Below are 288,358 nucleotides of genomic sequence, written 5' to 3'. Positions count from 1 at the left end.
GCCATAAAAATCATGGAGGAAAGCATGACCTTTCAGTCTCATGCGCTGAAAGGACTGTTGCAAGGATAACACATGACTTATAACAATGCCTTCAGTGTTTGCACAGTGTGGAATTTGCACTGAATAATCATTAACAGCCTCTTCTTATACCAGAGAGAATGGCCTCCATCCTGTTAAAGATAAGTTGTGACAAAGTCCCATTGAAAGCAATGGAACAAGTTTTGGGGACTAGATACATTTGTGAGTTTCAGAATCTATGGCAACTGGAGGGATTTGAATTCACCCAGGCCTAGAGTCTTCAGTACAAGAGGATATCACTGCTCTTCCTTCCAATCAGAAGACAGGGCCCTCTTCTTACTCATCCAAATCTTGTACAGTACTTGCTTTGTTGCCCCCTCCTCCTAAAATACTCTTGTATCCCAACTCACAGCCCTGCTATAAAGGTAATGTATGGGTAGCAGATTAGCAGGACTTTCTTCTGTCCATTGTAAGGCCACACCTGGAGTATTGTGTCCAGTTCTGGTTGCCGGATCTCAAAAAAGGCATAGTGGAAATGGAAAAGGTGCAAAAGAGGGCTACTAAGATGATTGCTGGGCTGGGGCACCTTCCTTATGAGGAAAGGCTACGGCATTTGGGCCTCTTCAACCTAGAAAAGAGACTCCTGAGGGGGGACAAGATTGAGACATACAAAATTATGCAAGGGATGGACAGAGTGGATAGAGAGATGCTCTTTACACTCTCACATAACACCAGAACCAGGGGACATCCACTAAAATTGAGTGTTGGGAGAGTTAGAACAGACAAAAGAAAATATTTCTTTACTCAGCGTGTGGTTGGTCTGTGGAACTCCTTGCCACAGGATGTGGTGATGGCGTCTGGCCTGGACGCCTTTAAAAGGGGATTGGACAAGTTTCTGGAGGAAAAATCCATTATGGGTTACAAGCCATGATGTGTATGTGCAAGCTCCTGATTTTAGAAATGGGCTATGTCAGAATGCCAGATGCAAGGGAGGGCACCAGAATGAGGTGTCTTGTTATTTGGTGTGCTCCCTGGGGCATTTGGTGGGCCGCTGTGAGATACAGGGAGCTGGACTAGATGGGCCTATGGCCTGATCCAGTGGAGCTGTTCTTATGTTCTTAACTACAATTCCCAGGAAGCCTTGCAGGTCTCTTGTGATCTGGTGTGCTCCCTGGGGCATTTGGTGGGCCGCTGTGAGATACAGGAAGCTGGACTAGATGGGCCTATGGCCTGATCCAGTGGGGCTGTTCTTATGTTCTTACGTTCATTCTAGAGCACTAGGAAGTCAGGCCCTCTGAGAAAGAGGAGGTGGCTGCATGAACTGACCTCCTGATCTAACCAAGTTTTTCTTACATTTATTAAAGCATGAACCTAACTCAGAAATAAGTCAGATGTATGTTTTGAAGTGTCAGCTACCATAAGACATGGCAAATCTCAAGATGGAGGTTGGTGGACAAGATCTTCATTGACCAACACATAAGCATACACTCGCTCGCTTGCTCACTCACTCACAAAACGCCCAAGTACACAGTCTTCTGGGCACAATTCAAAGCTCTGGTTTTAATATATAAAACCTTTAACGGCTTGGGATGAACATAAATAAGGGTTCCAGCCTATCCTGAACCAGTCTGCAAAGTGCATTGAAACAGACACAGCCTCCGCTGAATCCTGGGGACCAACTGGGGACCAGGACAGTGAGGAGAGATAAGAAATGTTTTGCTTACCTCCTCCACCACTCAATGGACCTCAGTGGACATACTCAAATCTATGCTAGCTATTTTGCCGAAGGGGGTGAGTCAGGTGCACAATGGGGACTCTGTATCGCGTGGACGCATCAAGATTCACCCCAATCTGGCCCCAGCTAGGCCTGATCTCTGCCCTGATCCACTTCCAATCTGCCCCTGCTGCCACCTCATCTGCTCCAATGGCTGATCTACTGCCTGCCACTGCTGGTACAGGGTTTACCAGCTGCCAAACTGTCCATCCAGTGTTGGAGCAGCTCATGTGATGGCAGCTATTCTCATATTGCAAGACTAGGATTGGACCATAAGAGTCCGTGCTAGAGGTTACATGTTGTATTCCTTCTCTGTAAATAAGAGGTAGTCCACTGGCTCTGATAGCGTGATTGTTTTTAGGATTGTCTAACACACAATACAAAATCAACATTGCACCATTTTCTCATAGTGGACATGAACAGAAATTGCTTTTTAACAGTGGGATTTGATACATGCATGAAGAGTTGGTATATCATTCATTGATGACTAGCCATGGTAAAATACAGCTCCATATTTAGAAACACGTACACCCCTGACTATCACAACTTGGAAAATGGATATCATGTGTGAACAAGAATTTCTCAGGGGCCTCTGGCTGGTGGTCTCTGTACAATTGAATCCTGAGCTATACGGACCATCAGTTTCATCTCACCTGCCAGTGATTGTGATCTGGGCCAGGTAACTGCAAAGAGAACAAACATTATGTATTTGCATTCCTTGGCACTCTTAACTCAATATGTTTACTTGAGAGATACAGAAGGACGGAAGTCTCAATAGAAATCAATTGACCCCCAACAGCAAGCAAAAATGACCTGTGGGGAAAAATACCATGAATACAATATCCCTTTTTTAGAATTGTGCTGAAATGTAGTATCAGGGATATGTGAATATGCATTTAAAGGTTGTGGGGAAAACCCACCCTGTTGTCTTTCTGTTGCTGCCACATCTTCTTTATGTGCCCCCCAAAAAGAAAACAGATTGCACCCTCTTCTCCTGGTCCTTTCAGATGCTCTGCCTGTACCTGAGCCTCAAAATTATCCTCAAATTCTGCTTCCGGTGAAATTCATGAGATGTGTAAAAACCCCACAATAAATGTGGCTAATCTCTTGGAAATTATTTTCCTTCCAGAGTCCTAAAATGTTTTACTTTAGCAAGATCTTTCCATTTTGTCTCAAATTTTCCTCTAGAACAAATTCAGTTGCCACTGAAGATTTAAGGGCTATTCCCCCCCCCCCCACCACCACCACATTACGATCCTGAATATGCAGCCCTGAATATGTAAGACCAGGATGTAAGTTTGGCTTTCAATTCATTAGAATGGCCTTGAGTAACTTACAACGTCTCAGGTTTGGCTCCCCATCCACAAAGGGGAAGCTGCTATGACACCACTCATAGATTTCCCCATCCACAAAGGGCAAACAAGATACAATTCATCCAACACTTTGCACAAGAAAAGTGCTATGGAAATTATCATTTCTGATCAAATCTTGTTGTCATCCAAGTAACTATTAAATGAAATGCCACCCAGGAACTAAATCAGAGCGGTGGCTTAACTGGTTAGTGAATCATAGTAGCAAAGTCAAAACATTTTCAAAGGGGTGCATGTCATACCTGCTCATATGTCATACCTGCTCATCTGAATAATTACGGAACGTCAAAATGTCAGGTCAATTTGAAATGTGGTTAAAAAGGAGTCCCTTCCGTTTGTGCTGGATAACGACATGATCATTGTCATGGAGCTACATCAGGTTTGAGTGCATTGAGGGACGTAGTAATTATGGAATCGTACAACCCAAAATGTGTTTAACATTTTCCAAAACCTGCCCAGTAACTGACCCCAAATGTAGTTTAAATGCAGAACTGTCCATTCATCAGATAACTCAGAGAAAGAACTCATGCTTTGCATACAGAAAGTCCTAGGTGAAACCTTTAGCATCTTCATTTGGACCTCAGCTTCAAGGGATGGGAAAGATCTCTGATTGAGACCCTGGAGAAGTGTTGCCAGGAAGGGTAGAGACTTTGGGCTATATGGGCCAACTCTGCAAAGGTCTCATAGCAACCTATGTTACCCAAGGGGTAAATAATATAAGTTCTTCTGAGCTCACTAGTCCTAATTACATGATGATTGTTTTTTTCACTATGTATTGCAAGATTTGGGAGATTTCTACACCACACACCTAATATCTCTCTCTCTCTCTCTCTCTCTCTCTCTCTCTCTCTCACACACACACACACACACACACACACAGAGAGAGAGAGAGAGAGAGAGAGAGAGAGAGAGAGAGACTCTTGCTGTCTTACAGATATTACCAGTTTTTTTCTGAGAGATTTAATTTACGGATTGAATAAATCAAGATGGATTTTTTTTTTAACAACAAAAACAGAGAGGATTATCCAGGGCTCTGTCTGCCCTTCTCTAAGCAGCTGACCACTTTTTTATTCCAAAGCATCCTGCAGGAACCTTTCTGTGAACACATCACATCTCTCAATCACCTCCTCCCCCCATCAACATACATTCCTAACACTCCATCTGTCAATTTGAATATATTCGTCAGATGCAAGTGATGGCAAGGAGAGGAAAAAGAAAGAATCCTTTATGAAAGCAGACACTGCTGTAAACAAATGATCAGCAATACCTTTGAAATGATTCATCAGTATGTCCAAAGACACAGACACACAACTAAGCCAGCCAAGGGCAGAGAGTTGGCAAACAGCAGGCGGGTTTTTTGGGGGGGTGGTTTTTACCTGGATCTTCTTGGGTTCCTCTGCAGTGCACCGTCTCCAACTCTCTTTCTCCTCCTTCTTTTCTATCTGTCCATCCTCTAGAAAATGACAGCGGCGCAGCCGTGGCAGCTCACAACATTTGTGTGGTGGAGAAAGTCTACAGTGCCAGCTGGTTTAATTGCAGTCTGTGCAAGCAAGCGCTGGCTTTTGGCTTCTGCCAGCACTGCTGCTGCTGTTCCTGGTACTAATGATGTTAAGGAGGAGGAGGAGGAGGAGTATGAGTGGAGAGGGGGAGGAGGATGCTGTGGATGCTGCTGATGCTGTTGCTATGGCTACAGAACTCAGCAGCGCTACACAGTGCAACAGCTGCTAGAACTCCTGGTTCTTTCACAGATAGGACCCGAGGCTGGCTGCAGGAGAAGCTGGACATAACTGGAATGCACTTAACCGCCCTTGCTTACATGGAGCAATTATTGCCAAGTGACCGAGCTGCTGATGTAAACCTATGTATCAGCAAGATGTTAGGAGCAAAGGAGACAGGAGAATGAGCTGCTGAGTTCAGAACAGAGGGAACCTCCAGAAAGGGAGTGCTACGCCAAGTTAGGGCTCACTTGGTTTCTTAGAGAAGAACGCCTGGACAAGGACAGAGGTTGTTCAGCGTAGACGGCCCTGCCCAGCCAGAGAGGAGCCACAACAAAGAGGCCAAGAATTGGTGCAACTTTTCCATCCAGAAGGTCAAAATAGCTACTCTGGTGATGGACAAACACACCTAAGAAAGGAACTTTGCAAGTGCTCCTGGCACAGTTAGAAGGAACAAACAGTTCAAAACCTTATAGGAAATGCCCATTGGGAACCACAGTTTGCCAAAATATACAGATGCCCACCACTTAACAACGGTTCGCTTAATGACGGACCGCATATATGAAAGTGGTCCGAGCACAATAAAGATGCTCTTAATGAGGCAACCACGTCTCCCATATCCTGCAGCAGAGTGTCTATTTACACAACAGAGAGGCTCTGAATGCAGAGAAATTTATCTCCAGTATCCTGTGCAGCCAGCTAACGTCTGGCAGGGAGTGTTTACACAACAAAGGCAATAGATTGGAATGAATGTTCACTTAATGACCCAATCGCATAACAATGGGGATAGGAGAACGTATCACCCTTGTTAAGTGTTGCACACATGTATATGCATTAATGTTTTGGTTTAGTCCTAGTAATGTCAGTGAGACTGAGGGGCAAACTTGGGTAGTGGTTAGAGCATCACCTTAGGTGTAAGCAACCAGGATTTGTCTTGGTTTCAAACCTCCACTTAGCTTTGAAGCTCACTGGGAGACCTTGGGTCAGCTGCTACAGCTCGGTCCAGTGCACAGGTGTTGGAGAAATAGAGGTCCAGTGTTCCTTGGTGAAATGAGTGACCTGATATGGCCAGTGGCATTGATAGAGGGGGTGCAAAGCACTGTGTTTTTCAGGGAGCCTCACCGCCACATGCAAGGGGCCCTCCCCCTCCTCTTTGGAGCCTTTTGCCTCTGTTTTGCTCCCCCACCTGGAACGACTCCAAACAGGAAGGGAAGGGGCTGCCTGCACATTGCAGTGAGGCTTCCTGCAAAACTGAGTGCTTTCCACCCCCTCTGGCTAAACCACTGGATATGGCTCATTCTAATACAAACAATAGGTTATACCATGAGCTATAAGCTACTAGCTCTCTTGTAGATTTATAAAATTCATAATAACCTTTGTGTAATCAATAGCTTATTGAAAGGTGGAGGAATGTTCCCACCCAGAAGTAAGTCCCATTATAGTCACTGGGGCTTACTCCCAGGAAAATGAGGATAGGATTGTAGCCAGAGGCTCTGCAAGGTACATCTGAAAGTTCCCTGAGCACTCTAGGATGCAGTTCATCTTATCCAAATGAATTTATTTAAGTCAGGGAGGTGGTGTGCCATTCATGTTATCATAATCTCCGTGGAGCTGTTCACATCCCCCCCCCCATTGACCAATGATCCAGCATCCACATTTGCACAATCCTCCTTCCAAGAGAAGACGCAAAGTAGGAGTTCAGCAGTTCCACCTTCTCTGTGCCACCAGACACCAGTTGGACATCCTTATCAAGCAGCTATCTGACTCCCTTTCATTTCTCTTCCTTTTCCTTTGGGCATACCTCAAAAAGCCCTTGACATCCCTGACCAGGCTCAGATCATACTGAACTTTAGCATTCCTGATCTTGACTTGTCCAGGCGACCTGCCTGTGCTTTCCCTGGTGATCAGTCCCATCTTCTATTTCATTTGTATTGGCAACCTTCCGTCTCGAAAGTCTATGGTATCACACTCTGAAAGGTGGTTCTGGCACAGCGTCTAGTGTGGCTGAAAAGGCCAATCCGGGAGTGACAATCCCTTCCACACTGGGAGCAAGTGCAGTCTGTCCCTGGTCTATCTCCCTGGCTATGGGCCTTCCTTCTTTGCCTCTTAGCCTCAGACTGTTGGCCAAGTGTCTCTTCAAACTGGGAAAGGCCATGTTGCACTGCCTGCCTCCAAGTGGGTCGCTCAGAGGCCAGGGTTTCCCACTTGTTGAGGTCCACTTCAGATCCCTCTTGCAGATGTATCGCAGCTGTGGTCTACCTGTAGGGCGCTTTCCTTGCACGAGTTCTCCATAGAGGAGATCCTTCGGGATCTGGCCATCATCCATTCTCACGACATGACCGAGCCAACGCAGGTATCTCTGTTTCAGCAGTGCATACATGCTAGGGATTCCAGCACGTTCCAGGACTGTGATGTTTGGAACTTTGTCCTGCCAGGTGATGCCGAGGATGCGTCGGAGGCAGCGCATGTGAAAAGCGCTCAGTTTCCTCTCCTGTTGTGAGCGAAGAGTCCATGACTCACTGCAGTACAGAAGTGTACTCAGGACTAGTCTGGTCCAACAAGAAGCTGACGGAACATACCAAGATCTATTTCATATAACTTATTAAATCTTCAACTTGCCACTAAGGTCCTTGTGCAGCCACCCAGGCATTCTGAGGTGTCTTCCCCTTTTCTTTCTCAAAGGAATTGGTTTTTCCTGAACCTGTAGAAGCTGCTTTTTAAGGAGCTCTCACCCATCTTGGCTCCCATGCTTTCACTATTAGTTCATCTGCCCATTGGATTCTACCTATCATTTCCCTGAGCTTATTAAAATCAGCCTTCCCGAAATCCAAAGCAGAGGTTTCACTGCATATTCCCTTTGTTTCCATACCCCTCTCAACCAGCCTGCCTCCTCCTGGGTCCTTTTCCTTGACCTTCCATGTTGAAAGGGATCATGGCTCAGTGCAAGGGCAATTCTTGGCCTGTAGTTAAAAAATAAATATAATCCACTGGGAAATTCTGTACCTGAATCCAGGAAAAGTGGCTGCCAGTGACACTTGGCAGGAGTTGTTTGGGCAGAAAAATGGCCATTAGGTTGATTAGGTATCATAACTGGCAACTTTTAATATCCTCCAGCAATTAAATTCTGCAGGTTCTCCAGATAATACATTCTGAAAATTAATTAAGACAAGCAAAAGAGAAAACTGCAGATGTCAACAGGAGAATATGAACCTAAAGACCTGCCAAAAAAGCTGTAACTGTGAATATTATTATTCTCAAATTACAAAAGCCATACTTGTGTGTTGCACTGCTAACCATTTCTCTTTGACTAGTTTTCATAGAGCATCGTGATGACTGTGGGGCGAAAAGAAGTTTGAAATAAGGTGTTGTTACTGAACCAATCCCAGAGAAGAATATCTTTCCTGAGGACTGGGGGCCAAACTGGTAGCATAGCTAGAGGGGGTGCAAAGTACTAAGTTTCGCAGGGAGCCTCACTGCACTGCGCAAGCAACCCCTCCATTCCAAGCCATTCCGTGCAGTGGGAGTAAAATGTATACCTGGCTCCGAAGGGGAGGGGGAAGGGCTGCTTGCAAGGCAGGGTGAGACTCCCTGCAAAACTTAGTGATTTGCACCCCTAGCTACACTACTGAACCGGAGGCTCTGTGCACTTGCCAGAGATGTACCCAGTCCTCATTGGAGCAGATAAGGTGCCAGCAGTGATGGGTCATAGGTGCTTTGGGGGAGGTTCAGGGCAGGGAGTAGAGGAGGGCAGGTGATGGGAGGGGGTAGACGGTGGTGAAGCCCAGCAACAGCCATACATGCTGGTATTCTATCCCCATTTTCCCAGCCTGACATGCCCCCTGCATCTCCTTGGCTTATGCTAGAAAAATAGCTGGCATAGTTCCAAAGAGAGCCATTCACAGGTAGGCTGCCTACGGAGGGGTAAGTCAAATATATTTTTACTCACCTCTCCTGAGCCATCTGATTGCTCCCCCACCATAGCATGCAGCGCATAAACCAGCACATGGCTCCATCATGTAACCCAGTTTGGGCTCCAAATGAGTTTTTCTCCCTCAAGAAAGCAAGTGCAGGAGAGCCTGATTTGGACTGGGGTCTTGGTGCATCTGGAGGAGGGTCGAACCATTAGCTCTGGCTGTAATTCCCTAGTTCAAACACGTACAACCTGAAAGCTGCTATTAGCTGTGGTGGAAAAAATTTGCAGTCACAATATTTCTGCACAGAGTTAATAGGAACTTAGGAAAGCAATTAAAATGGAGCCGTGGCATAAGCAAAAGAGTTAGACCTCTCTTCCCTTGCACTGTGATGTCAATCCAAATCTTTCCTTCCTGCTTCCCACTGCTTCTTGAGAAAGAAGACATGGAACCCTCCAATCAGTTGAGCTGTCTGACTTCCATTTCTTTCAATAACTTTTGGAATCTATCAACGTCCTTCCAAGATGTGCCACTGAAAATGGCACATTTCAACCAGTTCTAATCCTAATAGGAACATTGGAAAAAAATGGCATGACAGGGCCATATCTGCAGGGTTTTCTTATAAAGTTTTGAAACAGGGAAGATGTGAGGTTAGAGTGAAAGTTTGCAATACTAATTGTGCGCAATGCTGCAAAGGAAAAATGCAAGAACATAAGAACATAAGAACAGCCCCACTGGATCAGGCCATAGATCCAGCTTCCTCTATCTCACAGTGACCCACCAAATGCCCCAGGGAGCACACCAGATAACAAGAGACCTCATCCTGGTGCCCTCCCTTGCATCTGGCTTTCTGACATAGCCCATTTCTAAAATCAGGAGGTTGCACATACACATCATGGCTTGTAACCTGTAATGGATTTTTCCTCCAGAAACTTGTCCAATCCCCTTTTAAAGGCATCCAGGCCAGACGCCATCACCATACCCTGTGGCAAGAAGTTCCACAGACCAACCACAGACCAAGAGAGATACAACACAATCCTGGGCATGTTTACTCAAGAGTAAGTCCTACTGTGTTCAATGAGGTTTACTCCCGGGAAAGCGTGTATAGGATTGCAGTCTGAGAGCCCAATCCTAGGCTCTTTAGCACCTGCAGTACAAGCGTACCGCCAGCACTGGGTGTAATAAACGTGCTGTAAAGCATGTTTACGGCACACTCTGTGTAGGCACCGCTGAGGGAAAGAGCTCTGGATGGCGGTAGGGTTTGTTGGGGAGGGGTGAGGTATTGCGGGTTGGGGGAGGGTGGGATGGAGGAGGAAGCGGGTGGGAGGGGGTGGACTGTTGGAGGGGGGTGGGACTGGTGGAGTCCTACTTCGCTGGATCCAGTGCTCTGTATTGGGCCGAACAGCACAACACAGAGCTCCCCCAGTCTTGTGCTGGCAAAATAGTGGGTGCCCTGCTTCACCATTGCTGGGCCTGCGCCCTTACCAGGGCAAAGGGGATGATTATCCCCTTCCCCTGAGGAGACTCCAGCAGCTTCCACGGCACCCATAGAAAGAAGCAGTAGTCATTTTGGCCCTGCTGCTCCTCTGGGTCCTGGGCAGCTAAGAATTGGGCTGCCCATGAGATAAGAAAGTGAAAGGCCATTGCAAAGTCAGCTTGCAGAATTAACTAGCTGCATAATATTCTTCCGGGGTGTGATTGCCGTATGCCTTGGAAAGACAGTGGGTGCTTAAGAGCATTCTTATGCCATCTGAATTATGGCATTGCGGGGAAACATTTTCTGATGACTTTCTAAATTATTACTTATTTGTCAAGCTGTAGCAAATATACATATAAATTGGCTAAGAAGACAGATGGGGCTGTTTGTTTAAGGGTTTGTTTTCCCCGGTGGTTTTTAACTGCTTTTGAGTTGACAATGCAAAAGTACCAGTTGCCACAGTGTAATTATATTGTTCTTCCCACCAGCGCAAGTTTGCAGACAAATCTTTCGACAGCAATTTGCATCAGTAATTTCCCAGCATCCTAATTCCAGGCTATCCTAGAGGAGTGTCACTGGAATCAATGGGACAACCTGCTGTACCGGTTAACCAGGTCCAGACCACAGCTCTGTCTGCACCAGGTCCACCTGCCCCTATAAGAGACTCCCATTCATTAGCAGGTGGACACCAACCAGCAGTCTTCATGCCAGGGGATGGAGAAGCCTTGATGGGTTGGCCAGGTTCTGAGCACACTGAATCTGTTTGGAACTAGGCAACACCCAAGGAAGGAGTCACAATTATCTTTTGCTCAATGTCAGCATTGTATGAATGAAATAGCTTCCAAATGTGATATCATTGCAGTAAGGGGGGCTGGGGGCTGGGGATAAGAATAGGCCCTCAGTTTGGCTGTACTTGGCGTAAGAGGCGACTGAACAGCCACCGGGTAGATGGGACTCGTCAGCCTGGGAAGGCAGCTCATCTGAGAGAAGGAAAACTCTGATCCCAAACCTCCACTGCCTTGTGGCTACATCCAGTTATGGAAAAGGCTTCAGGAGTCAACCTCGAGGCAAAATCTGGAGCCAGAGTCCCTCAGGCAGTTCGTGGCTGCACACAGTCACGTTCTGGCAACTCCTGCGACGCCGCTGGAACCAACCGTATTGGCCTCTGCCTTTCCATTGGACCATTTCAGCGATGTGGAGAGGGGGGATTTGCTGCATGGGTAACAGCCTATCCTCCATACCTACTTTACCCAGGCTTTGCGCACTGGAGAAGACACGCTGTTCCAGAACCACCATTCAGAGCGTGACACCATAGTCTTCCGAGACTGAAGGATGCCAACACTGCTACTGCAGTAAGATAAGGAACAGGCCAACTACCCAAGCAGGTGGTAGCCTGCAAGGTTCAATCCACGATGCAGGCTGAATTATGGCTCTTCTCTTTTTCTTCCTTCACATCCATTCTTAAAACACACCTTTTCGATAAGCCGCAACCTGGCCAAGTAGTGTAGCCAGAGAGGGTACAAAGCACTGAGTTTTGGACGGTGTGTCACTGTGGCGTGCAAGTGGCTCCTCCCCTTCAGAGTCATCCCAGGAGGAGGGAGCAAAACAGAGGCACCGGGCAAAATGTAGTGCTTTGCATCCCCTCTGGCTACGCTACTACATAGCCATACTGTCCTCTGAAGCCAAGGGGATGGCAGCAAAGTGCAGGGCCTTTTCAGTTATGGCACCATGTCTCTAGAATCAATTATCAGAAACACCCCCTCATTACATTGTTTCCAGTGGGGTTTGGTTTTGTTTGGATTTCAAGGAGGAGGAATCTCCTATGGACCCACTTTTAAATTCCTGTTGCTGCTTTTATGTTGTTGCTTTTTATGTCATCACTGCTTTTATATTTTAATCTACTCCTGTATCATTTTTAATTGCTTTAAATCACAGAACTATTATTTACTAATAGTATATAAATTTATACTTAGTATATAAATTTATATACGAAGAGCCCAAGCTTATGCACGTCTACTCAGAAGTAAGTACCATTATACCCAATGGGACTTACTCCAGGAAAGTGTGGATAGAATTGCAGCCTAAATTGCTTTCAGTATATAAGGGCCCAACGCTATCCAATTTTCCAGCTCTGGTGTAGCCACAATGAAGCCCTGTGGTAAGGGAACACATGTTCCCATAGCTTAAGAAGGCCCCAGTGACTGCCCCGCCACCACAGGAAGCAGCACGCACCCCAATGGCACAGCTGCCCCAGCACTGGAAAATTGGATAGGGTTTGGCCCTCAATTATTTAAATAAATACATAAATAAAATTAGTAATGTATAAAATAACATTCCCAGTCGACATGGCTCCCTGCAAAATGTCACACTAAAGAGGGGACCCATGGTGGGGTAGTACAGCACACATTCTGTAGTCAGGAGCCTTCGCTCCCTGGTGTCTAAGATCTTGCTCAGCAGCTGGTCTTCAGAGTAGCCTGTACTAGATCTGAGAAGGGCCAACAGTGACTCACTCTAAGGCGGCTTGATATATGTTGAAGAAAGAGGTGGATGTGACCTGCCATGTGGAAAAAATTGTTTATTCTGAATGGAGAGCAACAATGAGTCAGCCTGAATTATGACTTCACATAACTCTATTATAAGCAGGAGGGCTGCTATTATCACACAGCAACATCATCGTAGGAAGCCTTTGTCACAGCAGGATTCTCCACAGGGATTTTTTTTTCCAGTTTCTAAGAGCAGTGGGAATAAAAAATACAGTGCTATCATCTCCCATATGAGCTGGCTATTAGTAGAACTTTTGAATCTGGCCGCAGTGTGGCTTGGAGAGCTCTAAGCCTTGGATGGGAGAAGGAGGGTGGGATCAGTTTCATGCACAACATGTTTTTGTAGCAACGTGTATGCAAATTTGTCTGATGATTGGAGAGTTAGCACCTTGGAAGAGTCAACTGCCTCTGAGTGACCTCTAGGAAGAAGATCAGGCTAAAGGCCTATCCAGTTCATCTTCCTGTATTTCACAGTGGCCCACCAGTTGACTCAGGGAGCATGAAGGCAACAAGATCCTTGTATTCTGGTGCCACTCCCTTGCATCTGGTATTCTGAGGTAGCCTATTTCTAAAATTAGGAGGTTGCACATACCCGTCATGGCTTGTTACCTGTGATGGACTTTTCCTCCAGAAATCTGTCCAAATCCTTTTTAAAGGCATCTAGGCCAGGTGCCATCTCCACATGCTTTTGCAAGGAGTTCCACATATTAATTACATGCTGTGCCCCAGCTATATATCATAACAAATGAACATTCATTCTTGTTCATCATGCTCGAATCATGTCCTTCCTAGAAAACTGGAGAACATAACCGGTATCAGCCTTGTCAAAGCTCAAGCTTCTGGAAGTCAGAATTCAGGACAAAGATGGAGACAGCTGTCAATCAAAGTGGACCAGATGCAGGTGCATGGGTACCAGACAGATAGGGTAGAGAGGCAGAGAAAGATAACGTAAGCTGAGGCAGTGGCCTCATGTCAGTGACAAATGCCCCAGTTTGACAAGCAGGCTCTGCAGGTAGGGCTTTATAAGGTTTGTGGACAGTTGGTCAACTGATTGAGCAGCCAAGAAATAGGATACTGCAGCAGAGATTGAATCTTCAAAATTCAATCTTAGTTTGAGCTTAGTTTGATCCTGGAGCCTTACCACTAGGAGCTCCTTCCAACACACACCCCACAACACACTCCAGAAACCAAAAAGACAAAATATTCCCTCTATAGCAGGGGTGCCCAAACCCCAGCCCTGGGGCCACATGCGGCCCTCGAGGCCTCTCAATGTGGCCCTCAGGAAGCTCCCAGCCTCCAATGAGCCTCTGGCCCTCCAGAGATTTGTTGGAGCCCGCACTGGCCCAACGCAACTGCTCTCAGCGTGAGGGCGACTGTTTGACCTCTCACATGAGCTGTGGGATGAGGGTTCTCTCCACTTCTTGCTGTTTCACATCTGTGATGCAGTAGCGACAGCAAAGGAAAGGCCAGCCTTGCTTTGTGCAAGGCCTTTTATAGGCCTTGAGCGATTGCAAGACCTTCATTCATTCATATAAGTCTTTAATATATTCATTTATGTAAACTTATGTAAATTTATTCAAATTTTAAATGTGAATTAATTCTTTCCCCCCCTGGCCCCCGACATAGTGTCAGAGAGACAATGTGGCCCTCCTGCCAAAAACTTTGGACACCCCTGCTCTATAGCATCAACTTGCTTCCTCTATAGCAGCAATTTGATGTTACTTCTGACAATTTTCAGCTGCTGTGCTCCAAGCTCCCATAGCACACCTGTTGACCTTTTGTGACACACCAGTTGAAAATCACTACTGTATAGGATATTGCTCTATAGGGGTGGAGAGTCATACACTGCTAACAGTATCATTTGCACCCAAGATGAATGCTTCTTCTCTTGCAGCTGAACATGTGTGGAAGTTGTTTCAGGTGTACCTTCCACAACACATGAATGCAAGATAGTTGCGCAATGTACAAGGGTTTGTTTTTTTTCTGTCTATGCGCATGAAGAAAAGGTCATGGGTGAAGCAGCTCTTCACCAGTTGATCAGCTCTGACCCAAGGAGATGTCTGTGACTTGAAATATTCTGGACTCTCACTGAAAGTAAGGAAGTCTTCCCCATCTCTCTAGAGTAGCAATTATGGTGTAATTGCTAAGTGATGCCATAAGCAGCTTGGGAGAACTGGAGAAGCAATTCCTACATACCGGTGGTATGCCTGTCTAATTCAAGGAGATCTCTCAGTTGCAGTACTCCCAATCCTGTGGGGTGGTGTGTGTGTGTGTGGGGGGGTGCGCTACTTCCCCAGGGCCATGCCCACTACTCTCCCTGCATTTAGCATGTTGAACCCCCCAAAATTTCTCCCCATGTTAGAATCCTAAGTCCGGTGCAGATGTTGCTTTTGTATGATCAACATCCACATGATGGGATGCTGGCAAGAAGGCAATGCCATTGTACAAATCTATGGTAAAGCCACAACTGGAGTACTGTGTTCAGTTCTGGTCGCCGCATCTCAAAAAAGACATAGTGGAAATGGAAAAGGTGCAAAAGAGAGCGACTAAGATGATTACGGGGCTGGGGCACCTTCCTTATGAGGAAAGGCTACAGCGTTTGGGCCTCTTCAGCCTAGAAAAGAGACACCTGAGGGGGGACATGATTGAGACATACAAAATTATGCAGGGGATGGACAGAGTGGATAGGGAGATGCTCTTTACACTCTCACATAATACCAGAACCAGGGGACATCCACTAAAATTGAGTGTTGGGCAGGTTAGGACAGACAAGAGAAAATATTTCTTTACTCAGTGTGTGGTCGGTCTGTGGAACTCCTTGCCACAGGATGTGGTGCTGGCGTCTAGCCTAGACGCCTTTAAAAGGGGATTGGACTAGTTTCTGAAGGAAAAATCCATTACGGGGTACAAGCCATGATGTGTATGCGCAACCTCCTGATTTGAGAAATGGGTTATGTCAGAAAGCCAGATGCAAGGGAGGGCACCAGGATGAGGTCTCTTGTTATCTGGTGTGCTCCCTGGGGCATTTGGTGGGCCGCTGTGAGATACAGGAAGCTGGACTTGATGGGCCTATGGCCTGATACAGTGGGGCTGTACTTATGTTCAGAGCCTTCCTGCTGCAGCCTTCTCACTGGGACCAGTGAATCAGAACATGCCCAGGTAAGATGGCAGCGTAAGATGATCCAGGTAAGATGGTGGGACAGATGGGAGGGGTGGCAGAAGGGCGGAACGGAAGTGCGGGAGGGCAGAACAGGCCTGGGAAGGGGGCAGGTTTGTTGGCTCTGGGGGATGCCAAATTCTAACCCCCTTCCCAGACCCAATCCTGTGATGCAAGTCCATGCAGTCCTTTGCCAGCTATTTATGCTTTTATGCGAATGCCCGAAGTCTACGAGCAAAGGTGGGAGAACTGGAATGTCTGGTGACAAGGGAAAATATTGACATAGTGGGCATAACGGAAACCTGGTGGAATGCGGAGAATCAGTGGGATACCGCAATCCCGGGCTATAAACTCTACAGGAGGGACAGGCAGGGGCGTGTTGGAGGTGGGGTGGCCCTTTATGTTAAGGAAGGGATAGAATCCAGCAAAGTAGAGATTGAAGGTGGGTCCGACTCCACCGTAGAATTTCTGTGGGTTAAATTACCAGGCTTGAGCAGCGATGTAATACTGGGGGTGTGCTATCGTCCTCCAGACCAGAAATCTGATGGGGACCTTGAAATGAGGAAACAGATCAGGGAGGTGACAAGGAAGGACAGGGTTGTAATCATGGGGGACTTCAATTATCCTCATATTGACTGGGTCAATTTGTGTTCTGGTCACAATAAGGAAACCGGATTTCTTGACGTGCTAAATGACTGTGGCTTAGATCAGCTAGTCACGGAGCCCACCAGAGGACAGGTGACTCTGGATTTAATTTTGTGCGGTACGCAGGACCTGGTTAGAGATGTAAACGTTACTGAGCCATTGGGGAACAGTGATCATGCTGCGATCCGTTTTGACGTGCACGTTGGGGGAAGAATACCAGGCAAATCTCTAACAAAAACCCTTGACTTCCGACGGGCGGACTTCCCTCAAATGAGGAGGCTGGTTAGAAGGAGGTTGAAAGGGAGGGTAAAAAGAGTCCAGTCTCTCCAGAGTGCATGGAGGCTGCTTAAAACAACAGTAATAGAGGCCCAGCAGAGGTGTATACCGCAAAGAAAGAAGGGTTCCACTAAATCCAGGAGAGTGCCCGCATGGCTAACCAGCCAAGTTAGAGAGGCTGTGAAGGGCAAGGAAGCTTCCTTCCGTAAATGGAAGTCTTGCCCTAATGAAGAGAATAAAAAGGAACATAAACTGTGGCAAAAGAAATGTAAGAAGGTGATACGGGAGGCCAAGCGAGACTATGAGGAACGCATGGCCAGCAACATTAAGGGGAATAATAAAAGCTTCTTCAAATATGTTAGAAGCAGGAAACCCGCCAGAGAAGCAGTTGGCCCTCTGGATGGTGAGGGAGGGAAAGGGGAGATAAAAGGAGACTTAGAGATGGCAGAGAAATTAAATGAGTTCTTTGCATCTGTCTTCACGGCAGAAGACCTCGGGCAGATACCGCTGCCCGAACGGCCCCTCCTAACCGAGGAGTTAAGTCAGATAGAGGTTAAAAGAGAAGATGTTTCAGACCTCATTGATAAATTAAAGATCAATAAGTCACCGGGCCCTGATGGCATACACCCAAGGGTTATTAAGGAATTGAAGAATGAAGTTGCAGATCTCTTGACTAAGGTATGCAACTTGTCCCTCAAAACAGCCACGGTACCAGAAGATTGGAGGATAGCAAATGTCACGCCTATTTTTAAAAAGGGAAAGAGGGGGGACCCGGGAAACTATAGGCCGGTCAGCCTAACATCTATACCGGGTAAGATGGTGGAATGCCTCATCAAAGATAGGATCTCAAAACACATAGACGAACAGGCCTTGCTGAGGGAGAGTCAGCATGGCTTCTGTAAGGGTAAGTCTTGCCTCACAAACCTTATAGAATTCTTTGAAAAGGTCAACAGGCATGTGGATGCGGGAGAACCCGTGGACATTATATATCTGGACTTTCAGAAGGCGTTTGACACGGTCCCTCACCAAAGGCTACTGAAAAAACTCCACAGTCAGGGAATTAGAGGACAGGTCCTCTCCTGGATTGAGAACTGGTTGGAGGCCAGGAAGCAGAGAGTGGGTGTCAATGGGCAATTTTCACAATGGAGAGAGGTGAAAAGCGGTGTGCCCCAAGGATCTGTCCTGGGACCGGTGCTTTTCAACCTCTTCATAAATGACCTGGAGACAGGGTTGAGCAGTGAAGTGGCTAAGTTTGCAGATGACACCAAACCTTTCCGAGTGGTAAAGACCAGAAGTGATTGTGAGGAGCTCCAGAAGGATCTCTCCAGACTGGCAGAATGGGCAGCAAAATGGCAGATGCGCTTCAATGTCAGTAAGTGTAAAGTCATGCACATTGGGGCAAAAAATCAAAACTTTAGATATAGGCTGATGGGTTCTGAGCTGTCTGTGACAGATCAGGAGAGAGATCTTGGGGTGGTGGTGGACAGGTCGATGAAAGTGTCGACCCAATGTGCGGCAGCAGTGAAGAAGGCCAATTCTATGCTTGGGATCATTAGGAAGGGTATTGAGAACAAAACGGTTAGTATTATAATGCCGTTGTACAAATCGATGGTAAGGCCACACCTGGAGTATTGTGTCCAGTTCTGGTCGCCGCATCTCAAAAAAGACATAGTGGAAATGGAAAAGGTGCAAAAGAGAGCGACTAAGATGATTACGGGGCTGGGGCACCTTCCTTATGAGGAAAGGCTATGGCGTTTGGGCCTCTTCAGCCTAGAAAAGAGACGCTTGAGGGGGGACATGATTGAGACATACAAAATTATGCAGGGGATGGACAGAGTGGATAGGGAGATGCTCTTTACACTCTCACATAATACCAGAACCAGGGGACATCCACTAAAATTGATTGTTGGGCGGGTTAGGACAGACAAAAGAAAATATTTCTTTACTCAGCGCGTGGTCGGTCTGTGGAACTCCTTGCCACAGGATGTGGTGCTGGCGTCTAGCCTAGACGCCTTTAAAAGGGGATTGGACGAGTTTCTGGAGGAAAAATCCATTATGGGGTACAAGCCATGATGTGTATGCGCAACCTCCTGATTTTAGGAATGGGTTAAGTCAGAATGCCAGATGTAGGGGAGAGCACCAGGTTGAGGTCTCTTGTTATCTGGTGTGCTCCCTGGGGCATTTGGTGGGCCGCTGTGAGATACAGGAAGCTGGACTAGATGGGCCTATGGCCTGATCCAGTGGGGCTGTTCTTATGTTCTTATGTTCTTATGTTCTTAGCTAACATTGGTTTGAGTATACACCTGCCCTGCCCCCGCTGTGGAGACTTACCCCTGCATAAGGGAATAATTGTTCATTTACCTAGAGGAGACTTATGTAACTGCCCAACCACAGGATTCAGTGGTTGCCACTTTGGCACTAGCGTATGGGCGTAATAATGACACACAATAGGATTGGGCTTTTAGATTTTGGGCAGGGCAAAACCAGCATCTTAAATAGAGCCTGGAAGCAGTGGCATAGCTAGCCAGGGGTGGGGGGTCCTGCTACCTGGTCCACCCCAGGTACCAGCCTTGGGGGGGGGGTGCCACCACAAATGACCCAACATCGCTAACATAGCAGGGGTTAGAAATAACCCCATCATGCTATATACCGTTGAATGTGGAATTTCCAGCAGAATGCAATGGGGAAAAAAAAACCAGTGAAATATCTCCATTCCATCAAAAGTTATGGCCAAAAAACCAGAAACAAAAAAAACGCATGGAGCCCTTTGGAAAGTGAAACCGAGCCATATCACATGTTTACTTGTGAGTAGGTGAACGTGTCTTAGTCCATCAGAAAGGGCAGACTGAGCTGGAGGCGGGACCAAGCAGTGCATCAGCAGTAGATTCCAGAGCTCTTAGAATTAGTCTGTTTTTCTCCTTATTTTTTGGGAGACATCTGTCCATCCAGATTTTGCAAACTTCAGAATTTAAAGTATACTGGTACAGATGACGCCTTTATGCTTTTTTCCCCCTTCTGGAACTAACAGAAGCTGGGCAATTTAAGCTGGGAAATTAACTTGGAGGAGGGAACAAGCTGGACTCCACTCCCCCACTATGTTGCAATCTTAATCCAAGCTGGTCACCTTGCTCTTCAGCTGCTTACAGGAGAAAACAAATGTTGAGCATTTCAAACACCGAACTCCGGTGTAACATCAAGTAGATATGAAGCCGACTTCTGCCAAGTCAGACCATTCATTCCTTTAGCCAAATTTTGTGTACTACCAGCTAGCAGCTCAGCAAAGTCTCGGGAAGAGGTCCTGTCCTTCCCGACAGAACTGCCTGAGATGTTCTTTAATTAAATATGCTTGCATTCCTGGGAGACCTGAAGTACCAGACTCCTGAGAGAGCCTGAAAAAGAGTACAGGGAAGCAGGGAGTACTGTAAATTCCCCCACCAGGAGTTTGGTTTGCAAAGTGCTCACCCTAGGATTGTGGCTGGCCTTTCTAGTGCTCATCTCTTCAGTTTAGTAAGCTGAGCCACAGCCATATCTAAACCAACCTTTCCACATTTCTCCATGTCTATCCACCCCCCCCCCCCAAGTCTGTTGTTAGCAACTGCCCTTGAAATCCCAGGAAATTCAGCTATCTGCATATGTGCTGGGACATGGAGAGAGTATCCCCTCACTAATTTCCCCCACAGTTGTTGTGTTTCCGTCCTTCTAGCCCCCAGAGTGGTACAAGTGTACTCACCAATTTCAGCAATTGTTGCTGTGTTATTTTATATCAGGGGGTGACCAACCTTTCTTCAGGGCTCCTGGATTTTTAACAATTGTTTAAAGGAGGGAATTTCAGCAGGTACATCTAGTCTTCTGTGAGATGGCAAGCAGCACTTGCTGAAATTCCTTCTTCTACCATTGTTAAAGGCCCAGGAGCCCTAAAGTTTAAAGGTTGACCAACCCTGCTTCAGATGCATCGTTCCCTTTCCTAGTGGTGTAGCTAGAGGGGGTGCAAAGAAGTTTTGCAGGGGGCCTCACAGTGGCATGCAAGTGGCCCCTCCCCTTTGGAGCCATTCAGGGAGGGGGAACAAAACAGCAAATGTCAGATGGAGTGCATGGGCAGTCAAGGTGTATGCCTCCGTTTTGTGCCCCTCTCTGGGAAAGGCTCCAAGGGGGAGGGAGCACTTGCACACTGCGTTGAGGCTCCCTGCAAAACTTAGTGCTTTGCACCCCCTCCAGCTACATCACTGCCAAAGGCAAGTGGAAGGGGCTGCTTAAACGGCACATTGCAGGGCCTGCAATACTTACTGCGGTGCCACTGATCTTCAAAACATTCATCTTCAAGACACTCATCTGTTTTTTGTAGATTCTTGAAACCAAACATGGCTAGGGGTGGACAAAGCTGCAGAACCCAGTTGGTCTTTTGTGGGAGGGGGGCAGGGGCAGGAAAACTGGCAAACCTTGCAACATTGCCCAGCTTCTTCTGGTTAGTCCATGGAGTTGGTGGGTCCCTACACACACAGTCAATTTCCCACCACCATGTTACATGTGTCTTAGAGCATGTTCAGTAACACTGCTTCTCATGAAGGACTAGAGATATCACAAGTATCAAATGTGCTCTTGAGACAGCCAAACTTGTACCAGACGGAGAGGAGACTCACTCTGGAATTCTGTTGGGACGGAGAAAAGAAATCATTAGTCAGCAAAAACCCTTGCGAACAGCCCAGTGAACGGATTTCTGCATTGCCTTGGCAGGCAACTGAGATCGATTCCAATCAAGTTACTCTTTTGGCAAGGAGAGCAAGAGTTTGTTTACATGCTAAGCAATATGTTTTAACCTGAATGAGGATTTTGTCCTGCCAGCATTGGCAGTCCTGATTTAAAACTGACTTTGTAGAGTTGGCCAATTGGGTGAAACTCTGGATAAGAACATGGAAATTGACTTCCTGGATCCAATCAAAATTCACTGAGTCTGGCATTCCGTTTCCAGCTGTGGCCAGCTAGATAGTTTTGGAAACTACAGAAAGGCAGTAGCCATCCCTTGTCTCTGTCCTCAGCAGCTGGTATACAGAAGCATTCAACCTCTGAATCTGGAGCTTCCATTTAGCCACTCCCTATGCTCAATGACATTCACTAAAATTGAGTGTTAGGAGAGTTAGGACAGACAAACAAAAATATTTCTTTACTCGGCCTGTGGTTGGTCTGTGGAACTCCTTGCCACAGGATGTGGTGATGGCATCTGGCCTGGATGCCTTTAAAAGGGGATTGGACAAGTTTCTGGAGGAAAAATCCATTACGGGGTGCGAGCCATGATGTGTATGCACAATCTCCTGATTTTAGAAATGGGATGTGTCAGAATGCCAGATGCAAGGGAGGGCACCAGGATGCAGGTCTCTTACTGTCATGTGTGCTCCCTGGGCATTTGGTGGGCTGCTGTGAGATACAGGAAGCTGGACTAGATGGGCCTACAGCCTGATCCAGCAGGGCTGTTCTTATGAGTGTGCCCAATCCTTTTCTTTATTTAGAGCTTTCTAAGATAGTATGTAAGACAGGAGTGTCAAACATAAGGCCCATGGGCTGGACATGGCCTCCAGAAGCTTTTTATCTGGGCCTTGTGATAACTGGGTCCTCCCAGCACTACAGTCAGTTGCTCTCAGCTGGTAAGCTGCAAAGAGGGAAAAAGACTTTTTCAGCCATTTTCAACCACTGTGCCCCAAATTCCCATGTTTGCAGCACACCTGTTGACAGTCGCTGTCCTAGGAACCACAGCCAGTCAGTGTAGGCAGTGGCTGATTCAGGTGGCTTATTTGGTCTGACTCAGTCAGTAGAAGGCAGCTTCCTATCCACGTGTACCTGACTAGCAGTGGCATAGCTAGAGGGGGTGCAAAGCATTAAGTTTTGCAGGGAGCCTCATCACAGCATGCAAGCGGCCCCTCCCCCTCCTTTTCAGACCTATGCCAGTTAGTGGGAGCAAAATGAAGGTATATGCCTTCAGGGAGCATTCCAGAGAAGCCTTCTGAGCATACACCTCTGTTTTGCTCCCGCCTCCTGGAATGGCTCTGAAGGGGAGTAGGAGGGGCCCCTTGCACGCTGCAGTGAGGCTCACTGCAAAACTTAGTGCTTTGCACCCCCTCTAGCTATGCCACTGCTAACTAGAACCCCGTTCTTGACTCAGCAGAGGAACTGGGATGTGTTACTGTCACCTGGATCCAGCCCAGGTGGCTGGGAACTTCCCAGGAGTAGGGGTCTCCTCTGGGGTAGAGACCTCCTTGAGAGTAAAACCTGAGTGCGTGCAGGACTGGGGTCCAGCACAGAGCACCTACCCAGGAGAGGGAATGAGGGCCCGCTGGGAACACATGGCAGGCACGTGGGCCGGAAGGGTGGGGCCAGCCCAAGAGGGAAAAGGCCTCATAAGGAGCCTGGAAGGGAAGGAGAGAGGTGGCTCCTCTCCAAAGGGGAGCAAGGCCCATGGACAGCTAGAGGGCAAACAACCTCCCAGTCTAAGGGAAAGGCTGGAGATCTCCAGAGGCAGGGGACGGGGGTCTACCCTGACCAGAGGAAGTTGGAGGGAAGGCCTCCCCGGCCCAGGGCCCTCTTGGACCCAGCGAGCGACCTCTGGAGAAACAGGACTGTGGAAAGGGGGGATTGAAGCGGACCACAATCAGTGGGAACCAGCCCAGAGCCAGCTGGGGCTCTCCCAAGGTCAGGCAACCTGACCCAGGCCAGCAGGGGGGTATTCCCCAAGAGCCCAGACCTAGGGCCACAGGAACCAGAGCTGAAGGCTTGTAAGGAGAACCTCCAGGGACGGGAAGGGTCTGTTCCAGGGACCATTCGGCACCGACGGCAACAGTCAGCATAATATGTGTAAGGCTGTGAAGGAACAGCCCTGATGAATGTAAAGCGGCTGACCCTATTAAACCGGCTGTATCAAACATCTGCTCCTGCCTCCCGTCTGTTAGCGCGCAGCCGACCATCGTCCAAGGACCGGGTAAGCCCCTTGCGCTCACCTATCACCCCAGGGAAGGGTCCACTGTCTGCCATGGACATTACAGTTACCCATCACTGCCACACTTTCCTGTACATAGGAGAAAAGAGCTTGCTGCAATGGCTTCTAAAAATCTTCCTGCCCAGCATCACGATGTGAGACAGCAGCACCTTCTGAATTGCACTCTTGTTTCCATAGCACTTGACATTCATTCATTTGGCACATTGACCAATTTTACATGTTTCAGCTACTCAAAGCAGCCACCACCTGTACGCTCAAAAATATGGCCTAAGAAAGAGACCAGGACAGGAACTGGCTGCATAGATCTCTCTGCCATCCACTCCTTCATGCCCAATTCCATTTAGGACCCAATCCTATCCAACATTCTAGCACTGATGCAACAGTGCCAATGGGGTACGTGCTGCATCCTGCAGTGGGGGGGGGGGGAGGGCAAAATGGAGGCCTCCACAAGGTAGGGGAAATGTTCCCTTACCTTGGGGCTCCATTGTGGCTGCATCAGCACTGGAAAGTTGGCTGGGATTGGGCCCTTAATTTAATAACAAACACATACAGAGCATGTGAGGTTAAAATCTTATACACACAGTACAAGTGAGTAAATATCATTGAGTTGAATAGGCCTGATTTCCAAGTAGACATGCATAGGATTTTGCTGCAAATGACTTTTGCTCTGAAACACAAGCAGATCTGGCATTCTAGCGATGAGATCCTTGCAGGGCTGTTGACTCAGTTAACTTTACATGGACCTGCATGTTAGGAATTAAATATTAAGTGAACAGTTGTGTTGCTCTCTGGCGTACAAGAGGAACGACAAGCTTCGCAGTGCTGAGAATCTGCGCACTTGACAAGAGAGACCTCTAAGGAAAACCCAAGTGTTATTTTTTTTTAAAAAGTGCTAAGAATGTCTGCATCACAGGATGGGAAGCAGAGAGCTTTTTGATTTAGAAGAGAGATTAATAGCAGGAACTAGGTGGAGGCCTGTATTACAGTGTTTGGTGGAGGCAGGAAGTGGAGAGAGAGAGAGAGACTTTTTTCCTCTTTCTCCCACAATGCAAAAGCTTGAGATCGTTCAGTGAAACCAATGGGCAGCAGGTTCAGGTCAGACCATACAAAATTGCTCTTCACACCAGGCTCATTTAAAGTTTGCTTTCACAAGTGTGGTGGCAGCTGCTGGCTTGGATGGCCTCAAGAGGGGATCATGGAAGAGGTCTATACATAGCTATTAAATCATGATGACTATAAGAAATCTCCAAGAAGAGGCAGTATACCACAGACTGCCAGTGGCTGGGGACAATGCCAGAGTGCTAATGACTTCATGCCGTGCTGGTGTGTGTCTCAGAGGCTTCTGGCTAGCAGCAGGCTACTGCGGGAAATGTGGGTTTGTGGTTGCCTATCCAACAGATCCAACAGACAGTACTTGGTGGGTTGAACAAGGTGGACCGTTGGCCAGATGTAGAAGGGATCTTCATGTGGTGCTAAGTCATCATTAGAGGTGTTGGAAAACTGTGTCATTTATTTATTTAAGGGATTTATACCCTGCCTTTCCGCCCCACTTAGGGCCCTCAAGGCGGCTTACAAAATGACACATCAATGTTGTTAATGTTGGCAACCTTCAGTCTCGAAAGACTCTGGTATCGCGCTCTGAAAGGTGGTTCTGGAACAGCGTCTAGTGTGGCTGAAAAGGCCAGTTCGGGAGTGACAATCCCTTCCACACCGGGAGCAAGTGCAGTCTGTCCCTGGTCTGTCTCCCTGGCTATGGGACTTCCTTCTTTGCCTCAGACTGTTGGCAAAGTGTCTCTTCAAACTGGGAAAGGCCATGCTGCACAGCCTGCCTCCAAGCGGGCCGCTCAGAGGCCAGGGTTTCCCACTTGTTGAGGTCCATCCCCAAGGCCTTCAGATCCCTCTTGCAGATGTCCTTGTATTGCAGCTGTGGTCTACCTGTAGGGCGCTTTCCTTGCACAAGTTCTCCATAGAGGAGATCCTTTGGGATCCGGCCATCATCCATTCTCACGACATGACCGAGCCAACGCAGGCATCTCTGTTTCAGCAGTGCATGCATGCTAGGGATTCCAGCTCACTTCAGGACTGTGTTGTTTGGAACTTTGTCCTGCCAGGTGATGCTGAGAATGCGTTGGAGGCAGCGCATGTGGAAAGCGTTCAGTTTCGCATCAATACAAAGATGCATAAAACAATACTAAAACATTAATGTAAAAACATTTAAAACAATAAAAGCAATTAACACTAAGACAATATTCTCAGTTTGATCATGATTAAAATTATGTTTCATAAAAAGTGCCAACCCCCCAATGCCAGCACTTAAAAGTTTCCCTAAATAAAAGTCTATAAGCCCTGCCAAAAGGACTCCTAAATGGGTGTGGTTCTCAATTCAAGGTGTAGGGAATTCCACAGATGGGTAGGGGCACCACCACTGAGAAGGCCCTATTTCTTGCCACCATCCTCCTCACTTCCACTGGTGGCGGCACAGTTAGAAGGGCCCCCTCTGATTACCTGAGAGGATGGCTAGGATTATAAGGAAGGAGGCAGTCTCTCAAGCACCCTGGACCAGAGCCATAAAGGGCTTTAAAAGTCAAACTAGCATTTTGAGTTGAGCCCAGAAACCTTGCTCAGAAGTAAGTCCATTGCGTTCAGTAGGGCTTTAATTCTGTCTTGCCAGAAATAGTTATTATTGAATTGGCCTTCTCCGTAAAAGTTCATAACGCTCTCTCAGACATTCCCCAGTAGGCCCTGTTGCTACCTTCTACCCAAATACGTTATAGGGCTATGGGTACCAGTGGCATAGCTAGAGGGGGTGCAAAGAAGTAGGTTTTGCAGGGAGCCTCACTGCAGCATGCAAGTGGCCATCCCCTACTCTTTGGAGCCAGGCAAACACCTCCATTTTGCTCCCACAGCCCGGAATGGCACCAAAGGGGAGACAGAGGGGCCATTTGCACTCTGCGGTGAGGCTCCCTGCAAAACTTAGTATTTTGTACCCCCTCTAGCTATGCCACTGCATCGTGGCATAGTAGTACTCACGCAAGGAAAGCGCCCTACAGGTAGACCACAGCTGCGATACAAGGACATCTGCAAGAGGGATCTGAAGGCCTTAGGAGTGGACCTCAACAAGTGGGAAACCCTGGCCTCTGAGCGGCCCGCTTGGAGGCAGGCTGTGCAGCATGGCCTTTCCCAGTTTGAAGAGACACTTGGCCAACAGTCTGAGGCAAAGAAGGAAGGCCCATAGCCAGGGAGACAGACCAGGGACAGACTGCACTTGCTCCCGGTGTGGAAGGGATTGTCACTCCCGAATCGGCCTTTTCAGCCACACTAGACGCTGTTCCAGAACCACCTCTCAGAGTGTGATACCAGAGTCTTTCGAGACTGAAGATTGCCAACATGAACATGAGACCATTCATGTCTACTATTTGTATGGGCTACAACACTATCAACCAAGTTTTGATTTCAGATATTCAACAACAGTGAGCAGCATGCTGGGAGTGGTAACAGGTGTGTATTTAAGGTCAGTGAGAAATTAAGAGGAAAAGGTGTCTTTACAGCCTCTTTAAGATCTAGTCTTTGTCCCATGTTCATATGTTTGCATGGAACACAATGAAAGCTAAGCTTTGACACAGCCATATGTTTGGGGTTCCCTATAACTCTGGTTCACTCCACAACTATCTGCTTAATGCAGAAATTAATGAACAATGTGGCTGATGGAGAGAAAAATTATGGGTGTAAGCAGCCCTAATTAGAACTCAGCCAAAATTGTGATTTGTTTTTTTCCTTTTTGGAAACTCAAACACACCTTCGTAAGTCCCATGCATCCATCAAAAAGGGGTAAAACTAGAGTTACATGTGTGTGGCATCCATCTCCTTGATTCTATGATTCCATGATAGGTGCCTTTAATAGATCTCAACACCCTGTGAACCTCCTATTTCAATGTTTCTCAAACTGTGAATAAGGACCCACTTGGTGGGTCGCAAGCCAATTTCAGGTGGGTTCTCATTCATTTCAATATTTTTTTAATATATTAGACTTGATGCTATCATGGTACGTGATCGCATTGAGGAAATATGATAGATCTGTACTTTAACAGGCTACTACGTATATGCTTTAAACAATGGTATTCTTGTCACAGTTTTTTCATTATTTTTCATTATTTTTAATTCCATTGTAATTCCATTTTAAAATTTCATTTTAATTCCATTATTTTTTAATTCCATTGTATCCCCTGGGGACTGGGGATTAGAATAGGCCCTCAGTTTGGCTGTACTTGTCGTAAGAGGCGACTAAACAGCCACCGGGTAGATGGGACTCGTCAGCCTGGGAAGGCAGCTCATCTGAGAGAAGGAAAACTCTGATCCCAAACCTCCACTGCCTTGTGGCTACATCCAGTTATGGAAAAGGCTTCAGGAGTCAACCTCGAGGCAAAATCTGGAGCCGGAGTCCCTGAGGCAGTTCATGGCTGAACACAGTCACGTTCTGGCAACTCCTGCGACGCCGCTGGAACCAACCGTATTGGCCTCTGCCTTTCCATTGGAACATTTCAGTGACGTGGAGAGGGAGGATTTGCTGCATGGGTAACAGCCTATCCTCCATACCTACTTTACCCAGACTTCACGCACTGGAGAGGACACTCTGTTCTAGAACCACCATTCAGAGCGTGACACCATAGTCTTCCGAGACTGAAGGATGCCAACAAGAAAATTCCATTGTAATGGATTGAATAAAAGTCCAGATTCTAATCCTCCAGTTTTCCACAATCTGATTTTTTTTTCCATACTTGAGAAAACTCATCTGCTTTAGGTTGCCTTACAAAACCTAAAGTGGGGCAGTCAGGTATGTGGCAGACAGGAATCCAACAGAGATAACCTGTATTTGACTTGGTGCCTCTGCTCACAAGTTCTGCAGGTCTGCTGTAGATGATCAAAGATTTGGCTTCAGGTTTCTCTCATTTAGCAGATGATATCTTGGGTCATATATATATAAACTTGCTGTGCTTGATATATATCCTTTCACATTATGTGATAAGCCTTGGACATTTATGCTTGTTCAACAGTGAAGGGGGGGGGGCGGGAAACTGGGAACAAACCCACAAAATAGAACATATTCTCATCGTACAACAAGGCAAGAACCCCAGGAGAAAAGATAATGAATGGAAATGAATGTCTCCACCTGAATCTTCAACACCAGCATGAATATAAAAATCCAGGCAAGGTGAGTTTTGGAATGTCAAAATAGAAGTTATGCCTCAGGGGACTGTCACACAGTGGCAGAAGCCTCCTTAGATAGAGATAAGTTTTGGAAGGAGGGAGGGAAGCAAGAAAAGAAACTGAAACTTAAAATAGCATTTTGAAATGGGGTAGAGGAAGGAGTGAGAGGACTCAACAAGTTACAGACCATCAAGTCCAGTTCAGCCTAGCCAGCCATGAATTGCCTCTGAGCTCACCACTAGCTTGAACCTCCCCAGTGGCATCACTAGGGAACTGTGAGGGGTGTGAACCGAAATTTTGGAAACCTTTTGGAAAATTGTGTGTATGAATAATACCATCATGTTATATATCATTGGAAAGGTAATTTTATGCAGACTGTAATGAAACAAACTGTGTTGAATCATCTGTTTTTTATCAAATGTTATGGCCAATTAACCAGAAAAAGAAAACACAACTGCCTTATGTAACAGAAAGCAAATTTCTTTAAAACTGACCCATGAGACTGATTGTTCTGAGAGCCAATGAGGTTTTATTAGGACACAGCAGGGAGCCAATAGGGTGTTAGTATGAGTCAATTCTCAGCTCCATGTATCAGAGCTAATACCAAAACTCTTGTTCAGTTGTGTGAGTGTCATCAAGTTGGCCACTAGTTTTTTTGTTGGTTACTAATGTGTTGGGTGACCTGTACTGTTCTATATTAAAATAAATAAATAAAGTCAATGGGGGTGACACCAACCCTAGTGAAGCCACTACATTTAGGCTGTGCATATGATACGGTCTGATACAGGAGGAGGTCCATCATGGTGCAACCCCTATTGATGCCTCTGGTGATATCTCTGTGATTCCCAGGATCTTGTCTAAATCTTGAATTATAGAATATGGCCAGTCCAGCATACTTGCTTAGGCTGCATTGAAGTGTGTCCTACTGATGAGAATGAAACAGCTGGCTGGGAGAGAGCAAGATTTCCGCAGAGTAACAAGGGCCCAAGCATTTGTCACTTCCCACAGTCTGTAACTCAGCCGGTATCTCACAGGCAATCACTGGGACAGTTGCTTCAGGGCATGGGGTCAGCACACATCTCGAGGAGCTGTGCAAATTGCACTTAGTCTCAGAGCTTGAAAAATAAGCAGTCTTTGGCAGAAGAGCAGCAGCCTGCAGGACCATCTTCTCTCCATCAGCCTGGCTATCATTTTTCAGCAGAGCCACATCCACTATGTATTGGACAATAATTGGGTCTGGGTACACTTCCTGTCTGGATTCCAGGCAAGAGCTGCTGGACTACTGAAGCTTCCTAATTACTGGCTTCTTTCTCCTTTTTTCTTTATAATAAGCAAGTGGGAGTTTAGCTGCCAGAGCTGGAGCTTCCTGACACCACTTGTGACCCAGCAGGTCAAATGTAGCTCACTGATCCACGCCTGGCAGTTTATGGAGTGGAGCGCTCAGTAAAATATTCAGATTTTGCAAAACAGGGACGTTGCCTGACACCTGAGAGGCCCCAATCCATGGTGGTGCAGCCACAGCTATGCAACTCGTATGAGCACATCTGAGGCCGGATGTGATCACTGTAAAATGATCTAGTTCAGTACTGTTGCAGTGGCTGTCAGGAGTGATCTTTTCCATTCCCAACCCTACCTGTACAGGTGTCCCATCTCCCCCATATCTGTGGGGGTTCTGATCCAGACATCCCATGGATATGGAAACCATGGCTATGGGGGAACCCAATATAAATTACAATCTCCCCTCCATACCAATTACCTCCATTTTTCTTTAGGAGCAGTGGAAGCATGCATTTTCTTTCTCAACAGAGGAAGAGTTTTTTTGCTTAACGTAGGAACACAGCATGCAGGCATGCTAGAGGGAGGAGACTAACAGAACATTAGCAGGACAGTTCCTGCTTCTTCTTAACATTCTGGCTGTGTCCCTCTAGCATGCAAGCTTTGTGCCTGCACGTTGCATTCTTCAGTTAAGCAAGAACATTCATGCATCCACTGCCACTAAAGAAAAATGGAGGTCATGGGTGTGGAAAACCATGGATAAGTGAAACAGTTGATTCTGGATTTGCAGATATGGGGGGAGCATGCCTGATCTTGGAAGCTAAGCAGGGTCAGGCCTGGTTAGTACTTGGATGGGAGACCGCTTGGGAATACCGGATGCTGTAGGCTTATACCATAGTCTTTCAAGACTGAAGGTTGCCAACCATCTGTAGATGCTACCAAGGATGGATTGGGGGACCTTCTGAATGCACAGCATGTGCACCACCTTTAAGCCACAGCTTCCTCCCACAACTGCATGGCCTAAGGGCAGCTGTGGCACCGCTGAGAACACTGCCTGATGCCACTTCAGACCCATGGCTGCCACATAATTTTTTAAAAGGAAACCATGTGCCACCACCCCCTTGCCAGTTTTCTTCAAACACGGATGTGCAGAATGCGAATGAAATAGCTGCATTGTTCACACAGTCCCTAAAAATCCAACCAGAAGTCCTGCACTTCCGTTTTGGAGCAACTGTGCAAGAAGCAAGGCGAGGAGGTGGGTGGTCCTGGCTTTTAGCAGGCAGGAAGTGAATCAGTGGGGATTGCAATCTGCTGCTGAGGCAACCCACATCACCTCTGCTAATGGATTGGTCACCTCTGCTTAAGGGAGGTGTTTCTCCCTCCTCTCATTTATTTCTGGCTATTATCCGGTAAAGCTACTTTTTGTAACTGATCAGTTGATGGTCTGTGCAAAATCTCTTTTGCTGGGGTTCTAAGATCCTTCCTGAGTGAGATGCATTTGTTGATTTCCAAGGCTGATGGGATGAGAGGAGAGGAGAGCTCTATGTGGCCCGTGAAAACTCTTCTGTGGAACTCTTTGCCACAGGATGTGGTGATGGCGACTGGCCTGGATGCCTTTAAAAGGGGATTGGACAAGTTTCTGGAGGAAAAATCCTTTATGGGTTACAAGCCATGATGTGTATGCGCAACCTCCTGATTTTAGAAATGGGCTATGTCAGAAGGCCAGATGCAAGGGAGGGCACCAGGATACAGGTCTCTTGTTATCTGGTGTGCTCCCTGGGGCATTTGGTGGGCCGCTGTGAGATACAGGAAGCTGGACTAGATGGGTCTATGGCCTGATCCAGCGGGGCTGTTCTTAGGTTCTTAACTACAATTCCCAGAAAGCCTTGCAGGTCTCTTGTTATCTGGTGTGCTCCCTGGGGCATTTGGTGGGCCGCTGTGAGATACAGGAAGCTGGACTAGATGGGCCTATGACCTGATCCAATGGGGCTGTTCTTATGTTCTTAAACTACAATTCCCAGGAGGCCTTGCAGGTCTTCTTGTTATCTGGTGTGCTCCCTGGGGCATTTGGTGGGCCGCTGTGAGATACAGGAAGCTGGACTAGATGGGCCTCTGGCCTGATCCAGTGGGGCTGTTCTTATGTTCTTATATGCATGGTGGCTGCTGTGATTCAGAACCTGGGATGCCGCACAGGCAGATTCTATAGGCCATACTCTTTTCTCATCTCATCCATCACAGCTCATGCTGGAGCCAAGTTCAGACCCACCACTCCAGCAATGCATCTGGCCTGGTCTAATTGGTGTCTGTAGTATTGCTAACAGTAAAATGCATGAGCTTCATCTCACACAGGCCAGACATGATAATCTGTTTTGGGGTTTTTCAGTGCTATTGAGAAAGATCAAACAGTGAAAGGGAAACAAAAGAATTAACTTCCTTTTGAAAAAAAAAAAAAGATAAAACCACCTGGAGGGCCCAGATACCACTCACGGGCAATCACATGGCCATTTCTATCACATGAAGATGCCTTATGGTCACACACACGGAGCATGGATGCCTGGTTCTAGGACTGGCAGCTTCTGGCAGGTCATTGGTCCAGTGGTATTGGGTACTGTGACAGGCAGCAGTTCCCCCAGGGGTTGGGCTGGGGGGGGGGCTTTCCTAGTCCTACTTAATAATGCCAGGGATTGAACCTGGGACTTCCTGTATGCCACGCAAGTGAGTGATGACTGAGCCATGGCATTTTGCCTAGCATGTGTTTGAGGCGCAATCCTAACATTGAGTTAGGCCGACCCACGTCCCTTGTGCTGGAAGGCACGTTTGCGCCTCCTCTGGAGGAAGCCAGGCTGGCACTCCCAGAAGCATATGGAAGCCTCCGCGCCGGCTTCCTCCCGTTGCCTTGTGTTGGCTCAGATGCAAGGATGAAAGGTAGGCGTGGGGGAGGCAGGGAGAAGGAGGGAGGGAGGCATTCCTGGGCAGGGGGAGGGTGGGTGGTGGGCAGCTCCAGGAGGGGTTGGCGGGCAGGGAGAGGGAGGTGGGGCTGGATCCAGCAGTTATGCCAGATCTCAGCCCATGTTCCTGGGGAGAGCTGAGCTCCATAGGTGGCACAAGTCCAAGGAGACCCATTGGGGCCAGCAGCCCTTACCCAGGGATAAGGGAAAAGTTTCTGGCTAATCTGCTTATGGCCCCTATCCTGCACTCGATACAGCGCAAGCCTCCTGGCTTGCCTGTTCCAGTGCAGGATAGGATTGCGCCCTGAGTGTCAGAGCTGACTCGTAGGAAAGCATTACTCCTGGGAAAGTGTGTATCTGCTTTGGCTTTTCAGCAGTCTTGGCCTATTTAGTGTCCATTCCCTGTTTGCACTGTGAGAACCCTTTGCCCAGCCACTTGGCTCCTCCCTGGGCATCCTCCTTGACCCTGTTGGCTCAGCCATAGCAGACAGTGGGACCAAGAAGTGTCTCCTTCCAGGATTGGTTGTGCTTCAGGATCCATCAAGAGGCTTCAGTCGAGGGTCTCTGTCATACTTAAATATGCAATGAACACCCCAAGGGGGGGGGAGAATGTCCCAGGAAAGCACTTTGCAATAAGTGGGGAGACTGGAAATGTAATTAAATGGAATTAGAATCAGCAGGGCTGATGAAGAGGGCTTCCCAGATGAGTTCATTAGAAGCCTTGCACTCCATAACAGCAGCAGCAGCAGCAGCAGCCCTTATAAAGGAACCAGGAGGCAGTGGCATAGCTAGAGGGGTGCAAAGCAGGAAGCCTCACTGCAGCTTGCAAGTGGCCCCTCCCTTTTGGAGTCATTCCAGGTGTGGGGAGCGAAAAGGAGGCATTCGCCTGTTCCACCCTCTTGTATTTGCCTCTGTTTTGCTCCCCCTGCCAGGAATGGCTCCAAAGGGAGGGGGAGGGGCCCCTTGCATGCTGCGGTGAGGCCCCCTGCAAAACTTAGTGCTTTGCACCCTCTCTAGCTCTGCCACTGCAAGGAGGTGATTGCTGAGCAGAAAGGAAAAACCACAGCAGTGGTGCTGAACTCAGCCCAGAGCTGAGGCCGAGATGCTGCATTCTGCGAACGTCTCTCCCTCTTGGCCTCGCCTTGCAGTTGCTCCCGTCTCTCTGAGATGGCAGAGGAAGTGCTGACAGTTGCAGCTTTGATGCCCATCTTGATCTCAGCAGGCTGCACTGCATTAGACAAGAAGCCACACTGCGCCAAGCCTTTGTCTGCCAGCCAGCATCCCAGAGGCAGATGGCGACAAGGACCAGATCAGCTCACACGCTGCCAACTGGCACTTTTCCCCCCATCTCCAAGGAGGATTGTGGCTTTGGTGGGAAACAAAAGGTGGGGAGACCCATCGAGAAGATTGCAAAGTAATGGAGAGAAGGAGAGCTGCATCCAGTGCTGGGCCTAGACCACCCCCCACCCTGGTGCTTCCAGATCTCCTTCTTGTCTGGCTCCCTGCATGCAAGTCATCACTGCTTCCAGTCTTTCCATTTCACCAGATCCCAAGGGTCTTACCTCCTGGAACTTGACTGCCAAGACTGGAGAGGTCTGTAGGCTTCAGTGTTGCCCTGAGGCTCTGTGGGGGGCTGGGCAGCACCACCAGAGTCACCTGTGCTGCCTTCCCCAGGCTTGGGGATGATGTCATTGCTGAGCACCAGGGAAGCAAAAGACTGCTGATTTGGGAGAGGAGCAAAGCAGTGTGCTGGATGGGATCGCTTGGAAAGGGAAGGAAAGAGATGGCTGGAGGACGGAGGCGTAAAAGGGAAGTGAAGAGAAAAAGAGCGAGAAGAGAGAAAGACAGTGAAGAAGAATTGGAGCAAGGGGCAGAGGAAGAGAGAGGGAAAGAAAGGATATGTATTGGAATCGCGGAAGATCTGTCGAGGAGGTAGATGTGGTGTCAGCAGTGGCCCCTTTAAGGGTAAGGCCTGGGCATTCAGCAGAGTGTGCTGCACAGCTGCAGCCACTGGAAGGCAATAGGGCCCTCAGGGATATAAGGAGCACCTGAGGCAGGAAGGGGGTGTGGGTTGTAGAAGGAGTGCAGGTTGGAGAGGAGACTGACTTGGCTTATTGAATTTGGAATCTGACTGTGGACTGTGACTTGGCTTAATGACTTTGGATTTTGACTTGGATACCCTGACTGATTTGACTGACTACCTGGAATCTGACCTTGGACTGTAACTTGGCTTATTGGCTCTGGACTCTGATTTGGCAACTCTCATTGATTGGACTGGTTTACTTGGAATCTGTGGACTGGAACCAGACTCTGACTTTTGCTTGCTGCACTGGTGAGTTTCACAAGGGAAACTAATCAGCCTTAAGCGGGCAGGAGGAGCTGTGGCAAGACAGGATACCAGGAGGGAAGAAGGGGGGAGATCACCAGCGGGCAGAGGAAAGGGAATCTGAAGAAAGGCAGAGGGAAGGGTTGGAGCACCTGGGGGCAGAAAAACTCCCCCAGAACTGATTGGGAGAGAATGGAAACCAGTCGCACATCAGGGCTTCATCCTGGGTGCATGAAGGGTCCCAGAAGGGGTCTTCTCATGAGAAGAACACCTCCCTGGGTCCACAGCAAACTTCGATGTGGTCCAGAGACAGAAGACTGCCAATGGTTCATCCAACCAGCCACCTTCCCCCCAGACCTCAATGAGGTGACGAGGGGACAAACTGTCTCAGAGAGACGTTGTGGACAACAAGCAATCAATGCTTGCAGCTGTTACTCTGAGATTCTCTTGTGTTGTTTAAGGGATAAAGTATCCTTCTATGGCCCACCTATTTTAAAGGGGCCAGCCCAAATGTTGTACCATAGCAACTTTGATATGGACCTGCCTACCCTCTTGGGACAGAGGCCTGCCCCCTCCGGAGCTAGTCAGAGTAAGGGAGGAGAATGGCTATCAATGGCCATGTAGCCACCCCTTCCCCAAAGTGGCCATTCTCCTCCATCACTCTGTGACTCAGAGAGGGAAGTGTAGATAGATTTAACCTGCTTGGCTGCAGTATTCCCAATTCCAACATCTATTTCCTACTCTGTGTCTCCAGAGGGCCTTTGCCCCTTGAATATTTACAGCAGGGGCAGCTATTTTTATTGAAACTGGCAAACTGCCTGTTAGAGTCTCTCGATGCTTTGAAAAACAACAGGCAAACCTGGCAACCTCTTGTTCCAGTGACACAACAATGTCCCCCCAATGTTACCCCCCCAATCACCCTGCCTGTAGGTAAGCCTAAAGAATGAATGATCTAGAATTAAATTTATTTTGAATAATGGTGTTTTTTAAAGGATTAATGCTGCAATAAGAAAATCAAATGGCCAGCACTGAAACACCTTTGCGTGGACTGAGAGTGGGACTGCAGTTGCCAGCCAGTGAACCCATTTGGTCACTCATCTCAACCAGGATGTGATAGATTTGGAAAGGGCAATAAAAGACCAAGGGGTTGGAGCTCCTTCTTGAAGTGATAATGTTGAAGGATTTGGGACTCTCATTTGGGAGGGGAAGGGGGAACATGGCTAGAGGTTTTTAAAATGAGGCATGGTGGAGAGCAAGTGGATAATTTTTCTCTGTTAGAAGTATCAGAGGGTCACCCAATAAAATTTAGCGTCACCCAATAAAATTGATGACTAGTAAGTTGAGGACAGGCAACGGAAAGATCTTCAACCAGTGCAGAATGGATTTATGGAACTCATTGCCACCAGTTGCAGTAATGACTGCTGGGTAAAATGACTGTGAAAGGGAATTACAGCCCAATCCTATTCCCCCCCCTGCCCATAGAACACCGCACCGCTAACAAAGCATGTACTGTATACTGTGTTATGTTGTGTGTGTGTGGGGGGAGAGACAACCCAGGAGAGGTAAATAAGAGTCTTTTTACTAACCTCTCCTTAAGCTTCCTTGGACCTATTGTTGTTGGCAACCTTCAGTCTCGAAAGACTATGGTATCGCGCTCTGAAAGGTGGTTCTGGCACAGCGTCTAGTGTGGCTGAAAAGGCCAATCCGGGAGTGACAATCCCTTCCACACCAGGAGCAAGTGCAGTCTGTCCCTGGTCTATCTCCCTGGCTATGGGCCTTCCTTCTTTGCCTCCCTGCCTCAGACTGTTGGCCAAGTGTCTCTTCAAACTGGGAAAGGCCATGCTGCACAGCCTGCCTCCAAGCGGGCTGCTCAGAGGCCAGGGTTTCCCACTTGTTGAGGTCCATCCCTAAGGCCTTCAGATCCCTCTTGCAGATGTCCTTGTATCGCAGCTTCCCCCTTCTGTTCTCCCTCACTAACTACCATTGGGACAGAGGAGATTCAGTTAGTTGTTGCCTGTGTGTGACCTCCAAACATTAGCCCTGGCAGCCGTGGTCCACAGAATGACAGAGCAACTTTTGTGCATCACTCTGCTACTTCTGCTGACAGATTGCAAAATCTGTCTACATAAGTCCTGGGTAGGCCTGGGCTGTTTGACAAATTTATGGCAGAGGAGAGATCTATTACTTTTTATTAGTCCGGATGGCTAGAAGGAACCTTCAGATAGTGAAGACATTTGCTATGGAATAGTAATTAATTGACAACATACTAATTGACTAAATGCCTTTAGCTGGGTGACAAAATATTATATTGCTCTTTTTAATATTCAATAGTAACCATAAGAGGGAAATGAGATCTCACACTTAAAAAATACTTGGCTTTCCAATGGTGTGCTTTGCAGCACCTAGGAGGAAGACAGCTGGTCCTGACCATACAGATGAGGAATCTCAATGCTGTCATATTTCTGATCCAAGGTCTATTTGAGGGGCCTTTCTTCAATTGCAGGGGAGGGAACATTGTGAATGTTTGGGCCTCTTCAGCATAGAAAAGAGATGCCTGAGGGAAGACATGATTGAGACATACAAAATTATGCAGGGGATGGACAGAGTGGATAGAGAGATGCTCTTTACACTCTCACATAACACCAGAACCAGGAGACATCCACTAAAATTGAGTGTTGGGACAGTTAGAACAGACAAAAGAAAATATTTCTTTACTCAGTGTGTGGCTGGTCTGTGGAACTCCTTGCCACAGGATGTGGTGATGGCGTCTAGCATGGATACCTTTAAAAGGGAATTGGACAAGTTTCTGGAGGAAAAATCCATTATGGGTTACAAGCCATGATGTGTATGTGCAACCTCCTGATTTTAGAAATGGGTTATGTCAGAAGGCCAGCTGCAAGGGAGGGCACCAGGATGAGGTCTCTTGTTATCTGGTGTGCTCCCTGGCGCATTTGGTGGGCCGCTGTGAGATACAGGAAGCTGGACTAGATGGGCCTATGGCCTGATCCAGTGGGGCTGTTCTTATGTTCTTAACTACAATTCCCAGCAGGTCTCTTTTTATCTGGTGTGCTCCCTGGGGCATTTGGTGGGCCGCTGTGAGATACAGGAAGCTGGACTAGATGGGCCTGTGGCCTGATCCAACAGGGATGTTCTTAATCCCTTGGAAGGCCAGAGAGTTCCCACTGCCCTCAGTGCCTGGAAGTGGAAATGATTGCATAGAACTGAAATCATGGTGTGATAACATTTAGCTTGAATTTTGGGAATCAGGGAGAAATGGGGGGGGGAGACCAAGCCCTTGACACATCTTCTCTTCCTTCCACTGCCAGTTTTGCAATAGTGTAGGAGCAGAATTTTCCCATCGTCACCCCTCTCCCCCCACCTGTTCCAAGCAAAGAAACAGGGGAGGGCATCATTTTCCCAGAATCTCTCTCAGAACAATGGTACATGATTATGTCGCACCCCTCCACAGAGGTTCTTTGATGAGCGCATTGTCATAACTGTGTATTTCATGGATGTCAGTTTCCAATATCCTTGTAAGTTTCATGGAGGGTCCCCACCCCCCCACCCCAAAATGGCCAAATGGGGCTGTAAAAGCGGGAAGGAGCCATTTTGGCTCAGCCCAACACCCCCTTTAGAGTCTGCAACATTTGGTGCTAGACCAGTAGTTCCGAAACTGTGAGTCGGGACCCACTGTTGGGTTGCAGCCTGATTTTGGTGGGTCGCCAAAGGAAGTCAAAAGATCACATAACTAAGTGCCTTAAGCCTGGAGGCTATTCAAGAATCAGATGCTGTAGCTGCTAATTATCCTGCAAAGAGCTCAGCTCCTGCAGTTTGCAGGCATGTGTAAATATAGGGAGAAGAATGTTTGAGGGCCTTTTTCTGAGTATTATTACAAACAAACAAATAAATGTTATTTATTTCTATATCTCCTTTTTAAAAAGTTTGGTAAACTTAGGTGGGTGCTGATAGACTAGTATTTTATAAAGTGGATCCCAGGGCTAAAAAGTTTGGGAACCACTGTGCTAGACAAGCCAGCCAACTTACTTCACACCCAAGACTTCAAAGACATTCATACCATGCCCCTCATCTTATCTACTTTTGCAGATAAGTCATTCCCAACCGTCAGAGACTCCCCTAAGAAACATCCACTGGGGTTGTTTGATGTCGGAGAAGTGGGATCAATACAATATGAAAAATCAATGCAAGTTTTTTATTTATTGCAATGTTATGCCACGTTTCCTTCAAGGAGATCAGGGCAGTGCACAGGACATAGCTCCATCCCTCCATTGTGAAGTTGTCTTCACAACAGCCCTGTGAAGTAGGTGAGGCCGAGAGAGAGTGACTGGGTCAAGGTCACTCAGGAAACTTCATGGCTGAGCAGCGATCATGAACCTGGATCTTCCAGGACTAAGTTCAGCTCCCTAACCACTATACTTTTCTGGCTCTCCTAAATAGAGCAACCTATATTGGTGGTATCCTTCTCGAAGCATCAGAGCGCCAGCATCTTGCAAGTTCTTTCAAAGGATATGACAAACTGGATGCTGTGGGCAGCCTGTCCTCCGCTCCCCAGACTGCACAGGGGTTAGAGAGGAGTTAATTAACATGGCCAAGAATAGCACTTTGCCCTCTGCCATTCGCTCCATACCCTGGCGTGACAAAGCTGCTTCCAAACACTCATTGATCCCATGGCAGGGATCCAGTGAGGACTCTGGGCTATTTCAGTTGACCTCCCCCAAAGTCTGTGAGAGAAGCAGCAATTGGAGCTTGGCTGATACGGCGGGGTGCCTGGCTCCCCCAGTTTCCTGCTGAATGAGCAATTAGCCCTTTGACATTGTGGCATGAAGCATAGCAAGCAATGAGAATTTAATTAATTCTCCCCTATAATAGATTATGGGGTGGGGGGGTAAAAGGGCACCTCTCAGCACCAGTCAAGCTAACAGCTTTTAGCATGGAAGGTAGTTATCTCATTGGCCATGGAAGCGACATGGAGCCTCCATGTTAAGCAGCACTATACCACGGAGAACAGAAAGCAGAGGAAAGCTTCACCATTGTCCCCCTGTTTGCAAGTTTCCCAGATGCATCTGGACGTGAAGCATGACCACCAGAGAGCAGATCATCACTGAGAAGCTGACTACCCCTAACTGATGGGTACAGCGGTGTATCATTTACAACCTGGAGCAAACTGCAAATCTTTGGGTTGAAAGCATGAAGTCTTTGGACTTCCCATGTTGATTTAATCACCATGGATCAAGATCAAGATGCTGGCAGATCTCAAATAATAGTCTTGCACTTGTTTTTATTTTTGAGAGGGAGAAGTTGCCCTAATGGAGAAAAACAAGATTTACTTCTACACTTGAAACGACTGGTATGGAAACTGGGAGACTGTCAAGCCTGGATTGGACTTTGGCACCCCCTAGTGTTACAATGTGGAATTATATGTTTCTTTGTTTCCATTGTTGCAGGGTCAAAAAATTACAGTAGGACTGACATGCTCAAAGTGTGTGTGTGTGTGTGTGTGTGTGTATGTGAAAAATATTAGTGCACCCCATATCTAGACACAGGCATGATTGACTGCTTCAGCAGCATGCCCAGCACATAGAAAGAGAGTGTTTGGTCAGGAAGAAGGATTCCAACCTAGCTTTTCCCCTGAAATGCTAGATTGGGTTTGTTTTCTAATGTGTGCAATTCCCCCCCCCCTCCATGGAAGAGCATTCAATCATATGTCTGAACTACAGTCTGAAGTTGCACAACCCAGATGCAGGGTTACTGCCACAATGAAGACTAGGACCTCACCAGCTGCAAGTTCTAAACCAGTATTATGCAACCCAAATAGCCACATTTGATTATCTTTTCACTGTTGATTTGAAATTCCAGCCTGACAAAGTTTAACCCATTTTTGCCAGGCCCACAGATGTGTACATTTGGTCCCTGTTGTATATATGCAAGGCTGGGCAGAAATTTAAACAGTGAGAGCAAAAGCCATCCTCGTGTGGCTACAGTTGCCTGAGCACAGAGGGGTTGACAGAAGTTTTAGCAAGGCCTTGTTCCTCCCTTCCACACATATGCATTCCTAGGCAATGACCAGAATGCATCCTGTACCCGCCATCTGTCCCTTTCAACCAGGGGCAACTTGTTTAACTATCAATGATGGACCATGTATGTGCACTAAGGGTGAGAGAGGAAGTGGAACTGTGACTGTCTTCTGATTTTGCTGTGTGCATGCAGCTATATCGGGATGGATTGTCCCTCACTCAATACCAAAAATACTAGTAGACTACGAGTGGGCCAGCATTGCTTTATCTAGGGAAAATAAAGATGCTTCACTCATGTTGCCTCCTTAATGTTGGCCATCAGAGCTTGGAAGAGGTGACCCTTCCCCAGAGGAAGGGAAGGGCTCACATACTGCATGTATGAACAAATAGCAAGTTAAGAACATAAGAAGAGCACCACTGGATCAGGCCATTGGCCTAGCTAGTCCAGCTTCCTGTATCTCATGGTGGCCCACCAAATGCCCCATGGAGCACCCAAGACAAGAGACCTGCATCCTGCTGTCCTCCCTTGCATCTGGCATTCTGACAAGTTGTCTTTTGGGAACAGGACAAAACAAAGAAAGAGCTGAGCACTTGCTGCAGGCTGGAAGCACCTTGAAGGGTGAAGGGTCTTTAGGAGTATTTAGCACTTTTCTCTGTGCTTTTCTGCCTTGAAAATAACCCACCCTGAAAACTGCTCTTTTCAGTAGCCTGGAGAGTGATTCATTCAACTGCATGTTCTCCTTTCTGGGGCTCAGAGCATCTATCTATTGTCCAATTTGAAACAACTTTAAAAAAAAAAGAGATATTTTAATCAAGGTTGCCCCATCTTGAGCACTGTTAGCTGTGCTGAATTTTAAACCTAAATACATTGGCTAGTTAATTGGAAAGCACTCATTTGAATGGAAGTCTCCCTGTACTCATTTAGAGAAGTGATTCAGAGGCCAGCACAGAATAAAATGGGATGCAGGCTCCAGTCCCGCTCTCATGTTAACCGTGACATCCCTGAAATGCTTCACTTCACCACAGCTGGTGTGGAGAGAACAATAGCCAAGTTTAAAAGAATAATAATGATAATAATAATAGAGAGCGAGAGGGATTGACTTGATTACGGGAACAAGGCAGAGGGAATTAACCTCCAGAGCAAACAAGCCATGCTGGGATTAAACAAGCCTTATTAATAATGTGAATTTTTATTAAAGCTGAGAAGTGTTTAATTAAAGAAACCAAGGAGCATCCTCTTTAGATAAATAAATAGGAGGAAAAACTAAAAGTATTGGAAAACAGGGATATTTGATCTTCCACAGGGATACCAAAGGGTGCAAGGTGAACAGACTGGTTTGTTTCTGCCTGATGGAGAAGGGGGGTTTAGATTTCAAATGATGCCTCCCCCCCCCACCGCATCCTTCTGAGGCCAGTCCTCATATTAGGCCAAATGGGACAGGTTTGGCTAGAGCTGCTAGTGAAGTTCTCCCCAAGGTAGGCTTGAGGAAGGACTTTAGGGACTTGTCAGCACCAGCACTAAGTTGCTGGGAGACATGGGTCACAGGCCTGCACTCCCCCCTCCCCCCGATGCTGCTCCAATGGCATATAGGGCACCTCTATGCCACTGGTACTGAGAGTTCAAGGGTCAGCCTGGCTAGGTGGACCTTCTGATGGGCCTGGGACCTCTGCCAGGGCCTGACTGTGCTGACCCCAATAACCCTAGGAGCTGTGAAAGCCGCACATGTTCTCAAGGTCAGATCAGATGCCCTGAGCTGGAGAATTCCCAGCTCCCCTCATTCCCAGTAACCCTCACTGTCCCCAAAGCACCAGGCCCTCTCTCCCCCCAAAGAACAGCCTTCCTTTTCTTTCCACCTGCCAATGACTGGGGATAGAAGAGCAGCTTTGTCCCTTCGACTTCCCTCACTGCCATTTTGATCTGGAATTTCTGCAGCCTTTGGGATAACATGTAGTTCAAAGTTGAACCAAACTGTGCCCCAGCTACCATTTTGGTGTTGAAGAGTAGGTTCAAACTCCCTTTGTGGAAGGGAGTGGATGTGGAACTTGGGGAAGAAACTGGACTCTTAGCTACCATGCTGAACCATGTGCTCCCTCTTTGCCCAGTTCTCTTTGCCCAGTCCCCAGAGGAGCATCCCTTAGACATGTCCTTGCCCCAGAAGAGGAAGGTGAGCAGTTGAGTGTTGCACACTGCTGCTGGGGACAGCACATGGCTTGACAGAAGTCTGCATGCTCTGCTCAGTGATGCTGCCTTTCAGCATCAGTGGGGGAAGGGGCTAAGATGAGTTCATTTCAACCCACCTCTCTATTTCACTGCGTGCGTAGGGTGTATCTACCTTAGCAAAGAGCCTCTTCCACTCTTCCCTGGTCTCCCAGTCAGACAGCTTCACCATTCATTTCTGGAAATATTTGATGACCAAAAAGTTCCTTGTTCTGAGAAATGAAAACCAAATGAGTCCTGCTCAGGCCTTGTTCTGTAATTGCCTATTTGACAGCACCCTGTTGATGCAACACTATTGCATGAAGCTTCTTTGCCAATGATATGCACACTCTTGCCTCTCTGTGCCATGTGCTGAGCCCGAGAATTCTTGGCCTTGAGCACCCTTGGTGCGGGAGGCACTTTCATTTCCTCGCGCAGAGCGTCCCCTCGTTTTGCATCTGACCCCATTTGAATTGGGAAAGTGGAGGTCTTCAAGTTTCAAAATAGCCCGAATAAAGAGCAGAGCATCAAAGAGGAGCCGAGGACCTTGTAGGAAGGAAGGTGCAGCGAATGCAATTTGGGTCCAATTTGAAAAAGAAAGGAAAAGAGGCTGAAGATGATGAGATTCCTAAAACCCTCCCTTGAAAGGGAAGAGCAGAAAAGGCATGATGGCTCTTTGAGACTGACGGAGGAAGGGATAGCAGGAAGAGAATGGCAATAAATAAAAAATCTGGGACACTTGAGAGGCAGAAAAAATCTGAACACATACTAGATCAACCCTCCGTGGAGCTTGGAGAACAAGTATGATAGAGGTGAGCTGGCCATGGTGACGTAGTTAGAAGGGTGCAAAGCACTACGTGTTGCAGGTGCCTGAGTGCACTGTGCAAGAGGCCCCTGTTCCTCCCCTTTGAAGTCATTCTCTGTGGTGGGAGAAAGCGGAGGCATTTGCCTCCTTGCCTTTGCCTCCATTTTACTCCCACCACCCAGAATGGTGACAAAGGGGAGGGGCCGCTTGCATGTCGCATCCAGGCCCCTGAAAAACTTAGTGCTTTGCACCCCCTCTAGCTATGCCACTGAATGGCTCAATGGTTGGTCCTTGAGTTTCCAATCTCCAATGCACACTACACCCCTCTTTATAAAGTATGTCACTCCTGCCCTTTCTTACTTTTTCATCCTCACTGCACTATTTTGATTCCTTCAATCTAACTTGAAATCTCGACTTGCAAACTACTGCAGCATCAAGGATGAGGTTTATACAGGTCTCAGCCACTGGTTGGGTAAGGCCACTCAGCAAGGAACCAATCAGGGTCCAAGAAACTTCTGATTGAAGAGCAAGAAGGGCTGGTTTGAGTGTCTTCCTGACCTCCTGACCTGGCTGTGGCAGGAGGGTAAATCTCTCCTGGCTGGTTCCCTCAGCCTCAGTCACAGAATTCACATACAGCTGCCCCTGCTCAGGGCTGCTAGATTACCAGTTTGGAATCTCGTTCTTTGAGAATCAACATCTTTGGATTGTTGCTTAAAATCCTCATACAAGGAGGGGGTATCCAATGTTAGCTGCTTCCTGCTTGGTGGCATCACTAAGAGGGTGCAGGGGGTGCAGGCTGCACCGGGTGATGCTCCGGGGGGGTGACGTGCCCTGGGGGGATGATGTGCTAAAATTGCGGCTTCAGGAGCTACCCCATCATGCCACACACCATTGGATGTGGAATGTCCAGTGGAATGCAATGCAAAAAACCAGAGCGAAATAGCTCTTTTGTTCAAAAGTTATGGCCAAAAAACCGGGAAGAAAAAATGCATGGAGCCCTATGGAAAGTGAAAGTGAGCCATAGCGCGCGTTTACTCTCAAGTAGGCATACTTGCCATAGTCCTTCAGAAAGGGCAGGCTGAGAGGAATCCAACGATACCAGAATGGTCCCGATCCTGTGAATGCAGCCCCCCTAAAAACACCTGCGAAGGAGGTCCCCCGTCTATTGAACCCGAAACGAAGTCACATGGCCGCGTTTACTCACGAGTAGGCAAACCTGCCTTAGTCTGTCAGAAAGGGCAGGCAGAAAGGACTCCAACAATGTCAGAATAGTCCTAATCCAATGAATGCAGCCCCCAAAAACACCCGAGAAGGAGGTCCCTCCCTCCCAGCTGCGAATGCATTGAGCCCTATGGACAGCGAAACAGCCTCATGGTCGCATTTACTCATGAGTAGGCAGACATGCCTTGGCATATGATCAGTCCAGGCAAAGGGGAATGTGAGGACACCAGAATGGTCCTGATCCTATGGAACTGGAGCGCATCAAATGCTCCAGAAGGCAGCCTCCCCCCAGCCAACCTGACCTTCAAGCCTGAACTGTGTAAAGGGGTCAAGCTCAGCAGGACCTGTTCTGCAACTCAGGGGGTCATCAATTTAGACTTTTATCACCACTGACCAAGCTTAGCAGCCGTAGCTTAGCAGCACTTCACAAAATCCTGATCTGTGAAGTGATGCTATTTCAGTATATATACTTTATTATATTTTACTGGATCTATATATTTTTTATTTTGTTAGCTACCTTGGATGCCCACAATTTGGGGGAAAAGGTGGAAGCTATATTTATTTACTAAATAATATGGCATGCTTACCTTTTTCAACATCCAGGTCTTATAAAGCAATGAACAATGTCTCCTCAAACAGCCCGGCTGGAGGAAAGAGGGCTCCCATTTCTCTAGGCTAAAATAAGGTTGCCAAATTCATTTTTCAGATGCTGCTCCTGTGCATTAGTAGCAGTTAGATCTGCAGAAGTTAACCAGGTGAAGCTTTCCCGGGTGTGAAGATAAATTGTTTGGGAGAAAACCTTTTCCTCAGTTTCTACATATCAGAATGTAGTGAAAGACACAGGAGCAGAGCCCGAAAAAGACATTGGCAACCCTTCTCTCCCAGAATTATTTTCAGACTTATCCAACATAATATGTGGGTCTTTAGAAATTCAGCTGGCCTGATTGCTTGCGAAATGGAGAAATCTAGCTGGGATGAAGCACTCAAAAGACAGACTCTGCACAAAAGACTTTGGAACGGGAGCTTTATATAATGCATAAACAGTCACAAGAAGAGCTGATTTCTCTCTACGGCTCCCCACGTGTTGCAGAACCCAGTGCTATGCACGAACTAAACAAATACACTAAAACCACACTGAGAATCCATTCAAAACTAATATTGCAGAGAAGAAAAGGGAGAGAAAAGACAATGCATGGAGGAAAGAACAAGCACTCAATTCCCTAAAAGAATTTGAAGAATTTGCAATCCTAAAAAGGATTTAGGGTCTTTTTAAAAGGACAAGATGACAAAAAGTGAATCTTCTGGCAGGTGTGAATGTTACACTGAAGACCCTGCACAGCAAGGGACTCATCTGCAGTGGGTTCCCAGAAGGACACAGCCTGTAGATGATTTTGGGTGAGAGGCAGAGTGAAAGTGTGGGTAACACTTCCATTCCCTCAACGCAGGCTGTAGTATAGCAAGCGGGGGGAAGCCTGCCCTGGAATGAACACATATTGGGATTTCAGGATGCAGAATCATGAGTCATGTTTCTATTCAGAGTCTAAAGCAAAGCCGCCTATAGAGGCCCAGTTCAGATGCTTACCAGGAAGCAATCAAATTCCTATGACAGAGGAGCGTGCATGCACCCCTCCCCCAATGTAATGCATGAAGCACACTGTTTGTGTGCTCACCAGCATGATTTGTGTGAACCTTTCCTCCTTTTCTGCAAAAGGAAACTAATTGTGCCTATTTAGATACCAGCCTCCGTGTTCTGTACCTGCGTCACACGTATGAAAGAATACATATTTCCCTGTGTGAAATGTGTGCTCCTTTGGGCTCCCTGGACACGTGCTGGGAAGACATGGAAGTCGCTCGGGTGTCTGTTCAGCATCTCAGTCAAAACCACTCATGTCTCTGGAGACCCCACATCATTCAGCAGGCAATGAGGTCTTTGCTTTGGCAGGTGCCTGAGTGCAGATCTCACCCCCCCCCCATCGTTGACCTCAATCCATCGTTTGACCTTGCCACTCAATCCATCGTTGACCTCGCCACTCGTCCAGCCCAGGAGTTGCATGGCTACCTCAAAAGCATCTGAACTTGCCCTACTTGAAGCAGTTCTTCGTAAAGATCTGAAATACAGCTTGCATTTATACACTTGGCATCTGTAAAAACCAGTGGTGTATCTGGTGGGGGGGGGGCAAAGCACTAAGTCTTGCAGGGGCCCTCACCACGGCCTCACCAAACACCTCCGTTTTGCTTCCACATTCTGGAATGGCTCCAAAGGGGAGGGGAAGGGCCGCTTGCACACCATGGGGAGGCTCCCTGCAAAACCGAGTGCTTTGCACCCCCTCTAGCTATGCCACTGGTAAAAAAATAGACATGTTCATTACAACAGTTTCAAGCACAACAATGCAATATGTGCCCCCACTTACTCATGCGTCTTATCCTTACATGGAGGCAAAATATTCTCTGATCTCAGCAGGCCCCCCGCTGCATACTTCTGGGGGTGGGCGCTCCAGGGGATTCCCTTCAAAGTTGCACGAGCAGTAATTTGATCCCCAGTCCAATTTGAGCAGCCGGCCAAAGTTTGGCGGAAGGGCCCGCAGCTTGTTGTGGCCCAACCAGAGGGTGCTCAGAGACTTCAGTGAGCAGATTCCCCGGGGCAAGTGCTCAAGGGCATTGAACAGCAACAGCAGCGCCTCCAGTTTCTGCAGGTGGCGGATGGCATCAGGGATGGTGCGGATGTGGTTGTCAGTGGCGTCCAGGAAAACCAGGCTTCTCAGCTGGCAGAGGGCCGCTGGCAGTTCAGACAGGCTGTTGTTGGCCAGATGGAGGCTGCGGAGTCTCTGCAGGCCTCCAATTTCCAGAGGCACGGAGGTCAAGCTGTTGTTGCTCAGCGTCAGCCTTTCCAACTTCGCTAAAGAGCCAATCTCGACAGGCAGTTCCTTCAGGCTGTTGGAATCCAGGTAGAGGAAGGTTAGATTTTGCAGGAGTCCAATTTCATGTGGGATGAGATTCATCGTATACTTCAGGCCACTCTCCCGTTCTGGGCTCATCTCCAAAACCCGAAGCTCTTCTAGTGCAAAGAGTTGGGGAGGCACCGACATTAACTGCTTGCCTTCCAATTTGACTTTTTTCCCATTTTTGTATTGAGGGTCCCGTTCAGTTAGGTATTTCCACTGCAGGTCAGGACTGATGCAGGTCATGGGGGCGTTGCAGACTGATTTCATTCTTCTACCAGGGCAGCAGGAGGGGAAAAAGTCATTTTCCAGTGTCAGATGCTCTTGACACTTTTCTCAGCCAGGCCCTCTAAGAATCCTTCTCCTTTGCGTGGAGCACTGCAAAAGCAGAGTCTTTAGGTTGCTCAGCTACATCCGGTAGGTAAACAGGCAAATCTGTGGCAAATTCTTTACATTGTGTAGAGCCTCTGACCTAAGGCGTACAGCCAAGCCCACATAGCTTCCTTTCTTCAAGTGAAGTGAACTTTTGCCTCACCTTAAAACTGAAATACTTCTGCCATCTCCCCATCGAAGGTTGTCAATGTCTGCCTTTCAAAGCCTCTTTTTCCACAAGCCGCAAGGTGATGGGTGATTCTTCTCCTTTAGTGACCTGATTCAAAATATGCGAAGGACTTCAAGGGTCTTGAATTTTTATTATTTGGGGGGGGGGGTCGGGGGGGAGGACTCATGTAGAATCACAAGGTTGCTATTCAGGTTGTAAGGGCCTGATCCTAACCAAAGGGTGCCCAAAGGATGAAGTGACACCAGCACTGGCTCTACTGCATCTTGCAAGCAGCCAGAGACCATGTGGGGTGGAGAGGTAAGTAAGCATTTGGCTGACTTACCCTATTCTGCTCCTGCAAGGGCTCTCTTTGGATCAACACTCTCTCTGGATCTGTGCCAGCTTTTTAGCTGGCAGAAATCTGAGTATAGGCAAAAGGACATGTTGGGGCCAAAATGGAGGGGAAGAAATTGGTATAGCCATTGCTGCCAATACTTGCCCTCTGTCTGCTCCCATCATACCTCCTGAGCACTGATCCCTGTCCCACTCTGACCATGTTGCTGCCTTACCAGCTCCGATGGATGGAGACCTTACAATTGGCAAGTGCAAGTAGCTGTCTGTGCTTGTGGCCTCTTTGAGCTCGCCAGCAGAAATGCCAGCCCATTGGCCGAATGTCCCTTCTGCTGGCTATGACCCATAGTTAGGCCCATAGTTAGACCTATGACCCATAGTTAGGCCAACGGAAGTTGCATTCTGCCAACAGGAAACCCAGTTAAGATTGGGCTGCCTGCACCATGCAATATATCTTTTGGCCCAATCCTATCTCCGATCATTGCCAACAACGCAACCGTGCCAGTGGGTCATGTGCTGCATCCAACAGTGAGGGGTGGGGGGGGGGTGGTCAGGAGGCTTACCAGGGGTAAAGAAATTTTTCTATTTACCTCTGTGAAGGCCTCCTGATGGCCTATGGCTCTTCTCACACTTTTGCAAGCTGTATAGCTGGCATCATTGGCATCATTAGTAATGCACATTGGGGCAAAAAAATCTAAACTTCACATATAGGCTGATGGGTTCTGAGCTGTCTGTGACAGATCAGGAGAGAGATCTTGGGGGGGGGGGTGGACAGGTCGATGAAAGTGTCGACCCAATGTGCGGTGGCAGTGAAGAAGGCCAATTCTATGCTTGGGATCATTAGGAAGGGTATTGAGAACAAAACGGCTAGTATTATAATGCCGTTGTACAAATCTATGGTAAGGCCACACCTGGAGTAGTTTGTCCAGTTCCGGTCGCCGCATCTCAAAAAAGACAGAGTGGAAATGGAAAAGGTGCAAAAGAGAGCGACTAAGATGATTACTGGGCTGGGGCACCTTCCTTATGAGGAAAGGCTACGGCGTTTGGGCCTCAGCCTAGAAAAGAGGTGCCTGAGGGGGGACATGATTGAGACATATAAAATTATGCATGGAAAGGATAAAGTGGATAGAGAGATGCTCTTTACACTCTCACATAACACCAGAACCAGGGGACATCCACTAAAATTGAGTGTTGGGTGGGTTACGACAGACAAGAGAAAATATTTCTTTACTCAGTGTGAGATTGGTCTGTGGAACTCCTTGCCACAGGATGTGGTGATGGCATCTGGCCTGGATGCCTTTAAAAGGGGATTGAACAAATTTCTGGAGGAAAAATCCATCACGGGTTACAAGCCATGATGTGTATGTGCAACCTCCTGATTTTAGAAATGGGCTATGTCAGAATGCCAGATGCAGGGGAGGGCACCAGGATGCAGGTTGTACTTGTTGTTTTGTGTGCTCCCTGGGGCATTTGGTGGGCCGCTGTGAAATACAGGAAGCTGAACTAGTTGGGCCTATGGCCTGATGCAGCGGGGCTCTTATCAATCCGAGGACAGAAAAGGGGTTGAGTGGGTTCTAAAAGAAAGGATCACATCCTGCCACATGCTGATGCTGCTGTGATCCATCCCCTGCTTCCCCCAACAGGGTGGGGCTGCGATCACCACTTCCTTCTCTTGCCCTTAAACTCCCCCTGCCTACCGCTCCCTGTCTGTGGCGCGCCCCTGTTCCCAACTTACTGGAGCCAGTGCAGCCCAGGCTTCATGGTGGAGAGGATGCAAAACTGCCACTGCTTTGCAGCCGCTGGAATCTCTGACCTGGGAACAGTGTGATATTTGAGCCACTGCTGGGCTTTGTACAACAGCAGAATGCTTGTTCTACGGTTGTAAAATAGCCACAGGATTTGGCCGTTTGACTTCTACAATATCAGATTCTTACTTACTGGAGAATTGGCCTTGTAATTTTACTTGTGCAAATCGTGTTTGGAAATCCTTAGAACTGTGAACATTGGGAATGAGACTCGTGCAGTGGAATGTAAAGTAGCAGAGCAAAAATAGCTGGAAACTAAATTTGAAAAATCGCAAAAGCAAGACCCTCCATCTCCATCTCCTCCCCTTCTCCAGGTCCCCACATCTGATACTGCTTATGTTTTCCCTGTGAGTTGCTTGCATGTCAGGGCAAGAATGGACTGTTCATAGGGGAGATGCTTTGCTTGAATCACCTGGCTGTATGAGGGAGTACATTGTTTGCAGAGGCTGCAGGATGTGGTCTCCCCTGCCCAATGCTGAATTACTGCAAGCTCCTTGGGGCAGGAATCCGTCCTCTTGTACTTTGTACAACACCATGCACAATGATGGCTATAAGAGGCTATATATATTGCACAACATTCCAAGCACAATGAGGGCTATATGAAAAAATAATGGGGCATGCGCAGGTGCTGAAAAGCTGCCCAGAGGGAAAAACATCATAACCCTAATTTTAACATGCATGTTTGCAGATTTACTTGCAACCTGCAGTTGTTGCTCTGGGAAATAATTTTAAAGACTTGTTCTTACCGGCAGGGCTGAGTTTCCAAGCTTCTACTGTTACTGAGCATTGCACATAAATGCACTGGACAGCTGCTTGGGGAGTAGTTTCATGATCCCACTAGAAACCGCAGCCCTCACCTTAGTCAAACAGCACCGTGAGGGATGATTCTGAATGGAACCTTTCATAAATGACCCAAGAGAAAACAAAAACTCGACACCAGTGAAAGCTTTTTGCAAGAAGGCTTAGTCCAGCATGAAAGAGGCAAAAACCACAAAGCAAAGTTCCTTAAATATTTTGGCAAACAGATTTATTTGCCCTCAAAATGCTTCTGGGATTTCTCTTTCAGAAAGAAAGCAAGCATCATAATTGCTTGGAATAGAGCCCATTTGCTAAAATCACAATAATTTAGACACTCTATTTTTTTTTAATAGGAAAGCATTGATGCCATAAAAACCACATAAAAATAGCACCTTTAAAAATATATAAATAACATTTGTCTCTAGCACTACATTCTAAGGAGCAAAGCCTAAGAGTTCCTTTTTTGAAATACTGGACATTGTTCATGGTTGCTTGACAAGTGTCCAGATTCTGCAAATTGTCACTTCAGGGACAAACAGCTCCTTTTGTAGAGGGTGGTTTTTGCAGCACAAATGGTGGAGAGAGAGACGGAAATTCAGGACCACAAGGTTGGCTGGAGCGGCTGCTTTGAGCCTTGAGCTGAGGGAGGTAGCAAACCGGCAGAGGGTGCCCAGCAATTGCCTGCTGCCTCTGAGTAACCCTCAACCTGCCTGGATGTTCCACCTGGCCACATGCCTTTTCAGGCATGCTGTCCTTAGAGACCCAGTGAGAGGAGGCGGAGGGGGGCAGCTGAACTCCAACGCTACTACTATGGTCCTGATCCTGATGGCTGTCCACGAAGAGGATTACCCCTTCCTGACTTCCTCCAACACCTAGCAATCCTTCAGTCCCAGCCAGCTTTGAATATGTGCCATATGGAGGAGGAAGTAAGGAGGTGACGGAGGCAGAGTTACCATTGCGGGTGCAACCTCCTCTTCCCATCCTTCCCTGCTGACTAGCACTTCTTCAGAACAGACTGGTAGTAAAAGAGGCATCTTTTCCACTCTCAGGGTCCAGCCAGTTTCAAAGAAGCCCTGGGCAGCAGAAGAGTAAGGGGCAGATGGCGGTGGTGATTGGCAGGACACATGCACAAGAAAAGGAGAAGCCTGGCCCTGACGCCTGAGACAGCATGCCAAATGCTGCCCCCCCTTTTCTCAAAGATGTGCCAATTGCTCCCCTCACTCTCCAATGTGTAGCTCAGCACTCTGTTCCCCTCCACATTCCCCTTCCTCTCTGCCCCCCTCTTCCTTTTCCAATCCAGGGGGTGGAACAATGAGAATCTGTGGAGCTGGACAGAGACGGGACCCCAACACTGCTGCCTGATGTGACTAATTGACTTCATGGATGGAGCAGCAGAGCTTCAGTTCAGCTTCAGTCAGGCCTGGGGAAAGCACTGAGCTCCCTCTAGTTGCACTCAAAGCTTCCCCACCCCCAGCAACTGTTAGTCAACTTTCCAAAGACCACTTTTTGTTCACTTCTGCCTCTAAACCTGTTTGTTGAAGATGAAGATGAAGTGTTGTCTAGCTTGGCCTGAGCTTTTGGACACTAGGCTGAATTTAAAGCCAAGTAAACAGATGTAAAAGTATACAGATTCCACAACAAGCAAATGACCACAACATTTCTCTATTGGTGTGTGCATGTCCACTGAATTGGGGGGGGGGGCTGTATTTTATTTAACCAAGGGATTTGTGACATCTGGGACAGACAAGGGCAAAACAAGATCTTTGGAACCAGATCCAGGTCTGGGAAGCAGGATCTCCAATGACTCCTTAAAAAGTGGTATGGGAAGAAGAGAAACAGTGAGTGGGAGAAGGGCAACTTAACTCTCATCTTCCCCACCACATTTCCACATGCAACCCCCCTTTGGCTGTGGTGCTGTCCTTATTGCTTTGCATGTTTGGTGTGGCTGAGGAAGAGGAGACTGCTGAGAAGTGGTCAGAGGGGAAGGGCTTAGGTCCATCTTCAGTGGCCCATCCCTTTCTCCTTCCAAATTGCCCCACCTTCCCACTGCACTGCTTGGTGAAGACCTGGCCTCCCAGACACAGGGTTCCACTGAATGTCTAGTTCAGCTGGTGGGGTGGGGGGTGGGGTGGAGGATGAAAATCTGCACTGTTTTTGTTTTTTTTAAATTTTTTGGACTATTCAGTGTCTATGCTTCATTGTCAACATTTGTATTTAAAAAAAATCTTTTAAAAAAGTTTTAAAATTTGCCCTGATATTAGAGGAAAACAAAAATCACATCATCTCATGAAAGAATAACAATGAAGAGTTTCTTAATTATAATAAACTTGACCGACCAGCAGCATTTGATGGTTTTAGTTGTCTCAAAGGCCTCCCATAGAGAAGGACATGGGAGTGGCTGGATCTCTTGGCTTCCTGGCTTCATTCAAGTTTCAGAAGTGTGTCTGTCAGAAGTCCAAGGGGGCTTTGCCCTTTAGGGCCCCTTGACGTTGCTGGGCCTGGCAGCCAGGCTGGCATAGTAGGCACACTGAGAAGGGTCACATTGTCCATTGGCACCTGGAGGGCCCTGGGGGCCCATCAGGCCAGGAACGCCTGCTTCGCCTTGCGGGCCTGGAGCTCCAGGCATCCCGTCTTTGCCGTAGCCAGGTTCACCTGGAACACCTATGGAAGAAAGCATTCTGGGTAAGTTCACTACTAGAAGCTGAGTCAGGTCTGCTGCATAGTCAGCAAACGGAGAGCATGCACTGCTGACCATACACATGAGCTGCAATAGAAGGTTTGTGGTGTTTCATGTTTACACAAAAGTGGCAACTACTGTAAAAGTCACAGAGCAGAAAAATGGGATACACATTTAAAGCTAAATAAATCAACTGAAATATCAAAATCATCTTATATTAAAAAGCATTGAAACCATTCTTGATCACACTGAGGATCTTTTAAAGTGGTATATTTAAGTCAAAATGTGAATTTCTCATATCTCTGTAATGAGATTATTCCAAAGTACCATATTCATGGTCAACCATTTATTTGATGTGTTACTTTATTTACCACCAAGAGCTGCAGGCCTCCTGCGTCACCATGAGAGCAGACACTGCAAAAAGCAGTCACCAGGGAGACTCTATTCGCATGTATCCAACAGACCTATCAGGTTTTGCTGCCCATGGACCAGGAAAACAAAGAAGTCTGGGCAAGTGTTCCTGAGCAATAGCAATTTTTGATTTCCCATGTGGCTGAAACACAAATAATGGTCCAGGGAACAAATTGTATTCATTTGTCCAAAAAATGCTATCCATCAGCAAAAAAAAAAAAAACAAACAAATCCCCCCCCCCAAAAAAAACACCCCTTGTCTGCTTATGTTTTTTTCTAGGCAAAGAAGATGTTTGTGGTCCAGGTTGCACATCTTGACAGGCAGCATTCTCACACTGAGCATATCAAATGACCACTTGCCAGAGTTTGATGTCCTTAAGTAGATAGAACCTTTCAAATTGTAAAAATCCCTACGGGGATTTAAATTGCCTGCCCATGTAAACCGCCTTGAATAAAGTCCGAGGAGAAATCTGAGGACATAGAAAGGCGGTATATAAATGTTGGCAACCTTCAGTCGTGAGAGACTATGGTATCGCGCTCTGAAAGGTGGTTTTGGAACATCGTCTAGTGTGACTGAAAAGGCCAATTCGGGAGTGACAATCCCTTCCACAACGGGAGCAAGTGCAGTCTGTCCCTGGTCTGTCTCCCTGGCTATGGGCCTTCCTTCTTTGCCTCTTTGCCTCAGACTGTTGGCCAAGTGTCTCTTCAAACTGGGAAAGGCCATGCTGCACAACCTGCCTCCAAGCGGGCTGCTCAGAGGCCAGGGTTTCCCACTTGTTGAGGTCCACTCCTAAGGCCTTCGGATCCCTCTTGCAGATGTCCTTGTATCGCAGCTGTGGTCTACCTGTAGGGCGCTTTCCTTGCACGAGTTCTCCATAGAGGAGATCCTTTGGGATCCGGCCATCATCCATTCTCACGACATGACCGAGCCAACGCAGGCGTCTCTGTTTCAGCAGTGCATACATGCTAGGGATTCCAGCACATTCCAGGACTGTGTTGTTAGGAACTTTGTCCTGCCAGGTGATGCCGGGAATGCGTCAGAGGCAGCGCATGTGGAAAGCGTTCAGTTTCCTCTCCTGTTGTGAGCGAGGAGTCCATGACTCGCGGCAGTACAGAAGTGTACTCAGGACGCAAGCTCTGTAGACCTGGATCTTGGTATGTTCCGTCAGCTTCTTGTTGGACCAGACTCTCTTTGTGAGTCTGGAAAACGTGGTAGCTGCTTTTCCAATGCGTTTGTTTAGCTCGGTATCGAGAGAAAGAGTGTCAGAGATCGTTGAGCCAAGGTACACAAAGTCATGGACAACCTCCAGTTCATGCGCAGAGATTGTAATGCAGGGAGGTGAGTCCACATCCTGAACCATGACCTGTGTTTTCTTCAGGCTGATCGTCAGTCCAAAATCTTGGCAGGCCTTGCTAAAACGATCCATGAGCTATATATATCCGGTATATAAATACCTGTATTGTATTGTATTAAGTAGGGGAAGCAGATGGTGGCCCAGGTGAAAGATTCTGGACATCAGTGTTGCACAAACACACCTGGCCTGCTTTCCCCCCCCCCCCCCAAACCACACAATAAGGGTGAGGGAAACAAATTTGTACCAATATATTGCTTGACAGGGCTTTGTTCTGAGTCTCCCAAATCCAAACCTACATCCAGTATATCTTAACAACTCACATGAATAAACCAGGACCCACCTGGAATTCCTGGAGGTCCTATTTCACCCCGCTGTCCGATTCCAGAATCTCCTTTTTCTCCTTTGTCTCCTCTTTCACCTGGTGAGGGAAAAGGCAGTTTTTTGAAAATCAGAGTTTACAATTCTGAAAAAAAGACAGGGGAAGAAGATCCTGATCAGGACAATTTGACCTCCATTGATCTATACATTAACATGGATCACTGAACTCTATAAATAACTAAAAGAATCTGAATTTAACCTCCCTCTGGTGGGCCACTGTGAGATACAGGAAACTGGTCTAGATGGGTCTCTGGCCTGGTTCAGCAGGGCTCTTCTTATGCTCTACCCCCATTTCTTATGCAATGTATATGCTTTTGGTGCTTTTTGGTTCATTAAAGTATATGAATATGCTTTTGGTGCTTTTTGGTTCATTAAAGTATATGAACACTTGTGCTTGGTGACAGATTTACAGAAGTTGCCATTGGAGGAGATCTCAGGTTCTCCATCCATTTCTTTGAAGCCCTCCCATTTTTAATCTGTTGGCAGTGGAGGTCTATTGAGAACAGGGAAATATGCAGTCTGAGTTCAGACCCATGGTAATGCCAAACTATGATTAAACCATGATTAAACTATGGGTTAGCATTACTAGCATGAGCCTGGACTCACATGCACTGTCCTCCCCTCAGTGTGCAAGGTTAAGAAATTGGCAGCTTCTGTTTGTAATTTGAAATAATCACATAATTTGTCTCAGGTTGCCAACACTTGCCCAAGAACACTGACAATCATAAAATTTTGGATAGTCATTGCAATGCTCTGAAAATAAGGTTCATAATATGAATGGATCCAGTTTCAATCAATCCTGTTTTCAGTATTAGCAAAATAGATATAGAAGAAAATTGGTATGAAAGTTCTGAATACAGCAAAAGATCAAATTTAGATAATTTTTAAAAAACAGAATTCATGAAATATTTCATTTTTTAATGAAATGACAGCTCCCCCCCCCCGGTTATTTATTCATTATTACAATTACTTATATACCCTTTAGAATGTCAGTATGTTCATAATGCAGAAACCAATAGTCCAGAAAGTTGAAAAAACAAGACAAGTATATTTGAGATCTCAGGTCAGTCGCTTCTTGCCATGCTTCAGGTTTGCTCACCTTTGGGGCCTGCTGGTCCTGAAGGTCCTTCCAGGCCTGGTTGCCCAGGTCTTCCGGGTTCTCCTGGAGGACCAACCCTACCTGGAGGGCCTTCCTTCCCAGGTGACCCTGGGGGACCAGGTCTACCTTGAGGCGCTTTGATGTGGGATGGCTGCATCTGACTCATGAGGTAGGATAGTCTGGCTGCAGAGAAACAGAAAGGATGGTCACTTTCCTTCAAATGGTTCTACAAAATGCTAAAAAGCTGCAGTCTCTGCAGTCATAAGTATGAAACTTTACCTAATAAATTCAGAAACTGCAACTAAAAAAGGCATATAAAGTCCCCCGCTTGTCTATACACAATGCCAGGGCCAAATGAAAATGGATTTGTGGGAACACAGAATGCAATTCAAAGGCAGACAGCTAATTTTGCCAAGCCTTATAAGAAATTCTTGGGCTTCTCTTGACATTCCTCCAAGTGCTTGGTCTGTGGAGGAACCATCAAAGTCATGAAGGCAATTTCAGGGGCAATGCTAATTCTAATTGATTTTAACGTTCAAAATTGGCAAGCCTTCTTTTTATATCCACAGACTATATGTTTGGGTATCTCAGGGGTTCCAAGCAGCTGTTCTCACCATCAAGTTGTTTTCCTAACTCTTCTTGAATGAGCCTTCTTAGAGTATCCACTGATGGAGAATCTCCCTATAGGTGAGAGAAAACAGAGACTATATGGATGCTCCATTAGGATTTGTGGCTTATATAATGGGCCATCATCAAGAAAAGATTCAGTTACTGCATTGGCTCTGATGGCATTCCAGAGAGATTTCAAGGTATGATGAAAACCCTTCCCAGTCCCTCACCATTCTCTGCTTGTTTCTACTTATTTTTGAGCACTTCTCCCCAAAAGTTCTTATGCAAGTTCAGCTGTCTACAAGAGGCTGGAATATCAGCAGCCTGCATCTGCCCTTTGTAGAAACTCCATTTCCAGCAGTCATGTGTAGTTACGATGGTATGGGTAGTGACGATAAATCCTCCTTGCCTAGAGACTGCCATGCCCTTACGGAATGGGCAGCCAAACCTGTCTGTCTCAATAAAGGGGTGGTATGGAGGGGCAAAGTGGTTTTCACTTGTCCAAACAGGTAACTTGATGACATCAAACCAAGGTGACCTAATTCCAAGCACAAGGACATTCTGTGAGAATTCTGCGTGGTCAGCTGTGAAAATTCTGGTACATGGAAGGCACATCCACGTACTCTCCAATAAGGGCAGGGATCAGAGATTCCTTCAACAATGTAAGAAGCTAGCACAGGGGAGTGCATGTATTGCTAGATGCATTCAATAATTTTATTTTGATTTCTTTGCCTGTTTCCTTCCAAGCTGCATGAGAAACTTCACAATTTTAGCAAGGTTGGAGGAGTCTGTGCACTTTTTCCTGAGTAGGTCTGAGTAATAATCCAGCTTCATCTGCTGAGCATAACTGGCTATGGGGTCCATTTGATCATTTAATAATTGACAGAACTTGTTTGCTGATACAAAAGGGTAAAATAACTGTTATAAATGTGTGCATTAAAAACAAACAAAAATTCACTGGTTGAAAAGCGGTATATAAATACTTTAATAATAATAATAATAATAATAATAATAATAATAATAATAATAATAATAATAATAATAATAATATTTCTCCCCAAGTCCAGTTTCACTGACTCACCCTGGGCCCAGGAAAGCCTGGCTGCCCTGGAGGACCTGGAGGTCCACCTTGCCCTGTGTCTCCTGACGGTCCTGGTGGCCCCATTAATCCAGTGTGCCCCTTGCGACCAGGAAGTCCAGGATCACCAGGTGGGCCCTTCTCTCCTGCTGTGCCTTTTTCCCCTTTATTTCCAGGATCTCCCTGTTGAATGAAACCAGCAGTTAGTTAGTCCAGTTAGTTCTTGGAAACCAGGCATATGACAATTAATCTAATCAGGTCAGAAGTTTTAGGCTATAAATTTTTATCATGGTCTTCAAATTAAACACGCACACAAGTGCCAGTTATCTGCTATGACCGTGGATGCTTATTGGGACCTTGGGCAATTACCTATAAAATAGTCAGATCGGACAAGGGTATCAGGAAACAATCAAGAGGCCCCACAGGGGTTGAGCAATATCTAGGCCAGCACCATGGCAACTTGTCAAACAAGCAAATGCATTATTGTTGAAGGAAGGAAGGAAGTGATATTAGGCATCATCTCTCAACTGTTACTGGCCCTTGTCAACCTTGCTGAAAACACGTTGATATCAAGGGCACACACTGACATGAGTTATACTTTCCAACCAGAGTCAGCCCGTCCATGAGGTCAACTGAAGTTGCCACTTCAGGCAGCAGACTGGGAGCCCATCTCTGTCTGCTTACTTACCTCCGTGGCTTCTCCTTTTTGCACGCTCTCAATTGGAAAAGGAAGTGGGAAGAAGAAATGTGGAGGAGAGGAGAACTTTGAAGAGTGGGGGCTCAATCGTATCAAACTTTCCAGTATTGACACAGCCATGCCATTGGGGAGTGCACTGCATCTTGAGGTGGGGGGGGGGGGAGTCATGGAGGCTTTCTCAAGGTAAGGGATCCTCAGGGCTGCATTGCACCTGCATTGGTGCTGGAAAATTTGATAGGATTGGGCTGTAAGAGCAGAGCCTGGCACATCACTGGAGAAGGGAGTAGCATTTGGCATCCTGCCTCAGTAATCAGGAGGGCTTGGGTAGACTTGGCACCAACTTACCCTTTCACCTTTGCTTCCAAGTTCACCTGGTTTCCCTGGAGAACCCTGAAAGGAAACAATAGGTCTGAGACAGAAAAAGCCAGTATGAAATGATTTATCAAAGGTTGCAGCTTCCTGTGGGATTCTCCCCTTAAAAAGAGAGAAATTAAAACACCTCAACATGCTTCATTTATCCTATATGTGTTTATTATAGAGAGCTGCATTCATACCAGATGAACAGCCAACAGAGATGAATCAGGGCTGTACAGCAGCCTCTTTGGATTCTCCTGAACAGCACCTTCTGATTTGTGACAAGCTTCTCACGTGGAACAGCAGCATGTCTCCGCATGGAACCTCAAAGAGGTATTTGAGGGAGGTTTGTGGAGTGGTCCAATTTGTTCTGGTTTCCCCACCTGAAAACTTAAGCCTCTAAACTTGCTTTGAATGATGTCACACAAAATGTCTGTATAAGGCCTAATCCCTTGAAGTAGGGAATACTTGCTTCAACTAATGAGAGAGAGAGAGAGAGAGAGAGAGAGAGAGAGCAGGTGGGAGGCAAAGAGAAAAGTAACTCACAGGAATCTGAAAGGGTTGGGTAATTGAAAATCTGCTGGAAGAAAGCTAGGAAGGCATGTCTGTCAAAGAAGAGAAGTAGTAACAGTGAAAGATTCAACACTTTCAAAGGCTAACCGGGGGCCCACACTCTATCCCTTCCGTTTGGAGCACAGCACTGGAAATCTTCCTAGTTCTGTGACTCTGGTTCTAGGCGGGCAACTATCTATAGTAACAAATTGTCTGTCCCTCTGCTGAACAGTTGCCCTAGAAATAGAGCTGCAGAACCCAGACGAGTCTCCCGGAAGCCATAAGTGACTTCACAAGAGGAAAAGACCATAGAGGTCTTCTGAATTTTCTTATAGAAGAAAAATGGTGAAAATTGCTGTTCTGGATGGAGGATTTTTTTCTGTAGGAGCCACAGAACCTCACTTTGAGAAGACTAGCACTAACACACTTCATATATATAAAATAGAATTTATGAACAATAACAGTTTGGTTATATAGATGCAATGCAATGTAACAAGTATATGATATATAGAAATAGAGGGGTTCTCTTCAAATAATAACTTTGGAAATATCACTTTTGCTTCACATCCTTAAGGAAACACCACCTGCGTCTTACAAAGACATCACAACACTTACCTCTTTCCCTGGAAGTCCTTTGTCTCCTGGTTCTCCCTGTAGAACAGGAAACATAAACAGCATTATAGCCATACAATCAGAAAGGACTTCTGAGAACCAGATGCACTAGAGCAGGGGTCTCTAAACTTTTCGGCCAAAGAGTTGCATCAAAAATCTAGCACAGTGTTGAGGGCTGGGGAAAAAAATTAAATATAAAATTTAGATAAATATATTAGAGATGGAACTTGAATGAATGAATGAATGAATGGGCTCAAATGTCCAGGATTTCTCCAAGCACCAACACAGCCCAAGAAATAAAGCACACACTTACATGGACCCCCATTCTACCACCCACAAGCACAACTCTGGTTGTGTTTGGTCAACTGGGCCAGAGTCTCTTTGTTAAGGGTTCATCCCTGGGACTGCTAGGTAATTTACTGGCTGAATAGTAGCAGGCCTGAAGCCTTGACCTGACTAAGCCAGCACAGCATCCTGGGAGCAAAAGGATGATGAAATATCTGGTGATCCATACCAGGTGACATTCCCTCTGTTGTGTGTGTGTGTGTGTGTGTGTGTGTGTGTGTGTGTGTGTGTGGCAGCACATGCCAAGTCAGAGTGACTCTGCAGATTTTACTGCTCTCTGATTGGCTGCCACTTATATATATTCCAGCAGGAGCAAGCTGGGTTGTGGGAGATGTAGAGTGGATTTTGTGCCGAAGGCTACGTCAGTGTGATCAGTGATTCGTGTACCATTTGTACAGTTTGGACTGTTGTTGTTGTAAATATTGTACATAGTAAAGAGGCGTTTGGTGGAGGACTTCTGCCTTGTGTCGTCTTTGTCGCTGGGAGTGTGCGCTCCGACCTTGGGAGATAGGCAAGCCGAGCAACCTGATAGCAGCTAGCTGCGTGAACGTCTTCTCCAGCTCGCAACACTCTCAGGGGATCAGAGGTTGGCTGTGGGCCAGATAGAGGCTCTCCACAGGCTGCATCTGGCCCCCGGGCCGGGGTCTGGAGACCCTGCACTAGAGGTTTTCCTTTTGGATTTTGTTTTCCTGCCACTGTTCCCATCAGTTCACATTGTTCCATCATAAATCCTTAACTAACAAGATTAAGTTCTTAGTTCCATTTGCAGTATTAGCATCTGGATTTGCTACTTACAGGAGGTCCTCGTGGTCCCATGAATCCGGGGAGTCCTGGGCTGCCAGTTTCACCTTTGCTTCCTTTAGGACCCTTTAAGAAGACAAAATGAAGCAGGAGCTAGTGTACATCCCAATAAAAAAATAATAATTTAAAAGCCCATTGCGTTAGTGGCACTGCTAATCAGGTCAGGTTCAAGAAGTCCCCCTCTGGTGCAATGCCACCCTGGAGGTGCTACATTGGCAACTGGATTCAGCTGTAGAGGCAGCAACAGGACAGTTTGAACATTGATGGTCCTAACAAAAACGTCTCCTTTTCTCTTAGTGCAACAGAGTGTCTCTGCACCACGGCACTGGCCTGTGTGATATGGCTTCATACTGAGTCAGATCACTGTCCCATCTGGCTGAATATTATCTTTGTGTGAGTGTTCATGACAGAGGGGGGAACAAGCACAGTACTTACGGGGTTACCTGGGGAGCCGGCTTCCCCTGGAGGGCCTGGTGATCCATTCTTGCCCTGGAAGTTGGTAAGAACATTGCATTCAGTCTCAAACTTCCACACAGTCTAGAACTGGTCCTGCTTTCTGCTTTACTAAACCCCACGTGGGCGATCACTCCATCTTTATGGAAAGCAGAAAACATTGCTGATCCCTCCCGAACCCTGTTATCATCCCTTCAAATTGCTTCTCCTTAGCAGAAAATGTTCGTGTTATGTAAGATTCGGTATCCTGGACTTTAACAAATTTGTAGAAAATGTAAAGCAGTTTATTAATTACTTCCAGCAGGGAGCATGAGGCAAGTGACACCCACTGTAGAGCTTGACTGCATTATAATTAATCTGCATTAATATTTTCTGTGGATCCCAGATCAGGATGGCCAAAACCACCCTGAGAAATTTCCTCAAGTTATTTGTCCCTCATTTGAAATCCCTTGAACTCCCCCCCCCCAAGCAGAAGCCTCAAGTTATGCTAAAGAATTTAAATGTATGCAAAATTTGATGGCAACCCTAATCTGGCATTAGATGAAAATTAGGCAATGGTAAACAACGAGAATAGATCTCTGAATTATTTCCAGAGTAGATATTCCACCCTTTACACCACTGATTCCCAACCTGTGGTCCGGGGACCACAAGTGGTCCGTGAGACTCTGAGAAGTGGTACGCGAGGTCTCAGGGGAAAAAAAAATCACCTTTGCTTGCATGGCAAGACACTGGAAGTGATCAGTCTCCCATGGATCACCAAAGAGGGCAGAGAATGGAATGCCCACAGCCACAACCATTGAATTGTCAGCTGTGGCTGTGGGCAGACCATTCTTCATCTTCTCTGATAGTCCAGGAGAGCGCTTGGGAGTTGGATCACCAGAGAGGGCAGAAACTAGACTCTCCACAGCCACAAGTGGTCCATGACAATTCCAATTTTTGCCTCAGTGGTCCATAGGTTTCTAAAGCTTGGGAACCACTGCGTTACACAGTGGAACTGGATGGGGCAATCACAAGAGAAGGAGAGACTACACTTTTACAGTCCTCAAACAAGAACAAATTCTGTCTTCCTACAGTAGCAAAGCTGGAGGGGGGCAGTAAATACTGCAGGCGCTGCAATGCACTGTGTAAGCAGCCCTTCCTACACACCATCAAAGCCATTCTGGGCAGCGACAGCAACGTACAAGAGATGTTATTTGGTTCAGTAGAATGCCTAGAATGATTCTGACAGCGAGTGGGAGGGGCAGCTTACGAGCGAGTGGGAGGGGCATCTCGTACATGGTGCATTGTGGCACCTGCAGTACTTACTATTTTGCCACCCTCTAGCTATGCTACTATGTTCCTATCTGTTTTGAAGCAGGAACCATTTGGCTCAACTGGTAGTGAAATGTCCACAACCAGTCTTTACACTATATAGCCTCAATTTCAAGTCTGGGGCCAAATGGTTACAAATTTTTTTTTTGCTGGGACTTATTCTATGAAGATCTGAGGCTGCTGTTCTCGCCTATTTGATTGACTGTGAACCCAATCCTATCCATCCTCCCCACCAATACAGTGACACCAATAAGGCTACCGCTGCATCCTGCAGGAGGGACCAGTCACAGAGGTCTCCTCTGGGTAAGGGAGCATTTATTAACAGTGAAATCACTGGTGCATTTCTGCGTTGATCTGGAATGGTGGATCAGGCCCAGGAAGAGGACAAGGATTAGGCAGCCATTGCTGCTGCTGAACATGCCCCCTTCCCAGACCTGATCTGCTCTCTCCCTGCAGCCTTCTTCTGCTATCCCCTGCCCCACCCTCCCCTCACCTCCACCATAATCTTACCTGCCTCACCGGGTAAGGTGAGATTCACTGACATGCGTAGGAAAGCTCTAGCCTTCCCACCAGTGCTCCTGCAGTGCATGCTGCCAGAGCACCTTTTAGGACTGCTTTATGTCGCAATAGGAGCTAACTGCCCAGCTCCTATTGGGCTGCTCGGCCAGCATTAGGAATGCAGATGCAAGTAGAGCCATTTGGAGTGGCAAGCAGAAGAATGTTTGACTCTGGAAACAGAAAGTCTTCTGGATTAAAACATCCTTCCGGACTTCCACTTTGGGCATGCACAACTAAGCAGAGGAGAGTCTGCTTCAAGACCTCCCCAGGGCAGGCAATTATGCTAGTTTGATGAGGGCGGGTCCTCCGTTCCTGCCAATACATGCTTGATTTGTTCTACCTGGAAGTCCCTTTTCTGGTTCCCATATGCTGGGAATCAAGAGGACTTGGTTTGTCTGAATCCAGATGTTTGGTCAAAGGACCTGAATTCAGTGTTCACAATAAATCTGAATACATTTACCTAAATATTCACAACTTTGTATGCAAAATCGTGTGTGCAATGGGCTTTATTTCCCCACTTGACCTTTTTCTACAAAGCAGCTGCATGGGCTGAATTGCAGAACAGTTTTCGTGTCTCCTAAGCCTCCTGGAGCGCAAGTGCCACAGCCTGAACCTTGGGGGATGTTTCTGACCTGTCACCCAAAATCCATAGTGAAAAACAACTCACCGCCACTCCTCGGAGTCCTCGTGGGCCCAGAGGCCCTGTAGGACCAGGATCCCCCTGGAATACAAGAGAAACAGTTGCGCTTAACAGACCCCATGCAGAGAAGGAACTCCAGTTGCCACTGGGATATTTGGTTATATCACTTTGGGACTGAGAACTCTTTCAATCCTGTGACATCGGAACATTGTGTGACCTTTTGAGATGGAGCTCTGTTCTCAGACTGGGCAAGAGCACTAGTATTTTGATCACTGATCCCAATTGCCTTCTTAATTATCATATAGCCTTAATTTGTCTTTTCTGCGTCCTAACATTTCTGTGAATCCTCAGTGGCACTAGAGATTTGATGATTACAGTATTTTTCTGCCTAACATATTGTTTTGTATTCATGGAAAGCCTGTGTAAATACAAATATTCTGAGGGCCAAACTGTATGTTACATGGAAGATCTGTGAAACGCCTTGCCACAGGATGTGGTGATGGCATCTGGCCTAGTTGCCTTTAAAAGGGGATTGGACTGATTTCTGAAGGAACATCACAGGTTACAAGCCATGATGGGTAAGTACAGTCTGAGGTTAGCTGGTCGCTCATCATGAGGGCTAGGTAAGAATTTTTTTCTGTCATCGGAATTGGCCATGGGCCAATTGCTGTTTTTTCGCATACCCCAAACTGGCAAGGGAGGGAAGATGTGTTCAGTAGGTTCCATGTGTTAAAATTGGTCACTTGTGTTTAATAAAGTGGCCCAAGATTAAGGCTGCAATCCTAACCTCACTTTCCTGGGAGTAGGTCTCATTGAACACAGTAGGACTTACTTCTGAGTAGACCTGGTTAGGATTGTGCCCAAACCCCAATGCAGTCTGGTGTCTTAATTGGGGACAGTGAAGGTAAACAGAATGCCAGATGCAGGGAAGAGGCAGCCAGATGCAAGTATCTTGTGGTCTTGTGTGCTCCCTGAGGCATCTGGTGGGCCACTGTGAGCTACAGGAAGCTGGACTAGATGGGCCCTGGGCCTGATTCAGCAAAGCTCCTCTTATGTTCTTAAATCTCCTGATATTATCATGTTAGCTTAAAAGCAGCTGTGGGGTGGTGTGGGGGTTAATCCTTTCTCCATGCACCGTATACCTGATCTAAAGCACCCTCACAGGGAGGGCAGAAATTGGCACAGGGTCCTGTATCATGATGGTCTTGTGCCTGTTCCAACAAGGATAACAACAACTTTGAGGGGATATTGAGACTTAAAAACATCAAGAGGAAAAAGGATTAACCCCCACCCTACAATGCTAGTGCCCTGATGCCCCCCTCCACTGCTTCCAAGTTAACAGAAAAACATCAGGAGATCAATCAAAAATTGTATTTATTTATTTTTCACATTTTTATACTGCCCTTCCTCCAAGTGACTCAGGGTAATGTACATGGTTCCTTCCCTCCTTCCCTCCCTCCTCCACAACAACCCTGAGAGGTAGATGAGGCTGAGAAATAGTGGCTGGTCCAAGGTCACCAGAAAGCTTCCTGACTGAGTGGGGATTTGAAACTGGATCTTCTGGGTCTAGGTCCGACCCCTGAACCACTACACCAGAGGTTCTGAAACTTTTTAGCCTCTGTTTTTATCCTTTTTCCTATGGTAGAGAGGGACCACCTTCTGGAACATTTAATTGAACTCCACAATCATTGGATCAGGACCATTCTGGTGGCCTTGTGTTCCCCATTGCTTGGCCTTCTATAAGAGCTGAGGCATGGTTGCCTACTTGCAAGTAAACATGCAAGTGCAGCTCAGTTTCGCTTTTCATTAGGACTTGATATATTTTCCTTATCAGCTTCGCAACCCAACAAAAATTGGGTTGCGACACACTGGTGGGTCCCGACCACAGTTTCGAAACCACTGCACTGCACCATCCTGGATGTGTGATTCAGCCCTACACTTGGATTTTTTGTACACTAAACAGCTTTCACAGCTGCAGCCTGTTTCATTTTTTGTTGTAAACGTATCTGCAGAAATTTAGAACCAAAGAGAAGGGGGGGGGAACCTGGGATGACTCTTGAGAGAAATGTCATTCCACTAAATCAAACCTTTCAAGACAGCATCAACCACTGTGTTCTGTACACTGGCACGATACCCAGGCTGAAACTATGCATGCATCCAATCAAGAAGGGACATCCCACATTTTTGGGACTGTGCAGAATTTCACTCCAGCACAACTCCAATAATAACATTGTTGACTTTCACAACAAGAACTGCTTTTATGGTGTCCCAATCAGCACACTTACATCTTTTCCTGGCTGTCCCTCCCTGCCTGGAGGCCCCGATGGGCCTGGTTCTCCCTGTAAGACAGAAGAAAAAGAGGAACATTCAGCAAACTGGAAAAAAAAAACAAAAAAAACAATTTCTAATGGCCCAGCCATTTGGAGTTCAAAAGAGGAGATGCAAAAGGCAGCCATGAGAATTCCAAGGCATCATATCTTATTTTTATAGATCAGTTTTAGTTCTTAGCAATGCACAAAACCTTCTCTATTATTTTCACAGATACTTCCATGCTGTTGAAAAGTTACACTGCATCAGGGAATTGATACACTTTTTAAAAGTGAATATCTAATCTCTGCAGAAAGTAGAATTTTCTAATTTGCTTTTTTGCATTTTGCTTTAAAAAGAAAATTCATGTGCACCATACATTTACAGGTACATTGATTTTATTTTTTATTTGCAGCATATGCACAGACTCTTCCCCTTCTCCAGAAAAAAAGGACCCTATTAAATTACAGTTGAAGGAATGGTGAAAAAGTGCCTTATGCAGCAATCCTAGACACACTTATTTGGGAGTACGTTTCATTGAACTCAGCGGGGCATACTTCTGAGTAGACATGCATAGGATTGTACTCTAAATTGGGTATGTTTCTTTATTTAAAGTGTCGATCTGCCTGCTATTATCTAACAGGAATATATATCTTGGTGAAAACAGAGTTGCCTAAATTTCTGTGGACTTGCTGCTTTGCTAATGATAGGGTGGTTCTCAAACACTGTAATACAATTAGATGTAGACAGTTTCAGACCAATGATGTGTTTCGCTTTTCGCTAGGTCTGTTCTCTGATAGGTGCATGGTAGACTTATCCAGGATCAGAACAAGGGCAAGGAGGGAGATGGTCCATTGGATGGTCTAGGAAGCATCCAATGGTCTTTTTAAGTCAACAATTGTTGCTGGGGCTATTGCAATCCTTCAGTGTTTGTCTGGCACATCACTGTCATTATGTTGCTAATGATCTGATCTTTTTTGACTTGAAAGATTCAGAAGGCCACACAATGGCGTCACTAGGATTCGAGTCACCTGGAGCAGGAGGCCTGCGCGTCACCCCATGCAGTGGGCAGGGCAATGCCCCGGGTGGGCGTGGTGATGTACCGTTGCCCCGCCCCCACCGGTTTTTTTGGTTGTACCTTTTGTTATAACACAGATATTTCAATGTGGCTTGTTTCATTGCATTCTGCATGAAATTATGCATTGACTGATATATAACATGATGGTATTATTCCTTCAAACTCTGATTTTAGTGATTTTGAAAACTTGTAAAGTCTTACACACACACACACACACACACCCGTATCAACTTACTAACACCTGATTGCAGCAGTTCTCAAACTTTTAGCACTGGGACCCACTTTTTAGAATGACAATCTGTCCAGTACCCATTAGAAGTGATGTCATGGCCAGAAGTGACATCATCAAGCAAATTAAAATAAATCATTATAAATAATTAAATCAAAATAAAATAATTACATAAGGGGGAGCCAGTCCTGTTCAACCAAGTGAATCTGCTCTGAAGTAAGTTATATTATGGTCAATGGGGCTTACTCTCAGGAAAGTGTGGGTAGGGTTGCAGCCTGTGAGTCCAAGCCTATGCATGTCTACTCTGAAGTAAGTCCCATAGTGGTCAATGGACTCTGTAGTCTGCCTGCAATAACAACCCCCCAAAAAGTGAGATTTCCAGCCCTCCCAGTGCCCAATTTAAAGTTCTTATATTTCAGGTTTATCAAGATAAAGACCCATCTGGCTTTGCAAGTACAAAATAGAAAACTTCCCCTTACCAGTTCAAGTCACTTTTTTGTCCTTTTTAATATGGGGGGGGGGAGGCTGCCTTCTGGAGCATTTGTTGCGCTCCAGCTCCATGGATCAGGACCATTCCAGTGTCCTCACATTCCCCTTTGTCTGACCTGACCACCAAGGTCATGTCTGCCTACTCGCGAGTAAACGCAACGTGAGGCTGCTTCACTTTCCATAGGGCTCCATAGACTCGCAGCTGGGAGGGGGGACCTCCTTCTCCGTGTTTTTGGGGGCTGCATTCATTGGATCAGGACCATTTTGATGTCCTCGGAGCCTCTCAGCCTGCTTCTCAGACTGCCTTGACTAAAGCAAGTCCGCCTACTTGCAAGTAAATGTGACCATGTGGCTTCATTTCGGGCTCAGATTCGCAGCAGAGAGGGGGAGCGTCTTGGGTGTTTTTTGGGGGCTGCATTCATTGGATCAGGATCATTCTGGTGTCCTTGGATTCCTCTCAGCCTGCCCTTTCCGATGGACTATGGCAAGTACGCTTACTCGCGAGTAAATGCGCGCTATGACTCACTTTCACTTTCCATAGGGCTCCATGCATTTTTTCCTTCCGGTTTTTTTGGCCATAACTTTTGAACGAAAGGAGTGATTTCAATTCTGTTTTTTGCACTGCACTCTGCTGGCTATTCCACATCCAATGGTGTATGGCATGATGCGGTAGCCCCTAACACCACGAAGTTAGCGTGTCCTCCCTCAGGGCGTGTCATACCCCCAGCGTGTCACCTGGCGCAGCCTGCACCCCCCGCTCCTCCCTAGCGATGCCAGTGAGGCCACAGGAAGAAGAACAGTGAAATCCCAGGGAGGTGCACATTAGCATGTACTGGACAGTAACGGTACTTGAATACAGCAGTCCATGCATGTTACTTACTCTTGAACCAGGGGCTCCTGCATCTCCTCGGGGTCCTTTAAATCCCTGCAATGTGAGATGGAAATGTGTAAGAAACTTTTTAGTTATGTAGCATGTACAAGCAGGGCTCTTACACTCTTCCCAGCATTGTTTTAGGCCTACCTCACACATTACTTTTGAGGACTGATTTGTTCTCTGTGTTTTAGATATGCACTTTCTTCTATACACACATGACATTGCCTGATGCATTAACATGGATCATTATCTCTGGCTAGTGCATGGCTATGTCATGAACAATAATTCACAACATATGCATCAGCTCCTCCTTCACAAAGCTCCTATCCATAAAGGATGGCAGTTTTTATGGAAAACAGCTGCTTGCAGCAAGACTTACCGGCAACCCCCTCGCTCCCTCTGGTCCAGGTAGTCCGGGCTCACCTGATTTGCCCTAAGAGAAACAAAATTCAGGAAGAAGTCATTCCTAACATATGGGATACTCATGAACCATTATGTACTTTGCACTTTCCCCTTATAATCCAGTAGGACCAGCCAAACACAACAGCAACCAGCAAGCTCAAGAAGCATGAAGAAGAAGAGGACGTCAAAAAGTTTTGCTTGGTTGTGGCTGCTGCTTGGTTGTGCCTCACCCATTGAGTAAGAGTTATAAATAATAACTTTATGCCAGGCTAGAAGAAATATAAAATGTAGCTCCACTGTTCAAATTTCTTCTCTCTCTCTCTCTCTCTCTCTCTCTCTCTGTGTGTGTGTGTGTGTGTGACTGTAAAACTGGAAATCCATCACTTTGTGTTTCAACTAGTGAAAACAAACAAATCTCTCCACTTTTAAAGTTCATTCCAAAAGTTCATGACCTTCCAAGGTACCTTCAGGAAGCAGAAATTGCTAGTTTGGTTTCAGCTGCTCAGCGGTGCTACCCTGTAGATGGCTAGAAGCCTACTGTAGCTTTTCAGCTTAGCAGAATCCAGTGACCATAGAACTAATAAGGCCCCTTTGCTGCATATATATACTGTCTTTCACCTGGTTTGGCTCCCTCTTTAGCTTCCACATTACCGTACATGTAATGCCGGCAGAATAGCATTTCTAATATTATATTCAGTTTTCAAATAACAAAAACAATCCAGCACCATCTCTCTGGTTGGAAATACTCTAGACTGAAACCTCAAATGCAACATTTTTCTGCTTCCAAGTGTAGTAATAGGCATGTTTTTAGCATTTTGACATTTTGTTCCAGTCTAAGGCTCTGCCTTCCGACAGCTCTTCTTGGTTACAGATGCTATAAGAGGTTTAATTCTGAACTCAATGAATCTTTCCCTTACCTCTTACAGCTTGCACTGTCTGAAAGTGCCCTAGAAACTGACCTTTCCCCCATTCAGTAGTAAAAGTATCAGTAAAATTTCCATGACTCCACGGCATCTCAGCCAATGGTGGCAGCTCATGAACAATATGTGAAAACTCAGCCCAGCCAGTTTTCAGGCTGTTATGTATGCAAAGGGATGCCCTTACTGGTTCTCCAGGAAGTCCTGGCTTGCCATCTTTGCCATCCTTTCCAGCAATGCCCTGGGGAGAAAAAAAACAAAAATGAAAAAAGCTGGTACTTAAACGTAGAGATGCATTAAATAACCATGAGTTTGGTTTAAAGAGCAGATATGGCAAAGTTGTCATTCATGATTTTCCGTTAATGACTTGCATCCATTTTTCAAACACATAAATGATAATTACCACTTACCACAAGTCCAGGCAATCCTGGTGGGCCCTGAGGCCCTGATGGGCCTGCTTTACCCTGCCAAAGAAACACAGATGTGACCATATTCACACAAGTCTTTCAGGCAAGATATCCCCAAAGAAATAAGACTTAATGCCAATCTTATCCTGGGTCTATGGCAGAGGATCACATGATCTGCTGCCATACAACAGAGTGAAAGGCACATGGTCATCAGGTGCTCCAGAGCCACCGGCACAAATGGCTGGGGACTCTGTACACCTGTCATCAGCCCACCCAGGCTGCACTAAAGCAGGTAAGGCAGTGGTGGGGGTGTATTGTGGGCGGTTCAGGGAAGGATTTGGGTTGTTTAGGGGAGGAACCAGGGCAGTTCAAGGATGGGATGTGGGCAGATTTCAGCAGCAGCAGTGTGTGTCAGGTCCTATCCAGCTTTCCTGGATCCACCCCCTGACTCTCCTTGGACTTACGCCAGCAACAGGGCTCAGTGTGAGTGTATCAGGTGGCTTACATAGAGGTAAGTATAACCTCTACTCCCAGGCCATCTGGCCGTCCGCCCCGCCCCACAAGCAGCACACACTCCATCGACGGCACTGCGTGCTATGAACTAGTGGGGGATAGAATTGGGTTGTTAGTGAGCCTTCCAAAAGCACATCTAACGTTACTTTAGTAAGAATATTTGGTGTCGACTGTCTTTCTAAATCCATGAACCAGGCAATAATGTCGGTCAGTACAAGAAGCAGTTGGCTGAGGGAAGTAATCTTCCTGACTCTTTAAAGCCAAATGGGCTTCAACTGACAATCACATTGGGAGGCCAAATGGTGAGTGCCTGCACATTGCTGCCACTGCCTGGAATGGCCCTGAAAGTGAGTGGGAGGGGCCACGTACATGGCAAGCTGTGGTGCCTGCAGTATTTAGCATGCCGGCCCCCTCTGGCTATTCTGCTGCTCTGCACATCTTCTATGAACCTTTCCCATGTTTCAGTGGCCCCTGGGAAATGGTCTAAGCTACCCAGTTAGTTGACACAGGGTCCTGGCAAGGACGCTGGGTTTTGCCATTGCACTATGAGAGTACATCTTAGAGCAGCCATTTTCAACCGTGGTGCCGTGGCACACTGGTGTGCCACAAATGGTCTGCAGGTGTGCTGTGGGAGTTGGGAAGAGGGTCATTTATTAGTTGGGCCATTGGGGGATGTGAGCCCCTCAACAACAGTATGGTGTGCCTTGTCAATTGTCAAAAAACTGATGTTATACCTTGACAATTTTAGGACCTTGTCAGTGTGCCGTGAGATGAAAAAGGTTGAAAATCACAGAGTGTACTTAACACTTCAATGAGGTTGAACAGTGAGGTGAGTTCCTAACCTTGGACTCTTTTCTCTTGTTTTCTTCATGGAGCAAACAGATTTTTAAGTAGCTCTTGTGAAATTCTCCAGTGGGGATGAATCAAGACACAGCTGGTTCCCTTTCATTTTTTTGTATTACAAAAATTATGGCCCAATCATATTTGCTTGTGGTGTTGGCACAGCAGCCTCTCTGCAATACTGCATAGTGCTTCCACCAGTGTGAGCCCCAGAAGGCAATGTGCCGCTAACAGTGGCTCGTAGGTTGGCTGTTGCTAGCTGACAGTAAGTTCAGGGAAGTTTCAGGGTAGACTGGAGGTGGGATGAGGGCAGATCTCAGTGGCACTGGTGCACGCCAAGTCCTTTAGCCCTCTCCCAGCCTGGTTACACCTCCGGAAGGCTCCTCAGAGCTACACCAGCAAAACAGCTGGTGTTGCTTTGAGGAGTCCCATAGGGGACCAGGGAGTGGGGGAAGATATAATTAAAAATTTTCTTTATTTACATCTCCTGGCCAGCCTGGGCCCCAGCTCAACTGCAGCAATGCTGCGCCATGTGAGCTGGTCAAGGATAGGATTGGGCTGTTATTTCTATAAGTACAAATTGAACTTACTATATCTCCAGGATTCCCTTGTGGTCCTATGGGTCCAGGGGGACCTTCCGGGCCCTAAAATAACAGCAAAGGAGGAAAAAGTTCAGCTTTATTATTCATTTATGGAATGAGTCAGTTTGGTACAAACTACAGCTCTGCAATCTGGAGTCATAAACCCAACATCGTAAACCTAAAGCACTGCATTGCCATCACTGCCCAAAATGGCTCCGACAGTGAGTGGGAGGGTCAGTTACATGGTGCTTTGCAGTGCCTCAAATACCACATTGCACCCCCTGTAGCTATGCTACTGGCCATCCCTGTGCAGAACAGCTTCAGATGCTCTTGAAGGACATTCCCCTTCAGTTTCTCCCTCTGCTGTCATCTTTTCTTGCCCAAACATTCTAAACCTTAAGTTCAAAAGTTATGGCATACAAACGCATGTAGGAATTACTTGTTTTCTAGCTATCCTGATTGTACCATTAGGCTATCTGGGGTCAGAATTTGGCTGCAGAAAGACAGCCAAAGTTTTTTGTCCCCTTCTCAGCCTGAAACTACCCTGAGAGTCTTGTGGGCTAAGGGAAGCCACTTGACTGTCAGGTTGAGGCAAAGCAAAATGCTTGGGCAGAGAGCAGGGAAGGGATTCTGACATAAAAAGGTCACTGGATAGGGGAAGGAGCCCAGTCAGCTACAGAGTGCTTCTTCTTAACTGAAGTACACACATATCCAAGTTAGAAGAAGCATCTGGTCTAGTTAGATGGGATCAATGCACAACCACGCATTGCTTTTTATTGCAGGAAAGAACATCTTACAGGTGGGCCAGGATTTCCCGGTGGACCCATGAAGCCAGGTATTCCAGGATGACCCTACAAGCAGAAGACAACAGCTTGTAGTATTCACAAATCACTCATACAATAAACGCATCATGTCCCCGAGGATCCTCACATCTCATTAAAACTAGCAAGCAGGCTAGAGAAATGGGCTTCCAAACAGAAGCTATCCTGGCATCACAATTTCACGGACTGGTTTTCTGAGCACGGACTTTTATGTTGTGACAAACACCTTTAATACGCATACGCTCCTGGGAGCAATAGCTTGTCAACAAACATTACGGGCTTGGCTGGGTGCAAGATACTGCATGAAAAGGCATGCTGTGGCACAGACCTTCCCTGTCCCCAAGTTGTGCCAGTTGTTTACTTCAGGAAAGGGATTACTTTAACATAACTCAGCAGCATGTCAGTTTGTTTTCAGATCACTGCAAACACTGTGATGATGATTTATGAGGGAATGAATATCTGTCTTGCATGCAAAACTGTGATTCAGGGGTTAGCCATAAGTTGTGCCTGTGCAATGCTGACATTTTAATGCTAGGCTTTAAAATAAAGAAAAACAGCTAGGATGGCGTTTTTTGATCAGAGAAGTTGCGGACAGAGAGCACAGGCATGATCATGCCTTCCTCAACACCCAAGTTCTCTGCCGCAAATCCCTGCCATGCGGGAGGCACTTTAGGGCAGATAAGTTGTTAGAAGATTCTCCAGAAGCTGTTTTTCTTTCTTCAGACAAAACCAGAAACCCAAGTCGAAACCTGGCCTTGGAATTCCATGGCATGTGCATAAGAACATAAGAACATAAGAACAGCCCCACTGGATCAGGCCATAGGCCCATCTAGTCCAGCTTCCTGTATCTCACAGCGGCCCACCAAATGCCCCAGGGAGCACACCAGATAACAAGAGACTTCATCCTGGTGCTCTCCCCTACATCTGGCATTCTGACTTAACCCATTCCTAAAATCAGGAGGTTGCGCATACACATCATGGCTTGTACCCCATAATGGATTTTTCCTCCAGAAACTCGTCCAATCCCCTTTTAAAGGCGTCTAGGCTAGACGCCAGCACCACATCCTGTGGCAAGGAGTTCCACAGACCGACCACACGCTGAGTAAAGAAATATTTTCTTTTGTCTGTCCTAACCCGCCCAACACTCAATTTTAGTGGATGTCCCCTGGTTCTGGTATTATGTGAGAGTGTAAAGAGCATCTCCCTATCCACTCTGTCCATCCCCTGCATAATTTTGTATGTCTCAATCATGTCCCCCCTCAAGCGTCTCTTTTCTAGGCTGAAGAGGCCCAAACGCCGTAGCCTTTCCTCATAAGGAAGGTGCCCCAGCCCCGTAATCATCTTAGTCGCTCTCTTTTGCACCTTTTCCATTTCCACTATGTCTTTTTTGAGATGCGGCGACCAGAACTGGACACAATACTCCAGGTGTGGCCTTACCATAGATTTGTACAACGGCATTATAATACTAACCGTTTTGTTCTCATACAACGGCATTATAATACTAACCGTTTTGTTCTCAAAACGGTTAATATGTGCTTGCAAATAATGTGTAATTAGCTCCTCCAAATCAAGTGGTTTGTATACACATGGACTCAATTATCATCACTGTGCTTGAGGTGATCTTAGAGACTGCTGAATTCTATAAAAATACTGTAATACTTTAATAACAATGGGCACCATGATGCCACCTAGTGCCATCTTGGGGCTGCCACTTCTGCATGACCCCCCCCTCCAAAACAACCCCCAAACCCTTATTTATTTATTCACATTTTTATACCACCATTCCTCCAAAGAGCTCAGGGCAATGTATGCAGCTGCTCCCCTCCTTTTGTCCTCACAACAACCCTGTGAGGTAGGTGAGGCAGAAAGTGACTGGCCCAAGGTCACCCAGGAAGCTTCATGGCTGAGAGGGGATTCGAATCTGGATCTTCCAGGTATAAGTCCAACTCCCAAACCACTACACCACCCTGGCTCTTACCATGCTTCTTATGCACTGTTCTGAATCCCAGAAGTGCAGGACTTTGGGTTTCATTTACAAGGACAGTGCATTCACTGTCCAGAAGTCCCACATTTCCAGGTTTCGCAGAAATGTGGCTTACACTGGCAGCGTGTTAGGCAGAGGCAGCAGCAGCAGACACAGGGCAAAAAGATCAGGAGTTTGTGAATATATTGCTGTAGTATACTTGGAAGCTTCTTTGCATCACAACAGCCAGAAGTGGGCAGGAAGTGCAGTGTAGGACAGAATGGAAGGACTTGGAGGTGTGCTGGCTCTGGAGGGGACAAGGAAGAGCAGCTACCAGAGCCCTGTGGGGACAGAAGACCCTGAGGAGGTTGTGTAAAACTTCCAAATGAAGGTCTTATACAACTATTTTTTTTCATTTATTTTTAATGTTTCCCTTTTTTTAAAAAAAAAAATTAGTTTTAGTACCCCACTTTGTCCTCATCAGAGAAACAAGACTGTTGCCAAACTGGCATTAAGATACCTGGGATGATCTTTTTTATTACAAGTGATGATGGAGCTGCAAAGTGTATCTCATGACCCAATTAGAGAAAAGACAGGCATTTTACGGAACAATCATACAGAGAAAGGGCCTGATGTTGTCTTGGAAGGAAAATCTTGTTCTTGCCTCTAAATGTTCTTATCAGAAGGTCTGGGGGCACACGCAGAATAAAGGCTTTACTACTGAACATTTCTATCTTGTATAAGCTTTTCCTTCTGCCTTTCACAAGTTAAGAGTGACTGTGTATGAACTGATGTAGCATTGTTGCACCTGTACTAGCAGGGAGGCTGTAAGACTAGATAAACAAGTAGCAGAGGGACAAGGTGTTCACTATGTCTCTTCTATCCCCAGGTACTGAATGTTCTTTGGTTACTCAGAGTGCAGTTCTCAGGCCTCTCTCTCCCCCCTCCCTCTCTCTCCTGAAGAGAAGAGTCTAGCTAAAGGGAGTCTAGCTACAGGATCCACACCCATCCTTCCCTACAAAGATGTATTACCCTTAAAGTTAACTTTTGAAAAGGAACCCCGTGCAAAGCTTCCTATCTGGACTTTCCTATTCAACGTGCATTTTGGTGCCTTACCTCTGCTAACAAATGGGAGGGGCACTGATGGTACTGCTTTGGGGAAAGAAAGCTAAAACAAGGACCAAGGCCCTATTTGGTATGCTAGAAGCCGCTAAGGGACCAATGCTTTTGCTGACTGTAGTGTCTCAAAAAGCAGGCTTCTTCTTCATTGTTTTTTACCTGTTCACCCTTCAGTCCAGCCTCACCAGATGCTCCAGGGTCTCCTTTAGCACCCTAATAACAAAGATAATTAAATCTCACCATGTTCAGAGATGAAACACACAATGCCAGTTTAAGCATCTATTATAGCTTACTGGCTTCACAAGGCAGGAAAAAATATTCAGAGAAACAAATTTCAGATTGCACAGAAGGGCTTCCCCCTGTCTCCCAGAGCAGATTTCTCCTTCCATCTCAACTTGACAACCTGGGAACTCCTGCACAACTGTCCTTGAAACCCTGGGTAGTGCAGAAGGTTCTGGGGAATGTTCTAAAGCAGGGGCCATGCAGGCTTTTTGCAATTGCTCTGTATCAGTTGAGAATGCATGTTGGAACACATCCAACACTCCCTTGCAACTTCGCGTTGCACGGCAAGAGCAGCGGTGATGGGCAGGGTGGTTTGTCTGACCTTCTCACTGCAGAACTGCTGAGGAATCCAGGGGGCCCTCTGGAACTTGCAATGGGAGCACTTCCCCTGGCTCAAACTGGACTGGCTCAGAAGTAAGCTGAGCTGAAATGAGCAACTTTCCTTACATTCTCATACCTTCCCCCTCACCCACATGTACCAGTCACCTAAGCCCCTCCCTCTTTCCTTCCACTCCACTTAACAGGATGGCACACTGGTGGTAGTGCAAGCCCCAACAAGCCACTGCAAACAGGAGGAAGTGTGTGTGTGTGGGTGTGTGTGTTTTCTTCTCAGTTCCATCCCTAGTGCCTGACATGCGCCATGCAGTACATCGGGCTTTCTCACTTCATGGTAGTCCATTGAAAAACTACCCAGGAACTGCTTGTGGCCTGGAAATTCATGTGGAATATTCTAAACTCAAAATTAAGAAGGGGGAAAGGTACTTGGCATATTCCATGGTAAAATACACACAAATAAGGAAACTCATGAGGGTTTTGCATCCAAACATGTACAATATCTGTGGAAAATGTTTATCTCCATGTGGATTTTTGCATGTTTGTTCCAGGGCTTAGTTATAAATGGGAGTACTCGTAAGATGGGGACTTGGTTGGATTTTGGAAGGCAGGACTGTTTCCTCCATAGTTTTGCCCTTTCTCCTTGGCACAGACAAAACAGCTTTCCACTTGATGACAGGGATTTATGTCCTGACTCTTCAATCAGTTAAAACAAAAAAGATTCTGAAGTCATAATATGTACAGCTGACCTTGAGACCTTCCACACCTGGTGGTCCAGGGAGACCTCTGGGTCCAGGCTCGCCCTGAAAGACAGAACAGACATCAGGTACATTCATCATGAACCTTTATAAATGCAAGACCAACTAGAATTTCTTTTTCTAAATTTAGCCAAGTTTAAGAAATTTGTATTGCAGTTAAAATGAATGTATTCAGAAATTCCCTTGATAAAAGACAAACACATTTTTATTGACACGTTTAGTGGCGTTAGAGTGGAACAAAAAGGACATGTTTGCTCCTAACCAGAGATGGCTTCAAGTGGCACTTAGCTAGTGGGGCTGTAACATGTGGAAGACCAGCCCTAGGATAGTGAGTGAAAGAGACAGAGAATGATAGGTGCAGAAGAGAGTGACCAAAATGATTACTGGGCTGGGGCACCTCCTTTACGAGGAAAGGCTACAGTGTTTGGGGCTCTTAAGTTTAGAAAAATAGGCACCTGAGGGAGGACTGGTTGAAACATACAAAATTATGCAGGGGATGGACAGAGTGGATAGAAAGACGCTCTTTTCCCTCTCACACAACATCAGAACCAGGGGACAGCCACTCAAATTGAGTGTTGGGAGAGTTGGAACTGAAAATATCTCTTTACTTAGCGTGCAATTAGTCTGTGGAACTCCTTGCCACAGGATGTGGCGACAGCATCTGGACAAATTTCTGGAGGAAAAGTCCACCACATGTTACAAGTCGTAATGGGTATGCGTGACCTCCTGATCTTAGAAGCAGGCTATCTCAGAATGCCAGATGCAAGGGAGGCCACCAGGATGAAGGTCTCTTGTCTTGTGAGCTCACTGAGGCATCTGGTGGGCCACTATGAGATACAGGAAGGTGGACTAGATGGGCCTTTGGCCTGATCCAGCAGGACTCTTATGTTCTTATTGCGCAAGTGTGTAAGTGTATGTGTGGGGGTGGGGTGGCTGCAAGACTGTTCCCAAGGGAAAAGCTCTCTTGGAGCTAATATGGTTTGTCCTTTTCTTGTAATCAGTGCAAGGGCATTAGGCAGTATCTAGATACTCCACTGAGCAGTATCTAGAATTCAGTCACTGATCTTCTCAGCTGAGATGATGAACTCTCTCTCTCTCTCCTTCTGTGTTTCTTCCTTACCTTCTTTCCAGTTGGACCTTCACTGCCAAGTGGGCCCGGGCTTCCTCTTTCCCCCTTGAATCCTGGCATGCCGGGAAGCCCAGGTGGGCCAGGGGGGCAGTCGCTGCATACATCCTAAGAGGGAATAAAGAAAAGCGCTGATGTGACAGCCTCTTTGGACCCAAGCCAGCACTTGCCCTATGCAGACTGGCTCCGGTATGTTTTAATATAAATTGAAGAGCACTCTGTTTCTTTTGTGGGGGCACATTTGGACTGCAAATGCATTTTGGTTTTCTAAGAACTTGCCACTGCTTCCCAAACAGCCTTGGAACTGTAGTTTTGCTGTAGGTGCTGAGAATTCCCTATTAGAGATTTCAAACACACACACACCCAAGCTACAGTTTCCAGGATTTCCCTTTATGACGAATGGAAATGACTATCAGATACAGTCAAAACTATGTTGAATATTTAAATATGTTTTGATAACAGATCCAAAAAGGCCTGGGTCTTATACTGTGATCCAGCTGCTTAGAATTCTTTGTGGGTTAGACTGCACATAGAACTTTAGTTACTAAGGGCCCAATCCTATTCAATTTTCCAGTGCTGGTGCAGTTGTGCCAGTGGGGAGTGTGCTGCATCCTGTGGTGGAGGGGCAGTCACTGGGATCTTTTCAAGGTATGGGAACATATGTTCCCTTACCATGGGGCTGCATTGTGGCTACACTGAAGCTGGAATGTTGGCTAGGACTGGGCCCTAAGATAGCTAAATACATCCATGGTTGTGCAAGGATCTGAACCAAATCCTCCCACATCTTGTACTGTGTCTACATCCACTGCTGTGGAAGCCCAGCCCTATCTCCCACCACACTATAGCATGCAGCTGCACCAAAGAGGCACTCACTCCCCCAAACCACAGTGGCTTACCTGCACCAGAGCAGATACTGGTCACCGTAAATCTGAGGTTAGGACTGAGTTGTAACATGGACACACTTTGCTTACTCCTTTACCAGACTATAGCTGAAAGGAGCCTCTGGAGTTCACGCAGGTGCAGTGGACTGTTAGACTGTCTCACTGTCTGCCCGGAGCCTGATGGCTCAGTGTTACCTCCATGTTCAGGGGCAGTATGCCTCTGCAGAACAGGTGCTGGGGACAAACAATGGGGGAGGACTGCTGCATTCATTCACTGAAAGTGGACTTCCTGGAAACACCTGGCTGGTCACTCTAGGCTGCTAGATGTGACGGGCCTTTGCACTGCTCCAGCAAGGCACTTCTTCAGCTCCTGTGAGCACCATTTGCTTGCATAGACTATTTTGCCTGCGGGGATTGTGGTGCTCCACAGCCTCACTTAGAGCTCCTTTAGACATTCCAAAGAAGAGGCGAGAAAGGAAGCAGGAATGCTTTGCATATCTTCCTCTATGAAGGGAGAAGAAACACATCTTCTCCTGATAGAGACCTGGAAGCTTAGGGAGAGGAAACACAACTGATTCACACTTCCTTTCAAGTGATGATTCTGGTCTTTTCCTCCATAGTTGTAATTGCCCACAAGGGAAGCATTCTTAGGAGCCAATTGAGCACTAAGTGCCGGACCTTACCTTAACTAAGAGGCTGATATCTCCAGGAGAAAGGAGAGGAGAGGCACCCTGAGGAGAGAAAAAAGAAAGTCCTGTAGGTTCATGCTGTTTTTGAAGAATGGCTTCAGAGAATGTGGGATCCAACAATTCCCCAGATCATATTAGCCCCACACTGGCCACAGTTCAATAGATTAAACTCATCTTTTGATGGTCAACGACACTGAATCACCTCTCACTCACTGCTCCCGCTCAAACATATGTAAGAAAAAAGTCTAAGAACATAAGAACAGCCCCACTGGATCAGGCCATAGGCCCCTCTAGTCCAGCTTCCTGTATCTCACAGCAGCCCACAAAATGCCCCAGGGAGCACACCAGTCTATGACAAAGCACTTGCATATTATATTTTTTATCTAACTAATCTCATCTATCTCTATCCCACCTTTCAACATGGATGTCCTCAAAGTGGCTCTCCATCTAGTGCAATTGATTTCTACATTGATCTCTTGGTTTACTGGCCTGCAGGAAGGAAGAAGGCTTTGCACAGAAAGGGAACAAGAGGAAGTGAGTGACATACCGGCTTTCCTGGAGGTCCTCTTTCGCCTGGATTTCCTGGCAACCCCTACAGATAAGGAAAAGAAGGGAAGAAGCAGGAGGCATTCCTGTTGTGCTATTCCACACAGAAGGACGCGAGAGAGGGCTCTTCCCTGTTGCCATTTTGCACCTTAGGGACGTTCTCTCATTGGTTGCAAATGCAGCAACATAAGCAAATGGCATTAGATACTTAGGGAGTTATTCACCAATATGGCACGTCAGACAAGAGTCACTCTGAGACTCTCTGAAGCCCAAAGGTTAATAGATGCAAACTGCAGGACACACTACAGGAACCCTGAAGAGGACTGGTTTCTAGTTAGGGTTTTGGTCCAGGAGTCATGTAGAGCCAAATATTCTCAATTCTTCTGGCCAGAGCATTCTGGTCTCAGGGTTGGGGTGGCACACAAAATTTGGCAAGGACAAAAGCAAAGGCCATTTCAAAGGGAGATTCTAAGAAAGTGTTGATGGCAGCAACCAGTGGTTGGTGCCAGGAAGCTGTCCTTCTGCTCCTGGAAAATGGTTCCCTGCTTCTTTGGTGTCACATGGAGCTCTTCTTGGCAGCTGGCTCCTACTGGCCACTGAGAGATATCCCCAGAATGCTCCATGAATAATGCTACATAACGACACAGTGTCATGCCAGGGAGTTTCTGGGGAAGGAGTGGTGTTTGACATTGATCTATGAACTGCCTCAACAGTCCCAGGTCACCTCCCCAGAAATTGTTGCCTCATTATTGCCACCAGAGAAAGGAAGCAGAGAAGGGGATTTTGAATTAACATCAAGTCAAAGTGATGTCCTTTATTAATTCAATGACTTTGGTCCAGAATGGATTGGGGTGAATTGGGAGGAGTGGATTGGGTGGAGATGCAACTGGACAGGGAGGAGGAACGGGGGTGGGGAGGCTGCAGGAGGGGGTAGATCCTGTGGCAATGGCACGTCCTGGATCCTATCCCCCCCCTTTTGAGCCTCCCTGCCACTTCCTTCTCCTCTGACTTCTGCTAGCTATAGAGCTGACAAAGGTCTGAGCAGACCCACTGAGGAGCAGGTAAGGGGAAATAATACCCCACTGTAACCCCCTGGATACAGCATGCTTGTTTTTGGTGCAGCTGCATCAGGTGGGGTAGGAGAAGGAGGACGGGGCTCTTAGAGAATTTTTGCTTGGCATTCTTGTTTACTGCAAAAGTATCTCAAGATTGCTTAGAATTGCACCTTGCAAAATCTTTTGGTCTGCCCAAAATGTTGCTCTATATTTTTCTACTGCTGGACAATGACTGTAGACATCTCCCTTTGAAATATGGCTCAGCCCAGTTGAATGGAGGGGAACAAGATAAATTTCCTTGATTTATTTCCTTTTATGTGCTTGCCTGCTCCTACTGTTCCAGTTTCCTTATCAGCAGGAAAAACAAAGATAATAACTGTCTCCAACCCCCCCCCCCCCAGGGAATAGCTAGGAGCTTGATAAATTTATGGGTTTACTGATTGAGAATGCTGGGGAAATGAGGTGTAAATAAGACACTTCTTGAAATTATTCCTTGGGGAAAACAGCAAGAGCGCACTGGTCCCAGGGGAAAGAACAGGCTGATGGAGTAATTTGAGAATACAATTGGCCACAGTGCCTATTGTGTTTATGGCAGAAGGTAGGAGAAGGCTGTTGCCCTTAATGGCTAGGCACACATTATGTGCAAACACACAGCATGTGCAGACTCCAGTGCCATTTTAAAAATAAAATCAGTTTTGGAAGGACCAACTTTTGAGTGAAGACGTAGAGGTGTTTAACCCTTTTCCTATCTGCAACTTCTCTACTCCAAACTCTCCTCCTCAAAACACAACAACTATGTTTTTCAACCCTGCAGATGGAAGAATATGTTAGCTAGAAGAGCTGAAGTTGAGAAGCTGCAGGAGGGGACTGGATTAACTCCCACCCCCACTTCTTCCCCACTTACTATTCCCTACAAACTACTATTCCTTAAAAAGAAATGTAGGGTCTCTTAATATCCATAACATGCTGCTAGCCTGTTATATAATGACAGATAAATTGTTGAAGAAAAATAAAACCAATGTTCTTTCTAAGGTAATGGAGGACTTGTTTGTCATGGAGTTCCTGAGCATATGTGTTGGAATATAACTCCAAAAATGGCATTTGCTAATATGGCAGTTTTAGGGTTAAATTGCTGCTTTCTGGAATGGTTTTCAGAAAACAAAGCACAGGTAATGAGTCAAAATGTTCATCATGTGTGCTGCTACACGTGAGTAATTGCAAGCCTGTAACTATACAATCCCACAGTTATGGTCTAATCCTATCAAAGGTCTACAGCAGGGGGAGCTTGCAATCTGCTGCCATAGACCCCATTGCAGTGGAGTCAAAACCGTGCTGCCATAGTGCGTTTCAGACCTGCTGGCACAAATGGCCAGTGGCTGCACACATGCACCACAACCACCCAGACACAGGGTAAAATGGTGGAGGGGACAGTTCATGGGAGGATTGGAGAAGTCTGGGCCAGGTGTGTGCCAAGGGTGGGACAGGGGCAAACCTCAGTGGCAGTAGCAGCACAAAGATTCTATGCCTTCTTGGACCTATGCAGACTTTTACCAGCAAAAGAGCTGGAGTGGATTTGAGTAGCCCATTTGGGGTCCAGGAGTGGCAGAGTAAGCAGGTACCTAACATTCAAACACATGCAGATATTTCACTTCTACATGCTAGCAGAAGAAGGAACCGAAGTTATTATTGGGTGAAAGATGTTGCCCCTGGAATAATCCCCAACTCTCAGTACATTCCATCACTTGCCAAACACTTTACTTACATCCTGACCAGATTGTCCAGGCGGGCCTTGGATACCTGGCAATCCTCGAGTGCCCTGATAAATACAAGCAAATTAATAATACTGGAACAGGATTGTCCACATCAGTTCATGAGAGATCACAGATATAATGTAAGTAATAGTTATAAAATAACTGACCCACAATGAACTTGTCTGAGGCAACAGAGCAAAGCAAATGGGCTGCATTAGTAGTGGCACTGAGTCCAGATCACAATATATTATAATTCCACTATATATTGCACTAGTCAGACCTCACTTGGACTGCTGCTTCCTGTTTTTGGCACCATGTTTTAAGAAGAACATTGATAAACTGGAATAGCAACCAAGAGAAGGGCAACCAAGATGGTGTGTGGTCTGGAAACCGTCCTAATAATAATAATAATAATAACTTTATTTCTACCCCGCCTTTCTCCCCGAAGGGACTCAAGGCGGCTTACAACATATTAAAAACAATTTAAAAACAAATAAAAACATATTAATCCTATCATATTTAGCCTATGAGGATTGGCTAAAGGAGCGCAGTATGTTTAGCCTGGAGAAGACTTTGGGGAGTTATGATAGGGGTCTTCAGTATCTGAAGGACTATTACACGGAAGAAGATGAGAGCTTGCTTTCGGTGGTTCCTGAGGAGAAGACTTGAACCAATGGGTTGAAACTACCAGGAAGTTGATTTAGGCTGGACATGAGGAAGTGTTTCTTATCAGATCCATAGCTACCACATGGGCCCTCACATCACTCCCTTGATTGGCTGTACATGGAGCTTGAACAGAATGAGTTAGCAGTGAATTGGTGAATTAGGAAAGAAAGAATATTTATGCACAAAATGGAACCAAGAAGCCAACTTCATTCCACTTCCTCTGTAAAGGAAGTTCCTGTGAGCCTTTGAAAAACACATTGTTTTCCACCAGCATTGTTGCTGTTATCGTAATTGTTCAAGCGAAAAGGAAACAGTCAGCAAGCAAGCCATCTCCTTTCCTTCCCACCCCCACTCAGAAAGCTGTGCATAGTTAGAAAGACATACTGTACCGGTGGCCCTTTTTCTCCAGGAGGTCCCACAGGCCCCTTTAAAAACAAAAAACAAACGAAAAAACACATAAATATATTTTACCATATGGACAAAGAGTGACAAAGCTTTACTGCAGATATATTTTTAAGGATTTTGTTACACTCCTGCAGAAAATTAGTTGCAGCACTGATTGTACCAGATCTCTCTTTAATACATGCACTCCATTCATCTGAACATGGTCATAACTCTGCAGATCTTCCCACACCATTTGCCCACACTGGGCATTTTTGAATTCTGTCCAGTTCTTTCTTAAAGCCATTCTGGTGCCTGCTAACAGATTACAGACCAAAATCCTCTTTCTCCTTCTGGCATACTTAACTATGCATGCAATTCTATGGATGTTTACTCAACAGAAAGCCCAGCTGAGTTCAATTGGACTTACTCCCAAGTAAGTGTGTATAGAATTGCAGCCTAGTACTACAAGTGAGTACTATCTGAGTCATCAAGAAGGACATTTCTGAAACCAATATTGCTCACAACCTCCATTCAAAAAGTCTACTTTATTTAAGACTCCCTCCATGAAAACCCTCAGGTTCTTATTTGTGACATCTCTAGCATTTCCCAGAACAAATGTCATTGGTTCTCTCTTTTCCTGCTGGGTGTATAATTCCAGCAATGCAGCCTTTAAAAATACCTTGTAAAACATGGTTCATTATTGTCACGTGAGCAGATATTGTTGAGCCTACTTGACATGCGTCATTCTATCTACAGTGACCTCTAGTTGGAATTCAAATACCTACTTCTTTCCCTACAAATCATTGCTGGACTGCATCTACCTAAAGGCTACTGAAACACATGTACCAGCATCAGGACAATGCCAGGTCTTCAAATAATCCACTCTCTGCAAGTCTGTGGTCCAAATGGAGTACAGTCATTGAAGGTGGCTCAGATCACAACCCCATACAAGCCCTATCATTCAAGGAGGTGTGGATGGGTGTTTATGTTGCATAGCAGATTGGAGGACAGAGTATTTGGCACTTACAATTGGTCCAGAGAGTCCAACACCCGGTAGTCCCCTGTCTCCTGGCTGGCCAGGTACACCAGGAGGTCCCCTATCTCCCTAAGAAAGAGAGAGAAAAAGAAAAAAAAATTTTCTTCAGTAGTCCAAGATGGCAAACCCCAGGCTAAATTCATCCTGAATGCTGTCACTGTTCCACTTGTTCTTCACTCTCTCTCTCTCTCTCTCTCTCTGGACTATAAATTGTGAGGTGAGGTGAAAAAAGGTGCTTGGGGGACGATGACCCCGTGGTGCATATTAACATTCCCAATTATAGATGCTATTAGATTAAGGGAGGAGGGGGTTGGTGGAAAAATAAAATGAAAACTTCCAAGAACTCAGATCCAGAGCTGGCTACAGGCATCTAACTGTTAAAAACAGCAAGCAACACATTAGAAAAAGTACAATGTCCCCATTTCCCAGCTGTTTGGATCAGATGTAAAATTTCTGACTTGTCAAATCTGACAATTTAAAGTATACTGAACTATCAGTACAATCAAGAACTGATCTGAAACAACAATAAAGAATGGAAACATTTTCTTTGAGTAAGGACCATTATTATAACAGATTAGAAAATAAGAAAACCAATCAGACTACATTGGGAAAATTGGGAGGAGAGGCCATCCTGATGCCAAAGGATGGTCTACCACAGAATGGCAAGCCGAGTGCTTACTTTGGGTCCGTAGGGTCCGGGGGAACCAGGTGGTCCTTTTTCACCCTAGAAGGAGACAAAGCCACCAAAAACATACAATCAAGAAACATGATAAACTCCAAGCAACCAATCCTTGGGCTTCTGAAAAGTTCCAGGGCACCATCTGACAGTATCTGAGGCAGCAACTGTGCTAAAGTTCTAAGCAAGTCTGGTCTGGTCCATGCCAGTGCCTGGAGGGGAGACTACCTGCAGACCTTATGTATGCTACCTTGAGTCCCATGGAAAAAGGAAAGGGCATCACTATAAGAAATAAAAAGATAAAAAAATATCCTTCCTGCGGTGGTATGAAAGTCATGTCACTTTTGGGAACCCCAGAGCCACCAGCACAATGATGGAGACTCCACATGCCAACCAACAGCCCACCCAGGCCACAGAAGAACAGGTAAGGTGGCTGTGGGGGTGGGATTTGGGCAGTTCAGGGGAGGATCAGGACAGTTCAGGGAAAGAACAGGGGGTGGTTTGAGAGTGAAGGGGAAGATCTCAGCAAATGAGCTCGCATGGGTGCGAGGAGGTCCACTGACAGCCAGGCAACCTATGGAGAGGTAAGTATAAAATATTTTTACTTGATTCTCCCAGGCTGTCTGATTGTCCATCCCCCAACCCTAGCATGCAGTGCATGCACTGTTGACAATGCTGCATTCTAGACTGGCGGGCTACAAGATTGGGCTGCCCATTTGCCAGCATTCAGAACTCCTCCTGGGAAACAATTACAGCTCTGTCACAAGCAATTGTGAACTTAGGTATGAATGCACTTAATTAGAAGACAAACAATTAGATTTTTGTTTGTTTGCAGTCTGAAGCCAAGGGAGAGTTGTCAGTTAGCTCACTCTTTTTTTCTATTGCGCTCCATGATCTGGGATTCATTTGAAAAAACAAACAAACAAATGCAGTAGACAGCTGCTTACAATGTTCAGGGATAGTTTTAGGGGACTGAACTGCAAGGGTAAAAATTGTCTGCCTTTATTGTGAAGGAGGCTGAATGCTGGCAGTATTTCCAGGCCCCAAGGGGGCAAGGCTCCCATTAGCAACTTCCCCTCGCTACACAAACATCTTATGAAAAAATGTAGCCCATATGCTGCTTCTAAAACCAGCCCACCATATATCCTGACATCTGGGAACAGTATCTAGCCAGATCCAACATTTGGGAGTGGAACTTACCCTTTCTCCTTCTCGACCCTTGCCAGGCAAGCCAGGTTCTCCAACTGCTCCTGGCTCTCCTGCAGGCCCAGGTGGTCCTGGTTTTCCTTCCTTCCCAGGATCCCCCTGCAAAAGGCAGAAGAACAACTGAAGTTAAATGGGAGCATGGAGGGATATATGCAGTAGAAGTCATTGCTGCATTTCAAACACAGTGAAACAACACTGGCATGTTGCTCGTATTATTTGAAACTTGAATTCTTCGACATTCCATCAAATGTTTCAGGAGGCTTCTGCACAGGTCATTCCTCAAGGGCAGTGATTTTCAAGTGCAGCACATTGGTGTGCTACGAAAAGTCTGCTGGTGCTCATTGGTGTGCTACGAAAGGTCTGCAGGTGTGCCAGGGGAGTTTGGAGCACAGCGATTGCTCCAAAATTGCCGAAAAACTCTTCCAGGTTCTGTGGATCTTTTTGTAGGGCAACTGTCTGTAGTAATGAATTGTCTTGCCTGCCGGCAGACAAACGAGTTGTTACTACAGAGAGCTGCCCTAGAAACAGAGCCAGATGAGTCTCCTGGAAGCAGGAAGTTACATCACAAGAGTTGAAGCCCACAGAGAAGACCATAGAGGTGAGTGTACCATGAGAAGAAAACTTGCTGTTTTAGACTGAAAATGGGACTCACATTGACTGCTCTCCCATGGAGGGAAAAAATAGGTAGAACATGTGCCTTATCAAGAAGAAAGGCAAACTAGAACTCTGTTCCCTGATGTTCTAGTTTCCTATGTCCAATACTGTTTTCGTATGGAGGACCATTCAATTATGTGAGCCCTCGCCTTCAATCTGAAGCAGTACTGCCCAAGTACAGGTTCACTTCCTCATTTGCTATTGTGTTCCAGGAACATTTCCAGCAAATTTCATGTTAAACATGAAAGGCAGATTCATACCTTGTCCCCCTTTTGTCCATCGCTTCCTGGTGGGCCAGTGTTTCCAGGTACGCCCTGTAGAGAAAACAACATGAAAACTTTTCTTGTGGAACTAGGTGCATGAAGAAGTTAACGTGAAACTGCATGGGATGGGACATTGGCTAGATCATTTGATGGCAGGGCCAATCAAGGAGGGAGGGGTGTTGGCACTGCTGCACTGCTGCACAGAGATTTAGTTAGGATTGGACTGTAACATTTTTCAGAAAATCTTTCCATATCCAGAACCTGATCTAACACAGTCTCAAACCGATCTTGGCTAATGAGAACAGTTTTCAGAGCTGATGACAGTGCCAGTAGAAAGAGTATGGCAACTGTGTTTAACTAGTTAGGCATGATCAGCACCTTAAAGGAGAGATCTTAAAGCATCTTGCAAGACCCTCTTCAGATCTATTGACTCTGCACCACCAGCTGACAGTAAAAAGGATTGTACATTCAGTGGACTGCATAGTGCCACCATGTGCACAGTTCCCCTGGTCTCAGACACACTGCAATTTATATTTCTCTTTTATACATACCACATTTCCAGGCAAGCCTCGTGGGCCTGGGGGGCCTGCAGGTCCGGGAGCACCCTGTGTCAAGAAAACATGGCCATGTGTGACACAACTTCTGTATTAAAGGAGAAGTCAGAGAAATCCATCCTCAGAGACAATATAAACACGAGGAAATTCGCCTTGAGGAAATCCAGTATCTACCACTGATAACACCATCTCCAGTCAAGAATTAATTGTTTCACTTGGAGCAAACATATCAGCAAAGCAAGCCTGGCATGAGTTTTTCTAAGTTTTGATTTTGGTACTGAAAGAGAAAATGTTGACTCAGATGTAGGTCACGCCAAAAGGAGCAGTATTTTCTTGGGTGAGTAGGAGGAGCAGCAGTTCATTTGGAAGGTTATAACTAGAGGAAAGAGAGTCTCCTGGCTTCCTGCTATGCCCTCCCTCTGCCCACATATCTATAAATCCACCCCAAAGATTCACACATTATGAGATGTAATCACTGATGGGACACCACGTACCATTCTATACGAGTCGTAGCACAGCAGCACATAGCGCAGTGGAAAGGCCTGAACTTGGGACCCTGAGGAATCCCTGCTAATCAGTGTGCACAGTATGTGACGACACAACCTGCCCTTGTATCCTATCATCATATGTACGGCACATTGGTAGTGAGCCTTGTCCACAGTCCTGTCGGCCAAACGTGAATGCGTGCACTGTATGCTGCATTGAGATCCCCAATGTACATGTGAGAGCCTTTGGAACTGCCTCTCTGCCCACCCAGCCTCTCTGGCTGCCTTTGGCTGATACGCTCTGAAGTCACAGCAGGTCTGGTAAGCAGAAGTGCTCCAGTCCTTCTGGCTGCCATTCTGTTTGCTGCCTTGATGTCAGAAAGGCAAGAGGCAGGCTAGGACCAAGCACCAGAACCCCACAGATTCCAAAGCGAAGTTCTAAGCTTATGTTTGCTAAATTAAACAGACAAGACTTTCTAATGACGCCTTATCAGTGCAAATCAGTCAAGCCATTTCAGCTTTTAATAGAAAACTATTTCTGCACACAGGCAGATAGACTTTGCTTATTGCTGCCGCAGCTTATGAACCAAAGCAATTTGCTACACCACAGCTCTGGGGAAAAGTTGATTTAATGGGATTTCACCATATCACTATGGCCATGCTAATTGGTCCACAGCTCAATTCTTTATTAAGTCCCATCCATTGAGAAATTCTCCTTGCTTATTAAGTCCTATCCATTGAGAAAGTCTCTTTGAAATGAAAAGGAACTGCACTGCTCTTGCACAGCTCCCATTGATATGAAAGTAGTTGTTGTAGGAGAACTTATTACTGGATTGAGCTCATTTTTTTCTGTGAAGGCATGCTTGCTCACTGAATGGCCAGACCATTTTATTTAATGTGCTTGCCACTGGATATTTTGAAGATCCCTCCTGGGGAACCATGCCTCCAGGTTTGTTGCTGACCAAAAAAAACCCCACACAGGATCAAGCACAGGATCGTGAACTGGTTCATGTGTAACCAAGGCACTTCTTTTTTACACACTCTGGAACAAAAACAGTTCTGAAATGAAGCAGTTACTCACAGCCTCTCCCGGAGCTCCAGGTCCTCCGATTGCTCCTTCCTGTCCCTTTGGACCCTGGGGGGGGGGGAGAGACAGAGATTCAGTCTGAAAGGAGATAGGACAAATGTAGCTCGCTCACAAAGCAGGTGCCAAGGCAGTTGTAGAGCTTCTTTCTTCAGAAAGGAACTTCAATGTCTGGGGAAAACACACACATACACCCTGACCCAATTTCCATTCATGGAAAGACAGTGAGGGCCCCCAGAGGCATCTGGTGAGCCACTGTGAGACACAGGAAGCTGGACTAGATGGACCAATCCATCAGCGCTCTTTTTGCTCTTCTTATACAATAAAGCTTGGTCTGCAAGCTGAGAGGTACATTATCTGGTCCACAGTGCAGAGGAGCTTCTGCTCCAAAAAACTTCTAGAAATCAAGACTTCTATACCAGAGGACTTTTTACTCTGCTATACTTTCTTTACTATGTGAACTGATGTTTTAGTCTGTGGATTTGTATTGGTCTTTCAAGTGGATTTTATTTTTGAGTGGACTGTTTTCAGTGTTCCTCTATTGTCATTTTTGCAATCAATCAAGATTTCCTTTCAGTGAAAGCAGAGATGCGCTGTAACATCAGTGCATTCAGTGTTTTCTTGCAAGCAGAAACCAATGAGGTGCTGTGGGGGATGCTCTGTGCAAGGATGGTAGCAGCACATAATATAGAGGCTGAGTCTCATTATTCGCGAGGGATCCGCTCCCAGAACTCACTAGGATGGCAAAAAATTGAACTAAAGCAAATCACATTAGAAAACAAAGTCACTTTGCTCCTATGATTTAAAAACAGCCTTGCTGACCTTTTGAAATGCACATAGTGGTAATTAGTCTCTCTCTAAGCTCTTAGGCTTCACTAGGAGGCAGCAATTCCTCCCCTTACCAGGAGCCCCAGCAAGGGGGAAAGAATGGAGATGATAATCACTACCATTTAGCCTTTGTTCATGTGCTCAGGGGGAAGGGAGGGGTCTGCCTTGTGTCTGGAGAGAGAATGATTGATGGATTGTCAGTGGCCTGCCCTCTCTTGCATTAATCAGGCTATTGTTAAAAGGACTGTTTTCCTTTAATTTAAAGCAGGGGTGCCCAAACCCCAGCCCTGGGGCCACTTGCGGCCCTCGAGGCCTCTCAATGCGGCCCTCAGGGAGTCCCCAGTCTCCAATGAGCCTCTGGCCCTCTGGAGATTTGCTGGAGCCCGCTCTGGCCCAACGCAACTGATCTCAGCATGAGGGCGACTGTTCGACCTCTCGTGTGAGCTGTGGGATGAGGGCTCCCTCCACTGCTTGCTGTTTCGCATCTGTGATGCAGTAGGAAAGGAAATTAGCAAAGGAAATTATGCAGTAGGAAAGGAAAGTAGCAAAGGAAAGGCCAGCCTTGCTTTGTGCAAGGCCTTTTACAGGCCTTGAGCTATCGTAAGACCTTCATTCATTCATATAAGTTCATCTATAATATATTCATTTATGTAAACCTATGTAAATTTATTCAAATTTTAAATGTAAATTAATTTTTCCCCCCGGCCCCCGACACAGTGTCAGAGAGCTGATGTGGCTCTCCTGCCAAAAACTTTGGACACCCCTGATTTAAAGGGTACTTCTCATCACGTTGAGACAGACAAATCTGTGGATAATTGGGTTATACCTGTAATCACTTGCATGGCTGTCTCTCTACAATAGTAAAAAGCAGTTTTTTAAACTGTGATTTTAAAGGGATGCAGTTTTCCCCTTTTCCTGGGATCAGCACCTTCTTTCTCATTTGCAGTGGTCATTCGTGTTGAGTCAAATCTGTGTATAAAAAATTTGTGTATAACAAGGTTGGACCTGTATATGATTTAGTTATGTGTCACCATGAGATGCAAAGGGAGAGGTGATGAAGGCTACACATTTAGAACTACCATGAAAGGTCCCATGTGTGGGAAGCATTTCTCCTTATCAACTTACTAACCATTACAGAGAAATCCACACAGGTTCCTTCACCAGCCTACATCACACTCTCCTCCTTCGCATTTTTTAACCAGCATAACCATCAGTCCTACTAACACAGTTCAGAACTCTAAGAGCATCCTGAATCCTCCAACCAATATCTAGTTCCACTTCACACCCAAGTCTTCCATGAAAAGACAGCAGGGAGAATTATGCTTTGCCAACCATGAATCAATGCCAGCCTGGTTAGTTTACCTGCTTCCCTTCAGGACCAGGTAGTCCCTGTTCACCTGGGATGCCACGTGCTCCCTGTTGAGAAGAGAGGAGATAATAAAAGCCATAAATGTTCCTGGTTATGTTGTGCGTTGTCTCCAGGGACAATGAATACTCTACCTTAACCCCAAGGAAGGGGTTGGGGTTAGAATTTAATAATGGCTATGTCACTTCTTCTACTTTGAAGACAGAGATGATTTTTTTTTAAACTGGAAAAGTGAGCCTGCTCCATACCAAACTCCCCCCCCCCATCTGCCCCAGGCTTCCCAGCACATACAGCAAGCAAAGGAAGATGGTGATAGTATGCTTACGGGTTCACCTCTTTCTCCATGTTCACCTTTTTCACCTTTTGGTCCTTGTTCTCCCTGGTAAGAATAAGAATAAATTAGGACAGCGGGCACATGCTCCTGCACAGCACATCAACATAGGTGACGGAGGAAGTCAATTCTTTTGTCTGCAAAATTCACCTCTTGCTTACACAAAAACAACACAGCCAGGTGGAGAGAGTCAGAAGTGCAGCAGGTATTTGGGCTTCTGAGGTTTTTGGATATTCCCAGCATGAAATTAACATGAAACTCGCAACAGTTTCAAGGTGACATAAGTGCAGATTTTAAGATTGCTTCGGAAGCAGCATATATGAGATACTTGATTATGTCTTTCAAATCTCTCCTTAGCCTCCACTTGCCCAGGCTAAACATATCAAGTTCCTTTAATTGTGCCACGTAGGACTTGTTGCTCCCCTCTGCACCTGGTACAACTATCAGTGCCCTTCTAAAAACATGGTTTCCAAAATTGGATACAGTACTCCAAGTGAGATCTAACTACTACAGAACAGAGTGGAACTATTACCTCTACTGATCTGGCACCCCCCTCAATTCCGCCCTCCCAGTTGTTATAGAACCATATATTAGCAATTGTTGAGAACAGTTGTTCAACCAGCTTTGAACCCACCTAACTCACTGCTTCCCAGGGGAGACATCATGTGAAACCTCTTTGACAACTGTTAATGTGTTTGTTAGAAGACAGCTACACCCCCCACCACCATTTTTGTGCTACCATAGAGTGTCTGCACTGTATTTGCACACCTAAGGGACATCCCACTATGAACAAAGGGGGATTTAAATGACCTAACCAGAAGCATGGCACAGTCAGGCAAGTAAAAATCACAGCACTTCAACATCCCTCAGCATAGAGCTGCCATGGCACTGTCATTTGCAGAAATTTCAAAAATTCAGTACTGTAAACTTCAGTAACAGATTGTTGTTCCACAGAGCTGTGTTTTTCATGTACTATGGCAAGCAACGTAAACAGCAAAACCCGTCTTTTTAGATCCAGCTGGCAGGTTCAACTCTGCAAGGAATTTGTAGAGAGCTAGATGAACTGTGCTGGCATGGCTAATAAGTCTCTGAATCACCCATAATTAGTGGAGACAGGATTCTTTTAAGAAACCTGTTTTTTCTACACACACAGCTAGCAGCTATTGAGAACCACTAGTGCCTCTTTTAGCCTCAGGCTTGGCCTGACTCATTTGGATTTGAAAATTAATTACTATTACATGTCACAGTAGGAACTATTAAAGGATCAGTGGTAGATCTAGCACAGTTCCTGGCTTGAGACTTTGGAAAGCCACTGCCCATCAGAAAAGATAATTCTGGGCTGGACATACTAATGACCTGACTGAGGATATATATATGGTGTGAGAAAATTTCAGGTGTTCAGTTCTAAGACTGCAGATTTCATCTTGCATAGAGAGAATCTCTGCTGCCATCTAGTGGCTTGGTGAAAGAGGACAAGGTACTGTGACTGGGTCACAGTGAACTTCTCTCTTCTAGTGACTAATGTGGATTGTTCATATAAGAAAATGACCAGAGAACCATTTCAAGATTGCTTCTTCTTGAAAAATAAAATTGCCCAAAATGCAATGTTAAAGGTTAATTAAATGAACAAGGAGGATAATATTGAATAATTGTAAAAACAAGCAACTGCTACCATGGAAACAAAGGCTGCCAATTTAAGGAAGCTTGTTTGATATTCTCTCCTTTTAGTTGCTCGCTTGTACAGTTTGAACTGCAGTTTCAGGTGGGATGAAAAGACTCATAATAGAACCTCTTCACTGCCTAAAAAAGGGCTAGAACGTCACAACTGGGTTTGCCAACCACAGTGCAAAACAAAAGGTTCCTTCCACACACAGTGTTAACATAAGAACATAAGAACAGCCCCACTGGATCAGGCCATAGGCCCATCTAGTCCAGCTTCCTGTATCTCACAGCGGCCCACCAAATGTACCAAGTGTTGAGATGATCTAGCAACAGAATCTTGCACTACTTTGCAACTCATTCCAGCAACTACCCTAAAAGTACAGGTGGTAGGTCTCTCCAAGGAGGAAGGATAGTGTCACATGGAACACAGTAGGGGTACTGATCCAGTAGAATATCTGGAGCAGGCTAGAGATCACCAGGCCTGGTACTTGACATTCTTCAGCCCAGACTCCTAGACTCTTAGGTCAGTTCTTGAAATTAGATCTTGAGCTGGTGTCGGAAGAAGGGACTGCTTTCCTGACTGAGGTGATCAGCCTAGGCCTATTCAGAGTCTTTGTAGTGCCTTTCCTCAGTAGGGTGGATCTTGTATAATTTTGTTCCAATATGTGCTTGAAGAATCTCTGAAGCCTAAGCACACACAGTCCCAGCTTGCTCATTAGGACAAGTCTTGGCATTGGGGCCTGAGGTTTCAGAGTTTGTAGTCACAAAAGCAGCACACCCCAGAATAATGCTGCCTTTCCTTTCCCCTGCATATCATAGTGCAGTGTAGGAAGCTAAGGAGCAATGGCCCCTTGCCATTCAACCCTGTGCAGGCCATAACTCATAACTCATAACTTGTGTAACTCATGTGTGTACACAAGGTACAAACCAGACTATACTTGAAATCTCATTCACACATTCCATTCAATGAAGTTACAATCGGTGTGCAGTGCACATGGATTGTTGACCTGTCAATCCAGGTAAAGTCATCCTGCATTGGGTATAGTATAACCTGTGAACAGCCCTAATACACAAGCAAGGTTATTGCTGTGGCTCTGAGTTGTCTTGCAAGTAGCAGGATTTGGTATCATCTTACGTGAGGTACCGGTAATATAAACCCAAGTAATGTCATTGTGTCAACAAATGCCTTTGCTTGATCTTTGGTTAGAGCTATAACATCTCTCAAGTCCAGTTTAAGCTTCACCCTTGTGCAAAGGATTTCAGTTCCATATCAGACTCTGGTCTTAAGCAGACGACAATGAAGCAAATCCTAGTGACTGCCATGGAACGAGTCAGTGCTTTTGAAAAATGTGGCTTTATATGATCAGAGCAAGGAGAAAGAGGCTGAAAAAGAACCAGGTTGGGTACTTACAGGAGAGCTAGGACGTGGAGTAAATATAGAAGTCTGCAAAGGCAAGAAAGGAAAAACTGTGATCAGCCATGCAAATACTCACCAAATAATCCTTATATGACAACCGTAACAAACTGATAGTTATTATTTCTGTTCTCTATTTTTTTGTCCATAAGAATAGCACAGAGTAAGAAAAAAAAGGAAAACAAAAATGGAACATCTGAACTTTCATTTTCATTCATTTTCATTCCACCTTTATTGGCATAAAGAACATCTGAACTTTCAAAACCAAAGAAATGGCCTGTAAATAATTAAACTCCACTGGATCTTGTCCATCCATCTGGGGCTCGGCCTTTACCTCACCGCCGAACTTTTGGTCGGTGGTGAATTGAATAGCCCCATTACAGGGTTATTTCCCTTATCCGGGAGAAGGGGATGAAAGTCCTCCTGAGGTGCCGCCTGAGGTAGCCCATGGTGCACTGGACCCAGCGGCAGACATTTTCGGTGCCGCCAAAGCTGCGTGCTACAGGAGCTCAGGATTGGTCTGCCTGTTACCACCACAGCATTCTTTGTTCAGGGTACTTACTGTTCCTGGCAAGCCTGGGGGACCAGCTGGGCCAACGTCACCCTAGAAAAATAATAAGGTGGGGGGAGAATTATCTGAGTGATTGAGATTTTCAGTTCTTTGGAACTGGGAGCTGTCCTCTTATACTCCAGAGAGAGAGAGAGAGCGAGAGAGAGAGACTGACTGGATTTCTTCTTACAATCCTGTGCTTGTTAGCAGAGGATCACACAGAAAAAAAAACAAGTATGAGCTGGATAGTACAATACACACAATGAACCATCTCTGCAGACCCACTTCTTCCAATTTCCACTAATTCTTTGCAGATTATACAGTAGCAGGAGATTATCTGCCTTCCTTCTGACCATGTCTGTCCCCTGATGTGACCAACCAAGTCTTCAATTGTCCAAACTTGTGTACACAATGTTTTTAAGGCATCACAGTCTAAGAACATAAGAACATAAGAACATAAGAACAGCCCCACTGGATCAGGCCATAGGCCCATCTAGTCCAGCTTCCTGTATCTCACAGCGGCCCACCAAATGCCCCAGGGAGCACACCAGATACCTCTGCAGAAAACTCTGGGTGCGCTATACTCAAAATAAAAATGGAAATTTCACTTGATGGAGAAATTGCCACTCTTGCAGAAAGGGATCATCAAGTTTCAAAAGGGAGCAGTGAACCAGAGATGGCAAGATGCAGATACTGAAGTTACTGGGCAGTTCAGGGTTTTCCTAGAAATTTTCAGTCTAAAGGAGGATGGAGGGGAGTGGTAATTGGGGAGAGGAAAGTTGAAGGCAAATCAGCAGATAAGTGCTTCTAGGAAATGGAATGTAATTCACTCGATGAATGAAGAACTGAACACTGAAGAAAAGAAGGAATAAATAAATTATGGACACAGGGTGACATATCCCATCAAGGCTGTCAAGTGACAGTAGAGAACATCACTGGTAGACCCGCAGTGTTTTCTAGGTGTCTGGTGCATTCTGGAATGTAGGGAAATACAGTTTTTACCATGTTAATGTCCTCTGGAAGTCCCACCCGGGGAAGCTCACCAGGCTCATTCACTGATGGCCTTTGGTCAAAGCTTTTGTGCTTCAAGACATGTTGTCATACACTGAGATCTGAGCAGGATTTTATTACTGCTGTTTTTTTATTGTTGATTTTGTCTTTGTTTATAGTGTATGGTTGTGTGATTTTCTACATGGGTTCATGTTCTAGGTTCCTATCACCTTGCAGTGGCTGTGATTTTACATTATGAGCATCTTTGTGCATCTGGGGCACTGAGAGATACACATCAAAAATCAGATCAAATGGAAAATATGTAAGCATCTGACTATTCGCCTATGTGTCCATGGGCCATGGAATCTTTTCAGTTGTTAGGATAGTCACCTTCTCGCCTTGTTCACCTTTCACGCCAGGAAATCCAGCTCTTCCCTTTTCACCCTGGAAAACACAGGACACACCAGGCACTCATTTGATCATACTGGACCATGCCCACCTAATCATGGCTTCCACACAAGAAAAGTTCAATAGTACTGGATTTGAACTTCCCTGTGTCTCTGAGAAGAGCGTTGCTAGTTAAATCAAAGGACCATAGCTTGCAAGCATTAAACAGAATCGACAGGGCCTTTAATACTGCCAAGTTGCATTCTGGTTTACAGGGAGGTGCTGCCTCTTGATCTCAAGTCTAGACTCTGACTGTCTGTTTTTCCCTTGTTGCATTTATATTCCCAGTAAACCATTTTCCTTTGATTTGATTAAACAAACCTGCCCACTTCTGGAACCTAAAGGATAATTGGCTTCCCTGTCTCTGCAGCCTTCTTAGTCAAGGTGCCAGCTGAAAGAGGACTTGAGCATGTGGGGGTGTACTGAAAGGGAGAAAGAAGCACTGTGATCCCAGATGCTCCCTCCCTTCCACATGCCCTTCCCCAGCAGGTAAACTAGTGTGAGGGCTGTCAGTGAACAGACAGACCCCCAGCTAGGTGAAGGGCTTGTTATATGGATCTCAAACTCACATTGCTGGTCAGTGGTGAAAAGGATGCCAGATATAGTATGTTGTGTGTATGTTGATGTGGCAGAGGGTAGGGAGAAGTGCAGTGCATAGAGATGAACATGGTCTTTCTCAGCACTACTCAGGGGATCACTGTAACTCCTGATGCAGCTGTGGTTCCTCCTGCCCATTCTGTCCTTGGCCCTGTCTCTTTCTCCCCTTGCCTTGCTGAAATTGATCAAAGGTTCAGGGATCCAGTCAACAAGTTGGAAAGGAAATGATTACATGGCCAGGGAAGAAAGATATAGCTGCCCACACTGGGAAGCTATCACATTGGGAGCTTTAAAGGTACACTGATGTTGTCTGGCTTGCAACTTGGCAACCCTATTTGAGAGGAAGGCCAAAGTTAGTCCTACTTGGTATGTTCTTTCAAATAGAAGGCACCTTCTGATCAAGGTTTTGCAAAAGTTCCAGCCAAACTAAAAAAATACTCACCTGATCTCCCTTCTCCCCTCTCAGTCCTGGTAAACCAGGTGGGCCTGAAAGACCAGCCTCTCCCTAAGACAGGCAAACAAAAGCAGAACAGGTTCAAGAATAAAGGTGGCTTCCATCAAGTCTCCCCTTTAAACATTCACTACAGATACTGTTCATCATACTTTTTTCTGTTAGCCCCCAGGGAAAACTCTGAAACATATTTCTCAGCAGTGTTCTGGGAGACACTACAGACCCCTTGGGGCTGAATTGCTAACGTCTTCAAGGCACTTCACAAAAACAACCCAGATGAATCCATTTCCTGGTGTAGGTTTCACCTTGAAAAGCCAGAGCATCAAGGGTGGACCCTGCATGAGATCTGCAGCTTTTTTTCACATAACCTTCTTGCTGTCCTCTTTTGAAGTCATTTTGTATGGACAAACCTGTTTACTCACCCTCTCGCCCGTGATACCAGGAAGGCCAGGCTCCCCTGGGTCACCCTGGAAATATAAATGCAAAGCAAGAGCCTTACCATGGGGCAGCCCATTTTTTTCTTCTCATATTTCTAGACTGCAATTCCAAGTGAGGAGAAGAGAGGGGAGAACTGGGTGCTGCTCTCAGTTTCTGCCATTCTCTGGGCAAAAACAACTTGCTGTAGACATTTCCCTAAAGGTTTTGTCTTTTTGAGCTCCATTCATTTAAAGGACTCCACTTTTATTTGTTTCTTCATGAGTCCAAACAGGGCAAATCACCTCAGGCAGCAAATTGGCAGGGGATGCCCACCTCCTGCTGTCCAGTAGCCTTTGCTGTTCTTCTTCCTCCTCTAATTCCTTGGATCAGAAAAGGAAGAGGAGCAGAGGAGTGGTTGGCTAGAGTGTCTCCATGCTGTCCTCTCTTCCTTTTCCAATTCAGGAAGTGGGAGGGACAGAGTTCCACACAGCTTCAAGTGCTGGGAGGACATGGTCTGGCCTTGCCCATCCCTGTTCCTTTTGCGAATGATTTCTCTGTAAACTGCTTTGTTAACTTTTCATTGAAAGTGGTATATAAATACTGTTGTTGTTATTTATTGGCTTCCGATTCATTTTAGAATTTTTTTTTTATAATGAGAAATTCTCAGCCTTGACTCATTCTTTCCTTCTTTCCACCCATGTCAGAAGCAGCAGGAGCTGCAAGCAAGCAAGCCCTGGGATGCAGCATCACTGTCTTGAGTTGTAACATGCAAATCTAAGGGGAGCTGCCCTCACAACCCCCCATTGTTGCAGCCCATAAAATGCAAAATTTACCTTGGGACCAGTTTTTCCAGGAAGCCCTTCATCTCCCCTTTCACCTTGTTGTCCCTGTAAGGAACACAAGCAAAGGTGAGCAAACAAAACACTGTTTACATTGAAGAATTGTTAACAAACAGCAAAAATAAATGTTGCGAAAGAGCATGATCCCAACCTGAAGCAGTAATGTGCATATTGAGAGGGGTACTGTGGGCAGGTGGGAAGGATGCTTGACTCTCTCTCCTCATTGATTCTGCCCTACAAATTGCCCCTCCCCTCCCTCATTTTAAACGCTTTCCACACACCAAAGGCTCAAAACAGGAAATGAGTCCAGGGGACAGACTGTGGCAGTTCACAGTTTTTATCAGCATTGGGGCTGATTCCTGGCTCCACACTTCTCCGTTTGAGGGCTGGGAGGGCTGGGAACTGGATGTGGATGGGCTTAAAACTGGGTCTTGCTATTTCTTCACTTTGGAGGAAATGTCAGAGTATATTTCCTGGTCAATCAATGGGAGACCTGGGAAGTTTGCCCATTGTGAGTTTCTTGGGAACTGAAGGCTTGGGAACATGTGCTTGTTATGACTATATCTAGTTTCATGCTAAGAAAACAATGACTGGTAGAAATCATGTTTAGCTCCCTTCTTGGCTTGGAAGTCTTTAGTAGCAGAAACCAAACTGCTCATTTATTCCAAGGACTTTTCCCCTCTGTTCCCTCATTAGGGCTAGAAAAATGAGTGCTAAATAAAAATCAATTATCTAATTCTCAATATGTTGTACATGAAGAATCATGGCTGTGTGAAGGCAGCTGAAGTGCTTCTAGGCACCTACTTTTTACACAAGAGCCCTTCAGTGCCCTTTGTCTATAAGTCTCCAAGGTTTCCAAAAGTCTCAGTTATTTCAACCTTTCTCATCTCTCTGCACCCACCCTGTACATCTTCATCTTGGCTACTGCTGGATGATTAATTGTGGAGGTCTCACATGCTGCTCTCCTAGAATACCCTGGGATTTCAACATACATTACTGAAGAGGATGATTAAACCAACGGACAGAGCTCCATTATTAATATGCTTTCCCTGGAGGATTTCCAAAAAGGTTCTTCATGATTAGCTTCCTCCCCCGCAATGAAAACACAGCTGGAAGGAAGACATCAGTGAGAATCAGTTGCCAAATTTATGGGTTTTGATAGGAGAAAGTGGGGCTTAAATTCTAGCTTAACCATTGTTCATTGCATCAGCAGCTAGCTTAGCCTGGTGGCACTAGGGGCAGGGTGACCCAAAGATGCCAGACGTCACCCCCACATTATTCCAACATCCCTTTATGTCAGGTTGTCACCTTTCTGCACCCAGAATGACTCCAATTTGTAGCCAAACAAACAAAGGGGTAGGTGGGAGGGCCCATTTTCACTCTGCTGACCACTCCAAGAACTCGGGTGGTAAGTGCAGTGCACCCCCCCCATGTAGAGAGTGAGGCAAATCCATGGAATGCTATGGGGGTGGCTCACTTTCCCCCCAACTACTATTGCTCTCCCCTTTCCTCTCTCCCACTACACTATGCTACTGCACTGTGTGGCCTTAGGTCAAAGATTGTTAAGGCTCAACCTATAAACACTTACCTGGGAGTAAGTCCCACTGACATAAATGAGACTTACTTCTCTGTAGACATTCTTAGGGTTGTGTTGTTAGTGTCTGTTTACTATGGGCAAAAATAGAATCAACATTCATTATCCACCCTACTCTGACCAGGTTGTGGAGAAGAAGGAACTACTGACTTGACTTGCATATTATCCTAAAGAATGATGAGATTGACAGTATTTTGCTGAAATGACACAACACTTACTTTTGCTCCTGGAAGTCCTGGTAAACCATCTAGGCCAGATTTGCCAGGTAAACCCTAAGCAAAAGAAAAATAGTTATTTTCAAACAGTGTGTTGTGGCACATTGGATTACCGCAAATAGTTCACATATGTGCGGTGGAAGTTTGAGGGAAGGTTTTTTGTTTGTAGGGCCATTGGGGGATGTGTGCCCCCCCATCAGCAGTATGGTGTGCCTTATCAATTGACAATAACCCAATGGTGTGCCCTGACCATTTCAGCATCTTAGTAGCAGTAACTTTATTGTCATTGTGCTACAGCACAGCAAAATTTATGCACCTTTGAGATACAAGCATAAATATATACTACAATTCCAACAATCACACTCTACACACTCACCCACACAGTCTATACAACATGCATCTTGTCAGTGTGCCATGAGTTGAAAGAGGTTGAAAATTGCTGCAAATGGAGCAATGCATACCTGCACAGTATAATTAATGATTTATTGTTGATATTACAGGACAAATTACCTGTGCATGTGTGTGTGTGTGTAAATGAGAGAGACTACAGTACTTGAGGTGTTTAATGTCAACGGGGGTGCACACTGAGAAAGGGAATGGAGTAATGCAGTGGCGTACCTAGAGCGGGGAAAATGGGGCAAATTCCCCAGGGACTTCACTGGGGTGTGCCGCTGCAACCTGCCCCTCCCCTGATACACAAAGAACCACACTGACAATGGCTGAAGGAGCACAGGGCTCCATTGGAGCACTTTGGGCCCAATGGAAGCACCACCCAGGAAGAGAGCACCACCCGCCTCCTGGAAGTGGCACTCACCTGTCATGGATGCCACTTCCAATGGCCCCAATGCACACAAATGAAGCCCTCTGCACCACTTACAAGTGGCATGGAAGGCTCCATTGTGGCTTGGGCTGCCTTCTCCCTTCCCCCTTTATTTCAAAGGGGGAATGGAGGAGGCAGCCACATGGAAAGCCACATTGAAAAGTACATTGCTACAAAACCACTTGTTTTAGTGACTGTGAAATGATTTAGCAAAAATGTTAATTTTATTTTTTGTTAATTAAAAAAAAAATCAAAACGTCTTTTGTGTGGTGTGTATTTCACAAGACTAGAGTAGATTATCCTAGAGTGGGGCCTCCTCAGACATGGGGACCAATTGATCCAATTGGTTTAAAGCACCAGTTACTGGAGGGAACCTTCAGGCTCCACTTGTGAGGTTCCTGGAGGCATCTGACAGAAGCAGCAAGATGCTGGCGAAGCAGGGTCACTGGTCAGCCCCAGAAAGGGCTTTTCTTGCTCTGCTTGTCTTTGCTAGGAGGTGTTCTCTTTGTGACATCACTCTCAGTGACATCACCAACTGTGAGCCTAACAGTCAGTTGGGCAGAGGTTTCCTGAGAGAACCAGAGGCTGGATGGTTTGCTCTGCTTTTGAGACCAAGTTCCCATCACTGAGAGAGAGGGGAGTGTATTTGTGAATGCAGGTGTGTCATTCTTGCTGGGGCAGATACTTCAAGGCTTCATGGAGAACTGCTGGACCTTTCCTTTCTGGGTTCAGACAAAGATCTGTAGCTTGGTTGAACAATTCAGGCTGCTACCTTCACCTTAGCTGGCACATGAGGGGAGGGGGAAGCAAGTGGCCTCAGGGCTCTTTCTGGTCGCATTCATGACCCTGCTTCTGCTGCATCCTCTGACTCCATCCATTGTCACTCGCTGCCACCTCTGAAGCACCGTTTTATGCGGCAGTTCCTTCCAACTGTCCCTGGACCTCTTTGGCTCTTTCCAAGCATCCTTCTGAAAGACCTTCATTCAGATAGAGGCAGACAAGGCAAACAAGACAGGAACACCTCTGCCAGTCTGCAGAGCCCCCTCCTCCAAAAGGCAGGGCTTATCACCACTTGGAGAAGTGGGGAGGAATGTTAAAAATGGGGGAGAAGCCCCTGTCTCCAGCATTGGGAGGATCCTCATCTGGTAGGATCCTGATGTTGCCCAGAAAGGAACCCCCCACCGGATGTTTTGGTGCTCCACCTGGGCGAGAATGACCTATGCAGGATGTCCGGCCTGACTCTGATGAACAGAGCCTGCGAGAACATCACCACTCTTATGGGTTGGCTGCCTGGTAGTACTCTGGTCTGGTCGGATCTCTTGCAACGTCGTATATGGCGGGGGGCCTTCTGCTGTGCTAAGGTTGAAAGGATGCGCAGGAAAATCACCAAGGGCATTGGCCACTTTGTGTCCCGCGCTGGTGGCAGGGTGGTAATGCATCCTGCAATAGTGTTCTCGCTACCTTACTTGTACAGGGGCGATGGTGTTCATTTGTCCGAGGAAGGTGCAGACATCTTTCTTAGGGACCTGCAGGACAGCCTTAAGGTGCTTCTCCCCCTGGTTGAGAGCAGGGGGGTCAAGCGCTAGGCAGACCCCTCCTTGTGGCAGGTGGTGCGGGCTAGGAGGCGTGAATGAGACTTTGGGTATGCACCTTTGGGTCATGACCACATGACCTAATTTTTGGTGGTTTGTGATACTGACAGGGCAGACGAGGCCATGTGCATCATGGATTTAAAAAACTGCTACTTTGGGGGGTGCACTGCCACCCATACACCATTATAGACACAGGGCCGAATCCTATCCAACTCCCCGGGGCTGATGCAACCATATCAACGGGAGGGGGGGAGTGCGCTATATCCTGTAGTGGGGTGACAGTCATGGAAGCCTCCTCAAGGCACAGGAATGTTTGTTCCCTTACTTTGGTGCTGCATTGTGGCTGCCCCGGCGCTGGAAAGTTGGATAGAATTGGGCACACACCCCTTGTCATTTATAAACCAGGCAGCAGTCTCTGGGGCAGCACCAGACCTACCATTAAGCAAACAGGGCAAATGCCCTGAGCGCACACCTCTAGGACCACATGGGGAGCCTTCTGAGGCTCCTGACACAGTCGGAAACTGTATCAGAAGTACAGTTTAAGACTGTGAGGAAGCCTCAGAAGGTTTCTCTAGTCGGTCCTGGAGCCGCACAAGGCTTCGTTGCGCTGCAGGTGAGTGGGGGGGGGGCGGCTTTGTGTGGGGGTGCCATCGCGGTCCTTTGCCCTGTGGCGCCTTGAGGGCAGGTCTAATCTGAGAACCTCACACAAATTTCTCAGCTATTTTCTAGGTCCTACTTCACAAGTGGCCTTTTCTTCTTTGACGGGGGGGGGGGGAGGTGGGGATGAACCATTAACAGCAAGAGAAGAGCCATCTAAGATGCAGAACTGGGCAATATGCAACACCTTCTGGTTCTGCCTTTTGCATGTCTTTTCTTTCGCCTTTAAACCATGGCCTATTGTTATGAATCGTTATGAAGCTGGCAAGAGCCTTGGACTCACACATTGCCATCTCCCCTTCGCAGGTAAGAGAAAGTTACTTAAATCATTAGCAACTTGAAGCAATGTCTACTTTGTGGACACAAATTCTAGTTTGAATGGAAGTTGCTTTAGGTTGCTCACGCAGGCCATTCTGGGGCCTGCTGAGGCCAATGGAGTTGGTCGTGGGTCCAGTGTGACCTTTGGGGAATTTCAAGGCATTGAGGTACTACAGGGAGCATCGCATTGCAACCCATTGTGGAGGACGAGGTGAGTCACAGTGTTAAAAAGTTTGGGAGCCACTGCATTAAAGACAAGAAATCCCCAATAAAACCAAACAATATGAAAAGCTACAGCAGGGAAAATAACTATGACATGGTACTATAAATAATCTCAAGACAATAATAATAAGCACAGGTTACTATGCCCCATTGAACTGTGCGGGATTTACTTCTGAGTAAACAGGAATAAGATAAGGCTACACATCCATGATGTAGTTTTTTCTTCCACTGAGCAAACTCCAAAATGGTCACTAGATGGCAGCCATGCTACACAAAAGGACCTGACTTGTCCAGGTTTGCAGGACACCCAGTGCATTTAACAAAGATTGGGGGGGGGGGGGGCTGAATTCTGCTGTTAGTAAGGAATGCTAAGCTAGCGGAATCCACACTGAATTCAAGCCTAACTGTGAAATGAACGTTCAGATTCCTGCTTAGGTGAAACATTCAATGAGTTTGAAGGGAACCAAAAATGCTATTTCACTATGCAGTCTTCGCAAATTCCTCAGGGAGGTTCTACACATCCCCCACTCAGTACGCAGAACAGGCATGGATGAAGGTTAGCAGTCAGGCTGTGCTGCTATAGGCATCATCTGCTCACTACCAGCACTGGACAGGTGTTGGGAATCTGCGGTGCTGGAAACATTCCCGAGACCCCACAAACTTTGACCTCTGCAGCTGCTTTCAGATTTCAGCTCAAGTGAAGGGGCGTAATGCCCATCGCTCCATATAGAAGCATCCTTTATATCCTTTATCCTTAACTCTGGTTAAGTTGTGCTTGAATTCAATGGTCTGGGGGAGGATGCCCTCGAGCTGAGCTGAAAGGGCATTTCAGAACTTTTGAGAGCTTCAAGATGCAAAGGAAAAGCATTCACTTACAGGTGGGCCGGGTTGTCCATTTCTGCCAAGTTCACCAGGCGGACCCTATAACAAAAGCCAAGAAACAGAATTAGGCTCAGGGAGGTGTTTTTTTTTTGTTTGTTTGTTTTGTTTTGTTTTGTAGACCCAGCAGACATTCATACTAAAAAAGCTCTCTGCTTGGCGGCAATTCAATTTATCTTAATCCAAGATACTTCCCTACGTAAGAACATAAGAAGAGCCCTGCTGGATCAGGCCAAAGGCCCATCTAGTCCAGCTTCCTGTGGACTACCAAATGCCCCTCTCACAGCTTCTCACAGTGGCCCACCAAATGCCCCAGGGAGCACACAAGACAACAGACACAATCTGCGTCCCGGTGCACTCCTCTGCATCTAGCAATCAGAGGCAGCCTGCCTCTAAAACAGGGATGCCCAAACCCCGGCCCTGGGGCCACTTGCAGCCCTCAGGGACTCCCAATCTGGCCCATGGGGAGCCCCCAGTCTCCAATGAGTTTTTGGCCCTCCAGAGACTTGCTGGAGCCTGCGCTGGCCCGACACAACTGCTCTCAGTGTAAGTGTGGCTGTTCAACTTCTTGCATGAGCTGTGGGATGAAGGCTTCCTCCACTGCTTGCTGTTTCACATCTGCAAGGCTGGCCTTGCTTTGTCCAAGACCTTTTATAGCCCTTGACCTATTGCAAGACCTTCATTCATTCACATAAGTTCCATCTCTAATAAATTCATTTATGTAAATTTATGTAAATTTGAAATGTAAATTAATTCTTTTTTTTCTGACAGAGTCAGAAATTATGTGGCCCTCCTGCCAAAACGTTTGGACACCCCTGCTCTAAAATCAAGAACTTGCACTTACCTACTATGACTTGTAACCCGTAATGAACTTTTCCTCCAGAAATTTGTCCAATCCCCTCTTAAAGGCATCCAGGCAAGATGCCATCACTACTTCCTGTCGCAAAGAGTTCCACAAACTAATTACACGCTAGGTAAAGAAATATTTTCTTCTATCTGTCCTAACTCTCCCAACACTCAACTTTCATGGATGTGCCCTGGTTGTGGTGTTATGCAGGCGGGAAAAGAGCATCTCTCTATCCACTCTGTCCATCCCCTGCGTGATTTTGTATGTTTCAATCATGTCCACCTCAGGCGGCTTTTTTCTAGACTGACTCTTTTCTACATTTTGGAATGTTTACCATGTATTGGCAACCTTCAGTCTCGAAAGACTATGGTATCGCGCTCTGAAAGGTGGTTCTGACACAGCGTCTAGTGTGGCTGAAAAGGCCAATCCGGGAGTGACAATCCCTTCCACACCGGGAGCAAGTGCAGTCTGTCCCTGGTCTGTCTCCCTGGCTATGGGCCTTCCTTCTTTGCCTCTTAGCCTCAGACTGTTGGCAAAGTGTCTCTTCAAACTGGGAAAGGCCATGCTGCACAGCCTGCCTCCAAGCGGGCCGCTCAGAGGCCAGGGTTTCCCACTTGTTGAGGTCCATCCCTAAGGCCTTCAGATCCCTCTTGCAGATGTCCTTGTATCGCAGCTGTGGTCTACCTGTAGGGCGCTTTCCTTGCACGAGTTCTCCATAGAGGAGATCCTTTGGGATCCGGCCATCATCCATTCTCACGACATGACCAAGCCAACGCAGGCGTCTCTGTTTCAGCAGTGAATACATGCTAGGGATTCCAGCACGTTCCAGGACTGTGTTGTTTGGAACTTTGTCCTGCCAGGTGATGCCGAGGATGCGTCGGAGGCAGCGCATGTGGAAAGCGCTCAGTTTCCTCTCCTGTTGTGGGCGAAGAGTCCATGACTCGCTGCAGTACAGAAGTGTACTCAGGACGCAAGCTCTGTAGACCTGGATCTTGGTATGTTCCGTCAGCTTCTTGTTGGACCAGACTCTCTTTGTGAGTCTGGAAAACGTGGTAGCTGCTTTACCGATGCGCCTGTTTAGCTCGGCATCGAGAGAATGAGTGTCGGAGATCGTTGAGCCAAGGTACACAAAGTCATGGACAACCTCCAGTTCATGCTCAGAGATTGTAATGCAGGGAGGTGAGTCCACATCCTGAACCATGACCTGTGTTTTCTTCAGGCTGATTGTCAGTCCAAAATCTTGGCAGGCCTTGCTAAAACGATCCATGAGCTGCTGGAGATCTTTGGCAGAGTGGGTAGTGACAGCTGCATCGTCGGCAAAGAGGAAGTCACGCAGACATTTCAGCTGGACTTTGGATTTTGCTCTCAGTCTGGAGAGGTTGAAGAGCTTTCCGTCTGATCTGGTCCGGAGATAGATGCCTTCTGTTGCAGTTCCAAAGGCCTGCTTCAGCAGGACAGCGAAGAAAATCCCAAACAAGGTTGGTGCAAGAACACAGCCCTGCTTCACTCCGCTTCGGATGTCAAAAGGGTCTGATGTGGAGCCATCGAAGACAACAGTGCCCTTCATGTCCTTGTGGAAGGATCTGATGATGCTGAGGAGCCTGGGTGGACATCCAATCTTGGGGAGAATCTTGAAGAGGCCGTCTCTGCTGACCAGGTCGAAAGCCTTTGTGAGATCTATGAAGGCTATAAAGAGTGGCTGTCGTCGTTCCCTGCATTTCTCCTGCAGTTGTCTAAGGGAGAATACCATATCAGTGGTGGACCTGTTGGCTCGGAATCCACACTGCGATTCTGGATAGACGCTCTCTGCAAGTACCTGGAGCCTCTTTAGTACAACTCGGGCAAACAGCTTTCCTACAACGCTAAGGAGAGAGATGCCGCGGTAGTTGTTGCAGTCACCCCTGTCACCTTTGTTCTTGTACAGCGTGATGATGTTTGCATCCCTCATGTCTTGAGGTACTCCACCTTCTCTCCAGCAGAGACAGAGGATTTCATGCAGCTCAGTGACGATGATCTCTTTGCAGCATTTTAGGACTTCAGCAGGGATGCTGTCTTTTCCAGGTGCCTTGCCAAAGGCAAGGGAGTCCAGGGCCACGTGAAGTTCTTCTAGGGTTGGTTCACTGTCAAGCTCTCCCAGCACAGGCAGGCACTCAATGTTGTTCAGTGCTTCTTCGGTGACTACATTTTCTCTGGAATATAGCTCAGAGTAGTGCTGCACCCAGCGTTCCATCTGCTGCGCCCGATCCTGGATGACCTCGCCTGTGGCAGACTTCAGAGGGGCAATTTTCTTCTGTGTTGGACCTAGGGCCTGCTTGATACCATCATACATCCCCTTGATGTTGCCCGTGTCAGCTGCTATCTGTATCTCGGAACAGAGCTGGAGCCAGTAGTCGTTAGCACATCTCCTGGCAGTCTGTTGGACTTTGCTGCGAGCAGTTCGGAGGACCTGCAGGTTGCGCTCACTGGGACAGACCTTGTATGCTGCTTGAGCTCTCCTCTTTTCCTCAATGACTGGTGTCAACTCCTCAGAGTGGGCTTCAAACCAGTCTGCCGCCTTGTTGGTCTTCTTGCCGAATATGGACAAGGCGGTGTTGTAAACGGTATTCTTGAAATGTTCCCATCTGCTGGATGCGTTTGCGTCGGCCGGGCCTGGAAGAGATTCCTCAAGCGCTTGTGCAAATTCCTCCACTTTTCTCTGATCCCGGGTCTTGCTGGTATCAATGCGAGGTCTTCCTTCCTTTTTCGTGTGATACAGTCGCTTTGTTTGCAGTTTCACTCTGCTGCACACCAGGGAGTGGTCAGTGTCGCAGGCAGCACCATGATAACTGCGTGTGATCTTGATGCTGGGAAGGCTGGAGCGTCTGGTGAGGATCAGGTCGAGCTGGTGCCAGTGCTTTGATCTTGGATGTCTCCAAGAGACTCTATGTTGGGGCTTTGTGTTGAAGAATGTGTTGCTGACACAGAGACCGTGATGACAGCAAAACTCTAGCAGGCGTTGGCCATTTTTGTTCATCCTCCCAGTGCCAAACTGACCTAAGCAAGTGGGCCATGAACTGTTATCAGCACCAACTCTAGCATTGAAATCGCCGAGGATGAACAATGGCTCTTTTACAGGGATTTTCTTGACAGTGGTGGCCAGGTCATCATAGAATTTGTCTTTGGCTTCTGCTGGAGATGACAGAGTCGGTGCATAAGCACTGATGAGAGTGATAGGTCCTGCTGATGACTGGAGCTGCAGGGACAAAATTCTTTCACTTCCCACAGTAGGTGGGATGATGGATTTCAGCAGGGTATTTCTGACCGCAAAGCCAACGCCATGTTCCCTGGTTTCGTTTGGTGGTTTTCCCTGCCAGAAAAATGAGAAATTTCTCTCCTTGACAGATCCGGAATCTGGCAGCCTAGTCTCTTGAAGGGCGACGATGTTTACCATGACAACCAGCAATTTTAGACTATTATCATTGTTCTCTTTTAGATTTAGACTATTAATTAGACAGTTAATTTTAGACTATTATCATTGCGGTGCTTGCTACCTGCACCTCAGATGACATCCAGTTCTTCCCGCTGTGCACTTTAAAGAAACCCACCTCCTTCTCTTTGTTTCCACATAAGTGATTAACTTGTACATCACACATTATTCCAATTCCTATATTTCCAAATCTCTATATTGATTAGAAGGTTTGTTTCCAATAGGTGGCTAATTGGATGATGTGTGACATCAAACCAGAAATGGTTAGTTGTTTATTGTGTGTAAATTATGGGTAGAATCCCACACTGTGGCAATGTCGACATTGCTATCTACTCAGGGCATGCCAAAAGTATTTTTCTGCCTCTGGTGGAAACATCCAAATGACACCTTTCTCCCAAAACACACAAACATGCAGCACAATCTGTGTGGCTGTTTGTATGCATATTTGCCATTGAAATGTATGGCGGCTCTTCAAAAGTAGCATCATGCTTTTGCGCAGCTCTCATTCATTCTAATAATTTCTCTGTGAATTATGCAACATGATTCAGGTTTGCCTGACTTCTGCTTGGCCACCCTTAATGGCAGCCCAGATTTCCAGTCTCATATTAAGGCCACCTTTGACTAATGGGGCATTCTGGTACTTTCCAAAATTGCTTGCATCAAGTTCTTCAGCAAGAAACATCCTTACCGGAGGCCCAGCAGATCCAGGAGGCCCAGCGATTCCAGGAGGTCCTGGGGATCCCTGGAGAACACATAGAAAAATAGAGTTATGTCAACATCCATTGGCCTTCCACCTCATCAGCAGAGATTTGTCCTCTCACCCTATTGGTTGCAAAAATCCTTCAATGGCTACCTGTCAAGAAAGACATTCAACTAGTACACCTTTTCCCATCACTGTTGTTTCATGCTTGGAAAAGCTCTACCAACTGAATTTTTTTCTTGAATTGCAGCTGCCTCTCAGAGCAAGAGCTGGCAATCTTAAGACAGCAAATGCAGAACATTTTCTCTGTGAAAAGGGAATGGTAATGCACAGGTAGGCACATGTTACAATAATCACAAACACATTTTATTCTGTTCAGTTCCATTTTTCAGTGTGAAGCATCAACCTTCAATCATCCATTCCATGAAAAGGTCCATGTACACTCAGTGCACCAACAAAAAATACAGGCAGATTCTAAGATCTGTGCCACTTCCCACTGTAGGCTCACAAGAAAATGATCTACTGGATGATCTAAAGCCTCTTCTCCCTGACAGGCTAGTTTGCCATGTGCAGGGGCTGTTGCTCATGTGAACCTCAGCTATTTAATGCAATGGTACAAAGCAAGAAGTGCAGGTGAATGGGTAGAGCAGCAGGCCAGTGGTCAGCCCTAAATGGTGATACCAATGCAGGGAGGCCCAATATAGGGATGAAATAATCACTATCCAAGCAGAAAATATTACTCAAGAAAGTGTGAAGAGGTAAGCATTTGCAGGCATTTAAACTCCAAATTCAAACCACGTTTAAATCACATTCCTGTTATGAATTCCACCATGAACTATGGAGAATGTCAGTTTGTAAGAGCACTGAATAGGAGCTTAGACAACCAAATATTTAGTCTGACAACAGCCTACCTTGTCTTTTTTTTTTTTTTTTTTTTTAAGGAATCTCTAACAACAGCCATAGGTAAATATGAAAGGTCACAGAATCTGAAGCTTTTCCATTGTAGAAAAACTTATAAGAATATTAACACATCTGGGGGAGGGGGAAGTGAGACAAAACATGGACAGAATTCCTACTACAGGGTATGAAATGTTATTTTCAAAAGAAGCCAGGATCTGGCCACTAGAGGGGGCAAAGTAACCAGAAATGGGATCAGCGTTATTACTTTAATTCATACATGAAGAGGGCAGATTTCTCTAGTGAGAACAGCTTCCAGTTCTGGGCATTGAAAAATGTTGTTTTCCAGGAAAAGCACCAGCAGTAAAAAAAAAAAAAAAAAAAAAAAGACCTCTGCATAAGGGTTGACTAATGTGAAACATCATTGGGGTGAATTCAGGAGGTCCTCTTCAAGCAAGATATCCAAGTGATGTCACGGGCAACAAAAGCCATTTCAATAATTAGTATGCATTTTTCATCAAAACTATCTACAGTAGAACCTCTTTACATTGACCACCCAAGGGACTGGAGGAAATTGGTCAACATAGGGAGGTGGTCAACATATGGAAAAAAAAGGCATTTAAATATTATCATGTTTAGCTCCCAGGACAACAAATGCAAGGCCAAGTTATTATTTAGTTTGGATTTTTAAACAGTTTTATGGCAAATATCAATGAAAATTGATCCTCTTGTGATGCTTACTATTTATATCATCTTCTATATCTATATCAAGAGACAGAGAATAAACAGCCCACAGTCAGTGTTTTAAAAAAAAACCCTGAAAATTCATAAGCTTAAAAAAAATGTAAGTTAAAAAAAATACTTGGTTTCATAGCAGACAGGCAGACCAATGCAACCCTTTGCCAGCCCATAGCATGTAGCATGTTACATAGCCCCAACAGCTAAAAAAAACCAAAACACTTTTTACTTAGGCTGCCTGGCCTCCACTGGGTCTCCTCAGATTCACTAAATGCCAGAAGGTGTTTGATATGGTCCTTCATTGAAAGCTGTTGAGAAAACTCCACAGTCAGGGAATAAGAGGACAGGTCCTCTCATGGATTGGGAACTGGTTGAGGACCAGGAAACAGAGAGTGGGTGTGGATAGAGGTGGAAAGTGCTCAAGGATCTGTCCTGGGACTGGTGATTTTCAACATCATAAATGACCTGGAAACAGGGATGAGCAGGGAGGTGGACAAGTTTGTGGATGACACTAAACTTTTCTGAGTGGTGAAGACCAGAAGGGATTGTGAAGTGCTCCAGAAGGATCTCTCCAAACCGGGAGAAGAGGCAGCAAAATAGCAGTTACGTTTCAATATAAGTGTAAAGTAATGCACTGGTGATGGGAACCAAAGTGAAAGGACAGTGGCTTCACTATGCCCAAGCAACCTCATGCCCCTCACAACTTGTTACATGTCCAGGTAAAATCGGCAGCTGGCGCAGGTCTGTTGGCTATGTGCAGTGTGCCCACCTATAAAAACCCTTTCGCGCAAGCGCTAGCAGGCATAGGGGAGGGATTGTCATGTGGCTTTTTGCTTATCCAAGATGGGACAAACCAGACAAAACACAGGCCCACAGTATCATGTTCAGTGGGCAACTTATGGAGGGTGAATTAATACTCTGTGCAATGGTCAAAATGGTCAAGATACAACTTACGGAGGTGGTCAATATAGAGAGGTTGGTCTCCACAGTGTATATGCAGTGTCTGTCCATACTGTGAAAATTAGGTCAACTTAAGGAGGTGGTCATTATAGAGAGGTGGTCAACTTTGGAGGTTCTGTTACAGTATGTTACTGTCAATGAGCATACAGTAAGGCAATTTGGTGGCTGGATAAGGCAGGCCTACCAGACTGCTGTTGTATGTAAGCAAATGTGAGCCTACCTGTCAGACAATGGGGCAAGGGCCAATCAGGGCAAAGTGCTGAGTCACTGCACAGAACAAGGAGAGATGGGAAAAGCTGATGCAATCCCTGCCCAGGATGATGCCATGACATTCCTCAGTGATGAGGTCACGGGGTTTCCCATTGGCTGACAGGAGTATAAATGTCCAACCAGCGCACTCTACTGTGTGGGTTGTAGGAGTGAGGTGCTGCACGAATCTCTGCTGGACTGATGCCTGATTTGCTGACTACTTGGACTGTTTGCTGGACTGCCTCTGCTTGCCAATTTCTGGAACTGCCTTCTACCTGTAAATACTACCTGTAAATAGACTCTGGCGCTGTTACTTCCCTGGGTCTTGCCTCCTTTTTTTGGCGTCCTCCCCTGTGCTCTGAGCACCACACGCTGCAGCTGCCAGTTTGCGCTTTTGCTATCTCTGTGTTTTGCCCATTATCTCCAACATGTTTTACTGTATATGCAGATTTAAGTCAGTTCATCTGATTAGAGTGCATTCCTAACCAACTTTCCAGCACTGACAAAGCTGTGCCAATGTGGTGTGTACTGCATCCCGCAGTGGGAGGCAGTCAAGACTAGCAAAAAACAAAACAACAACAAGAAACAAACAACTTTTCTCATAGGGGTCCCTGGCCTGGATCCCATGCCACAGGTGAATAGCAGCTCTCTCTCTAGATTGTGCTGGAAAGAACCTTTCAGTGTGCAAATTCCATTGAAGTCAATGAGATGAGCAACAAATAATCAGCTGCATTTTGCTGAGCAAGTCATGCTGAAATAGTTTGGCCTAGCCTTAGACAGAATTTTGTGCCAGGTTAGCAAATATTAGAAGAAAATGTTTGGGAGTTAGTCCAATTAGGAATGCAATCTGTGTATGAGGCTTCCAAGTAATGAGAAATCAAGGTTCCACTTTACTCTGCATTGGTTAGACCTCAGCTGGAGTACTGTGTCCAATTCTGGATACCTCAGTTTAAGAAAGATGCAGCCAAACTTGAGTGAGTTCAGAGGAGAGCGACAAGGATGATCAGAGGGCTGGAGGACAAGCCCTATGAAGAAAGGTTGAGGGAACCTGGTATGTTCAGCATGGAGAAGGGAAGGCTGAGAGGGTATATGAGAGCCCTCTTTAAATACCTGAAGGGACAAATTTGTTCTCAACTGCCTCTGAAAGTAGAACTAGAACCAATACGTACAAACTGCAAGAGAAGAGATTCCGATTGGACATCACAAAAAGATTCCTGATGGTCAGGGAGGTTCAGCAGTGGAACAGATTGCCGGGGGGGGGGGGGTGGACTCTTCCTCACTGGAGAGCTTCAAGCAGAGACTTGAGAAGCACCTATTGGAGATGCTGTAGGAGGATTTCCTGCTACAGGTAGGGGGTCGAGCTAGATGACCTATTAGACCCCTTCCAACTCTATGATTCTATACATTGAGTCAGACTTGTACCCATTTCTCTCAGGATTACCTGCACTGACTGTTTTCCAGCTGCTCTCCAGGATTTTGTCCTGGGGTCTTTCCCAGTTGCCGGGGACTCTGACCTTCTTCATGCATGCAAAGCATGCACTCCTTTGAGCTACAGCCCCTCTCCTATATAATTATCTGCAATTAAATACCCTAGAAGAACTTCACGTGGCCCTGGACTCCCTTGCCTTTGGCAAGGCACCTGGAAAAGACAGCATCCCTGCTGAAGTCCTAAAATGCTGCAAAGAGATCATCGTCACTGAGCTGCATGAAATCCTCTGTCTCTGCTGGAGAGAAGGTGAAGTACCTCAAGACATGAGGGATGCAAACATCATCACGCTGTACAAGAACAAAGGTGACAGGGGTGACTGCAACAACTACCGCGGCATCTCTCTCCTTAGCGTTGTAGGAAAGCTGTTTGCCCGAGTTGTACTAAAGAGGCTCCAGGTACTTGCAGAGAGCGTCTATCCAGAATCGCAGTGTGGATTCCGAGCCAACAGGTCCACCACTGATATGGTATTCTCCCTTAGACAACTGCAGGAGAAATGCAGGGAACAACGACAGCCACTCTTTATAGCCTTCATAGATCTCACAAAGGCTTTCGACCTGGTCAGCAGAGACGGCCTCTTCAAGATTCTCCCCAAGATTGGATGTCCACCCAGGCTCCTCAGCATCATCAGATCTTTCCACAAGGACATGAAGGGCACTGTTGTCTTCGATGGCTCCACATCAGACCCCTTTGACATCCGAAGCGGAGTGAAGCAGGGCTGTGTTCTTGCACCAACCTTGTTTGGGATTTTCTTCGCTGTCCTGCTGAAGCAGGCCTTTGGAACTGCAACAGAAGGCATCTATCTCCGGACCAGATCAGACGGAAAGCTCTTCAACCTCTCCAGACTGAGAGCAAAATCCAAAGTCCAGCTGAAATGTCTGCGTGACTTCCTCTTTGCCGACGATGCAGCTGTCACTACCCACTCTGCCAAAGATCTCCAGCAGCTCATGGATCGTTTTAGCAAGGCCTGCCAAGATTTTGGACTGACAATCAGCCTGAAGAAAACACAGGTCATGGTTCAGGATGTGGACTCACCTCCCTGCATTACAATCTCTGAGCATGAACTGGAGGTTGTCCATGACTTTGTGTACCTTGGCTCAACGATCTCCGACACTCATTCTCTCGATACCGAGCTAAACAAGCGCATCGGTAAAGCAGCTACCACGTTTTCCAGACTCACAAAGAGAGTCTGGTCCAACAAGAAGCTGACGGAACATACCAAGATCCAGGTCTACAGAGCTTGCGTCCTGAGTACACTTCTGTACTGCAGCGAGTCATGGACTCTTCGCTCACAACAGGAGAGGAAACTGAGCGCTTTCCACATGCGCTGCCTCCGACGCATCCTCGGCATCACCTGGCAGGACAAAGTTCCAAACAACACAGTCCTGGAACGTGCTGGAATCCCTAGCATGTATTCACTGCTGAAACAGAGACGCCTGCGTTGGCTTGGTCATGTCGTGAGAATGGATGATGGCCGGATCCCAAAGGATCTCCTCTATGGAGAACTCGTGCAAGGAAAGCGCCCTACAGGTAGACCACAGCTGCGATACAAGGACATCTGCAAGAGGGATCTGAAGGCCTTAGGGATGGACCTCAACAAGTGGGAAACCCTGGCCTCTGAGCGGCCCGCTTGGAGGCAGGCTGTGCAGCATGGCCTTTCCCAGTTTGAAGAGACACTTTGCCAACAGTCTGAGGCTAAGAGGCAAAGAAGGAAGGCCCATAGCCAGGGAGACAGACCAGGGACAGACTGCACTTGCTCCCGGTGTGGAAGGGATTGTCACTCCCGGATTGGCCTTTTCAGCCACACTAGACGCTGTGTCAGAACCACCTTTCAGAGCGCGATACCATAGTCTTTCGAGACTGAAGGTTGCCAATACCAAAATTAAATACTACAGGACAAAATGGCAAGTGAAATATAGATCTAATAATTAATCAACACCGTATCAAAGCCTTTATGCACTTACTTGAACCCCACTGAACACACTAGGGGTTGCTCCCAAGTAAACATCCAAAGGGGCAGGCTGTAGACCTCATGCAAATCATTCATCAACATAGGTTCACAAAACGGAACCTTCTAATCCCCTTCTAGGTTCCATGAATGCAAAGATGAGTTTCCAAAATGGTTTTTAATATATTTTCCTTCATTGGGGAATTTGTATTAAGTATTGAGATGCTTTGATGCTTATGCTAATGAGAAATTAGCATAAAAGAGAACAACAGGCATTGTCTGCTGCAGTTGGGCTTTCTGGGCCAATGTAAAGAAGGTAAATTACAGCAAAACACTAAATCTTTGGCCATGAGAGTGATGGCCCAATGCAACTGGCTGCTTTCTCAGAGGAACCATCTCAGGTGTTTGCTTTATTATACCCCAATCAAGTCAAGTCACAGGTTATCCAACAAAAGCCCCGACACAGAGGCCAGTGCTCTTACAAAATAAATAGCTTTCTGTACAAAAGCAGACCAAACAACATTGCTCTGAATTGCCTGGCTGGATCAGAGCATTGCAGGCTCCTCTGGAGACCTTTGCTTGTTTTCCACAGGAGGGTAAGGAGCTGTTTGTTGAAATGTGTCACTTAATAGAAAGGCACAAGTTTGGGGTTTCTTCCCTCAGGATTAAAAAAAAAAAAGTTTAATTTTGTGTGTGCGGCTTTTCAGTGTTGTTCCTTGAATCAAAGCCCTGTATTTTTTAAAAAGGAAAAGTACAAAGCAATGTTCTCATAAATGCTTTCTTTTTTCTCTTTGTCGGGATTAGAGAGTTAATGCTCTTTGCTTCTTTCCTTTTCTCATTTAGATAGAGAAAAACTCCATAGAGCTTTATGACGCCTGCACTTTTTCGGGAAGAAAACCCCTTGTCAAATCCTGTTCCAGGAGAGACAATGCTACAATGAGTGCAGCCAATTCTACTGTCTTCAGACTGTGTGGTTAGGACTAACATGGCTACCCCCTTCAGCTTTTGCCTTCTTGAAGCTTTTCCACATTGGATGAGGCAACATGTCCAAGGGTGCAATCCTAACTGTGCCCTATGCCAGCCCAAGTTCTTTGGGCCAGTCTGGGAGGGTCGCAAACGTGCCGTAAAGCAGGTTTGCACCTCCTCAGGAGGAAGCCAGGCCCCCCAGCTTCCCTCCAGCTCCTTGCACCAGCTCAGATGAGCCAACGCAAGGACGAAAGGTAGGTGTGGGGGTGGAGGAGGAGGGAGGTGTTCCTGGGCAGGGGGAGGGAGGGTGATGGATGGTCCTGGGGACGGACAGGTGGGGAGCCGGAAGTGGGGCTGGGATCCAGTAGCTTCAAGCTGCTCCGCTCTCCTCAGACTTGTGCCACCTCAGGAGGTGGCGCAAGTTCAAGGAGACCCATAGGCGCCAGCAGCCCTTACCCAGGTTAAGGGGAAAAGTTTCCCTTGCCTCTGGTTAAGCCACTGCTGGCCACAATCCTGCGCTGGATACAGCCCAAGCCTCCTGTTCCAGCACAAATTAGGATTGCGCCCCAAGTTTGCGAATCAGCACATTGTTGCTAGAGAGCTGCAGCCAATCTTGGATCTCTAATCCCTTGTGAATCATACATTTCCACTCATTTTGTCTCATTTTTAAATGTACATCCCTAATGCTTGGGACCACAAGTGTTTCAGATTTCACTTTTTTCTGATTCTGGAATATTTGCATATACATAAAGATCTTGGGGATAGAACTCAAGTCTAAGCTCGAAATTCATTTACGTTTCATAGGGTGCAATCCTAACCCACTTTCCAGTACTGACATAAGGGCAATGCAGCTCCAAGGTAAGGGAACAAACATTCCCTTACTTTGAGGAGGCCTCCGTGAGTACCCCCCAACTGCAGGATGGAGCACACGCCCCATTGGTACCGCTATGCTAGTGCAGGAAAGTTGGTTAGGATTTGGGCCACAGACATCTTAGAGCCCAATCCTGAGCTCCCGTGGCACCAGAAACAGCTGCCGCTGCATCCTGCAGTCCCACAGCAGCAGCAGGCAGCACCTCAGGAGAAGGGGATGTGTTTTCGTCCCCTTCCCCTGTGCAAAGGAAGTAGCCCTGCAATGGGGCAACTCGATTTACTGCCAACCAAAATGTTGGCGATGAGGTAAGAGCCTGACAAGAAGGCTCTGGATCTGGTGGAGCACCACTACAACAGTCCCGCCTCCCTCCCTCCCTGCTCCCTCTCCTGGCACACCTCCCCGGCCCTCTCCCCAACTCCTGCCGCCCTGTCATGCTTCCCCCTGCTCTCTGCCCACCTCACCCCTCCCCGGAACGCTTCCTGCCATCTCCCCCATGCCTCCAATTTCCTCTCTGCTGCTCGGTGGTCCGTGCGACTGGCCAGGGACCTGCCCAGTGCTAGCCCAGCACTGGCCAGTGCCAGGCTAGCACGGGTGCTTGCCCAGCGTTAGGACTCGCAAACATGCTTTATGGCACATTTGCGACAGTGAGCGACAGTGGAAAGCCGTACACAGTAATACAATACACATAGCCTGAAGGTAATTTTATATTTTTTAAAAAATAATTTTGTGCATGAAACAAAGTTTGTGTATACCGAACCATCAGAAAGCAAAGGTGTCATTATCTCAGCCGCCCATATTGACAATCTGTGTTTGACATCACCATCTAATATGCAGCCATGATGGCAGACTCAAAACCTTTCACATTTTGGAGTGTTTTGGACTTTTGGATTAGGGATGCTCAACCTGGACAGTTAAAACCCAAATGATGAACAAACCAACCCAAAGTCTCAGACAGTCACGACTTTCCAGGAGGCTGGACCTGAACGAAAACCTTCACATTTGCAACAATATTAGGCAAAATTTGGTGGCAACACAAGTTATAACTTAAACGTGGTCTTCTATGGAAACCCCTCTTAGATAGCTCATTCCAGCCATCAGCTATTTGCTTCCTGCAAAAAAAGCTGTCAGGGCTTAAAAGTGTTTTTAAGGAATCTGGCATGTTTTCCATGCAAAAGTATGCAGAACTGTTGAGTTAAATAAATACGGAATGAGGAAATATATTCTGTATATTCTTTATACTCCAATGTTAGCAAGGATGAAGGTGAAGGCAAAGCTAAGCAGAAGTAGTTTATAGACCAATCCTATGCTCATAATCCCATGCTTATATGAGCATAATTCCATGCTCATATGTTATATGAGTAGCTCATGGAGAAATTATATGCACATCTCCTCAGATTGAATGTGTGAGGTTTACTCCTGGGCAAAAGTGTAAGGATCGCAATCTTCGGCTGCAATCCTAGACACACTTGAGAGTAAGTCACACTGAATGAGTACACATACATCGGATTGCATTAGTACCTTTTTTGTACAGAATTTGTGTTCTGTGAACCATTGGGTGAACAATAGTTTTGCAAGCTGCAATATGTAACTGCAAAAGCACTCTCCTCATTAACACCTCCGTTCAGTCAAAAACATGGACAATTAGTGCAAACATCTATTAAAAATGTGATATTGGTGACCTTGGGCTAATTAGAAAACACACTTCCTGTATGCTTAAAGACAAACCTGAAACTGATTATAGATTTTTTTAACATGTTCATTTTTCATTATACAAAGTCAGATGTTTCAGCAACAAATGAGTATAGTTTAAACTGTATGCTCTTCAGGACAGGGCCTTCCCTGTTGGGATTATGAGCTCTGCAAAGCACAATGGACACCAGTGAGGCTGAACACTATTAGTAGGTTGTTGTTCAAAGAACGTGCTTACATCTCAAAGGGTATCTGCAGCAAGCCAAACTACACGTTGCATAGGAATGAAAATAAAAGAAGGAAACAGGTCAAAACCTGAGTTAGTAGAGATCTACACTGGAGGAAAATAACGTCCTGACCATAAACAGAATCAGTTACATTAAAGCATGGGGAAAATAAAAATGTTACTTACCGGAGATCCAGGCAGTCCATCTAATCCTGGAAGACCAACTTCACCCTTTTTACCCTGAACATCAAATAGAATATTCAGAGTTATTAGCTGACACTCAAGGGAACACACACACACACACACACACACACACACACACACTGAATTCTTTATATGGTCATCCCATGCACATGGGAATGTTGGTTAAAACAGAACACTCCTTCCATTTCAGAGGGAAGGAAGTTTCATGATTATATCCTGCTCCTCCTATAGAGATAGCTCTTGTTCTCATCTGCCTATTTCATTTCCACAACAACCTTTTGAGGTAGTCTAGGCTGAGAGAGAGATGGTGACTCGCCCAAGGTGGATCAGTGAGCTTCATGGCTGAAGAAGGGATATGAGCTCAGATCTCCCGAGTCCTTGGCTGGCATTCTACTCTGCCAATGTGACACGAAACTGGCTCTCATATGCTCCCCTCTTTCTCCAGGAACCTTCCAGTGGTTTGCACAAAAGACACAAACAGTGTAAGGACCTGCAGAAACAGCAACGCCAAAACCACCAATAATGAAAACAAGGACAACCCATTGGCAGAAGTCACATCACAAACATCTAGGACAGTGGTTCTCACACTTTTCACACCGGGACCCACTTTTTAGGGGTCTGAATCTGTCAGGACCCACCAGAAGTGATGTCATGAAAGGAAGTGACATTATCAAGCAGGAAAATTTTTAACATCCTAGGCTGCAATCCTACCCACACATACCCAGGAGTAAGCCCCACTGACTATCATTGTTAAAAGCATATGCAGAGAAGCCTATTAAAAGTATAGATCTGTAATATTTCCCCAAGTGCAGTCACATACCATGGGAGCATCAAGTCTAATGAATTAAAAATAAAATACTGAAAGGGATGGGGACCCACCTGAAATTGGTTCACGACCCACCTAGTGGGTCCCAACCCACAGTTTGATAACCACTGATCTAGGATATGATAAATGGGAGAGTTAAGCAGATGCTTTGGCTGTATTTGATTAAGTGGTGGGGGGTGTTTTTGGTTTGTTCTTTTTTTAAAAAAAAGGAGCAATCCTTAGCCTGCGGTCATTCCCTACTGGAAAATTCCACATACAATAGTGTGATCCCTTAGTCAGAAGATGCATTCTGCTATTCCATTTAGACTTTTCCATTTAGAGGTTTTGATGCAAAGAACAGCAAGAGCAGCATTAGAATTTGATAACCAGCCGGGGAATTTCCAGCCCTTCTCTACCATGCATCAATCCTCAACTAACAACACACTGCTCATCTCTGCCACCTGTGACCGGTTCCTGGCCTTTTCTGCTGCTTGCACTTTGCAGAGAAGTTTCTCACAATGTAGTCTCCAGCAGAGGCTGCTCGTGGGCCATTCCTGATAATCAGGAAAGTCACCTGATAGCATTCTTCTCAGTGTGCCTTTTTCAACGCTGTAAGAGGGCTCATGGTAGCAGATTGTGAGATCCACTGCTGTAGGCCTTCCATAGAACTGGGTCATTCAACACTGTCCCCTAACACACCACTTAATTATCCTGGTGGAGGTCTCAGGAAGGCAAATTCCCTACTGTGAGATCCAAACTTTGGGGCACTCAGGAAAGTCAAGATCAGCAGAGCTGCCAGGTTATATAAGAATTTGGTTTCCTCTAGAATATAACTGAAGACACTCACCAGGAACTATTATAGATGGAAACCTCTGCCAAATGCCAGCCTGTCTAATAGCGGAATAGACAGAGCCAGCCATTAAGCTGTGCGGTTCACAGTGAATCTGCATGTGCCCTTTGAATAAACAAGGGGCACATGAGTCGACTCAATCAGCAACCTGAACCATAGCATCATTTGAAACAATTGGGAATGAATATTTATTTTTCCCAGCAATTAATTATAGAGTTACTTGTGATTTCCCCTGGAGCATCCATCAAATGTTTCTTGTCTTCAGATAAGTCTTGAAAGAGCCCACTGAGCTGAAGTCCATTTTCTGGTGTATGTGGCGTCCCCCCACCAAGTATGGAGACAGTGACACAAAGGGGTCACTTCCAGACAATTTATTTTCAGAGAAGAAGGCGGAGGTCGGTGACCATTTAGCCTTTGATTTATGTTGAGCTGTTAGATTCCTGTCACATTCAGGTCTCCTTATTGATCTCTCAGCTTCTGTTGTGGTTTTATGTGGGTATATTTTATAATACATTTTTGTTTCTTAATATGTTACAATTGCATTTTATTGCATTTATAGTCTTTGCGAAAGCTGCCTTGAACTTCTCTGATGAGAGGGAAAAGTGTGGGGTATAACTCTTTAAATAAATACATAGAGTCTTGCAAGAGACCATGTATAGGGCCAATCCTGCAAGAGGGAACATGCACATTAAAAGATACAGCCTGTTCAGTGGGGCTGGATGATCATCGCAATACAGGTGTGGACATCAGCATGGATGCTGGCTGAGTATAGCATCGTAGGGGAAGGGCCAAAGCTCAGTGGTGGGGCCCATGATTTGCTTGCAGAAAGTCCTAGGTGCCCATCCCATCCTTGCCATTTCCAAGCACAGCTGGGCAAGACTGCCATTGCCAGTCAGTTCAAACAATACTGAGTAAGGTAGACCAATGGTGTGGCTCAGTCAAAGGCAGATTCCTACACATGACTTCCCTTGCTAAAATGGGAGCACTGATGCTCAAAGCAAGTGAAATTTGCTGGAGGTTCAACCCACACATGGGTAAGCCTTCCAGTGAGAACCAAGAATTAGGCTTTTCTCAGGTGGAGAACCTGTTTCTGCATCTAGAAAGGTAAGTCTGGGTCTAGAGGGAAGTCCCAGCTATGTGGCCTGGCCAGGAGTATCTTTCACACAACCATACAGAAGAGAGGGAATGGGCACTTCCTGTTGAAATTCTGAACATTCCCTATCCAGTGGTCAACTTGCATGCCTGTCAGTTGGGAACTGATGGAGAAGAAGCAGCCTTGCATCTGGAGCTTCTGCCATGGTTGGCACTACTTCTATCATCCCCTTTCTTGCTGCCTTCCAGTGTTTTCCTGTCTGTGTCCCCATTGCTCCCAGCAGGGAATGGGGAATGCTGCTTCATTTGGGAAAGGTCAGTGGAGTTGTCAGTATGGGTGCCACCTCAGGTGGGCGTTACCTCCCACCTGAGGGTATTGCCATGCAATATGAGGGTATTGCCATTGCCACCTCAGGTGGGCGTTACCTCCCACCTGGGGTATTGCCATGCAATACCCCCTTAATCATCTGAAGCAACAAACAGAGCCCGGAACCCAGGCACAATGACATCATCATTTCATCACACCACCACCAAAGTGCTTCCAGGGCAATCAGTTGTGGCCATTCAGAACCTGGAGGGTCTCTCCCCCACCAAATGTGTCACAGGTCTCCACCCAATAGGGGCTCATATGGCCGCCACCTCCCCAGGCGCATTACCTGGGATGGACCACCCTCTGCTATCTATACTACTGGGAAAGGCTCTTGGGTTTCAGCTTTAAAGGGGAGTGTGCTGGGGGAATCTCAGGGCTATGAATTATTGCAGCTTGTCCAAACAGGAGAAATGCAAGGAAGCTCAGTGAGATCCTCAAATACAGAGATGGATGGCAATAGTTGGTAAAGTCTAGCAGAGGTCCCTTCTTGGTAGGCAGTGGCAAGAGATACCTTGGAGGATGACTCATCTGAAGCCACATCTGATGCCAATTTTGAGAGAGTGACAGCAAGAGGCAGGGTGTCCTCAGCTGGTTTTGGGACACCTCTCCCAGCCACCAGTCTGCTTCTGGGCCAAATGCTCTCACCATTAAACACCTTCTGAGGGCTTTCACTGTTGTTGTGCCCACACTTTGATATCTCCTCCTTGATGCAGTGTGGAGGAGCAGAATACACGGTTCTGAAATTGGGGCCACTTTCCTTAGGGGGATACAGAGCACATTTCTTCCAGACGGTGCCCGTTGCCCAACTGGCCGGATCGTCTAATATACCTGTGATACACATACATCCTCCTCTGTGGTCTCGTTGCACCAATTGTTATTCTGTATACCATTTTATTGGTTTCAGTGACGGTTTAATCTTCATTGAATTGTTATGTAATGATGATTTTCAGTTTGATGTTCAATGGCTTGACCTCGGGAAAGGCAGGTCAAGACATATTCAAAACAAGTACTTTGCCAGACAAATGCATGAAGCAGCAAGGGGAGAGGGACGATGACTGTGGGGGAGGCAAAGACACCTACGTTTCAGTAGAATTTTCCACTTTCAGCAGTTAAGTCAGCCTCTAATCCAACAGACGTGCTGATATCTCCTCTCGTGCCTAATGGAACAAGGCAGCTAATGAAGGCCTGCTGAGGGAGCACATCACAGTCGCTTGTTCCTCAAGATTTATGCTTCAGCCCTGACGGAATCTAATTGTCACTCTTTTGATTAGTTTAGGAGAAAATAACTTTCCGGCAAACTTGGAGTGTCACCATCTGTGCTGTTTGCTGTGGTGTGCTTAAGGCACCCTGTGTGGATTACCTTTCCAAATGAGCAACGTGAGCCTGGGAAGTAATTATATTTATTCTGTGCCACTCAAATGCAAACAATTTTACTTGCTGTCCTTTGGCCCTGGCAAAGTGAAGCAGCAGAGGTGGGAGGAATCCATATCACTGAGTACAGATTTACAACCCACCAGTGATGGCATTGTCTCCATTCTGAATAGAGAATTTATTATCTTGGGGCTTCATTGAATTATTTCCTTGGATACCTGGTGCAATTTCCATTACTTGAGTGGAGTGGAATCCTGCCAGGGCAAGTGAGAGATTCACCTTTTAGATCCCAGAAAGTGAAGAAGAGCAATTAAAATCGCTGGGGAAAATCCAACTGTTTGGGTCTAGCTTAAGATGAATTCCCAGCAGGAAAACACTAACTGGATTATTGAACTGTAGACTGAGGCAGATATTCAGTTGTAAGGCAGTGCTAAGAATTGGACTCCTTTAAAATCCATTCACCTTCAGGACATTTAGCTGTGTGCTTGTCATGCTATTTTGGACCCACAAGATTAGCACTAAGGCTGTTCACACACTATGTTGCATTGCATGAACAAAGATATGCCTGTACACACGTATGCATTTCCATGTGAGTTGACTGTACATGTGTTCATTTAAACATCAACAAGGGGACTGGATCCCTAAAAGCTGCACAGTGCAGATTATGTGTACTGCTACACAAGTATGTCAAAAATTGCATGCATACAGATCAGCAACCACATATACAATCCAGTTCACCAATTTTATATGTACTAAAAAATGTAGCTTGTGAAAAGGGCTACAATGGTTGAATAAAAAGGGTTGGGTTACACCATTGCCCATACACAGTTTATCCTATCCCCATTACATTCAGAAGTTTTTGAGCTTGCATATCTTGGTCACTGAAACTTTCCAGAGGACAGACTGAGCCCTGACACCAAGGCCTGGATGGAGTGCCCTGTCAACTGGCGATCACAAAGAACAAAGCTCTGTATCACTGGAACAGACAGATGAGCCCCAATCATGTTTGATAATTCAAAGGACAGGTGAGAGGCCTCTGTGTGCCAGAGTAAGGACCAACATCCATCACATTATGACTGGCTCTCTGGGGAAAAAAAGCAATATTTGGCCTGGGTTTGTTAAATTGCCATGATAAATGACTGTCTCCAGGTTATAAGTAAAGAAATCAATGCAAGTTTAATTGAAGGCCTTCTCCTTGCAGTTGTGAGCAAAAAGCCAGATGCAGAATGACAGGGTCATCCACTGGTCCAGAAGGGCCCTCTATGCCATCAAGCCCATACCTTGTCCCAAAGGTCCTTTGCCGTCCCTACCAATGAATCTACAAAATTCAGCTTTTGGGCTTAATCACATGGAGGGCCTGCACTGGTAGAACATGCGTTCCACCAAAGTGTGCTGTCCTCAAAGTGTTGTAAAGTGCTTTATGACAACACAAGGCACTGACACACTGGCAGGAAGGCCAGAGGCTTCCCGCACATGCTGGCAGAGCAATGGAGGCCCACTGGAGCAGGTAAGTCCAGCGCAGGGGAGGGTGGAGGGCATGGAGAAGGCAAGGAGGAGATGAATGGGGTGAGGGGAGGGAAGAATGGGGCAGCCAGGGGGGTGGTTCAGGCCTTGGAGGGGGTGGGACTGGCTGCATTGGCTCCTCAGACGCTGATGATTAAGGTAGGAATAACTCAGAGCAAATTGTAAGAAATAAATGGTTGTTAGAATGCTCATTCAGTTTTTTTCCCCTCCAAACACTCCTTGGGTACCACAAAGCTGGTTTGGCACTGTTTTCTTCATGTTGTGGCTTTCCTATCCTTTGGCACTTGATCCCGGCACAATTCTCACAGTGTATTGTGAGATTTCACAAAGCCTACATTTTGGGGGCTACATGACAATTGGTGTAGTGCTGATACGGATTGTAAATGAGGCACCTCAGATTCATTCCCTGCTCCACTGATGAAGAAGCTCATGAACTTGGCTCAGTCTCTCAGCTTGACCAACCTCACATGAGTGCCTTGAGAATCAAGCACCATGACAAGTTTTTTGAAGGAAGGTAGAATGCAAATGATGCAATAAAGCCAGGAAAAAAATGTCACCACATGCAGCGTAATGACAATCTCCTTCATGTGTTGTCCAACACAGTAAAAACAAATGAAACATAGAGAGACATTGACAGCAGTGTAAACACTGCAGCAAACTCAGCAACTGTCTTTTAAACAAGCTGTGACATGCAAAAGTGCAAATGGTGCCCACCCTTTGACCTGGTATGCCAGCAGGTCCTGGCTTGCCTTCTGGCCCTGGGGGTCCCTGTAAACAGAAGAACATTTACAGAAGATCAGTTGACTATGTAAAAATGCATACACTAAAATCTACTACCATACTCAATTAGCCTAAGCCAGTGCTTTTATCAAGAGTTAAAGTTGTTAGATCGGGGCTTTAGAATAGTTCTCAGGAGCCAGTGTCACATTTTGGAAAAAGGCTGGACTCTCCCTGATTACATGTTTAACTGCAGCTCTTTTACTATGTGCCTAAGGCTTCTCAGCACACTGTTTCTGGGTAAAGACAGAGGGATCTTCAGCATTACCTCTCAAAATGCTGGGGTTAAGAGACACGGATTCCAGGTATCTGCAGCATAGAGATGCACTTCACCTCCCCCCGCCCCGGGACAAGAACTTAAGAACTACATCTCTAGGTCAACAAGCCAGTCTAAAAGGCCAAATTACGCACATGCAGGGCTTTGTATATTCCCTCAGTGAGCGCACAGATCAGTTTCAGACTATGAACATATATACAGGTACAAGGAAGCAAGTTACTTACTGGGCTACCTGGAGTTCCAGGAGGGCCTATCGATCCTCTTGGGCCAGGAGATCCCTGAATTCAAACAACAGTATTGAAATATACACTTATATGTATTGATTTTTCATACTAATTTCAAAAGCAGTTCAAAAACTAAACCATATATATATATATGGGGCCTGCTTACACAGATATGGGGCCTGCTACACAGATATGGATTCTGAACCTTTGGAGACTCACCCAGGCTCAGCACCTTCGACAGCACTACAGTGCTCACTTCCTATACTGCAGGTTAGACTATAGCTGTGCAAACGAGCTAAGGCCTACTCGTGATTTTAACAAATGCAAAAGAAATTTGCATCCAAAAATATTACAACAAAGCTTCAACAAACTGATTATTTGCACTGAGTAAAGAACAAACTGATTCTTTACTCACATACAGTAGTTTATAGTTCACATTGGTTGTGATTCAGAACAGTTGCTATGAGAGTATTTAGTTCATCAGCACTTTTTATTCATCACACGGCCTAATCCTGAACAGGTTTAATTAGAAGTACAGCCCGGTATGTTCAATGGGTTTTATTTTATTCCCAAGCATGATTTTGTAGTATCTCAGAGTGGCCCCATTCCTTTAAGTAAATTCTGAATAGCTGTATGCTTAAAAGGAAAAAGAAAACCATCAAAAATATGGAGTAAGTGGAAACCGAACCACAGATAAGATGCAACGCCTATTGCAAGAGCTCCAAAGGGCATCTTCTTCCCACTTTCCTAGGGTAATGAAAGGAGACAAAGCAATTTCTTTTGGAGTTCTCATGAACAAGCTAGTAGTGAGTGGGTTGGAGGACTGCAACCTTTGAATAGAAAGTATCATGGGGAAGATAAACAACCTGTCAGCATCTCCTTTGGTTTAAAAGGCAGTCTATTCATAGCAGGAAGATTCCAAACTTCTCGGCCTCAGCTTATTGTTTCTGCAGCATTTGTTGGTTTTATCGATGTCTTTGATAGTGAATATCCCAAGTGTGCCTTTTAGAATAATCAAGTCTATATATTATTTTGATTGCCAGTGCAAGAGTGTTGAGGAAGCCCTTACCTGCTCTCCTTTCAGACCCTCAGTCTGCACCTGCAACAAAGAAGTTACATACATAACATTGGGGAGGAAAAAAGATCTCCATTTCCCTATGACAGAAAGACAAGTGAAGCCAGAGAACATACATGGTAGCCCCAAAGCATGCAGGAGTCACATCCTTTACAAGTCAATGGACCAGCGAGTGCCTCTAATCCTACATTAGAAGTCCCCGGTGGCTGCATTTGAGAAACTGTGAGATAAATTATTCTTGAGCAATGTACGACTTGGTATTATGGTATTGAAATGGCTAGTGCAAGTAGCAAAAAGGGGCATGTTGTTGCTTCACATACTATAGTAAGCATCAGGAGCTACAAGTCTGAAACTCAGAGATCTGGAGTACCAAATGGTCTTATTTTTTGCATCACAAGCCTCTGAGTCAGGCCAGAACCATTTGAGGGTCCTGAAGTTTGGACCTTCTGGAGTTTGTAAGTTCTTCCATAAGACCTCCACTCAAACATTCAGAAGTAGACTCCAGAACTTGCAACCAGATCTAGTGCTTTGAAATGTGTGGCATAACTGAAGCCTAGATCCCATAACTGTTGTCCAGATCCCAAGTTCTGGCTTAGTCTTCCAGCAAGTGGACTAACAGCTCCCTTATGTGGCAGCTATATGCATGCCAAAGTTGAAGGTAGGTGCACCTTGTTTCCATACAGACTGAATAAGGATTTTTGTAGGTAAATCTTCAAAGAAATACAGAATAGTCTCCTGTAATGAATTACTGAAATATTCCTTTGTTGTAAATTTTCAATTAAACAGTCTTCAGACTACAAATTTCTGTCCTCACTAAAATTGCACAAAGAACCTTAACTTTTGGTTGTGTTGTTTTCCATCAGGTTTTGGGCTGCTCCAGAAATTCATAGTGGAAAGTCTTTTTGCGCAGTGTCTCATTCCGAACCAGTCAGAGGATCTGTGTCTCATCCTCTGATTCAGTCAGAGGGTTGTTTTTTTAAGCTGATCTCTCTGAGATGCTCCCCCTTGTGATGCTGAGAGCTCACATTGTGAGAGAGAAGGTCTGACATGTAGCCACAATACAGTAAATATTGCCCACTTCACTGTACTGTAGTAGGATCATAGGGAGGTGAGGCAGCGGGGGTATTGCAGGATCTCCACCAGCCCTCCCCGATGCCCTCTGATTCAGCAAAGTGTCCAGGAAATCACTGATGCCATTCCTGTTTCCTTGATCCCCTCCAGAGTTTTGGCAGAGTGGATGAATTTTATTCCTCTCTCCACCTAAATTCCAAGAAGTGGAATTGGCAGCTCTGCTCATCTGAATTTGAGAGCCAAATCCTATCCCCCATCTTTTGCTTTGCAGCTGCTGATGAAGCATGCACTGTATGCAGTATTGGGAGCGGGGAGACAGCCTAGGAAAGGCAAACTAAATTTCTTTCTTACTTCCTCCTGGTTGCCAATGGGTCTCCTCAGACCCATGCCCCCTATTTTGTGGGTGTAAGTCTGAGGAGAGGCAGGAGGCATGTTGGGCTGGAAAAATAGGGACAGCATCCCAGCACATGCTGCTATTGTTGGGATCCACCCCTTCTAGCCCCTGGCCAGCCCTCGAAAATCCCAGCCTGAATCTTCCCCAAGTCACCCATGACCTGCCCTCTCCAGCATCTTATTGCTCTAACATGGGCTAGGTGCACATGTGGGGTGTACACAAAGCCTTTGCCCATTTCTCCTGGCAGCTCTGACATGCAGAATGGCAATGCAGCAGTTGAGCTGCCATAAGTGCAATGGATCTATCGTGCCATGAGTCTAACATCTTCACCACCTATATAGTCAACCACTTCCCTTCCAAGCACAAGAGATCAGTTCCAAGATTTACTGAGCCCTGATTTTATAAACCTAATCATTTGGCTCCTTCAAGCATTAATTCTCCATGTTTTAGCATCTCTATATACAGCAGTAGCTCTTTCTTTGTAATGTTGTATCCATGAAATCTTGGTCACCCACTAATATTCAGAAAGTCTCTTTTTTCATGCACAATATATATATATTTTTTTCTTTATGAACAGCTTACAACTGAGCCAGGTTTTCCTGGAGGTCCTATTTCACCCTGCAAGGGAAAGAAAAAGGCATTAATGTGTATATGCTTCCACAGCAATCTCTGACTCCCTTATAGACAACTTCACCATTACATTTGAGATGGGACAACTATCTCAGAGGACATAATATAGACCAGGGGCACCCAAACCCCAGCCCAGGGGCCATGTGTGACCTTCAGGGACTCCCAATCCGGTCCATGAGGAACCCCTAGTCTGCCTAGGAAAGTGCTGAGATGTGTAAGCAAGAATGTCACCAAAGAAGCTTCACATAGCCAATGGATTTTGGTTTTTCTTCTCACACATAGTCTTCACCTTACCTTTTCTCCTCTAGGTCCTATGGGGCCAGGCTGGCCTGGGCTTCCTGTGATACCCTGAAATCAAATCAACCTGTTGTCAAAGTGCATTTGATTTTTTTTTTTAATAAAAAGACTGTCAGACTCAAAGACCTAAAAAAAAAAAAAAACTCAACCACGGAAGATAATTTTCTACGAAGAACTTTAATAAAATGTATGTAGATAACAATATTCATGCATGCATAATGTACTAGTATCCCCTGTCAAAGGCAAATAACAAATAGGCTCAGAACCTAAAATGCCAAGGTATTCTCCATGACATTTTAGAATATGATCTCCAATTCTGAATCTTTCTCAATGCATTTCCAGTTAATTCTAGAAAATTGTTTCTTATCATTAAGAATTGCACACGTACCTGTTTCCCATCCACACCAGGCTTGCCAGGAAAGCCATCTAGACCTGGTTCTCCCTGAGTGAACAAACAAAAATAGAGAATTCACCATTCTGTGAGGCTGTTTCAGAAGAGCTCGGTGGGACAACTAAAGGCCCAGTCCCACACATGGTCAGTCCAGAGTGTGCCTCAAGACCAAAACAGAATTTGCTGCTTGATTTGTGCTGGTCGAGGACCAGGCAGCCCAGGAGAGATAAGTAAAGCAGATTTTTACCTACCTCTCAGTAGGCTGCCTGTTCCCCAATGGGTCTCCTCAGACTTCCACAGCTCCTTGGCTGGCATAGATCTGAGGAACCTCTGGGGCAGATCCAGGCCAGGAAGGGGGAATAGGATCCAGTAAACTCCAGTGATGCTGAGATCCACCCCTCCCACCCACAACTTGCCCCAGCCAAACCCAATCCCCACTCCAACCCAAACCACAACTTACCAGCAGTGCAGGAAGTTCTGCACTGTAAGTGTGACTGTATGAAATTCAAAAAGGGAGGAGGATTTCCCACTATAATCCCTTGTTCTGAGACACAGAGCCTAACACCGAGTGACCCCCCCCCCCGCTTCATAATTCTGTATTGCCTTGAGCAGTTCTGTTCACATAGCTGACATCTTATTTGACACAGTTATCAATACCTTGATTCCTTGGGGTCCCTTTTCTCCTCTTTCTCCCTGCAGGCCCTGAAAAGGAAATGACCGATGACATTACAAGGTTTCTTATTCTCTCCCCACGACCAGCAGCCCCGAGCTAAACTTGAATGAGTCACTGACGCACCAGTAGCCTGTGCACAGTGACTCATTACATACTGAAGTGTAGTGGAGGGAAAATGCCAATTTAGGACTCTGCCTACCTAGTAGCCTGTCTATAATGTACAAATACAGGTGGTGCCTCTGCATTTGCAGAGATTCCATTCCCAGAACCACCTGTGGATGTCGAAACCTATGGATAATGAAATCTATGGGGTCAGGGCACCCAGACCTTGGAACACAATCTGAGCTGTTTTCCAGTTGCATTCTGAGCATGTTCCAAGGCATGAGGCCATGCACTGCCTCCGTGGGCTTCAGAAAGGGCACCGGATCCAAAGGTTCCAGTCGCATCTGGGAGATTCAGTGGGTCCTTAGCTACAGGTTCAGGATTGTGGTGGGTCAAATCCACAGATCCTGAATTCTCGGATATAGAGCTGTAATAATATTCTAAAGAAGCACATGGGTATATTGTTTTGTGGCGCTTGTCAACTTGATCACCACCATCAGTATTCTACTAGCCCAAGATAAAAAATAAATTACTGTGAAATCTAACTAGGAGCTGAATCATATCATTCCTCCCCCCACTGATGCAGTGTGTTGTATCCAGCAGGGAAGGAGATTGGGAGGCTTCAGAAGGGAAAGGGGGAAAGCAAACATACCACCTACAAATATCCCTTGCTCCTTCATAAGTCTCCTGCTTCACAATGGTCTCCTTGGACCTGTGCCAGTGATTCCACTGGTGTAAGTCTGAAGACAAAAAGGGGATAAGGAGGATCCATCTGGCACAAGCCATCTCCACTGGATCCACCCCCTCCTGCAGATGGCCTGCCTCCATTCCTCCCCCTCCCCACCCTGTTTCTACCCCTCCCTGCCCTGTTTCCTCAACTCCTTGCCCCATTGTGGCCTCTCCCTGCCCTGCCACGGTCTTACCTGCTCCAGCAGGTGTAAGCAGCTCCAGGTGTACGTCAGGAGTGCTCTGCGCTCTGCCAACAGCCAGTTTGCAATAGCAGAAGTCTCTTCTGCTGTTGCAAAATGCTGCATAGAACAGTCCAATCACGCATAGGAGATGGGCTCTATGAGACAGTGGTTGGGAAAAGAAGAATGCCGTTCTCTAGAGAAACATATGCCTCTCATCAGGATCTCAAAAGAGCTCAACAGTTTGAGCTTTTAGCCAATGTAGGCATGGAAAACCATGCAAAAGCAAACACATAAACATCCAAGGCTGCAAACCTATCCACACTTTCCAGGGAGTAAGCCCCACTGAACCTGATGGAACTTACTTCTGAGTAGATATGGATAGGATTGTGCTGCAAGAGCAGAGAAATCGGTCAACATAAATTAACTCATATGAAACCAAAGGGTCGGCCAGTCAATGATAGTGGCAAAGGTGGTCAACTTCATGTTTGTGTTCAGCAGCTCCCCCCATGGATCTGGATACGTGCAGCAGGCTCCCCACATGCAGATGAATGGTTTGGCACACATTTATTTGCTAAATTTGCATCCCACTATTCATGCAGTACAATCAGAGGGGTTTACAAATACAAAATAATACAACTGACAGATGCTACAAGGAGCAACTTAAATCAATCCTGAAAGCTCTTGTGACCATTAACACTGCCTTCTATAATAATCATAACAGTGGAACTCTGCTACGACTTGACAACTCTAAACTGAGGACATCAAAACAAGGATCCAGTTTGGTATCCATTTTATGACTATATAAATCTGTGTTGTATTGTGAATTTGTGTTGTGTTGTATTGTGAATTTGAAATCACAGAAAAATTATAGATGTTGTAGAGAACAAAGTGATAGCTTCTCATGTCATACCATGCACCAAATAATGTCAGACAGGGTGTCTGGGTAAAGGGGATAAGAGGTGATCAAGAAGGTCTCCATCCTTACTGCCTGTCACGTAGAATCAGATCAGTCAAGGAGGAGACTGAAAGGTTCTTCAGCTCAAGCTGTAGAAAATGTAGTCCTGAATGCTTTTGGATACTGGAAAATTGCAAGGTTCAAGGTGCAATTTCAAACCTAATGAAATGTCGTAACAATCCATAATCATAACGCAGCATCTCTACACTATAATCACACTGCTGCAGCTCACTGAAAATCCTATTTTAAAAAGGAACTCAGAATAACCCCAGGTTTCAAACCTTGCCATAGAGCTAATATGAATTATCAGAACCTGCAGAAGTGATAGTGTTGCTTCTGATAGTGAAGGTCAGGAAGAGTCTCCAAGCTACCTTCTCCAAGCTACCTCCAAGCTCTTCACATATGGTCTCCCTGTACTAGCTTTGCATGGACCTTATGTGTGCGAATATGTGTTGTTGCTGCCTCACCTTCAGTGTCTATGGGCACAATCCTAACCAACTTTCCAGCACTGGCATAGCTGTGCCAGTGGGGCATGTGCTGCATCCTGCAGTTGGGGGGGGGCAGTCATAGAGGCCTCCTCAAGGTAGGGCAAAGTTTGTTCCCTTACCTTGGAGTTGCATTGCCCTTATGTCAGCGCTGGAAAATTGGTTAGGTTTGTAGCCTATAACTCTATGTTTTCCCTGGCATGGAGAACTCTGAAAGTTTGGCTATGGCAAAGTCAATATTGGCCAAGGTAGGTCCTGAGAAGGAATCAGCAGGCCTCATGGATGCGCTAGCCCTGAAGTCAGGTATACCTGATCTCTGGCCCCTCTCTTCTTATCTTCCCCTCAGTGTTATCAAATATGAAGTGCATCCTTTTAAACCTTTGATTAGTAAGTCAAGTCACAGCCATGTCTCCCACCTCGGCCAACGCTTCCCATTTCTCCACACTGATCCTTAAGTTTCCTTTATCCCTTCCCTGCTCAGTCTAGAGCCTGATAGTCCCACACAACCTTTGTAATTCTGGGACCTCATTCTGTACCTGTCTTCATTCACAGGAGCATCATCCCCCGCTAATTTCCTTGCAGACACTGTGTTCTCCCTCTGGTTGGTCTTCAGAGAAGCATCAGTGTGACTGCTAGGGTGCTGTTATGGTGCTGCTTTTATATGCTTCCCCCTCTTCCCCCTTATTGTAAATAATTCCTCAATAAATGATGTGTTTATTTGAGTAACTTCCAGTCTCCTGCACATGTGAGTTTTACAAATCTCAGTGAATCAGTGCAGAGCTATTGTTCATTTATGGAAACTTGGGCATATTAAATAAAACAGAAGGATGACTTACAGGTGCTCCAACATAACCTTGGCGTCCTGGTGGACCTGGCTGACCATCTACTCCCTGACCAGATGTAGAAAAAGAGAAACAAAGATGAGCATCAGCACAAAAATCTATGCAAATTTATTTACAAAACACAATAACTAATGTGCATGCTTTTACTTCCAACCCCTATCACAATCAATCCTTTTGGAAGGATTTCACATCCATAAGCCCCTTTATTGCATAGACAGAAGACACCTTTCTTCCTTCAGAAAAAAAAACTGATTGAGGCTTAAAATAAATTGGATATGAGAAGGAGAGCGGCTGAGTTCTACATAATCAGCATTTGCCCCTTGATAGAGGCTTAACAGTTATATAAATGTTAATTATATTGCTTATAAACTGTTATAGTGCTAAACCGATTCTGCAGACTTCCAGTATTTTGATATATTCTATGTATTAAGATTTTAATATATTGTATGATTTATATATTGTATACTTATATATGTATTGGCAACCTTCAGTCTCGAAAGACTATGGTATCGCGCTCTGAAAGGTGGTTCTGGCACAGCGTCTAGTGTGGCTGAAAAGGCCAATCCGGGAGTGACAATCCCTTCCACACCGGGAGCAAGTGCAGTCTGTCCCTGGTCTGTCTCCCTGGCTATGGGCCTTCCTTCTTTGCCTCTTAGCCTCAGACTGTTGGCAAAGTGTCTCTTCAAACTGGGAAATGCCATGCTGCACAGCCTGCCTCCAAGCGGGCCGCTCAGAGGCCAGGGTTTCCCACTTGTTGAGGTCCATCCCTAAGGCTTTCAGATCCCTCTTGCAGATGTCCTTGTATCGCAGCTGTGGTCTACCTGTAGGGTGCTTTCCTTGCACGAGTTCTCCATAGAGGAGATCCTTTGGGATCCGGCCATCATCCATTCTCACGACATGACCAAGCCAACGCAGGCGTCTCTGTTTCAGCAGTGAATACATGCTAGGGATTCCAGCACGTTCCAGGACTGTGTTGTTTGGAACTTTGTCCTGCCAGGTGATGCCGAGGATGCGTCGGAGGCAGCGCATGTGGAAAGCGCTCAATTTCCTCTCCTGTTGTGAGCGAAGAGTCCATGACTCGCTGCAGTACAGAAGTGTACTCAGGACGCAAGCTCTGTAGACCTGGATCTTGGTATGTTCCGTCAGCTTCTTGTTGGACCAGACTCTCTTTGTGAGTCTGGAAAACGTGGTAGCTGCTTTACCAATGCGCTTGTTTAGCTCGGTATCGAGAGAAAGAGTGTCGGAGATCGTTGAGCCAAGGTACACAAAGTCATGGACAACCTCCAGTTCATGCTCAGAGATTGTAATGCAGGGAGGTGAGTCCACATCCTGAACCATGACCTGTGTTTTCTTCAGGCTGATTGTCAGTCCAAAATCTTGGCAAGCCTTGCTAAAACGATCCATGAGCTGCTGGAGATCTTTGGCAGAGTGGGTAGTGACAGCTGCATCGTCGGCAAAGAGGAAGTCACGCAGACATTTCAGCTGGACTTTGGATTTTGCTCTCAGTCTGGAGAGGTTGAAGAGCTTTCCGTCTGATCTGGTCCGGAGATAGATGCCTTCTGTTGCAGTTCCAAAGGCCTGCTTCAGCAGGACAGCGAAGAAAATCCCAAACAAGGTTGGTGCAAGAACACAGCCCTGCTTCACTCCGCTTCAGATGTCAAAAGGGTCTGATGTGGAGCCATCGAAGACAACAGTGCCCTTCATGTCCTTGTGGAAAGATCTGATGATGCTGAGGAGCCTGGGTGGACATCCAATCTTGGGGAGAATCTTGAAGAGGCCGTCTCTGCTGACCAGGTCGAAAGCCTTTGTGAGATCTATGAAGGCTATAAAGAGTGGCTGTCGTTGTTCCCTGCATTTCTCCTGCAGTTGTCTAAGGGAGAATACCATATCAGTGGTGGACCTGTTGGCTCGGAATCCACACTGCGATTCTGGATAGACACTCTCTGCAAGTACCTGGAGCCTCTTTAGTACAACTCGGGCAAACAGCTTTCCTACAACGCTAAGGAGAGAGATGCCGCGGTAGTTGTTGCAGTCACCCCTGTCACCTTTGTTCTTGTACAGCGTGATGATGTTTGCATCCCTCATGTCTTGAGGTACTCCACCTTCTCTCCAGCAGAGACAGAGGATTTCATGCAGCTCAGTGACGATGATCTCTTTGCAGCATTTTAGGACTTCAGCAGGGATGCTGTCTTTTCCAGGTGCCTTGCCAAAGGCAAGGGAGTCCAGGGCCACGTGAAGTTCTTCTAGGGTTGGTTCACTGTCAAGCTCTTCCAGCACAGGCAGGCACTCAATGTTGTTCAGTGCTTCTTCGGTGACTACATTTTCTCTGGAATATAGCTCAGAGTAGTGCTGCACCCAGCGTTCCATCTGCTGCGCCCGATCCTGGATGACCTCGCCTGTGGCAGACTTCAGAGGGGCAATTTTCTTCTGTGTTGGACATAGGGCCTGCTTGATACCATCATACATCCCCTTGATGTTGCCCGTGTCAGCTGCTATCTGTATCTCGGAACAGAGCTGGAGCCAGTAGTCGTTAGCACATCTCCTGGCAGTCTGTTGGACTTTGCTGCGAGCAGTTCGGAGGACCTGCAGGTTGCGCTCACTGGGACAGGCCTTGTATGCTGCTTGAGCTCTCCTCTTTTCCTCAATGACTGGTGTCAACTCCTCAGAGTGGGCTTCAAACCAGTCTGCCGCCTTGTTGGTCTTCTTGCCGAATATGGACAAGGCGGTGTTGTAAACGGTATTCTTGAAATGTTCCCATCTGTTGGATGCGTTTGCGTCGGCCGGGCCTGGAAGAGATTCCTCAAGCGCTTGTGCAAATTCCTCCACTTTTCTCTGATCCCGGGTCTTGCTGGTATCAATGCGAGGTCTTCCTTCCTTTTTCGTGTGATACAGTCGCTTTGTTTGCAGTTTCACTCTGCTGCACACCAGGGAGTGGTCAGTGTCGCAGGCAGCACCATGATAACTGCGTGTGATCTTGATGCTGGGAAGGCTGGAGCGTCTGGTGAGGATCAGGTCGAGCTGGTGCCAGTGCTTTGATCTTGGATGTCTCCAAGAGACTCTATGTTGGGGCTTTGTGTTGAAGAACGTGTTGCTGACACAGAGACCGTGATGATAGCAAAACTCTAGCAGGCGTTGGCCATTTTCGTTCATCCTCCCAGTGCCAAACTGACCTAAGCAAGTGGGCCATGAACTGTTATCAGCACCAACTCTAGCATTGAAATCGCCGAGGATGAACAATGGCTCTTTTACAGGGATTTTCTTGACAGTGGTGGCCAGGTCATCATAGAATTTGTCTTTGGCTTCTGCTGGAGACGACAGAGTCGGTGCATAAGCACTGATGAGAGTGATAGGTCCTGCTGATGACTGGAGCTGCAGGGACAAAATTCTTTCACTTCCCACAGTAGGTGGGATGATGGATTTCAGCAGGGTATTTCTGACCGCAAAGCCAACGCCATGTTCCCTGGTTTCGTTTGGTGGTTTTCCCTGCCAGAAAAATGAGAAATTTCTCTCCTTGACAGATCCGGAATCTGGCAGCCTAGTCTCTTGAAGGGCGACGATGTCCATCTGCAGTCTGCTCAGCTCCATGTCGATGACAGCTGTTTTGCATGCGTCGTCTATTTCTTGCAGGTCATCAGAGAAGCCAGGTGTCATTGTCCTAACGTTCCAGGTGCCCAGCTTTAGGGCAGTAGTTTTCTGTTTTCTGTTGCATGGTGCAGAGTTGTCGATCCGCTTGTCGGTTTTCACCCTAAACCCCACGCACCCCATGAGGTTAACGGACCGTGGCGAGGCAACACCTTACTGGCTGGGGACTGCCCAGCTTAAGGCGGGCGGTAGCTGCCCAATGAGATGCAATGATCTCTCCCACCGTCGGAAGCAGCCCCTGGCGTCATGCTCTACGCCAATCGAGCAAAGACTTATAACCGGTAAACTGCTGCTTCCCGTGTTGTGCCGACGCCGTATGGCGAAGTTGGAGTGTCCTCTCCAGTGCGCGAAGCCTGGGTAAAGAAGGTATGGAGGATAGGCTGTTACCCATGCAGCAAATCCCCCCTCTCCACGTCGCTGGAATGGTCCAATGGAAAGGCAGAAGCCAATACGGTTGGTTCCAGCGGCGTCGCAGGAGTTGCCAGAACGTGACTGTGTTCAGCCATGAACTGCCTAAGGGACTCCGGCTCCTGATTTTGCCTCGAGGTTGACTCCTGAAGCCTTTTCCAGAACTGGATGTAGCCACAAGGCAGTGGAGGTTTGAGGTCAGAGTTTCTTTCTCTTAGATGAGCTGCCTTCCTAGGCTGACGAGTCCCATCTACCCGGTGGCTGTTTAGTCGCCTCTTACGACAAGTACAGCCAAACTGAGGGCCTATTCTTAGCCCCCAGCCCCCAGGGGGCATACTTATATAGTTTATATTTTTATGAATATTTTATAAGCTTCCTTGGACATTTGTTAGAAATCTGTGTTGTATTGTGAATGTGTGTTGTGTTGTATTGTGAATTTGAAATCACAGCAAAATTATAGATGTTGTAGAGAACAAAGTGATAGCTTCTCACGTCATTGTATTGGCAACCTTCAGTCTCGAAAGACTATGGTATCGCGCTCTGAAAGGTGGTTCTGGCACAGCGTCTAGTGTGGCTGAAAAGGCCAATCCAGGAGTGACAATCCCTTCCACAACCGAAGCAAGTGCAGCCTGTCCCTGGTCTGTCTCCCTGGCTATGGGCCTTCCTTCTTTGCCTCTTAGCCTCAGACTGTTGGCAAAGTGTCTCTTCAAACTGGGAAAGGCCATGCTGCACAGCCTGCCTCCAAGCAGGCCGCTCAGAGGCCAGGGTTTCCCACTTGTTGAGGTCCATCCCTAAGGCCTTCAGATCCCTCTTGCAGATGTCCTTGTATCGCAGCTGTGGTCTACCTGTAGGGCGCTTTCCTTGCACGAGTTCTCCATAGAGGAGATCCTTTGGGATCCGGCCATCATCCACTCTCACAACATGACCGAGCCAACGCAGGCGTCTCTGTTTCAGCAGTGCATACATGCTAGGGATTCCAGCACGTTCCAGGACTGTGTTGTTTGGAACTTTGTCCTGCCAGGTGATGCCGAGGATGCGTCGGAGGCATACCATGAGGTATGCCTCACGTCATACCATGAGGTATGCCTCACGTCATACCATGCACCAAATAATGTCAGACAGGGTGACATTATTTGTCAATAATTATTTGACAGGTTTGTTCAAACAAACAAACAAACAAACAAACAAATAAAAATACTTAAGTAACCCCATATATAGCTCTAGGCAAAGGATGGGATCAGGGAAGATTAGGACTGGAAGGGAGGCTTGAGACACAGATCAGTATTGGGGCTACACATACATTTCTTTTTCTTGCTAAAGAAAGGTGGAGAGTTGCATGCATACTTGTGTGCGCTCATGTGTGGAGAGTCATTTGGCTATAAGGGACAGGATACCACGTGCAGTTGGATCCCTTGAGGTAGCCATGAACTACTCAATCCAAAAGGGAAGAGAATTTTTTTAACAAGTGGGAAGCCACCAAGACTAAGCTTGGGTTATAAAGTCTAAGAAACAAATACACAAATCATTGAGCCCCAGAGTGGAGGTCTTTAAAATGAATTGTCACCTGCCTACCTTTAGACCTGGTGGTCCAGGAAGCCCCACTGCTCCAGGAAGTCCAGGCTCTCCCTCAAAACAGAAGGGAAATCAATTTGTTGCAAAGCTATATGTTATTCACTTTTCAAATAGCTTATAATATTTAAATGATAGTGTGATGTATCTATGAGACACATGGACCACCCTTTAACTGAGACAATTAGCTATCCTGCTCCACTTTACTGCCTTCAATTTGCTTTCTCTCCAAGGGTTCTGAAAGATACACTTCTCAGCCCAGATATACAAGGTTCTTTATCTGAAGTTGACCAGGACAGGCAGCCAAATCCTAACAAGTACTGACATAGCAGTGCTGCATGGCCTATGCTATATACAGCATGCGTCGGGGCTGACTAGAAGTCTCCTTGGGGTAAGGAGATATTTTCCCCCTTATCCTGAGTAAAGTCCCAGCCTGCTCAAGAGGGCTACTTGAATTTCTGCCAGCTATTTAACTGGCAGAAATCTGAGCAGCCCAGTGTAACTCTGATTGGCCTAGGTGGGGCATAGATTACAGCAGAGACCTGATCCTCTGATCTCCAACCCCTCCCTGGCCTGATCTGCTCCCCAGTACACCTTGCCCCACCCCAAAATGCCCCCTCTCTGGCTCCAAACCACTCTCCTGCCGCCACCCCCCATCTGGTGGAATGCCTGGATACAGCACCTGCAAAGCAGCGCAGGCCTCCCTACTGGCACTGCTCACTCACTAGGTGTCGCAACATGCCTTATGGCTTGTCTGCAACACCCTCCGCTGATGCAGGGATTGCTGCACCGGTGGACCTTCAGCTTCGTATTTGGGCTCTGAATCTCAGATCTTACACAAGTAAAGATGGTGGTTGTGACATTAAACTCTGTTCCATCAACAACAAAATATAGACCTTGGGTGTGGAGCAGAAAAGGTAATATATTTACTGCTAGCTTGAAACAGACAATAGAAAATATTTATTTATCCAGTGTGTGATTAATCTGTGGAACTCCTTGCCACAGGATATTGCGATGGCTCAGCTCAGATGCCTTTAAATGGGGATTGGACAGGCTGATGGAGAAACACTTCATCACAGGTTACTAGCCATAATGGGTATAAGCAGCCACCAGGCTGTAGAAATAGGTGGTAACTGAACGCCAAATGCAAGGAAGTGGCAACAGGATGCAGGTCTCCTGTTGTCTTGTATGCTCTCTGAGGCATCTGGAGGGCCACAGTGAGATACAGGAAGCCGGACTAGACGAACCTTTGGCCTCTTCCAGCAGGGCTCTTCATATATTCGTATTTTTACTTTCAGTTAATCTCCAAGCTAGATAATGCCACATTAAACATCTGATCTAGTTTGTTTGCTAACAATGTTAGCCTAACATGAAACAAATGCCTGAGCTTTTAAATTGTTATTTTTTCAGCACCACCATGAGACTCTAACCACAGCATGTACAGCCCTATCTCCCCAAGAGCACTGCAATGAATGGCAATACACACTCCCCCCTTTGAACTTCCAGGAGCAGTTAATCCATTTGAAGTCTGCCTGCCACCTTGGCCCCAAAACAGGATTGCTGAGGCTATTAACCTGCTGTCATTTGTTTTGACTGCATTCAAAATGGCTTCACTAATCCCCAAGACATGCTCTGCTCAATGCACATTGATTTGCAGCATCTGGCTTATGCTATAAGGAAAAGAGGATTACAAGGAAGGAAGATAAAAGCTTACAGTCTCTCCTTTGGCACCATCTCTCCCTGGAATGCCAGGTGCGCCAAGGGAACCCTAGAATAATAATAATTACCATAACAATATAAATGGCTAAGAATCATCAGCATAACATTAGCACTGGCTGAAAGCAAGAAGAAAGTATGAAAACATGAATAAAACACAAGGCAAATCTAATCACATTTGTCACAAACAACAATAATTTATGGTCTCAAGGGGGACATTGCCCAAAGCCTACTAGTTTCCAAGCGTATGCATCACAATCATTCATTTAGCTAAATGACCACCATTGCCACCAAATGACCACAGGTGGGAATGGCCATGGTGGCCTGGCCTGGCCTGGCAAGGATCCCCTCCCCTTACCATTCCAACCATGACCAGAAAAACCACTTATTCTGCTTGACCAAAGACTGCAAGGGAACTTGAGGGGGGAAAAATGAGCGAACCTTAACCCCCCCCTTTCTTTATCCACAGGCTCAGCATCGTCGGATTTGAATATCTGTGGATGGAAAGCCTGCAGCTGTTGGACTTCAGAGGACCTCCTGGATGCGACCAGAAGTTCCTTCCAGTCTCATCCAAGAGGCCTTCTGAGGAGGCCAGGAGCCACACGAAAGACTGAGCAAATTTCTCTCTAGAATGTTCATGCCAACTCCTTGTCTCATACAACATTCATACCACGGCTGCAGGGAGAACAAGGGGGGGAAAGTGCAGGGACAGCCATAAGGAGATGCTTATTTATTGCATTGCTATTGACCATTTATCAATGAAGAACCTGCTCAGACAGCTGTTGACTCAGGTCAGGGAAGCAAATGATACAGACAAGATCACAAGTTCTTTTTAATTTGCTTACTGTAATGCAGTTATTACATTTGGGCCAGATCTGTTGTCCGAGACTGGAAATTTAGGAAGGATATTCTGGATGCTTAAGTAGTTATTTTTCAAGCATCTGGTCTGTATGAGAACATTTTCACAATCTATTTTGTGTCATGCCATAGCATTTATGCTTTCTGTTGGAAATGGCTAAATCTTTGTGGCTGTTTAATAAACTGAAAGGAACAGAAGGCAAGAATAATTTGTATTAATATTAACAATAAAATCAATCAAAAATGATTTGTATTAAATACTACTAGTTCACAGTTCTGTAGCTGGAATCTGTGCACAAATGAATTCCCCTCTTTCTGTTACCTTTTCTCCTCTCTCGCCCATCAGTCCAGGCAGCCCTTGGGGTCCTCTTTCACCCTAGAACAAGAACATGGGAAAAAGAGGAATATGAAATACAACTCTCCTAAAATGGTTTAATAGAGTGTAACCATTGAAGTCCACAAGCAGGTTTGCGTAGACAATTTCTTAACAATCCAAACTGAACTGAAAGAATCGCAAACTGGGTTGTCTTTTGAAATAAGAGCTGCATATCCCAAGATACTTCAGCTGAAGCCAGATATCAAATTCCACCCTTGTGCAACAAATTTCCATTGACACCAAACAAGACCTATGACCAAGAACACCCACAAGTCTGTAGTATATGCCAGAGCCCCACTTTTTCCCATCGCAGGCCACAGATTTCATGCTGGTTCCTTCAATACACACTGGTGACAGGGCTAGAGGTCACGGGACACTTTGGGGATGTTAAGAACAGCCTGGGGATGTTTTCTTTCCCCTCTGCACTAAACCCATTATTTATCACAGAAATTGCTTCAGGAAAAGCAGGAAAAGAGCTGGGAATGTCTTGGGAGTGAAAGAAGAGTCCGTCCATTAGTGAGTGACAGAGTATTCTGGCAAAGGACACCTCCCAGAAGCTTCAGATAACAGATAGCTTTGTTATTGAGGTCATTAAAGGTTACAGGACAGTAATTGGTCTCACTTACTGTTGCCAGCTTGAGAACAGGGAAATTCTATTGGGCTTGTCACCATACAGCCAAAGAGGGAATTTTGGCACAGGTAGCTAGCACTGCAGGAGAAGGAGTCAAGCCTACTAATATTTTCCCTTCTGTCTCTCTCTACCCCAAATCAATGACTATATCAGATCTACCTTCTCAAATGGTAGAGAAAAACCTTTCAAATATGCTTAGAAAAAAAAAAGGCAGTTCTTCCCATATTCCCTTGCAACAAACATACAGGAGAAGGGGCTTTTGAAAAGATCCTCTGTATGACTGGGGACCCAATCCTTTCTAATTTTACAGGGCCGCTACAAATGTGTCAATGGGGTGTGCACTGCATCCTATGGTGGGGAGGCAGTCTCAGAAGCTGCCTTAAGATATGGGAACATTTGTTCCCTTACCTCAGGGCTGCATTGCAGCTGCACTGGTGCTGGAAGGTTGGATAGGATTGGGCCCTGTGTCTACTATAGATTTTACAGAATCTACTTCTGATGAATTCCAACCTGGATTTTCAGATTTTGCTGTACTTGATATGTTGCCCAGAGTAGAACGCAACATGTCAGAATCTGTCATTCTAACAGTCTGGGCATAGATATCTAGAACTCTACAAGCCAACTGAGAAGAGATCATCTCATTCCTGTTTCTGTCTTTGCAGCAAAACCCAACAAAAGAAATTTAAAGCTGAACTAAATCCTAAAAATTTTTTTTAAAAAAGAAGCACATGTACTGAATTCATTCATCCCAACATTCTGGAATCTGAAATTCCTGCCAGAATTCAATCTGAGTAGAACCCAAAGGTCATCAGAACAATGATAGTACAAAACAAAGACAATCTGTTCATCTCTAATACTTGTAATATTGCACAGAAGAACAGAAGTTGCATCCATTCCCCTCAAGCGCACAACATCAGTTGCACAACTTGTGACCAAGTCAGACACAGCCATACTGGTGGAATGACAAACTTCTGTTTTTGTTGCCTGCATGGGACTGCATACTTGGGGGGGGGGGAATCAAGCACACTATGACAGTGCCATATTGTTGTGGGTCCTGAGGCAAAGTTCTGCAGAGAGCACCCCATGCCACCTCTGCCTGCTTCGTGAAGATGCATCAGATGCTACTATCCAATATTGAGAGTTCAGGGGTCAGCGTAGTTGGTTGAGCCCTCTGATGAATATGGGATCTCAGGCACAGCTGGGTCCTCAAACCTGAGCCACCCCTGCAAACATATAGTGGGACACAAATGCATGGTGAGCAAGCTATGTTCAACTTAGGGCCCAATCCTAATTAACTCCCCCCCCACACACACACACACACTGATGGTCCAATGTGTGTGTGCTGCATCATATGGTGGGGTGGCAAACATGGAGTTCTCTTCACGGTAATGGGTTTTCATTCTCTTACTCTGGGGCAAGACTCTGCTGCTCAATTGGGTCTCCTTGGATCTCTGCCAGCCACTTTGCTGATGCAGAAGCAAGAAGAGTAAGGGAGAGGGAATGGAGATAGGATCCTGGAGTATGCTGGTGCTGTCAGAATCAACCTTCCCCCATTCCATCTCTCATCCACCCCATCCCTATCCAGATACCCCCCTTTCTTCCGCTTCTCCACCCTATTCCTCCCAGTACTCACCTCCCTCACCAGCTTACTTGCTCTCCTGTGGGTAGCTGATAGGCTGCAGCTCGTCACCAACAGTTCCAAAATGACCACAAGCAGCACACTGTGTGAACTACCATATGGCCATTTACAATAGCAGAATTCCTGCTCTACTGTCATTAGTTTGGACTGGGCTGTTAATGTGTGAATTGTTGCATAAGTGTCATGACCCCTGCCCTGAGCTCCGAGTTTGAACTCAGGAAAGGGGAGGAATTGAGTCAGAAGAACCAGGCCTGGACTCCACCTGTCTCAAACCCATCCTGAAACTTGGGCCTAAGCCCACCATCCAAGAGACCTCTGAGACACAGTCTTGGAAGCCTGAGACCCACAACAGAAGTTTCCAAATCCAGGACACCAAAGCTGGGGCTTAGAGCTCATCCAGGAACTGACCTCCACAACAGTAGAAATCTCACTCTTCGCTGGGTCTGCAACTGAGCACCAACACAGGGTCAGGAGGTGTGCAGTGGCGCAAATGAGGAGTACAAAACTCCAGATGGAGGGCTGTCTCTGGAATATCTCTCTATTCTCTGCGCAGAGAGGAAGGGCCTTCCTATTTCTTTTATTTTGGATATGTGACTTGTGACACTTGTATACACATGTACATGGTGCCAGGTGCCTATCAGGAGATCACCAAGCAGACTGCTCAATCTCCAAGTTTCTGTAGCCCTGACCAGTCTTGTCTGCATGCCTCTGCTTGAGGAACAGGTCAGGATAGCATGCATACATATAAAGCATGTATCCCAACCGTCTCCACTTATCAGAGACAGTCTCAATGTTCTACTTTGTATCCTTGATAAACTACCATCTATACTGGAACCTTTAAGGCATGCCTTGTTAAAACTGTGAATGACAAGAGTGGTCATGCTTTGGCTTCATCTGTCTTCCCCAGGGCTCTAGAAATCTTGGAATGGATATATCAGCACTAGAGCCAATGTATGCACATGGATATTAAGGAGTCATGCAGCCAGCCATTTCACACATGGCTGCTTCCACATGGATTTTCTGAATTGTAGACAAGCTGTTGTAGGTGAACGATATTGATTGAGGGTATGTTGAATCAAAAGAAGACACATCTTCTGGCTTTTAAATTGGGGTTAGCCAGTCAAATGCAAAATGAATAAATACAGCACCTAGCAGATGGAATGGACATTTAAGATACGTGCCATGGTATGAAGGAGCACTGGCAGAGATCTTCAGGATAAGAACGTGGGTGTTAGAAGCATGTCCCTACTTTCATCTCATCCTGCTCAACCTAGATCAGAAAGAAGTCTGGAAGTTTGGCTGTCTAGCAAGTTGTGCCGGCAACAATTTGTATCCATTACAGCCAAGGGCACAAAATTCTGATCACAGAGATTCCTTCCAGATTTTAGATTTCAAGTTGGTGAGCCAATTCCCATCTTTTTATGCATACAGTCATGTTTGCAAATGTTCCACAAATCCAAAAGCAGGTTGTTGATCCTGCCGCAATAAATATTTATGATGAATGCTGCACAGAAGTTACACAAATCATTGCCCTCTTGAAAACCCAGGTGCAAAAATTAATTTGCTTAATTAGATCAAACCTCTATTAATATCTTGGCATACATAGTGACAAAGCGGAGGTTGAGTTTCTACAAGAGGTAAAGCAATTAATCACTCCTAATAGGCTGCTTTAGAGGAGTTGTCAAAAAAAGGAGGGGGAAGGATCCTTTTTTTAGTCCCCATACTTTATTCTAATTTAAGCAATTAAGAAATGCAGATGCCACATGAGCCTCCATCTGAGGGGTCAACAGGCAGGTGAAAATGGGATTGCTACAATGGATATGGATCTGATAAAAGGCCATTCAGATGACATTCAGCAGTCTTAAAAGTCATCTTTCTAAAACACTGCTGAAACCAAAATCTTAAGCATTAGGGACTTTAAACAATAACAACTTAATATTAAGTTTTGGTAGAATAAGCCACACTTGATCCAAGATGAGAATTAACTTTAACGGGTCTGTCACCCTTGTGGGGCCAGGCCTGTGGCTGCTGCTTCACTCCTGGCATTTCCTCCTCCACTTGGAGTCTGTAAATAGGATCTTGCTGGGCTTAAATAGATACATGTGTGCAAGTTTAAATAGATGCACACATCTATTAGTGCGGGTTTAAATAGATAAGATATCCAATAGTGCGGGCTTAAATAGATACATGTTTCATAGAAAAATCCCATGACATTCAGATTGCCTGAGCTTGGTGTCCTGTTACTGCCATATACACAGTGCCACATTATCTGGAAGTGGGAAGTTGTCATCCTTATTGATGCCACAGCAAACACCATGCATTCAGGCACCTGGTAGTCTTCTCTGGATCAACCATGAGGAAGTGAAGGATTAACACTGCATCTCAATTTAGGAGCCCTTTTTCCTTATCAGCAGGATTGGAGATCCATGGATGGTATCTCACTCTAGACCAGCCATTTTCAACCACTGTGCCGTGGCACACTGGTGTGCCATTAATGGTCTGCATGTGTGCTGCAGGAGTTTGGGGGCGGGTCATTTATTAGTAGGGCCATTGGGGGATGTAAGTCCCCCACCAACAGCATGGTGTGCCTTGTCAATTGTCAAAAAACTGATGGAATGCCTTGGCAATTCTAGTACCTTGTCAGTGTGCTGTGAGACAAAAAAGATTGAAAATCACTGCTCTAGACAAACGTCATTTCCTATATAGCAAACTAACATACAGATATGTGAATGTACCTGAACACTCAAGACTGTTCCATGCAGACCTAGTTTTCACTTCACAGAGCCATGTTGAAAAGATGTTCAATGTGTTGCCAAGAGGTATCCAGTAGATGTCAATGTAACCTCACAAAGGGAGGCAAGCCCAGCGAGGGAAGCAGGAAAACAGACCAGAGGCATCTGCACTATTCTCCAAAGCAATGCAAAGCAAAATAAAACTGCAAGCAAGCAAGGCCTGTGATTCCTGTGGTGCTGAGAAACTGGCTGCCAGGATGCACAATTATGTGATCTTGAAACAATTATGTACTCGTTATTCTGGGTCACAGAAGCCAGTGAACAAAACTCAAACCCTGTAATTACAGCATGTGCTTCCCCCCCCCCCCCAGATCTACTGAACCAGTTGTTCTCAAAGGTTTTAGCACCAGGACCCACTTTTTAAATTGACACTCTATCGGGACCCACCTAACTTTATGAATCTTTTAAAAAAAGGTGATCAAGAAAGAAATATTTGTATTTATTTAGTTACAAGTAATATTTTATTTATTTGCCAAAAAAAAGAAGAAAAAAACTTCATCCATAATGAGGCAGCCCTAATGAATAACCTCAAGGCTTGAGGGGCTTAATTATGTGACCCAGCCTTTACCTGCCCCCACTACCTGTCATTAACAGACTTAGAAAAAAATAACGCACTAGAAAAAAGATGTTCAAACATTTATCTTCCTATATTTACACAAGCTTGCAAACTACATGAGCTCAGTTGTTTGCAGGGCAGTGAGCAGCTACCTGATTTCTGAATAGCCTCAGGGCTTGAGGTAATTGGTTATCTGAACTTTCCATCACCCATAGTTTTTTGTTTGTTTATTTTTGATTTGTTTGTTTTTTTGGAGGCTCTGCAGAGCCCACCAAAAATAGGGACGTACAACGTGTGGGTCCTGACCCACAGTTTGAGAAACATTGTACTAAACTTCAGTTCCAAGCATGAAACTCTGACTCTTGAGTAACATAATTATTGTTGTGAAGACCAGAGGCCCAGAACAAGGGCCACTCCTCAAGTTACAACATAATAGGATTGGACCTTAATCTTAAAAGAAGTTCATACATTCACGAAAGATAAGCTGTTCTCATGGAAAAAGTCCTTCCACTGGCAGAAACAAGACAGTCTGGTTCCGAAAATGGTACGATTTTCATTCATGAAGAACAAGGTTAAGATCAAACCAATGTCATCAGTGACTCAATATGGGTGCTATCATAATATTCCCTTTTATCTCTGCTTTTGTATTTGTAAAGAAGATGGAATACAGGAAATTCTTCATTATGTGTTCCTATATCAGTCATAGTTGAGCTGAATTCATTGGAATCTAACCTGAAAAAAGTTAGATTGCTTGCTTAGCAATGTAGCTAATTTTGCTGTGGCAGCAGTGAAATGCCAAACAAGCTTTTATAATGTTCATGTTGTACGCTGCAAATTGGACTCCTGATGTTTATTATTGTTGCTTCACAATTTCTGACATTTCAGTTCTTGTCAGGCTTAAACTGATTGAAGTGTTTCTATCCTGAATGATGTTATGGCCCGTGGCTGAAACAAATACAAGTGAAGCGAACTAACACACATACATCTCCACCTTCATGGACTGCCTGAGACCATGCCAACCCAAATGATGGGGGTGAGGGGAAGTCACAGAGACTGATAAATGGGGACTGTTACCAAATTCAGTCTGGAGCATTCACATTCTCTTGTGAATGTCAACGTTTACCATATTTTGGAGAAGTAGATTGTACACACAAGTGATAATTCAAAAGAGTGGAGCAGATGAATGTACCTTGCTCATGAAATCACCTTGCACATTCCCCTCCCTACCCAAATTTACTGAGGTTCAGTTCAGTTTCTAGGAGGCAGCCAGGGCCAGAGAGCTTGCAATTTGAGCTTGCAAATGGAATGGCAAACAAGGGAGCTGATGCTCATCTCTGTATTTTCTCTTTCAGATGAGTTCCAGTAAGCAAAACTTGGCAGAAGGGTTTTACATCTTCCTAGAAAGTTTTGAAAGGAAAAACAAACTTGCACACCTGATGCCAGGGCTAAAGAATAGGTCAAAGTTGTGTGCATCCGGGAGCGAGGAGGTAACTCAGCCAGAGAAGTGGTGAGAACAAACTGACAGCTCCAGCTGAACGCTTCACAGATCCAAATCCTCTTTGCCTCTTGAAGAGGAGCTTGGGTCTCCTGCCAAGGATAACAGTAGCAGCTCTTGGCACAGAACATCTGCACTGAGGCCAGACCTGACAGAATAGGGCTGGCAGGTGTGCATCCTTTCCAGCTGCTGATGTGCCAGAATTGCCTCTTTTGTTGGTGACTGTCGGTCCCAGGAGACTTCCATTGGCTAGAGGACCCGCAAGACATAGCAGGCTGCACTAAAATCAAATCATTGATGCCTTTTCCCCTTTGCTGCCCAATCAATGATTTTTTTTTCCCCCCAGAATCATCACCTCGTTCTTGGACAACATGCCTTGCTTGATCTGGCCAGTTTCTGAGGGAATCTGATTAATAATTCATTTCTCAAAATATTGGGATGACAGGTGGCCCATGGGGGTGTTTGCTTATGCATAGCACTTTCAAACTTGCAGCTTGTTCCCTAGCGTGCCCGTTAAAGATGGGTGATACCCACGCCCACCAGCTCTTCTGGCATAAGCTATTTGGCACCCAGTTCCTAGTGGCATCATGTAGTCTCCTCTGGCTGTGCCTGGTACCTGAGTAATATGACATCCTTATACAACTCCAACAGCTCTCAAAAGTCTCTCCATTTTATACGGTTGCAATGGAAACAATCTGTTCATATGACTGTACAATTGAACATATGACCATTCTGTATTGTACAATTTCAACAATAGAGGATGCAGAAATTGGCACTGGGCAGAGAATTTGTCATCCGGTGACTTTCAACTACCATTTTTAAAAACCAGGTTTTGAGAAACTAATAACACAATCCTTGGCATGTCTACTCAGAAGTAGGTCTCAATAGAACGTACTACAGGAAGGAGTTCTAGGATTACAATGTAAGGCTGTGAAAAAGAAGAGAGATTGAACAAGATGTTCAATGGGCAGAGAGTGAAACTTGAGGGCCCTTTTTAGTCCTGTACTCCTCCTCATGACAATAAAGTATGCAAATCCAGCAGGTGTGCATATTTTATAGCATATCAAGTCCTAAATACAAGCATACCTTTTCTCCTTTCTCCTTTCTGCCAGCTACTCCTCCACCCTAACAGGAGAAAAGAAAGCCATGGTTAGCAATCTACATGGTAGCTCTCTTGGATATTTCAAGCATGAACCATTACAGTGGTGACAAATAACTGAAGCTATTCCAAGATCAACTGAGACAAAATGATGATAAGAAGTCACTGGTTGAGTTCCTTATGGCTCAAGCAAAAGGTAATGGAAAAGGGACAATAGCCAACAGAGTAATTTAACTCGTCCCAAAGAGGAATATTTAAGAGATGCAAATAAGCAAAACAAACAAAAAAATAATCTTCATAAAGTATGTAACTGCTCAACCAGCACTGGCAAGACCCACCCTCTCCTGCCCCAAACATCTCCCTGCCCTCCCCCACTCCCTGTTCTGAACCTCCCCTGAACCACCCCTGCCAGCATCCTACTTGCTCTTACACAGACTCGGTCCATCTCTGGTGGGTGCACACAGCCTACAGATATTTGCACGGGCATCTCTGACAAACAAGACAACACTTACAGAGCTCTTATGGCACTTGCAGTGGTGGAACATAAGATCTGCTGTCATAAATGTCCAATAAGATTGTGCCATTAGTTGCACAACCAAGTGCATGGTACAATCCTGCCATGGGACTGTACCATCCAGGGCCAGCCCAGCCACGGGGCTGACTGAAGTGGTTGAGTCAGGCAGCAGATTGATTTCCATCTTCCCATTCGCCTCCAGTGCTCCTGCGCCTTGTCTCACTCCCTAAATTGGAAAAGGGAGAGAAAACTGGAGCAGGAAAGGAAGTGTCCAATACAGGAGAGTGGTGCTGTAGTCCACCACTCTCCTTTTCTCCATACTTCCTCTTTTGCTTTGTTCTCCTCTTCTTTTTTCAATTTAGGGAGTGGGAGGAGCGGATGCTGGCACATCACCAGCTGATGGGGGCGATCAGCATTTTGCAATGCTACTTAAGGTGCCAGGAGATTTTGAGTTGGCCTTGGTACCAATTTTGACTGCAACTGGGGCATCACCTTTGTTTAAAGTGCTTCCCTCCCCCCCCCCCCCCCCGTTAAAATCTCCTTGCATGGAAAAAATAACATATCCATTTGGAAACTAGTTTACTATGAACAAGGAAATTCTGGGAAACAGTCATGATCTACATGGAAGCCTCTATTAGAATGTTCAGTTTTCTCCACAACTGCTATGGGCAAGAACAGAACTAAGGAGCTCACTTTCATTAGAATTGTCTTAGTGTGGGATGACACTCCTGCACTAAGACAATACTAATGAAAGTGAGCTCCTTAGTTCTGAATCAGGACTGAATCAGATCATCCAGCAGTGATGTATAAACATCATCGTGAGAAGTATTTAGGAGGAGGCTGGAGAAACCACTGATTTGGATCTGTTTAGGCAGATGATTGGTGAGGTGGGACACAATGGGTTAATGATTCCTAAGGTTGCTCCCAACCCTATAACCACGGAATTTTCTTCATTAGAGATTTAGGGTGACTGAACCAACAGATGATACTTGGTGTTTGGAAGTTAGAAATCCTGCTGCGGGCAGATGCTTACACTGGAGGACAATCTTCTCAAGTCATTTTAAGCCATTTTCCAACTAATTATTCTGTTCCTATTTTATGAAACTATTTAGCTCCTTAAATTCCCACAACTACAGTTACCAAGTGCACTTTTAGTCACAGGTCTAAAATATAGTTTAAATCAGTCTCAAGACTACTCTGATCACTGGTTTACTTTAGCATTCCAGGACTACTGTCAACAGCACTTGCTTCCATCAGCACAGGGAAAGAAAATGACCCCATATAACAGTGCTCTGATGAACATTCTTACCGGGTCTCCTTTTTCTCCTTTAGGGCCGGGAAATCCAATTGGTCCAACTTCTCCCTTGACAAAAATAAAGATATGTTAGCTCTGGAATACCAGGAGACAGGATTATGGTCTTTCACTTTTGACAGATCAACTAGTGATACAAATCACAACAAAGTTGAAGGGCCTGCCCACCCACAATTCAGTTTGGCACCACATCAGAGCCATTCCAGAGGTGGGGGGTGATGCGATGATGCAGGGTGTGTATAATGTGATGGGGTAATCATATCACCCCATCCCAGGTGCCAGCCGGGCCTAGCAACATACTGACCTGAGATTCTCTGCACGTATGCTCTACCACTGATTTCTGGCACCCTCCCCAAAATACTTTGTTCCCTTTATACATGTACCAGATGATGTGTCCAACAGTGTCATGCCCTGTGCAGCATTCCCAACAGTACATATTGGTTCCACAGTGGGCTCAGGGCCCAATCCTATCAATTTTCTGGTGCTGGTGCAGCTATACATCCTGTGATGAAGAAGCAGTCACAGAGGCCTTCTCAAGGTATGGGTTGCATTGTGGTTGCACCGGTGCTGGAAAGTTGAATAAGATTGGGCCCTCAAACTCTTCTCCTAAGGGCCCAATGCCAATGGGTTCTGACTTTAGCAACAGGAATGAATGGCATATTTCTCTGCCTTCTTTCCCATGTGGGTCTCTCAGAACTGGTTATGAGCAACATGAGCCCTGGGTAAGACCTACAGTAACTTGCTTGACCTTATTTTTAAGATTTGTAGAGATGACAAAGCCATACAAAAATGTCCTTTCAAAAAGGCAACATCAGCGTAAACACTGTGAGGAACTAAAGGGATGCATAGTAAAGAATTAACTCTGTGTGCTAAGCAGGGAACAGCATTGTCCCTGACACAAGATTTAGAAGAGACTATTTAGAATTACATTCTAAATGTAATCAGCTGCAAAGACTGTCTTCTAGCTCAGTCATCCTGCTACAAAATCACATTTCAGTTCTATTACACATGCTGTGCATTAGCATTTCATGAGACAGCGATAGATTCATGCACTTGGAAGATGGTGGTCATTAAACATATATTGTAGACTATCCATTGTTGCCAGCCTATAGTTTCCTCCTTAAAGTAATTTTTCATGTCTTCTATAAAAGGCCACTCATCACCTAACTGTCATTGATCAAAACGGGAAGCTTCTATTTATAGGCCTCAAAGAAACACAAGACCCCTGTCACTTGGTTTCCTTAAATCAGGGGTGTCCAAAGTTTTTGGCTGGAAGGCCACATCATCTCTCTGACACTGTGTCTGGGGCCAGGGGGAAAAAAAGAATTAATTTACATTTAAAATTTGAATAAATTTGCATAAGTTTACATAAATGAATATATTAAAGATGAACTTATATGAATGAATGAAGGTCTTGTATAAAAGACCTATAAAAGGCCTTGCACAAAGCAAGGCTGACCTTTCCTTAGCTGCCTCTGCAGCATCACAGACATGAAACAGCAAGCAGTGGAGGGAGCCCTCATCTCACAGCTCACGCGAGAGGTCAAACAGTCGCCCTCACGCTGAGAGCAGTTGCGTTGGGCCAGTACGGGCTCCAACAAATCTACAGAGGGCCAGAGGCTCATTGGAGACTGGAGGCTCCCTGAGGGCCGCATTGAGAGGCCTCGAGGGCCGCATGTGGCCCCAGGGCCGGGGTTTGGGCACCCCTGCCTTAAATGGAAATGAGCTCAGGAAAAAAAAGCTGTATACTATCTTGAATCTTGAATGATAACATGGCTTCCAAAGGACATCTTTTTGCCCTCTTACTCAGGCATATGCTTAGATTTTCAGCAGAAGAAGAATTTTCAAGATACTTCACATATTATTAAAAAAAAGACTAGTTTCCACATGTGGTCTGCAGCAGATACATGAGGTATATATAGTTGGATAATTTGTGTCCGACAATATGGGGTAAAAATACGCCTAGAAACTTTGTATAGCCACAGCTGTTGGGTATTCAGGCAGATTCTTTACATGTGTGGAGTAAAAAAGGTGGGTGTGTGAGAATACAGTGGGCTTTGTAATTTTAAAAATTCTGAGCAGACTGGCATTAAAACAGGAACAGATTGAGTACTCTGAAGCAGTGCAAATATAGCTCTTGTGCCCCTCAAGCAAATTGCAGCATAGATTTTTTTCCCAAATTTTGTTTTTGCTGGAACTTGGCAACAACATACGGTGTACCATACATTTATCTAGCTCTGAAACAAGCAAGCAAGCAAGCAAAACTCTCTTGGACAACAGAAAATACTGACCTTCTGGCCTCTTAGACCTTCAAACCCAGGTAGGCCTCTCTCACCCTGAAACAAGAGGAAGAGCTTATTTATCAGTAGTTTGGCATTACTTCCAGCACACTGAGAAATGCTTCACAAATACAAATCACACATTTAAGAAGACATCAGGGGGCAGGCCACCACAGATCACTGTGTTTAGAAACCACTTCCATGTCATCTCCCACTCTAGGATAAGTCCTTGCATTCACGTATTCTCCCTAGCTAAAGCTTTGAACTGCATTTGCTCACATTTTGCACTAGTCAACCTAACCAATCCTCTGCTTCTGTCCAGTTCCCACTGCCAAACTGGATACACCACTTTTTGGAAAAGGGACATGTCTTTCTTTGCTTTTGCTACAAAGCACCACACTGGTTCCAAGCAAACATTGAGCTGCTATGATAGAAGCAGTATACTCAAGATCACAATCAAAAGCACAGTCCAGTCCAAATCACCTGCACAAGGTAGACTGTATGGAAGCAGGTCACATGTGGGAGGGAGGCTGGCAGGGACGGGTTGTGTTGTAGCATAATCCCATTCACAGATCACAGGAGACAGAGGTAAGGAATTGGTAAACGATTTGATCACCCCCATGGTTAATAATAATAATTTCAGTATTAAAAGTCTCCCCAACCTTTTCTCCAGGTGGACAGGAGCAGTTAACAGTCTTGGTGGGTCCAATCTGTTCATTTCCAACGGTAACCACAATTTCTGTTGCAGGAGGTTCTGTAACGACGGTCACTTGGCACTGAATCCAGAACAGCACTTGCCATTAATGTGTATCTATTTTTTAATATCATTTCATTATTTGCATTTTAACTAGACTGGAGCAGAAACCTACTTGCAGTTTTTGACTTGTATTTTCAGTAGAGCTAAAAAAAAATATCCTGTTTCAATGACTTTTCAGCGCCTCTTGTTGAACGGTTCATTTTCATATTTATATTGCCTTTGCTTACAGCCTCACTCTTAATTGCCTTCATTTCTCCCAGTGATATCATCATGAATTAAATCTGATTGGTATTATCGTATTTTGGCATTATCAGTATATCTGATTGGATCGAAATGCCCATGTGATTAATTTAGGGCGCAATTCTAACCAACTTTCCAGCACTGGCATAGCTGTGCTAGTGGGGCATGTGCTGCATCCTGCAGTTGGGGGGGGGGCAGTCATAGAGGCCTCCTCAAGGTATGGCAATGTTCGTTCCCTTACCTTGAAGTTGCATTACCCTTATGTCAGTGCTGGAAAGTGGGTTAGGATTGCGCCCTCAGTAACACACAGGAAGTAGTAGTGGCTGAAGGAAACTGGTACTAAAACAACAAAGTCTGGATGAACACAATTGTTCCAAACAGGAGAGGATTTTAAAAGAACCAAATATTCACACAATCTCAGTGTTTTCCAAACAGAAAAAAAATCTACCCAAATCTGCTAGGTTTTACCCAAAAATCGAAACTAACAAATGTTTGGCACTGGTTTATTTAACTCATACTAAAGGTTCAATAACCATATTTTTAAGATGAACCATACCACAAGTTAAATACTATATCAGGGTGGCGAAACTTGCTTAAACTAAGAACTAAATATTATAAACTTCAGATGTTTGAGAGCTGCAAGGGAGATAATTAAGAAAGGCAATATTTAAAAAAAAACATTTAAATTCTTAAATATATTTACTCACATGAACATTAAACTTATGTTTTAATCCAATGGACTCTAAGTTTATACCCAGTATATAATTATCAAGCTTGGAAATTTTTTATTTACCTTCTTTATTATTTGTGATTCAAAAAAGAGCTCAGCCAATATAGTTCTGAGATTCACACATTACATATCTAAGGGCACAATCCTAACCAGGTATACTCAGATGTAAGTCCTATTTTGTTCAGTGGGGCTTACTCTCAGGAAAGTGTGGTTAGGATTGCAGCCAAAGAGTTGCATGTGCCTCACAAACCATGGTTTGCCACACATGTACTATACCTGCTTTGCACCTCTCTTTTTCATGACAACTGAGGAAAAACTATTTCAACAATTATGTATTTTGTATACCAGTTTCCTCAGGTTAGAAGCCCATAGCCAAAGGTAGTTATGCATCTTTCCATTTTGGATGATAGATTTCAATTAAGAGTCATTGTTGCACCTGTGGGCATCTGGATTCATGCACCCCTTAGAAAGAGATATGCATTTGAACTTACCGGGCCAGAAGAAATATCACAGCAAGTTTCTAGCTCAGCATGCCGTGAATCACAGTAAATAACCATCCGCTGAAGGTCAAACTGAGTAGAAGAAATCAGGAAATCATTAAGGTCATAATTCAGGGAATGACAGTAGGCTACCTGGCTTTCTTTTGGTCTGTGCTTGTGGCAAACAATAATTGGGATGATTCACAACAGAGGGCCATGTTACATACGAGAGAGTGAGACTCTTTGGAAGCACAAAGGCACATAAAGCATTTTCAACATCCAAAATACTGAACCTCAAATGCTTAAACCTTGCCCCTGACAGTAATGGCCCTCTTCTAGAATCCATGCCAAAGTATTAAAAAATAAATAAATCTGAATTTTTCACAATACATTGAACCTTTGATTTAATGGGCCTTGGTTTACTAGACTTCAGAAACAACAGACATTTTCTGCTTCATTAAAACCGAGCCATATACGTTTTGCGCATGCAGGTCTCAATTGACTCAAATGATTTAACAAGCTTTCAGTATTAAAGGACATCCCTTTGTCCCTATTAGGCCGTTAAACTGAGGGTTCATTGCAGTGATTGTTATCACTCTTGTTCATTTTACAACCGTTTGGGCTCTGCTATGTTCTTTTGCCTGGATGGTTTCATATTCTCAGACTTGTTGAAACAGAAATTATTAAATATGACCTTTACCTTTAATGTGTAATAGGTTTCATTATTACCTTGTAATATATCTGATACTTAAATGCAGAGTTCATCTCTTTCTTTAAGAGCATTTATTGATTTTTGGAAGTTTGTACATCTAGCTTCATTGATTGATTAATCAATGAAAAACAGGTAGTTGATCTATTAAAGCAACTCGAATGAATTTAAAGTGTTAGAAATTAGTTATGTCAAGGAAAAGCAAAGATTTTTTTAACCATCATATGGCAATAGAGTGTCCTACAAACCAGACTGTCTGATATAGCCAGCCTTATGAACATATAGTACTAATTTATACTGAGTCAGATCACTGGTGCACCTAACTCATAACCCAATCTTCTTGGGTTTTAGTGCTAGCGGAACGAGTGTCCTACCAGTGCTAACTGCTGAAAAGGAGCTGTACTTTCCAGCAGCACACTCAGTAGGATGCCAATGGGATTCCCAGAGCCTTCCCACATGTGTTGTTCACTCTCCCACCAGAGAGAGGCAGGAGAGGTGGGGGGGAGGGCAGAACAGGGTGGGGAGGGGAAAAATTGAGAGGTAAGGGGTGTAACGGGAATGGGGAGGCTTTGGGAGGAATGGATCTGGCAGTTATGGTGCACGATGGATCCTATTCCTTTTCTGCAGTTTCCCCTCCACTTTCTCTCCTCAAACTTGCACTAGCAAAAGGGCTAGCACACGTCCAAGGAGACCCACTGTGGTGCGAGAGGCTTACAGAGGTATAAGGGGATTTGAATTCCCTTTCAACTCTGCAGCTTCTCACCACCTGCACTGGTTACAGCACAGCCATTTTTGATGTGGCTGCACCAACAGGAGGGGGAAAGGATAAGATTGTGCTCTCTGTATGGTCAACACTGGCAGGCAGGCACTTTCTAAGGTTTCAGGGACAGGCCTTTTGTAGCCCCATCTGGAGACGCCAAGGATCTTATGCATGCTAAAATGCTTCAGCCCCATTCCCCCACACGGGTAGGTCTACACCCTTGGTACCTACATCAATGGGCACGCTGTCATAGAGGCGTTTGCCGATCACCGTCTTTCCCTGAATGTCAATATTTTCTCGGTCTTCAATAGGCAGCGTCTGGACCAGTTTGCAGTCAATGTAGAGGGAGACACTCTGAGACTGAATGCTTAAAGCAATTTTGTGCCAGTTACGGTCAAACAAGTCACTGACGCGGCCATTTCGAAAGACAACTCGTACTGCATCCTTGGTCAGGCCAATAGCGTTGTACTCCAGGGCTTTGTTTTCACCATCCAGTCGGATAGAAACCTTGGAAAACAAAAAGAATACTTATATGAAGTGAAATAAGGGGCAGGAGTGCCAGTGTCCCTACATGTTATTTTTGTCCTAAGCCTATCACTGCTGTCCAGGAGAATGAACTGGTCTTTTCATGAAACGAGAGTTGTATTAATCAATGTGGAAAGACCAGTGGGAGGTGGCGGAAGCAATGCAGCAAATTGGAAAGGATTACACAACTCCCTGGGGGAGAGAGGGAGAGAGACAGCCCTACCTGGGGTATGCCATACTTGTCAATGATCTGCCAAAGGTACCAGTCTTCTCTCCGGGAAGCTTTGCGGAATTTGAAGGTGGCTACAAAAGCATATTCATCAGGTAGTCCTTGTTGGAAGACATCTCTGGGAAAAGAGAAGAAAGAGAAAGAAATGAGAGATTTCAACTGTGTACAGGTTTAGCAGAAGCTGGAGGTCGTATAATACAGCCATAGTTGTTCATTTCTCTTTCCTCTACAACCTCTGATTAAACAAACTTTGCAGGTTTAGGAAGCGTTTGACCAGTGAACAAACCAGACAAGGTCTGTTCTCTGATCTGGTTCATCGCTTAGAGAGGAGTGAATCTCCAACCATCCGGTTCCACCTCCACTAGTTCTGCACATTCAGAGAAGGGTGGACCATCCAAACACAGCCTATGTACATTGTGCCATCAAACCATGTCAGAATTTTCCTGAGAGATCACCTGCATTGTGGATTATAGATTGTGGGCATAGGATTCTAGATGCATAGGCCCTATTTTGACAATCTTTCCCCAAATGAATATGCATGGAAGCGGGTTTGGATGCTGGGCTGATCTGAGCAAAACATATCCTCTGATCCAGCCTCATCACAGGGCACAAAAGGAAAAAAAAGAACTGCATGAACTATGAGAAGGAGTGTTTCTGTCATATAGCCTTCAGATCTCTGAAAGTCTTCTAAACACAGCCTTACACTCCAACTCTCCATGCAGCAATGCAGCAGTGCCAACGTGGCACCTGCTGAATCCCACAGAGGAATTTCAGCATCTGAAGGTCTCCTCAGGGTAAGGGAACATTTGTTCTATAGCTGGCACATACCTATATGAAACTTGGTCATGGAATTGAAGCCAGGTAGGGGGTTAGGATACTGGTATGTGCTGCTGTTGCTGATACTTCCCTTTCCCATTTCCACACATCCACCCTTTCCTGCTTCCCTCCTATCCCCTGCACTGATTTATTGGTTCTAGCAGTCATCTCCTATCTGCCGGTGCACAAACTAGGCCACTCGCCACTTGCAGTGGTGGCAGCACCAAATGGCTTACCACTTTTGCAACATCAATAAAGGGCTTTACCATGCTAGAACATAAGGGCCGCATAAGGGTCTAACAGGACTGGGTCGTTAATCATGAACAATAACGAGACGTACAGTGCAATCCTATGTTTCTTTACTTGGAAGCAAATCCCAAGTGTTTAGTGGAAATTGCTCCCAGGTGCATAGGATTGCAGCCTTAAAAAAGAAATGCTGAAAACAGCCTGGCTGGATTTTTCCAACTGGCAGCAATCTGCAAGACTACACTGTTTGGCTGCCAGAAGCAACAGGACTATGATCCACCTACACACTCCAGCTTGTGATTCTCCTTTCTTTGTGATTCTTCTCCCTTTACCCAGTGAGGAATTTCTTGCTCTTTGATTTAAATACCAAAAATCTGGATGCTGGCAATCGGCTACACTGAATGGCTACACAGACAGTTTGGAGTCTCCTTTGATGCCCTACCCAGATCAACCACTGGGTGTCTGAATACACCCTGTTTTGACATCTTGCTTTGCCGTGGGAGCTTTGCCTGGTGAGCGCAGGTGAACTGGCTGGCTCCTGCACAAGTAGGAAATGAAAATAGCAGCAAAGAATCCATGACAAGGCACTCTTGTTTCACAGCTTGCTTAATGAAACTTCACTGTTTCTGTTGGCTCCCAGAACCAGCGGCCGCAGGTGCAGACAGGATTTACACAGCAGTTCCTTCCTCCTCTCAAAAGATGGCATAATGTTAATCTATGTTCATGAAAGGCCGTGTCTGAGACAATGAACTACACTCCCAAGTCTGATGGATCTTATTGATTCTGCTGCTTAACAGCCATGACGTTGAAGAAGAAGTCTGGCTGGCATTATTTGGAGCTATGTCAAGACTCAAGAGTGCATGGCTTGGATCCTGTAGACTTATGGGTTTATGCCCAGTGCCACAAGACCACAAGACCATTAGGTAGGGAACAGGCATTTGTTTCTACTAGAGATAACTGTGTGAGAACCCCTGCTTGAAATCCAGCAGCCCAAATCTGAAGCAGTTTAAAGTTGAGCAAGTCTACTCATGGTCACATCCCACCCATGCCTCTATGTGAGTCTCCCTCCCCCTTTCTTGCCACAACAGCCTCACCTTGGGAAGGGTACCCTGAATTCAGGAAAGGCCCAGTGGACGATAATAATGTTCCAAGCCCAATCCTATAACATGCCAATGTCACATACAAATGTGATATCTGACATACCCACTAAGGCAGTGCCACTTGACCACAGAACACATGACCAAGTAACACAGCCCTTCTCAGCAACACCAACAGAGTCCATGGAAATACGAACACAGCCTGTCACTCTAGAGCAGTGTCCAGACATAGGCATGTCATCAGTGCAATGTTGAAGCAACACCCATGCATCATCAGTGTTACATCTGTGCATCATTATTTCATGCTCATGGAGCCAATCACCACATCCACCCAGCCCAAATGCCAGTGGCCAGAGAACTGCTGCCAGGACAGGGGGTGGAGGCAGGTGCATGGCCAATGAGCAGCCAAAACTGGGGGGAGCCCTTCAGCTAGCCACTGGGAATGAAAAACATAGCAACAGGTGCCCCCGCTACCCATGCGCCCCAAGGATACCACATACAAACAGACAAACATGGAATAACACAAGAATGTCACAGAACCCCCACCCCTTACAGGAGCTACAGTGACATCAGCAGAAAAGGGGCAAAAGCAAAGAACTGCAAGGAACACCCACATCCAGGGTTCAAGTCCCCTTATCCCACCCACACTAACACATACATTCATGGAATGCTTTTTGACCACAGGCCCAATTAAACACTCAAATAAACCCTTGAGAGTGTGTTTCGAGCATTGCAGAAAAATATTCAAAGTGCCTAACTTGGAGGCACAGATGTGCCAGAGTCACAGCCCCAAGTCTTGAGTCGAGTCCCAAGTCTCTACCCCCCTTTGATCAAGTTGCCCACAAGTCATAACAGATGGCCATCACGACTCATCCAGAGCTATTTTTTAGTCATTTTGATTCGAGTCTGAGTCTTTTTGAGAAACAAGTCAAGTTGTAGAAGTGGGGGCGGGGATGTAAGAGTTGTAAGCACACACAAAAGTGAGTCCTGACTTAAGTCTATTTGAATCTTTTCATTTTTAGGGCAAAATCCCTGAGTCAGTGCCCAAGTCAGTATCCAAAAGACATGCATGATTCTGTATGAGTCATGAAAAACGTGTGTTTACGTGACTTGAGTACGAGTCCCAACCCACACCTGCTTTGAGGGCAGATATTCATTCATTCATTCATTCATTCTATTTATTTATTTATGAATGAATGAATGAAATTTTATTCCCTCCTTTACCCCACTACCACAGCCGCTCAAGGCAGATAACATAAAATGTATGTAATAGAAGAATAGAATAACTTATTTAAAAGACGTAATTAAGGACCAGGAAACAAAATTAAAACAATATATACGTATAAAAAGAAAGGGGGAAAAAAGGCATCAGTTAAAAAAAAAACAGCAATAAAAGCAATCAGATAACAATGAAATCCAATAGAACAATAAACACCAGCAGCCAACTTGGGGGGGGGGGGAATGCACAGTATAATCCAGGAAGTAAAGCTTAGGTTCTTGTTTGATTGAGCTTCTCTGATGTCACAATAAGACTGGACAGTCAGATGTGTCAGAGGCAAAGGACTGAGAAGCCAGTGGGCCAGGAAAGAGGGACCAGGAAGCATTAAAAAAAAGGGGGGGGGGCGCAAGGGGCATGTTACATTTACCACATGATGTGCAGCTTGCAACTTTTTCACTTCTGTATAGCAGGGGCTGTGGGGTCACGGTACCAAGGTAGAGGATATTTAACCCTTTACCTTTATATCATTTTCAGCTGAAAACCACTCCTAAAGTGGTTATTTAACAAGCAGTTGCTTACGGGGTGCAATTTTTAATGTGAAAATTGTGTGAGGAAAAGGGTTTACATACCTTCTACCTGTTAGCCATGGCCCCACAAGGTAGTTACAGAGAAATTTTTTTAAGGGTATAATGTGGCAAATACATGGCTGAGGGCCCAATCCTATCCAATTTTCCAGCACCAGTGCAGCCTTGTCAATGGGGCATGTGCTACATTCCGAGGAGGGGTGGGCAATCATGGAGGCCTCCTCCAGGTAAGGGAATATTTGTTCCCTTTCCTCAAGGCTGCATTGCAGCTGCACCGGCACTGGAAAGTTGGATAGGATTGGGCCCTAAACGAATTGTTTGGGTCAATTTGGCAAAGGAGAGATGAGAAGAGAGAAGCAGAATAGTATAGGAGCTGAGCTTAAGAAAATGGCTGGAAATTGTGGAGAGGGAGTAGTGCAGGAGTGATGCAGTAGGGAGGAAAGCAGAAAATAAGTCAGGGGAAGAGCCAGTGGGTAGACAGGTGGCAGATATAAAGAACCTTAATAGCCCCTAAAGAAGGAGAGAAATGAAGCAAATAGGTAGGCTAGACGGCCATAACCAGTCTTGGACAGAGCTTGGAAACCACTCCAAGTGCTACAGAAATTATTCTTAACCATTTAAATGCAGGTGGAAGAGGGGCTGCCAAGTTGTTTTCATCAGTAAGCTCTTTGGGTGCAATTCAAGGAGAAGCAGGCACACCCAAGTCCCATAGCAATTAATGGGGCTTAAGCTCCTGACTGTGGGCATAAATTTAATTGACGTAAATGGGGTGTAGCCATGCCCAACTGTCCTTGGCTTGAAGCCTTTGGCTATAGCTGCAGCCCTCTGCCAACCACTCGTGCAGACAACCCACTGAAGTCAATGGGTGTAACCAATGGCGGAAGTAACTTCCACTCAAGCCAGTCAAATGGGCGTTCTCTAAATGTGTGTTGGATTAGAACACTACTTTTAATGAGCAGATTCAATTTTAAGATTTGCTTTCCTTAACTACAAATAGACACACAAGAAATCTAATTGGGTTCATATTTCAACCAAGCCATTGCAAAATACGGAGATCCAGAAATTGTCCTACTTATCCCATCAAAAAAGACCATGTCCAGGCAGTAAAATGTTCAAGCAAAAGAAAAGGAAACCTACTGTGTTTTCTGAACAATGGGGAAGCTTCCAAGTCGAACGTAGGAGCTATGCAGACCACTGTCCTTCATTCCAAATATCTCCCTCACGCTGAATAATTCCATCAGGTCAAACCCTGAAAAGGGAAACACATGGGAAGACAGAGACAGTGTGGTGTAATGGTTAGACCAGGGGTGTCCAAACCCTGGCCCGGGGGCCACTTGCAGCCAATTCGGCCCTCAGGGAGCCCCCAGCCTCCAAAGAGCCTCGGCCTCCAGAGACTTCCTGGAGCCTTTTCTGGCCAGATGCAACATGAGGACGACTGTTCGACCTCTCACCTGAGCTGTGGGACAAGGTCTCCCTCCACTGCTTGCTGCTTCATGTCTGTGATGCAGCAGTGGCAGCGAAGGAAAGACTGACCTTATTTTGTGCAAGGCCTTTTATAGGCCTTGAGCTACTGTAAGACGTTCATTCATTTATATAAGTTCAATCTCTCATAAATTCATTTATGTAAATTTATTCAAATTTTAAATGTAAATTACTTCTTTTTTTTCCCGGCCCCCAACACAGTGTCAGAGAGATGATGTGGCCCTCCTGCCAAAACGTTTGGATACCCCTGGGTTAGACTGACAGAACAGGAATTCAAAATCTGAACCCTGGTTCAAATCCGCATGCCCCCAGTCACTGTCTTTCAACCAGACCTACCTACAAGGTGACATTTAGATGAAAATGGGATGGGGAAAGAACCACACCTGTCACCCTGACTTCCTTGACAGATGGATGGAATATGAATGCAGCTAATAAAAGGAAGGTAAGATGAGTGAAGAAGACATTGGAGTTACAACAATAAGCAGGATGGTTTGGATTGCTTGGAGCCATTTCAGATTTCTCTGTGTGTTGAGGTACAAGGGGAGGCATGCTAAAAAGTTTCTCAGTATACTGTTTGAAAAATATTCAGTTGCCAAAAAATGACTATGTTTTTCAAAAGCTTAAATTTCTGGTGGCTTTAAAAAGAAAAAAAAAAGTCCTTGTAATAAGCATGGAATTGTTCCTAAATTCATATTCCTCTGTTTTTATTTGTCTGTAAGACCCCAAAATTGATTAGCGCTTTCCATTTTTGGTTATATTTTATGTTCTTTGTGGGTTGTAACGTTATTGTATGCGCTTATATTCATATACTGTAATATGTGTCTTTATATATTGTAATGACCTATGGTTATATAATAAAATATACATACATACATACATACATACATGGAATTGTTAACAACACAGTTCAAACTCTCTGCCTTTTTTGTTTAAGCAAAAGGGTTCATGGTTTGTACCCTTGGTATGCTAAGCACACAGGCCCACTTCATGGTTCACAACAAGGGCCACAGTGTCTGGAACCAGGGAGCTGGCCAGAGATGTTGGTCCTCACAAGGAATAATAATATCTAGTCTGAAACACAACAGGAGCTTGCTGCCTGCACCCACCCTCCCAAAATGGCATGGCGGGGGATACACACTTGGAAGAGAATTAGACTCTGTCTCAGTGAGATTTCATGGGATTTATCTGACTCTCCTCTTTAGCTGATTTAGCAGTATCCAAAGGGCTGGATACTACTTTGGCTGCATCAAAAGCAGATAACTTTTTGCATTGCAAGAATGGACCTTGAGGATGAAGTCATACCCTGCTAACTCTACAAAGAGAAACTTTTTCAGTTGTTGCTCCTCTTATATTTAGCATGGAGAGAGTAAATATCCTTCTTCACCACAGCACAGTATCTTTTCTAGTGGCTGTTTGCGGATGACATTTTGCATCTTTTAGATTGCAAGCTCATTGTGGACAGGGAGCCATTTACAGCCCAATCCTGAGCTGCCTGGAGTGCGGGGCTGCTGCAGTGCCAAAAATGGCTGCCAGCACGCAAATTGTATCCAGCGCACAACCAGGAAGCCGCTGGCATCTCCTCAGGAGAAGAGGACGTTCATCCCCTTCCCCTGGGTAAGGAAAAATAGCCCCACAATGGGGCTACTCCATTCTGCGACAACTCTTGGGCTGGTGCAGAAACAAAGTGCTCCGTGTCGGGCTGCACAGTTCGACATGGAGCTCAGGATCCAGTGGAGCTGAACTCCACCAGTCCTGCCCTCCGTGAGCCCTGCTCCCTCCCTTCACCACGCCTCCTCCCTGCCCTCTGCACACCTCCCCCACCCCAAAATGCCTCCTCCCTGCCGCCCTCCACGTCCCCACCTACCTCTCCGTCACCCGGCAGTTTGGGCAACGGCTGAGCAGCGGCGCACCGGCAATGCCCCAGTGCTAGCCCCGTGCCTGCTAGCCCTACTCCACTGGGCTGGGCTAGCTACGGTGCTTAGCCAGCGCACACTGCATAGGTTTGGGCCCTTAGTTATCTGATTTTCTCTGTACACTGCTTTGCAAACATTTTTGTTGAAAAACCGTAGATAAATATTCTTTGTAAGAATATACATGGAAAGGATAAAACTGGTTGCTGTTGTTTTAAATTTGTGGAAGTTTCATTATAGCTTTGCTCACACAATCAAGATTCAGCAGCTGTTTGAGGATTGTACTTTTGAGCTAACATCTGGCCTCAGCAACTATGATCTCCAGGGGTGGGACAAGGCTACCCCATCCATGAGGCCAAATGAAGCATTCAACCTAGGCAGCGGATTGATGGGGCTGCCCAACTGGGCCCACCTGACTCCTTTGCTGCTTCTTTTTCCACTCCCTGGACTGGGAAAAGGAACAGAAGACAGAGAGGAAGAGGAAATGTGGAGGACATGGGAGAGCAGAGCTAGAACACTGAAGGCTGGCTCAGCACTGGGTAAGGGGGACAGCATTTGGCATGCTGCCTCAGGTGTCAGGAAGTCATACGCCTGGGGTAGAGTTAGACAGAACTATCAACTCTGCCACTCTTGGCTGATTGAAGGTCTTGTGGACCTTTTCAGGAAACTGGACCTTTTTTAGGAAACTTGGAAATGGAAAAGATGCAAAAGAGAGCGACTAAGATGATTACTGGGCTGGGGCACCGTCCTTATGAGGAAAGGCTACGGAGTTTTGGCCTCTTCAGCCTAGAAAAGAGACACCTGAGGGGGGACATGATTGAGACATACAAAATTATGCAGGGGATGGACAGAGTGGATAGGGAGATGCTCTTTACACTCTCACATAACACCAGAACCAGGGGACATCCACTAAAATTGAGTGTTGGGAGAGTTAGAACAGACAAAAGAAAATATCTCTTTACTCAGTGTGTGGTTGGTCTGTGGAACTCTTTGCTACAGGATGTGGTGATGGCGTCTGGCCTGGACGCCTTTAAAAGGGGATTGGACAAGTTTCTGGAGGAAAAACCCATTACAGGTTACAAGCCATGATGTGTATGCGCAACCTCCTGATTTTAGAAATGGGTTCTGTCAGAATGCCAGGTGCAAGGGAGGGTACCAGGATGCTCGTCTCTTGTTATCTGGTGTGCTCCTTGGGGCATTTGGTGGGCCGCTGTGAGATACAGGAAGCTGGACTAGACGGGCCTATGGCCTGATCCAGTAGGGCTGTTCTTATGTTCTTATGTAAATTTCCCCAACTTTGACAATGACCTTTGCTATTGTTTATAAAATAACGTAACCCAGAATAAGTGAGCTAAGAATTTCTGATTTTACCAGGGTTTGTTTACCCTCTGTCAACTTCACTTCCTGAACAGGGCGGGTCAATCAAATTGATTCTTTGGTTATTACTCCAGGATAACTGACTGAGGGCCCAATCCTGAAATGGCTTACCATCGGTACACACTGTTGCAAACGTGCTGTAAGGCATGTTTGCAGGCCCTAATGCCAGGCGAACACCGATGCTAGCCCAGCGCTAGAATGGGAGAATTTTCTGACATATTGCCTTTGACCAAACTGCTCTTATAAAATGCTGCCAATTTTTTACTTACTTACTACTACTGCTCTGGATCTGGTGATATTTATTTGCCATCTTTCTCAAGCATGGTGGCAGAGAAAGTGCAGAAAAGTTTTCTGAAAAACAGAAAATGCTTACTTGATAGAAAGCTTCCTAGATTGGATGAAGCACTACCAAGCCCACATCCAATTGCAGTACAACTCTGTCAGCTACCAGCGTTAAGAGTTGGCATCCATTGTAGGGATGAACAAAACATCAATTTCATTTTCATAAGAAGAGCCCCACTGGATCGAACCAAAGGGCCCATCTGGTCCAGCTTCCTGTATTTCACAGTGTCCCACCAAATGCCTCAGAGACAACAAGACAACAAGAGACCTGCATCCTGGTGCCCTCCCTTGCATCTGACATTCTGAGGTAACTCACTTCTAAAATCAGGAGGTTGCACGTACATATCATGGCTTGTAACCCGTGATTGACTTTTCCTCCAGATATTTGTCCAATCCCCTTATAAAGGCATCTAGGCCAGATGCCATCACCACATCCTGTGGCACAAATGTTTCATAAATATGTGTCATCACAAAGTGAGTGATGTTTTTGAAGCTAGGATTTTCACAAGTATGGTATTTTTTATTTTTTTTTTATTTATTTTATTTTTAGGTTTCTTTCATTTATATAGCGCCTTTTGCGTTACAACCAGGAAAGGAAACATGTGCATTTCCAGGAAGCAATCAGATGATGGAAGGTCTGTGAAATTGTAATGCTGGGAAAACAGGATCATGTGGCTCCTCAGACTAGCCAATTTATTCTAATTACAGTTTATGTAATGCTGGCATTATTCAAACTGAGGTATCAGAGGAGTTTCTCTGGTTATGAGGATGGGACTATGAAGTACAAATGAGCTCTGTTAGGCCCCCTGGCTTACAATTTTTCATCAGTCATTCATATGCAAAGCCTCCCATGGGAGGACAAAGTTTGGAGAAGGACAAGGGGAAGAGAGTAAACTTTTGCTGATATGTGAAGGAGACCCTGGACAGACATGAACCTGACCAGAATGACACTGAGCTGCTTCTGACTCTTTGGGTGTTCTCAGAGAGGCCAGCCAGACATCTGCTCAAATTTATCTGAACTGTCGGTGGAGAATTATAGTTTTGGTTTCCACCAGAATTCCACCCAATGCGAAATTAGAAAAGAATGTGGGCATTCCTTCTCATATACATCAGCTGAGGATTTCTGAAGGAAGCCGAGAGTCTCAATAAGGTGAAGAAACATACTGAGTTGTCCAAAGGCAATTTTTTTCTTCTTCTGAATTTCAAGAGAAGTTGGAAGATTTGCAAAATTTATCTGTGGAATCTCCACATAGCAGGAAACAGAGCTTGGAATAAGCCCAAAGGAAAGTTATTTATCCTAGAAACATTATGCCAAATACATTGATATGTCTTGTCTTTGATAGCTCACATAGTGTGTGAGGTCCAAGCATTTCTATATTGAACTGCTTCTCTCCTTCTCTCTCTCAGTCTCTCATAGCCCAATCCTGAGCTCAGTGTGCTGGCTTCCTGCCAGTGTGCACTGTCGCAAAAATGCATGTATCAAAGTATGTATCATTGTGTGGGGTTCAAAATACCAATCAGCAGAGGCTCTTGCATAGAGATCAATTTGCCTGCTATGCTATGCTATGCTATGCCATCCACTTTCCTGTGTTATTTGGCTGCCCCTGTCTCAGCATGTGCTCTGTGCAGCCCAGAGTCTGCAACACAGGTCTGCAGCAGCTACAGGACTGCAGGCAATTTGTCTTTGCAGAGGAGATTAGCTAACAGGGCTCTGATATTGAAAGCTTCCAGTACAGAGTGCAAAGGAAGGGCAGAATTAATGTCGTTCCAGAGCAGCTGAACAATATGGAGAGCAGATGTGTGCAGCAGCAAAACATTGTTTTAACACGCCTCTCCTCTTGGAGAATCAAAACACTGTCTGCTCCTCTTTGGCCAGCGTAAAATACATATAGCCCTTGGAGAATATTATAATTAGCTGATGAGTCACTGGTATCTTTGGAAATCAATCCCCTTCTCTGCCAACCACATGCCAATGGAGGGACGCCAACTGACAGGCAATCACAGCCATCTCTGACTATAATTGCAGGCTATTAGGTTTTACAGACTTGCCCACAATCCAGGGGTGCATGGCCCCTACTCTCCCACAACAGGCTATAAATAAGCAGAGAGGCATATTGGCAGATGGTGGTTGTCCTTATTTGCCTGCCTAGTCCAAAAGAGAACTCTTGGTCTTCACTACTGCCCTCCTGGACTGTACCACTTTGGGCAGCAGAGTTGCAGGACATCTTTGAATGCTCCTCCAGACACAAAAAGAAAACTCCTTGTGCATTATTGCCTCCCCTGTGTTGAACTATAGATGGCAAGTTCCTGCATAAGGGGCCTGTCCTCTTTTGTTGTACAGAATGTCACATGCATAATTGGTGCTGTAGATTGTGAGGTCCTTTGAGACAGGTTGTCATTTAGTTATTTGATTTGCTCTGTAACTGCTTTGTGAACTTTTTTGTTGTTGTTGAAAAGTGGTGTATAATTCTTGTTATTAACAATAATCATTTCAATCACACATACATGTCACATACAAACCCTTTATCAGCACTGGAATAAGATGTGAGAAGCCCCTTTGTTGGAATGTTTTCAACAAAGGAATGCCAGCAATCCAGTAGGGATGCTTTAGGCGTAAGAGAGGAAAGGGGAGAATCTCTGTCACTCTAGCCCACAGTTCTCTTCTCCACCACACTTTCTCCCTCCTCTTCTTTTGTCAATTCAAGGGGCAAGAAGAGGAGAACCAGTGGAGGTGAGTAGTGATGCAATTTTCCATCTTTCCCTTACACCACTTCTGTTGCTCTGTAGAAATGCTGGCTGGAATCATCAGTAACTGCTGTAGACAACAGCAGTGGGGAAAAAGCTAGATCTATTTCCCATCACATTTCATCCATTCCAAGCATTGATCTCTTGCCAGGATTTCAGCCCAGATCAAGAACAGCTATTCTTGTGCTTGTTAATCTGTTGCAACATGTCTGTGTATTGGATTGAAAACAGCAGAGTACATTAACATTGCCATGATGTGGCTGCAAAACCTTTGCTATTTACCCTGACTCAGACCTGCTCTCAGACCTGTTTTGTGGGCCTCTGTATTTATTCATCTAAAATTTTTAAAAAAGTGAAACTTCCAGAAACAATCAGTTTCAATTTCTTTCCACATTAAATTCATTATTTTCCCTGCAAAGGGTAATAATTCACTACGTGGAATCACCCATTAATTGATTGCATTCATGTCCTCTAAAGAAAGATACCTGCTTTCTATAAGAAGGCCCTTCTGAGGCCAAACAAAAAAGATAGCTCAGCAAACCAATCACTGCTGGTTTATCATTAACTGCAGATGGGAAAATCACTCAGTAGTAAGCCACATAATATAAATGCAGGAGAGCCCAGGTTCAATCCTGGCATCTCTAGATAGGTCCAGGAAAGAACTCCTGTTTGAAACTCCAAAGAGACACCACCAATTAGAATTGACAATACCAAGTTAGAGCGTAATTGTAACTTAGACTTGGGCCAGTTCAAGTTCCTTGGGCCGGCCCAGGAGGGTCGCAAATGTGCCATAAAGCACATTTGGGCCTCCTTACAAGGAAGCCGCGTCGGCACATCCAGGTATGCCAACACACGGAGGCTGAATCCAGCTTCCATGGTGGCTTCCCCGCCAAGTCTTGCGTCGGCCCAGCTGGGCTGATGCAAGAGTAAAAGGTAGCCGTGGGGGAGGCGGGGAGGAGGAGGGAGGGAGGTGTTCCTGGGCGGGAGGAGGGTGGGTGGGTGGCCCGGGGGTGGGCAGACAGGGAGCCGGAGGCAGGGCTGGGATCCACCAGTTATGCCGGATCCCAACCTTGTTCCCAGGGAGATCAGAGTGGCTTCAAGCCACTCTGCTCTCCTCAGACTTGTGCCATGTCCAGAGGTGGCGCAAGTCTGAAGAGACCCACTGTGGCCAGCAGCCCTTACCCAGGGGTAAGGGGAAAAGTTTCCCCTTGCCTCTGGCTAAGCCGCTTCTGCCCATGATCCTACGCCAGATACAGTGCAAGCCTCTTTGCTTGCAGGCTAGGATTTGCCTCTTTGCTTTGCAGAGCAGGCTAGGATTGCGCTCTTAGATGAATAAAACATCTGACTCGGCAGAAAGCCACTTTGTGAGCCTTCCCACTCAGTTCAGCCTACTCAACTATTTATTTATTATTTCTTGCTACCTTTTTTAAAATAAAAAAGATGCAAAGATGTGCAACTCCTTCCTCTTGAGAAATTTTGCACATTTCATCCTAGAAAGAGGAACCTCTGTTATCCTTTAGATTTAATTTTAGGTAAGCTCATTGATCTTGGAATGTATTCTGTAACCCATTGAGAAAAACCATTACAGCTGTTGAATTAGCACAGCAACAGTGGCAAATTGTATTCTTGCCAATTACCGCTGGTTTGAATGGCTGATTTGCTTGCCTTGGGTACATCTCAGATTTGCCGAGAAATATTATTAACAGTATTTATCACAAACTACCTCTTTTATTTCTTGACTCTACCCTGTGGTTTACCTTTTTCCTCTTTGCCCACATCTTTCTCTCTCCAACTGAGAATATTGGTTGATGTACCTAATGCCAGGCTATTTTGCATGCTATGCAATAAAAAATATTGAAGAGTATAGAAATCTTTATAAGACTTTATAATTAATTATATTCCATTGCACTATGGTGGAATATATCTTTGAATAAAATATATAAATTATCAGTTGCATTTTTACATGGGTTAAAAAACCTAATCTCTATAAAACTGCCCCTCAAAGGTCAATACTGTGTCCCTCTGAGGTTTGCACACCAGGTGCTACCTAGCTAGCCTAATGATACCACCAGCCCGGACTGGAAGTGAGGTTGCTTCAACTGCCTATTTGTTTGTTTTGCTGGAGCAAATCCTCAAGGTGGCTTATAATTCAAGAACTAAAAATATAAAATATATAAAAGGCTCAACCACATCCTGCTATCCCTTTAACTTGGGATGAAGGCAGCACTTGAAGGAGAGCCCTATCAGATGACCTAAGAGAGCGAGCCAGAATATATGGGAGAAGGTGGTCCCTCCAATAACCTGGACCCAAATCATGAAGGGCTTTAAAGGACAATACCATATAGACTGCATTCTGCTCCTTCCCTTACTGGGAACAATTTTGGTGTTCAATAGTTCCACGTCCCTTAGCAACTGGTTGCAGACAGCATCACATTACCTGGAATATCATCAGTTTCTCCATTGGTATGTTTGAACCTGTCTCCTTCCACATGGACATTGGGACACAATACATCTGAAAAGAAAACAAAACAGAAACAATTTTATTATAAATAATATTTGAATCTCCTACTGGAAATTCCTTTCCTGCATGACCAGTGTGTTCCACTAACAAACTCGAGGAAAGATACTACCTAATCCTATCTCCTCCTCCCCCCACCCCCTGCTACTGTAGCTGTACCAAAACCAGGCATGCTGTATTGGGGGGGGGGGAACTTCAGCAGGGAAATCTCCTTCCCCCTACATAAGCCTCCCATTCAGCAAGTCCAAAGAGAGAAAGAGGTAGGGAGGATAGGTGGTGATAGGAGGTGATAGGAACTGTTAGCATTCTTTCAGTGTCTGTCATGATCTAGCTCTACTAGTTTGTGTGAAATATAAAATATGTGAGCAACAACTCAATGCCATGTCTATCCATAAAATATTCACTTCCTAGAAAAATGATGCCAACCCCTAGCTTGTGGAAGAGTGTGTGCCTTGTGATGCCAACACAAGCCCTTCTGATACTGTGCAATGTATCTGTACGGAGTCAATAAAGAGGCCCTCAAATGTCTATCAATAGCTATTACCCATGATACCTAAGTGGAGCCTCCAGAAGCACTTTACCTCTAGATACACACAATGAACTAGTCGTACCTTCATGTCTGCATGTGAGCCTCCTGTCTTATCTATCTGTTGTTTAGAACAGGAGCCCTTTAGTCTGATCACAGAAAGCAATTTCTTATGTTGCTGATTCTAGAAAGTCAACAATCTCTAGAGATTGTTCTAACTCTGCACCATTGTGCCTCTCCATCTCTCTCTTCCAACCCACACATTTGCAAGAACATTTATTTTACATTGTTTTCCTAGATCAATATTTAATTTCACACTTCTAAATCACAGTGAAAGTGGATCAAGAGAATGGTTTAAATGAAAATATGAAAAATGTGAACCAATGCCTTTAGGAATCCCACCTGGTTCTTTTTTCCAAGACTTTAATGAATAGTCTGTTGGAGATGGAACACCAGTTAGATGATCCCACTATCCCAAAATCTTGGCCCCTCATGCCTGTCATTCCCATTTTCCCATAACCCCTCTGCATCGTTTGCCATTCCTCGTAATACAGAGGTTCCATTGGGAACAGATTTTTTTTTTTCTCTTTTTCTTCACAAAGAGCCTTTGCTCAGCACTGGAGTTAACCAAATAATAAAATTAATCTTGCCATGAAGATAGATTCCAGGAGCAGAGGTGTACCCAAATTAAAAAAAAAAATCATTCTTAAGGGGCCAACTATACAGCTCACAAGCGGCTGCTGATAAATAACTCCCATTATCAAAACAGCTCGAGGCATTTCATTAGAGCAGGGGTGATGTGTCACCAAATTATACCAGGTTGTTGTGGGAGGATGGATTTAGCCCGAGGCAGCATAACAGGATGCTCTTGCAACATTTCCTTGAATGAAAGAAATCAATGGCACATTTGCCATATTGTCAAGAAATGTCCAAAAAGCAGAGCTATTAATTATAAAGTTTGATTGGTGGAATATGATGACTACCCACTCTTGCCTATGGAGACAAAAATGCTATTATTAACAGGATTTATTTTTATCACACCGTAAACATGTATGGAGATTTACCAGGTAGCAACAGAAAGGCAGGTCCCTGTCCCAAAGAGCTTACTGTCTAAAAACTGACAGCGGGAAGGCTCCAGACATAGCAAGTTACATCTATCATTAAGACAAAATAGGCTGCAACTGAAGGAGAGGCCATGAATGCTGATGAAGCTAGGAGGAGTCAGATTTATTCTAGAAAACTGGCACCAAAATGTCAACTGTAAGTGAAAGTCATTTGAAAATTTCAAAAAAAAAACAATTGAAGTGAATTTCAGGGCTCCGCCCAAGGAGAAATAACTCAGAATCAGGATTCAGAATGTTCTTGACAGGTTTGACCATTGGACCTGGACCCATGAAATGAAGTTAGGTGAAGATAAATGACTTGCAAGCAACATGTGTTTTAAAAAGGTCCAAGCGTCTCAGTGGACCACAAGCAGAACCTGAGCCAGCAATGTGATGCTGCTGCAAATGTGTGTGAATGAGTACGCATGCTATAAAATAGGGTATTTAAATGGTATTCCTAAAATCTACAGCCTCCCCCACCCTCCAAAAGCATCAGAAAACCTGTTTAGCAGGGACAAGCACTAGAATATTGTTACAACTGAACACTTTCCACATGCGCTGCCTCCGACGCATTCTCGGCATCACCTGGCAGGACAAAATTCCTAACAACACAGTCCTGGAACGTGCTGGAATCCCTAGCATGTATGCACTGCTGAAACAGAGATGCCTGCGTTGGCTTGGTCATGTCGTGAGAATGGATGATGGCCAGATCCCAAAGGATCTCCTCTATGGAGAACTCGTGCAAGGAAAGCGCCCTACAGGTAGACCACAGCTGTGATACAAGGACATCTGCAAGAGGGATCTGAAGGCCTTAGGGATGGACCTCAACAAGTGGGAAACCCTGGCCTCTGAGCAGTCCGCTTGGAGGCAGGCTGTGCAGCATGGCCTTTCCCAGTTTGAAGAGACACTTGGTCAGCAGTCTGAGGCAAAGAGGCAAAGAAGGAAGGCCCATAGCCAGGGAGACAGACCAGGGACAGACTGCACTTGCTCCTGGTGTGGAAGGGATTGTCACTCCCGGATTGGCCTTTCCAGCCACACTAGACGCTGTGCCAGAACCACCTTTCAGAGCGTGATACCATAGTCTTCCGAGACTGAAGGTTGCCAATACAATACAAGATTCTAGTAAATTGAGACAACTGAGCCAAAAAGTCATCCATGTGAAGTAATATATGTACCAGTAAATAGTGACTAGTAAATCATGGTCTGTATAAGAGCACACAGCTAGATAGATGCACACTTCTTCAAACATCCAAGACTCATAAAGCCTTTTCTCCAGCCGTGCTAGGTACAAATTAAAATAGAGGACAGATTTTTCCTACTTCTGTAAAATGGCAGGTCGTCTTCATTCAAGACGTCAAGGATCTGTCAAGGAGAGAAATTTCTCATTTTTCTGGCAGGGAAAACCACCAAACGAAACCAGGGAACATGGCGTTGGCTTTGCGGTCAGAAATACCCTGCTGAAATCCATCATCCCACCTACTGTGGGAAGTGAAAGAATTTTGTCCCTGCAGCTCCAGTCATCAGCAGGACCTATCACTCTCATCAGTGCTTATGCACCGACTCTGTCGTCTCCAGCAGAAGCCAAAGACAAATTCTATGATGACCTGGCCACCACTGTCAAGAAAATCCCTGTAAAAGAGCCATTGTTCATTCTCGGCGATTTCAATGCTAGAGTTGGTGCTGATAACAGTTCATGGCCCACTTGCTTAGGTCAGTTTGGCACTGGGAGGATGAACGAAAATGGCCAACGCCTGCTAGAGTTTTGCTGTCATCATGGTCTCTGTGTCAGCAACACATTCTTCAACACAAAGCCCCAACATAGAGTCTCTTGGAGACATCCAAGATCAAAGCACTGGCACCAGCTCGACCTGATCCTCACCAGACGCTCCAGCCTTCCCAGCATCAAGATCACACGCAGTTATCATGGTGCTGCCTGCGACACTGACCACTCCCTGGTGTGCAGCAGAGTGAAACTGCAAACAAAGCGACTGTATCACACGAAAAAGGAAGGAAGACCTCGCATTGATACCAGCAAGACCCGGGATCAGAGAAAAGTGGAGGAATTTGCACAAGCGCTTGAGGAATCTCTTCCAGGCCCGGCCGACGCAAATGCATCCAACAGATGGGAACATTTCAAGAATACCGTTTACAACACCGCCTTGTCCATATTCGGCAAGAAGACCAACAAGGCGGCAGACTGGTTTGAAGCCCACTCTGAGGAGTTGACACCAGTCATTGAGGAAAAGAGGAGAGCTCAAGCAGCATACAAGGTCTGTCCCAGTGAGCGCAACCTGCAGGTCCTCCGAACTGCTCGCAGCAAAGTCCAACAGACTGCCAGGAGATGTGCTAACGACTACTGGCTCCAGCTCTGTTCCGAGATACAGATAGCAGCTGACACGGGCAACATCAAGGGGATGTATGATGGTATCAAGCAGGCCCTAGGTCCAACACAGAAGAAAATTGCCCCTCTGAAGTCTGCAACAGGCGAGGTCATCCAGGATCGGGCGCAGCAGATGGAACGCTGGGTGCAGCACTACTCTGAGCTATATTCCAGAGAAAATGTAGTCACCGAAGAAGCACTGAACAACATTGAGTGCCTGCCTGTGCTGGAAGAGCTTGACAGTGAACCAACCCTAGAAGAACTTCACGTGGCCCTGGACTCCCTTGCCTTTGGCAAGGCACCTGGAAAAGACAGCATCCCTGCTGAAGTCCTAAAATGCTGCAAAGAGATCATCGTCACTGAGCTGCATGAAATCCTCTGTCTCTGCTGGAGAGAAGGTGGAGTACCTCAAGACATGAGGGATGCAAACATCATCACGCTGTACAAGAACAAAGGTGACAGGGGTGACTGCAACAACTACCGCGGCATCTCTCTCCTTAGCGTTGTAGGAAAGCTGTTTGCCCGAGTTGTACTAAAGAGGCTCCAGGTACTTGCAGAGAGCGTCTATCCAGAATCGCAGTGTGGATTCCGAGCCAACAGGTCCACCACTGATATGGTATTCTCCCTTAGACAACTGCAGGAGAAATGCAGGGAACAACGACAGCCACTCTTTATAGCCTTCATAGATCTCACAAAGGCTTTCGACCTGGTCAGCAGAGACGGCCTCTTCAAGATTCTCCCCAAGATTGGATGTCCACCCAGGCTCCTCAGCATCATCAGATCCTTCCACAAGGACATGAAGGGCACTGTTGTCTTCGATGGCTCCACATCAGACCCTTTTGACATCCGAAGCGGAGTGAAGCAGGGCTGTGTTCTTGCACCAACCTTGTTTGGGATTTTCTTCGCTGTCCTGCTGAAGCAGGCCTTTGGAACTGCAACAGAAGGCATCTATCTCCGGACCAGATCAGACGGAAAGCTCTTCAACCTCTCCAGACTGAGAGCAAAATCCAAAGTCCAGCTGAAATGTCTGCGTGACTTCCTCTTTGCCGACGATGCAGCTGTCACTACCCACTCTGCCAAAGATCTCCAGCAGCTCATGGATCGTTTTAGCAAGGCCTGCCAAGATTTTGGACTGACAATCAGCCTGAAGAAAACACAGGTCATGGTTCAGGATGTGGACTCACCTCCCTGCATTACAATCTCTGAGCATGAACTGGAGGTTGTCCATGACTTTGTGTACCTTGGCTCAACGATCTCCGACACTCATTCTCTCGATGCCGAGCTAAACAGGCGCATCGGTAAAGCAGCTACCACGTTTTCCAGACTCACAAAGAGAGTCTGGTCCAACAAGAAGCTGACGGAACATACCAAGATCCAGGTCTACAGAGCTTGCGTCCTGAGTACACTTCTGTACTGCAGCGAGTCATGGACTCTTCGCTCACAACAGGAGAGGAAACTGAGCGCTTTCCACATGCGCTGCCTCCGACGCATCCTCGGCATCACCTGGCAGGACAAAGTTCCAAACAACACAGTCCTGGAACGTGCTGGAATCCCTAGCATGTATTCACTGCTGAAACAGAGACGCCTGCGTTGGCTTGGTCATGTCGTGAGAATGGATGATGGCCGGATCCCAAAGGATCTCCTCTATGGAGAACTCGTGCAAGGAAAGCGCCCTACAGGTAGACCACAGCTGCGATACAAGGACATCTGCAAGAGGGATCTGAAGGCCTTCGGGATGGACCTCAACAAGTGGGAAACCCTGGCCTCTGAGCGGCCCGCTTGGAGGCAGGCTGTGCAGCATGGCCTTTCCCAGTTTGAAGAGACACTTTGCCAACAGTCTGAGGCTAAGAGGCAAAGAAGGAAGGCCCATAGCCAGGGAGACAGACCAGGGACAGACTGCACTTGCTCCTGGTGTGGAAGGGATTGTCACTCCCGGATTGGCCTTTTCAGCCACACTAGACGCTGTGCCAGAACCACCTTTCAGAGCGCGATACCATAGTCTTTCGAGACTGAAGGTTGCCAATATGTACTTCATTCACATAAAGGTAAAGTGCTGTTTGGAGGTTAAAGTGAGATCATTCTAAGAGTGTCCCTGTATTTTATAGGGCTGTTTGCAACCCATTCCACTGACCTTCTTTTGCCATTCTAAAGGCAGGCTTTAGAATGGGATTTATCACCAAAACAGACAACATACTAAAGTGATGACTCACCATGCAAGAAGAAGGCATGGTGACTAATCAATCTCAAGCAATAGGAAAACACCATAAAACACCCCAAAGAGAACATCATCTCCACCCCAATGCTGAATGTTGGGCTTCCTTCCCAGCTCTGCTTTTCCTATCCAGTGCGCAAATTCCTCATTTCACAAGAATGCCCTACCCTAGTGCTGCCCCAGGATACCATTGCTCTTTTCCACATGAGGCAAGACTTGCATCCCTCCAAAGTCCAACTGACACTTCATGATAGGAGGAATGTCTGTAGAAAACTCACAGTGTGGAAGGAAGTGATGTGTCTTCCATTACAAAGTGATTAACCCCTTGAGTTCTGAAATGGGATAATATTCAGCAAGGGGAATTTGCCCCACTGGAAGAAGAATACATTGGGGTAAACTGAGCCTGTAAAGTTGTTTTAACCCATTTTTGTCTGGCCCACCAGTGTACACATTTTGTTCCTGTTGCATATATGCAACGTTGGGCAGAAATGACTGAAAGGTACCCTTAAGACAATCCAAAGTCTGCTTGGGGCAGAGCGTGGAAAACCTTAAGGCCTGGTTCACATAGGCAGCAAGATGAAGTGGTGGTGAGTTGGTGTTTTAAGCCAAATCTGAGCCAAGAAGCTCACACAAAATGGTTTGCGTACAGGACCCTTTGTATTGATATGTCGGCTTGGCAGAACGATCCGAAAGGACACACACAACTGTTCTTTCAAAACTAAAAAAAAAAGATTTAATTGTAGGAAGTGGACAAAAAGCTAATAATAAAGCAAGGGGGTAGCTGTCTGGTTACATTCAGGGCTGCAAGCCAGAGACTGATGGTCCCAGTGGCTTCTGAGAACCAAGAGTCTGAGTGAGGGTAGGAAGGAAGGGGCCCGATGGCCTTGACCCAGGACACTGGTTGGCTTCTCAGTTGGACAGTCTGTTGACTACCACCTCCTACTGGCTTGCAGAAACAGAGCCCTGAGCACAGCTTGTTCTGCCCTTTTGTATGCCATGGATGTGAGTGTGTGTGGGGGTCCATATGTGGTGATGACTGGCAGACGGGCCAGGTGTTCCAACTGTCATTAACTGCCACTTGGAAAGGGAGGGAAATTTTTTACCTCAGAGGGAAGAGACTGAACTCTTCCAAAGCCACTTACCCCTCTTGCCACAGACTTTCCCTAATATTACTGACAGTCTAGAACAGGGGTTCCCAAGCTTTTTAGCACTGGGACCCACTTTTCTAAACAACACTCTAACAGGACCCACCTCGGTTTACCAGACTTTTATAAAAGGAGACCTAAAAAGAAATTATATATATATTTTTGCAATAATAACCAGAAAAAAGACCCCGAAACATTTATCTCCCCATACTTACACATGCAAATTGCAGGAGCTGAGCTCTTTGCAGGATAATTAGCAGCTCCAGTTTCTGATTTTTGAATAGCCTCAGGGCTTGAGGCAATTAGTTATCGGATCTTTCCATCACCCTTTAGGGACCCACCAAAAATCAGGACACGATCCACCAGTGGGTCCCCACCTACAGTTTGGGAACCACTGGTATAGATGTTAACAATATACCAATAATTCATTCCGTCAACATTTCTACTTGTTTTATTTATTTATTTATTTATTTATTTATTTATTTATTTTTGGGTAGATTGTGGTAGGAGTGATGATTTTTGTATCCTTTTGCCAGAAACGTGGGCTTTCTGAGGGAACAATATCTTCCATACAGTTGCATTGTGTTGAACACCTCCATTTCATAATCTGTTTAACAGTTAGGGGTAACTTCAATCTTTTGCAACAGTGGGTCGACTATATTGCTTTAGAACCAGAAAGATATAGCGGTTCAGGAGTTAGACCTGAAAGATCCAGGTGCAAATCACTGCTCAGCCATGAAGCTTCCTGGGTGACATTCACTCTCAGCCTAACCTACCTCACAGGGTTGTTGTGAGAACAACAGGAGGAAAGGAACCACGTACACTCTCCTGAGTTTCTTGGAGGAAGGAGAAAGGGCAGTTAAAATATGAAAAATAAAGAAAATAATAAAGAGCAAAGAGGGGAATATGTGCTAACTATGTTTTATTAAACATTTTTAATATACTTAAACTGCAGGAGGAGAGATTTCAGTTGGCTATCAGGAAGAAATTATTAATAGCAAGAGCAGTTCAACAATGGAACCGATTACCAGGGGAAAAGGTGGGGTTCTCCCTCACTGGAGGGAGCCTTTGACAGGCCCTTTTGGAGATGCTCTAGAGAGTATTTTACTCTTTCTAGAGGGGGTTGGACTAGATTGCCTTGAAGACCCTTTCCAACTCTATGATATTATATGGATAAATGGTCACAGCCCATAAGGTTCAACCTGCTCTCCTCACTTCAAAATACCACTAACAAAATTGTGAGTGGAGAACATTTTAGGCCTATTGCAACATTTTCTGGATTGTTTCTGCTAGAAACTGGACTGAAAGAGAGATGCTATCTCAGAATATGGAGGTTCTATTTGTCTAAATGGCTGGCCTGTTGCAAGAATTACATTCCATAAATTTTTCAAGGGTTAGTCCAGTCTATAAAGGAGTAATGGTATTGGCTCACTTCCTTCAGCTACAGCCCCTATCCTATATCCTGCTGGTGTGCAGGATACAGGGCCACTGTGCAGTGGCTACTATATCTTTCCAGCCACTGCCTGGCCCCCTATGGGTCTACTCAGATATATGTTGGTTCTTTGATCTCTTGAGAGCATAGATCTCTACTGCTGCAGCGGGTGTGTCAGAACAGAAATGGAGATTTGGTGGTCACCAGTGCTGTCAAGGTCCCCCACTTGCCCCGGTCCTGGTCATATCCCCGCTACAATTCACCCCCACTGCCAGCAAAACCATGCTGGTGGCTGGTCTGCACTGCACTGCACAGTGGTGAATCACTCTGCAGACTGGTGGAAAGGCTCCTGCAATGGCATACCACACAGCAGCCTTGGGGTCTTTGACCTTGGGGTCCGACAGCGTATCCCGCAGATAGGACTGGGCCATATTTAATTTTGACAATCTCCTACAAGGATTATGGCAAGGAGAGCACAATTTTCTGCACGATACTTTAGATGAAGCTATTTGGGAACCCTAAAGTGATGTGAACTAATGAGGGGAGGAAAGGAGCACCCCATCCCATGCAACTCTGCACACACAAAGATCATGTTTTCTGTGGAATTCTAACTGGAAAGCACTGTATTCTACTACAATAACAACTATTTCAAAAAACAAGGATGATTTTGACATGGCACGGAAATTAATTTCCAATTTTCCAAGAGAAAATTGTAAGCACCTTAAAACTGACATATAAGAATGTGGGTTCAATTTTCTGCTCAGGTCAAGAATCTTACAGAGCGAGCTTTAGGCCAATTGCTGTCTCTTGGCCAGCAAGTTGTTCTGAAGAAGGGAGAGGGGGCTCACCCTGTACACAATGCTGAGCCACTTGGAGGGAGGGTAGGATATATATGTGAATGATGATCTCAGTAGCCTTTGGATAATAAGGGTAATTAGACTGCCCTGAAAAGACTGTAAACAAATGAGAAGGGCACTTCAGGATTCCAAGAAGGAGCCCAGCTTGATTGCATCCCCACCCTTGCCATATAACTGCTGTAGCCCAGCTCCTTTTCTGAAGTTGTCCTCAGTATTTATTACGAGTCTTTATGTCCTCGTAAAATTAGGGACTGTGGAATGGCTCCAGTTTCCTAGCTGCATTTCATTTTTAACAGGCATACAAGTGTCACTGGGCAACACGCCCAGGAACGATGTCCTCATGAACACAGTGGACAAGATCTCAGCCCTGCAAAGAAATTCCACTTCAGTGTGACACATTTCTTTTTCCTCCAAGACACAGCTTTCTTTCGCCAAGAGAAACAAGCCTCCTCCCTTGCTATCAAGCACTGAAGTGAGGAACACGAGTTCCTTCTTCCTTCAGTCGGCTTTTCAAGAAGGCAAAACTGGAATTGATTTGAGGAAATGAAGGGTGACGAAGAACAGAAGACCGGGCACCAGGGAGGCAGAGGTGAGGTCATCCCCATGGAAACTTATGTGCTTCTAATATCGAGCGCACTGAAGCTTGAAAGATTCAGTCCCAGGTCCCGTGGCCTTTAATTAACTGGCAAAATTGCCAGTGGACTTGCTGGATTATTAGGTCTGACCAACAGATAATAGCGTGTTGGGGTGTCTGCAGTGCTCCCCATACAACTGGATTTGTTACAGCTAATCCATTTTTCCAGTTTTCTTAATTACAGTGCCTGGTATCTACTGGGGTGGGGGTACTTGGGGTATATCTCAGCACATCCCTGACGTGAAGTTGTCCCAAGTTCAATCTCTGAGATCTTCAATAAAGAGGGATCTACAAATGACCTTCCTGGGCCTGACATCCCATGAGCTACTGCCCGGCAGAATAGATAAATCAGGGCCAGAGATGGGTGGTTGATTGGCCATTTTGCTGTTTTGCATTCTGCATAGGCAACACGATACACTGATGGGATTCTGACATAATATGATCAGCTGGCCAACAAATGCCCCCATTTGCAAGGTGTCTGTCTCCCCTTGTTCCTCAATGGTTATTCATATCAATAAACGTGCAATGAAACAGAAATGCAACCACAGGGAATCCAAGCACTGAAAACTAACATTCCATTTCCCTAAATGCCTTGCAAGCGACATGCCTGAGAGGCACGTATATCACACCACAGTCCCCAAGAACAACCAAAAAGGACCTTCTTTATGAATACTATGAGGAGCCCTGTTTTCCTGGTTTTGAAAACATCCCTTTGGTCTTCACATGGTTTTGTCTCTTAACAACAGGTGTCAGGATGCTGTAGGCCCTGGGGTACAATTCTACCCCAATAGTCTTTTACAACCTCTAAGAATCCATAAACGTGATGCAACAGATGTAAACATCTGGGTGCAAATTTTTAAGATAACTCTTCCCCCCCCCCCCGCCTCCTATATCCTGAAAAACTGGAAGATCAATTGGTGCCCAGCATTGTTTGTTCAAGCACCTTATGTTACTGGGTGCCTGATTTGTGTTGATAACCAGATTTGGCAATATGGCATATATTAGTTACACAAGGGACAAATGCATTTTAGACATTCCCTCTCTCTATTCCCCCCAAATGCATTCCCTCTCTCTAGGCTCCAGGGTCAGTCTTCTTTGTGCTCCAAGGCTCCAAAGTTATGACTCATTTACTCCTGTATGTTTCTGGACCCTGCAAATAAATACCACTTGCTCCCATTGTCACTGGGACCTCCACTTCTCTAATTTTTATTACCATGCATTCCCCAAATAAATGCAGCAGGTATGGAATTAAAATGGGCCACTTTGCAACAGGGCAACAAAGGGGTAAACAAAACCCATCCCAAGTGCGGGGTTCTACGTGGGGGAAACGGTCCTAGCTGTCTTCGTCCCCCAATCTCATAGGGCATCCACCCGACTCCAGGCGTAACTCAATTGTTATTAAGCCCGCCTCTCAATGTCGCCCAAAGAGGGTAAGTCAGCCAAACTGCTATGTCTTCAGGTCACCCCTGCAAGGCCCCCAAGTTCAAACAAGGGGCTAGCCAGCCTGCTTCCTCGAGCCGGTCAGGGATCATGGGAGCGGTTCTGGTTCACCCCCTGTCCTTGCTGACTTAGATTGGACACCGAGAAGTTCTTCTGCCTACCCACCCGCACTTCTACCACCAGTGACCAGGGTGTTAAATACCTATATCATAACCCAAACCCACTCCACAGCCAGACTGAGGTAGGCGAAAAAACCACCATCATAGAGCCAATTTAGATGGTGATTAAAAATTCCTACCCAGCCCTCGGAGAGCGACCAGCTCATCCCAGACTAGCTACAGGGCGGGTAGGTGGGGGTTGCTCGCTAGGAACAGACTGAGCTCCTCCAGCGCATGTGCGCTAGAGGAGCTCTCCAGTCCCACCCCCCTTTTGGCTAGCCAGCCAATCATCTGGCAGTGACTCCCTGCTGCCGGCTAAAGGAGGGAAAGGCCGGCAATACTTGATAGCGCACCAGAGAGGCCACACCATGTTGCCTCTCCTTCCCTCTTCCAGAATTACTTCTCACACTGGTCTGCACACCCCTGGGCACCCCATATACATTCTCCAGCATGAGGTAAAATTTCACCTCATTTTTTCTTCAGGGTAACAGGCTCATGGTCCATGCTGGACCCATCCTAAGACAAAAATCCAAACTTGCTGTAACAGATTGTTGATTATCTACTGTTTTCACGTATTCTGTTGTAAGCTAGATGGCAGAGCAGACTATTCATTTTTTTAATAAATAAATAAATAAACCTCTGAGACAGTTTTTCATTTTAGCAAGTATTTAGTGGCAACGGAGCAGAAAGGACTTTATTTTAGAAGTTTATTGGCCACATGTCTCCTTCTCTAGAAATTAAAATAGTCTGTTTTTCTACACAAGCATTCTGGTCCTCAAACAATTGTTAATTACTGTGCATCTGCATGATAAATGTGAGTTATAAATCTAATCACTGTAAAAAAATTCTCTTCAACCCATCTCAAAGTCTTACACACATACACACACCCCTTTTAAGTAACTAAACAAAACAACTAAGCTACAGTTAAAAAAAATTAAAAAAGGAAGATGGAATAAAACCACTTGAGCAGTCCTGGAACCCGTTAGTGTTTTAACACTGCTTCATCTGCTGTAAATTATAAGGAACGAGCAAACAATTATGGCGACTGAGTGCCTTCCTCTAAAATCTAAGCCTGTGAGTTTCACAGCCCAGGCACTTGTGCCTGTACGGAGTGAGTGCCAGTCAGGCAGCATATCAATCAGAGCCAGCTGGAGTTCTGGTTTAAGTGCTATTTCCAGAGTCGAAATTAGAGGCAAAGCAGGCCGACAGCTGCTATTCTCATTTGGCTCCTGCTTTCCTCCCAGATCCCAGGCAAAACTGAGCAATAACACAAGGCTCGGAAAGTCACAGCATTTCAAGAGGAGACAAGATCAGAGGTGTCACCAGTTATGAAAATTTAAAGCCCTTCTGAAATTATTTCAGAGTCCTCTCTGCCAGTTTAGAGGTTGGGCAACTGAAATCAAATTATGGGTAGTTTCACAATTTTCAGAGAGATCAATCCCCTCCTCCCCCTCTGCCAGGTTTTCCCAACATCTTTTATTCCATCATTATGGTAGGACTTTTGACAAGTCTGAAAAAAGAAGAAATCTCTATTAACTTTTTCAAACAAAAGTAGCTCCTAAGGCTAGTTCAATCTACCATTAAAGGTTCAATCCTATCCAATTTTCTAGTGCTAATACAATTGGGCCAATAGGGTGTACACTGCATGCTTCAATAGGGCCTCCTCCAGTCATGAGGGCCTCCTCAAGGTAAGGGAATGTTTGTCCCCTTACCTTGGGTCTGCATTGCAGCTGAATCAACACTGGAAAGTTGGATAGGATTGGGTTCTAAGCCAATTACAAGATCACTATGATGGGTAGTCATCTCACCAACCCTCTCCCTATTTCTCTTCCTAGAATCCCCACCTTTACAACCCTTGCTAAGATGCTTCCTCATTCCTCCCCTCAAGAAAGAGATTGGCTGTGCATTGTTGCCTTTGCAGAATGCACATGAGATGGCAGTAGAAGATGACACATATGAATAACAAAGGGGACTCATTACTTTTACCTTCTTTTTCATTTCACTCACTGGTACCACACATTCTGTGCATGAAGGGTCCACAATCAATCCCTTGCATGGCTGTTTAAAAGGTTCTGAGAACGACCTCTGCTGGAGACCTTGGAGAGGCATTATCAGCCAGAGCAGACAACACTTGGCTTGATGGACCAAAGATGTGACTTAATACAAAGCAACATCCATAGCTGCTCTTTTAATGGGAAAACAAAGCAATACATAAATGAGATATTTCACATACTGTCTGGTTTGGCCTGAAGATTTGCGTAGATCAGTGGTTCCCAACCTGTGATCCATGGCTCCCCAGGGATAAGAGCCACCAAGGAGCCAAAGGAGTCACAGAATCCTCGTGAAAAACCCACTGCTCTGGATAACGTATAGGATTGTAGCCCTAATGGGGAGCTTTGGCCAATGGCCAAATAGGTCAAGGGAACCACCAGCTGAAAAAGTTTGGGAACCACTGGTGTAGATCATTTCACATGTTGAGGCGGTGAGGGTCATTCTGAACTGCTGATAACATGATTGGATAATTGTATCAATCATAGAGCTAATCAAATGCACACATTCACTCTGCTTTTAAAGCAGTGCAGGTGTTCACGGGACAAATAAATGCAGCATCCAGCAGGTAAACATGTAAGAGGAAGAAGATTCAGAAAAGAATTCTTTGTATGGTGAGAGATGTGTAACAATGACAAAAATAATCAGGCGCAGCCAAAGACATCCTGACACCTCAGGCTGTTTGCCAAATGCTCCCCCCCCCCCCGCACCTGATAATGTGCAAACTCTGCTCCTCTCACTCCCTGACTTGGAAAAAGCAACACTTCCTCTTCGACTCTGCTCCCTCTTCCTTTTCCAAGCCAGGGAGTGGGAGGACGAGGAGGAACAGCGAAATGAGTGGGTGGATGCCTCAATTGGTCTCATAAATGGGCCAGCCCTGCAAACATTTTCCTATTACACTTGTGGAATGTACACAGTTCTCCCTTCCTGTAACATCTCTAAATCCTAACTTTAAAACAAAGAGATGTCAGCATCTCTACAAGGACTTTATTCTCCGCAGGATTCTATTAAATGGAAGTTTTCATTTCAGACTGGCACAAATTGGGTTTTGTTTCCTTTCAAGAGTAAGTAAGCCTTCATCTGTCAAAGATCCCTTCAGGGACTAGTGAATGTTGAACATATGTAGTTGTCAAATTTCACAAGAACAGAGCCAGGGAGCTTACAAGAGAAACCTAAGGCATTTGGGCAATCGATCAGTTTCTGATGGGCATTTTCCTCCCTTCCTAGGAATGCAGAATGCACAGATTCAAAAAAGCACTGCTGAAATAATAAGGGCTAGAATTTGGGCACAAAACTGGAATGTCTTATCAGCCCACAACATTTCTGGAGTACAGATTAAACATTACTTTCCCTTCTCTAGTCATTGATTCCTTAAGATCCTCCCCAATGTTTGCTACTTGCTCACAGTGAGGACTGTGCAGCTTCCAGAGAAAGAGTGACACTGACATGTAATGGTGTAGCTAGAGGGGGTGCAAAGCACTAAGTTTTGCAGGAAGCCTCACTGCAGCGTGCAAGGAGCACTTCCTCCTTCCCTTCCGAGCCATTCCAGGCGGTGGAAGCAAAACAGAGGCAAATGCTTCCCCCACCTGGAATGGCTTTGAAGGGGAGGAATGGGGTCCCTTGCATGCTGCGGTGAGGCTCCCTGCAAAATTTAGTGCTTTGCACCCCCTCTAGCTATGCAAGCAAGCAACCATATCATTGGGCTCACTATATGGTACTTTCTTACAGATCTTACTAGAGGTGTGTCCTACTGAATATTTGGGAAGTGGGTTCCATGCTGCTTCAGTAAGGTACGGTGCAGGCCTCTGTGAGGACAAGAGAGGAGTTTAAGTGCATAAAGGAGTTGTTGCCCCTATTGGGGGTGCACAACCATTGCAACAAGCAGCTGCACTTCTACATGGGTTTGAACAGAACCGTCCTGAGGAATAGGAGCATAAGGTTGTGGCTCAAAGAAGCAAGTTCTCTTCCTCTGTAACGTACATAAGCATTTTCCCCATGTCTTGAAGCCATCAAGTTGTACATTGTGCCATTCCACACCATTGGCTGGCCATTGCCAAGCATGGACAAATTCAGAATATAATAATGTCAGGATGGAGGGCAAATAAGAACCCAAGATTCAGATGGCAACTTTTACACCATTTTGTTACACTACTGCAATGCATTTCTTATACTGTGCAGTTTGGCCTTTGATGCAACTCTTTTGGCTTCCTGCAAACTTCCTTGGTGGAATGTTTTATCTGATCAGAAGCTCCTGAAATCTTTTTTTTCCCCCCTTTCATCAGGCAAATTTGATAGCAAGCAATTGTAAAGAGTCTCCAGGGAGGCTTTCCCAGCACCAGATCTGATGACTTATTGACACCAGGTAAGGTAATTTGTTTGCACTTTTCATTTTTTATTCAGTTTCTGCTATTATTCATGGACTGTTTGATTGCCATCACTTTCAATGCTGTATTTCTTCCACTTTCTTGTATTTTTAATTTCTGTCTTCTTCTAAGGAGCCTAGGAAGTTCTTGAAGTTAAGGGTAGGATGTTAAATCTTTTAAATAAACAAATAAATCCTCTAGTGTTACAGTACCCTGAAGATCAAAAGGACAATCTGACCATCCATTCAGGAGCTGCATTGATTTTGTTCAAGACTCCAAGTTCAGAAAGCCAGTCTTCATAAATGAAATTTATTTATTTTTTTAACGGGTGTCTGACAAAACAAATGTGGGACTGCTTTATATAATTTGTCAGGCTGGAAATTACAGCCAAATGGTTTCTCAAGAGATTGTTGATTCTTAACAAGAAAAGACTGTCATTTACGAGAAGGATAAAACCTCACATTAACTTTGACTCTCCATAAAAACCAAGAGGCCTTTGTCAGCAGGGAAATCTATTCCGTTAAATAAAAAGGAAAATGTATACAGGTCTTTCTGAAAGCAGAAGACTGTCTAGGTCCCATGACTCTATTGCAGGAGTTTTTTAAATGGTTCTACTTTCCAAGCTACCATTTCAATGAGCTTAGAGTGACCCCTTGCTTTTGGGGACAGAAACAGATACTGATGACATTGATGCAATCTGTCAAGAAACCACATGATAGGGTAGGATATCACTGAACCATGGAGTTGGACGGAACCACAAGGTCACCTGGTCTAACCCCCTGCCTATAGCAGGAAATCCTCCTAGGACATCTCCAGCAGGCGCCTGCTGAGCTTGAAGATTTCCAGTGATGGAGAGTCCATCACCTCCCCTGGCAATCTGTTCCACTGTTGAATCACCCTTACCCTCAAGAATTTCAACCTGATGTCCACATGGAATCTCCCCTCTTGCAGTTTCTACCCATATGAATATAACTAATGATTGCCAAAATGATATACCTGTGGTGAACTTTCATGTCTACCATGGTATATCAACATATCGCAGGGGGTTCTGGGGCATGCCCAGGGCACACACACTACTCATGAAAGCCACTGTTCGGGTTGACTGCAGGTCACTACTGTGTCACTTAAACCAAGAGCACAACCTGCACCCAGCACTCCGGCAGCTGCTCATTTGAACATTTCTCATTTTAACGGTGGCAGGCAAGCCATCTTGCAAGGAAACTTATTCACCATTCCCCTTGACCCGCATCTCTCTATTCTGGTAAATTCCTGACCCTATTTCTGCCTTTTGTGGATCCTTGATGAAAACCCAATTAACGTACTGTGAGATTCTAGCATAGTCATGCTTCATAGTCTTCACACTTCTCCCACCAGAGTGTCTAGAAATTGAACCTCTTAGTAGGTTGGATGTGCCTTGCTTCTAATGCACATGTAGTCCAATGGATCTGCAATCTTGGTATGTTTGTGTGGCCGTTTACACTAAGAAGAAAGGAGCATTCAAGAGCTGCAGACGCTCTGTATGGTTTTTTTGTTTGTTTGAGGAGCGGGGAAAATTGGTTGGAGAATTTCCTTATTTGTTTTCATTTTGGGACTTGCTGGAGAAGAATAAGGCCCAGTTTGGAGTAGTCACCAAGCAGCATTTTGTCTTGTTTTGTATTCATTTATCAGCTTGGCTTGGGAATTCCTTTCTACACTCATGAGTGCCTTCCCCTTGAGGAAAACGAGGGACAACGCCATTGTCTTTCAATTCTGAGCTCAGTGACTGAGAGCCGAACTGGATGGAAAGGACAGCTGTGAACATTCCCAATGTTGTTAGCCAGCATGGGCATTTTGTAAAATGAAGAAAGAAAGAAAAAGAACACTAGTATTTATAATATATACACAATAAATCAATCTGGCCTCTCCCATGAATTCATTAGGCAGAAGTCTGAGCTTCATATTTGAATCAGAACTCTTTCAGCCAGCAGTAAGTGAAAAAGAAATTCTACGTTGGCTGTAAAGATGAGACACAAAAAGTGAAATCCTGAAGAGGCAGGTAAATATATATATAAGGTCATACACAGGTATATATGAGCCACTGCTCTGGAACTGGTGATGATTATTTTCAAAAAAAGAAAGTCACACAACCAGAGATGAAGCAGTTAAATTGTTGAATAATCACACATTCAGACACCAAATGCTGCATTCAATTCTCTCTGTGAGCAGCAGAACCTTTTCTGTCCAAAAGGGACCCTGACACAGCTGTGCCCAGCCTCGAAGCCCGGGCTTGCCGCTGCTGCACAGCTTGACCTCGTCTAGCTTGGCCATGAAACGTGTGGTAGCTGACGCTCTGACATACCCCAAATGAAATAAAGACAAATAGCCTCTCGTAAGCGTGCCTCGGAGGGATGTGTGCTCAGGTCATGCTCCAGCAGCTGCCGGTTTCTGGGGGTCACGTCCAGACCGAAGGCTGCGTGTCGTTTGCGCAGCAAGAGCCTTGACAGGTCAGCAGCAGGAGGAGAAGTTGACAATAATTTGGCCACAGAGGAAAGGCGTGTGTGCTTGGAAAGGACTGTGAGACCAGGAGCTTTATGCATCAACACCTCAGCATTCCCCCTGAGTTGGAGGCCTCCCCATCAGTCCCATGGTCTGTGGAGTCAGTAAGAGAGGCACTCTTGCTCACACTTGCCTGAACTGTTGCCTGATTCGTTGCTTTTCATATATGTGCATTCAAGGGAACCTGCCTCAAGGTGCAGAACAGAACAATAGCAGCAGCTAAGGGAACAAGGTATAGGAAGGATGAGCCAGGAAGACACAAAAGAAAGAAGCTTGATGAGCTCAGCCCACAAGAGCCCCTATGGGGATCCTGGATACAAAAAGCAGGCCCCAGACACTTGTGCTGTCATCGTTCTGCCTTTCCCCCATACTTGCTGTTGTGGCTTTTTGTGAATTGCTTTGAGTGCTGCAAAAAGCAACCCCTTCCCTCCACTGCCAAAGAACTCCTTGCTGTGCCTGTCGACACCCAGGACAAGTATAGAGCTGCTCTCTTCTTTTCTGATCTGTCTCCATTCCTCCCCACCCCTTCCCCCCAAAACACTACTGCAAACTGCAGCTCCAACACCAGCTAGGAAGCCTCCCAGCAAACCCTTCCCCCAGGAAATCAATCTCAACTTCCTTGCCTCGCTCTCAGGCACCAGCTAAGGCTACTGGCTGGCCCTCCTACAAGCCTTTCAAGCCCTGCTCTGCTGTGCCCCCACCTTTGAACCAGGAGAGTATTGGAAGCACATTAGCCTGAAGCAATAATCTCTGAAATGCTATAAGTTTCCTCAACAGATATAGACAGATAACCTTGGCCTCTGGCAACCCTCACCATTGGCCCACAACCCTCTCCATCTTCTGTGTCTCGCACACAGTCAAATCGACAACATTCTTAGTATTTCTTTCCCCCCTTTTGTGTGTAAGTATGGTGCATGTCTAGTGGCCCAATCTATCAAAATCCCCCCTGCCAATGAAGTTGCACCACCAGAGCACGCACTATATCCTGGCTACAGAGCTGGCGCCCAAGGAGACCTACTGCAAAGTGGGAGGCTTATGGAGCGATATTCCCCTTTCCCCTCTGAAGCCTGCTCATCTGCCCTTCTGCTGTATACAGTGCAAGCCTTTTTGGTGTGGCTGCATGGGGGGGGGGAGTGGATTGGGCTCTTATTTTCCCAAGAAAGAGAAGAATTTGCCATGTAATTTGCTCTGGTAGTGTTAAGTAAATCTGTGTATGCATTTCTTGAGTTTCTTGCTCAGCTGGGAATTCTATCAGGAAGCCTTACAGGTAGGATTGTCCCTAGTTAGGGATAGTCTGAAATGTCTTAATTTTGGAAGGGAATTTGGCAGTCTTGTAGGATTCACATGAAATCATCAAATCAGAGCTATCTCAGTGCATCTAGGCTTCACCAGCTGCTACAGGAAAGTCTTTAAAATTTTTCACCAGAATCACGATCCAGCTCGACGTACTGTGATGATCCACTTCAAGGTTGCCCTTAAGAACATATATAAACACTTCCAACCAAATTGTTGGGCATCCTTGCATGACTGTATAATACGCTAGTTTAAACTGCTTCCTTGGCCAGTCCATGGCTTACATACAGAGAGACATTTTAATGGGCTCCAAGTACTGACACAGAAACTATAATATAGGCAGCAGAGTGGCCCCCGGTAGAAAAGGGACCTCATCACTCCCTCTGTAGTGCCTTGGCAGGGAAACAGTTCCTGCAGACATTTACTGCAGACAAATACCCATCTATGTCTGCGGTCACTTTTTGTGGATAGATGCTCTGTGTCTTTAACCACCGCTTTGCAAGTAGAAATGAATGAACAAATGAATTTGGGCTCAATCCTATCCAACTTTCCAGCCCTGGTGCACTAGTGCCAATGGGGTGTGTGGTATAACCTGTGGTGGGAGGGTAGTTACAGAAGCCTCCGCAAGGTAAGGGAACATTTGTTCCCTTGCCTTGGGGCTGCATTGCAGCTGCAACAGCACTGGAAAGTTAGATAGGATTGAGCCCTTTGCCTTTTACCTAGACAGACCACTGGTCCATCTGCACCGCATTATACCGGCTGCTCTCCAGGGTGTCAGATTGCCATCCACCCCACCTGCAGATGCCAGACTGAATCTCAGATCTTCTGCAAGTACAGTATCTATTGTTCCTCTGAACTACCAACCACCCTCATTCACAGGAGAAATGTCTCCAGTCATGCATTTCCAAACCAGGAAACGTGCCAAGTCTTGATTACTGTTTGACTTATAGCTTGTCATTTGCCTGATTTCAGGATCTGGACCCCCCAGATTCAGGACTTAGATGCTGGGGTGGGAAATGAGTAGAACAGGACAGTGGGAGGATAATACCTTTGATCATTCTGACACCTCTTTAGAAAATAATCTGAGATACATTCATTAGTAATGTCCATCAGAGGTTTGGACTCTGCCATGCTTCACATCTGTCAAAGCTAATAGCTATTTAGCAAAAGGGCTGTTTAGAAGCAATCCCTTGGCCCCAGAGAATGAACAAGACAAAGTGAGTATAGCAACAGCTGCCTAATAAAAGACATCACTGCTTCTCTTTTGTCTCTCTCAGGACAAGGGTGTCAGGATTAAACCTAATGGCCTCTTGCCTGCGTGGGACAACTGTGGCCTTAGGCTGTAAATCACAGCCAGGCAACAAGCTGAACTCCGTCCCTTTCCTTGGGTGCCAACATTTGTCAAAGTAGACATTCTCTCCTCCTCCCCCTTCTCCTCCTCCTCCATCCCTGTTTTAGGCCATCAAAGGTCAATGCTCCTTATGAGTATTTCTTATGAGGAAAGTCTATGGCGTTTGAGCCTCTTCAGCCTAGAAAAGAGACACGTCAGGGGGGACATGATTGAGACATACAAAATTATGCATGGGAAGGATAAAGTGGATAGAGAGATGCTCTTTACACTCTCACATAACACCAGAACCAGGGGACATCCACTAAAATTGAGTGTTGGGAGAGTTAGGACAGACAAAATATTTCTTTATTCAGCGTGTGGTTGGTCTGTGGAACTCCTTGCCACAGGATGTGGTGATGGCATCTGGCCTGGATGCCTTTAAAGGGGGATTGGACAAGTTTCTGGAGGAAAAATCCATTACGGGTTACAAGCCATGATGTGTATGTGCGACCTCCTGATTTTAGAAATGGGCTATGTCAGATGTAAGGGAGGGCACCGGGATGCAGGTCTCTTGTTATCAGGTGTGCTCCTTGGGGCATTTGGTGGGCCGCTGTGAGATACAGGAAGCTGGACTAGGTGGGCCTATGGCCTGATCCAGTGGGGCTGTTCTTATGTTCTCCCTTCTCTTTGTTAAGAGTGTAGAAAGATGCACTACTGGGAAGATTTAGACAAAGTTTTTCTTCCTTTAGCATCAGAACAATCTAAGTAAATAGCTGAAGGAAGGCAGACTTTTGAAGAACACCCTGACAAAATGTGAACAGCAATCCAGGTGCACCTGAAAAGCACAAAGGATCTCCCCAGTCCTTGTCCACCAGTCTGGACACCATAATGACTCCCAACACAAAGAATCAAATGTTTATATTCCACATTTCAGTAACCCAAGATAGTCATAATAAATACCGAAAACAACTAATATTGTGGGACAAGGGAGAATATGCTGGGAGAAGGAGATGGCAAGCAGCACCTGCTGTGGCTGGTAGGACATTCTTACCCCCTCCCTTTCTTTCAAGTACTTGGGCCTCTGGCTGAGGAGGTTGGAGTGGGCAAAGAAAGGAACAGCCACTGCTCAGTGGAGGCAGTTGGGAAGCTGGGAGAAGGAGATAGCAAGCAGAAGACCTTTAGACTCTTAGACTTTGGAAATTTTCCCTGCTACTGGTCTGGCTGACCTCTGGAATGAGGAAATGGCCAGAGCAATGGATGAAGTTGCAGCTGTGTGACTTTGGGTGGGTCGTAGAGTCCAGTCAGCTCCTTGGTTTACTGGGGAGCTTAGGGCAATGAAGGCTCAACAGACATCTAGAGCAGTGTCGGAGAAAGACTCAGACGAATTTGACCGACCCCAGGCAAAATTACATCTTCATGCCTCTTCTGTGGCATTGATAGTGGCAAAGAAGGATTCCTTCTCTGCTGCCATTGTCCAGCAGAGCTGTCCCACTCATACCTGCTGTGATGCTTTCACAATGCATTTTGTGAATAAGGTTGCTCAGATTCGACTCAACTTGGACTCCATTTCAACAGTCTATAGATGTTCCTCTGGCAATTGTCTGTCAGTTATTTGTGATTCATGCAGCTCAGTGACGATGATCTCTTTGCAGCACTTTAGGACTTCAGCAGGGATGCTGTCTTTTCCTGGTGCCTTGCCAAAGGCAAGGGAGTCCAGGGCCACGTGAAGTTCTTCTAGGGTTGGTTCACTGTCAAGCTCCTCCAACACAGGCAGACACTCAATGTTGTTCAGCGCTTCTTCGGTGACTACATTATCTCTGGAATATAGCTCAGAGTAGTGCTGCACCCAGCGTTCCATCTGCTGCGCCCGATCCTGGATGACCTCGCCTGTTGCAGACTTCAGAGGGGCAATTTTCTTCTGTGTTGGACCTAGGGCCTGCTTGATACCATCATACATCCCTTTGATGTTGCCCGTGTCAGCTGCTATCTGTATCTCGGAACAGAGCTGGAGCCAGTAGTCGTTAGCACATCTCCTGGCAGCCAGCTGGACTTTGCTGCGAGCAGCTCGGAGGACCTGCAGGTTGCACTCACTGGGACAGGCCTTGTATGCTGCTTGAGCTCTCCTCTTTTCCTCAATGACTGGTGTCAACTCCTCAGAGTGGGCTTCAAACCAGACTGCCGTCTTGTTGGTCCTCTTGCCAAATATGGACAAGGCGGTGTTGTAAACGGTATTCTTGAAATGTTCCCATCTGTTGGATGCGTTTGCATCGGCCGGGCCTGGAAGAGATTCCTCAAGTGCTTGTGCAAATTCCTCCACTTTTCTCTGATCCCGGATCTTGCTGGTATCAATGCGAGGTCTTCCTTCCTTTTTCGTGTGGTACAGTCGCTTTGCTTGCAGTTTCACTCTGCTGCACACCAGGGAGTGGTCAGTGTCGCAGGCAGCACCGTGATAACTGGAGGTTGTCCATGACTTTGTGTACCTTGGCTCAACGATCTCCGACACTCTTTCTCTCGATACCGAGCTAAACAAACGCGTCAGTAAAGCAGCTACCACGTTTTCCAGACTCACAAAGAGAGTCTGGTCCAACAAGAAGCTGACGGAACATACCAAGATCCAGGTCTACAGAGCTTGCGTCCTGAGTACACTTCTGTACTGCAGCGAGTCATGGACTCTCCGCTCACAACAGGAGAGGAAACTGAACGCTTTCCACATGCGCTGCCTCTGACGCATTCTAGGCATCACCTGGCAGGACAAAGTTCCTAACAACACAGTCCTGGAACGTGCTGGAATCCCTAGCATGTATGCACTGCTGAAACAGAGACACCTGCGTTGGCTCGGTCATGTCGTGAGAATGGATGATGGCCGGATCCCAAAGGATCTCCTCTATGGAGAACTCGTGCAAGGAAAGCGCCCTACAGGTAGACCACAGCTGCGATACAAGGACATCTGCAAGAGGGATCTGAAGGCCTTAGGAGTGGACCTCAACAGGTGGGAAACCCTGGCCTCTGAGCGGCCCGCTTGGAGGCAGGCTGTGCAGCATGGCCTTTCCCAGTTTGAAGAGACACTTGGCCAACAGTCTGAGGATAAGAGGCAAAGAAGGAAGGCCCATAGCCAGGGAGACAGACCAGGGACAGACTGCACTTGCTCCCAGTGTGGAAGGGATTGTCACTCCCGGGTTGGCCTTTTCAGCCACACTAGACGCTGTGCCAGAACCACCTTTCAGAGCGCGATACCATAGTCTTTCGAGACTGAAGGTTGCCAATATATATTTGTGATTATTTTCAGTTTAAACAGTTTGAGGATGTGGACAGGGTTCTCTGGAGTGAGAGACCTGCTGCTTGTCCTCTTGACCCTTGCCCAGAGTGGCTATTACATTGGGGGGGGGGGGTGGCAGACTGTGGGGGAGGATAGCAAATTCATCTCTCAAGGAAAGGATGCTGCCAAAAGCCTTAAAGGTGGTGGTGGTTTGCCCTCTTCTGAAGAAATCCTCCCTAGACCCAATGGTCTTAGACAATCTCTGACTGTCCAACGGTGTCCAACTTCCCATTTTTGAGCAAAGTGATTGAGTGGGTGATGGCATCTCAGCTTCAGGGAATTCTAGAGGAAGTGGATTATCTGAACTTCTTTCAGGATGGTTTCAGGTCGGGCCACAGGACGGAGACGGCCTTGGCTGATGACCTGTACCAGGGACTAGATGGGGGGAGGGTGTCCTGGTTAGTCCAGTTGAACCTCTCAGTGGCCTTCAACACTACTGACCATGTTTTCCTTCAGGCCTGGGGGCACTGTTTTGTAGTGGTTCTGCTCCTTCCTGACATATTGGACCAAGATGGTGAGACTGGAGGACACCTGTTTGGCTCCCTGACCACTGACTTGCAGAGTGCCTCAGAGATCTCTCTTGTCCCCTATGTTGTTTAACATCTACATGAAGCCACTGGGGGAGGTCATCCAGGGATTTAGAGTTGGGTGTCACCAATATGCAGACGACACCGAGTTTTAACTCTCTTTTCCCCCAAGGGGAAAAGAGTTCTGGAGTTCTCTGATGAAGTTCTGGAGTGCTGTCTGGAAGCAGCTGGGGCCTGGATGATGGCTAATAAACTGAAATTAAATCTGGACAAGACAGAGGTCCTCCAGTTCCAGAAGGCGACTATGCAGGTATTAGACCCACAACTTGCTCTGGATGGGGTAGCACTCCCTCTGTAAGAGCAAGTTTGCAGGCTGAGAGTCCTCCTGGACATGCAGCTGTCCATGAGTGAAAAGGTGGCATCTGTGGCCAGGGGGCCTTTTGCCCAGCTTCAGCTGGTGTGCTGGCTGGCCATACCTGTGTCAGTCAGATCTGGCAACGGTGATCCATGCCCTAGTGGCATCTCAGCTAGACTACTGTAATGCACTCTACATGGGGCTACGCCTGAAAATGGTTCAGAAATTTCAGTGAGTGCAGAATGTGGCAGCTTGGTTGATCACTGAGACTCGGCATGCGGAATCTGTCTTGCCGTTGCTCCGGTAGCTATGTTGGTTGCCCATTCCCTTCCGAGACCAATTCAAGGTGTTGGTGACAACCTTTAAAGCTCTATATGGCGTAGAGCCTGGATACCTCAAGGACCATCTTCGCCCACATATTTCTGCACATCCCCTGTCGTCAGAGAGGGCCCTTCTTAGGATACCTGTGCCATCTGAAGCCAGGGGGATAGAAGCGAGGTGTAGCGCCTTCTCGATTTTGGCCTCTAGAAGCAGCTGCCAGAGGGTCTGAGATCTGGTGTCTCAAAAACTTAGTAAAGTGGATTCCCTCCTCCCCTTCCAACACTTCTATCCATCAACGCAGATACATTCACAGTGCAAGAGTTCTTATGGTTCTTGAAATGCTGCTGTACATTTCACTGCATGCTGAAAGTGCCCCAATGCATCCACTCCCACTCAAAAAGCACAGATAAGCTCCTGATAAGGATTCTCTATTCAAAATCCCAGGCTGAAGCTGTACAATAATGGTTCAATAACTCCACCTGTGAGTTATAAAACAAGTTTCGGTTCTTTCCCCTACAAAGACTCTCCAGGCAAAAGGGGGAAAGGAGTCAATAAAACCTTGTACTATATTGCCCATGAAATGAAGGGGAAAAGAAGGAGTCAAGAAAATCTTGTATTGCCCAGATTATGTGTCTGTTGTGACGGAATTCTGTGGAAAAGGCGCCTGAAATTTAAAAATAAGCCAGCAGGTGTCAGTGCAGTTCAACTAGAGCCCTAGAATTTAAGATCTGTGTTTGGCTTGGCTTTCATGTGGGTGGCTTTGGTAATCAAACTCTTTAGCATAGAAGAATGGCAGGACAGTCTTTAACCATATAGAATCCACTAACTGTCTGACAGTGCAGTTCTAAGCATAAGAACATAAGGACAGCCCCACTGGATCAGGCCAAAGGCCCATCTAGTCTAGCTTCCTGTATCTCACAGCGGCCCACCAAATGCCCCAGGGAGCACACCAGATAACAAGAGATCTGCATCCTGGTACCCTCCCTTGCATCTGACATAGCCCATTTCTAAAATCAGGAGGTTGCACATACACATCATGGCTTGTAACCCGTAATGGATTTTTCCTCCAGAAACTTATTCAATAAGTCTCACTATATACAGTGGTTTTTACTCTTTACAGTCAAACAATAACTGCAGTCCAAAACTCACAGAATATTTCTTTCACTATTTACTCCACTAATCCTATCCCTAATATGTCAAGGCCATCAGTCAACAAAGCGGCACCTTCAGGGAAAGCAGGATAGACATCAGCATATCCGGAGCCACTCGATTGCCAGCTGACAATCAAAATGACACAAAGCTGTGAACAGCAAGCTTTTGAGTTGTCCAGGACACTTCATCAGAAGGCAGAAATAGGGTGGGGGTAAAGAGGAATAGAAAAAGACTGGGCATGATGTAAGGAGTCAAGAGTCTGTGGTATATAACAAGATGGAAAACTTGAGTTGTGCAAGTTTAATTAGATTAGCCTTCCTAGATGCCAGGCAGCAATTCAAGGTGCACCCAGTACAACTGGGACAAAAAAGAAAAAAACGAAAACCATAATGACTCTTCCTCCATTCATACAAAACACAGAATCTAGCAGATAAGCAGTGCACTCGCCATCACTAGTTGAAGCACCAGGACCCCTTGTAATGCAGGAAGCAGGTGGGAACAGCAGTGTGCTATTCTGACTGGTGCTAAAGAAGGTATTACTAGACTGCAATGTTTGGATTTTCTTCTAATGGGCCGGCCTGGCTGCCTGCTATTTTTGAATGTTTTACAGCTACAGGATTTTAAAACAGGATTCCAATTCACTGTGCGCCTCAGCAAAGCAGTGGTATGCAAATCACTTGTTCTGCATCAGAGCTTTCTCCATCCATATTGTCACTAAACACACACTGGCAAAGGCCCAGACTTCATCTGTATCCCCCTCTGCAGCCTTAATGCACACACAAAGTCTTCACTTTGCCTCTAATCACCTCCACAAGAACATGCCTGGCCTTCTAATCAGCAGGGCAGGTTGGCTGCTTCCCATCCCCACTCACTCCTTCTCATCCCCTGCTCTTGTGAGGCATCAAGTCACTACAGCTGCTGAAATCATTAAAGAGACAGAGTTGCACGTCTAGACTTGGGCGTCATCCTTCCCACAAGGGTCTGGATGGTGAAAAGGAAGTTGGCAGCAGTGAGAGTCAACTTTCTGGAGGAAGTCCCTGTCCCCAGAGGCCTGCTTGGAACAGAAGGCAGAAGCCAAATGCTCCAGTAGTTGGGTTGCAGTCTGTGGCACGACAGTGGAGTCGCATCATCACAGAATCTGCCCATTGGTATTCTGCAACTAAGACAGAAGAGCTGCCTCCATAGCTGGTTGAGCCACCCATTGTGAGCAGCAGGGCAGGTGACTACACTGGCCCCACATTGTAGGTTATGTTTGTGTCAGGGCCCCTCCCAGATACTCTGACCCCTGACTTACCCTGGAGCAGGCACCCCATGCCCAGGGTGAGGAGGCTTCCTGCCCTTGAAGGGGGCAAAGCAGGTTGGCTCACCCCAACCAGCCAGAGGGGGCTGGCAGGGCAAACAAGGAACATTGCAGGAAGCAAGCCAGGAACAGGAAAGGCCTTTTCTGCCCCACCTGGAGGAAGGGGAGGGGCCAAAGGGGGCGGGCTTGCTCCATAAAGCAGGGAGGCCAGGGATGAGAGGCAGGCAGTGTGAAGCAGGGAGCTGTGAGGTCAACAGCTCCTGCTCCTAGGCCAGGTCTGGCAGCTCTGCTAGGGAGTAGGACAAGGGGGCTGGGACCCCCTCCTCCTTCAGCCAATCTGAGGCCTCCCTGGGGTGGAACAAGCCTGCTCCAGGTCCCTCCAGGGGTGGGCCCCTACAGTTTGCATTTTGTGGAAGGACAAATCCCATTTTGCAAATCTCATTTTGCTTAAAAAAAACACAACACTCTCCTAGCTGGAGCTATAAATGGAAGCAAGCAGTTCTTGTAGTAATAAGCAAACAATAACTTCCACTAGGGGAACATTCCAGGAATAATTCTAAGGTCACAATAAGATTCTGAACACTGGACAGTTTTTTGGCTAGCGTTTTCTTTTTTCCGTTACTGCCAGTACAATCCAGCCTTTCGATTTTACTTTGTGAGCTTGCTCTGTCCTACCCTTTCCCACCTGGGAATGCAAATTGCTTCACAGTTAAGCAAACTACATGCATAATGCACAACGATGACTAATTTAATGCATTTACCTAAGCAATTTCTCCATGACTGGGATGCAGTATGTTACTATGTTTCAATTAAACTAATAACATAATAGGAAGTGCATGGTGTGCCCTGCCACATGGCCTGTAATACATTAATTAATCTGGCAGACTGAAATCTTAAAACCTCAACTCATTCTCCAGGTTCTGCCTGTCAGTCCCGCAGGAGTGGAGTGAAATGAGAAAGCATTCTTAGACTTCAAAGTCACTAGAGCAGCTGAAATAGAATCTGGTTATAAGGAAAAGCAATTTGGAGACCCATGAGGCGTACAAAAGCTTTGGGGCAGTTCCGGCTTCTTGTGGGATTTTATGACATGAAGAATGGCATTGAGGGGGCTGAAAAGTATTCCAAACAAAAAGTTCACCATTTCTGATAGAACTGGAGTTAGGCTGCAAGAAGCACAAAACAAAGCTAATCAACATTAGAGAACAAGGTTTTCTGAAGTCTGGGGGGGGGGGAATCCCCTGGGGGCTGGGGATAAGAATAGGCCCTCAGTTTGGCTGCACTTGTTGTAAGAGGTGACTAAACAGCCACCAGGTAGATGGGACTCGATAGCCTGGGAAGGCAGCTCATCTGAGAGAAGGAAAACTCTGATCCCAAACCTCCACTGCCTTGTGGCTACATCCAGTTATGAAAAAGGAGTCAACCTTGAGGCAAAATCAGGAGCAAGAGTCCCTGAGGCAGTTCATGGCTGAACACAGTCACGTTCTGGCAACTCCTGCGATGCCGCTGGAACCAACCGTATTGGCCTCTGCCTTTCCATTGGACCATTTCAGCGATGTGGAGAGGGGGGATTTGCTGCATGGGAAACAGTCTATCCTCCCTATCTACTTTACCCAGGCTTTGCACACTGGAGAGGACACTCTGTTCCAGAACCACCATTCCGAGTGCAATACCATAGTCTTCCGAGACTGAAGGATGCCAACAACCATGGCGGGGGGGGGGGGGAAGAATAGAGTGAAAGGGTTCAGTGAAATTGTCTGATCACTCTTCTTGGGTAGGAATGAATTGTATGTTACATTCAGATTATCATACATATCCTATATCCATTGTGGGGAGCAAGCTGGACTAGATGGGCCTATGGCCTGGTCCGACAGGGCTCTTCTTATGTTCTTATTCATTCCCTTCGTTCCCTGGCCACTTGATTTATCTTCCGTACCTCTGACATCCCTGGACATCAAACATGAGGGTTTGGGCACAATGCAACACTTACACTGTATGGCCATTTTCTGTAGTTGATATTCCAGATGAAATCTGAGAATCAACTGTGCAATTTGTCCTACATGCATTAAATCCTACATGTGTACACCCTATTGAACTGTTTTAGCCCCATGAGAATTTCTAGTGAAGTTAAGAAGTGGAGCAGATGGACAGGGATGAAAGGGGCATTCTTGCTTCCCACAACAGAGCCAGGGAAAGATTCCATCTAATGTGGCTCAGTATCTATGAGAGAAGAGTGTGATCACTATCTCTAATTCAAACCAATGTTTTTAAACATCATTTGTTCTGATGCATTTTCTTGCTTGCTACCTGGACTGGGAATACAGCAGTGGTCTCCAACCTGTGAGCCGTAGCTCCCCAGGGAGCTGCAGAAATCAATGAGGGGAGCTGTGGAATCTTCGCCAAAAGCCTGCTGCCCTATACAACGTGCAAGACTATAGATCTAATGGGGAGCTGCGACCAATAGCCGAGTAGGTCAAGAGAGCCGCCAGTCGAAAAAGTTTGGGAACCACTAGAGCGGGGTGCCCAAACGCTCAAGGGGTTTGCAAGGCCACTTGCAGCCCTCAAGGACTCCCAATCCAGCCCATGGATAGCCCCCAGTCTCCAATGAACCTCTGGCCCTCTGGAGACTTGCTGGAGCCCGTGCTGGCCTGATGCAACTGCTCTCAGCATGACGGCCAACTGTTCGACCTCTTCCGTGAGCTGTGGGACAAGGGCTCCCTCCACTGGCTGTTGTTTCACATCTGTGATGCAGCAGTGGCAGCAAAGGAAAAGCTGGCCTTGCTTTGTGCAAGGCCTTTTATAGGCCTTTAGCTATTGAAAGACCTTCATTCATTCATATAAGTTCCATCTCTAATATATTCATTTATGTAAATGTATGTACATTTATTCAAATTTGAAATATAAATTAATTCTTTTTTAGTCCCGGCCCTCAACACAGGGTCAGAGAGATGATGTGGCCCTCCTGCCCAAAAGTTTGGACACCCCTGCACTAGAATAAAGTACAGTGTAAGGGGGCTTTATCCCCACCATGGTCTCAATAATAGTTTAAGCCCCTTTTCCTAATCCAGATTGGGCCCCCACAGCTGCTACCAATAATGGGTTTAGCATATCACATTTTGGCCTCCCAGGAAACTGCCAAGGATGAAGCAATTTCTTTCTCAGGCAATGACTGAAGCAGCTGAATGTGTAGCAATTCTGGACAGCAGGGGCTTGTCTCATTGTGTGGTTTTATTTGTGATATCTGTCACTCATTTCTCTGCCCAAAAGCACATGAGGCAACATACAACATAAAATCCATAATTCAGACGTGCCATGTTGCTCTAAAACCAAAATCATTCTCAATCAAAACAGCAGCAGTAACAAGCTGTCAAGGCGAGACTTCGAAAGCACAGACAATAAAATGCTTGCACTGTCAGGCCAGAAATAAATGGCAGTGATAAAAGTAGCTAGCAGTAAGACAGGCTAGCCTGATAAAGTTATGCCAAGCAGTGTAATAAACCAGCAGTGTCTACAATGTTAATTGCTAGCCAACTCCTTCCAAAAGGAACCTATATTTGCCTGCTGGTGAAATAGTGTTGGAGTGTTGTCCAAGTGAGTTACCGGGTTAAAGGATTTCACAGAATAGGAACCACAAGACAGAAAGAAGGCCATGCTCTCAGATCTTGCTGGTTTTACTTGGGAAAATGTTAGAACACAGCAAAGTTCCTCCTTCAGATCTCAGAGAACAACACTGTGGGTCTGGGACAAACATCTGCTAAGGTTCACCACGCCAAGGCTCTCAGTGGATTTGCTGGAAGCTGCATATTCATCATGGCAGGTTTTAGAACTCCTTGCTCCACATCTTCCTTCTCCAGGTCTTCCTGTTGTCATAAGCTACCAGATGTGCCCAGCCATGCCCTCCATTCCTGCCACTCATGAATTCACAATCCCCAACAGTTCTGACTAGGGCTGTGCAAAATATGCTACAGTTTTGATGTTCATAGAAATTTGCTATAAATAGTTCTCCAGAATGTTTTAATTATGACAATACTCACTCTTCCCCCCATCTTGTTCAGCACTTTTGTTTTCCTCTAGTTACTCTTTGAGTGCCATTTCTTTTATTGTCAATGGCTTTTTTCTTCCTCTTGCAGTACTCCTGTGAGTGGTTCAGTCAATCAGGGATCACACAGGGCCCAATTCTATCGAAATTTTCAGCGCCGATGCAGCTACAATGCAACCCCAATGTAAGAGAATAAACATTCCCTTACCTTGAGAAGGCCTCCGTGACTGCCGCCCCCCCCCCCCAACTACAGGATGTGATATATGTCCCGTTGGAAGGTCTGCATCTGCCCTGGCAAGTTGTATAGGATTGGGCCCATAGTGAATGCACCAACATTGTGACGCTACATGCCAAACAGATTTGGCTGCATTCTGATGCTACTACAGGCAGATTGCTCTCACTATGAATTGATTGGAAGGCTTTGCTTTTGGAAAACTTGCTTTCAGAAATGTTTGCAAAGCTAATACTGAAGGATGAATGAGCAGAGAAATTGAATGAGTTCTTTGCATCTGTCTTCACAGCAGAAGAACTCGGGCAGATACTGCTGCCCGAACGGCCCCTCCTGACCGAGGAGTTAAGTCAGATAGAGGTTAAAAGAGAAGATGTTTCAGACCTCATTGATAAATTAAAGATCAATAAGTCACCGGGCCCTGATGGCATGCACCCTAGAGTTATTAAGGAATTGAAGAAGGAAGTTGCCGATCTCTTGACTAAAATATGCAACTTGTCCCTCAAAACGGCCACGGTGCCTGAAGATTGGAGGATAGCAAATGTCACACCTATCTTTAAAAAGGGAAAGAGGGGGGACCCGGGAAACTATAGGCCAGTCAGCCTAACATCTATACCGGGTAAGATGGTGGAATGCCTCATCAAAGATAGAATCTCAAAACACATAGACAAACAGGCCTTGCTGAGGGAGAATCAACCTGGCTTCTGTAAGGGTAAGTCTTGCCTCAAAAACCTTTTAGAATTCTTTGAAAAGGTCTACAGGCATGTGGATGTGGGAGAACCCGTGGACATTATATATCTGGACTTTCAGAAGCTGTTCGACATGGTCCCTCACCAAAGGCTACTGAAAAAACTCCACAGTAAGGGAATTAGAGGACAGGTCTTCTCGTGGATTGAGAACTGGTTGGAGGCCAGGAAACAGAGAGTGGGTGTCAATGGGCAATTTTCACAATGGAGAGGTGAAAAGCGGTGTGCCCCAAGGATCTGTCCTGGGACCGGTGCTCTTCAACCTCTTCATAAATGAGCTGGAGACAGGGTTGAGCAGTGAGGTGGCGAAGTTTGCAGATGACACCAAACTTTTCCGAGTGGTGAAGACCAGAAGTGATTGTGAGGAGCTCCAGAAAGATCTCTCCAAACTGGCAGAATGGGCAGCAAAATGGCAAATGCGTTTCAATGTCAGTAAGTGTAAGGTCATGCACATTGGGGCAAAAAATCAAAACTTCACATATAGGCTAATGGGTTCTGAGCTGTCTGTGACAGATCAGGAGAGAGATCTTGGGGTGGTGGTGGACAAGTCGATGAAAGTGTCAACCCAATGTGCGGCTGCAGTAAAGAAGGTCAATTCTATGCTTGGGATCATTAGAAAAGGTATTGAGAACAAAACGGCTAATATTATAATGCCGTTGTACAAATTGATGGTAAGGTCACACCTGGGGTATTGTGTCCAGTTCTGGTCGCCACATCTCAAAAAGGACATAGTGGAAATGGAAAAGGTGCAAAAGAGGGCAACTAAGATGATTAGTGGGCTGGGGCACCTTCCTTATGAGGAAAGGCTACTGCGTTTGGGCCTCTTCAGCCTAGAAAAGAGATGCCTGAAGGGGGACATGATTGAGACATACAAAATTATGCAGGGGATGGACAGAGTGGATAGGGAGATGCTCTTTACACTCTCACATAACACCAGAACCAGGGGACATCCTCTAAAATTGAGTGTTGGGAGAGTTAGAACAGACAAAAGAAAATATTTCTTTACTCAGCATGTGGTTGGTCTGTGGAACTCCTTGCTGCAGGATGTGGTGATGGCATCTGGCCTGGATGCCTTTAAAAGGGGATTGGACAAGTTTCTGGAGGAAAAATTCATTATGGGTTACAAGCCATGATGTGTATGTGCAACCTCCTGATTTCAGAAATGGGCTATGTCAGATGCAAGGGAGGGCACCAGGGTGCAGGTCTCTTGTTATCAGGTGTGCTCCCTGGGGCATTTGATGGGGCCGCTGTGAGATACAGGAAGCTGGACTAGATGGGCCTATGGCCTGATCCAGTGGGGCTGTTCTTATGTTCTTATGATGACTGAGAATTATGTTATTTTGTTTTACTTCATAGAATTTCTAGGTTGAACGAAATGGTCTGGCAACCAAGACAGACACCTTCATAAGTCCCTCCGCTTTCCAAGATAAACTCCCAAACAGAGACTAGAAGCGGTGAAGTCAGTATCACACCCAAGTGACTTGCAGTTCTAACCAAGACAACCACACACTTGCCCTCAAATGAAGAAAGTCAATATGGCTTTACACTGACTGACACGCTAGCTTTAAAAAGTGGAGATTATCTCAAAGCAGAAATAAAATCTTCAGATGGACACCATGAGGTCTCAAAGGAGCTTGGGACAATAACCCTGCAATTTTAGTTAACAAAAATAACCTACTAGCTACATACCAATCTGTGTGCTGCACCACCAAGGAAGATAGATACTTAGCTGGCCAGTGAAATCTGATCTACTTCAATTACAATGTATGTCTGCAAGGCAAGTGCTGTGATTTACTTGTGCTGCAAGTAAATCACAGCAAGATCCAAGATTCTCCTATTCCAGAAAGCACTTCAAAAGAATTGCCAAATGATCCAGAGAATTCTCAGTTGTAACTGAGTTGGCTGCAAACATTTCAGTATAAACAAAGAGGCAGAGCTCAAAGCGCCCCCAATATCCTTGTTTTCCTTTATCACAGCTGCCCATGACTTGTGCAGTCCTTAGTTGGCACACCTGCCTATTTATGTTATTTCATTTTTTAAGCAACTTTGAGTACAATCCTATGCATGTCTACTCAGAAGTAAGTTCCATAATAGTCAGTGAGGCTTACTCCCATGTAAGTGTAGGTAAGATGACATGAGCAGTGACATCAGACTGCAAATCACATATCCAATCAGATTTGGCAATAAAATGAAGCCAATTAAGAGAGAAGACAATATTTCCCATTCCCACCCTGAATCAGGAAACCTTCTATCCTATTCACAGCTCCCCTTCTCCAGAAAAGGAAGAACTGTTCAATTATGAAGCTTTTCATTAAAAACCATGCCCCGTTGACTTTAACTAGGTTCAGCACTAGTTACATCATGTTCAAATACAGAGGCTGAAGACAAATAAGCAAAACAAGCACTCTTCAAGCTGTGATACAAGTTTCCAGAGTATTTCTAAATACATCTATATAGTTGATCCCTCAGTAGTCCAAGAAGATCCTGCAAGATCCTGCAAGAAGAAGTATATCTCTCGCAAGTTGAATATGCAGCCCACTCAGTGTAACATCTGCAGCTGCTAAAGTTCACACTTAGACAACATGTCACTCCTGGTATGACATTTCTCCTTATTAATTCTAATAGCAAAAGATATTTGGACTTTGATGCTACACCATTAAAGAGGCATCAGATTGCAGGGTATCGGCCACTATTGAATGAAATTGTGGCTAAGATTTTTGCAAGCTTTTTGCAATCCCTCTTACTGTGTTTGCTCAAGGTGAGTTAGCTCTGTGAGTGGTTTGCCATGAAGCATGATGTCTGCACATCAGCTGGTACATACTCTCAAATGAACCCATCTCACAGAGTTGTTATGCAGACAAAAATGCAAAGGAACAAACCATGCATGCTGCCCATGACCAAAATGGAGGAAGGATGGAAGGATAAAATACAAAATTGTTAGCAGAGCTGAAGGATTATAGTAAGTCCCCTATATAGCAAAACCGACTTTAGCTAAGAACTTTCTCTGGACACAGGAAGAACTGCAGCCTTTGTTACACACAGGCAGAAACAGAACCCAAGAGAAATCCAGTCAGAAAAGAGCAATGCAGGAGTTCCTAAAACAGGGATGAACAAACTCCCCCTTCTGATGGAGGCCAACAGGTACACTCTGACCACCTACTGTATGAGGTGGCTCATCTCAAATGCTGTCGCTTCTCCTACAAAAATACATAGAATGGCTGCTAAAGGCTCTGCTACAGTGGCCAGGTGAACACTAAAGCTGGCAATTAGTATTTGAAAAGCCTTCTACAACATGCTTGGAATGTCTGCACTTCAATCAGTAATCTTTATGCTGCCACTGTGAAAATCATCACCCAATCGTAATGGTTAACTATAGCTTGGAATGTCAAGGAAGCCCAGGGGTAAAAATACCTTACAGCATCACTCTGTATGCATGTGTTGACAAAATGTGCAGTGTTTATCTCCATGACATCTGCCCCAGGCCGTAACATTTCCTCCATCCTCATTACTCATTCCAGACACATGGCACCAGGAAGGTGTACGGTGACGTTCTATAGGAGAACAGATGGGCAAGCCAAGATGCAAGCAGTTGTATGCAAGATTAAAAACTAGGCAGTGCCCTTTTCGGTATTCTCAGGGGTCAGAGCAGGGTAGTGACAATGATGCAAAAGTGTTTTTGCGCATGACCACAGCGCTCCATATAAAGGAATAAAATTAGCACTGAAGTGTGGAATCTGTCCCATGTCCTAAAATCTGAAAACCAATTTTCCAATATTCCAGCACCTTGATTAAAATATGGCAGTATTTGCAAACTGAATCTTGTTGATGGACTGCCCGTTGTCCAGTGTACTTTCCAATATTGAGCAGAAGAGGCTGTGAACGTGGTTCATCAAACTTAAAGGCTGGAAAGATCTTGCCTATAAACCAGTCAGTGATCTGCTCCAAACAAGAATTCCCCATGCAATTATTCAACATAAGTGTTAGGTTACTCCTTACTTAAATGCTTACTCATGGGTCCTGATTTAAAAAAAAAAAGTCAAGGGGCTAACCCGGTGTTTCTCAACCAGTGGTGTGAGTACCAGCAGTGGTACTTGGGGCGGTGTCTAGTGGTACTCAGCAGATCCCTGGACACCTGCCGCCCAGCAGTGAGACCAGGAACACAACACAAGATACAGTGGTAGGAGGCTCTGAAACATGCTTTTCCGTACTCAAAAAAAGCCGTCCTATCCACGCTGAGCCTCTCACTGATGTTTGTTGTGTTGCATCTGGCCTCCCAACCCAAAAGTAACTGGCATTTATGTCATCATCAGTTACTCTGAATAGGTGGACCATGTGAAGTGGCATGGTGGAGGACGAACACTGAGAAACACTGGGCTGACCAGCTTCAATGCATTGTTCTCTACAGGGAAGCCTCCAAAGGACCCAATCCAATGAGCACTCTTGCAAAGGCCAACATAAGAACAGCCACACTAGGTCAAGTCCGAATACAAATCTAACCCAGCGTTTGATTTCTGACAGGCATCAGCCCCTGTGAAACTGATCCTAACTCAAACTTTCTCATGATAAACTTCAATAAGATGAGCAAATGTCAAACACTTCCAGTGGTAAGATGGCACCTTCATCTTACTTAATGATATGGCCATGCACTTTGGTGCCCTCTTCCATTCACCCACCAAATGCACACACAGCCTCATTTGCTGCTAACCTAGCAAGCTGGGCCTCAGTTGAGGCAGGTGTTTGCACTGCCCTCAGCAACATGTTACAACCATCCCTTCAGGACAAATTGTGTCCTCAGGTTAGCTGTGTCCTTACTTAACCTCAGACACATTTCCCCATCTCCAGCATTACGGATCTCTTTTCTTCAAATCGACAACAGGTGTTGCTCCTCAAAAGTGTGTATCACCCAGTTCTTCCAGGGTCCGAGCACCTGCAATTTCCTGTTCCACCCTCCCCCTGCACCCCCCACCAGGAGCTCTACAGAGAAATTCCAGAAGCAACACCAGGAACCTGATCGTTTTTCCCAGATATGTGTATTAGATCAGATTCATATGACTTTTATCACAAGTCAATAGTAATTTTCATTCAAAGTTTCCATCACATGGTGGCTATCTACACAATTTTTTTAATGCGAGTCAACAGCAGCCATCAAGTGAGGAAAAGCTCATATACGATGAGGTTATCACTACATGACCTACAGCTCAATCCTATACTGCACTGGAACTGGCCGGCACTATATCTAGCACAGGGTTGGGACTGATAGTGGCATGACCCAGGGCAAGGGAAATGAACTTCCTTTCCCCCGGGTAATGCGGCAGCAGCCTGAATGGGGCCACTTGGATCAGCGCCATCTAAATTGGTGGCACAGATCCAAGCAGCCCGGCACTAGGCTGGGCCGCCCGGGAGGGGGGTTAGGATCCGGCCTAAGTGCCAGATCCTGGCTCCACCCCCCTCCCAGGCCCGGTCTGCTCACGAGCCTGCCTGTTGCCCTCCCTCCCCCACCACAGAACACCACCACAACACCCCCCCACCCTCCCCAGACCCCCATGCAGCCATTACTGCAAATTCACCCTCTGCCAACACTTCTTCACCGACCTCCCGACTCAGCAGGTGGCACAGAAGAGCCTTATGGCACTTTTGCAACACTGGGAGCTCGGCACAGGGGACTTGCGCCAGCCTAGGGCGCACTTCGAACTGTGCCCCTAGTCAGAAACTATGTGTATTAAAAATAACTTCATCAAGCACATTTGACAGCCTAGGTGCAGAGTCATGATATCAAGCATGCAATTCCATGGACATCAATATGCCTTTTGACTTTCGGGGGGGGGGGGGGAGAGAAAACAATGAATTAATTTCTGGTTGCATTTGCTTACTTGCAATACTTTCACTTCTCCACGTCTAGGGAAGCAACCTCTTTACAATCCTGTATGCACACCGAGAATGCTTGCCTGTATTACAAATCTCTTTGTGGCAAGGGAAGGGTTTTTCTTACTTACTCTCACAAAGGCGCCTCCTCAGCTTCCCGCGTATCTTATCAATAGCACTGTAATCAGAAACATGGAACACGTGAGCAGACTTGGGTTCAGAAGCCATCTCATCCAGCTCCTCTTTCAGTGCTTCACCAACACCCACTGCAAAGATCCTTATGCCTGCTTTATGCGCAGCTGTAGCTGGATCCAAGACGTGATCCTGGCTCCTGCCGTCAGTCAGAAGGATAGCCACTTTTTTGATAGCGCGTTCACTAGGCCTCCCGCCAGCCTCTGCAGAAAAGCTGTAGGTGTTGGTGTACCGTAGGGCATCACCAGTGTTTGTATTGCCCCCATAATATTTGATGTTCTTAGCGGCTTCTTTTATTTCCTCCCGAGTTCGATATCTTCCAAGGTCAAACTCGGTGGTTGGCTTATCGCTGTACCGGACAACCCCAACACGGGTTTTGTCAGGTCCAATCTCAAATGTGTCCACCAGATTAGCTACCCACTGGTGGACCTTTTCAAAGTCTTCTTTGCCCACACTGGAGGAAGTGTCCAAGATGAAAACCAGGTCATAGTGAACGTTCTTGCAGCCTGCAAGAGAAACATGAGAAACTGCAGAGATCTGGTAGAAGAAGGACACCAACACAACCACCTCCAGAGGCATTTCTGTTCGGCAGAGCAATTTCTATTTGGTGGAACTTATCATTAGCCTTTGTCCATCCCTCTGGTGCACAGAGCATGTGCCATTTTGCAATGGCATTGCTCTGTGATTCTTCCTTTAGATGTTAATAAGATCTAAAGGAGGTCTGAACACAGCTTCTGTCTTGTTATGCAAACCTTCTTTCTCTCTCCAAGTTGTGGCTGCTGAGACTTGGTTCACCCCTTTCGCCTACTCTGTTTGCATGTGTATGAGGCAACTATTTTCTTTGAAATCTCAACAGACAGTTCTCTGTTCCCCCTCCCTCCATTCCCCTAACAGAATATGCTGAAAACCCCTCAGCAGATCAAGAGTTGCCTGCCTTCAGCCTGCCTTCACTGACTCTAATCTGGAGCACTTGGCATTCCATGTTTTCTTTCAAAAGCACATTATCTGTTATTTATTGTTAGCCTGGAGAAATGTTTTTTTTTTCTTTTCAGTAACAAGAAGTTTTACAAGATTTGGGGGGGGGGGGGATCAAATCCAGAGTGCTGACAAGGAAGAATGGGTTTCTTGACAACTACAGATAATTCATTTGCTAAGGAGCCATTCCCAAGGGACTAAATCTGGCTGCAGTCCAGAACTGAACAAGGCAAGGAGAACAACCCCAGGGCAAACAGGAGGGATCATTGACCTGATCATCTCAGACACACCCCTTTTCAGCTCCCCCCTTTTCAGGTTCCCCTTTTGCATAAGAGTGTCCGTCCCAGAAGGCACCAAAATTGGATCTCTGCAGACCTATTGTAGCTCCAGGGATCATTTTTGGTAGGAAAATGGTGCACATGTAGAAGGTGGAAGCATCCCTCCTCCACACTGCTTTACTAATTTGGATCTGGTCCCTCCACAGCTGCTATTTTAAAATAAAAATCATTCCCAATGTGGCCACATCAATGACATGTTGACATCATGCCTAGTTGGCCCTTGCGATTGCCTTGCAAGGAGTGCCTCAACTTACCTGCTCTCTGTGCCTGAACATTCTCTCCGCACCAAAGGAGCAGAAGTAGCAGCAAGATGTCCGGTATCCTGTATCCCCCTCCAAGGGACATGTTCCCTCCTTCTCCTACACAGTGTGCTGTTTTCCCTCCACAATGGGAGTTACTCTACAAATTCATGTCTAGGAGAAAAAAATATATATGGCAAAATCAGAAGAGTGACAGAACTAGTTTTGACCCAAGGAATTGCCCAGAAGAAGAGAAGGAGCTTGGGAGAGAATAAGAGGTTGTTTCAATTTCATTGGGGATGCGGGACACACACAGATACGCTTGTTGGTTTTATGAGATACTGCAGACAAAGCAGCACAGAGTACAGCACCAACAGAAAGAGCAGCTTCACTGGTCTTTGTTACAGGCTCATCCCTAGTTGCCTGAAGGGGGAAGACTGCCACATCATTTAGACTGAAATTAGTCCATCTTAGGCGGACGGTCAGGGCAGCAGACTGGAAACTCTCCCTGAGGTTGGCCTCTCATCCTTCTGCGTTAGTGCAGCACCTCACTGCAAACTGAATGGACTGAACATCATGTGAAAAATACTCATGGTGGCTGTCTCAGCTGTTGCCATAAGCCAGTTATTCAAACTGTGAGGCATGGCTCTTTAGGGTGGCGCCAGGAACTCAAAGGGGAGGCGCAGGATGTCCTCTCGCAGTGATACAGTCACACCCCTGGGCAGAATACGAGAGCCCATCTTCTGCCCCTCGTCTGCACTTTTTTTTCAAGCAGAAGAAACGGGAGTTGCTCAGCTGTGAGAGTGGCTGCTGCAGCCCCCCTCTTCCAAGCATGCTTGGCTTGCAGTCCTTAACCCTCGCTGATCCTTGTCTGGTTGGTTCCTAGTTCCCAGCCTGGGATCACTTCTCATCAAAGTGAAATCTATCTTTTCAACCCCTCCCTCTTCCACTCCCCCCTTTTGATCTCCAAACCTTACCGCTTTCCTCCCCCTCCCCTTAAAGTTGTTTCCATGCAGTTGGCAAAGGGGAAGGGGAGAGACAAGCACACACTTTACTTGGCCAGGAGCAGAAAAAGGGGACTATTTTAAAGTGATTTATTACTCTTGTTGTTTGACTGAAGAGGAGAGGCTGTATTTTTAAAGTGATGAATCTTGCTGTTTGAAGGGAATACTTATCAGCCATTGATGAAGTGATTGCCAGCCCAATCCCATCCACACTTTCCTGGGAGTAAGCCCCATTGACTGTAATGGGACTTACTTCTGAGTAGACATGCATAGGCTTGAGCTGTGCATCTCCTAGTATAGGAGACAAATCAGCTTCCTAACCAAACTCTTATCAACTCTGATATATTTTCATGGTCTGTTTTTGTTTTCCCCACCAGCTGCTGGAAAAATTTAATTTCATTAAATTAATAAAGTGTTCAATCCTATCCAAGGAGAATGGGAGAAATGACTAGTTGGATTGGGGCCCACAGGGCTGCGTGTGTGTAATGTTGGTCAGACTGGTTGTTCATAAAGTTCATTTGATAAAACAATTCTATTGGTATGCTTACAAAGTTTTAAAAAATGAGTCCTCCTGGCCCAGACAAAATCTACCTACTCCAGCATCCTGTCTCCAACTGTGATGAGCAGCTGATCATTTATAAAGCATGTATATTGCTGTGTATTAATAATATAAGATCTGCATTTAATTAAAATGGTTGGCAACCTTCAGTCTCGAAAGACTAAGGTATAAGCCTACAGCACCCAGTATTCCCAAGCGGTCTCCCATCCAAGTACTAACCAGGCCTGACCCTGCTTAGCTTCCAAGATCAGACGAGATTGGGCATGTGATTAATATAATTAATATTAATATAGTTATAATATATTTAATATTATAATATTATATTTAATATATTTAATATAGTTAATATTTCTGGCCACTTCCTGTTTAATGATGTCACTTCCAGCCCTCAGGAACATGATGGGGAGTCATGGCCAACAGCCACGGGGGTCAAGAGAGCCACTGGCCGGAAAAGTTTGAGTACCACTGCCATAAGCGCTTGACTCCAGGGATGCCTAGTGCTCTCTACCAAAACAAACACTGCTTTTGTTGTGCCACTTGCTGTAAATGCAGGATGATGTGGGAAAGTGGAACAGACAAGAAGAAGAAGAAAGGGTGAATTCTCAAGACTGATGTGGCAGCAGTGAAACCTTCAGCACCTAATTGCTTTAGGAAACTCACTGTGACAGGCTCCAAACCATTCTGAACCACACAGGGTCAATAGCTTGTGGCTTCTGCAAGCGAAAGAAAAAGAACACTTTGGCTGGCCTACAGAAGAGATGTTATTTATTTTTATCCCATTCGTCCTCCAAAAAGAATGTAGACCTTGTTATACAAGGTCCACCCCCTTCAACACTAGCTTCACAACAGACCTGTAAAGTAGGCAGGCTGAGAGCCAGTGATCGGCCAAGTTCACCCAATGAGTTCTGTAGGAAATTTCAACACCTGGGACTGTCCTCCTGGATTATGGGCTGTCCTCAGTCTCTTCAACCCTAGTTTGACATCTGAGGCACAACATCACATCAGGGTCAAGAATGGTGATTTGGGTCACCATGTTGGCACTCATTCACAAGAAAAGTAGTCACATGTCAACTAGGCCCAGTGGGTCAAACTAGACATTCACCAAGTTAACTCTTAAGAGGTTAACTCTTAAATAAGTTGTGAGTAGCCCCTCACTGGAACCACATAAGGTCCCAATGATGCCTGATGTCTTCACTGGGGGTGTGTGGGGATAAACAGAATGCCAGATGCAGGGGAGTAGCAGCAAGATGCAAGTATCTTGTGGTCTTGTGTGTTCCCTGAGGCATCTGATGAGCCTCTGTAGGACACAGGAAGCTGGACTAGATGGGCCCTGGGCCTGATCTAGCAAGGATATGTAATTATATCCAATCACACTTCCTCCAGAAACAATCTCACTCAGGTGGGATTTACTTCAGTGGACTTTCTTCCAGGAAAAGCAGTCCAGAACTGGGTGGCAAGCACCAGCATGTCAAGTTCTGCTTTTGAAATCAAATTCTGAATTTTGAATAGTTCCACCTGGGTTTCATGGCAGACAGCAAACCTGACTGATCTTGCTCGTAACTCCCCAGCAGGTGTCTTACCAAGATCACAACAGCCATAAGCCTTTTTTGCTGTGATAAACTATCCTGCTTGCACAGCTGAGGAGCAAACCATAAGCCAGGAGGCTAGTCCCAGGTGTTTAATGCTTTGAAAACCTGCAATCCTTGCATGAAGTTGGGACCAGGACCATTCTAGCTTTTTCTAGAGTCACCATTAGTATATCTACCATTCATAGCATGTATTGCATCTTCCCTGCTGCTGGAAACCAACATAGTTCCACAAAGGGCATAAAGTAGGATATAAAAAAGAATAAATTGGTTTCAGCCTCTGTTTCTGCCACCTGTATCCTCTCCGGCCATTGGAGATTAGCCTCCCAGCATTCATGAACTCAGTCCCAAACAACTAGCAATCTTTAAAAAACAAACAAACATGCACACCAAAGAAGTGGCAGTTAAGTCAACTCCATAAGACTTTACAGGGGCAAATCATACGCATCTCTGAATGTACAAAGCTGCTTTATGCTAAACTAGCCATCCCCAGTTCACCTAGATAAGTATTAGGTAGATTGGACTGCAGCATAAGAACATAAGAAGAGCCCTGCTGGATCAGACCAAAGGCCCATCTAGTCCAGCTTCCTGTATCACCTGTACAGTGGCCCACCAAATGCCCCAGGGAGCACACAAGACAACAGAGGAGCACACAAGCCAGCAGACACAAGACAAGACATCTCTCCGGGGTTTCAGGCAAAGGTTCTCCCTGGAATGCTTACTCTCCCTGGAACCTTTCATTTACTGAACAAACCAAAGTTCAGTAAATGAAAATGAAACTGGAATTAAGCAAAAACAGAAGTCCCACACAACTGGATTTCATGGAAGTGTGCGAGGAGCACAGCATGTAGGGAAACAATATGTTCCTCATTCAAACAAGTGGAACCAGATCATTGTGGCTTGACTGGCGGCAGGTTGGAGGAAGGTAGTAGCAGGCGCAGTGAGAAAGGCACCCTGAGTCTGCCATCCCAGCAGACCCCCCCTTGCAATCTGCCACTGAGGCAACTCATATCAGGTGGTTTCTTGGGTGGGCCAGCATTGCATGCAAAGCACATTAACTCTGAGTTATCACATGGCTTTGTGATATAGCACCATAGAGATACACATGCACATTGTTCCTGCCGCTGGATGCAGGATTTTGATGTGTCTTTATTGCTAGAGTTGACTTCAATATACATTTCTTTTGTGTTGCAAAAAAAAAAAAATGCAACTTGCTCAGTGTCTTTGGAAAGGGCAAAGCAATGTTTTAATATCAACAAATTACTGACCATCTTACTCCTCAACCTAGTTTTACTACCAGTATTCTCCCACTTCCAGTATTCTCCCACTCCCAAAATCTTACCTTTAATAGCTGTCATGGTTGAGTGAACTGCTGGGAATGTAAAGGAATCCAAGTGTTGGAGAGATGTATTTCCCACTGAGTAAAGAAGTCAATGAGAAATCACACAACAAATATGGCTTCCATTTCCTTATTCTCTAGCATCCTTAGCCTAATGATATCTAGCTGTGATTGGATATCTATGAAATCTAGCCACACTCGTGTGTAGTAAAGCACTGGTATGAAGTGTGGCTGATGCCACTCCCATGGGTGTATCCAAGAAGTCCTGAGATATGGCTTGTCAACAGTCCATTTACAGCTAGAAAAAAATAGCTGTGAGTCAAAGCAGACGTTTCTGCCACTCTCCCTATACTTCACTTCCTGGGCCTTAGCTCTCTTCCCATCATCGACTGCCATCATTTTCCATGCTGCTACCTTGGCCTGGAAAGTGTAACATACTGTCCCTTGGGGCACTGACTAAATATACCCTGTATAGTGGACTATTTTCTAATATGGCTTGGGGGGTGTCTTTCTGCATCTCATAATAATACAGAGACCTTGCATAGGAAGTTTTATCTTCCTACCACTGTGCAGATATTTGCAAAGTCATCCCAATTGATGTTTAATTGTTCCTTACATCACTTTGAGGAAGAGAAAAATAAACAGGTGGAGAAACTTAGTAGATCCATGGTACCAGGATATTTTTTGCTTGCAAAAATGTAGCAGTCGTTTGGTCCCTGAGCTATGCTTAGATCAGAATTCACACACATGGATCTCTTGCATAGATATAGTGACTTCAGAAGATGCTATTAACGGTCCCTGGCAGAAATTCCAGAGCAAGGACCAGCTGAGATGCTGGAAATATATTTTTGCCTCCTGTAGACAGACACATGGAGTCGCAGGATAAACATGGAATGCCCTGGAGTGTGATCAGCTCAGCTCTTTTGTCCAGGGGAATTAAATCACTCAACCTGATCACTCCCCCTGCCTCCCTTTTTTTATCCTGCCAAACTTTCTTTACATAAGCTATGATTTTCCATCTAATTTATAAATACCTTTACCACCATTGCACCCAAATGTTCTCTTCACGTGTCCAAAATGGGTCCCCATACTAATAAAAACCTTAAACATTCTCAAGCCTGAAGCACATAGTAAAAATGATACTACATACCTGCCCACATGCGTAAATGTCTCATAGAAAAGGCAGATTTGCATTACTGACTAGCCTAGTGTTTTTAGCTCCAAGCTCAGGTGAGCTCTGCTTCCATTTGTCCACCTCGGAACTAATAAGATTTTTTAGTCTCACTCTTGCCAATTGGAGAAACAACCTACAAGATCTACACATCATTATTTATTTATTAGCAGTATGCTGGAGAGTCAACAGTACGCTGGACAAGCAGAACCTTTGGAAAAGCCACTCCACATCTTCATTGCAATTGCCGAGAACAGCTTCACTCTACTTGCTACTCTCAAACAATGCTGCATCAGTGCTTAGCATCCAGGCAAACTGGTACCCAAAGAGGAAGTCTTCAAAGATATCCGGACCCCAGACCACTGATAGCCTCAAAGGTTAGGAGAAGGGCTTTGAATTTGGCCTAGAAGCAAACAGAGCAAGACTGTGATCTCATCCCATGTCACAGCTCAGGAGAAAAAGCAAACTAATGGAGAAGGTTCTGAGATCAGTACAGGAACAAGTTGACAGTATGAATAAAAAGTGGATTAGGTCAGGTGAATTTCTTTATGATGAATTCAATATCTCAGGGAGTTTTCTGCATAACCCAGGGAAGAGCAACACCATTCACCTGTACTACAGCTGAGCAGGCACCTAGCACTTTCCTTCTGTGTCCAAATCACCTCCTGTGGCTGCTGTTGACCAGAGCGCAGAAGTCATACAGACAGAATACAAATGGCAACTCTAAAGCAATATTTAGTCTGTGGAAGCTCCAGAACGGGCAAGACATCGAAGGGATTTAAAAATACAGTAGAACCTCTTTAAGTTGACCATCCAAGGAACTGGAGAAATTGGTCAACATAGGGAGGTGGTCAACATAACGGGGAAAAAAGGCATTTAAATATTATCATGTTTAGCTCCCAGGACAACAAATGCAAGGCCAAGTTATTATTTAGATTGAATTTTTAAACAGTTTTATTGCAAATATCAATGGGAATTGATCCTCTTGTGATGCTTACTATTTACATCATCTATATCTATATCAAGAGACAGAGAATAAACAGCCTACAATCAGTGTTTAAAAAAAAACCCTAAAAATTCATAAGCTTAAAAAAAAAATTAAGTTAAAAAAAAATACTTGGTTTCATAGCAGACAGGCAGACCAATGCTACCCCTTGCCAGCCAATAGCATGTAGCATGTTACATAGCCCCAACAGCTAAAAAAACCCAAAACACTTTTTACTTAGGCTGCCTGGCCTCCACTGGGTCTCCTCAGATTCACTAAATGCCAGAAGGTGTTTGATACGGTCCTTCACTGAAAGCTGTTGAGAAAACTCCACAGTCAGGGAATAAGAGGACAGGTCCTCTCATGGATTGGGAACTGGTTGAGGACCAGGAAACAGAGTAGGTGTCAATGGGCAATTGACAAAAAAAGCGGAGAGAGGTGGAAAGTGGAGTGCCTCAAGGATCTGTCCTGGGACTGGTTCTTTTCAACATTTTCATAAATGACCTAGAAAAAGGGATTAGCAGGGAGGTGGACAAGTTTGTGGATGACACTAAACTTTTCTGAGTGGTGAAGACCAGAAGGGATTGTGATGTGCTCCAGAAGGATCTCTCCAAACCAGGAGAATAGGCAGCAAAATAGCAGTTGTGTTTCAATATAAGTGTAGAGTAATGCACTGGTGATGGGAACCAAAGTGAAAGGACAGTGGCTTCACTATGCACAAGCAACCTCATGTCCCTCACAACTTGGTACATGTCCAGGTACAATTGGCAGCCGGTGCAGGTCTGTCGGCTATATGCAGTGTGACCCCTATAAAAACCCTTTCGCACACGCGCTAGCAGGCGTAGGGGAGGGATTGTTGCGTGGCTTCTTGCTTTTCCAAGATGGGACAAACCATACAAAACACAGGCCCACAGTATCGCATTCAGTGGGCAACTTACGGAAGGCAAATTAATACTCTGTGCAATGGTCAAAATGGTCAAGATACAACTTACGGAGGTGGTCAATATAGAGAGATTGGTCTCCCATAGTGTATATGCAGTGTCTGTCCATACTGTGAAAATTAGGTCAACTTAAGGAGGTGGTCAATATAGAGAGGTGGTCAACTTTGGAGGTTCTACTGTATGTCAACAAGTTTCAGAAAGACTCAGAGCCACGTTTCTTATGTTTTCATACATATGCTCATGTCACAAGGAGAAAATTGTGGAATTATCTTTATGCTTATAGCTGTGTAGCAGTTAAAAGGCAAGGATTTTACACACAGGAACAGATTGCTTTATGCTTTTTATAATCTCACGGAAGTTATTCCAGCTCCAAGGATGAAACCTAACCTTGTCTTTTTTAGTACTGTACAGGATTGTGTCCATAAAAGAGTCAATGTGTCATGCCTTTTTATAAGCAGAGGACAGAGGGGGCAAAGGAGTAAATCTGGCTAGGAAAAAATGTTGCCTGTGTCTCATATAATGGGCTAAACATGAAACAATGCTGGTGTCTTGATGTGCCTCTCATATATTTGTGCAAAACTGAGGTCTGGTGCACACCTAATGCTTTATCTCCTGTGTATTAAACATGTGGATATGTATATTTATGAGTGCTCAACGATATACTGGGTACTTGGCTGCTTTTTAGTAGCTCCAATCTTCTTGTGTCTCCTGAAGCAGCTAGCAAATAGATTGGAGGAGGGACTTTAGCAGGAAAATGGTGTGGCATGGAAAGAGTTAACCTCCTCCTTACTACTTGTCATGTTCTCAGTCCAGGCTCATAAGAACACAAGAAGAGCCCTGCTGGATCAGGCCCCAGACCCATCTAGTCCAGCGTCCTGTATCTCACAGCAGCCCACCAAATGCCCCAGAGAGCACACCAGATAACAAGACCTGCAAGGCTTCCTGGGAATTGTAGTTATGAACATAAGAACAGCCCCACTGGATCAGGCCATAGACCCATCTAGTCCAGCTTCCTGTATCTCACAGCGGCCCATCAAATGCCCCAGGGAGCACACCAGATAACAAGAGGCCTGCAAGGCTTCCTGGGAATTGTAGTTAAGAACATAAGAACCGCCCCACTGGATCAGGCCATAGGCCCATCTAGTCCAGCTTCCTGTATCTCACAGCGGCCCACCAAATGCCTCAAGGAGCACACACAAGATCACAAGATACTTGCATCTTGCTGCCACCTCTCTGCATTTAGCTCCACCCCCACCTCATCCTTGCCTGTTGACTTTTACTTAATAAGAAGCATTCATTTTGCAGTCCTGCCTACAGCCTATGAAATAAAGAAAAGCATCTGCAGAGTTCATTGTATTCATCATGCATTGTGATGTGCACCCTGTCAAAGGGACAGCAATTGCATTTAATTCAAAATGTAGACCACAGCTGCGATACAAGGACATCTGTAATAGGGATCTGAAGGCCCTAGGAGTGGACCTCAATAGGTGGGAAACCTTGGCCTCTGAGCGTCCCGCTTGGAGGCAGGCTGTGCAGCATGGCCTCTCCCAGTTTGAAGAGACACTTTGCCAACAGTCTGAGGCAAAGAGGCAAAGAAGGAAGGCCCATAGCCAGGGAGACAGACCAGGGACAGACTGCACTTGCTCCCGGTGTGGAAGGGATTGTCACTCCCAAATCGGCCTTTTCAGCCACACTACACGCTGTGCCAGAACCACCATCCAGAGCGTGATACCATAGTCTTTCGAGACTGAAGGTTGCCAACTACTACCTCATCTGTTAACCCTAAGGGCCTTTAAGAAGCATCTCACAAGACACCTATCAAGAGCAATCAAGACACAATCAGGAATAGCAGCAACAATTGTCCAAAGGTCTGTTTAAAGAGGAAGGTCTCAATCAGGTTATGATTCCATAATTAAGTTTCCACCGCTGAAAAAGCCATGCTAATGCAGCACTTGTAATTGTCACACATATTCCCATTCTTCGTCAGCACAGAGTCAGAGGACTCCTACCCTTCTAGCTAAACATGTGTCTTTAAGGAGACCTGTTTTTCCATTCAGACAACAATCTGGTGGCAGAACACACACCGATGAGAGGATTTTCTCCATGGCACAGCAAACTTCAGGATACAGCATATTCATCTGGAGTAAAGCAGATATTGAAGCAATCTGAAGAATCCTACACAGACCAAACTTCTCTGCAGAAATTTATTTACTAAATTTCTTCCCCACTTCATCTCCCCGAAGGGCTCAAGCATATAATAAAATTTGAAAGGCAGACAAAAATAAATTCCAGGAACAACCTCATGACCCTGGCAACTCACAGCTGGGAATGTCCAGATGCAAATTGCCAGCAACATGGTGGTTGTTCTGGGTGCCCTGGACTCCCAATACAAGGAAGTACAAGAGCAGGGAAGAGAGATCAAGGAGCTCAAAGGATGCAAATGTCTGGACGAAGCAAGAAGGCTCTAAGATCTGGAAAATCCTTCCTCATTTGTCATGAATTCCTCTGGTTATCGCTGATTAAAAGGAGACTGTTGGGTTTCTCATGGGAGTCTGGAATTTGAAGAGAAGATAGAAGGAGAATGAGATTAAGGGAACAGGAAGGAAAAAGTCTTTAAGACAAAGAGTGTTAAAGACAGAGGGGATTTCTTGGAAGGCCTTTTCTAACAGCCCACACTAACTTCTGCCTGGTGTACTTGCTCCTGGACGAAGAGAATTCATGGAAGTCTTTCATGCTTGCAGCAATGGAGAGGCCTGACCCTGAGAGCGCAGGCACCAAAAGGAGGGTCACAGAAACTCATTCTGTGAAGAACCCCTTGGCCGTGTCTTGTCCCATGCCTGTGCCTCTGGCAGGTGTTGATGCAAAGACCAATCAATAGTCCTGACATTCACTGGAAGGAATTCCAACCATCCTGCTACAGGGTTTTGTCCATTATTTTCCGTTCACCAGCCCCCCTCCCCCCCCTTGTTGTCCATTCTTTTAATTTTCTACACAAACCTCAGAAGAAACAGCACCCCTTTTGTGGGTCATAAAACATCTCAGCAACGCAGGGCGTGGTTCAACCATTCACAGTACTGGTGAACAAAAGGGGCAATCAGAACAATGGAGAGCCTGGGGCTGAACTTTCGTTCATTTCCTTTGGGGGGGATAACTAGTCACAGTAAACAGCCAATCAGGACATTTCAGAGTAGCACACTGGTTAAAATGGATTGAGACTGAACACAAACTGTACTAATTGCCCAGAATTGAAATTTAGCATTCAGAAGAGCGTCGCAAGAGTAGATGGGACATGTAGATGTACTTGTAGGAGTAGATGCCAGGTAGATGGGACTCGTCAGCCTGGGAAGGCAGCTCATCTGAGAGAAAGAAAACTCTGATCCCAAACCTCCACTGCTTTGTGGCTACATCCAGTTATGGAAAAGGCTTCAGGAGTCAACCTTGAAGCAAAATCAGGAGCCGGAGTCCCTAAGGCAGTTTGCGACTGAACACAGTCACGCTCTGGCAATAAGAACTTAAGAGCATAAGAAAAGCCCCACTGGATCAGGCCAAAGGCCCAACTAGTCCAGCTTCCTGTATCTCACAGTGGCCCACCAAATGCTTCAGGGAACACACTAGACAACAGACACAACCTGCGTCCTGGTGCCCTCCCTTGCATCTGGCAATCAGAGGCAGCCTACCTCTACCTTACACATACCTACCATGACTTGTAACCCATGATGTACCTTTTCTCCAGAAATTTGTCCAATCCCCTCTTAAAGGCACCTAGGCAAAATGCCGCCACTACTTCCTGTGGCAAGGAGTTCCACAGACTAATTACAAGTGCCATGCAAAGTGCAATGTCATTCTCACAATAAACTTGTGAGGTAGGTTAGCATGAACGATGGTGAAGGTCCAAGGTCATTCAGTAAGCTTTCTATCTGAGCTGGGATCTAATCCAAATCGTCTCAGTTCTAGTCCAGCACTGGCTCTAAACACTACACAGTACTGGCTGTCTTTTGGAAATTAATCATTTGGAAATCCTTCCCTTGGAAAAATTACTAGTTCTTTTGTAAGAAAATGCCCCTGTAATGTCATTTTTCAACAATGTACAAATACATGAATAAATAGGGAAGGGTTTGTATATATCATCAAGTCTTCAAGGAAACCACTCTGCTTTCCCTAGGACTGGCTTGCAGCTTTCTCAGTCACAGTGTAATGAGGGTTCTTAAGTTGAGGACAAGCTGTTCATGTATAAATAAATGCAAAGGGTGTGTATGTGAATGTATTTCAAGCAAATTATTGTCTCCATTGATCACCACAACCACTTACCCTCACAGTGTTTTCCTTGGATAAAAGGATTTCCTTAAAGATCTTTTAAAATAATCTTCTTCCACTAATTAGGGATAATTGTGCAGGCTTTTCATTCCCTCTCTTGGGGACGCATTTGATGTCCCCATTCAGCAGAGGGACTTAAATTTCTCCCTGGCGTGTGCTGCAGAGGCGTTGCTGGGGCAACACCCAAAATCCTTTCCTGGAATCTTACCCAAAAGTGGGGGAAGCACCACATTTGAAACCGAAACTTTCAGCCAATTCTTGTGCTTTCTCTGCTCCATGCCTACCAAATTTGTACTGCACTGATTTTAGATAGACCAATTCATATATTTACTACTCTAGTTATGTGAAACATTCCATAAATAATGGGGCAGTGTGAGAACTGCCTTTGGAAGTAGAAGGGCTCTTATGACCCAATACTATCCTGCACCTGCGATGAGGGTGCAGGGCTGCTGATGCAGAGTCCCCTGCAACCAGCTTGCTGGCTGAGAACCAAGCTGGGTGGAAAAGGTAAGTAAAGAAAAACACCTTTGTGTCATTCTCCAGACAGTTGCCTATGGGATTCCTCAGATCGATGCCAGTTGTTTTGCTGGTACAGATCTGAGGAGCCTGCCACAAGCATCAGGCCTGCCATGGGGGCTTGGATAGGGCAGGCAGGCACCAGCACCAGCGAGATCCACTCCCATGTCTCATTCTCAGTTTGCCAACCCAGCAGTCGCCTGTTTGCTGGGCTCTGCTGTTAGCATACAGCAGGAGTGTCCAAAGTTTTTGGCAGGAGGGCCACATGGTCTCTCTGACACTGTGTCGGGGGCTGGGGAAAAAAAGAACTAATTTGCATTTAAAATTTGAATAAATTTACATGAGTTTACATAAATGAATATATTAAAGGTGGAACTTATATGAATGAATGAAGGTCTTGCAATAGCTGAAGGCCTATAAAGGGCCTTGCACAAAGCAAGGCCAGCCTTTCCTTTGCTGCTGCTACTGCATCACAGATGTGAAACAAGCAGTGGAGGGAACCCTCATCCACAGCTCACGCCAAACAGTTGCCCTCACACTGAGAGCAGTTGTGTTGGGCCAATGTGGGCTCCAACAAAACTCCAGAGGGCCAGAGGCTCATTGGAGACTGGGAGCTCCCTGAGGGCACATTGAGAGGCCTCGAGGGCCACAATTGGCCCCAGGGCCAGGGTTTGGGCACCCCTGGCATACAGCCTCCTGACCATTGCACCTGGGACAGTACTCCGTAGACTGTTGGAGAGACTGTTGTACCAGTGTACTTCACAGTACACTGACATAGCTTGGGGTCTACAGGCATACCATCTGGACAGAATTGAGCTAAAAGCCCTTTAGATAAAAATTTATTTCTTAGAAGTTACCCTGACTTAAGGCATGCTGGCAATAGATTCAGAATAATAGCAACGTGATCCATTTTATGTATTTAATTAGCAAATTTATGTCCCACCCTTCCTCTAAAAAAAAACACACACACACACACACAAAAGATGCTCAGGGCAGCGTATATGGTTCTCTTCCACCCCCACTTTATCCTCCATGTGAGTTACATTAGAGTCAGAGAGAGAGAAAGAAAGTAATTGGCCTACAGTACCCAGAGAGCTTCACAGCTGAGTGGGGTCTCTGTAGTGCTGGCCCAACATGCTAACCACTAAGCCTCACAAGCTCTCACTGTGGCACTTACATATTTTCCTGTAGCAATGAAGGAGACTCTCCTGCCAGATTTAACCATGAAGCTTGGTATAATGCTATTGACCAAGATTGTGAAAGGCCCAATTTGGATGCAGGAAATTTTCAGTAAGAGTGGTATGTGCATGTATAATTAAATGTAAACTCCACCCTTTTCAAAAACATCTTGTATACAGCATGCATTCCTTAGTATCAAACACATGTCATGGCATCTCCACGTTGAACAGTGAACTTCCATCTCCCTTCCCAGCCACCAGTCACTGCTGCTTGCCTTTTACTCAGACATCTCATTCCTCTGATTTGTGGCGCACCAATGCAAACAAAACAACCCACCAGCCATGTGTTGTGGCATGCCAAGTGCTAGACAACTCCCACTTTTTTTTTTCCTCTCAGTTCCAGGAGGATAGCAAAACAGGAAATTTTTTAAGCCAAGGAGTGAGTGGGCACCATAATGGCTGATGAGCTGAGCTAAATGATCTTTGCATACTAATCTGACACCTACATGTGGATTCCCAATCTTTTTTTCCACATGGAAGTGTCAATTCAACCTGTAGCAGAAACCATACAAATGTACAATTACCGGTAATTCATGCACTGCCAGGCGAAGGGGTCAGACGGGTGGTGGGAACAGAAGGTGTGTGAAGGTGCTGAAGCAAAGCAAGAGGTAACCGTCTTTAGATCCTGAGCATTGCCACCAAATATTTCACTTCACACAGAAATAATTCAGTACACATAAGTCTATTTTGGTATGGTGTTTTTTTATCCAAGGTCTGTTCTTAAGTGATCTGACAACTGTTATTATGTGGTCTGTAGTGCAGTTGTTAAGTCTGCCCAGTGCTGGGAGGGGAAGGCAGGAAGTTCAAAACTCTGTTATTACCTTGTGCTCTTATACACTTGCTCTACAGCTTCAGGTGATGGCCACTTTCAGAAATAGAATTCTGGGCTAAAAGGACATATTTGGGCCCAACCACATGTGCAAAGAGATACACACTGAGTGGGAAGAAGCCTTGCAGACTCCTCTTTCACTGGGCCAGGCTACCCTGGTTTGATGACAAGCTATGGTTTGAGTAAACCAAACTCTACTCTGTTTAAACGTAACAGGTATGTTTTGCTGACAATGTGGAAAGAATTTAGACGATCAGATATCAACCTGTTCCCCCAGCCATTTAATGAAACAGAAAATGGAGAACATTAAGCAAATCCAAGCATAATAAGGGGAAAACAAGTGAGCATAGCTCAGTCAGGCAGTGGTTGTTGAACTGAGAATGCAAATACAAAGAAATATATCTTTGTGATACTCCTGGTAACTAGATAAAGAGGCACCTTTTAAAGAGGACTTCTTATATTTACCAGGGAGAGCAATTGTCCCTCTTCACCCCAGCATGATGTCTTTTCCCACGGCTCTTGCTGGTGTCTCTTCTACATTTCTTTTTTAAAGATAGTTTGGGGATACAGAAAATATGCTGGCGAAAGCTACATCTCTGTGCTCCTGAAACTCCACCCCCTCCACATTCAGGATTTGTCTGTATCCATAAACCCAGAGATACTCTCCCCATGTCAAATGTTGGATGCTGCAGTCAAATGCTGAATGCATTGGGGCGAGTAAGGCTTTGGGTGTGTGTTGGTCCAGGGGCGGGGACTGTCAGCACACATTCCCTCCCCCCTTCCATGCTTTTGGTTCATACATAAATAATATTTGCCAAGGGCTGTAGTGTGTCTCAAATCAGAACTGAAAACTCAGTTGCAACATTACATCTGAACTAGGTCATCTTGTGATGGCTTCAGGTTTCAGCTTTCTGTAGTTCATAGTTTGGTAACTGCTAGCCAAGGACTTTGCAAAGAGTAACAAGCCAGAAATATTGGTGAGGAGTCACTCCAGAATTTTGAGAAACTAATGTGAACCTGATTCCACTGATTTTAAAGCTATGAGTGAGTTTCGGCTGCATGAAAAATTACAATATAATTTAAAAGACACAACATACCCAGAATGTTACCCAGAAACATACATATAAAGAAAGTGCAAAAAAAAAATGCTAAAAACAAAAAGAGACAGTATTATTAAGAATATGCATATACAGCTTTTGAACAAAAAAGTTCAAAGCAGTTTTCAGAGAAAATCAAATAACTAAATGGCTCCCTGTCCTAAAAGGGCTCACAATCTTAAAAAAAAATGCAAAAGAAAACACCAGCAAATAGCCCCTAGAAAAGGCTTTGTGCTGGGTTGAAAAAGGACAGTTACTTTCACCCTGCTAAATAAAAGCAGCACCATTTGAAGAGCTGCCTCTTTGCCCAGTTAGCAGGACATAAAAATAAAACATATATCTGAGAAAAGCTAAAAAAAAAAATGCACATTTAACGCAGGAGAATAGAAACCGTTTGTTAATTCAGGCCTGAGTAAAGCTGTGCTAATTTCAGGAAGTGAACATAAAAAGCATTGCCCCTGTAATTGTGAAGAATCTGCAGAGAGGCACCAACAAGTCTCAGAATTACAGTAGTGGGGACTGCAATTAAACAGTGAAGCAGAACAAGGAATGGCTAAATCAGGCACCAAGCAAGCTATGAAATACAAGACCCAACTGCAAAATGTGTCCTTGTTCCATCTGGATGGGGACACGCTTGTTATAAGTTCTTCACTGACTAGGTTAACAAGGGTATTCTATTTCCCCCATCATTTGCAAGATGAAGCAGAAAATGTAGCTTTAATGTGTCTGTCAAATCAGAAAGGTAATCGAAAGGACCCCACTGATGTCTCATTGGGGCCATTCCACATTCTGAGATCAAGAGGTAACAGAAAGAAGGGCAAAATCACACTTTACTTTTACTGTGTAGTAGACTGATATTTTGAGCGTGCTTAGGTGAGGGGATGTAACATTTTCCCCCAACAGACTACTTACATTAGAAAGGAAGGTCCAATTGAAAGACTTGAAGTGTTTTTCCTAATGTAAACACTTCAGATGGGTGCCTTATTCAGACTGGAAAGGCTTCCGGACAAAGAATTAACTACTCCAGTGGCGTAGCTAAAGGGGGTGCAAAGCAGTAAGTAAGGCATGCAAGTGGCCTCTCCCCCGCCCTTTTGGAGCCATTCCAGGTGGGGGACCAAAACAGAGACATATGCCTGGCTCCAAAGGGGGAGGGGGAGGGACGCTACAGTGAGGCTTCCTGCCAAACTTAGTGGCTCTCTAGCTCTGCCACTGAACTACTCCCCTTTTGGTGGTTTTGCTGTGGTCTGCACCTGTCCCCACATGCTGTTTAGCAAAAGGACCCTTAAAATACTGGATTGAAATGCACATGAAATGTATGTGTTTTGGGCACCAAGAAGCTGTGGGGAAAAACCTGGAAAGAAATAATACAATGTAGGAGGGCTGGTCTAGAGAGTAGAGCCTCCGTTAGCCCGAAGATAACATCAGAAGGTTGCCAGTTCGAGGACACCGGCAGCTCCCCAAACGGCTGAGAATGGCGAGAACTTGAAGCAGCTGACAAGCCGAGCTGAGTGATTCCACCTGCTCTTGGTGTGAGCAAGAAGCGTCTTGGCTGCCCTCTTTGTGAGAGATGGAGCTGCTTGTCAGCCTGTGTGGGAGAACTGGAGGCCAGAAGTGAGACCAAACCAGGAAGATCCATCTGAAATGTGGTTGGTTCTTGAAAGAGAGAACTTTTATGATTGCAAAAATCCCCTTGAGGGATTTAGAAATGCCTGCCTATGTAAACCGCCTTGAATAAAGTCAGAGGAGTAATCTGATGACCAGAAAGGCAGTATATAAATACCGAGTGATGATGATGATGATGATGATGATGATGCAGGGTGGAGTTTCCTGCCTCACTGTAGCAAAGTGTCCTATCAGTGTCTCCAGTGTGAGAACCAGAACTGTTCCCTAAATAAGGACATCCTGCTCACAGAACTCACATTAACCAGCTACAAAAACCAAATAAATGTATCAGCCCTGTCAGGCAGGTGTTAAGAAAGAACTCTTCAGCCTCATCTGTCAAATTCTCAATGCAGTATGAGGGATTGAGCAATATTCTGTTAGAAGCAGGGGCATTTTTGAATGTCACAGAACTATACAGATCTTCCAAGCAGAGGGACACACTGCTGATTTCATTCCTGCTTAGTCCAACAAGTATTTGGAGGGATTGGATGATGGGTGTTGATGAAGTTCATTCTAGAGCAGCCATTTTCAACCAGTGTGCCTTGGATGGTCCACAGGTGTGCCACAGGACCTTGGTGAGGGTCATTTTTTAGTTGGGAGATTTGAGCCCCTCACAGGGTTTGCCTTGTCAGTCAAAAAACTGATGGTGTGCCCTGATAATTTTAGCAATCAAAAAGATTGAAAATCATCACTGTTCTAGAGTAAACTGAACCACCAAGATATATGTTTGCTTCTTATTTACAGCACATACCGCATTAAGCATTTGCCCAGTGGTGCTGTGCTGACCTGCAATCCAGAAAAAAATTTATGTTGGTCAAGGAAGAGAGACAGACAATTCGTTACTACAGACAGTTACCCTGGGAACAGAGCCACAGAACCTGGATAGGGTTTTCAGCAATTTTCAACACTGTATTGCAAACTCTCATGGCGCACAAATGTGCCATGCAAAAGGGCTAAAAATTACTGATCTATGGAGTATTTCAGCACTCAAGAGCAAGAGCAAGATCTACATGCAGTAGGATCATGTGTGAGGCAGTCCACTGTCTCCTAATACTATGCTGACATTGTGTTCACATGTTCAAAGAATGCATGGTCAGGGACAGCAAACAGCACACTATGCTCCTTAACCATGATTTCCCCCCCCCCCACACACACACTTACTACATTTGTCTGCAGTGACAAACTCTATGGAGAGGTCCTCCCTCCAGACATCAGAGACTTCTAGAACTGAAGACAACTTAGCATTTGTCTGCTATCTGGGCTGAACTTTGTGATGTGCTCTCCTGAACCCAAATATGTGTGCTTCAGAACATACCACAAAGAGCATGAGTGACAGAAAACTACCAGCATGTCTCCTCCAGCAGACTCTGAGGAGCTATCGGGGCTTTCCGTTATAAATATGTGCCTTTCACTCTTTCTCTTCTTCACAGAAAGTATGAGAGGGAAGATTTAAGAGTGATTAAAAATAGATTAAAACATGTGGCTCAAGGGCAAATATTAGAAGTTGATCCATTGAAAAAAGGCTAAAAATGCCTTGAAACAGACCTGTCTACAAAGCATTCCACAGGAGATATATACTGAGAAGCATTCCAGCACATAAGAGAGGCCAATGCATAAATATCTTTTGAAAAATCATCATTTTTGCAGCATCAAAAGCTAGCTCTGACATGCACAAATGTCATTGCCTTGGAATTATCAGTCCTAGGAACAGGACTCAAAACAGAAAGTATTTACATGTGGTTACTAACACACATGCACTCATGGAGATCTGACCCACAAACATTGTCAGGTTTGTATTGGATGTTTAACCCATTTTTGCCTGGCCCACAGGTGTACACATTTTATCCCTGTTGCGTATATGCAACATTGGGCAGAATTGTTTAATACACCCCATGGGCATTTCCTACTCACTATCACATCCCATCTCATTCATATTCCCCCCTAGGGCTGGCTTGAGGAGCTGCGGGGCTCAATTGGAAACATTTTTTGCAGGATCCCTGTAGCCAGTGTCTGTAAGATCTTACAGATATATAAAAAATGTATTATTGCCATGAAACCTTGAAAAATATGTGATCCATTCTCTTTTTTTTGGGGGGGGGGGATTTTCTACAATAATTGTAGGTAAGGTGCTTACGACAATGTTTTGTATGTATTTGAGAAGATTAGAGTTTATTAACCTAATGCGGGGAGCCCTTAGGCAAGTGCCTCAGTCCAGTGCAGCCCAGCTCCCCCTCCTGCCGCCGCCCACTTTAGCTCCTGCTCCACCTATTGAGCACCCCTGGCTTAGAGCCAACCCCACCCACTCTGAAGAGCCACTCTCACATGTGTGCACCTCCAGCCTCTTGATGCCTCTGACTTACACATTCTCTAACCATCCTTGTAGGAGCCCTGCTTCTTCCCTTTTCTGCATCCCTTTTTATCAACAGCACTGCCTGGTCTCTATGCCTATATTCAAATTTTAAAACTAAAAGAAAATTTCTGAGCCATTGGAAAGTTCATTAATGTGCTGCAATATCTCAGCAGTAGAGCCGATAGGAGTCCCTTTTCAGGATATTAAAGCCAAGTTTGATAGTCAGTTGCTGCAGAGGTGTCCACAAAAGCACACATTGCTTCAGTGCTGCCAATCACACAAGTCACCTGGAGTCCCTGATGGGGGTGTGGCATTGGGGAAGCCTTTACATGCTGCAGGTCTCTCACATGATCAATTCTTCCACATGCTGCAGGTGATGCAACATGAGAGATGACAGGGATGTGGTTAAATGATGACAGTTGCATTGCCATGCAAACAGCCAAATTCAGTTGCAGTCTGAAGTCCCTCCAGTATGACAACCACTCGCTCTCCGCCCCAGCACACTGAATTAATAATAACTTTTTCATGCTGCCAATAAATAGTTGTGGGGAACAAGCTGAAAGCTTATGCATTGGCTTGAACCAAGTCCCACACAATGAGCAAGAGGATTGTGTCTGTTTTGTTGCAGAGTGCAATTCATAGAATCATAGAGGTGGAAGGAACCTAATCCAAACCCCTGCCTTAGGCATCTAGTCCAAACCCCTGCCTTAGGCAGGAAGTCCTCTTTAGAGCATCTCCAACATGTGCTTGTTGAGCCTCTGCTTGAATATCTCTAGTGAGGGAGATTTCACCACCTCTCTTGGCAATCTGTTCCACTGCCGAACCGCCCTGAACGTCAGGAATTTTTTTTCTGATGTCTAATCAAAATCTCCTCTCTTGCAGTTTATATCCTTTGGTTCTAGAATAGCTGACGAGAGAATAGCTGATGAGCTTTGAAACAGCAGCCATGTTCACAGGTGCCATTCCAGAAAAGCAGGGGTGTGTGTGTGTGTGTGTGTGTGTGTGTGTGTGTGTGTCCTATTTGTATCAAGAGCTTCTCTTTCATAGTCCATTAGTTTTCAAACACACTGAGGAAGATCTAAGGAACCAGTGATTGACAGGACTAGAAATATCACCACCAATCACCAAGAAAGGAAGAGACTCACGAATAACACACGGAGCCCAATGGCACCGACCATAGCATACTGGTTGAGAGGATGAATTGCTCCCCAAGTGCCAGTTAAGGATTAAAGAACGATTGCTATAAACAGTGAAGTGGGCTTTTAATTGCTGTGAAGGCTGTTTTAGTCTTATGGTATATAGCTAGCCCATTTTTAAGGCTTCTTTTGGAGATGAAAAAAAATCCATCCAGTTCATCGACAGGCACCTGGTGGAACAAATAAGTTCAACCACCTTCCAGTGACAGCAGCTGCACAAGACCTGACAAACCTCCCAGGGAAGGGCGTTCCACAAAGCAGATGCCACCACCAAAAAAGCCCTGTTTTGAGTGGAAGACCATCTCTCTGCTGACAGTGGCAGCACCCACAGTTGCTGTCCACATCAAGAGCTAGGCACTGAGGTGGCTAGTTCACGGGCATGAACTCTCCTCACTGCAGAAAGCCAAGCAGGCAATACATAATTAGGTGACAGCTGAACATACAGAGCTGGCCATGATCAGAGTAAATATGAGCTGAAATAGTTTGTTAGGGGAATGTTGACACACTGCTTTGAGAGGTAAGGGGTGCAAGTACAGAGAACTTTAGGTCCTTAAAATAACAACATGGGGGGGGAGAGAGAGAGAGAGAGAGAGAGAGAGAGAGCTCAACTAGTTTGCAATGTAACTGGGCTCAGTTGGGCCAAAACTATAAAACGCATTATGTTAAACCCAGTATTATGACTGATGAGTTTGTAATTTTAATCCAAAAGTGACAACCATAGAAGGGTGTGATCCGGATTGGGACCAGAGTTTCCGCATTGCTCCCATCTCGCCACCCAGAATGGCTCAAACGGTGAGGGGGCAGGTTGAGGTGCCCTGCAAAACTTAGTGCTGTGCCTCTCCCTCCATCCCATTACCAGGAGTGAGTGTTTTATGTTTATTTTTACTCTTTGCAACCACCATGGTTCCAACAGTATTTGCTTCAGGCAAAAAGGTCTTATGGTCACAAATGCAACCCTTCCAGTAATGGTAGTCTGGAGGGGGGGAGGGGGAGGTCCAAATTCAGATTGGGATTATGGCAGGGACAAAACCTCATCCTCTCCCATACTACAGTCCCAATCTAGATTGGACCTCCCTGCCAGTACTTCTTATAGGTAAAGGAAAATAAAGCAGGTCAATTCTAATGACTGATATGACCCCAAGGCTGGAAGCCATATATAACTTACTGTAGCCTCATTGGCTATTTATTCCAAAGTATGTAAGTCATGTATCAGTAACTGTGTAGCAGTTACATCTAAAATAACTATGGAAGAAAAAATATCAGGAATGTGGTATAAAAATATCCAAATATCACTTGAAACATGTATGAATGTTTTATTTCCCATAACGTTTTTGAGACTGTTTCTGGGTACGTTAGCATCAAATATCGTTCTCCTGACATGGGCTGACTGGGATTTGCCACTACTAAGATTGGAAAGAACTCACTCAACTTTACCAGGTGAACATCAGCCCTACTGACATGTTGCTTTTCAGCACATAACACATGACAAAGAGTCCTGTGTCATTCCAAAGCTTGCTTCCTACCTCTGAAACACTGTCAAGTCCAAAAGGTGCCCACTCAGTTGTTCAGTACATTAAGTCAGCAATGGTCAACTTTTTTCATCTCCTGGCACACTGACAAGGCACAAAAATTGTCAAGGCACACCATCAGTTTTCGAACCATTGACAAGGCACACCATGCTTCTGGTAGGGGACTCAAATCCCGCAACTGCCCTACTCATTAATTAATAACTAATAACCCCAAACTTATAACCAATAACCCCAATAATACTAATAAACCCCAAACTCCCGCAGCACACCTGTGGACCATCAGCAGCACACCAGTGTACCATGGCACAGTGGTTAAACATCACTGCTTTAAATCATCCAGAAAGGGAATGAAAGGAAATCTGAACAATTCTTCCACAGCCCTGAAAAATGAGCACTAAAAAAGCAGGAAGATCCCAACGAAACAGCAACTTTGGTCTTTTTTTTTAAAACAGCATCTCAAATGTGCAGTTTTTACAGCATCTCACCCAGAGGTGCCAAGGATTTCTCTTACCTCTTATGGAAAGGCAGTGCAGAGTTTTCCAGCCTCTTCCCCCAGTCAGCTGAAATGCACTTTGCAGCCAGAGGAGAGCTTTGCTCTTCCAAGTGGGAAGCCAATCTGAGCCCAGCAGCAGTTCCAGTTTGGGAACTTTAAGCAAGAAAAAGAAGGAGGGGGGATCTCTTCACATCCTCAGTTCAAGCCCTTGAAAACTCCCTTTGACAAGGCATGTTTGGAAGGGGAAACAGACGCAGGGAAGGGAACAAAGTTGTGGACTCCAGAGATTTTAGCCCAGCAGCAGCAGTGACAGAGCACAGTGCCCTGTGGCTCAGGGGGGTGGGGAGGGAAATGAAAGAGGAGGAGGAGGCTCTGGGGAGAGGAGAAGGGGCAGGGCTGTATTAACCCATGGCCTGGCCCCTAGGCTTTCAGGTATTTGGGGCCCCCTCCAGCACTACAATCTTTCACCCCAGTTCAGCTAACAGCGTGACCCTGGTACGGTAGGTACTAGACCGCCACCGTACATAGCCCTGTATCCCTTTTGAAGGTCTGCTGATGAATTCTATTCACAATTTTTACAATATTTTTATTATGCAAAGCATCTCCTACCTTTTATTACTCTCCTCTGAATATTGGAATAGAGAAATGGACCAAAAAAAAAAGGAACCGGTATATATGTACACATATACATGTTGTGTACACATATACGAGTAACATATGTAACATCTGACCACACACACACATGTGTCCCTGAGGGGCCCCTAGGCTTCAGCCTAGTCAGCCTTATGAATAATATGGCTTTGATGAGGGGGAAGCACACCAAAGGGGGGGTGCTGAGGGAAGCTCAGTGAAGAGGCTGGAAAGAGAGAGCAAGCAGGACAGACAAACGTGTTCCCACTTGAAGGGACTGACGACCCCTCAGTTCAGGGGGGTTTGGGGGTTGTGGGCTTCAGATAGGAGGAGGCCGGAAGCCAAAAGAGAGGAAAAACGGTGCTGGCGTCTAGCCTAGACACCTTTAAAAGGGGATTGGACAAGTTTCTGGAGGAAAAATCCATTATGGGGTACAAGCCATGATGTGTATGCGCAACCTCCTGATTTTAGAAATGGGTTATGTCAGAATGCCAGATGCAAGGGAGGGCACCAGGATGAGTTCTCTTGTTATCTGGTGTGCTCCCTGGGGCATTTGGTGGGTCGTTGTGAGATACAGGAAGCTGGACTAGATGGGCCTATGGCCTGATCCAGTGGGGCTGTTCTTATGTTCTTAACTACAATTCCCAGGAAGCCTTGCAGGTCTCTTGTTATATGGTGTGCTCCCTGGGGCATTTGGTGGGCCGCTGTGAGATGCAGGAAGCTGGACTAGATGGGCCTATGGCCTGACCCAGTGGGGCGGTTCTTATGTTCTTAACTACAATTCCCAGGAAGCCTTGCAGGTCTCTTGTTACCTGGTGTGCTCCCTGGGGCATTTGGTGGGTCGTTGTGAGATACAGGAAGCTGGACTAGATGGGCCTATGGCCTGACCCAGTGGGGCGGTTCTTATGTTCTTAACTACAATTCCCAGGAAGCCTTGCAGGTCTCTTGTTATCTGGTGTGCTCCCTGGGGCATTTGGTGGGCCGCTGTGAGATACAGGAAGCTGGACTAGATGGGCCTATGGCCTGATCCAGTGGGGCTGTTCTTATGTTCTTAACTACAATTCCCAGGAAGCCTTGCAGGTCTCTTGTTATCTGGTGTGCTCCCTGGGGCATTTGGTGGGCCGCTGTGAGATACAGGAAGCTGGACTAGATGGGCCTATGGCCTGACCCAGTGGGGCTGTTCTTATGTTCTTAACTACAATTCCCAGGAAGCCTTGCAGGTCTCTTGTTATATGGTGTGCTCCCTGGGGCATTTGGTGGGCCGCTGTGAGATACAGGAAGCTGGACTAGATGGGCCTATGGCCTGATCCAGTGGGGCTGTTCTTATGTTCTTATGTAAGAGGGAGAAAGGGCTGCCTGAGAAGTGTGCAAGGCGGCTGATGCAAACCCCACATGCCTTTTCCTGTCAGGGTTTGGCCCCTCTTGTATTTTTGGGCTTTAAATAATAACTTGGTGGGTTGAAATGCAGTGAAGCTGCAGAGAGAGTTGGGGGGCTTTAGGATTTGGCCCCCGTTGTGGTTCTAGTCCTGCCCTCCTGCAGTGGCATAGCTAGAGGGGTGCAAAGCACCAAGCTTTGAAGGGAGCCTCACCTCAGTCTGTCAGCGTAACTCCCCCTCACCTTCAAAGCCATTCCAGGCACTTGGAATGGCTCTGAAGGGGAGGGGGAGGAACACCCTGCACACTGTGGTGAGGATCCCCCCCCCCCGGGTGACCAGACAACCTCTTTTTCTAGGGCATGTCCTCTTTTTTAGCCTCGGGTCGAGGAAAAGAACTTAAATGTCCTTCTTTTCCCTGTGAGCGGCCCCTGCCAGCAGCTCAGAGCCTCCTTGTAGTTAATAAATTGTGTGTATTAAATTATATGTAATATAGTCAGGGTAACCAGATGTCATTACCACAAAAGAGGACCAGGCATCCCAAAATGTAGGACATCCCAGAAAAATGTAGGACACGGCAAAATAAAAACTAAAAACACTCGTATATGGATTTCATGGGGTTAATTTAAACACTATAGTACTTATTATTATATTTAAAACTATATTTTATTATATATAATTTATTTATTAAAAGAAGGGTCTGCGCTGCCTGCTCACAGAGAAAAGGAGGATATTTAAGTTCTTTTCCATGATGAGAGGCTAAAAAAGAGGACATGTCCTGGAAGAAGAGGACATCTGGTCACCCTGAATATAGTTTTAAATTTTAGAATAACTAATATAATGTTGAAATGAACCACATGAAATCAATATACGAGTGTGTTTATCTTGTGTCATGTCCTACATTTTGGGGTGCCTTGTCCTTTTTTGCGATTATGACATCTGGTCGTCCCTCCTGGAATGGCTCTAAGAGGGAGCAGCCCCTGGTACGCTGAGGTGAGGCTCCCTGCAAAATTTAGTGCTTTACACCCCCTCTGGCTACACCACTGCCCTCCAGCATACTAAATACTGAAGCCCCCCAATCTTTCACACTGTAGTTTTACACTGTAGTTTTACACTGTTTTTCACACACATGCACGCATGCACACACACACGCACGCGCGCACACACACACACACAGTTTTTTTTTCTTTTTTAAAGAAAGGAGAGAACTGGCCAAAATACACACATTAAAAATAACATATGAGACCACATGCCAGCCCAACTAGTGTCCTTTCCAGTTATGCAGAGTTTGAATACCACCTGTTTTCTTGCCTTTGTCATCTCTTCCTACACTCTTTTTGGATGCACAGCCTGCATACATGATTTATTCCTTTAATGCAGTATGTACCCATGCACTGATCAGTAACTTTGCATTAATTCATTGCTTCTTTGCTTTATAAGCAGCTAAAAACAAATCTATTTCTTATAGAAGGGTCTCCCCCCACTTTGGTCATTTTTAAAATAACCGAGATGTCTTGCCGTCCCCTAGGTCTGCCAACCCCTCAATCCAGCTTTGGAGAAGGAGAAAAGCTGTCAGTGTTAAAATTTCCTCTCCTACACATCTGATCAAAGTGTCAAAGGCCCAGCTTCTGTTGCAGAAATGGCCACAGCATTGCCTCAAGGGACTGAGAACATCCTCTTTGCCAAAGCCCTCCAGGGGCTGGACCCCACTTTCTGCCATCGCTGCTCTGAGGAGAGTCTGACCCCCTGAGGGAAAGAAGCTGACTTTGCTTCCTCTTTCACTCTGGATGCCCACCAGGGTGCTTTGCTCAGTGCATTCCAACATGGCAGGTGCCTGGTTCAAAATGGATGACTCATAACCCTCTGAGATAATAACTGGGTCACTGGGGCGTTTCTTCTTATTCCATAGACCCTCACCAGGTCTCAAAGATGCTCTTGTGCAGGAGTATCAAACTCATTTCATACAGCAGGCCAAATTGCATCCATGGAACCTGCTGAGGTCCAGAAGTGGCATCGTCCAACCAGAAGTGATATCAGAAACAGATTATGGCAAGAAATGAGCACTTTGTTCCCACATAGGAACTCAGTAGCTGCAAATGACAGAGGAAGAAAAAATGTGCAAATCTTGATCATATCTTCAAGATATGAGAAAGCCCAAGTATCATACTGAGAGAGCCCAATTATGCAGGCCACCCTTTCAGCAGTTCTGCTTCTTCCGAGGCATCACTATACAGGTCAGCAACTGAGAGGTACTCTGCGAAAGGAGGCCTCAACAGAAGCAACTGCTGAAAGGGTAGCCTCCATGATACTTGGGCTCTCCCAGTTCCTCTCTCTCTCACTTCTCTTGGTCTGCCCCTTTCTCATAGCTTTCTTTGCCTTCTGAGGTCTCCTTCTGTCTCTTCCTCCCAGAAACTGATCAGAAGCAGCACTGCTGAAAGGGTGAGAGCCCAATTATCACATGAGGCAGATAAAGAGCTTCTGGGGCCACATCTGGCTCACAGGCCTTATGTATGACACCCCTTCCATAGTGCCTCTGCTCACCCCATTGGAGTACAGAGAGGAGAAAGGCTTGGCAGGCTTGACTCAGGGAAACAGAGCCAGGAGGATGAGAAAGATTGAAAAGAGGAAGCTGAAGAAGTGGACAATTTGCTGTTCAGACCCTCTGAAAGAAGCTGTTGGAGGGGCAGAGAAAAAAAAAGAGATTGACAGCTCTTGGGCCAATTTTAGCATCTCTTGGGCAAGTATTTTGGTCTCTTTATAGATGCTCCTGAAATAACTCCCCAGAGCAGAGGGAGAGAGGATGATTCTAGTACTAAAAAAGTAACCCCCCCATCTGCCCTTTGAAGGCACAAATTCAGGGTACTCCTCTTTGTCTGTTATCCTGAAGGGAAATGCTGAAGAGCCAGGATGTGTCCCAGCTGATTAGGATGGGGGAAAACATTCTCTGGGGATGGGAGAAGCCTTGCTTTCTAGCTTGCAGTCTAAATTAGAAGGTCTTTGGGAGGAGTATTTTGGGAGGAACTTCAGTTGTGGCTTGATGGCTGGAGCCACCCCAGCCTTGCACAAAAATCCCCTGCTATTATTTCTCTGCAGGCCCCTTGATCCTGGGCATCTATTCTGAGTTAGGGAGTTGGCAGCTGGGGTCCAGGCTTGTCCACAAGCGGAATGGGGATTCCATTCTGCTACTTGTATTATGCTACTCAACCCTTCTGCCTGAGTCCTCTTTTCCTAGTGGGATTTATCTCAGTGATTTTCAACCAGTGTGCTGGGGCACACTGGTGTGTCATAAAAGATCCACACAGATGTGGCATGGGAGTTTGGAGCACAACAGTTGACAAAAACTCTTCTGGGTTCTGTGGCTCTGTTTCTAGGGCAATGGTGTAGTAATGAATTATCTGTTCCACTTATTCCACCAGCTCTGTCTTTGCCAACAGACAAAGAGGGACAGACAGTTCTTTACTACAGACAGTTGCCCTAGAACAGGGGTGCCCAAACCCTGGCCCTGGGGCCACTTGCGGCCTTCGAGGGCTCCCAATCCGGCCCTCAGGAAGGCCTTGTCTCCCATGAGCCTCTGGCCTCTGGAGACTTGCTGGAGCCCATGCTGGCCTGATGCAACTGCTCTCAGTGTGATGGTCAACTGTTGAACTTCTTGCATGAGCTGTGGGACGAGGACTCCCTCCACTGCGTGCTGTTTCACATCTGTGATGCAGCAGTGGCAGCAAAGGAAAGGCTGGCCTTGCTTTTTGCAAGACCTTTTATAGGCCTTGAGCTATTGCAAGACATTCATTCATTCATATAAGTTCCATCTCTAATGTATTCATTTATGTAAATTTATTCAAATTTTAAATGTAAATTAATTCTTTTTTAATTAATTAAAAAAGAATTTTTTAATTAATTAAAAGACCCAACACAGTGTAAGAGAGATGATGTGGCCCTCCTGCTAAAAAGTTTGGACACCCCTGCCCTAGAAATAGAGCCACAGAACCCAGAAGCACCTCCTGGAAGTCAGAAGTGACATCACAAGAGGCAAAGACTGTAGAGAAGACCATAGTATGTGCACTGTGTGCTTCTTCTCAGTGTGACGTGACAAGAAAAACATTGAAAATCAGTGCTTTGTCTCTTTCAGCTGAAGTCACCAAATCTGATCTTTCCAAATGCTGCTACTTCTTGTGAGCAAGTGAGAGTGGTGCGCAAAGTGCTCCACAGGGACACACAGAAACCAAACGTCTCCCTTTCAGAGGGGATGCAACACAGCAACAAAGTGGCTCATAGGATGGATCGCTCCCTTAACCCTAAATACTAATGGCAGTGGTACCACGCAATGTGCCATCAGGACATGGATTTGGGGTTCTGTGGGGGTCCCAGGACAGCATGTTGTGCAAGGCCCTCAGCAATCTACCACAGCCTCTGGAAAAGGGCACATTTTCCCACCACTCTCAGCACTATGAGACTAGGTTCCCGATCCTATGAGCACACTGCGCCACCGGAACTCTCCTTCCAGCAGCATAGTGTGCTTGACCACTGTTGCAAAAGATGACGCCTCCTAGAGTGCAGGTGGGCCACTGCAGCAAGCAGCCATGGGCACATGCCAATGGACCCAGGAAAAGCCCCAGAGCAGGTGAGTCAGCATGAGGGTGGGGGCGAGGGGGTGGAACAGGAAGGAACGGAGCAGGGACCCAGGCGGGGAAGGAAGTGCCAAGGCTGGGAAGGAGATGCTTTTGGTGGCAACAGTACCACTGTTATCCGAAACCCCTTCCAAGCCTCGATCCACTTTCCCGGGGCCACTCAGACTGGTGCCAGCAAAATTGGTGGTGCCAGTCTAAGTAAACCCATTCAGGCTGCAGAGGCTTACCCCCAAGCAAGAGAACAAATATTCTCTTACCCTGAGGAGACCTTCAGGACTGCCTCCCATGCAAGATGCAGCTTGCATTCTGGTGGCACAACAGCATTGGCACAGGGTTTTAGATGGGTTGGGCTGCCTGTCATCATTATGCCTTTTCCTTCTGTCTGTTCAAATGCAGTTGTGGAATTTATATATTGTACTGCTTTTTAAAAAGCGTTTATTGTATCATCTGTATTATATACTAAAATAAACTGTTAATAATTTTTAAACAGTGTGCCAAGGTAGACTCATTGTCCAAAACAAGTTTCTCTGGCCTCTATGGGTTATGCAAATTAGCACAGATTTGCACATTTTCTTCTACTCCCCTAGTCCTGGAAGGCAGCAAAGATCTATGACAATCACTGACACTCCATCCTTATGGACAAGAAACCTGCAGGCTCTGAGTTTGACACAGCTATTTGCCTGTGCATTTTAAAGCTTGTTTTCAAAAGTAAAAGGGCTGGTAACTTAATTACTGTATAATGAAAGCTCTTTAAGCATGCCTGGTCCCAAGCTTTGGGGATGGGTAGCAGTATATTAAAAATGTGATCACATAAATTACATAAAAACTAAGAAACAGTTATAATTCACCTCCCATTCTAGCTTACCCTCAGGTTATGTTCAAATGTAAACCTTAGATAATGTTTGTGAAAGATGCACAGGGTTGAATACTCAGGGGAAAAGGGCTGTACTTCAATGGTTCTGTCGCAGAGAACTATGTGTCCTTGCTAATAACTTGATGCGCAGAAGGTAGGCACAGGAGGGGACTCTCGTTGTTAGAGACTATGAAGGTAGGTTGGGAAGAAACCTGTCTCTTATGGCTGATGCATATAACTATTCAATTCATGGCACTTGTTTGAAGTATTTGCACACATCAGCTCTTTGCCTGTGGCCAGATGGCCATGTGTATCCCTTCCAAAAGCATGATTGAAAACTACTGTTTTAACCTGTTGTCAGTTGGAAGGGAGGAAGCTCAGTTCTGCTCAGTACTGAGAAGAGTGTTTCAGAATCTGGGCACAGTATCAATGTTGGCTTAATCCTGTGCAGGGCAACAACTGCATATTGTTCAGGAACCAGCATCTCCCCTGGGGTTCCAATCTGGAGAAGTCATACACTGAAGACACAAGCAGCTTCTAGTAAGAGATTCTTTCGTTTCTTTATTATTAAGAGCAATTGCCCAGTGCACAGCCAGTATACCTGGCACACAAGTCAGCCATGAAGGAATGCACACCATTAGAGGCACAAAGTTTTTATAACTTCCTGTTGTTACAGAGACAATTCCGCCATTTTATTTGGTGTACACCTAATATATAAAATTAAGCGTGCAGGGTGCACTTGTTTTCCCCAAAATCTTGCCGTGCGTGTTTTTAGCTTTCCATTTCTCCAAAATCATATTATTTTCCTGAAATGACATCTCAGAAACTTGTTAGTGTAATCTAAGCATCCAGCTATATATTATTTCTACCTATTGATAGGGTGCTCAGTATGAAGTCGCTAGTTCATGCCAAAATGATAAGACAAGTTCAAAGCAAATTCTTAAGTAGGAACATCTTTAGCTGAAGGGTGTCTTTTTTCTAGCTTGTAACAAGAAAATGGTTATCCACAGCAGCTTTTTATGATTTTATGATACAATAAAAAAGATTGTGACATATAGTATATTTCTGCATAAGAATATAGTCATCTCAGAGTCATCAGACCACTCTGCACCTTTATCACTCCAGCAGTCTGAACACCTGTTTATGGGCTGGAAACTCCTTCAGAAATTCCCAGAAGTTGCTACAAGCTCCTTGATTGATTGATTGACTGATTGATTGACTGAATGAATGAATGAATGAATGAATGAATGAATGTTCTCCCAAGTTATCTGTGGATCCCATATTCGAAGATTCACTTATCCACGGATCAGGTCCACAGGGCCCCCTGCATGTACTCCCTCCAGAGGCAAGGGGACCTCCACTGCCTTCATCTCCAGAGGATCCTCTGAACCCAGCAGTAAAAAAAGCAAACAAAAAAAAAAAACACATCACGCTTATCCATGAAATTGGAAGTGAGGTTTTTAATGCCTTATAAGGCTTCCCTGGGACTCCTAATGGTTTATAAGATATTAAAAAGTCACTTCCATTTTCACAGAGAAACTGGAAGTAGAGCTTTTTTCCTGGAGGCTGGGGAACATTCCCTGGTAACTGCAGTTTCAGTTAACCATGGGAGGTTCTGAAACTGAACCCCCACAGATACTGGGACATGCCTGTATGTCAATTTCCATTTGGATAGCAGGAAAAAAAAATAATAGACAGTAGAACTGTGTATGAATTAAAAATTGAGCAGCATTTAACAGATAAGATCTACATTTTGAACACTTCCCGTTTCACTTTTGAAAGTCATCTTTGAAAAAGATAGTGTTAAAAAATAAATCTTGTTGACAAATGTTAAGACAATACAAGTGAGGAATCAACTTGTTAAATGAAGTGCTAGCCTGCTAAGTGCAATGCAAAATACTGTAATGTGCTTTTAAACATTATTTTATTTATTCTCAAATTTATTTGAGCAAACTAAATATTTGAGCAAACTCCAGTTAAGACATACTTGATCATCTCCCCCCCCCCAAATTTGTTTCAGTTGCTCATTTCAAAACTACTCACAACATTCATTTTTTAAAAAAAATGTAATAAAGTGTTAACAAAACATGTCTGCCTATAAGAAACTGCATCCAAGCAAAGCAAAAATATGTCACATTATTCCTAGGAAACACCTGCCAATTACTTGGGTATAATGTGCAACTTTTTGTTGAGACCTAATCTTTTGAAAACTATTTTTGTGGTATTTATGAAGTTGCTGCAGCAGCCGGGAGTGGAAACCTGGCTTGATGATAGCCACAAGGATATTTTTCTTAATACGGAATCTGTAACCATCTTTGGTGAACCAGGAAATTGTATCCATCTGACGTAATCATCTGCCCAGGATTAAGTGTTTATTTTTGGACAGCCAAATTCTTAATTTAGATGAAATTTGATGACTGAAATCATGAAAGTTTGAAGATGAACCCTTAAAGACTGTTCACATATGTGAAAGGCCTGGAATTATTTAAGACAATGCATTGTCTGTATGAGTTCTTTTCTTGGTAAAGACTCATCAGAGCTGGCCTGAAATGTCCCAGTACCACAGGCCATGCATGAAATACTACCATTCTTCCCTTGTGTAAACCTTTGTTACAACATGAGCAACATGCACACACATGCCTCTTGCCAGCAGTCCTGTTAATAAACAATATAGACTTGCTCTTGGTCTCCAGACAGGTGCTCAGCACCAAGTATGCATGCTGAAATGCATGTCTCCTATACTCCTTGAAGCAAGCAGAAATAACCTGAAATAAAATATTGGTCATGCAATACCTTCCTGCACCAAATGCCTCAGTTGATGCCTCTTCCACTCCTCCTCTACCTCCCATTCCCTAAATTTCAAAAGGAAGAGGAGAATGGAGTAGTAGAGAATGGATGATGGGCTAGACTAGAACATCAGTCTAGCTTGTCACTGTCTACACGCTGTATCTTATCCCCATTGCTGAACCTGATCTACTGCCACAATTTCAACACAGTCTTGACCAGCGACATCCATGGCATAGGTCCAAGTTGACCCATGTGACCCAGTGGGGGCTTACCCTGGAGCAAGGGAACAAAAGTCCCCATACTCTAGGGGCCTCCAGATCCCAAAACACCTTTGCAGGCTACAGCATACTCTGAGCTGGTGGGAGTGGCTGCCAGTTAGCATTTAATAATTGCCAGTGTGTATATATGATTCTGAATAGGTTTCTTTCCTTCAAGTCTATTCTCTACCCATAGCATAGACTGTATAGAAAGGAGTACTGGAGTATGTAGGAAGCAATGACTAGCCTTCAGGATACCTCCCCTCCATGGCCAAATCATGTGTGGTGTACAATGAATCCCTAATGTCATCAAGAATCATCAACATCATCTTGTACCTAGTTCTTTACAAATTGGAAATGTGTCCCACTGAGCATGGCAGATTCTCTCAAGAGGTCAGCAAAACTGACATTCCAAGCATAATTTCTTGTTGGCATCCTTCAGTCTCGGAAGACTATGGTGTCACGCTCTGAATAGTGGTTCTGGAACAGAGTGTCCTCTCCAGTGCGTGAAGCCTGGGTAAAGTAGATATGGAGGATAGACTGTTACCCATGCAGCAAATCCCCCCTCTCCACGTCGCTGAAATGGTCCAATGGAAAGGCAGAGGCCAATACGGTTGGTTCCAGCGACGTCACAGGAGTTGCCAGAACGTGACTGTGTTCAGCCATGAACTGCCTCAGGGACTCCGGCTCTGGATTTTGCCTGGAGGTTGACTCCTGAAGCCTTTTCCATAACTAGATGTAGCCACAAGGCAGTGGAGGTTTGGGATCAGAGTTTTCCTTCTCTCAGATGAGCTGCCTTCCCAGGCTGACGAGTCCCATCTACCCGGTGGCTGTTTAGTCGCCTCTTACGACAAGTACAGCCAAACTGAGGGCCTATTCTTATCCCCAGCCCCCAGGGGATAATTATTACAAAATGCAAATATCTGTTAAACATTTTCTTGGGTGGCACTCGTTTGAAAGGTAAATCGATTTAGAGCACAATGGCACTTGTTGGGCTGACGCAAGTCCCTTGCGCCAGCCCAGAAATGTCACAAATGTGTCATAAGGCACGTTTGTATCTCCTTGTGAATTGGCTGGGCTGGAGCAAGGATGCAGCCAGATCTGATCTCCATGCTGACACAACCAGGTAAGTTTGTACCGACCCCCCGAGGCCAGCATGGGGGTTTGGGAGGGTGGAACGGGGATGTCCCGGGGTGGGGAGAGGGAATGTCAGTGGGCAGACCAATGGAAAATTAATTGATATTGATAATAAAATTGAGAAACACCTGGAAATGGCTGCAGAATGAAAAAGAAATGGAAGGTCTCATCCTAACTGCACAAGAACAGGCACTTGCAACAAATAACATCAAAGCAAAGATTCAGAAGTGCAGTAACAACAGCAAATGTCAACTTTGTATGGCGAAAGATGAAACAGTCTACCCTCTGCTCAGTACCTGTAGTAAGATCACTCAAATTGACTACAAAGAACATCATGACAGAGTTGCAGCTACGGTTAACTAGAACCTTCGCTAACAATACAATTTGCCTTCTCACCGAAATTCATGGGGTCATAACGCTGGTAAAATCACTTAGAACTATTGAGCACTTTAGGATTTCAGATTAATAAACATCTAGAACACAATACAGGTGGTACCTCAGTATCTATAGGAGATCCATTCCCGGACCCCCCGCCCCACAGATACTGAAATCTGCAGACAACAAAATTTGTGGATTGCAATACCTATCCTCCAATTGCAACTGGAGCTGTCGCAATAGGAGCTGTGAGAGTTTGGAGGTCCTTCTGAGGGCTGGGGAGGATGTGCATGGCCTCCTGCTTCTGAGGCCTCCAAAAGGCTGAAAATCAGCACTTCCCTTTTTTGGCCAAACACTGAAGTGCCGATTTTTGATTTTTTGCCGATCTTCTGGAGGCCTCAGAAGACCTTCTGAGAGTTGGGGAGTCATGCACAGCCTCCTGGGCCCTCAGAAGTGAAATGATCACAAGATACCAAGACCTGCACGTAGAATTGTGCCAATTGTCATTGGAGCCCTGGAGCAACCAAAGAAACACCTTGACACTCTTGACCTTCAGCAAAATTACACCAGCTTAGCTCTAGAAAACAAAGTGGCTTAGAACTGCAAGAATTCTACAATGATATCTCCGTGACTCCCACGATCTTAGCTAGATCCCAAATTGAAGACTATAACCAGCCCACCATAGCCCATGTTGAAGTATTATATACCAACAACAATGTCCCCATTCTTTAAGGGGCAAAATCTCATTACAGCTATTGGGTCAATGCTATATTTGACTGGTATGATAAGTATTGCACTTTTTAATGCATTTTTTATCTCTTTCTTGTATTATTTCTTCAACCTGTTCAGGACAATACACTTGATTGGCTGAGCAAGCAAAATTACAACTAGCAGAATACTGTCCTGATATAGTCAAGGTTTCCAGAATAACAAGCATTAATTGTTGGAGTCAATTCAGTTCCAAAGGAAATGTCATACAAAAGAATGAAATATAGTAATGAAAGAGCATATGGAGAGATGGAGAATCAATAAATGATTGCCACCTGACTTACAACCATTCTATGGCAAGGGTATAGCCCCAAAGACAGCGCTTCAATCAAGCGCTGATTCAATCAATCAGCAAAGTTCAATCAAGACATTGCTGAAAATTCAGACAGCGCTTGAAAGGCTACCATAATGAAAGGGGTGTGTGTCAATTAAGGATCATTTAATTAGACAGATACTGCCATCTACAGGACACTCTACAGTAGTGCGGTTCACCTGGACCTAATGACTTGGTGATGAATAGACGTATATGTTTCCCGTAAAATAGGATTACAGCCTAATCCTATGCATGAACTACTCAGAAGTAAGTCCCATTATAGTCAATGGGGCTTACTCCCCGGAAAGTGCGGCTAGAATTGCAACCTAAGTCTTACTGAACACAATGGAGCAATGGAGTACTTCTGAGCAAGGTAAATAACACCATTTTGAAACACCTCTAGCAATGGGTTTCTGTTCCTCTGGGCCTGCATGCTACAATCTGGGTGCGGGGAATAGGATTGGGCTCTTTGTAGTTGTTGGCTTCTTAAAATCACTGCTCTTCTAACCTTTTATAAGGCCATTTTGAAATGATTATCTTTTTTAAAAAACTTTAATATTTTTATGATTTTTCACTATGATTTGTGAATGAAAAAATATGTCATGAATGCCAGGAATATCTTTGCTTTCTGTACATGTTTTTTTTTTTTAAATCTTATTTTGCAAAATGGATGTGCCATAATATGGTTTTTAGTCTTTAAGTTACCACAGAACTCTTCATTAAGAGGTTTATTGAGAGGCAAAGCAAGCTTTAAGATGTACATAGAGCAAGAAAGAACTAAATATCTATACTCTTTGCCTTTCACCTTACAAGTCATTGCAGCCTCATCATTTCTTTCCAAGTGCAACCAGGGACATCCCAATGAAAACACAACAGAATTCCAATCTAGAATGAGCGCGGTGCTTCTTGGATCATTGCAATGAGGGATTATCGCTATACCTTCCTACCTATGGAGTCTCTAATGCAGTGATTTTCAACCTTTTTTGTCTGAGGGCAGACTGACAAAGTACTAAAATTGTCAATGCACACTGACAGTTTTTGGACAATTGACAAGGCACACCATCCTGTTGGGGGGGGCTCATATCCCCCAATGGTCCTATTAATAAATGACCCTCCACCAAACTCCTGAGGCACACCTGGGGACCATTTGCGGCACACCAGTGTGCCACGGCACAGTGGTTGAAGATGTCTAATAAAAAGTCTATAGCAGTGGTTTCCAAAGTCCTACTCAGACTTGAGACAGCAATCTTGCCAGGGCGGGGCAGGGGTGAGTCTGTGAGTCACCCCACTGCTGCAAAAAAACTCCAATCATCAATCGGAGCCTGCTTCTGATTTTCCATCGAAAACAAGAAGTGGGCTTCAATTGGTGATCAGAGCTATGGGGAGACCCCCCAGAGGAAGCTACTAGCCTCCCAGACCGTCATGGAGGTGGCAGCCACCCAGATATGTATAAAAGCCCTTTGGTCCCAGCGGTGGCACATTCGCTGTGGTGCTGTCAGGGCACCCCTTACCCAGCCACTCCCTTAAGGGGCAATAGCCTGGTTCTCTGGTGGGTTGCAACCACCAGTTTGGAAACCACTGGTCTAGAGGCTTTTCAGCTAAAACAGGATTTTCTGATACAACACAAAAGAATATTCACCATCAGAACTAGAATGAATTGGATTAGAGACTTTGGGTTATTATGAAGTTCCTACAACCGGGTTCCATTCTTGGATCATTGCAATGAGGGATTATCGCTATACCTTCCTACCTATGGAGTCTCTAATGCCATAATTCTTCTTCCTCCTTGAAAACCCTCTGGAGGATGGCCTTCAGGCTCTCCTTAGACCACTCTCTTCCCTTTCTTCCAACCAGGAAATAGAACATGGGGTTAATGCTGCTGTTTAGACAGGCACTCAAGAAGCCAAATTCTATTAAATATGGACCTCGAGGCAAAATAATAATCGTATTATAATAAATGATATTCATTGCAAAAGCAAAGAGGAGGAAGAATAAGAGTGCAAGTAGGATAGCTGTTAAAAGTTTTCCCCGCCGTGGCTGTTGTGATTTAAACCAGAATTTGATGAATAGGATCAGAGTGGAGACAGCCATGAGTGGGAGGCAAACCAGGGCATTGATTACACGCTGGATGTTCACTGGGTAATAGCTTAGTTGGAAAAGCCCTCTTGATAATGAAATAGGGTGAAACTGAACTGTGTTCCAGGGAGAGCAAAAGAGAAAATCCATGTTAGGATGCAGATGGCAGTGGTCAACTTCTGTGGCATCGATACCAAAATGGGAAGAAGACAGACACACATCTGTGGATGCTGATGACTGTCAATAGAAATTCGCCTGTGGTATACAGGAAGAGGAGGAGATCTTCAAATAATTCAAACAGAAACTTGCAAAGGAAGAAATGACAACATTTTGCTACAACCCAAAATATCTTACTGGCAGCTACAGCTGTGAGCAAACCCAAGTCAGTGAAGGACAGGTGCTTGATGTAAATAGTGAAGGGGTTCCTTGTAATAGGGAGGCCAAGCAGCCAGATGACAAGTCCATTTCCCATAACCCCAAAAAGGCAGACCAGAAAAGTAACTATAGTGATAATAAATAATCCTAGATTAGTTTGGGAAAACAGCCCTGAATCAGTACAATAGTTAGACTCCTGAGCATAACTGACTTTAATGTCATATTCAACTTTAGTATCCAGAGAAGGTGGAGGTGAGGGATTGACATCAATCATCATTTTCAATTGCTACTCTCTGGTTTCTCAATTCGTTGTCCCATGCTACTTGATTCCTTGTCTCTTTTCCAGTGTTATTCCTGCTGGGAGAAAAGAGATGTTTACTTCCTGCTGTGGATCTGAGTCAATAAAGATGCAGCTAAAGTTTTTACCTCTGTACCACTAGCCTCATGCATTAATCTGAAAATTGATTATTGATATCATTAACTTTAGATGAATTGGCCACTCTTGTTTTGCTTTCAGGTTTTTCCCTTAGTCCATGAAAAGTTCATCTCCAATCAGTTGAAGGACAAACTGAGTTTATCAAACAGACAGGGGGATGTGAAGTTTCCAAGAAGTACTTTATTCTAAATGGTCGTGCAGTGCAATCCTATCTTGCGCTGGAACAGACAGGCCAGGAGGCCTGTGCTGTATCCAGCACAGGACTGGGGCCAGAAGTGGCTCAGCCTGAGGCAAGGGGAAACTCTTCCCCTTACCACCAGGTAAGCCACCACAGCCCCAATGGGTCTCCTCAGACCTGTGCCACTTCAGGAGGTGTGACAAGTCCAAGGAGTATGGAGAGGTTTGGAGCTGCTCCGCGCTGCTTGGGGAATGCTTGCCATAACTGTGGGGTCCCAGCCACGCCTCCCACTCCCCACCTGCCCACCCCCCGGGCTGCCCAGCACCCACCCTCCTCCAGATTGTGCCCTTACCGGTTCTGTTGGTGCTTTTACATCTCCAGTCTGTAAAACTGAAAATGAGCAGTCACATGACTGGTCTGAGAACTGAAAATGTGTTCCTGAACATGAAGCATTCAGCTCTTTTTCATTCATAAAGAGGACTGTGTTTGTCACAATTCCGTGAGAGTGTAGAAAACCTGCAAAATATGGCATTGGCTGCAAAATCCAATCAAAATATGCATTTCAGACTTTTTCAAAAACTAAGTTTCCAGTCTGTATTGGTGTGTAAACCAAGATAAACATTCATGACCAATGCCTAGTTAAATTTTTAAAAATAGAAAGAGTCGCTACTAAGGTTTTTCATTGGTCAGAGGATACGACTTCAGTGACCTATGAATGTTTTTGGCCCTCTAAAGACTAGAGGAAAAATAAAATAAAATAAAAAATGCAAAATGGTAGTACGTGGCTTTGAGATGCACCATGTGAGATGCAACAGAGATGCAAGGAAGCCAGAAGCTCAGTACAAAGCAAATTGGAGCAAGGAAGCTGCAGCAGGATAACACGGAGATGGGGGTTTCTTACCATTAGAAGTTACCACATTGGGAATGCCTGCAGCTTTTGGCAGCTGCTGAGGTTGAGGTTGAGAAAAAAGGAAGAGATTAAGCAGAAAGAGGTGAGACGTAGGTGGTGCAGATCACTTCTGGATTTGGTATCTCCTTGTGCGGCCACCAAGTCAGTTACCAAGGAATGAAGGAAGGAAGGAGACAGTCTGTGCTGGATGTTCTGAAAAAGAGACCGTGCAGTTATGTTACAGAGATTCAGTCGTCCTACTACCAAGATGCTCTTGCTGGGTCTGCCACTGCCACCTCTGCCACAGGGCGCTCAGGGGAAAAATAAAGCTCCTTACTGTGCTCTACCAGTTCTGTTCACTGTGGCAAAATCCTATTGTGTCTCTGCACTGGCGGAGAGAGTGTTCCACCAGTGCAGACAGTCTCAAAAGTGCTGTAAAACACATTGTGAAAGTAGGCCTGCGGGTGGGAAGCCCTGCACCTTCCTGCCCCAGCACCAGTGCAAGATGGAGAATGCACTGGAGCAGGTGAGGCCTCATGGAGCCCTCCAGCCTGAAAAATGCTCCTGCGGGATGCAGCTCAAGCCATGTTTGCCCCACTGCATCATAGAGTTGCAAGAGGCCTAATAGGTCATCTAGTCTAACGCCCTGCCTTGGGCAGGAAATCATCTTAGAGCATCTCCAACTTGTCTGGACTGGGCTGTAAGTTCTGGATTTGTTCTGGATTGGGCTGTGAGATTTATTCTGTGTTTTATATCAATTCCTCCATGGCAAAAATCAGTCAGGCTTGGGGAACCTGCATTTTTGCTCGGAGATCTCTATTTGTAGGCCTTTGTAATCCACCATATGCTTCTGTGATATCTCAGCATCCTAGAGGCAGCTGAGACATGTTTTTAAGTAAGCATTGTCCTTTTTTAATTCAGCATCATTCAAGATGGGCCATACAGCATCCCAGACATGGATTCCCCACTTCATGTTTGAAATTTCCCATAGATTTATATCTCTTTTCCCATCCAAAGCCTCCTACTCTCTACTCCACCCCCCCCCCCCCCGGCCATGCTGGATACAGAACACACACTTTTTTGACAGGGCTGCACCACCAGGGGACAGGGGAAAGGATAGATTTGGCTGTTAGGGAGTAAACATTTGATTTAATGGAGCTTATTTCTGAGCAAACATCTATAATTTGTGCTATAAAGCTACAATCCTATACACATTTTGTGAGAGTAAATCCCACTGACTGTAGTGGGAGTTATTTCTGATTTGGAAATCATTGTCATTTAGAAATACACCGTACCTTCATTTGTTTGAGCGAACGATCTCATGTCTATGTTATAGAAGTATGAAATTAAACAGACTTTTTGGCACAAAGAAGAATTGTACATTAATGGTGACAGGAGAAAATAAAAGCTCATGGAAGAACGACTCTGGTATTCTCCGCCCTGCCTGCCCAAAAGTCACTATCTGAGCCCTTGGTTTCATCTGGCTCCTTGTTATCAGTGAGTGTTGCAGCTGCCAGTACATTTGTACACCAACAGCTCTTTACCATTGTTGTGCTGGTGAGAGTCATCCTAAGATAAGAAGGTCTGGTTTGCATGTCACGTGCATGTCATGCTGTGCCGAGTGTTTTGCAGGAATAACAAGGAAAGCTTCCAACACCACGCAAGAATTCAGTGACTGAGTGGGGGCACAGTTCATCCATAAGTCTCTAAACACCCTCAGTATGCCCCATTACTTCCCCTCCCCGCCCACAGCCCACCCTCACTGACAACTCACCAGCACCAGTGGAGCCTCTCAGAGTCACCACTGTGTGTGCCATCACACCTGTAAACATTTGCCGCAGAAGCCAGGCAGTGCACAATAACGGCTTGGCCTTATTGCTGTTTTAAAGAGCCTTGCACTACTGGAACACTATTTCTGGGAACACAAGGCCTCAATAGGATTGGGGCCTGAGTTACCTTCCTACTCTCATTCCTCCCTTTATTGTTTCTTTGCCATTCGAGGATTGAGATTGTAAGCTTCTGGTGCACAGTGCACTGGTCAGGCTTTGAGACTCACAGGTACCCTGTGTGCACTTCTCTTCCCGCTTCTCTCAGGAGTCGTTTACACACTGGCACACTGACCAGCTTGGCACACCCAGTACTGCAGCTGCAGAATAATGGAAGAGAGGATCTTACACTGGCTGCTATGAGACAACTCCATGTGCCCACTCCGAGACAACTCCACGTGCCTCCCCCCCTATGATTCAACAGGATTCAGTCTATTGTGACTTGACACAACATAGCTTGAGGTAGGAGGGGCGCATATATTCCCAAGCCAGAAGCAACCTGCCCGTGCATAGATTTGCTTAAAAACAAGTAGTTTTCTATGGCAAGGGGACCTGCAGTAGGAGAGAAGAACATATGAAAACGTACAACATAAACGCTGTTACCCTGCACATGCCAGATCTTGTCTGATCTCAGAAGCTAAGCAGGGTCAGGCCTGGTTAGTACTTGGATGGGAGACCGCTTGGGAATACCAGGTGCTGTAGGCTTATACCATAGTCTTTCCAGACTGAAGGTTGCCAACCAAAACCAAGGATGATGTTTCTTTGTTTCCTTCATTTGCACATTGACACTCATTGATTTTGAACAGCCCCCTGGCAGGTTTGGTTTTTGCTGGAGAATTCCCCTTCAACTGCAAAAGAGTTTTCTCCATGCATTTGGAAAGACAAAGCCAGACTACAGTTCACAGAGAGAAACTTATGACCCTTATGGAAATTCTTGTAAGAGCCCACACAAAACATTTCCACGTTTTGCCTGGCCAGGAACACTCACACACCTCTTCAGCTTGCTCATAGGCAAAAACCGATAGCAACTTCATAGTGCATGAATGTATCTTTAAAAGTGCATTGAACCTTATATTGCACAGCCATCTCATGTGCATTTGGTCTTGGAAAATCATGGAGTTTTTTTTCCTTACAGCCTCATGAGCTGGATACTTCCCACCTGAATATCAGTAGTCAGCATGGATCCAACAGTACGCTCCTATCCCGGTTTGTCATGCAGGCATCACATTCACGGATACCACAAAGTCCTTCTCAAATCTTGCATTTTTCATTTTGGCTTATCCCCAGCTGAAGTTGAGCCTAACAGTCCCTGCCAACACAGGTATACCTGAGCACTGGGCCAAAAGTCATGTTGAAAAAAAGGTAAGTTTATGTTTGGATAACTTTTCAATAGTAAGGCAGCAAGGATATACCCAGCAACTGCCCACTCCCGGAGATGTGTCAAGCCAAAATATGAAACCAGTCTACCATCAGACTAACTGCATTTGTAATTGAAATAGCTTGCAACTGGATAAATTGTCTTCCAGCAAGCCTACAGGAAGACAGCAATGCAAGACCAGAAACTGCAGATAATAATATTTACTCTCTAATCTATACATCAAAATACCCACAGATACTGGACACGTGCTCGTCATATGTCAGGAAACTGTTACATAATATCAAGATAAATCTTGCAGGGACACAAGTTAAGTTAGAGTTTCTTTGGTGGGGGTGTACAGATAAAGAAACGAACATTGCGTAAGGGTGCCATGGAACGTCTTTTGAAATACAGATAGTTCTGTTGCAAAAAGCTCTTGCACTCAGAGGTTTTAAAAAAAAAAGTTCCCAAATTGAAACCTGCCAAAACCTTCCACGGAGACAGATGTGGAAAACTATTTTTGTGGCAAACTGGGTTTTCTGGGCAAATGAGAGAGTCGGCAGTGAGGTTCAAGACCTTTTGGGTGGGTTGCAAGGAAGCATTCAATAGCTTATAAGCCTTGGAGACTTGCATACATCCTTTTGGAACATGCACAAGTGTTCAACCTATGCACATGCATCCATACCATTTGCTTCTCCTTCTCCTTCTCCCTTACTTCCCATTCCATGTAAATATTTCTGTTTTTGCCTAAGTTAACCTAAGGACAAATAAAACATAATAGTAGGATACAACTTTTATCAATACATGTATTTCATGTCCTGTATGTATGGATATATACAAGGATGCTGGAGAATTGGTTGGTTCCTTTTTTCTTACTAATTGCAAACCCACTTTTTCAAGTGTGCCTGTTTAGCAGAGAGAACCTTACATGTCCAGAGTCTGCCTCTGAACTGATGACTATCTTGACAGCCAGTAGAACTTTTTTTTCTTCTTCCCTGATACTGGTAAACTAAGAAAGGGCAACCAGTGAGTGAGTTCTCTTGGACATCGTGCAGTGAGAACTTCAGATATTTCCTCAGACCCCAAGATGGGAAAAGCGTACTTTGCAAGGATTCCCATTTCCTGCACCTCCAGTACAGGATACTGATCCTGTTCTGTCTTCCGCTCACCATCCCTGAAGGACTGCTGATTCCTACTTATTCACAGGTATGTGGAAACCCCAGCATGAAGTCTTGGAGATGTCATAGTCAGTGGAAGAGAGTACATGTGTGACAGTCCCATATTCACTTGGGCAGTATCAGGCTGTAGTACTCGAAGTGACCCTGCATGATATCTTAGAGAATTCTGTGCCAGTCAGAGTGGTCAGTGATGGAGGACCACTGCTCTCTCTGTGTATGAAGCAGCTTCTTGTGTTTCTGCATTATGCAACTCAATCCCAACTTGTGCTGGAACAAGCAGGCTGAGAGCCCAATCCTGAGCTCTGCACACCGGCTTACTGCTGGCATGGACTGTTGCAAACATGCCATAAGGCATGTTCGTGGGGCTTAGCACTGGTCCAGCACAGAGCTAGCCCAGCGTGAGCTTGCGCTGGGCCAGCACCAGCGGGAGGCCTGCAGTTTGCCAGTCGGTGATCACCTGGACCACTGGGCTGCAGAGAGGTGAGTGGGGGCGTGGGGGGAGGCAGGGAGGAGGCATTCCAGGGAAGGGAGGGGGCAGAGGTAGAGCTCTGCTCCACTGGATTCTGAGCACCGTATTGGGCCGCGTGGCCCCACATGGACAGATTCTGCAGCAGCTCCAGAGCTGCCTTAGAATCTAGTAGTCCCATTGAGGAGCTATTTCCGTTACTTGGGGGAAGGGACAAATGTCCCCTTCTCCCAAGGAGGCGGCAGTGGCGGCTGCCCAGATGGCACTAGATACTGTGGTAGCCGCTTCACTGCTGTGAAAGCCCCACCCTCTGGGCAGCTCAGAATTGGGCTGCCTGTGGCCTGTACTATATCCAGTGCAAGGTAGGTGCTGGCTGGAGCACAACTCAGAGTAAGTGGATATTTTCCCTTTACCCAAGTATTGCCCCAGTTACTCCTATGGGGCTACTCGCATCTGCACCAGCAAAATTGCTGGCACAAATCCATGCAGCCTGGTGTAACACCAGGCTGGCTGGAAGGGGGGAAAGGATTTGGCCTGTGGTGCTGCAGCTGGTTGTCCCCCCCCCGCCTGATCTGCCCAGCGTCCTGACTTCCCCTGCCCTCCCCCATCCCCAAACACCCCCTCCCCACTTTCGTTGCACCCTCCTGCCACCCTGTCCCACCCTCATACCGGTCTCCCTCGACTGACGCAGACCCACCTCTCCAGTTACGGATCCGGTGTCTGTGGGCTGGTGCAGGCCTCTGCCCTGCCATAGCTGGCTCTCGAGAAGGCACAAACATGCTTTATGGCACATTTGCAGCACGCGTAGGCCAGCACAGGAGGCCTGCACCAGCTGGAGACCAAGTTAGGATTGCACACTAAGGTGAACTATTGCGACCGAATGCAGGAAAATCCCTGCAACCTAATTGAGTGAACATTTACTTTTTTTCTATCGGAAAGCAAATATGATTTCTTATTTATGTCATTGTAAAGCATTTGTATTCCGTACATTTAAGGGCAACAAAATATACATTCATACAACTTTTGGCCCCAGCTTATAGGCGAAACTTTGAGAAGTAAAAGTGCCTGGAAACAAGACAGTAAGAGTATCATGGGGACAGAGAATAGGCTTCCACCATCATCATCAACTGAAATTTCCTTTCCCCTTGTAGAATCAGGGTCAAAGCCCCAAGCCTCTAGGCATTGCAAGCCTGATAAGGGGCTCACCCCTCTCTTATCAAGCTTGATTGTTGTCCATCACTGAGCAGGGCCTTTTCTGCTGCGCACCCTCACCACCCTAACCTGAAGAAACTCCTTATGAACTACCCAAAGTAATTCCCTAGGGGAATAAGGAAGGGGGAGGTCGAATTAATAACCCTGATGTTAGTGTCCATCCATCCATAAACCTTTACTGGCATTAAAAACAATAAATAACAGTGGCCAACACAGTGGCTATGATACCAAAGAGAAAGTTATAACAAGGGACTAATAAGGAAAAAAGGGAGGAAACAAAGGAGGGACATGGGATCAAGGTGGGGGTTTTAACTTGGAAACTACAGAAAGAAACTCTGCCACTGCATTGGTGGTAGCCACAGAGTTGTCACCCAGAAGGACAAGTAAAGGTTTGGTAGAAATACCAGAAAAAGTAGACAAGAAGGGTTTCAGGTGTATATCTTGGAGGGATTGATGAGCCGGGCAACAAAGTAATATGTGGTCCACTGTGTCCAGTTCTAGGGAACAGAAAGGGCATAATCTGTGGTCACGCAGGATACTGGAGAATCTGCCAGAATGAACAGCTGAGGGATGCTGTAAGTGTCTTTGCTTTCTGTTTTGCTGGACCACCAAGAAACCCAATTCCTGCAGCAAGCTCCGTGCCTAAGAGTGAAACATTACCCACCAATGAACGTTACCATATCATACCTCTTCCCCTCCCCTCCCCACGATGTTTACATACCCCACTGGGAGAAATTAGAGGCTGCTAGTTTTATCACAGGGTGTCAAAAAGACAATATCCAACTAAGGATATTGCCAACAATATCCAGCTAATATCCAACAGAGTGGTCAAGTGGTAAAATGTAAGCATCCTACCCTTAGACAAAGCCCAGGTGTTTATGGGAAACACCAAGAGGTATTCTGTCTGGAACAGGAGGAAAGACTGGCCTGATCTAGTGGCATGATTCTTATGGCTCTTCAGACAGAATAATGGATCATCTGAAATGTTTTTTCTAGTGATTGGATCTCTGGTCAAGGTATATCATGTTAACACATGTGCTCTGAGACACATGGTTTGGACATTTACACTTGCTTCTGATCATGCATGCCTGGGGGATCTTGCACTCTTCAGTCATGATGCATACCCCCACAAATTGTCCCCATAAGAACAAAAGGGAAAAGGAAGCAACTCAGTTACAGACAAAGCATTTATTTTTTTAAAAAAGTGATGATTAAATGCAATGATTTCACATAATGAAAAAAGATACAATTATAAACAAAAGTAGCAGAATATGTCTTAAATATATTGTTTCTATATATTTATTTTTTATTTTATTTTTCACATTTTTATACCGCCCTTCCGCCAAAGAGCTCAGGGTGGTGTACATAGCTGCTCCCCTCCTTTTGTCCTCACAACAACCCTGTGAGGTAGGTGAGGCTGAGAGAAAGTGACTGGCCCAAGGTCACCCAGGAAGCTTCGTAGCTGAGAGGAGATTTAAACCTGGATCTTCCAGGTCTAAGTCCACCTCCCTAACCACTACACCACCCTAGCTCTTCTACATGTACCTAGGAAATATATGGGTTTCTGAGACAAGCAACACATCTTCTCCCGGGGGATATGACCAATTCTGGAAGCTACAAAGTAATTTGGCTGCAAAAGGAGAGGGGGCAGTTGGTTGAAACAATCCCTTCACATGCTGTACACACAATCTTGCACTCCTGCTGTTTACAGCTGACGAAACCGAAATCCTCTTGGTCTGGGGAGTTTATGATGCAAGTACTGCAACCCTGTCCTAACTAAACACTCCCTTCCCACTAATGCAGTTGCTTCAATGGGGCACATGCTGGGCACTCTGGGGCACTATGCCATGGGGCACTATGGTGGTGAGCCAGTTGCAGAGCCCCCCCTCCCCCATGGTAAGGGAACTTTCATTCACTGTCTGAATGGGTCTGCTTTCAGCCATTGTGCTGGAGCAATACTGAGGAGAGTCAAGGAGAGGGGAACGAACACAGGGAATGGGATCGGTTTCTGGTGCAGGTTTCTGATACACTCTGATCTATGCATCAAAATACACACACATACTGGACAAATACTCGTGACATATCAGGAAACTGTTATCTTTATGTGATTAATCTGGTGGGGACATGTGAATTAAGCTGTTGGAGTCCCTTTGATGGGTGTGCACTGATAAAGAGACAGGCATTGTGTCAATGTGCCTTGGAACTTCTTTTGAAATACAGCTCTGTTGCAGAAAATGTTCACTCAGAGATGAATAACAAAACAAAACTCCTTCCTAAATTGAAACTTGCCAAAATATAGAGGTGCACACAATGGTGGCTGGGTATTGGGTTGACTTCTCTTCTCATACACATTGCAAATGCGCCAAGAGTGCCTTTTTAGGGAATAGAGTCTGATGCATCCAGAGTCTTCCTCCGAGCTGATGACTATCTTGACAGCTATCTGGATGAGTACAAGAACACTTTCCCTCTGATAATTGCAAGCAGAAAAAGGATGACAAATGAGGCAGGTCTCCTGGACATCTTGCAGTGAGCTTGGTGGAAAACAAGCTATGTCCTCAGGATGAGAGAGAGAGAGAGAGAGAGAGAGAGAGAGAGAGAGAGAGAGAGAGAATTGCTTTGCAGGTGTTTCCATTGCCTGCTCTTCCGGCATAGAAAAATGTACCACTCCTGGCTTCCGCTCCCCATCTCTGAAGAATGCTGATTCTTACTTATTCACAGGTACGTGGAAACCTCTTCTTGAAGTCTGTGTCATAATTCATTATCTTGGTGCTAATGAGCATTTGTGTGACACAAAATCCCATGCTTAATTAGGGAGATGGAAAGGATATCAGGTGGCAGGACTGGGAGTGATCCTGCATGAGTTCTTAGAGAGCCCTGCCAGTCTGAGGAATCAGGAATGGACTAGACTGACCAATGGTCTCCCTTCATATAAGGCAGCTTCTTATGTTTGTGTATGTTAGATGAAGTACTGCAAGCTGATTCAGGAAAACCCATGCGTTCTAGTTGGATGGACATTTGTTTTTTGTCATGCAAAGCAAATGGTATTTATTATCTATTTACCTTATATTAAAACATTTGCATTCTTCCTTTCCCCTTACATTTAAGGTACATAACAACCCAATACTATCCCCCCCCCCAATTGCAGTGATGCAAAAATGGCTACCTCTTCATCTTGTACTGGGCAAAGGTCTCCTCTGGATAAGGCAACATTTGTTCCCCTACCCAGGGTAACTCTCTGCAGCATAGAGGGGTCTTCTCGGACCTGCGCTAGCAAATTTGCTGGCGCCAGTTTGCGTAGGCCTGCGCCACTGGAGTGGGCCTTGGGAAGGGGGCTAGGATTCAATGGCCACTGCTGTCACCACACCTGCCCACTCATCTCCCCTTTCTAACACCCCCACATCCAAACTGCAAACCTGCTCCTGCAGAGGGAGTGCAATTCCATTCTGTAGAGGAATCCTTGCATCAAGGATTCGCCAGACCAATAGGACTCTGGGCAGGACAGCAAGAGAATTCCAATCCTGTTTCACTTTGTTTCAGCATTCTAGTCACCTTGAAACAGGGGTGGACTCATGTTGGATTATCATGACCCTCCTTCCCACCCCTGAAGCCTTGGTTGCTGCATCATTTGGAAATATGGTGGAAAAAACTGAGAATAACCCCTCCGGCCTTGTCCAACCAGGTCTCTGTTAGCTCACTCCTCCAGGATCAGAATCCTGGATCAGGTTGGTCTCATTAGTCTCTGACCTGGTCTCTGACCTGTTTAACAACAGCAGCTTTTCAAGGATGAGGAAGCGCCTGGAGAAGAACTGCAATACTCAGTACAAACCTAGGTATGTTACCTGCATAAGTGCCAACCACAGTCTAGACTTGTCACTCTAAAAAACTCTGCAGCTTTCTTTAGTCTTTTGAAACAAAGATGTTAGGGAAGCCTATTTGAGCTGCTAGTAATCTCCAGATGGCTGCTAGATCCCTGAACTAATCTTTGGTTTTTTGCACCGTCTCATAGGAAGCACTGCCTGCATTTGCAAGAAAGCCTTCTCTGCTCTTCATAGGACAAGGGATTTGGAAGTCCTTGGGAAAGTAGGCCCTCTGATCGCTGGAAATTGACACTCTCGTGGCTTGTTGTAAATCCTGTTATCAAAAACAGCCAATTATAGTGAGTTTTATGTCACCTTAAAATTGGGCAGCTGGAGTGTGCCTCATAGTTACCCCTGGTCAGAATGAGTTCATCATCCAACATTAGCTAAGAGCCAGAATAATTGGGGTGCCTCTTTCCATGAAGTGGCAATTCCCTTTCTCAATTCCATGAAGTGGCAATTCCCATAAGTCATGCTTATGGTATATTTTGATTACCTCTTTAACTAGAGATTGGGGTAGTTCAGACAAAGTTGTTTTCTTTATAGCTAGTGAAGTTTTATTTGGTGGCCTTCATTTAGATCCACTGTAGGATTTGATTTCACTGCCCCACTTCCCCTTCTGTAAAATGGAACACCCCTTCCCCAAGAGAATGTGGGCAAAAATGGGAGTGAAGATGTAAATTGGAATGTAAGCAGGAGTGCAGGAGTGTGTGAATATGAGGGGATTGTGTCACCCAACTTTTTCCTCTCCTTTGCACCCACATTACTCTGTAGCTCAGCATTTCTCAAACTGTGGGTTGTGACCCGATGTGCAGTGGGTCACGACACAAAGCTTTCTGTCACAGTGCAAAGTATTAGTGGGAGTCTCTGGAGGCCTCTTCCAGTTTGAGTTGAGCCGGTGACCCACTCTACTCTGTGGAAGCAATTGAAAGCACCTTCTGGTTTTTGCCTTCCTACTTCTGGGTTACTTCTGGTTTGCTTCTGCTGACATTCTGGGGCCCATGGAGACCAATGGAGTGGTCACAGGCCCAGCACAACCCAGAAAGAGTCTCCAGAGGCTCCCTGTAATCTTTTGCAGTGCAACATCATGACCTGCTGTGGAGGATGGAGTGGGTCACAGTATTAAAAAGTTTAGGGACCACTGCTATAGCTTCAAGAACAGGTGGTCTCTTCCTCCTCTTCTGCCAGGAGAATCCCCCTTAATTTATCTGGAAGATGCTTCAATGATACATTCAACAATCATTTTCTGTTTCTTTTGTTTATAATTGTAATTGTATCAATTACTTGATATCATTGCTTATAGTCATAATTTTACTCAGTAAATTCTTTGTTTAACTTGGATCCCAAGTTACCTCCTTTTCTCTTTTGTCCTTATGATGACAGTTTGTGGGGGTGTGCGTCATGACTAAAGAGTACAGGACCCTGAGACAGGCATGGTCAGGAGCAAGTGTAAATGTCCAATCCTTGTGTCTCAGAGCACGTGTCTGTTAACATGATGTATTGTGACCAGAGATTCCATGCTACTTGAATCAGGTCAGTCTTGCTTCTTACTCTGGGCCACCTGTGTGTGTTCCCATTTAACACCCTGGGATAGACACTGCACACACAACTTCCTCCCAAGCACTAAGGGCCCAATCCAGAACACTGTATGCTGGCTTACTGCAGGTGCACACTGTCGCAAACATGTTACACTCTCACATAATACCAGAACCAGGGGACATCCACTAAAATTGAGTGTTGGGCGGGTTAGGACAGACAAAAGAAAATATTTCTTTACTCAGCGTGTGGTCGGTCTGTGGAACTCCTTGCCACAGGATGTGGTGCTGGCGTCTAGCCTAGACGCCTTTAAAAGGGGATTGGACGAGTTTCTGGAGGAAAAATCCATTATGGGGTACAAGCCATGATGTGTATGCGCAACCTCCTGATTTTAGGAATGGGTTAAGTCAGAATGCCAGATGTAGGGGAGAGCACCAGGATGAGGTCTCTTGTTATCTGGTGTGCTCCCTGGGGCATTTGGTGGGCCACTGTGAGATACAGGAAGCTGGACTAGATGGGCCTATGGCCTGATCCAGTGGGGCTGTTCTTATGTTCTTATGTTCTTATGTTGTAAGGCACATGTGGCCGGGCGAGTGCCAGTGGTGGGGCACCATTGCGGGGCTACTCTGTTTACCTGGGGGAAGGAACAAATGATCCCTTCTCCCGAGAGGCTGCCGATGGCTGTCTGGAGTGTGCAGGATGCAGTGGCAGCCATATGTCCCTGGCAGCTCAAGACTGGGCTGGAAGTGCACACCAAGATCCAGACCCTTTCTGTCCCCTGAAATGCTCCCTGCCTCTCCTTGGATTTATACTAGAAAAATAACTGGTCTGGGTCTGCAGAGAAGTAAGTAAAAAAAAAATTATTTGCTGCACCCAGACCATCTGGTCATGTCCCACAACACAGCATGCAGGACGCACTCTGGGGGTAGAGCTGCATTGCATACAACAGTGGGGGGATGGATTGAGCTGCTAGTGTGTCAAACACTCCACTCCTAAACAAGAAGCAACAGGGAATACATGAACAGGGAGAGGAATATTCTGTATCTGGCCTGGATGCCTTTAAAAGGGGATTGGACACGTTTCTGGAGGAAAAATCCATTATGGGGTACAAGCCATGATGTGTATGTGCAACCTCCTGATTTGAGAAATGGGCTATGTCAGAAGGCCAGATGCAAGGGAGGGCACCAGGATTCAGGTCCCTTGTCATCTGGTGTGTTCCCTGGGGCATTTGGTGGGCCGCTGTGAGATACAGGAAGCTGGACTAGATGGGCCTATGGCCTGATCCAGTGGGGCTGTTCTTATGTTCTTATCAAGAATTATACTCAACAAGGAGCATATAATGTCAAAAGCACATTGCTGTCATAACTGTCTTGAATCATATTGTAGTGTAATAATATTGCTTCCTAATAGGTCAAGCTTAAAAGGTCAGAATGTGATTGCTTCATTTTCTTATCAACTGTTTAACAGCCCAATCCTGAGCTGCCTGGGGCTGCAGTTGTGTTGAAATGGCTGCTGCTGCATCTTACGGATGTCGGGCAGCCGAGGGCGACTCATGACATTTCCTCGGGGGAAGGGGATATATGTCCCTTTCACTCGAATAAGGGAAGTGGCCCACCAGTGGGGCTACACAATTCTATTTAGCCAGCACAGAGTAAAGAAACCCCATGTCGGGCAGGGAGGCCCAGCACTGGATCTGGCGCAGCGGAGCTCTGCCAGTATTGCCCCCCTCCTGCCCTACTCCCTCCCCCTGCCTTGCCTGCCCCCACCCTTCCTGCCCCCAGAATGCCTCCCTCCCTGCCCTGACTTACTGGTCCACCACCCAGCACTCCCACTCCTACTTTTTCACCTCCATAGCAGAAATCAAACCATCTCTCTCTTTTTCCCAGCAGGGTAGTGCATAGGAGAAGAGGAGACAAGAAGCACAACGGTACAGACTGACCCTGCTGACTCACCTCCCCCTCACATTCTAACCTCAAATGGAGGCACAACCCGAATCTAACAACACTTGGAACTCAAGTGAAGACACGACAGAACTACTGGAAAGGAACATTGTTAACAGCTTCATTTGTGTTGTGTGCATATGTGGAGTTGTGGGGAACGGAACAGTCATCTGGCTCCTTGGCTTCCGCATGAAGAGGAATCCCTTCACCACCTACATCCTGAACTTGGCTGTGGCTGACTTTGGGATCCTCATATCCCTAAACCTGATGGCCCTCGGTGACATACTTTATTTCAATTTTGGCATCTTTCCTCCTTGGTGGTATTCCTACCTGGCCGATCAAGAAGTCTTCCAGTTTGCGTACAGCACTAGTCAATTTCTGCTGACGGCCATCAGCGTTGACAGGTGTGTGTCTCTCCTCTTCCCATTTTGGTACCGATGCCATCGGCCGCTGCACTTGTCCAGCACCATATGTGCCATCCTGTGGATCTTCTGCTTACTGCTGTATGGACTTAATTGGATTCTTCCTGTGAGAGAAGAACGTGCCCTCCCACTATTCTATGTGTTTTTGGTGACTGCCGTGGTCTGCCTGCCGCTCATCACAATCTCAACACTGATCCTGTTCCTCCGAGTCTGTTTTAAATCACAACAGCGCCAGCGGGGGAAGATTTTATTGGTCATCTTGCTGACTCTCTTCTTCTTCCTCATCCTGGCTTTTCCTTTAAATGCCATTTGTTTAGTTACATATCATACTGTGGAGTTGACTTATCATGATTTAGTTATATACCGTTACCTTCTCCAAGAATATGGTTCATTGTGTGCATCTCTAAATAGCTTTGTCAACCCACTAATTTATTTCCTGGTGGGGAGGAGGAAGAAGGGTCTGTGCAGCGAGAACGTGAAGCTCATCCTCCAGAGGATTTTCAAGGATGAGGAAGCGCCTGGAGAAGAACTGCAATACACAGTACAAAGCCAGGTATGATACCTGCATAAGTTCCAACCACAGTCTAGACTTGTCACTCTAAAAACTGCAGCTTTCTTTAGTCTTTTGAATCAAAGATGTTAGGGAAGCCTATTTGAGCTGCTGGCAATCTCCAGATGGCTGCTAGATCCCTGAAGCAATCTTTGGTTTTTTGCAATGTCTCATAGGAAGCACCGCCTGTATTAGCAAGAACATCTTCTCTGCGCTTCAGAGCACAAGGAATTTGAAAGTCCTTGGGAGAGTAGGCCAAAATTCTGATGAAATTCTGGATTTTCCTATGTTCTCTGCTACTTTCATGTGTGTTTTTGATCTTAAAAAAAATATTTTTCTCTATTTCTGCAGTTTTAGCAACCCTGGCAGCTTCTTTGTCTTTCAGTCCTTCGCTTCTTCATCCTTCAGAAAGTTGCTGGGATATACTTTGCAGGCAGAAGTTGTCCCTTTCTTCTGTCAAATGCCACAAGCTACCAGGGGTAGGAAAAGTCTCTTCCTGAGTCAGAATTCCTGCCAGAGACAAGGATGAGCCTGCTGATTGGTTCACATTCTCACCAGTTTTCCTCCAGGAAGAGAGAAACAGAGATCTTAATCTCATAGACAGGTGACATTGTTCCAGCCAAGTGATACAATGTCCAAGCCAGAGGGAAGGATTTGCTCCAGCTGCCCAAAGTGGAAGTAAACAGTAAGTTCTGCATAAATGAGACACACTTGTGGGGAAGCAAGTGAGAAAGGGGTAGTTAATGTAATAACCTTGTCATCCTTCAGGTAAGTAAGAAAGGGAATAAGTTCAGCTAGCAATTGTAAGGGTTTTTTCCCCTCTGTCTGCAGTCTTTCCAGCACTGGTACGACCTCTCCAGACGAACGTGGTACTGTTCCGCTTTACACAACTCAAGAGATTCAGCTCGGTCTGCCGGCATCAATCATCATTGCATCTGTTGGAAACCCTTTGTGGCTGTGGCCAGGCTGTGTGCAAGAGCTATAGAACTGCTTATGGTGGTGGAATGTGTATTCTGCCAGCGTATATGGTCAACAGGATTGGGCTGTCAATCATGTTTTAATACAATCACTTCTCATTATCTGCTAGGGTTAGGTTCCTGGAAAACCCAGTGGATACCAAATCAGATACAGAATAAGAACATAAGAAGAGCCCCGCTGAATCAGGTCATAGGCACATCTAGTCCAGCTTCCTGTATCTCACAGTGGCCCACCAAATGCCCCAGGGAGCACACAAGACAAGAAGAGACCTGCATCCTGGTGTCCTCCTTTGCACCTGGCATTCTGACATAGCCCATTTCTCAAATCAGAAGGTTGCACATACACATCATGGCTTGTAACCCGTAATGGATTTTTCCTCCAGAAACGTGTCCAATCCCCTTTTAAAGGCTTCTAGGCCACCTTTTAAAGACATTGAACCTATGGGAAAAATGGGATTAGGTTCCAGGGGACCTTCATACATAAGAACATAAGAAGAGCCCCACTAGATTAGGCCATAGGCCCATCTATTCCAGCTTCCTGTATCTCACAGCGGCCCACCAAATGCCCCAGGGAGCACACCAGATAACAAGAGACCTGCAAGGCTTCCTGGGAATTGTAGTTAAGAACATAAGAACAGCCCCACTGGAGCAGGCCATAGGCCCATCTAGTCCAGCTTCCTGTATCTCACAGCGGCCCACCAAATGCCCCAGGGAGCACACAAGACAACAGACACAACCTGTGTCCTGGTGCCCACCCCTGCATCTGGCAATCAGAGGCAGCCTGCCTCTGAAACCAAGAGCTTGCACATCCTACTATGACTTGTAACCTGTAATGAATTTTTACTCCAGCAATTTGTCCAATCCCCTCTTAAAGGCATCCAGACAATATGACTAATTACATGCTGGGTAAAGAAATATTTTCTTTTGTCTGTCCTAACTCTCCTAACACTCAACTTTAGTGGATGTCTCCTCAGTGGCGTCGCTAGGAGGGTGCGGGGGGTGCAGACTGCACCAGGTGACATGCAAGAGGGGGGTGACGCACACTGGGAGGTTGACGTGCTAAAATTGCGGTGGTTAGGAGTAATATGATCATGTTATATACCATTGGATGCAGAAATTCGAGCTGAATGCAATGCAAAAAATGGGAGTGAAATATCACCTTTCTATCAAAAATTATTGGCAAAAAACCAGAAAACAAAAAATGCATGGAGCCCAATGGATAGTGAAACCAAGCCATATCATGTGTTTACTCGTGATTAGGTGAATGTGCCTTCATCTGTCTGAAAGGGCAGGCTGAGAGGAATCCAACAACACCAGAATGGTCCTGATTCAATGAATGTAGCCCCCCAAAAACACCCGAGAAGAAGGTCCTTCCCTCCAAGCTGGAGAATGTATTGAGCCCTATGGAAAGCGAAACTAAGCCACATGGTCGCGTTTACTCGTGGGTAAGCAAAGGTGCCTTGGCTCCTGGGTGGGTCAGGCAAAGAGAAATGTGAGGCCACTAGAATGGTCCTGATTTGTTGCAACTGGAGCTCAACAAATACTCCAGAAGGCAGCCCCCCCATTAAAAGAATGAAACAGAGGCTTGACAGGCTAAGGTGAATTTTTTTCTGTTTTAGGCTGCAATCCTATCCACACTTTCCTGGGAGTAAGCCCCACTGACTATGATGGGACTTACTTCTGAGTAGACAGGCATAGGATTGGGCTCTCAGACTTGTAAAGCCGGTGGGTTCTGACAGTGATATGCTTGAAATATAAGAACTTAAATTGAATTGGGTACTGGGTAGGGGTGAAAATCTCACTGATGCTTTTTGTGGGGGGTGTTATTGAAGGCAGGCTACAAAGAAAATTCACGTGTTGGAACAGGGCTGGCTTTCCCTTTATTTATTTTACTTTAATGTATTTATAATTATTTATTTTAATTTGCTTTATGATGGGTCCTGGACAGATTGTCATTCTAAAAAGTGGGTTCCAGTGCTAAAAGTTCGAGAACTGCTTCAATAGGGTGTTAGTGACACCTGGGGGGGAGGTGACACCACTAGTGACCAAAATCACTAAAATCACAGTTTGCAAAAATAATACCATCAAGTTATATATCAATCAATGTAATTTTCATACAGAATGCGATTAAACAAACTGTATTGACATATATTTATTCTATCAAAAGGTACAGCCAAAAAAACCAGTGGGGGCAGAGTGATGGTAGATCACCACACCCACCACCTGGAGTGTTGCCCCACCCACTGCAGGGGGGTGACGCGCTGGCCTCCCGCACCAGCTGTCATGAACCCTAGTGATGCAACTGTGTCCGCTGGTTCTGGTGTTATGTGAGAGGGAAAAGAGCTTCTCCCTATCCACTCTGTCCATCCCCTGCATAATTTTGTATGTCTCAGTCATGCCCCCCCTCAGGCACCTTTTTCCTAGGCTGAAGAGGCCCAGACACTGTAGCCTTTCCCCATAAGGAAGGTACCCCAGCCCAGTAATCATTTTGGTTGCTCTCTTCTGCACCTTTTCCATTTCCACTATGTCCTTTTTGAGATGTGGCGACCAGAACTGATGCAATACTCCAGGTGTGACCTAACCATGGATTTGTACAATGGCATTGCAATATTAGCTGCCTCATTTTCAACGCCTTTTCTAATGATCCCAAGCATGGAATTAGCCCTCTTCACTGCCGCCACACTTTGGGTTGACACTTTCAGCATACGTGATACGAACTGGTTGAAACTAATGCAGCCCATTTTTGAAAAATGCTGCATCAAATGCAGTCTGTTTAGGAGTCTGGAGAACTATGGCATTACAGTGCACATCTGGACTCTGGTTCTGCACAGACGGAATACTCATGGGGGGATGTAACTGAAGTCACCCTATGCCTTTGAGCAGATGCTGAATGCCCTTTTACCACCAGTAATCAAATTGCCATGCATTTCCAGGCATTTGGGAAAGCTGAGATTCAAGAGATTAAAGTAGATGTTCACCTAAATGCATCTTAAAGATCCATGCTCACAACTGGAAATGCTGCCCCAGGGGAGGGAGCATGGAAGCCCAGTCCTGATCACTCAGGGAGCCGCTCAACTTTAGCAAGTGAGCAAGAGGAGGCGAGAAGGGGGACAGCAATATTGAGTGTTTCACCATTTCCCTTTCATTTGCATCATCATCCCCTTCCCACCCAGTGCACTGGCTACTACTGCATCCAACGCACCATCCTGGAGAGAGGGCCCAGGGGAGAGAGGTGTGTGAAAAACATTTAACTTGGTTTTACTGCCAAAGAGTTCCAATGGGACTGCTTAGACCTATGCCAGCTCTTTCACTGCCGTAGCTCTGTGAAGCCTGCTGGGGTTGATTGGGTGGGGAATCACAACATCGGGGATGCTGGTGCTGGCATGACCTGACCCTCTCCCATCTTCACCCCACCTTCACCCCAGTCTGGCTCTCTTCCAACAGAATCCCATGGGCAGCTGGTCAGCACTACACTGCTGGCAGCGCATGGCATTCTGAGCCTTGGGCCAGCAGCAGCAGCATTGTGTAGACTGGCAGACAGCTTGCTGCACTGCCAGCCCATGTGGTCCATCACCAAACTATAAGATTGGGCTGTTAATCACCTGTAATCATGGCTGCGATGCACTAGTTTGGAACCAGCATCATAAGGTTGGGCTTAAAGCAGGTTCCTTAACTCTCTGAACAATTTCTTAAGGTAATTATAAAGAAGTAGAGAATAAAACAAACATTCAAAGGCAATTCAAACAATAAGAATAGGGCAATTTGAATTCAGTAGAACCAAATTGTCATTATCTTTGTGTCTTGCGAGCCTGGTTATGTATTCAAACTGACTATCTGGCAAGATTAGGAGGAAGAGAGAGGAAGTCAATGACAATTTTCTGTGCAATCGACATCTGGACTCTCTGACAACAAATAGATTATTTTTAGATAGGAACTTGGCCGTCTTCAAGACCAGTAAAGCATTTTTAATCATTGTCAGTGCCATCATTGAATCAGAGGTCCCAGGTGTTCCGTTTCCTAATTTTGGTCACCAGAGTGTCTAGAAGGAGTTGCGAGTTCACTTTTCCACACTCATTAACGTTCAAAATGTAAATGTAAAATTCTAGTCCTCAGTTCAAGAATTTGAGATCTCTGGTAAAAAGGCACGAGAGGAGAGAGAGAGAGAGAGAGAGAGAGAGAGAGAGAGAGTCCAATATGGCTTCAAGACTAGGCTAAGCAGGGGTTTGTTTTCCTTAAAATGCCATGATGCTCATCCAAGGACCTGCGGGTGAATGCTTGAATGTTTACGAGGACTACCTTCTCCTGAGATTGCGTGTGTGAATGCCAGTGCCCTTTCAATGAAATGTACTTCACTTCATTGAGTGACACAGATGAGCCACTGGCCAATACAGTGAATCCTTGCACAGAAAGGTATCTCCCCCATATGCATGTCTTGCAGGTGTTTTAGAAAGTACAGCTAGCATTACCCCCCCCCCCCCCGGGGACAGAAATATATGTGCAATCACTTCATTATTGTTTCTTTGCTCAGAATGATATCTGAGTCAGTCTTTACTGGGCCCTGCCCATTTCCTTTCCTTCCTCTATCTCTCCAAGTTTGTATCTCTCACATAGTTTGACTCTCTCGATCTGATATGTCTAGGGTAGCTGGTATAAACTTCACACTCTGGGTCAGGAATTGGTACATCTGCCTGATTCCTGATTCTGATTCTGAAGGCAGACTTTCTGAGAGCGGATCTAACAAGGTATAAACTAAGGGGACCCCACACATAAATGAGATTAGACGTTTTATCAATACAAAGGTGTGTATTAGCAACACATCTGGGAGGAAAGAGACGTAAAGAAATATTTAAAAAATCCTTCTAGTTTGACCAAAATTAAGGTAGACTAGAACAAAGGGCAGGGGGCAGAATGAACCAATGGGGCAATGAAGGAATGGTACACAAAAAGCAAAGCCCACCTTCATAGACGGGTAGCAAAGGCTACCTGTCTATGGTAGCATAGACAGGTAGCATAGATAGGGGGCAAAGGGGGGGTGCTTGCACTTACTTGGACACAGTGAGGGCTGCAGGAGGTGCGGGGAGCCCAGTGGCGCCCTCCATAGGGCTCCCCAAGGCTTGGAATCTTGAGCCTCCTGCAAACAGGTGGTGCTTTGCGATCGCTCCATTTCAGGATTCTAAGTCTCGGTGAGCCCTCCCAAGGCCTGCGCTGGGCTCCCCGCACCTCCTGCACCCTCCTGCAGCCCTCACTGTGTCCAAGTAAGTGTAAGCACCCCCCTTAGGGATGTGATCCTGGGGATCGCTTCCCTGCCTTTTCCCAGCCTTTAAAGGGACAGGGAAGTGTTACTTAAACTGGTGGGTCGTGACCCACCAGTCTGAGAACCACTGCTATACAAACTTACTTGGGAATAAGTCCCATTGAACTCACCTCAAGTAACTTCCTTCTAACTAAAGTTTCATAGGATTTGTTGTGTGGGCTGTATTTTATTTCCATTGATCTTGAAATTCAAGGCATGTAGGAAATGTGCGCTTGAGCGCTTGGTGCTGGGTGCCTACCTGGAGAGCAAGAGTCAGACCAGTAACATGGCTATTTGCCATGTGGGTCACAGATCCACAAGCCAGGAAGGCCACACTTCTGATGAAAAATCACACTCTCTCCTTCATTGGGAGTCCAATGCTCCAAATGTGAATGGAGCCTCATTTACTCCTTACGTTCAAATTGAATTTTTACGCTCCATTATTTTAACACTAAATTTTCCATCCAAAATTTAGATGAAGCCTGCTGTCTCCAAAATCCTGCTAGGGCAGCATATCTGGGACCTTATGACCAGAGCCACCTCTGAAGGGAACGTGGGAGGGGGACGCTTCTGCGGAACGAAGATATTGCATCACTGATGGTCCTCACCAACACCATGATTGGACTCAATCTAGGAAGAAGACTGAGCCCAACAGACCTACTCAGCTGGCTACAGCACCATCAGCTGAGTTGGAAAACAAAGAGAGAACCCAGAAGGGGTCCTGTCACCTCGGGACCTGAGCTGTGGTGAGAGCAGCCCGGGAAGACATGGCTGGGATCTTGAGCCCCCGTGGGCAGGCTGGAGCCCGGGGCAACCAACAGGGTGGGGAGGTAGGAGCCCACAGTTCCTGGGAGGCCCTGGACAGCCAGCAGCGGTGGCGACGCGATGGGGAAGGTGGAAGAAAAAACCTCTAACGCCATCAAAATCAATATGAGGGTTAATGTGAATGTTAACCCTACTGGGAGGGTTAATGTGAAATATGCTGTTATCCCTCTTGCAAAAAACTGTTGTGCAGGACTAAGCTTGTTATCCCTTCCTCCACTTGGACATTCTGTGGATTTCCAATACTTTTTCTGGGGCTGACACTACTGCCGTTCCCCTCCCCCACCCTACTACATCCATATCTGCCTTATCTATGATGCATGAAATCTACCTTTTTTCAAATATACACTGATACATTTGATTGTGGCCATTTCCATGGGCATTATAGCACCAGTCCACGCCACTGTACTGTTCTTACAAGACATGCATCTGTGTCAAAGTAACTATTGTTGTAGATTCAGAAATATCGAATCTCTTCAAAGTTCTGTCACTCCAAACCTGTAATTTGCAAAGCAAATAAACAGGGCCAGCCAGGCAGCAGCCCAGCCCCCTGCAGAGAGCTGGGGAACTCACTGGGCAGGTGCTGCATCCCACCAGCCAAGGCACCACGTGGGCAGAGAGGAGGGAGAACTCAACCCCCTCTTGGTCCGACTGGAGGGGTGAAAGAACCCCCACTTGACCATCACATTGGGACCCCAGAAGGGCATCCAAACGGACCCACCACAATTGGGGGAAACCTAGAGAACCACCAGAAACCCCAGAAGGAGGGGCTCCTTGGATGGCCTCCAGAGAGCCTTGGGCAGAGGGGGACGGACCTGGGGCCAACAATCCAATCAAGCACCTCCACTTCCCACACCTAACCCCAAGCGGGGCAAGAACTACCCGGCAGCGGCACCAGTCATGTTGAACCCAGCCTCCAGAGACTTGTGAGGAAACAAGGACTCAGTACACAAGTGGGTGCATGACAAATTGAACTTTATTTTGCCTCACAGACCCAGGGTTCCTGTGCTGTAAACAGGCCCCTAAATGAATGTAAAAGCGCTGACGCGATTAAATCGGGTTTGTAGACCATTCTTGGCTGTTCCTCATGTTCATCGCCGCCTAGGCCGGGTGTCCATCACCGGTGACATCACATTTGAAGCTCCTCCCCCAGGCCCTGCCCCAGGGATGGACATCACAGGTCCTCAGCTAGCATTAGAATTGAGTCACCTACTACTTGGCAAAAATCTGTAAAAACCTGGTGCTTCTGAGCCTTGTGCTGTTCATCCTGCTCTGTCTTTCAACCTTCTTTGCGGTTGTGGATTGTTAACCCACGTGCTGTGATAAGCAACTCACCCATTCCAGCCCCCATCTGAGCACCACTGTACCAGCTGGTACCCAGGATCAGTAACACTCTGCAATCGCCATCCCTTTCCTGCCTTCTCTTTCCATTTTCTCAAATGCTGCCAAAGCCTTTGAGCCAGCACAGGCTCATCAATTACCCTTGTGGGCAGCTTCTCTCCCTAAGCACCTCCAAGAATGGCAACTGTGAGAACACATGGACCAAATGGCTTGTGAACAGGGTGCCAAGCCCCTGCCAGAGCAAGTGGGTTGGTAGGGGGAAGAGTATCAGGGTGGAGATCAGGCCAGGTCGGGGGCATGTCTTTACTTACCTCTCTATCACTCCCTAGTATCCAGCCAGCCCATAGCATGTCATATATATTATGTGTATATCAGCTAGTAGATATGACTATCTGACATCTCTTTACCCAGTTGTACAGTAGGCTTTCTGAATCAGCAGCCTATCTCTGAATGCTGGATGCAAAAGACTGTCAATAGGATACACGTATCTTGTCTTGTGTGCTCCCTGGGGCATCTGGTGGGCCACTGTGAGACACAGGAAGCTGGACTAGATGGGACTTTGGCCTGATACAGCAGGGCTCTTCCTATTTTCTTATGCATAGAACTGGGCAGTTGGTTCATTAAAGAAAAGAGTACCTGAACAGTACCTTACCTTACCTTAAAGCAGTGGTCTACAAACTGTGGGTCAGATCTGGCAAGAAGAAACCTTTCCTGTGCAGTTCGGCACTTACCATACCGTGCCACAGCCTCTTACCTCTTACGATCTTACGATCTCCTCACAAACCCGCTCCAGACAGCCTCTTCTGCTAGCCGTCACCCCAGAAGGCTCTGCATTCTGATTTCTGGGTGGAGGTGGCTTTGAGGAGTTTGTGAGGAGACTGAATGGAAAGATAAGAGGCCCAGAAGTGCCATGCTGGATGGGAAGGCTTTTCTTCTTAACGACAGACACAACAGACACGGTTTGGGGCCTGCCTCTTCAAAGAGTACCTTACATAGTACGGTAAGGTAGATTGTTTTGGGATTTTGCATAGCAGACAGGTTGGAATCATGTCAACAGAATATTCTGCTGAAGGTACTGCACCAAATGTCCATGTAAAACAGAGAAAATAGAAGACTCCTGTTTCCCTGGCAGTCAGGATCCACAGTAAAATGCTTTTCATGATACCTTTTGCTGAAGCATCCATATAATTCAGTGATTTTCAATCTTTTTCATGGCACACTGACAAGGTGTTAAAATTTTCAGGGCTCACCATCAGTTTTTTGACAATTGAGGAAGCACACTGTACTGCTGGTGGGAGGCCCTCATTCCCAATGGCCCTACTAATAAATTAGTCCCCCAAACTCCTATGGTACACCTGCAGACCATTCATGGAAAACCAATATGCCCCAGCACCACGGCTGAAAATTGCTGGTATAATTTAATGTCCATCAACTCACCCACCTCCATGCATTACAGGAACTGATTCATCCCATCCCATCCCATTACTTACAGACAGATTTGGCAGTCCAGTCAAGAAGGGCATGAAGTCTATAGGCAGGGAAGAATGTAAGGAAACTACAAATGCCCATGGCTGCTGGAAATGAGGTTTTGACAAAGAGCTAGTGCAGGCTGCTAATGTCCCAACTGTTTGAAGAATGTACAGTTTGCACAGGAGCTTTTGGGGTGCTCAATGTGTTGAACAAAAGGGGTAAACAATAAGGGGAAAAGAGCACTCATCATAAAAGATTTCACATTTGTCTGACTGCATAGATAACAGAAACTGTTTCCCCTTTATTCTCTTTCTCCTAACAGGATGATTTCTCCCAGATGCAAGGGAGGGCACCAGGATGAGGTCTCTTGTTATCTGGTGTGCTCCCTGGAGCATTTGGTGGGCCGCTGTGAGATACAGGAAGCTGGACTAGATGGGCCTATGACCTGATCTAGTGGGGCTTTTCTTATGTTCTTAGGAAAACAGCTGAAGATATGATCAACAGCTACCCACAACGACTTCAGGATGATAGAAACATTCTGAAAAATTGTTCTGGAGTCTCTGGAACTAACCTTGCTCTTCCCATGCTCTTGAATGGGACTACAGATCCTAGAGAGCTAAATGATACTACAAATTACCCCTACAACCCCCTAGCAGATTACACAATGAAAAGCCTCATTCCCATCATCTCTCTGTTTGGTCTTCTGGGTAATGGAAGATTCATTTAAGATTTCAGCTGAAAAATGAGAGACAATTCAATCCAATCCAATCCCAAACATTTATTGGCATAAAAGATAATACACGAAACCAACAATAAATAGCAGATAACAGAACAAAACAAAGCAAAAACATAACAAAACATAGTAAAAACTTGACAAGACATTCTTAACACGACTAAGGGCGCAATCTTGAGGCGCCTTTGGGCCGGCGGAAGTCTCTTGCCTCCTCTAGAGTCAGCTGGCCTGCACAGGGAAGTGCACTGAATCCAGCCTCTGTGCTGACTCAGGCAGGGAGGCTTGCATCAGTCGATGCAAGGGTCTGGGGTAGGGTAGACAGGGAGGAGGTGGGGATGAAGTGGAAGGGAGACGTTCCAGGGTGGGGAGGGCATGGGGAAGGTGGTCCCAGGGGCAGGTGGATGGAAGCAGGAGGCAGAGCTGAGACCTGGCAGATATGCCAGATCGTAGCCCCTGTTCCCGAGTATCGCAGAGCAACTGCAAGCTGCTTTGATCTCCTTGGATTTATGCCACCTCAGGAGGTGATGCAGGTCCAAGGAGACCCATTGGGGCTGCAGTGGCTTACTCAGGGGTAAGGGAGTTTCCCCTTACCTCTGACTGAGCCACTTTGGGCCCCTATCTTGCGCTGGATACAGTGTACGGCTCCTGGCCTGCCTGTTCCAGCGCAAGATAGTATTGTGCTCTAAGTCTCAGAAATAGATACCAGCTGCTTACAACTTCCCTGCATGATAAATTGGATATAATAAACTACAGTCTTGTTCAACTCCTTATTAGTTCCTCTAAGTATGTATTGAATTTTATCCTTATCAGCCCAGCCAAGATGGAAAGAAAAAAAAGAGAGCTCAAATAAGAACATAAGAACAGCCCCACTGGATCAGGCCATAGGCCCATCTAGTCCAGCTTCCTGTATCTCAGAGCGGCCCACCAAATGCCCCAGGGAGCACACCAGATAACAAGAGACCTGCATCCTGGTGCCCTACCTTGCATTGGCATTTTGACATAGCCCATTTCTCAAATCAGGAGGTTGCGCATACACATCATGGCTTGTAACCCGTAATTGATTTTTCCTCCAGAAACGTGTCCGAACCCCTTTTAAAGGTGTCCAGGCTAGACGCCATCACCACATCCTGTGGCAAGGAGTTCTACAGACCAACCACACGCTGAGTAAAGAAATATTTTCTTTTTTCTGTTCTAACTCTCCCAACACTCAATTTTAGTGGATGTCCCCTGGTTCTGGTGTTATGTGAGAGTGTAAGGAGCATCTCCCTATCCACTCGGTCCATCCCCTGCATAATTTTGTATGTCTCAATCATGTCCCCCCTCAGGCGTCTCTTTTCTAAGCTGAAGAGGCCCAAACGCCGTAGCCTTTCCTCATAAGGAAGGTGCCCCAGCCCCGTAATCATCTTAGTAGCTCTCTTTTGCACCTTTTCCATTTCCACTATGTCTTTTTTGAGATGCAGCGACCAGAACTAGACACAATTCAGAACTGGACACAATTCACATGGACGGAAATAATGCAGGCAAGTGTCCTGGTACCAGATACAATAAAACAGAAAAGGCAAATTGCAAGAGCCAGTCGGTTGCCAGTGTCTCCGGCTCATTTTGGCCAGATTGCACTTCAGATTCCAGTTCTCGTACTACCAAGCATCATGCACATCCTACACACCCTCCCCCCAAATAGGCTGGCATACTACCCCTTTACAAGCATAATGGAAAACAAGACAAAGGACAGTTTCTAAGTTTCAAGCATAGGTCAGGTTCAGTGACAAGAAGTCAAGCGACATGAAGTAGATTCACAAAAACACAAGATTCCACCTACGGATACTTCTCTTATCATCCAACTAGTATCATATAGGATGTGGACAACTAGGAACTTTCCTATGTGTAAGGGCAAAAATCAGCTTGGTATCAGCTTGAGGCCGAGTTAGAATTTCCAGGCTTTCAATGCCCATGGCTTGGGTTAGAATCAGAATAGTGTCAATTTCAAAATTCCAAGGGGGAAGCTTTTCGCTAGCTACACTCAGCACTGAGAGACACTGGACAAAGGGAATGGTTAAAAACAGAATGTGATATGACCTTTGAAGGCATGAGCTGTTGGTTAAGTAGCTCAGAATTCAGGTTAGCTTTGAGGCATGCAGTTAGCCTTAAAACTATGGTTCAAGCTCTGGTCTGGCCTAGTTTCTTGACCATCAGATGGCCTAAAAGTACTTGAACTGAAGCATAAGAAAGTCAGAGGGAAAAGTAGGGAGAGGATCTGGCTCATCACTCTCTCCTGCATCTCCAGTCCTACCAAATGTCTGGTAAGAGGGGAAGGAGTTGGAGTGAGGATGGGGGAGAGAAGAAGGGAAGAGAAAGAGAACTGGGAGGGTAAGAGAGACAGACAGACAGACAATGTGTAGGTGTTCACAGGTTGTGAGGGACGTGGACAACTTGGTGCACATATATGCACCTGTGTTGTTGGGTGCATGGAAGGAAAGTGTGTCCCTGGTGTTACTTGGTGTGCTTCTCAGAACACAAGTCACAAGTGCACACAGGGGAAATCTGTTCTTGTAACGACCAAGCACAGTGGTCAGTGACACAACTTAGTGATTTGGCATATAGAGAAGAGGGAGGGGGTGATAAACGTGCTGCAACCTTCTTTACAGCAACCTAATTTTCCAATAGTAGGAAGAGAATCATAAATAAGTAGCAGTGCAATCTCCCTCCTCCCCCCATGATCATGTATTAAGATGGGTGGCACTGCCCATTTCCTGTTCTTCCTCTATCTCTCTGGGGCTCTTTCAGTCAGTTCTCGGCTGTGCTGTAGCAGCAGTTACTCTTTCAGTCAGACCTTGGTGCATCTGCTTGATTCCTGCTCCAGATTCTGAAGTCAGGCTTTCTGGGAGCTGATCTACAAAGGTGTGTGCAAAGGGAGTCCAACATTTAAATGAAATTATATGTTGTTTTATCAATATGAAGATGTGCAATGCTTGGGGGGGGGGGAGGAGAGAGAAGTAAATGAACAGAAAGGAAAGAAGAGACGCATCAAACTAGTGTCGG

At 45.7% G+C, this 288,358-nt stretch overlaps 3 protein-coding genes, 1 long non-coding RNA gene and 1 pseudogene across 4 annotated transcripts; 2 read left to right on the top strand and 3 right to left on the bottom strand.

Annotated features, from left to right (window-relative positions):
* Window positions 1-48,303: 48,303 nt before the first annotated feature.
* LOC136647611 (leucine-rich repeat-containing protein 30-like) lies at window positions 48,304-49,062 on the bottom strand. Its single transcript, XM_066623237.1, has one exon. The coding sequence runs from the start codon at window positions 49,060-49,062 to the stop codon at window positions 48,304-48,306; it is 759 nt and encodes a 252-aa protein (XP_066479334.1).
* A 5,722-nt stretch (window positions 49,063-54,784) lies between these two features.
* On the bottom strand, window positions 54,785-220,564 carry COL22A1 (collagen type XXII alpha 1 chain). The gene is made up of 63 exons (XM_066625564.1): window positions 220,474-220,564; window positions 218,846-219,412; window positions 179,333-179,407; window positions 170,177-170,288; window positions 165,072-165,195; window positions 164,555-164,830; window positions 162,867-162,947; window positions 161,311-161,424; window positions 160,661-160,705; window positions 158,334-158,420; window positions 156,531-156,545; window positions 147,096-147,149; window positions 145,385-145,438; window positions 139,757-139,810; window positions 136,452-136,496; window positions 135,792-135,845; window positions 135,401-135,454; window positions 135,059-135,094; window positions 133,006-133,035; window positions 131,937-131,990; window positions 131,373-131,426; window positions 124,629-124,682; window positions 114,401-114,454; window positions 109,397-109,441; window positions 104,915-104,968; window positions 103,097-103,150; window positions 102,269-102,313; window positions 101,838-101,900; window positions 100,742-100,795; window positions 99,374-99,415; window positions 98,809-98,841; window positions 95,730-95,783; window positions 95,401-95,454; window positions 93,208-93,261; window positions 91,639-91,692; window positions 91,085-91,138; window positions 90,165-90,269; window positions 88,968-89,012; window positions 88,280-88,357; window positions 87,258-87,293; window positions 86,214-86,267; window positions 83,398-83,442; window positions 82,845-82,892; window positions 81,275-81,388; window positions 80,146-80,199; window positions 78,941-78,994; window positions 75,676-75,729; window positions 74,888-74,941; window positions 72,948-73,001; window positions 72,725-72,778; window positions 71,598-71,651; window positions 71,225-71,269; window positions 68,527-68,580; window positions 66,269-66,322; window positions 63,715-63,768; window positions 63,274-63,345; window positions 62,137-62,172; window positions 60,961-61,005; window positions 59,922-60,101; window positions 58,846-58,912; window positions 58,232-58,414; window positions 57,095-57,172; window positions 54,785-54,972 (listed from the first exon to the last, which is right to left on the bottom strand). The coding sequence occupies exons 1-63, from the start codon at window positions 220,562-220,564 to the stop codon at window positions 54,785-54,787; spliced, it is 4,803 nt and encodes a 1,600-aa protein (XP_066481661.1).
* LOC136647690 (uncharacterized) lies at window positions 189,492-197,466 on the top strand. The gene is made up of 3 exons (XR_010794290.1): window positions 189,492-189,657; window positions 195,632-195,711; window positions 197,381-197,466. It is a non-coding gene; the product is annotated as an uncharacterized lncRNA (long non-coding RNA).
* Window positions 220,565-258,146: 37,582 nt separating the features above from the next.
* On the bottom strand, window positions 258,147-259,113 carry LOC136647609 (proto-oncogene Mas-like; annotated as a pseudogene).
* A 14,634-nt stretch (window positions 259,114-273,747) lies between these two features.
* LOC136647608 (mas-related G-protein coupled receptor member H-like) lies at window positions 273,748-274,692 on the top strand. The gene is made up of 2 exons (XM_066623234.1): window positions 273,748-273,988; window positions 274,058-274,692. Exons 1-2 carry the CDS (start codon window positions 273,748-273,750, stop codon window positions 274,690-274,692), a joined length of 876 nt encoding a protein of 291 aa, XP_066479331.1.
* The last annotated feature ends 13,666 nt before the right edge of the window (window positions 274,693-288,358 follow it).

The sequence above is a fragment of the Tiliqua scincoides genome, chromosome 4, assembly GCF_035046505.1.
Source record: "Tiliqua scincoides isolate rTilSci1 chromosome 4, rTilSci1.hap2, whole genome shotgun sequence".
Lineage (NCBI taxonomy): Eukaryota > Metazoa > Chordata > Lepidosauria > Squamata > Scincidae > Tiliqua > Tiliqua scincoides.
Note: the sequence above shows the minus strand (reverse complement) of the source record. Positions and strands in the feature narration are given on the sequence as shown.

Coding starts and splice junctions, on each gene's coding strand:
- COL22A1 (XM_066625564.1), bottom strand. CDS start 220,564: ATGTCCCTTGGAGGGGGATACAGGATACCGGACATCTTGCTGCTACTT. Junction 162,948..164,554: donor ATGACAGCGTGCCCATTGAT/GTAGGTACCAAG, acceptor TCTTCTACTCAG/TTTGACCTTCAGCGGATGGT. Junction 82,893..83,397: donor GAGGACCTCCAGGAAAGCCG/GTATGTCACTCA, acceptor TTCTCTCCTCAG/GGTGCCTCTCCTCTCCTTTC.
- LOC136647608 (XM_066623234.1), top strand. CDS start 273,748: ATGGAGGCACAACCCGAATCTAACAACACTTGGAACTCAAGTGAAGAC. Junction 273,989..274,057: donor CCTAAACCTGATGGCCCTCG/GTGACATACTTT, acceptor CCGATCAAGAAG/TCTTCCAGTTTGCGTACAGC.
- LOC136647611 (XM_066623237.1), bottom strand. CDS start 49,062: ATGACCTGCATCAGTCCTGACCTGCAGTGGAAATACCTAACTGAACGG.